General features: G+C 54.9%; 4 protein-coding genes across 6 annotated transcripts; all 4 read left to right on the top strand.

The window, feature by feature from the left end:
- Positions 1-132,379: 132,379 nt before the first annotated feature.
- Positions 132,380-216,854, top strand: RPH3A (rabphilin 3A). The gene is made up of 21 exons (XM_079149663.1): positions 132,380-132,816; positions 132,950-133,068; positions 163,405-163,493; positions 176,631-176,777; positions 190,877-191,006; positions 192,180-192,266; positions 193,521-193,683; positions 194,773-194,811; positions 194,901-195,053; positions 201,556-201,642; positions 202,710-202,772; positions 203,611-203,829; positions 205,105-205,184; positions 205,835-205,909; positions 206,973-207,082; positions 207,936-208,062; positions 209,675-209,731; positions 210,225-210,379; positions 213,185-213,266; positions 215,740-215,836; positions 216,591-216,854. The coding sequence occupies exons 3-21, from the start codon at positions 163,423-163,425 to the stop codon at positions 216,719-216,721; spliced, it is 2,073 nt and encodes a 690-aa protein (XP_079005789.1). The 5' UTR covers positions 132,380-132,816; positions 132,950-133,068; positions 163,405-163,422; the 3' UTR covers positions 216,722-216,854.
- Positions 216,855-221,819: 4,965 nt separating this feature from the next.
- OAS1 (2'-5'-oligoadenylate synthetase 1) lies at positions 221,820-228,805 on the top strand. Its single transcript, XM_079149609.1, has 6 exons — positions 221,820-222,241; positions 223,391-223,676; positions 225,195-225,379; positions 226,327-226,559; positions 227,311-227,464; positions 228,587-228,805. The coding sequence occupies exons 1-6, from the start codon at positions 222,065-222,067 to the stop codon at positions 228,725-228,727; spliced, it is 1,176 nt and encodes a 391-aa protein (XP_079005735.1). The 5' UTR covers positions 221,820-222,064; the 3' UTR covers positions 228,728-228,805.
- Positions 228,806-231,192: 2,387 nt separating this feature from the next.
- OAS3 (2'-5'-oligoadenylate synthetase 3) lies at positions 231,193-254,031 on the top strand (the record flags this gene model as incomplete). The annotated part of the gene is made up of 19 exons (XM_079150422.1): positions 231,193-231,331; positions 234,141-234,255; positions 235,882-236,077; positions 236,389-236,631; positions 238,277-238,559; positions 239,898-240,073; positions 241,562-241,800; positions 242,700-242,853; positions 243,211-243,555; positions 244,476-244,758; positions 247,401-247,576; positions 248,310-248,557; positions 248,937-249,081; positions 250,152-250,325; positions 251,571-251,856; positions 252,526-252,707; positions 252,886-253,124; positions 253,692-253,839; positions 253,932-254,031. The coding sequence occupies 19 exons, from the start codon at positions 231,193-231,195 to the stop codon at positions 253,941-253,943; spliced, it is 3,783 nt and encodes a 1,260-aa protein (XP_079006548.1). The 3' UTR covers positions 253,944-254,031.
- A 1,895-nt stretch (positions 254,032-255,926) lies between these two features.
- OAS2 (2'-5'-oligoadenylate synthetase 2) lies at positions 255,927-269,658 on the top strand. Of its 3 annotated transcripts, none has more exons than XM_079149532.1 (10): positions 255,927-256,650; positions 258,322-258,592; positions 261,336-261,514; positions 262,587-262,822; positions 263,164-263,305; positions 265,148-265,258; positions 266,413-266,695; positions 267,404-267,591; positions 268,424-268,662; positions 269,461-269,658. In XM_079149532.1, the coding sequence occupies exons 1-10, from the start codon at positions 256,474-256,476 to the stop codon at positions 269,627-269,629; spliced, it is 1,995 nt and encodes a 664-aa protein (XP_079005658.1). In that variant the 5' UTR covers positions 255,927-256,473; the 3' UTR covers positions 269,630-269,658. The 3 variants fall into 3 exon arrangements, with proteins under 3 accessions (XP_079005658.1, XP_079005659.1, XP_079005657.1); XM_079149531.1 differs by having other exon boundaries at positions 256,023-256,650; positions 265,085-265,258; XM_079149533.1 differs by lacking the exon at positions 265,148-265,258 and having other exon boundaries at positions 255,929-256,650.
- Positions 269,659-281,158: the final 11,500 nt, after the last annotated feature.

The raw sequence follows: 281,158 nt of genomic DNA, 5'->3' as shown, positions 1-281,158 counted from the left end.
TATCCTCTTTGTTTCAGTTAATATTTTCTCCGAATCATGTCTCTGTGTCTTTCCAGTCTTCAAGGACATTTTTAGTGGGTGTGTAGTATTTCATGGAGCCGCCATGTCTGAACTGGCATAAGCACACCCTGGCTGTAGGCATATCTGTGGACCTCAACTCTCCGCTTTTATGGTTGCTCAGGATGCATGTCCTTATTCATGAATCATTCCCCACATTTGATTCTCCACAGGTGTCTGACTTTTGCAAGGCTGTCTTTGTATTCCCTAGGCAAACGTGGATAAATTGGCAAGAACCGGGTGGTGGGTCCGTGAAGCCTGCCCGGAGCAGAAGAACTTCCTGGGTCCCCACACCTGAGTTCTGTGTGGGGGAGGCAGGCCGGGGCTCCGCATTCCTTCTGAATTTCAGTCTTTATTTTAACTCCCATGCCTGCAGTCTCATTTGTTCTAGATCTGACCTGATTTTCATTCAGTTCTTTTGTCTGCTTGACTAATAACAATGCATCATTAGCGGGTGACAAACTCCTCTCATCTCCCAGGTGCTGTGTGCTCTCATTCAGTCCTCACGGTGGCCTCTCTGGCATTTTGACATTTTGCAGATGAAGGAGCTGAGCCTTAGGGGGGTTGGCTTCCTTTCTCAAGATCGGATGGGAACAGGATCCCCAGCAGCTTCTCTGTATCTCAGACTGTATCTCCCACCTTCCCCACGTATGGGTTCTCCAGGAAATGTCTATTAAAAAAAAAAAAGAAAGAAAGAAAAGAAAAAGGCAAAAGAACCAGGAAATAAGGAAGGAAGGAGGCAGATGGATAAAGTGAAGGAAGGATGAAGGAGCCATCTGGGCATTTCTGTGAAGCCTCAGGGCAGCTCCGTGTTCAGCACCGTACACTGCAATTCAAACTCCATCCCTTGAGCAAGCCATACCTGAGTTCCAAGCCTCAGTTTATCATCTACATAACTAGAGGGCTAGAATCTTTAAGGGCTCCAAGACCCTTAAGAGTCTCTTAACAATCCTAGGTTGGTGGGAGGGAGCAAATTGAGGGGCGGGGGTATGATTTTTGGCTGCTAAAAATGGGGACACCAAGTCCCACACCTCACAAGCGTAGCAGGTACCAGCTGGGTCTTGCAGGTATAGTATCTGGGACTTTGCATTCTTGGGTCACTTTGGGAATGGTTTTGTCAGAGCTTAACACGAACGGAGAATGGAGTGTAAGAACAGCACCGGGAACCCACGGGCAGGAGCAGGGGTGCTGCTCCCATCTCCTTTCCTGCCACTGTCATCCTGCCTCCAGGGAAGTCAGGTCTTCGAGCTTGAATGGCATCTCCAGCGTCAACCTAAGAGAAAGAGTCTGATTGGTCCAGCCAGAGTCACATGCTCATTTCTGAGCCAATAAACCGTCAGGTCGGGGGCGTGGTCTAACACATGCCTGCAGGAGGGTCGGGCACCCCAAAAGGGGCCTGATGCTCAGAAGTCCCGGGACAGACTTCCTGCTCCAGGTGACCTGCCCTTGATGGTCACCGGTGCCGCAAGAATTCGTGCAGTGGTTTTTAAAGATACAATTTTAAATTAGGTCCTTCCATTTTATAGGAAGTATTTCTCCCAGCAAGGAATAAATAAACGGAGGATGCCCAGGGGAGCCAATTAGTGCTGGAGGCTTTGAGGGGTGTGTGTGTGTGCGTGCGTGTGTGTGTGTGTGTGTGTGTGTGTGTGCATGCGTGTGTGTGTATGAGTTCCAGCCAAGTTTTATTTGATGATTTCCCACAGCGATACTCCTTAAGGAATAATTCCCAGGGGGCGCCCGTAGGGTCTGACGGCCCCAAACGACACACCTTCTCCTTCCCTGCACCGGGGACTGAACCCTGGGCCTCTCGCGTGCTAGGCAAGCGCTTCTCCCCTGGGCTCCACCTACCAGCCCTTTTTATTTTTTTATTTTGAGACAGGGTCTCGCTAAGTTGTCCAGACTGACCTCCAACTTGTGATCCTCCTGCCTCAGCCTCCCCGGTAGCTGGGATTGCAGGGGTGAGCCGTGGTCACCCCTCACTCCCTTGAAAGGTGGCCACCGGCTCAAATGGGGGTAAACTATCTGAGGCTACCCTTGTGAGGCAAAAGCAATGCACTAGAGAATCAGTGCACTGCCTTCCTAATTTGGGGGTTTGATGAATCCCCAAAGTCTTCTAAATAGGAAGTTGAACTTCAGATTTTTTTGAAGACTCAGGATGTTCGCTGTCATGCAAATTCCTAGGTCTCCCCAAAGATTCAGTGGATCCAAGGGGTCCAGAGAACCCACATTTTTAGTAAGCATTGTAAGGTAAGTCCGATCCAGTGATCTGATCCACAGTCTTCCTTTCACAATGTAAAAAGAGAAACAATTGGTGGAATTCTTCCCGGATGAAATCTTCCGTGTCATCTAAAGGTTGGGTGGCTTGGGATGATGTAGCGGGTTAGGGGCTAAGGTCCCCCAGCACTCTAATAATTGGTACTATATATCAGCTGCTGCAGGCGCTGGGGACAAAGTAATGATCAAGATCCACCAAATCCCAACTCCCCTGGGGCCTCTGTACCTGCAGGGGAGACAGGCAATGAACAGGGTCACTCGTAAGGACATGAGATACGTGCTGGTGGTGCCCATGCTCTGCAGGGACATACAGCCAGGAGAGGGACAGAGGGTGGAGGACGTGTGTCGGGGATGGGGAGTCTCTGCAAAGGCTCTTAAGATCTAAATCCCTGCAGTGAGGGGGACGCCTCGGGAAGCTTGTGGGGCAATGTTCCAGGGAGAAGGCGAGACCGGCTACGGCGCTGGGGCTGGCATGAGCTCAGCGTGTCCCAGGGAGATGAAGTAAGGGGATGAGGCCAGTGAGCCTGGGAGAGCAGGCCAGGCAGGCAGGTAGAGGCCGGCTCCCAGGCAGCCTGCCAGGGCCTCCACCAGCACCCGCACGTAGTAAAGTGTTGGCGGATCATTCCGAGTATGATGGGAGCTTCCCGCTCATTGATTCCTCCTACAAGGGAGGACCTGTTCTTTGTATCCATTTTACAGTTAGGGAAATTGAGGCTGAGAGATGTAGGCATTTGCCACTTGGAAGAGGGACTATTTGAACTTGAGCCACAGTGATTTGGAGTCCTACTGACCACGACCACACAAGTCCATCTCCCAGATACCTCAGGAGTCCAGCCTCAAGTTCCACCCGGCAGATCCCTGGAGAAGCATCAGTGGGGTATAGGGTAAAGCTGTTTCAACCACGTGCTCACCATGTTTCCTAGGCGGAATGTACACGTCTTCAGGAAAGTACGTTTCTGAGCGAGGTCAAAGGGGAAGGCTGTCTTCCTCCCCTAATTCATTTCATGGGACTCTGGGAAGGAAGAGTAAGAGCTTTATAAATTATAAAATGGAGCACCAAAATCGTGAATTATCATTCATCTCTCCTCAGGTTGACTTAACCTCTATTTTTCTTGAGAAAGGAAGAAAGAAAGAAGTCAAGACGAAAGGAAGGAAGAAGAAAGAACCCTTCTAACTCTAGAAACTTCAAACCTCACTTAATCTCTTTGGGTTGATGGAAAATTGATTTGATTACAAAATATCTAGAGAAAAATAAAAATACTTAATAAGAGTAAAAGAGTAAATGTTAATAAAATGGTAAATAAACAAAATAAATAATAAAATTAAAAAGTAATAATTGGATAGCAAATATATATATATAATCACCTTCAGATACAGCTAGTGCAGTATGTAAGGCAAATTCATAGTCTCGTTTTCATTTGGTTTGGTTTTGGTAGTGCTGAACCTGAACCCTGGGCCTCATGCATGCTAGGCAAGAACTCTATCACTGAGCTAAATTCCCAGCCTGGCAAACTGATCATCTTAATATTTAAAATATTTCTTTTGAGGATGAAAGTAGATGTAGTGATGAAAATCATGAGCTTCAGAGTTAGACTCGGGTTGGAATCTGAGCAGCGTGACCTGGGGTAACTGACTTGACCTCTCTAGTCTTAGTTTCATCATCTGTAAAATAGGAGAAAATAGTTGCACTTGATAGAAGTTCGTATTGGCCGTTCCCTCTCTGGGTGTCCCTCTTGGCTGGCTCTCATCTCATTCAGGGTTTACACGAATGTCACATGCCCAGTGCTGCGTGTCTCTAGGTCTCCTCTGTGACTTGCCGAATGCACGTGGTGTGTTTATTTCTTGTTTCAGCGGCAAGAAGGCCGTCCACTCGAGGGTAGACGTTTCTCTTGGTCACTGCTGCACCCCTGGGACCTAGGGCAGTGTCCCACCCGCAGTGGTACTTAGTGCACCTGTTGAGTGAGCGGAAGGCTAGGAGGACGGGGGGTCAGCCCTCGGCAGAGTGCCGCCCTCCCAGGAGCCCTGGGCCGAGGCTGCAGGCTTGATTTTGGCGGCAACTCCTTTTACCCAGGGATGACTTCGCAGATCTTTTGAAGAAAAGGACGGGGCCTGTACAGTTCTGCACCCCTTATGGCCCCAGCCCGCCCAGGTGCCCGCAGGAGGCTGGGTCCACACCTCATGGAACTGAGGGGCCAGGAAGGAGATCCCGGCCTCCGGGGCATCTCCCTTTCCTTTTATTCCTAGACAAGGAGAAGGTGCCCCCTAAATTTTCTCTGAACCAATGAACAAACAAAAACGATTCTCTTACGCACGCTGTTCAATGGGGCGGGCTGTGGAAACCCTGGCCAAGCAGAATTCCGGGAGAGCCGGCCCGTTGCTCGGCCTGCTGCACCCGCCTTGCTCTTCCCCTTACTCCTCTGCCTTCTCAGCAGCTGCTCTTTGCCTTTTCTGAGGCTCAGTTGAGACCCTTTTCTGGCATGTGGGTGAGACTGGAGAGCTGAACCCAGACCCGTTCTGCCCTCACCAAGAAGGCAGTGAACCTGGGGAGGAGAGAGGCGACTGAGCAGTTGCTGCACAGTGAAATCTGAAAGGTGGCTAGAGAGCAGCGAGGGGAGGAGCAGTATCCTTAGGAGGAGAGTGTGCAAAGGTCCTGGGGCAGAGGCAGGTGAATGCATAGAGTGGAGGGAGGGAGAGACCGACTGTAAGTGATCAGTGGAAATCTCTAGAGATGAGGCTGCAGAGAAAGCAGCTGTCCATCCAGAAGCATCCCTGTGGCCGAGTCCACTCCCCAAGCTGTTCCCCCACTGGCCCAGCTCCTTGCTTTCTCCCCTTTTCTGAGCTAACCCTAGTCCTGGTGACGTCACAGCCACATCCTCCTCCCCGCCAGCCTGCCAGTCCTGGAGCATCTCCAAGGGCATTCCCGCCCCTGGGCCTTTGCACATGCCAGGGCTCTTCCCGAGGAGAGGTGCCCGGCTCCCTTCCTTTCTCCAGGTCTCAACCCTTGCCGATCCCTCCCTTGACCACCCTATTTTAAATGACACCTTCCTTAATTTTCTGCCCTTCTCTGCCGTGGTGTTCGTCACAGCAAGCAGTACTTGATAAATCCATCTGCTCTTCTGTTTCTTGTCTGTCTCCCCCTCGGGTCCCATTTGCTTCAGGAGGACAGGCTCTCGTCTGTAGAAGGTGCTCAGTAAACATTTGTGCAATAAAAAATAGCGAACGCTATCTATCACCCGTTGGGGACAGCTTCTCTAGTCCGTATTTCAGGGGCTTTGGTGACTTTGCTTATAGAAGAATACCTGCTTCCTCATCACAGTTATCACCCGACTTCCTGGTGCAAAGCAGGCTCCGAGAGGTGAGCAGGGTTACCCAAGGTCACAGAGGCGGTCAGTGGGAGTGGGCACTGGCTCCCAGGCACCAGCCTACGTGACACTCTGTTGACAGCCTCCTGCTCTGTGAAGGTCTTTACTTAACCAACATTCCCCAGTGACCCTGAGCAGGTCCTTTCTCAGTGGCGTGAGAATCCCCTACAGCCATAGAACACTGGGAAGCTCATTTTGTCTCTGTGGCCCACCAGAGTAGGGCTGGCCCTTCTCGTTCCCTGTGTCCCCCTGTCGGGTGGACGCCAGGGCTCAGTGTCAGGGAAATGGTTTGTGGCATGACTCAGACGTGGCTAAGTCTCAGGGCCGCATTGCTTCAGAGCGCAACGGGATTGTGGCCTGGATCACCTCGGACAGTAGATTAGCTGCAACAGTTTCCTTTAATTTCCACACTGAAAAATCAAGGGACAGCCCATAACAGTCCAAATTTCCAACTTCCAGCGTCCGTGTCTGACACTCTTCCAGGGACCTCGTCTCTCCTCAGTGGTCCCTGTGGGCATTTGAGTTTTATTTTATTTGACCTGAACCAGGACCAGCTAGGCCCCGGACTGAGACGCGCTGCATGTTTCAGTCTTAGAATGAGACCCAGGAAGTCAGTCCTGGGCACGGAGCCCCGGGGGCTGGGTGACGGGCTCCGCGTGGCTGTGCGTCTGTGCGCTGCAGGTTTTGGTGATCTGTACTCAGTGAAATCATCACGGATCCTGCCAGGCTGCAGGGACAGAGCCCAGCCCAGCTGGATGCAGGCCCGGGAGAGGTCCTTGGCCGTCTCTTGTCCCCTGTGGCTTCGTGCGTGTGCTGTTCCGAAGTCCTCATTCAGGGCCACGGCTGGGTCACCTGGGCGAGAGCTTCCTGGCACGTGGCACGGTGTGAACTGCGTGTTTACTTGTGTGTCGCCTCGAGTGACAGGGTGCGGATGCTCGTGAAGCTTCCCCTGTTCTCAGGCCCCTTGCAGATAAGTGGGACCAGGTGGCTCCTTCTGGCCGGTGAGCCCTGCGCAGAGGGGCCTGCCGGCTGAAGTGCCAAGGCCTGGTGCGGCCAGCGCCGAGTCAGAGTGGTGGTGTCACCTGGCCTTATGGGCTGAACGTCTGTGTCCCATACTTATGATCCCTATGGGGGATCCACTCCCAAGGTGGCGGCATCAGGAGGTGGGCCTTCGGGTGGCGGAGAGGTCAGAGGGCGGTTCTCCCGAGTGGGAGGAATAATCCATCCCACAGAGCTTGCTTCCCCTCTCTCTGCTCTGGGCCACAAGTGGGCACGACAGAATGTGGCCTTTTGCAAGCCAGGCAGGGGGCCCTTTCTGGAACCAAGTCCGCTGGCACTGTGATCAACCTTGGACTTCTGGTCTCCAGAACCGTGAGAAATAAATGTCTGTTGTTGAAGCCACCTGGCCTATGGTAGTTGGTCACAACAGCCAGAACCTGAGACGCCAGATTTCTGAGTTACCTGGACCTGTACAGACTGTCATGTTAAGCCCCTGAGAGTTCTGGTGTTTGTTACAGCAACATAACCCAGCCGAAACTGACTGATACACTCTTTATTAGAATGGATGAAGTCGATGAGCAGGCATTGCATATCCACGCCTAGAAAAGTTTGTGACAGCCAGCTAGGGTCCAATAAATACTGAAGAATGGATAAAAGAATGTTTGTGGTTTTAGAGTTACACCAACTCTTTTTCTTTGCAGAAGTCATGTTGGATTGGAAGGTGATCCTCTTGGGCAAGGAAGGGGAAACCAACATTTTTTGAATGCCATCTATTGTGCTTATGATCATCCATATTTGAAGCTGAGGAGTGTGAAGCCCAGGGTGAGCAGGCAGCCTGTGGAGGGTCACAGAGCCATTTAATATGTGCTGCTGCTGGGATGTCTCCTGTTCATTGTTCAAGTCATCTTGTCTTCAATGCTAACCCCTCAGGAAGCCCTCTTGAGCACCAGGTTTGGTCAGAAGCTGTTACACATCCTCTTAACTCCCATTTATTTTCCACTAGACCTTGACTTTTCCTAGGGTAGGTCTGTCTTACTCAATGTGCTAGTAACTAGCACTAGCCTGGGGGCATAGTAAGTGCTCAATTTATACTTGTTGAATGAATAAAAGAGAGTCAGGAAACCTGAGAATTGGTCCTGGTACTGCCCATGACCAGTGGCATCATTTTGGACAAGTGGTTTCAGCTTTCTGGTCCTAGGGTTCCTCTGGGTAGAGGAAGATGTTGGGTTAAGTTAGTTCTTCATGGCTCTACACTCCCTAATCATTTCATCTGCAACTCGGCCTCTTATTCCTTCTCCAGGTTTACTGTGGATGCCCTTTTGGTCTCTTTTTCCTAGAATAATGAACAGAGTTGGGGTTTGAACCTGGTCAACCTAACTAAGGAGCCATGAGATTGACTGTTGGTTCTGTCCTGTATCCGCCCATCCCTCCGCCCACCCCTCCACCCGTTTGTTGGGTCACTGTCCCTCCCCCATCCACTCGTCAGTCCATCTGTTTATCCCACCTGTGAGTGAGGCACCTGCAGTATTGCAGCCCTGGGCGGCTGCGCTGGGCACGCCTGTGCAGAGCTGCGTGGCTGAGGAGGCGGCCGTCCTTCCCTCCCCTGCAGACGGCGTCCCCGTTCCCCCAGGGTGTCATCTTGTGGAGGCTGACCTGGTCCGGCTCAGCATGCTTCTGCAGCTAGGGAATCGGGTGCGGACGGGATGGTGAGTGGTCCTCTGCGGCGTAAGCCATGGCTTAAATGGATTTATCAATGGAGGTCGATGCGCTTAGTGGGGGATATGAGTTTTTGGCCTTCGAGTGTTTCCCGTTCTGGATGAATCCATAGATTGGAACTTGGATTCATACATCGCTCTTTGGTGAGCCTGGCTGGTGTGAGTCTGAAAGATCGCTCCTTTTTGTTTTTTTGAGCGTCATTGACCAAGTGAATTTCTTAGACTCTAAAACCCTCGACTGAGTTGGGAAACTGAAAAAGCACAAAAATTGCACAGGGAGGGACCATGAATAGATAAAGTGGGCAGGGGAATGATGTGGATGAAGACTCAGCCCGGGCTCTGGCATCGAGTAGGTGCTCAATAAAAGTCACCGCTAGGAAACTACCAGGAAGGGGTTAATACAGAAGTCTCCTTGCCTGACACTGGCCCCCTGGACCGACCTTGTGATTAGGACGACAGTGGTTTCCTATTAACGGCCGCACCGGCGGCTTTTTGATGTGAGGTTAATTGGTATTATGGGTGTAACATCTTCCCCTCAGATCCTTGAGATGCCAGTAATTACCCTCTGTGTCCTGGGCGCGGCCAGTGATCATTTGTCTTGCTGGCGCTCCACTGGCTGCCCGTGTCTTTCCACTGGCTGCCCCGTCGATTTTGTCACACTATGGGGACCCATGGGGTCACAGCGTCTGTAGCAGGACAGAGTCGACTCTCTCTTCATGTAGCCAAGATGGCAGCGGGTCTTCCAGGGGGCCCCACGAGGCCACTTAGCACCCTACAAGGGCTGGGGGGATGGACACCTGGTCCTTCCAGGACGTTGTGGCCTCTGCAGTTAGTAAAAAGAAAACCACAAAGTTGAAATCCTTCCATGTTTCCTCTCACACAATGTAACATTCATCAGCTAGTCACTGGCCACTAAGGAGACGCACAGGTGTCTCTGTCCACCTTTGAAGGTTCCATTTTACTCTTTCAGTACCTTGCAGTGGGTTGTCCAGGTGTGGGGGATCTACCATTTCCAGCTCTGGCTACTGCAGGAATTTGATTTATTCAGGAAGGTCTTTTTTTTGGGTGGGGGGTAATGAGGGATTGAACCCAGGGGCCATTCGACCACTGAGCCACCTCCCCAGCCCTAGTTTGTATTTTATTTAGAGACAGGGTCTCACTGAGTTGCTGAGCTCCTCGCTTTTGCGGAGGTTGGCTTTGAACTCAAGATCCTCCTGCCTCAGCCTCCCGAGCTGCTGGGATGACAGGCATGCACCACCCCACCGGGCTCAGGAAGGTGTTGACTCCATGGGTTAGTGATAGCTCCGGACACTGTGTCCCTTTTTACCTGGCTCATCTGATATTATGGATGTTCTTTACAACTTAACGGTTTTAATCACAAAAGTCAATATATGCTTGTTGGAAGGGCTTAATAAGCACAACCGTGCATAAAGCAAATATTACTGATATCAACCTTCCCCATCTCCTCATATTAAAAAATATGACACGGAGTGTTTTCCGAGCATGCACCGTCTTGCTCCTGGGCCGTGCGGAGTGGCCGACAGGCACACGGTGGCTGACCATCTCGGTGGCTTTAGGTCGATAGCTACTCTCAGCCCCCTGAGCCTCAGCATTCCGATGAGCACCACAGTGACAGCTCGGGGTTGCCGTGGGGACTGAGTGAGTTAATGCACATGGGGGATCCAGCCTCGTGCCTGGCTGGATGCTGATCCTGAGCCGTTTCCTAACAGGGACCCTCAAAGAGGAGATTGCATGACCCAGATTCCTGAATCTTAGCCCAGTCACTTCCTGATGCTCCCAGATTTAGGGCCCTCCCCGGGGGAATAATTCGAATGAGATTTTTGAGATCCAAGTCGATCTGCTTTCCTCCTCTTCATTTGAAGACAGGTTGTGCTGCAGGCCACTGTCCCCAGTGAGCTGAATGACAGACCCCAGCTCTGACAGTCCTGCCTGACTCGACCTGGTTCATGGTTCCTGAGAGCAACCAGACCATTTAGTGAGGGCTCACCCAGCCAGCCCGGCCCCAGCCCTTTTCTGGGGGTGGGTCTCGTTGGGGTGGGAGACAGACCTGAGTTCAAAGTCTCCTCTTCTCCAAGGCCAGTGGCTCCAGGCCAATCCCTTCCCCTCTCCCTGAGTCACTGTCTCCTCCTCTGTAACTCGGGACGCTATTGGCTGAGTCCTTAATAAATTTGCTCTGAGGATTAAATGCACCGGGATTGCCACGTTCTTTAGCCTGAAGCCGGCGGCCGCAGACACTGGATCGATGCTGACTTGTATCAGCATCATCTTGTCCTGTGACCCCTACACCAGTCCTTTGAGGCAGATTTGAAAAATATTTGGCTCATTTCATATGGCAAACCTCTAAAACACAGGCGGCTTCAATATTGAATTCCTTTTCCTTTTATGATCTCTGTCCCAGTGTATTGGGGAGTGGGTGCATGACCTTGCCCTTCACCATAGGAGAGTGGCCGTGTGCCTTGTATGCCTCTGGAAGGGACCCTGCTGGACTCGGAGCCCCAACATCCCTCAGAAAATCCCCCCCTCCCCATGCGAAGTGAACAAAATAGAGGAAACTATTTATATGGAGTTAAAAAATTTGCAAAGCCATCATATAAAGTTAGGGGTATGTTTTACATGAGATAAAAGCATAAAGACTTGTATGGAACTGGAGAAACACCAAATCCAGATCAGAGGTCCCCTCCACAATGTGACAGAGCAGGTGTGATTGACGAGGGGCCTGCAAGATGTATTGGGGATCCTTGTTTCTTCATCCACTTTTGGGGGTTTCTTTTAATATTATTGTTATTATTTGTGTGTGTGGGTGCGTGTGTGTGTGCGTGTGTAAGACAGGAAAGGAACAATTTGCCAGGCCATGTGCTCTGGTCTTCTTCCTGCTACTGCTGACCCTTTTATCTGTGACCCTAAGTTTGGAGGATTTCTAAATAAGTACATCTTCTAGGCAACCGAAACAGACATCCCTGAGGTCATCAATCATTATATGCAGAATGTGGGGTTCAGAGAGGTTAAGTGATTTTCCCAAAGTTGCACAGCTGGTAAAGTGAGAGAGCCGATACCTGAGGCTTAGGTCTTAGGACTGCATTCCTAGCTATTTGCTAGTGTGTTGACATAACTTTTCTATTTTTACTGGGGGCGGTTTTCATGGTGATCATTCTAAGAATCATTCTCTTTTAAAAATCTGTTTTACCTTCTAAAAGAGGATACAGAAACAAATGAACCCCCTGTTAGGTATCTACCCATCCGGAAATTATCCTCTCTGGCGTGTCTGACCAGAAGCGAGGAAGGAAGCCAACCTATATTTACCAACTTCCTCAAGCCAGGGATCTGCTAGCCTCTCACACATTCTTAATGTTCTTTATGCTTGATTGTTCCCATTGTACAGATGGGGAAAGTAGCTCGGTGCATTAGTCCCCGAGTGCAGTATAACAAATTAACCAGGAGGTAGCATTTGTGATCTCTCATAGCTTCTGAGGGACAGTATTCAGGATGGCTCAGCTGGGTGGCTCTGGTCGAGGGTCTCTCATGAGGTCGTGGTCAGAACATGACCATGGTTACCGTCCTTGCATCCAGTTCCAAGATGGCGCAGTCACATTGCTGGCTGGAGGCACGGGCTCTGTTACTCGATGGACCTTCCTGTGGACCTGCTAAGTGACCTCAGCCCAGCAGCCAGCCTCCCCCAGGTGAGTGAGCTGAGAGAGAGTCAGAGAGCAAGGTGGAAGCCACAGGGCCTTTTATGATCTAGACTCACGGTCAATTCTGCTTCCCTCTATTTGTTGGTGGGGAGAGGATTAGGCCCCACCTCTCGAAGGGGGTTGTATCAAAGACTCTGTAGACAGTGTTAATCGAATTTGTGTGTGGAGGGGGGCATGGACGTGGATGGGGCAGCCGCACTGGGCCCAACAGACCCGACCAACAGAATCTCATCACAGTGATTGAGCGTGGTTGGTTGCAGGAGGCCCAGCTAATTCACTAGGCTAGAGCAGCTGCTTGATGGGCTACCGCCTGGCCAGTCAAGAGGTTTCCTGTGCTTCACCTCTGATTTCCCGTGAGGGCTGTTGGGTCGTGCTCTCGGTTGGCATTCTCAGACCTGCTCTGGTTCTGGGTACTGTGTTTCGGTCCACGAATTATTTTTTGTTTTGCTCAAGTGAGCTCTACTAAACATAATTGATCATAATTGATGTAGGGAAATTTCCTTTCTTTTAACAGTGCATAGTGTGTGTGTGTGTGTTATGGTTTAGGTATTAGGTGTCCCCCAAAAGCTCATGTGGGAGACAGTGCAAGAAAGTTTAGAGGAGAAATGACGGGGTTATATGAGAGCCAACCCAGCCAGTGAGTTAATCCCCTGGTGGGATTCGGGAAGCTAATGAAGACTGTAGGGTGTGGCCCGGGAGGTGGGTCCCTGGGGCGTGGCCTTGGGGTATATATTGTGCCTGGTGAGCGGAGTCTCTGCTTCCCCATCATCACATGAGCTGCTTCCCTCCACCACCCTCCTCTGCCATGGTGTCTGGCCTCCCCTGGAGCCCCAAGGAATGGCGATAGCCTTCTGTGGACTGAGACCTCTCACATGGTGAGCCCCCAAATGAACTTTTCCTCCTCTACAATTGTTCTGGTCAGGTCTTTTAGTCACAACAGCAAAAAAGCTGACTAAAACTGTGTGTGTGTGTACACAGGTATATATATATATATGTGTGTGTGTATTTATATATACACACATATATTTATTATGATGATTTTTTGGTACTAGTGATTGAACCCAGGGGTGCTCTACCACTGAGTTACATCCCTAGTACTTTTCATTGTTTATTTTGAGACAGGGTCTTGCTCAGTTATGAGGGTCTCCCTAAGTTGCTGAGGCTGGCCTCGAACTTATGATCCTCCCACCTCAGCCTCCTGAGTTGCAGGGATTACAGTTGTGTGCCAACACACCCAAAGGTTAGAACCACCACGCTCAGAGAGACACACTCAGACCTGGCCAAGTTCATGTACCTTATCAGTGCTGGAGGTTGAACTGGGCACAGTGGCACATGCCTGTACTCCCAGTGACTTGGGAGGCTGAGGCAGGAGGATGGCAAGTTCAAAGCCAGCCTCAGTAACTTAGTGAGGCCCTTGGCAACTTAATGAGACCCTGTGTCAAAGTAAAAAATAAAAAGGACGGGGGTATGGCTCAGTGGTTAGGCACTCTGGGTGCAATCCTGAACCTGTGTGGCTTCAGACTACGAGCCTGGTACAGAAGAGAGGGGAGGGAAAAAAAAAGAAGAAGTTCCTCCCAGCCCCGCCATTGGCCACCCTCAGACTGTCTGCTCAGCACACCCAGACTGCTCATTATGAGCACGTCTCCATGCGAGCTGAGGACGCTCGCTGGCTGTAATACTTTTAGACAATAGCTGCACAGAATTAATAGAAGGCAGAGGAATTGTTTAGAGTGCAATTTTTTCAAGGCAGGGCTTGGGCAGTCTATTTATGCACATAACGACCTCCTTTGCCATCTTGAGGGCGTGTCAGAGATCCAGCAGAGATCTCTTTCTCCTCGTTGGCACAAGGAACTGGCTAATGCGGTTTTATGTTAATTCGAAGAAACACTAAGTGGCATAATGGAAGAGAAAGAGAAGGACCTGCTTGTGAAGAGTGCTTTTTAATCACTTACCTGAATTTGAGCTGCAGAAGCATTTCTGGCAATTTCCACAGCCCCCGGGAGCTGCTTGTTCTGTGCTTGCTGGGAGGTTGACAAAGGAAGGACTCCCTGCATGTGGTTCTTGGTGAAACTCTCCAACACCAATGAAACAGATTTTCCTGAACTTCTCTCCAGTTTCTCCTCCCCCAGATACCTGGCTGTGATATTTTTCTAGCGGTCTCTTGTCTCTTAAGTGCTTTATTCTTTGCTCAGCATGTAGTTGCGTTTATGGCTAACAGGAAAGGCAGCTCTCTTTGAAGGCACTCCAATGCTCTAAAACCTTCAGTGGCTCCCTATTGCCTGTGGTATTGAATAGGGACTCCTCAGTCTCGCGTGTGGTCTTAACTTTCCTGGGAAGCCAGAGTGGAAGACTTGGTTCCCCACGCATGCCCTGAGACCTTAAAATGTGCCTGTATGTCTATTCATCCTGTTGACCTGTCTCCCAAGCTTTTCCCTCCCCTTCTTTTTAAATTTATTTCATTTTTTTACCTATCAACATCAACCCCAAATTTCCAGGACCTACAAAGTGTTTCTTTTTCCTGACGACTTTCAATTCCTTCTCCCTCACCGGAAATATTGTTTATATTTAATCTCAGTAGGTAAAGAGCCTGGGCTTTGTAGGGCGACAGGCCTGGGTTGGAATCTGGGCTCCATCACTTGCTGTGTGATTTCCAGACCTCTCTGAGCCTCCTTTATAACCACAGTACAGGGGGAATACTGTGAATGGGCTTCTTTGTGGGGAGTCGATGAAATGACCCTGGAAGCCAGCTCACTGCCAGGCTTCCTAAATGGGGGCCATCAGAGCGTGCCCCCGAGTGTGGGCACCACACTCCGTGTCCTCCGTCTCCACCCGAGACGCCAATCAGAGCATAAGCTCCTCCCACGCGCCTCTCTGCGTGGCTGCGCGGTCACTTTCACCCTGGACCTGGACGGCTTGTTCTCCTGTCCAAGCCTTTGGCCACTTGACGCTGCAGGACTTGCTTGGGTCAACATGTGTCACCTTCAACGTTGGGACTACGCAGATTCGAAACGTCCATCATTAAGTAGCCTAGAGAATCCAGCCCACCTGTCCAAGGACGCAGCCTGTAAGCGTGTGGCCTTCACGCTGCCGAAGCCACCGAAGCCCAGCTGCTCTGCGGCCGCTGGGAACGTTTCCCCGGCCTTTGGCTTTGCTTGGGCCACACGCCTTGCTTTGCCAGAAAACAGGAGCCGGGCTTGAGTGACAGCAGCACCTGCCCGGGAGGGTGGAGGCGCGGGGGCGGAGCTGCTCCCAGGAGCCTCTGCGGCTCCAGGCGATCTGCATATGCATGAGGGATAATGAGCCTTGGTGGCCCCTGCTGTGATTTGGGTCGGTCTGTTCTCGCAGCAATGGTTCTTGAGTCTGCGCTAAGCAGTGTCCCGCCCATGATGGGTCCTTAGTCAATATTTATTGGATTGAATTAGCAAATTCATGTATTGTGCTTTGGGGAGCATTTTCCTTCTCAAGGTTAATTATTTGTTTCATTAATTAAGGACTGTGCTTTCCATAGGATGCTAACTCATTAGGCTGTGTGGGGCTGCTTCTCAGCACAGGGAAAAGCAAGTCCTCTGTCCGGAAGCAGGTGATGCGTGAGTCCCCAGGGCTGAAGTACTGGGAGGTGGATCAGGAGCACGGTTCTCATGATGCTAGATTTTTACCCTTAGGGCGCCTTCCAATTTGGATGCTAAATATTCATTAGAACTATTTGATCAGGATATAGATTTTGTGATATTCACAACAAAGTATGTTCCCATAAGACCTCCGCACACGAACGTTTTTCAAGAACTGAAGTTAAAAAATTAAAATGAATCAAAATAAATAATTGTCTTCCCCAGTCCACACCGACCACCTTCCTGGTGCCCGAGGAGCAGCCAGGTGTGGCCTGGGGCTGTGCCATTGGACTGTGCTGGGCCTGGGTGGCTCCCGAGGGCCGCCTTGCCCAGGCCCATGCAGGTGGCGTCTTGCCCAGGGCTCCCCGTGCGGCTCATCTGTAAGTCACAAGTTCAGCTGTCACCCTTGACCCTGGGCCTCACACCCCAGCGTCCCACCAGGCATGAGTTCTGAAGCCCCTGCCCCTCTCCATCTGTAGGGCCGCCCGCCTTCTAGTGGAGACTTCTACGCCCTCTCACCTGGAGACGCCAGCCTCCTCACTGGGGTCCCGGCCTCTGTCTTCACCCTCTTCAGCCTTTCCTCTGTGTGTAGCAGATGGCTTTTATTTGGGGGGGGGGGTACCAGGGATTGAACTCAGGAGCACTCAACCACTGAGCCACATCCCCAGCCCTGTTTTGCATTTTATTTAGAGACAGGGTCTCACTGAGTTGCTTAGTGCCTCGCTGTTGCTAAGACTGGCTTTGAACTCTCGATCCTCCTGCCTCAGCCTCCCAGGTGGCTGGGATTATAGGCATGCACCACCATGCCTGACCAGGTTGCTCTTTTTAACATGCAGATTGGATCATCTACTACTCCTTTGGTTAAATCTTCCATGGCTCCCTATGACTGTTGGGATCAATTCAAAACTCCTAAATGTGACTCGAGACCTTACGAACTACTCTATTCCACACTCTGTTCCATTTGAGTTTTATTGCTGTTCCCTGCATTTCCGCTGTGACCTCTGGGCCTTTGCACATGATAGTCTATCCTTCTGGAATCCTCTTCTCCGCTTCCACCTCCTGCCTCTCCTCCAGTTCACCACCTCAGAGAAGCCTTCCCAGATTCCTCCCCTGCATTGGGTGCTCCTCCTTGGGGCTGTCACAGCTCCACCTGTCCCCACCACAGTCCACCTCTGCCCACCACCAGAGCTCCTGTGCGAGGTTGGGTCTGTTCGTTCGCTGCAGCGTCCCCGGCGCCTGGAGCTGGCGTCTGGTAGTACGTGTTGAACAGACGCGGCTCGTGTCCCTAAGCCAACCTGCTGTCTTGCATGCTGTTGCCCAGCAGCACCCCAGCAATGGCTGTGATCTACTGCTTTCTGGAACATCAACCCTAATACAAGCCTGATGCACAGTAGGCTGACGTCCTGTGTCCGCGGCCACAGGACAGCTCCTACAGCCCAGGGGGCTCCTCGGGCCCCTGGAACTATTTTTACCTGTGCATCCTTGTTTGGAATCTGCCAATGGCCTTCTGTGTCATTTAGAATAAAACTCGGGTTCTCCCCACGGAGCACAGAGCGCTGACCCCTGCCCAGGGCTCCGCCTTGTCTCCTCGCGCATCCCCACCAGCCCCAGCTCTCAGCTCCAGCTGCGCCACCTGCTCCTGCTGTTTCTGCCTCCTTCCTGGTCTCCTGTTTTGGTTTCAGTTCCGATGCTCCTGCTCCAGGGAGCTCTGATTTCCCGCCCCCAGTACCGCTGCAATCCGCTTCTGCTCCATTTCGTCACTGCTTCGTTAGAAGTGTCTGAAGCTATTTTATATATTGACTTTCCTGCTTGCAGCTTGCGTCTTCCCACTTGAATTCAATTCTTGGAGGCCAAAGATTTCATCCCCGCCTTCATGGCTGTTTCCCCAGGGCCTTGAATATAGTAGATGCTCAATAAAAAATGCTTTCCAAGGAGGGAGTCATTTAAGAATTAAGGTTGTTAGTTAAGCAAAAATGCTTCCAAGGGCCAGTTTGGAGCAGATCCCAGGCACTCTTACTTTCTGACTTTTTAGTTTGTTAGTCAGTTTTATTGATCAGTTGCAATGATATGTTTTCATTTCTGTATGAGAGAGTTGGTCCACGCGCAGCCCCGTAGCTGTATGAGTTTAGGCACGTGATTGCAGCCACGTGACCACCACCCAGATGGGATACAGACAGCAGGTCCCCCCACCCCTGCCAACTTTCTCTTTTTACATGACAGCAGAGTGCACTTTCACATACTTATTCTACAACTTATTCTAATTAGGTTCCCAGTCTTGTGGTTGTACGTGATATGGAATTTCACAGGTGGTGAATTCATATATGAACACAGCAGAGCTGTGAATGACTCATTCCACTGTCTTTCCTATTCCCTTCCCCTTAGGGCTGTGGGTAGAGCTCAGAGGTAGAGAGTTTGCCTAGCATGCTGGAGGCTCTGGGTTCAATCTCCAGCACTGGGAAAAAGAAATCTCAAAGTCACCTATTTTCTTCCCCCTCACTTCCCTTCATTCCCCTTTGTCTAATCCACTGAACTTCTATTCTTCCTTCCCTCCCCCCAATTGTATGCATATCTGAGAGAATATTCAACATTTGTTTTTTTTTTGGGACTGGCTTATTTCACTTAGCTAGATATTCTCCAGATCTATCTGTTTACCAGCTAATGCCATAATTTCATTCTTCTTTAGGGCTGAGTAATATTCCATTATGTATATGGATCACATTTTCTTTATGCATTCATCTGTGGAAGGGCACCTAGGTTGATTCCATAGTTTAGCTATTGTGAACTGAGCTGCTGTGGCCGTGTCACTGTAGTATGCCAATTATAAGTCCTTTGGGTATAAATGGAGAAGTGGGATAGCTGGGTCAAACGGTGGTTCCATTTCAGAATTTCTGAGGAATTGCCACACTGCTTTCAGAGTGGCTGCACCGATCTGCAGTCACCAGCCACGGATGAGTGTGCCTTTCCGCATGTCCTCGCCAACACTCATGGTGACTCGTCTTCTCGATGATCAGGAGGCTGCTCTTTTCCCTACTCCAGCCAAGGTGCCAGAATTCTGCCGTAAAGCATCCTTCCAGCTACTTCTGGAGCTGTTGTGATCCCTGCCCAAATCTGTGCTCGTCCTACCCGGAGCATCTTGGATCCTCGTTGGTATTTTTTAACTCCAATATGCAGTCCTAGCAGATAGAAATACTCCTATGTAATGGTATTTGTCTGGCCAGGCAGGAGAAAAAAAAAAAGAGGGGGGGACCAAAGATTAGAAAATGAGCAGCCTGCAGGAGGGTGGCCGTCCCCGCCACGCCCTGACTCCCACGGATGTGCTCCTGGCTGGCGGCTGGAGAATTTGTCAGGTGCAGGTGCATCGGCCAGAGTCTGTGTCACTATCGTGGTTCCCGAGCTCTGCGGTGTGGCATTCTTGGCACAGTGACGGAACCTGGGCTGTGGGGACTCTGCTGAAGGACTAACCAGGGCAAAACGATCCCTTGACAGCCCGCGCTCGGCTTTGAGTAGGGAGCCGTGCCTACTGACTCCTTCAGGCTGCCTGTCAAAATATTGTTGGGGGTGGGCTCTTCCTTTGGAAATACTCCAGGAGCCTTCTAATTACAGCCCCGGGGTCTCCGCACCACCCAGCCGACTCCAGCGCTGCCGAGGCTGGAGCTCAAGCATGGCCCGGAAGCCCCCGGGGGCCTGGGAGCCAGGTGGAAAGCCCCTCTGTCAGCACCTCACCTCGCCCTGGTAAACTTTCCACCTGTGACTGAACGCTCACATCTGTCCCTCGGTCCCCCTCTGCACCCTGGGAGGTCCCAGGAAGAGAGTCTGGCTCTAGGAGAGAGTTCTACTTTTTCAACTCCAGGATCTCTAGGGTGAGGTCTAACGAGAGCATCCAGGAAGGGCTGGCCCGCCACCAGGTTCTACCTGGGCAATTGGGATGGAGGCCCAGGACAGTCTGATTTGAAAACCTGCTTTGCTTATGGCAAGTCCCCCAGGGTGCTGGCTGCAGGTCCCAGGCATCCCCTTCCCTGGAAGGAGGGGTCGGGATGGCCCCAGGAGCCTGCACAGAGTGGACTCTGCGCTCAGACAGAATTTGGTTCCTGGACTTGGATCCTGGCTTTGCCACTAGCCATTGACGGTCGGCTGATAATGGCTCCCACGGAAGCCCACGTGCCAATCCTGGACCCAGCCCAGGAGCACGTCACCTTCCGTGGCACAGAACGTGGTTAAATCAAGGACCTTCTCTATCCAGGCAGGCCCATGTCTTCAGAAGAGGGAGACAGGAGGCCTCGTTAGGAGGAGACCGACTGTTGGTGTCCGAGACAGAGGCTGGTGTGATGAGCCTTGAGGACCGAGGGGGCTGTGAGCTCAGGAACGTGGCCATCCAGGCCTGGCCAGGCCCCGGGGAGGGAGCCTGCTGGACTTTAGCCCAGCCACACAGACCTGCGTGGCTCAGTCCCAGAGGGTGGGAATGGGTTTGCGGTGTCAGGCACCGACACCTGGGGTCATTTGTGACAGGAGCAGCAGGAAAGAGTGCGGCAGATGCTTGTCGTGGGCTGGTGAGTGACCCTCGTCTCCTCCCAGGGGCAGTGCCCAGGGGGAGCCTGCGGTAGGATGGAGGGCGCAGGCGGATGACCGCTCAGCCACCCCTACATTTTACTAACGCCACTGCGAAGTGGAACTTCTCAACTGAAGACTTGGTGAACTAAACACCGGAGCAGCTTCTCCGCCAGCTGAGCGTCCCCTGGACGTCGGGCTCCTATGCTGTGTCCTGGGGGCACCTTCGGCCCGTGCGTTCTCGGCGAGCATGTGCGGCCGCTGCGAGGATCTGGCTCCGGCAGGGGCTGCGGAAGCAGCGAAGCCCAGACCCAAGGCAGCGAAACCGGACGCTGCGCAGGGTCGGGCGTCGCGGGCGGTCCAGCGCCCGCGGCCGCTTGGGGACCGGCCACCTCCTGCCCCCCGCCATCTGGCAGACCCTGGCACCACCTCCCGGGGCCTCAGGTGCCTGTCCAGACCCCGTGCCGCCCTTTCTCTCCTGCACTTGGCCGAGGCTTGGCTCTGGCCAGCGGAGAAGTGGTCTCCATGGTAACGCTCTCAGCGCCTCTGCTGGCCCGCTGGGGCCCAGACCTGCGGGCGCGCGCCTTTGTGGTAGATGGCGGAGCTCCAAGCGCCATCGGAGCGTGGCCGGGGCACCCTGTCCTACCAGCGCCCTGCCTGTGCCTCGTCCTCACTCCTGGATCCTGTGCAGGGATCCAAAGAACTCGGAGACCCCTCTTGTCCACAAAGGCTCTGGGTTTCCAGCTGGCTCCTCTGTGCCCTGCGGGTAGGACCTGGAATAAGTCACTAACACTCCCTGGCCTCAGTCTCATCATCTGTAAAATGGTTTTTTTTTTTTTTTTTTTTTTTTTTTTTTTTGTAAACAGGGAGACTGTGAAGTTGTGAGCACCAGGCTGGGCAGCCAGTAGGGGCTCAATAAGTTTTCTGTTTCTTATTTCGGGAGGGGAAAATTCTCAAGCACTTTTTAAAAGTGGTGTCCCTGAAGCTCAGAGAGGGTAAGCAGTGTGTCCAGGATCACACAGCAGGCAAGTGATGAAGCTGGGATTTGAACCCTTTCTGCTCTTCAGTTGGTCTCAAGTACGCTTGTCCTTTGCTGTCTCACTTCGTCTCTTAATCATCCATGCAGCGTGATGCACAGGCGAGATCACCTACCAGATGCCCTGGAACCAAGAGCTGAAGTTTGGGAGGCTGCGGTTTCCTTTCAGAGACAAAGGAGGCTTCTGTCTGTCTCAGCTCAGCCTGCAGATCAGACTCTAGGGAAGACATGGCTTCCTCCTGGGTAGAGCTGAGAGGCATTTGTAGTGCAGACCTCGATGCTGGGCAAGGGCCCAGCTCCCCCCACCTCTGGCTGAGCCATTTCCTAAGAATACAAGATGGCAGTTTTTTTTCCTCCTGAGCCTGACTGAGGTCTGAAGCCAGAGCAGAGGAGCCCCCTGCGGTGGGGAGCCCGTCCCCGCCCAGCCTGCCTCCTCCTCACCTGGGGGCGGCAGAGAGGGGAGAGCACCAGGGCCCTGGAGACGCCGCCCGCTGACCCTGTGCATAACAGGACTTGTACATTCCCGCTGCCCAGGGTAATGAGTCCCAGGCACCTCGGGGTGGCCCGGCATCCCCAAATGGCCACTCTTGTCATTTAGCCAGTCTCTGAAGCGTGGCTGGGGCCGAGGCTGGGGGACTCTGGGACCTCCTTCACCTTCACTCTGGACACAATGCGCAGCCCTCCCTCGGGGGCCCGGGGATCAGTCGCCTCAAGTGGCACAGGCAGAAATAGCAGAAGGAACAAAATTTAAGGGCATGGCAGGGACGGACCCCATCTCTGCCTTCGAGGCTTCCTGGAGGAGGCAGCCCGCGCTCAGTGGCTTCATTACCCCGTAACAGTGGCAAAAGCATTCATGCCCACCGGCGTGAATCGGGTCCCCTAGGGCAGCGGTGCGGAAGGGAGGGGAGTGAGCCTCCTCCAGAGGCCCGCTCGGCTCCTGGCGCCTCCTGTTGGGAGGTGTCTGTGGTTGGGCCCGGTGAGTCCTGGCGCCCTTTCCTGCCTTCGCCCAGGGCTAACCAGGTGGAGGGCCGAGCCGTGTGCACGCGGGCACTGGTGAGCAAGGTGGAGTTTTTGGAAGGCCTGGAGGAGGCAGAGAAGGGAGAAAGACAAGTGGCAGGAAGCCCACCTCGGACGCTCCTCTGGGTCGCCCCTCTCCGCCTGCTCTCCCAGGACATCTCCGTGCTAGGGCGCAGATGCAGGTCAAGATCACAGGTCCAGCACGGGCCCCTGGGGCAGGCAGGTGACCCCTGCCCAGCGGGCAGCTTGGGGACAGTTCCTGCTGCTCGGGCGTGCCCTGGACTCTGCCCTCCACAAATTGCTTGTCCAAATATTTCTTCCTTGCAAAAGTATTTAAGGAGAATTATTTAATTCCATTTAAGGAAAATTATTTAATTTTCCATCATGCAACATGGAAATTCCTACATGCAATTAAAAAAAAAATCACAGGTATTTATTACCAAAGCAGGATCCATACTATATATATTGTTCTACCATTATTCCTTTTCTCCTTCTTCCTTAAACTAGAGATTCTTTCTTTTTTTAGTTGTTGATGGACCTTTATTTTATTCATCTATTTATACGCCATGCTGAGACTTGAACCCAGTGCCTCACACGTGCTAGGCAAGCGCTCCACCACTGAGCCACAACCCCGGCCCCACAATTGGCTTTTTAATATCTGCTGTTTTGAGATATAATCCCTATACCCTGTAATTCACCTGTTTAAAGTGTACAGCTCAATGCTTCCAATATATTCCCAGGGTCCAGTATTTATCACCACATCCAATTTTCAAACATTTTTCTCCTCTAAAGAAACGCCCCGGCTCCTGGCAGCCTCTGATTCACTTTGCCCCTTCTGGACGTTCCATAGGAAGGAATCAGGATCTGTCTTTGGTGATGGGCTTCTTCCAGGTAAAACGTTTTCAAGGTTCATCCATGGGGTAGCAGGAATCAGGACTTCCTTCTGTGTCTGAATATCATTCCTTTACGGGGCTACGTCACCTTTTGTCAGCATTCGGTGGACATTCTGAATAACGTCGCAGCATCTGTGAGTGTCTGTGTGTGCGGTTTTCATGTGGATATACATTTTCAGGAGTGGCGTTGCTGGGTCTCAGGGCAATTCTGTTTTGCATTTGGAGGACCTGTCTGATTATTTCTCAAAGCATCTGCATGTTTATGTTCTCACTAATAGTAAACGAGGCTTCCAATTTCTTTTGGATTATAGCCATCCTGGTGGGTGTTAAGTCTCAGTTGTTCTTTTCACTTAGTAATGACCAAGCACATATTTCTAGGTTAACAAGTGAAGATCTACCTAGTTCTTGTGAGTGGTAATAATAATACCCTATTGGACAGATACATCCTAATGATTTTTTTTTCACTCCCTTTCTGAATTAGTCAGTATGTTTTCGAAGTTACTAAAACAATCCAACCTATATTGCCGTAAACTAAAAAGCTCACATGACAGGAAAGTCTAGAACATGTCAAGCTTCAGGTGTGGCTTGAACCAGTTGTTCAGTGAAATTGTCAGGAGCCACTAGCACCTCTATATTCAGACCCTGCTTTTCCTGCATGGACTTCATTCACAGATAAGCTTTTATTCATTTATTTTTTGATGGTGAGAGGGCTGCCAGCAGCTCCTTCACTGCCAAGTTCAAATCCTGCTGAAAAGAAAGTGTTTCACGTAGGTGCGGAGTCCTCAGCCCCACTCCCCAACTGGCCAGCTCATCCCTGAGCTCTGCCAGGGCGGGCGGCACGTCCCTTCTGGTGCTCTTTGCTCAGGTCATGTGGTCTGGGTGGGGCAGGGGAGGACTGCACCCTAAGTAGCATCAGGGGCAAGCGGGGAGGCAGAGGCAGGGACACCGCGGAGGGTTGGGCTGACACTTGGGACGTTTGCCTCCTTTTCTCTTGGTTTCCAGGACCCGCGGTGTCCTGGCTCTTCCTGCTTCTCATGGATCTGCCTCCGCCTCTGCGCAGTGCAGGGTGCCCCGCTCAACCCTCGGACCCCCCCAGCCATCCTGGGCTTGCCCGCCGTCTCAGGTGTGGCTGGTGAGTCCGCGAAGGCTGGCCTTCCACGGCCGGGCCTCACCTACGCAGCATCTCCAGCATCTCCGGTGGGTGCTGGCAGGAGCCTCAGGCCTAACTGCCCGCAGCCCAGCTCCAAAGGGAACCTGGACAACTGCACCTGTGGATGGGGCAGCAGCAGGGCAGAGGTGGGCGGGAGGAGGAAGAGAGCCCCGTGCTCCCCAGGGAGGCTGGACTCCATCTCGGCGAAGCATAAGTTACTTAATGAGTCTAGTGAATATTTTTCAAGCAGCTACTTTTAAGTATTTACCTTATGTACTGCTATCTATCTGAAAGCATAGTATTCAGGATTACACACAATATGGAATCGTGCTTACTTTTTTCTTTTTTGGTATGGGGGATTGAGCTCAGGGACACTCACCCACTGAGCCACCTCCCCAGTCCTATTTGTATTTTATTTAGAGACAGGATCTCACCGAGTTGCTTAGGGCCTCACTAAATTGCTGAGGCTGACTTTGAACTTGATCCTCCTGCCTCGGCCTCCCAAGCCACTGGGATTATAGGCGTGCACCACTGCACCCGACTGTGTTAATACTCTTGATGTTCACGTCACATTAGTATGTAATTAGTATTGCCCTTATTTATTGTTTGTTTATTTATTTATTGTATATTGTATTCATTTATTGTTTGTTTATTTATTGTGCCAGATACTCTGCTAGGTGCTGGGGTTGTAGCAGAGAAGAAAATAGAGACAGATCCTTGCACACGATCTGCTGGCCTCCTCTGGAGGAGATGGACATATTACAAGGGGCAGGCTGTGAGGAGATCTGTGGAGAACCATGAAACCAAGAAAGGAGAAATACAGTGCGTGGGAGGGGCTGGGAGACCTGCCGTGTCAGTCAGCGGGGTCAGGAGAAGCGTCACTGGCCAGGTGACCTGCAGGGACTGAGCAGGTGGAGTGTGCGGTCACAGAAGGAACACTGTGGAATGTGTGTGGACGTTGGGTGAAGCCTGGGGCCAGTGTGGTTGGAGGAGGTGGCAGCGAGGGGGCAGGAGTGGAGACGGTCAGCTAAGGGGTCGCATGGGGCAGAGCCGGGAGCCCCGGTGGGCCCTGGGCTGCTGCTGGTTAAGATGGGAGCCTGGGAGGCTTCAGAGGGGAGGAGTAAGGCGGCTGACTTGTGTTTTAACAAGACCCCGAGTCTGCCCTGCGGAGGAGGCAGGAGTCCAGGAGGGGCCCACGGTGGCAGCTTGACCCAGGGCAGCGGCTGCGTTGGGCCAGAGGCAGAAGTGGCGGGTGGTCGAGCCTCGCTCGGCCCCAAGCCTCGGCCTTTTGGAGTTTTCTCTGCTACGCATTCCTGGCATTTAGAGCCGATGCTGAAACGGGGCTGAGCAGGCCCGTCTGCAGGCGGGAGGTCAGAGCCGGCGGGAAGAGCTAAGCGGGATCCGGAGCAGGGCCTGGAGGGAGGACCTGGTGTCCAGTGCTCGCCCAGACGGGCCTGGCGTGAGGTCACTGCCCTCCTTCCCGAGAAGTGGCCAGCAGCCAGGAAAACTTCCCTTCCGCAAGCCTTGAACAGTTGCCTCCCCTGCTGCCCGTCCCCCACCGCCTCTGCTTCTGTCCAGAGGTGCTGGGAGGCACCTGTGTGGCTTGGTAGTGATAAAAACGAGGGTGACGATCAATCGCGGGGGACGCTGTTGATGGAGCACCTACTATGCGCCGGGAGTTTACATACGCTGCATCATCGGCTCACGACGACAGCCCCACGAGGCAGGCGTGGCGGCTGCTTCCCACGTTACGGAGGCGCCAGCTGGGGCTGGGTGGATCCCAACTGGCTGGAGATCACAGCCGGGAAGGTGTGGAGGAGGACTCGGATGCACCTCCATCTCCCGATCGCTTACCTTTCCTTTACACGCAAATTCAGTACATTTGATTTTGCCCCCATAGGGTAATTGATCTTCCTGTCTGTCCATCTGTCAGTCCATCCATCACCCATCCACGTACCACCCACCCACACACATTCATTCATCCATCCATCCATCCGGCATCCATCCTCCTTCCCTCTGTCCATCCATCCCTCCTCCTTCCCTCTGTCCATCCATCATCTGACCATTTATTCCCCTTCCATCACACATCCACCCACCCTTGCGTGCATCCATCCATCATCCATCCATCCTCCTTCCCTCTGTCCATCCATCATCTGACCATTTATCCCCCTTCCATCACACATCCACCCACCCTTGCGTGCATCCATCCATCATCCTTCCATCCATCATCCATCCAACCTCCCTCCCCTCCCTCCATCCCTCACCCCCCCTTCACCCACCCACCCATCCGCCATCTGTCTCTTCTTTCATCCGTCATCCACGCACCCCCCACCCACCCACACGTCCATCCATCCCTCCAGTCGGTGCACAGATAGTTGATGATTCTCGGCGTGGGTGGGCAGGGTGCTGGTGGTGGCTCGGTGCTCTGCCTGGATCTTTTCTCCTCCTTGACGTCTACAGTGATTTGTCCTCATTTTAGGATCCTCTGAGATCAGAATCCTTGTTCAAGTGACTCACTGAGGGAGCAATCCCAGAGGAAGAGGAAGAGCGGGAGCCGGCAGAAGAGCTAGCCTGGGCAGCTCCAGCTCGAGGCCCCGGGAGCTGAGGCGCCCAAGTGGCCCAGGGAATCGGTGCCATTTGGGGACATAGCTGCTTGGGACCACCTGTTACTGGCTTTAGGCTACTCTGGGGTGGGCAAGGGTGTTCTGCTGACGGCCACCGAGTGATGGGGGCTGCGGTTCACCTCGCAGACTGCCATTCACAACCGCAAATCTACAAAAAAAAAAAAAGCCCAATGGTCAGGGGAGGCCCACTCTGGAGGATCCATGGCTGCGGAGGCCAGGAGGATGCCGTCCTGCCCCTGGGTTCCGCTTTGGCAGTGGAGAGAGGAGAAAGTCTGAGGGCAGGTCCGGGCCATGGGGGGCCTTGCAGCCCTGGCAAGGGGCTTGCGTTGACCTTCCAGGCAGCCTCGGTTAGCCGGGTTGAACTTGGCTTTCCTAGAGTTGCGTTTCATTGAATGACAGTAAGTCTTCATTTGTGCTCTTGAGCGAAGAGGTACCGCGATTCTCGGTCAGGATTTGTGAATCACTTAAACCCTGGCGTGGGGCTCGGGTCCAGTCTGTCCCCGGAGACAGTCTTTGGAAAGGTCTGTTGTCCCCTCTGAACTCGGAGATGCCTGAGCGTCTTGCTGCCTGATTCTTTCTCAGTGGGACGGCTTTCAGGTGCCCAGTCCAGACGGGAAATGAGCACTCTTCTTCCCCAAGGACACGATTCTCAGGGGCGACAGTGACGCTCGCGTCGAGTGGATGACATCTGTGTGAATCGCTATTTCCGTTTTTAAAGCGTTGGTGGAGGATGTGCCCTGGAGGATCCAAGATGCCTTCAGATGGTACTTGTGGTGACCTGGGGCGGCAGGCAGGGCGGGGCCTAACCTCAGGAGCCCCATGCGGGACAGGGGATTCTCTTTTCAGGTTGTTTCCCATCCTCGGGATGCGGCTGTGGATCCCTGGTCACTAACGCTTGCTCTGCTTCCTGTCCGGAGCAAACAGACTGCAATCTTGGGCTCCCAGCCTGTGGCAGGCGCCGACATCCAACGAGAACAGAGGATTGTTTTCTTTGGTTTTACATTTTCCCCCTCTTCCCCAAGGGAGCTGGTTTCCCCTCAGGGTGGAAAATTTGCAACCCCACCAGCAACGTGTGTGTGTACCTTTCCCCACATCCTCGCCAACACCTGTTGTTGCTTGTGTTCTTGATAATCGCCATTCTCATTGGGGTGAGATGGAATCTCAGGGTGGTTTTGATTTGCATTTCCCTTATTACTAGAGATGGTGAACATTTTTTCACACATCTGTTGATTGCTTGTAGATCTTCTTCTGTGAAGTGTCTGCTCAGTTCCTTAGCCCATTTATTGATTGGGTTATTTGTATTCTTGGTGTAAAGTTTTTATAAATTCTGGAGATTCCACTCTGGAAAGCAGTGTGGAGATTCCTTAGAAAACTTGGCATGGAACCACCATTTGACCCAGCTATCCCAGTCCTGGGTTTATACCTAAAGGACTTAAAATCAGCATACTACAGTGACACAGCCACATCAATGTTTATAGCAGCTCAATTCACAATAGCTAGATTGTGGAACCAATCTAGATGCCCTTCAATAGATGAATGGATAAAGAAACTGTGGTAGATATACACAATGGAATATTATTCAGCTATAAAGAAGAATAAAATTATGGTATTTGCTGGTAAATGGATGGAGTTGGAGAATATCATGGTAAGTGACATAGGCCAAGCCCCAAAAGCCAAAGGCCAACTGATTCCTCTGATAAGTGGATGATGATACATAACAGGGGGAGGAGGGGGTAAGGGAAGAATGGAGGAAGGATAGATTGTGTAGAGGAAAATGGGGGGCAGGGAGGGGGCAGGGGGAAGGAAAGGCAATGGAATGAGACAAACATTATTATCCTGTATTTACACAAACTGTGTGACTATTTCATGTACAACCAGAGAAATGAAAAGTTGTACTCCATTTGTGTATGATGAATCAAAAAATAATCATAAAAAATATACAAAGAAATAGAAAAAAAAGATGCTTTGAGCATGCAGTAATTTAGGAAAAGTAGTGACCACAGATCGGGTCAGGGATGGCAGACTCTCTGCGGAGGGCTACATAGGAAATACTTTAGGTCTTGACCGCCACGTGGTGTCTTGCTTCCTTTTTCTTCTTTTTCTCTCTCTCTTCTCCTCCCTCCCTCCGCCTCCACTTCCTCTCCCTCCTCCCTCCTTCCTTCCTCTCCTCCGCCTCTTTCCTCTGGAACCCAGGGTCTCGCCCACCCCAGGCAAGGGCTCCAGCCCCCAGCCCAGCAGCCACATGGTTTCCATAGCAACCACTCAACCCTGCATCCTAATGTGAAAATAGCCAAGATGATGTGCAAACAGGTGGCATGGCCGTGTTTCAATAAAACTTTATTTACAGAAACAGAGTCGGACTTGGCCTGTGGGCTGCAGGTTGCTGCTCAGGGTATGCGGTCAGATCCTGGTTGGCCAGGGCCTGGCTCTGCGGGGTGATGGCTCACGCCTCAATGCCAGCTTCACCACCATTAGCACTGTGTCCTTTGTTTTCTGTGCCTCAGTTTCTTTATTTGTCGAACGGACAAAGTAATCCTGATTCATAGGATCTTTGTGAGGATTGTGGTGTTTACTTAGAATGGTCCCTGAAATGTGGTAAATGCCATATAAATGTAGGTGGTTATTAAGGTTACCTTTTTTTTTTGGTACCAGGGATTGAACTCAGGGGCACTTGGCCACTGAGCCCCATCCCCAGCCCCATTTTGTATCTTGTTTAGAGACAGGGTCTCCCTGAGTAGCTTAGGGCCTCACTTTTGGCAGAGGCTGGCTTTGAACTTGCGATCCCCTTGTCTCAGCCTCCTGAGCCACTGGGATTACAGGCGTGCGCACCTGCACCCGCATGAAGGTTGCTTTCACACTCCACCTGGAGGTGGTGAAACACTGAATTTTGTAGGAAACACGGTGGTGCTTGTTACTGCTCCTGAGAACCTATGCCCCTTCCTGTAGTGGTCCCCTGGGGTCTTTGGGGGCAAACAGTGCAGACAGATCTGTCTGTTCTGGAACACAGGGAAGCAGGGGGGATCACCAAGGGGTGGATTATGTGGTCCTGGCTCTGAGCAGTTCTTCTGCCCATGAGACCTGGTCCTTTTTGGCCTCGGCAAGGGTCAGCATCTAATGCAGCAGGTGCCACACAGAATGTCAGCGACCCCTGTCAACTGTTAGCAACTCCCTCTCTGCCATGTGAGGGGCCTAGGCTCAGGTAGAGCTGTAAGGTAACAAACAACCCAAAACAACCAGCATAAATGAGATGTATTTATCTTGTATATAGTAGTCCAGGGCCGGTAGGAGGGTCTATAATCACCAGTTTCCTTCTATCTTGTTGCTAAGCGTCCAAAATACTTGACTTTCATCGTGCAACCCAAGGTAGCTGCTTCAGCTCCTACCATCAAATTTGCATTCCAGCCAATAGGAAGTGGGAAGACTAAATAGAGGTCTACCACTTTCCTTTAAAAATGGAGCCCAGAAGTAGGACATATCACTTCTATTTGCATCGTATTGATCCGAATTCATCCATGTGGCCACACAGCAAGGGAGCCGGTGATGCCCTGCTTGGCAGGTGGCTTGGAAGCACCCCAGCCTGGTTCGTGTTAGAAGTGTTTCCGCCGGGGTCAGGAGGATCCTCAGGGGGCACTCGGAACCCGCAAAGGCGGTTGAGGTCTGCTGCCTACCTGGGATTTGGTGGGTGGAGGCCTGGGTCCTGAACTTCCTGAAGGGTGACTGTCCCCATTCTGTGAAACTCGTCCTCCGCAAGGTGCCAGCCGTGCCTCTGTGGGGAAGCTCGGCTGTGGGGGAGGCGAGAAGCGGTGGGGGGCCATCTGCCGTCGCCCCCCAGGAAGCGGGTCCTGGGGTCCTTGCGAGCAGGTGGGGCACCTCTCCCTGAGCTCATCGCACCCCCTCCCCAGAAGACCCCAGAGCACCCAAGCTCACGCGACTTCCTTTTAAAGTCTACACGGAGCTTTGTGCCCTTGACCTTGGAGGAGGGACCCTCACCCCCGGCACCTGGAGGGCTGCCCTTCCCACCCGGCGGACCTGGCCTCCTCTCCTGAGGCCGGGGTCCCCCGCAGACCCTTCGGAGCTGCTGCGTCCCTGCGTGGGACCCCGTTTCCACCGCACGCCCACCACGTGCCGAAGCGGACAGCCTCGCTCCCCAGCCTGCGCGTGCTGGTCACCCGCTTTGACCACCCGGCTTTAACTCGGGGCCAGCGACCACTCTGCACCCCGCCGGCTTCTTCCGGGCACAGGAAGAAGAAGCCCCTTCCCGGGACCTCGGCCTTTCCACGTCCTCCGCTCCGAGGCGAGGCGCGCACGGATCCCGGGACTGTGGTCAAGCGCGGCGCTCCGCCCGGTTCTTACCCTCTGCGCTCTGCCATCCCACCACGCGCCTGCCCCGTCGGTCCAGCCGGGTCGGCCTACTGATCGATGGGCACCGAGAGTGCTCCTCACCCCGGTCACATCCTCGCCCGGGGACCAGAGCCACACGCGGGAACCGAACGCCCCGCGTGGTGGACGGGCCGGGGCCTCTCCCGTCGCCCTCTTCTGGCGCCTGCTGAAACGCGCTCTGGGACCTGCGCTCCACTCGCCCTGGACACCCACGGTCCCCGCAGGGTGGCACGGGCAGGAGAGCCTCGGGAAGGCTGCGCGGAATGGGGCGGATTTGGGCAGGACTGCTGGGGCCCCCGGGGTCAGTGCCCTCGGGGCTCGCAGACCCCGAACGCTGCACCTGACGTCGCCCACCTAGTCATCAGGCCACATCTCGTGGGAACCCTAGCTGGGAACCCGGTCTCTGAAAAGGTTCCCTTAGTCATCTGCTGACGAATCCCGATGCGGCCGGGTGGCCAGGGCCCTGGGTGGCCGAGGGACGGAGGCTGGGGAGGCGCAGCCTGCCATCCGTGGCCCAGGCGGAGGTGGGGCCCCGTGGGAGCAGGCGGCCTCCCCCCCTGCACCTGCATGTCCTTGGTTCTGCGGTGACCAGGTGGCAAGGGCCCTGACCTGCAAGGGCAGCAGGGTCGAGCTCAGCCCCGACCACCTGCGAGCGATTCTGTGTGTGTTGGAGCAATCGCCTCAGCCTCTCTGAGCCTCTGTCTTTGTTAGGGGGTCTCTGACAAGCTGCACCCCCAGGCAGGGGGTGTTTGTGGCAGGGGCAGGGACAGTCACAGGAGTGCAGGGGTCTCAGAGGGCAGGAAGACGGCAACACCGGCATCATGGAGCTGGGCCCCAAGCCGCCAGGGAGGGGGCGGGTCCATGGCCGCCTCCTGGGTGGGGGTGGGGCTGGTGAACGCCCTGGGACTTCCGGCCCCTTCTCCGCATCTCAGGTGAGGATAAGGCCCCAGGGGCTTGGTGTGGTCCCAGGTGGCAGGTACCGACTCAGGTGCCAGGTGCACAACCACCCAGCCCCTACCATAGCTCCAGTAGCTCTGGGCCATTATCTCCATGTACAAATGAGGACAGTGAAAGCTCAGAGAGGTTAGGTAACTCATCAAGGGTCACACAGCTGGGGAATAGCAGAGGCAGGGCAGGGTTCAAAAGATGGCGGTGACTGAAGGCTGTGACCAAGCCCCCGGGTGAACCCCCTCTAGGGACTGGGACTGTCCCTCTCCTTCCTTTCCTGGCTCCCTGCACCCGTGTCTCCTTCCTCTCCTGCCTCTGTTGCTCCTCTGGTCCTTCCCCCTTCCTGACTCCCTCAGTTCTTTTCTTTCTTTTTATCCTGGGACACTCGAGGCACAAGGTATTTTTGGAAATGAAGAGCCTCGGGTTTGGAGCACTCGATGCTGAGTTGATTTTGATTGGGTCAACCTCGGAGAGTCTGAGAGCCGGGAAGTCCTGCAGGGGACAGGGTCTTGGCCGAGGGATTGAGTACCCTTGGCAGATGGGGGAACTCGGGCAATGCCCTGGGGGCCTGGAGCAGAGAGGCCTGAAGAGGGAGGGACAGGCGGACTCCAGCTTCCCCAAGAGACTTGAATTTCAACATGACTTTTCTCTCCCTGCTTCTCTGCCAGTCCCTCCCTGCGCCCCAGCAGGGATGGGGTGGTCACTGCCGTGGAAACGCTGTCACTCAGCAGGACACTGGTATGGCGCCGAGGATGGCCGGGGGTGGGGGGTGCCCTGCACAGCCCAACGTTGGGAAGTTTGGTGGAGGAGCCGCTGCATGGGATGAGGGTGCACTTCTATTTCTGGTGCCCTTAGAATTCCGTGGCCATGAGGATCGGCCACCGCCAGCATCTGCATCAGAGAGCACATTTTGAAAAGGTCACCACTTGATTTTTGCTCTTGCGGCCAGCTTGAATCTTGGCTCCATTAAACTCTAAACTTTACAGTGAAATCCGCTTCCTCGCTTCCTGCGCCCTGGTGAGCGGGTCTCAGGAATCCAGCTCTTAGAACATGGGGCTTTAAGTGACCTGGACCCACGTGGCTGCAGGGGCAGGCTGGGACCTGGATCTCAGACAGGTGCGAGAAACAACAGGGATCCGTGACGGTCGTGTTAGGAGAGAGAGAAGTGGGTTCTCGTCGGGACTGAGATGTGGTAAAAGTGCAGCTGTCTTCGTTCATTCGCTTAGTCATTCATTCAGCCAGGATGGAGTGAGCACTCGCGAGGCCTGGTACCATCCTCTGCTTCCTACGTTCATTATGAACACAGTTAAGATTTTTCAGGCGAGATTTTTCAGAGAGGTCAAGTAACTTTCCCAAGGTGACACAGCCAGCGAGAAGAAGTCAGGATCTCCAAATCAGGGCATTTAGCTCCTAAGAACAAGCTCATCCCTGCCACCTGATTAATGCTGGGGACACAACCATAAACAAGACAGATAGTGTCTGCTCCAGAACTCCACCTTCTTTGTAAATAACAAACAGCCTTCCCATCCCCACAAACGCAATTCCAGCAACTACCATTTATTTTTTGCCTACTGTATGCAGGTGCCAGACTTCACATTTATTGTTTTTTTCTCTAATCCTTATAAAGCCTTATGAGGTAGGAAGTTTTATCCTCATCCAGCTTAGAGAGGATAATTAAATTGTCCAATGTCATATTTATAGGGGTGCCATGCTCAGTAAATAAAAACTCGGAACATCCAGTTAAATTAGAATTTTCCACCGCAGGTTTTTAGTCTAGTATATGGCATGGAATATTGCTTTGTCGCTTACCTCAGGTGATGTGTGGCTTCATGGAGACTCAAGTTTAAGTAGGCATCCTGTGCTTCACCTGGCTGCCCCGGATGTTCAGTGTGTGGTGGCACCAGGACTCCACGCGGGTCTTTCTGCTTCTAAATTTTTCAGCTGACCTATTGGAGGCCAGAAGGGGGCCCTCACATGTGCTTTTGACCTTGAACAAAGCTGGTTCTTCTCGCTCACTCACCTGTAAGTGTTGACGGGCAGATGGTGAACACACCGCTCATCCAGTATTTGCTAAACGTCAGGCACTATTCTAAAACTTGCGATTATTTAACTCATGGAACCCTCAATTATGCGAGGTATTCTCTTATTAAGCCCATTTTCTGGCAGTGGTTTTCAGGTGATCTTCCTCCCGGGACACATCTGGCAATGTCTGGAGATATTTGCTGTTGTTCCCGGGGATACTGGCATTAGCTCTTACAGGCCAAGGATGCCATCAACATCCCACAATGCACAGGGATAGCTCCTCCCAACACCGACCAAAGGATTATCTGGTCCAAAAAGTCAATAACTGCAAGGATGAGAGAATTTGTACTAGAGAAACTCAAGGCACAGAGAGGTTTAGTGACTTTCCCAAGCTCACACAGCTAGTCACTGGCCAGGGTGAGCTTTGAACCGAGGTAACCTGACTCCAGGATCTGCACACCTAGCCATGACCTTGTGCCCAATTCGCAGGTGAGGACAGAAGGCTGGACCACCTTCCAAGACACCACAGCTAGTTGGTAACAAGAATGGAATCTTGATTCCTAATTCACCACTACTATCCCCAAATCCCATCATCCATAATTTCCTAATAGTACCCCACTGCTAGTGCAGAAGTCAAAATCCAGATTACGCTAAGCCAGGAGTGAAGCATTGCACGTTTGGGTAGAGTTCGTCCATTCCTTCCGCTTACACCTACCATGTTTGGCCCTGGAGGTATATAGACATGTTTTCTGCCGCGTGAAACTTAAGTTCGAGCCTCACGTTCACTTCAGCCTCTGATTCTGCGATTCTGGGTTATTTGCACGAACATTGACTTTAGGCTGAATCTGTCTAGAACTTGCTCTCAGTCGAGATTTGGGTACAGGTGGTTTACTTAGGAGGTCATCTCAGAGAACACAGGCAGGGAGCTGGGTGGGAGACAGGGGAGGGGCGCTGTCAGCAGACATTGTTCTGGTCAATCCTGTCTCCACTGCTGGGGTCTCAGGAGGTGCAGAACATGAGCCCGAGGCTCACCCACCGGAAGGATGAGGTAATTATTCCCCGACATCCACAGTCCTCTTGCCGACTGGGCCACTCCTGATAGCAGTGACTCCCTGTCCCCTGCAAATGATCAAAAGAAAGCCTTCAGGCAGCGAGAGCCGACCAGCACCTAGGAGATGTGGAGGGGCAGCCTCTGCCAGTGGCCCGTGGGCATTTATTGAGCATCTAGCTGGGCCAGGTGCCCGCGGACATCAGCTCACTGTTCTGCTGTCTGTCTACCAATGATTCTAAATCGCCACCTTCAACAGTTTTCTCAGTCCCTCTGTGAGAGGAGGTAGTGTTCTTGGCCACCTGGTCCCTATCATTTTCATCTTTAGTGGCCATGCAGGTAGAGTTCATGTTCAGAAAAAAAACTCCCATGAGTAGGGAAGAAACCTGCTTCCTGGTTTACTCACCAGCTCTAGTCTGAGCCCTGAAGTTCACCACATGGGGGACACGACTAAAAATAAAGTCAACACAAAGAAAAGCAGAAAAGGGACCTGGGGAGAGACCAAGCCTTGACCACATTCATTGAGCACCTGGATCCAGCTGTACCTGAAGCAAAAGACACCTGGTCACTTAATATGCTGAGATATGCTGAAAAAAAAACCTCTTTTTTTTTTTTTTTTTTTTTTTTTTTTTTTTTTTTTTTTTTTTTTTTAAATCTTTAAAGTTGAGTTTTATTTGGCTCTAACATGGAGGGCCCTGATTGAAAAATCAAACGTGGAAATACTGGGAGATGTAGAAATGAAGCTTCTGAGCTCCAGAATTCAAAATCTGTGATTTGCTCGACCAAATCACAAGCCAAAATTAATCCTGACATTACACGGTATGCTCCTTCTGATTTCTTTGACCCCACGGTGAAGGGGCATCCTTATCCGTCAGCAGGTATGAGGTCAGGACTTGCCTGAAGTCGGGACACTTGCTCTGAACGGCTCGCGTTAAATGACGTCCTTTTCTCAAGGACTCTTTCTAGAGTCTCTGGGCGCACATCATCCAGGCACCTTATGGACTTGTCAGTTTATCGACAGGAAAGCTTGTTGTTCTCTGAAAAGTGCTTGAAGCAATTGAGCAAAGCACTTGAACCGCGTTGTAAGATGCTCACAACCGGGAAGAAACCATTCTGCAAGCCGCGCTCCGTCTATATTAGAGCCTGTTTTGGGGGAGCAGCGGAGGGTGCTCCAGAGCCGAGCGCGTGCTCTGCCCCACGAGTCCTGTCTTCCCATCCCAGCTGCCGCTTGAGTCCCGTGTCGGCCGGGGATGAGTCACATCTGGCTTGATCTCACAGGATGTCTCTCAAGTGTCTTCACGGAATGGTTCCCCGAGGGTCTGATTCAGAAGCCCGTGGGCGTGACAGCTGCCCTCTGAATCGATTTGCAAATACGAGTGGAGTTTGGGGTGGAGGCGGGTGGGAGCGGCCGGCTCCTGGTCAGGCAGTTTACCGAAGAGCCGTGAAACACAGAGGTTTCCATCCCAGGTTCCGATGCCACTTGGTCTGGGGCCTGGGGGACCGTTGTCTTGTTTCTGAGTCTGGTTTCCTCACCTGTAAAAGGAGTCACTAACATGGCCTGCCTGTGGGTGGCCAGGGAGTCGTGGGAGCTGAAGGCTGTGGGTACATAGTAAGTGCTCAGTAAATGGTAGCCATGTGTATGCGTCAGTGCCCTGGTTTGATAGGGTCCCCCCAAATCCATGTGTTGGGAATGTAACCCCCGAAGTCACATGTTGATTGCATTTGGAGGTGAGCCCTTTGTGAGTAGTCAGGGTTAGATGAGGTCATGAGGGTGGGACCCCATGATGGGATTAGGGGTTCACTAAGAAGAGGAAGAGAGGCCTGAACTGGCCCTCCCTCGCCCTCTCAACTGGATGCCCTCTGCTCTGCCATGACATAGCAAGAAGACCCTTACCAGAGGCTGGCACCTTGATATTGGGCTTCCTATCAATATCAATATTCAACTAGGAGAAATCAGTTTCTTTTCTTTATAAATTACCCAGTCTGTGGTATTCTGTCATGGCAGCAGAAAACAGACTAAAATACTCAGGAAGCTTTTGTTGTGACAAAGGATCCCGATTCAATGAGCTCAGCCAAAAAGGGGAATTCGTTATCTGAGGTGACAGGGATCCAGGATTAACTCAGTACTGTGGTAACATCACTGAGGACCAGCATTGTTCTCATTTGTTCCCTCTGCCATCTGGATGTCAGAGCCGTGGTGGTGGCAAGACGGGTCTCTTAGTTCTAGATGTAATTTTCAGGTGCAGCGTCAGGTTCAGCCACAGAAGAGTTTCTGTTTTCTCTTGTGTGTCTCTTTTTAAGAGCAAAACTGTTTTTCTCTGGTGACCTTAGAGGACTTGTCACTTCTCGCCGACTAGAACTGTGTCACATGCCTGAGCCGGGCAAAGGTCGTAGGATCAGAATGATGTGCCAGCCAGGAAGATGTCCAGGGACCTGGAAGAGGCCCACCCTCGCCCAGGAATCTTGTTGCAGATTGCATTGTCCAAGTATCCCAGCATCTGCCGTCTCACATGCTCTCCTTATGATGCGAATTTGAAACCCTTTCCGTTGAGCCGTGGTGTCTATGTCCCCTTCCCTTGGATCTGGGCGAGCACGTGACTAGGCTGGAGTGAGTCTAGGTTAAAAAAGTCTAATAGAGCTTCCAACTCATTTTCTGGGGATGCTTGGTTTTGGAACCAGCTGCCATGTTGCGAGGAAGCTCAAGAGTGTGTGGAGAGTCCCATGGGGGAGGAGCCAGGCTCCTATTCCAGAGCGGTGGCTGAGTTCCAGGCAGACAGCCAGCACTGTCTTGGTGGTCTGGAAGCTGGGTCCTCCAGCTCCCAGCCAAGCTGCTCCTGATGGCCTCCAAGAAGAGCTGTCCTCCCGAGCTCTGCCCAGGTTGCAGGTTTGTGCACCAAATGATGGTGGTTATTTTAGGCCACTAAATTTTGGGGTGGTAACCAGAAAAGATGAGCGGACTCCTCCTGGATAATTCTGGACTCTGGCAGAAAGACGGAAGGGAAGGCCACTGGGGAGATATTGACATGCGTCGGTTCCAGAGAATGAGGATGATTGGCATTGGCCTCTAGTCCTGGTGGGGCAACGCTCTCCTGCGCAGGTAGTGGGCCGTGGCTTCCACAGGGAAGCGGGAGCTGCCGTCGATCCATGAAAGCCTTCAAATTCAGACTCGCTGGGTGCTCTCTGATTTGGATCACCCACGCCACCCTCATATGTGTGACTGAAAAGCACCAAGATTATGTGTCGATATTTGCGCTGGACCACAGTTTCTCTTCTTCTGTTCGGACATTTTTCTGTTACTTATCAATGTCAGGAGTACTAAGACCCAGGAACGGTCTGAGTTTCTTTGGGTTGCTCAGAGTTCTTGCCGATGGATGTGTTTTCCTATTAATCCACACTTGCTTGCTGACGATCGTGGAATTTCTGCCCTGCGTCCCCCTGGATCTTTACTGAGTTGGTAGCGACTCCTTCATTCATTGATGTATATTTGAGCCCTGCCTTCACCTTCCCTGGGGAAGCAAAGAGCTCAAGGATCAGCAGGCAGGAGGGTACAGCTGGAGCAGAGTGAATAGAAGTTTAAGTTACTTAATCAAGTCCTTAGAGCAGCACCCTGCATATAGTAAATGCTCAGTAAACGTTCATTGCCATTGTGAGTTCAGCTGTTGGTGTTCAGAAAATAAGACAGCTGTATAATTTTCCCTGTATTGCAAAATACATTTAAAAATCAGTTTCGTTTTCTTCAATGTTGAAAGAAATATGTCTGATTATTGTAGATAATTTGGAGAACACAGTGGAGGAGACAGATGGAGACTCTCTGGTAAGGTTTTAGTGCACGTCCCCCTGGTATTCCCCTGCGCTTGGTTTTCCTCGCAGCTGTGATCACCGCATACACTGCATGTGCAATTCTATGTTCCGTTTATTCAGCTTGACCCGATGACATAAATATTCCCATAAATGTACCATGAATGTATTTGTGATGGCTGAATGACATCCTGCCTAGTGCCACGTACTTAGCCTTCTTCCGCTAGTGGGTGCTTAGGTTGGCCTCCATTTTTCTCTTTGCACAGAATGTGGGTAATGCTTTTGTTCTCCTCCTTAGGGCTGGTTCTGAGGTGACCATCTCCAATAGGAAGTCACTGATTCCAAATTCAAGGTAGTTGGTTTTTTCACTGCCACACGTTTAAAACCATGTTGCCTCTTCATGTGGTTCTCTGACGTGGAATGTGCCAGATCTCTTGGTAGATTTTAGACAGGGCTACCTTCCATTTTATCCTTTCCAGAGCTGGCAAAGTTCACGTGCGTTCATTCTGGGACTTGTGAGTTTTGCCGATGGGTGCCTCTGGCGCATTTTTATTTTAAATTATTAAAGGGCTGGGTGCCATCCAGTACCTTAGCAAGACTCTAGGACTCTTGAGCCTTCCCGGCTAACGTGACAGGCAGTGATGGTGTTGAGCTGTTGGTCATAGGTGGGGTCTAAGATGGGGCTGCCAGTCAGGTCTGAGCCTGAGGTGAGTCCCATCCTCTCTGGGTCTCGGTTTCCCCACGTGCAGAGCTCTGCAGTTCTCTCGTGTTTTGGGCACTTCCTCTGCGTCAGACCCAGAGCTGAGCCTTGTTTGCATTTGCTGATGTGTGTTCTATTTTTCTGTGTGCGTGTGTGTGTGTGTGTGTGTGTGTGCGTGTGTGGTGTTGTGTTGGGGATGGAACCCGGGGCCTGGGGCATGCTAAGCATGTGCTCTTCCTCTGGCCTAGCCCCCGCCCCGGCTCCATCTTGCCTGTCTCGTTCACCAGCTTTGGTAGCTTGCTAAGGCTGACGTGTCCAAATACCAAAGACTACGCGGTTGAAGCCACAGGAATGTTTTCTTCCCCACCCCGGTTCTGGGGGCTGGAGCAACGTGGCGGCAGTGCTGGCTTCTCCTGAGGCCTCTCTCCTTGGCCAGAGTGGGTGACCCGGGAGGGGTGGCCTTGGAGCATCCTCGGAGAGCCCTGTCGTGTGAGCCGCGTCCTGCGTGTGTGCATTCTCTCCTCGTCGCTCTCCCCCGCCCCACGTGCAGACCCACCACTCACTCGTTCTGATCACAGACTGAAAGCTGCTTTTGCATCTTTCAGGCAAGGTTTCAGGTGCTGGGATATTTTGGTGAAATCAGCCCTGAAGGAGCAAATATGACCATGATCATGAGCAGTGTGATGAACACACACAGCGAGTAAATAACACAGAGCTTCTAGAAGGTGGCGATTGCCGTGCCCGAAAAATGCACTGGCGGGGGGAGGGGATGCAGAGTGACCGGTGTTGAGATTTCAAGCAGGGGTCAGAGAAAGCGTCACCAAGAAGGTGGCATGTGTGCAGGGACCTGAAGGAGGGGACAGTGGGCTGTGTGGATAAGGGCGAGAGCATCCCAGGCAGAGGCAGCAGCCAGTGGGGAGCCCAGAGCCCCCCTGCCAGGAGCAGGACAGGGGCGGGAGGAGGTGAGTCTGGCAGCCCAGGGTGGCAGGCTGTGGAGGGCACGGTGACAGCCAGGTGCTCTTCTGAGTGTGGCAGGGCATCAGGAGGACTGGAAGGGCATCTGATTTTAAGTTTCTGTTTCCTTTTTAGCACTGTGGAGTAGGTGTCGGGGTCAAGGTCAAGGTCAAGGGCAGGGAGGCCAGGGGGGAAAGCAGTTAGAATGGTCCTGGTGGGAGAAGGGAGGGCTCCTTCCGGGGTGTTGGTCGCAGAGCTGACAAGCAGCGTCTGGACTTGGCGCGTTGGGAGGCTGAGCCGACAGGGTTTGCAGATGGATCGCGCGGCTTGTTTGTCAGTAAAATGCTCTAAAGAAAAGGAATGTTCTGCTGCTCTGTAGGAATGGCTGGCCGCTGAGGGTTGATGTGCGGGGGGAAGATCCATTTGTCGATGGGCAACGCTCGCCGCTGGGCTGGCGCCCAGATTGTCGGGTTAATTGAACTCCACCTGCTGGCGCCTCGTGGTCCGTCCGCTCGGGCTTGGGAAGGCCAGGCTGCTAATGGAAACCGTTAACCCCGACTAAGTACCTTCTCACTGGCGAGCTCTGTCCTTACCTCTCATCTCACGTAATAGCTGGATACTCTGTTTCATTTAATGTTCTCTGACATTGTCACAGTCTTCAGAAGAGCCGGGAGCATGATTTCAAGGTTTTAGTGACCTGGATCATTTGGGGCGAGTGGCTGCCCTCTAAGCCCCACCCCGGTTTCCTAGGAACAAGGAACGTTCTCCTGTTTCACCACCACGCGGCCGGCGACACTGAGAAGTGGACAGCGATGCGCTGCTGCCATCTGGTCCCCCGAAAAGTCCACCGGACAGCACGGGACCTTGTTCAGAGTCAGGCATCGCATCTGTCTGCTGCGTAGCTCTGACTTCCTTCAGTCTGGAATCCTGCCTCAGGCTCCCCTTGGCTTTCGTGACCTTGACGCTGCTGAAGGCCCTGGGTTGGGGCTGCCTGGGTTTCCTGATGGTTAGACTCGGGAGGCTCCTTACCACCTCACAGGTGGTGCTGAGTCCTCGCTGCCTCCTGGGGTGGTCCATGATGGCCAGCTGCCTCATTGCCGGCCATCTTTACTTCCATCACATCATTAAAGTAGTACCGTCCAGACTTCCCCAAGCAAGGTCATCTCTCTCTCTTTTTTTGTTATTATCTGTTTTGTGGGAGGTAAATGTCCTGTTCCTTGTCTAATTTCCTCCTTCTCCCTCCCCCCTCCCTCCCTCCCTCCCTCCCTCCTTCTCTCTCCCTCCCTCCTTCTTTCTCCCTCCCTCCCTCTCTCCCTCTCCCTCCCTCCCCATACCTACCTATAGATAGATCCATCCATCCTCTATCTACCTACCTGTGGCTACATGGACTCATTGCCTATTCACTCGATGGAGGCATAATTCATTACTATCACTGTCCCCAGGTGGGAGTGACATCAAGTTGTCTTTTAGGTCCTTCTGACATCTGTCCATCACTCTGAGCACCTTGTTGCTTCCTGGTACAAGATACTCCAGATTCATCTTACATTTTCCTTGCTCTAGTCCTGGACTTGGTCATTTCTAAAAAACAAAACAAAACAGACAAAACAAACAAACAACAACAAAACCCTCTGGTCTTTTTCTGGAGAAAAAGTGAAGTTTTTTTTTTTTTTTTTTAAGCCAGGATTTAGATAGGCAGTGTGCTCATTGCTATTGGGGTATTACTGCCTCCAGGTTTTCTAAGAGATAGAAGTAAGGAGAAAAAACATACAGATATATTTAGTTATAATCCAATACCATTGAATTTATTCCAGTTTTATTACTTCGTGTATTTTCATCTCTCTCTCTTTATATATGAACTATTTTTATCTATCTATCTATAGAGACAGAGGGAGAGGATGGGAGAGAGAGTCATGGCTTGGCTTTCATGAACTTGACCCTGGTAAAGATCACAGGTCAGTGATGGACACCAGAACCACAGAATTCATTCCAGTGTTGCCCCTTTCTGTATCTGTAATGCTCTCATCCAGTGTTGACTAACGTGGCTCCCACTTTCCTGTCCATAGCTTATTTAATTCGCCTTCCTGCAGGGAACCAGCGGGCCATCTCAGCTGCCCTGTCCCCTGCCCACCCCAAGGCCCCTCCCCCCTGCTCTGGGCCACGCCCACCCCATCAGCATGAATGCCAGCCTTGCTCTGTACCACGAAATGACCGGGGAAGGGAAGCAGAGACAAGAGTGATAAAGACCGTTTTTGAATCCCTGTTCCACAGAATGGAAAACAGGTCCAGGAAAGGTCAAGCGACAGGACTCGGGGTCCCTGGGGGCTCAGCAGGGCAGGAGGCTTGAAGGCAGGCGGCCTGTTTCAACCAGTGTTCTTCTGTAGCTCCAAGGCTGCAGGACCGTGTGAAGGACGATGGACAGAGGGCCAGGGATGGGACCGCTGGCCACACTGGGTAGACCCTGCTGGTTTACGGTCCCCGGGTGCTACCTGTGGAGCAGGAAGGGGAGCTTGCGTTTGTCCATCGCTATCTCGTTCTGGCCTCGGTTTCCTCATCTGAAAGACAGGGCTAAAACAGTGCCTCCTCGGAGGGTTCTGGCAGAGGCCCTGTGGGGCACTTCCTCTCCACACACTCTGGGGTCCCTGGGCCTCAGGCTCACGCTGACCCTCTCCTCTGGACTCTGCAGGGTTGGCTACGGTGAGGGGAGTGGATGTGGACGCCGCTCTTACCCTTTCAGTGCCTCACGTATAAAATAGCTGGAAGGACAAGTTTTAAAGTCTACAGATCCCAGTTCAAACCCTGGATTGACCCCTGACCACGGGGATGGTCTTGGGCCAGGCCAGGCGCCTCTCTCAGCCTACATTTTACCATCTGAAAATGGGGTGATCCCAGCACCTGCTCTCTCAGGTGGGTGTGTGGAGTCTGGGGGGCCACGAGAGCCAATCAGCCTCTGAGAGCCTGACCCCTGGAAAGGGGGTGTCAACTGCTCTTGGGACTCTGGGTTTCAGAAAATGGCGTGTTTCTTTCAAAAAGGGTGAAACGTCACGATGGGCGTCGTGTGGTCTGTGCCCATGGAAGGGAAGAGCCATCTTCCCATTTCAAAGGTGGGCCAGCTGAGCCCCAGCCAGGCTCCTGACCAAGCACCTGTGGGACCAGAGTTTTGCCTCCTGTTTGGTCTTCACAAAGCTCCACTGAAATCGGGAGTGCTTCCTTGTGTGAGTCACGACGGGAGCCTTCTGCTGACTACAACGAAAATACGTGGTTTCCACCGCGTCCTTGAGCAAACCCTCCCTCCCCCGCCCTCCCCAGGCGGACCCAGTGCATTCTGGGCCAGCAGCCACCTGCACCTGTACCCCAGCATCATGAGGTATTTGAACATCAAAGCAGGGACCATCCTCTCCTCTCTACACAAGGGGCGGGGGGACTGCGGCTTGATCTCTGGAGGGAGGAGGGAGGACAAGGGGCTGGAAGTCATTCTGTGCCTCTGTGAAGTTACTGACTGTTCTCCATCCAGCTGGGCTTTCTTTGGGGGTTCCATCACCGTGTCCCCCTTTCTTTTGTTTATTTTGGTCTACCTTGTACCGAGTGCTTACTCTGCGCGTAACTCTGGATGAAGCTCTTTAATTTATGGTTGGGGAGTGTTTTCCTGACATGCCTCTCATTCAACTCACTCTAGATGAATCATTTCTCCAATTAAATCTAACTCCAGAAGAATGCAATGCTGGATAAAGAATTTTTAGTGGGAGAGCTCCCTTCGTATGCACGAGTCCATCCATCCATCCTCTGAAGATACTGGCTTTTTCCATTTATAGGTAAGGGACCCAAAGCTCAGAGGGTCTGTGATAGGCCTAAGGCTACATGGCAAGAAGCAACGCTGGCTTTTGCTGTGAGGAAGTGGGCTACCTGTTCCTTTCCCATTGTCTGTGACAGGTGTCAGCAACATTTTCCATAAAGGGCAGATAGGAGTTATTTTAGGCACACAATTTCTCCTGTAACTCTGAAGTCTGCCACAAAATCAGCCATTACCACCCATTACCCACATGCAAATGAGTGGGCGTGGCTGCGTTCCAGTCAAGTTCCTTTACAAAAACATGTGGCGGGCCAGATTTGACCTGTGGGCTGTAGAGTGTCAATTCCTGCTTGATGGTCCTGATGGTTGTCAATCATGGGGACCCACTCCTCTCAAATCCTTAATTATAGGGTTGGGTACCTGACCAGGACGGGACAATCAGAAATCTCTCTGGGAGTGATAAATTGATAACAAAAGAGAGAAGTATTCTTCCTACTGGTTTTCTAAACTGGAAGAAGGGAGTGCCGTCACGCAGAGTTCAGCCAAGCAGCGACAAGGACGGCCCAATGGTTTGGGTTAAGGGGAGAGAGAGTGGAGGTAGAGAGAAAACTTCCGATTCAGCCATGCCTGATCTGAGTTGAACACATACCTCTAGACGCCCCATAAATCTTTACTCATTTATTTGCTTAAGTAGGCTTGAATCGAATTTCTGTCACTCAAAACCAAGAGTCTGAGACTCTCCTGAGGTATTGGCTTTGTTGTCTCCTGTAGGATCATTTCTTCCATGGGATGAGAAATGGCCTCCAAACTCTGCAGAGTCTCCTCTTCCCAGCATCATAAACCCAGAAAAAGAGGTCAGTTTCCTAACTAGGTTTGGCAGGAAATCCCCAAGAAGGCTTTTGAGTGGATTTGAGTCCCGTGTCTGTCCCTAAAAACGCATGTATGTTCAGAAAGGCGGTAGACTGTGGCTGGCTGATGGGCTGGACCTGGGTCACAGGCTCATCCGTGACTGGAAGTGGGGTGGGGATGAAGTGTGAGGAGCGTGTTCCAAGAAGTCCAGACCAACGGTTCCCAAAGGGAGCAGTTCACGAGCTGGGTCTTCATGAGCACGTGTGGGGAGGCCCACATGTCCCAGGAAGAGGACTAGAGGTGGCTGGAAAGTGCTCGGAGAGTTTGTGGGGAGAAGCAGGAGGACATGACGCAGGAGAGGAGAAAAGGCAGAGTCACATCCGAAGGTGGGAAGGGAGGACATCATAGACCACAGCAAGGAATTTGGATGGTGTCGTGAAGGCAGTGGGGACATATCGAGGGACCTAAAAGGAGGTGGCTGGTCAGAGTCTCTTGAAGCCTGAAGAAAGAGCAGGACTGGATAGTTCACTGGGTAGGGAGACCTGTAAAGGAAAATTGGTAGCTACCAGGGTGTGTTGAAGCGGATGTGGGCTGTGGGGATAGGTCTTCTGGATGTGGTAGTTGAAAAAAGAAGAAAACCCTTTATATCATTTACTGGAAGCCTGGAGCAGTTAACCATGTGGTGAGCGCTCCTGGGCTGGCCCCCCGGGGGTTTTGGTTCTGATGAATTGTTCTCATCTTAATTACAAGGAAAAGACGGGAGGGGTAAGAGCTGGAGCAGGGGAGGGCGGCTGTCAGTGTTCGATTGATGGCCTCAAGGTGGTTCTGCAGGAGCTGCTTCTGCGCTCTGCACCAGGGCCCCTGAGCCGTGCGATTTCAGCACCCTAAGGGTGGACAGCTCCCGATCTCCGCGAGCACGTGGACTCCAGCGTGCACGCTGCCTTATCCGCTGCTCTTCTGCCTCGAAGCTCCCTTCACACTGCAGAAGGCCACTCAGTCCGTGGTTGGAGTTAGCACTCTCAGGGGTGGGCCTCTGCTGTGGAGGACGAGATTCCACACGGTTCCTTGGAGGCTCCCTGCATGCTGAGCCCCGGCTGCCTACAGGGGTCGCTGTCTCTCTAGTACATCCCTTTAACCGCGTCTCTCCCTTCCCCATCTCTCTTTCCAACAGCCTCATCCCTGTCCCCAGGGATACCTCCCAAATAAATCACCCCTAAGTCCACTGCTCAGGCTCAGTTTTTGAAGGAATTCAGACTCAGATGGTCTTGAACTTGGTATGTGCAAGTGAATGCTTCTGCTTATGTCATGGATATGACTCCATATGATCATATAAACAGAGAGCTTCAGCAACCAGAGGGGACTTAGAAACTAACCCGATCTGATCCTTTTGCCAAAAGGACCATATCTTCCCCCGAAGGATTCAGAACATCTAGGTTCGAATCCTGGCTGTTCTGTTCACGTGCAGGGAACTCACCGGTACCTCGGGTCCCTCATCTGCAAAAGAAAGATGATAACTGTCCCTGTCTCAGGGTTAAATGTGAGGGTTAAATGAGAAAACTTGGAGAAAAGTGTAGAAGAATGTCTGGCAGGAGGTTAGGCATTCTGTAAGTCTTAGTTGTTACTATAATTTATTTGAATTGAAATGTTTCTTGATTTTGGCCTACAGTAGTCTTTCCTTGAATTTCTTTTATCCTTCCTTCCCCAACCTCAGCCTCTCTGGTCAGGGTTTTGGGCTATAAACAGAAGCCTCATTGCATAAGGGAATTAGACAGAGTTTTTGGAACTCAGTTGTGGGCTGAGTTGATGATGGAGGAGCGTTGTCTCATGGTGTGAATAATCCTGCTTAGCTGTTTTATAAACTCAGCTTTTAGAAACATCAGATCTCCTGCAAAGCCTTCCTGAGTCACATTTGGCCTTCCTAGGGGGCACAGTTGCCATAAGGTACAAAGCTATACACCAGGCAGGTGTGTATAGCTAAACGAATTTAGGGTCAAAGCATCAGGGTCCAGACTAGCAGGCCCGCTGCCTCGCTGTTTGCTGGTCCTACGCGTTGACTCCGGTTGCCTGCCTGTACCTGCGTGGGGGCTGGGCTCTGCGGATCCAGCCATGGCTGCAAGCACAATGTAGGTCACTGGCGGGAAATTATCTTGCTGCGGTTTCAGGCATAAATGGAACTTAACAGCATATGTCTTTTTTCTCTGCTGCTCAGTGCCGGGGTATTTTAATGGTTTGGGGAGGTGGGGGAGATGTCTGAAAGCTTTGCCTTGTAGAGTGCTGTTTCATCCACCGGGTTGGTGACTGTGCTCTGAATTTTCTTCCCTGACTTGCCTTCAGTCCCCATTGCCATCAATTTCCCCTGCTTCTGGAACCAGCCCGTGCCCCCCAACTCTGACTCCTACTGCTGGTGCGGGCCTTACCTGAAACCCCTCACTGCCCCGGGGCCAGCAGGCACTCCAGGATGTGAAAATTGGCCTGCATCAGTTTCTCCCTTCATTCTTGGGACTTGCAGGGAGTAAGAGGCAGAGGATTTTTTCCCCCCAGCTGCAATATTCCTTCTGGTCCAAGAAACCTGAGTGAGGAAGCAGTAGCTTGAGTGGCAAAGAGGTGCCTGGGTCAGGTTGCTTGGTGGGGGAAGAGATCCTGCAGCTGCCTGGGAGGTTCTGGAAGGTGGTGGGGGCGGGGAGGGGATCAGTGCTGTCCCCCAGCACATCTGCTTTGCCCAAAAGCGTGGGTCCTGAGAAACTCTAGGTCACATTTCTGGAACCCAGGTTTTAGTATCAATGTCACAATATATTCAGGTGGGCTTTATTTTTGTTATCATCATTTTTTGGTCAGTAGGACCTTAGCTGGAACCCATCTCCCCACACCTTAACTGGGATCACCATGAAATGCCAATCTGATCATTTTACTTAAAATATCCTAATGCCTTCCCAGGCTCTTAGGATAAAGACTTAGATCCTCACCAGGCAGGTTCATCCCAAGCCACTCTCTGGTTCTCTGCTCCAGCCCCAAGGACTTTCCCCAAGTTCTTTAAATGCAGAGTGCTTACTCCCTTCTACCACAGGGCCTTTGCACATGGTGTTTCTTCTCTGCTTTACCTCTCTTCCTTCCTAAGTAATCTCATTCACTCTTAAGGTTTTAAATACTATGAATGTATCAGGGTGATGCATGCCTATCATCCCAGCTACTCAGGAGCAGAAGGATCGCAAGTTTGAGGCCAGCCTGGGCAACTTAGTGAGACCCTGTCTTAAAATAAAAACAGGAGATGGTGTTAGAGCATCTCTGGGTTCAGTATATATATATAAAAAAGTGATGAATGTGCTGGCAATTTCCAGATCCTTATCTCCCATTTGACTTCTACTCTATAATGCAGAATGGTGTATATACCTAGGAAACGAAGGTACACTCCCATCTTCCCTTGGCTGTCTAGTAGGAAGCTCTGGTTCCCTCCCATCCCGAGCCCTCCCTCCTCTTCTCCCAGTATTGATCTCTGCAAAGGGGGCCACGCTTCCCCTGGCTGCTCAGGTGGAACATTCAGGAGTCATATGTGATTTCTTTCTTTGTAAGTCACTTGGCAGGAGCAAAGGAACACCGACGCCAGGGCCATCTGAGGAGTTTATTTACAAAGGGATTTAGGGAAGAGGCAGGCTGAAGGGGACTTCTGGGAATGGCCCGGGAACCCAGGGCTGGAAGCAGGACAGAGAGCACCATTTCTGGGCTGAGAGGGACGAGGTAAGGAAGAGAAGTTCCCGGCACCCTGGAGAGGCTTGTTCAGGGAGCCGGTTTTGGAGAACTGAGGTCAGGGGACTCAGCCATCCAGAGGCAACTTGGCAAGGAAGAAGTCAGGGCTGAACACCTTGACCTTCCTCTGCTGTCTCACCTGATCTCTTCCTCCCTGTTGGACTGGCGGGTGGCTCGAGTAGGAACTGAAAGAGAGTAGTTCAGTGACTGGAGGCAAGTCCTCCTCTCCCCTAGGATGGCTTGATATATTCTTCAGACCTCACTTTGAATGTCTCTTCCTCCAGGAAGCCCTCCCCTACTCCCCTTGGCTAGATTGTCATCTCCTATGTACTTCCATGACTTCCTTCATGGCTGGCCACAAGTTGTCCCGATGTATTTGTGTGGCTATTTAGTTAGCATCTCTCCCCTGGACCGGCTGTGTGAACTGAGAGGGCGGTGGACAGATTGGACTCACTTACGTGTTGCTCATCACCTGCACACAGCACGGGTGTGCACAAAAGCTCTTCCTGGGGTGGACCAGTGTGCCTCCTCTGGGCGGTTCCGATTTCCCAGGTAGACAACGGTCTATGAAGAGCTCTTAGGTTATCCAGCGATGCTTCTAGAAAAGTCAGCAAACTTCCATTGAACTTGTCTGTAAACCAAGCTTCCCCCACCTCGCTGCTTGGAAGAAGCAGACTCGGGCAGAGAGTGAATGAGCCACCCTGATTTCGCCCTCAGACTTACAGTTTCAGTCTCTTGGGTTCAGAGCAGAATCCAACGTGGACATATATGCAGACGTTTCTCTTCCTTGTCGCCTCACGAGGAATGAAAAATGAAGAAGACTCCTTCTCTATTTCAAGTCCTCTACTCCATCTAAATCCACCAAAGACACCCAGACATCAACAATAACCAGAGTTTCAGGGTATGGTTGTGCAGGTTCCTCACCGAGCAAGTGAGAACAAAAATTTGCACAAAACGTTCTCTCAGTTAGAAATGGTACAGAAAATAAGAGTTGAGAACAAAACTGGTTTGAGTTCAAAGAAATGTTAGTTGAAAAGCCTGATAAATGCACTGTCACCTGCCAACTGTAGCCGTGGATATTTAAGTTTTCACTGTGATTAAATTTTTTTTAGCTAAAAAGATAATATGCGGGGGCTGGGGTTGTGGCTTAGTGGTAGAGCGCTCACCTAGCAGGGTGAGGCACTGGGTCCGATCCTCAGCACTACATGCAAATAAAATAAAGGTATTTTGTCCACCCACAACTAAAAGATGTGTTTAAAGAAAGATAGCATGCATTTTAATAAGTAAACCCAAAGCACAAATAGAATAAAAAGTGAAAGAATTATCTTACCCCTTCAAACTCCACAAAGCTGATCACTATTAAGACTTGCTTGGTCTGTTCTCAGATTTTTAAAATGTTTCCATGGTATATTTTCCCAAGAGTGCATACAGGTGCTGAATGTTCATCGTGTATGCAAATGAGGTCCCACTATGGAAACTGTTCCGTGACTTATTTTCTTCCCCAATGTATCTTGTGCACTTTTATATGTCAACTTATAAGGGTCCACCTCAATTATTTTTAAAATTTTTTTTTAAGTTATACAGTAGAATGCATTTTGGCAGATTATACATACACAGGGTATAGCTTACTCTATTTAGAATTCCATTTCACCTCCATTCCTTTTTTGGCTACAGAGGATTCCATTAGGTGGCTAGAGCACATTTACTTAACCAGTCTCGGACTGATGGATATGTGGATTGTTTCCAGCGTTTTGTTATTATAAACAATGTTGCAAGGGTCATCTTTGATATGTATCTTTCAGGTATGCATAACTATTTCTGTAGGATCTCTTTCCAGAAATGGTATTGCTGAATTCAAGGAAGCTTGCATTTAATGCAGTTAAGATGTTAATGCTATTGCCAAGAGCATTCTTAAGAGGAGATCTCTGTTCTCATTCACTTGCAGGGAGCCAAAAATCACTCAGCTCTTGGCTTCTGAGCTCTCGAATAGCACATAAATTATATATATAAATATATATAAATCATATATATAATTACATATAGAATTATGTATATATATATATATATATATAATTATGTAGCAAACACCTCAACGTTTAGTGACTTAAGACAACGACCATTTCTTGAGCTCATGATTTTGTGAGTGGAGACGGACGCTTGTTCTCCTGGGCTGGGCAGCCCTGGGCTCAGCAGCTGGTCTGGGCTGGGCCTCTTCAGTCCTGTTCAACTTGGCTCTATGTGATTCAGGGAGGTCTTGGCTGAGTTATGTCTGCTTTACCTACTGTCTAACCCTCTATTTCGGCCTGGTTCTCAGAGTGACAGTTTCTGAGAAAGCACAGCAACACGCGAAGTCACCCCCAATCAGCCCTTGGCAGGGACAGGGAGTCAGCTCGCAGGCAGCTCCTTGTCCTGGTGGGACTTCCTTGAGGACCGTCCTGTGCCTTGTCCTGGTACCCAGTGGACCCTGACCCGTGGTTTCCTGGATCCCTCCTCTTTTTTTCCCTTCCTATCTCTACATGCGTTTTCTGGGATTACCTCCCAGACACACCCCTCGCACGCTTTTGAAAGAACCAATTTTTTTGACAACACATTGAAAGAATTCTTCTTACCAAATGCGTTTCCCCCCCTTAATCTGCCCATTAGCGTGCTAAGGAGGTAGCCATGGCTTACTGTGGATACAAGGATCATTACTGTTTTTACACAGCAGCTGAGCAAACCAAGGCTGGAGACTCAGAGAGGCCAGAGGCTTGCTAAGAACTAGTAGGGACAAATAAAGAGCAGACGAGATTTGACCCCACGCCTTCTAGTTCTTGTGCCACCCCATGTCACGACTTGCCTCTTGCCAAGTTGTCCAGTCCTATTCAAGTGGACGTTGCCTGGCACACCTAGGTGTCGGATAATGCCAGGGGATTCATTGGTTTTCCGTTGCTATAACAAAATGCCTGAGGCTGGGCACCACTTTGCTTAGTTCATAGCTTTGGAGGCTGAAAGTCCAAGATCGAGTGACTTCCTCTACTTGGTCTCTGGTGAGGCCCCTTGGCTGCATCCCAGCATGGCAGATGACATCCTGCAGGAGCGTGTGCTAGAGGGAGTGAGCAGGCACAGGGCCAGACAGGAGCCAGAGAGATTCAGGAGCCGGGCTTGTGCTTTCCGTAACGACTTCCTCTGGTAGGAGCTAAGTGGGGTTCCCCTTCTTAGGGCACCCCCAGTGACTTAATGAACTTCCACCTGTCTCCCGTCTTAAAGGCTCCACACCCCTCAACATAGCCTCTCTGGGGACCAAGCTTCTAGTGCAGGAATCTTCTGGGGACAAGCCACACCCAAACCACAGTGTGGGCGTCTCCTTTGCAGGGTTCTCAGAAGCTCCGTGCGGTGGTGGTTTGGTCTCTGTCACCTTGAGACCCAAAAGCACCGCTGACCCAGGGGAGGGGACACTGTCCCAGACCCGAGTTGTGCCGAGCCTCCCGGTGACCTCCCTGCAAGCATCCCAGGGCCAGAGGGTCCAGATTTGCCTCCTCTGACCCTGTCCCAGGAATCCATCAAGATATCGGATAGAAGTTTCCATCCCACACGCCTGGGGATCAGCTATCTGAGTTTTTCTTTAAGAAGCTCCTGCTGCAGAGCAAGGTACACCCTTATCTGATGGGTACTAGAAAGCTCTAAGCAGAGGTTTACTTGGAAAAAAAAAATAAAGACCCGCTCCGCATTCTCGCTCAGAGGTTTTACTTCCTCGGCAACTTCACAAGAGAAAGTCAGGACTGGCTCTTTAGTTCTATCACAGCGGCCACCAACTAAAGAATTCTGAGCAGTCAGGTCCCCTGGGGCAGCTTCCAAACCTGTAGAACAGTAGCAGTCTCCCCCTGGCTCCAGAGGAGTGGCGTTTCCAGAAGTGTCTTAGCCAAATCCCTCTTTCTTTCATCTCCGTCAAAGCTAAAGCCACACGGGCAGGTTTCATGTGTCAAAAGTTTTATTATTCAGTGCCAGAAGCGCTACTTCTATACTGAAGGAAAGAACTTTCTTTCTGATGACTTATCTCTAGAATTTGCTTGGGAGACACCAGGTTTTTTCTTTTTTTCTTTTTCCTGAGGGGGTAGAAGGTCTCCTTTCTCATTTCTTAAAGGTTCGCAAAAGACCAAAAATATTACAGCAAATGCTGGAGACTGATTCTCCGCTCTCAGAGTGTATTTGTGGTAACCAAAAGCTTTAATCAGGCATTAGTGGGACAGCTGGTCACTTCAATGCTGGGAACTGCATTTCTCTGTATTAAAAGAGCCCTATAAAATGCAGATATCACTCTCCCCATCTTACAGGTGAGAAAGCAGAGGGTCAGGAGGTCCTTCAACCGGTAAGAGCTGAGATTTGAACCAGGTGGGCTGGATTCAAAAGCCCCTCCCCCAATTTGTTTGGGACCAGGGGTCAAACCCAGGGTTGCTCTACCACTGAGCTGTCCCCCAGCCCTTTTAATTTTGAAACAGGATCTTGTTAATTTGCTGAGGGGCTCGCTAAGTTGCTGATGCTGGCCTTGAACTTGGATCCTCCTGCCTCAGCCTCCCGAGTTGCTGGGATCACAGGCGTGCCCCATGGTGCCTGCCCCTCCCGGTACCCTGCCACTCTCGTATTTTTGGGATCGATTCTCGCTGCATTGCTTATGCTGGTCTCAAACTCTTGGACTCAAGTAATGCTCCCTCAACAGCTGCCCAAGTCCAGCTTAAAATAGAACAGTAAATTAATCTTTTAATTTTTTGCTGTGCTGGGCATTGAAGCCAGGACCCTGTGCCTGCTACGCACATGCTCTTGCACTAAGCTACGCTCCCCACCCTTAAAAGGCCACCTTTTTTGTTTTTGTTTGATTACTCCAAAGAGGGCAACAGTGTGGTTGAAAGGGGGTTTTCCTGCAGAATCCTTGACTCCTGGGGGCCAGTGGTTGCCGTCCTGGGTGCACCTGAAGGGTCGACCTGTTGGCGCAGGCAGCTGTGGACACCGCTGTCTGTTTCGTCAGCTTTTTTCTCTGCTGTGACTAAAAGGCCTGACGAGAACAATTGGAGGAGGAAGAGTTTATTTGGGGGCTCACAGTTTCAGAGGTCTCAGTCCATAGACAGCCAGCTGCATACCTCGGGGCTGGAGTGTCTCAGGACAGCCTGACAAAAGAGCGTGGCAGAAGGAAGCAGCTCACATGATGACCAGAGCAGGGAGAGTCGCCACGCCCCAGATACACAATATATACCCAAGGCCACGCCCCCAGGACACCTCCGCCAGCCACGCCCCACCTGCCTTCAGTCACCACTCAGCGCACCCCTGACAGGGGATTAATGCACTGACTGGGTTAAGACTCTCACAACCCAATCGTTTCTCCTCTAAGCCTTCTTGGGTTGTCTCACATGAGCTTTTGGGGGACACCTCACAGCCAAACCGCAACACTGTGAAAAATTACATTCTTGACAATCTTCTATTATCTGGATTGCATTCGTACTGATGATTTTATCCGTCATGATCCTATCAGAAAAATAGCAGTGGCTCCTGCGTTTTTAAGACAGAGACTCAAGTGTGGGAATTGGTTATACAGGTGGCACTGCTTTGTGTCCCAAAGGCTCACGTGCTGAGAGCTTGGTCCCTCGTGTGATGTGTTGAGAGGGTGGAAACACCAAGCAGTGGGGCTTCGTAAGAGACAAGTAGGTTACCAGGGCACCACCTGGGAAGGGATGCGTGACCATCCCCAGAGGTGGATCATGTCTGATGTGACTGGATTAATGCTTGGGAGGGGGTTCCACCTGTTTGCACGTCACTACTTCCCTTTTGCTTCTTGGCCATGCTTTGATGCAGCAGGGGGCTCTCATCAGATGCTGGGCTCTCTTGTTTAGACTTTCCAAGCACCAGAATCATGATTCAGATAAACCCCTTTTCTTTATAAAGCATCTGCTCTCAGGTATCTTATTATAGCATCACAAAACCAACTAAGATACAGATGATGGTGAGGAAATCAGGTCAGCCACTGCAGGAAGCTGCCAGCACCCCCAGAGTGGCAGGAGGCGTTGGTGGAGTCTGGGAGCTGAGATCTCCTCGAGGGGTCTGGAGCCAGGGCAGCCTGCCCGGCACAAGCTTGGGCCACAGAGGAGATGCCCATTGCAGGGCGGCCTTGGGCTTTCTAGCCAAGTCCCTTCTTGCTTCTCTCTCTGGCAGGGCTGAGCCCACAAACTAAACTGCAGCGTGGTGTGACTCTACTTGATTTCAAAATTGGGTCGTGGCCCCGATGATGCCCTTGGGCATTGGCAGGAGCACTCTGGGGCCTTTTTTTCGCATGCGGCCACGGGAGCTCCATGGAGGACAACCCAAGCTCTCCCAAGGTGGCCCGATGCAGCCTCTCCGTGGTGCAGGCTTTGCTTGCAAGTGAGGGCGGCTGGGACCCAGCTCCTGCCAAGGACAAGAGTGAGGGACCAAGGCACAGGGGCCAGAGTCCAGAGCCAGGCTTCACTTTCACACAAGCACAGGGGCTGGAACCTGCCATTTTCTCTCCAATGAACTCACACAGGCCTTTTGACCCCTGAGCCCATTTTTCCCTTCTGTGAAATGGGAATGGAAATAATCCCGTCTCCTAGAGCCCAGGCTTAAATGATCCATGATGCTTCTAAGACACGGCTCAGGGCCCTGTCCAAGCAATGAGCCCTGCTCACCGACCACTGTCCCGTGACCAATTGAACAAACCCCGGAGTTATTCTCTCCAGGTGACAGAATCTGTACCCTGGTTTTTCTAAATCCAGAACCTGGAACCAGAAATCAGAAATCCAAGGCCAGCCATGAGGAGCAGCGTGGAGGGTGTTTGCAACTTGACTGCCTTGGAGTCAAGGTGTTTGTTCGCTCTGCATTTAAAGCAGAGACAACAAAGTAAAAGCAGTTATCCTCCAGAGCAGCAGAAAATCAGTGTCCCCTGGGTTTCCGTCCGACAAAGCACGTATTCCTTCCTGTTTAGGCTGTCTCCTGCTAACATCCGCGAGGGGCCCGGAGTAGCCAGTCGTTTTCACCATTTTGCGGAGCAGGCTGGACGTCGGGCCGAGGCCGGATGCAGGGTTATTAGCCATCCAACAGCTGATGACCAGGCACCAGCTCTGGCTGGGCACAGGGCTCACACTGACGAGTTGCAGGTGGGTACAGTGTCATTGCACCCCCTATGTCACTCAGTGACCTCAGGGAAGAGACCGGGAATACAGAAACGCCATTCTACCTGACGGATCCCGGGCCGCGGGGCCTTCTGGAAGCTCTGGTATCGCTCCATTTCTCCCTGTGCCTTCTGTCTCCACCCAGGACTGTGAATCCCTCCACTTCCGATCTGCCTTTGGCAGACATCAGAGCGCCAACCTAACCCCAGGGGCAGGCTGGCTCCCTGCAGGCTGGAACCCTCCGCCCCGTTCTCCTTTGGAAGACAAGTCACATCCCTCCACGAGCTTGGTGCTCCTTCACCTGTCCTTCCTAAGGGAGCCCAGAGGCTGGGCACATAGGCACAGGGCGAGAGAGACCGGCCCTGGTCTCAGGAGCACACAGTCCGTGGGGTGGACTGACGGATGGAACCAGTGAATAGTGCCTGGGCCATGACGGATGCCCGTGTGCCCTGAAGGAACCAGGGTTCAGTACAGATTGACGCCGGTCCTGGTGTCTCCAGACAGGGCCATCAGGGAACCTGGGATGTGGCCTCTTAGCCCAGATGTGCAGGACGGTCAGAAACCAGGCCACGCGGGGCAGGGGTGAGGGTGTTCCAGGGGCAGGGCCTGGCTCGCCCCAGGTGGGCAGCCGAGGAAGTGCCTCAGGGCTGCGGCCAGTGGCGTGGACACAGGGGAGTCGTGCAAGCTGGACCTGGGGAGGTGGACGGGGCCAGGTCATTGTGGTCTCAAAGGCTGCAGTGGGAAGCTTGGGTTTAATTTTTGTCAGGGGTTTTTGAGTGGTTGGGTGAGAATCTTGCTGTGGTTCAGCCCCAAGGCCGGAAGGATGGTCACCAGACAGTTGAGCATTTGCCAAAGTCTCTTTCAATGTTACGTAGGATCACCTGGACACAAATAATGAGCAGCTGTCAGAGCCTAGCTGCACCCTCAACAGTGTGAGCCTGGGGACCTGACGGAGGGGTAGAAGGACCCCAAGCCCTCTGCAGAACTGAGGGACAGAGACTTCCACGTGTGCACCGGGGCCCCGACCTGAGTCCTATGGACTGTCAGTCTGTGGTGTTTTAGAGCAACAGCATCTGCAAGTACCCCAGGATTGTGTCTGAGCGGTGTGTGTGTGTGTGTGTGTGTGTGTGTGTGCACGCACGCGCATTTTTTTTGGGAACAAAGTCTAAGATTTTTCTCTTGGGGAGGCTCTGATCTAAAAGCTGGGATCACGAACTGAGCGGAACCTCAGTGACCGGCGGGAGCTGATGTGCTTTGGAATCTGTCTCTTGGTCTGAACCTCAGGGATCTTTATGGTCATCCTGTTTTCAGAGAATATTCCATCATGCTCTGGTCTTTGTTGTCCGTCTCTGGATCATTAGGCTGGTGAGCACGCACCTGTTCAAGGCCTTGGGTCTAAATCTACCATGATGTTCTCTGTTTCAGTGTGTGGAGGCTGATTTAAGTAAATTTCTATGGTTTGCATCTCTGTGTGTCTACAAATCACGTATGTGTATTCCTTCTCCTCCCCTCCCCCTTCTCCCCCTCCCCCTTCCTGCAGTGCTGGGGATGGAACCCAGCGCCTCCTGCAGCCAGGCAAGGGCTCTAGCACCAAGCTTCACCCCAGCTGGAGAACGTTTTCTTCTCAGAAGCTCACGCTGGGTCTGACTGGTGGGGCCTTTTTGAGATTAGGAGTAGCTAAGGCCCCGGGTAGGGCCCCTGTCATTGAAGGCCAGTGGTTCTGTCCGGAAGGCTCACTGCATTTCCACCCGGCTTTCCTCCTCCTGGTACCGCAGTGGCAGTTACAGTCGGGTCCATATGACTCGAGCTGGGATTCACAGACCCCCAGGAGGGGTGCTGGCGTTGGGCGGAGTCTGGTTAGCATCAGTCAGCAGGGAACCTTCGGGAAGCTGAGTTTCACCTGATGGCGAGCAATCACTTTGTACCGCATGAAATGTGAAGTTCACAAGGATTCTACAGATGCAAAATGCAGCTTTGAAGCGCTCTGTGTTTGTGGTTGGTGAAGTAAGTTCGGGCTGCCGGATCCCCTGGGACACAGGTCGTGCGTGTCTGCTCTTTGTGGCAGTTCCCTGGACGGGATAAGAGGGGGCCACACAAGTGGGCACTGGGATGGTAGGGCTTGGTCACAATGTCTGCTTTTGCTACTTAGAGGTCCTGTGACCTTTGGAAAATTACTTAGCCTTTCGGCTTCAGAATAATCATCTGAAGAATGAGAAAGATAATAGAAGTCATGTGCTCCAGAAACGTTTGAGGATTATACGAGGGTAATAGATGATTTAAAAAACCGTATCAAAGTGTCTAGCACCTAGTTAGTGCCCAATAAATATTTAGCTGCCGTAATCCTGCTCCATGAGATTGTAAGTCTCTGTTTGGTTTATTTCTTGCTTTGCTGAAAACCATCCCAGATCTTCAGGGGTGGATCCTGGGAGTCCTTTCTCTGTGCTCACAGTTACCGAGTCAGGAACTGAGATGCACGGAGGGATGGCAAGTCTCTGCTCTGTGATGTTGGAGGGTATGGATGGGAAGATGCTCACGGCTGAGGTGCCCTGGATGCTGGGGGCTGAGGCGTCTGAAGAGTGTTCCCCCCGTGTCTGGTGTCAGGGCTGACGTGACTCAGAGGCTGAGCCCAGCTGTCAATCAGAGGACCTTCAGGGTCCTTCCGTGCCCTGGGCCTGCCTCCCAGCCTAGCTGTCAATCAGAGGACCTTCAGGGTCCTTCCGTGCCCTGGGCCTGCCTCCTAGCCCTGCAGCCAGAGTAGGGAGACTTATTCTGTGATGGCTCTGGGCTCCCAGAGGGTTCAAGGGAGTGAAAGCTGTGGCTGTTTATGACCTCAACTTGGAGGTCGTAAAAGTTCACATCAGCCATTGGTCAAAACAGTCACAAGCCTACCCAAGGGGAGGTGACCCAAAACCTGCCTCTCGGGAGTCATGCCAAAGAGTTCTCAGCCATGCTTTAACGTGAGCACAGCCCTGTGTGGAATCCATCTTTCCACCCTTCTCTAGCCTCGCACCTTGAATACAGGGAACAGAGACCCTGAGCCCCAGGGAGAGGGTGTGTCTTATTCAGGGGTCCCCAGCTAGTCAGTGGGGGGGACAAAGATGAAAACTGAGGTCCTCTGAGGCCTCATCTGGTCCTCTCCCACCCGCTCCACACAACTTCCTATTCCTCATACACTTGAGGCAGACACAAATTTTATAAGAGCAGAAGAAATAATGTCTCAGCATTCATTCTTTTTGTCTCAGATGAGAAGTCACCAGCTCAGCTGTACAGAGATCTGACAAGGAGCCCAAATGAGTACCGGGATCCAGAAGATAAATAGCAGCTAAAAATCGATCATGGAATTGGGACACAGTAGGGAGTGGTGGGGACTGGAGCCCAGGCCTTTGACTCAGCTCCAAGCTGAGGTTGCTAAGTGGTCTCCCGCATTGAACGCTGCCAAGTTGTCAAGAGAAGCCAGGAATCTGAATTGTGGAGTAAAATCTGATCTGTAAATATCAGTAACTAATTCCCATTTAAAGCACTGGGCAGACCGTGGATACTAGAAGCTAAATAGGACACAGCTGGGGGCCAAATTCACCCACCCTCCCTGCTTATTTGTAAGCTCTGATTTAAGGTTTGGCTTGTCACGGGGACATTTGATAAGTGATGATTTTCAATTGCAAGATAGAAACGCATATTTATGTGGGTCAGACAATTATCAACTTGTGCTGCGATTCAGGGCAGAGGTGGGAAAACAAAATGGTGCTTGAACTTGGGCACAGACAGACAGTAACAGGGAGGCACACTGGCCTCTGGTCAGTGCTGATTTCTATTCTGGGCCTTTCAAAGGCACTTTGGGACAGGGAGAGGGCAGAAGTGGGGAGGACAGGGAGAGAATTGATCACTTGTGTGGCTGAAAATAAACATCTTTACAACCGAGCTGTGAAAGCAAATAAGGTAATAAAACCTGACGCTCGCAGGTCAGGTTTTTTGGGATGAGGTTGTGTCCTAAGGAAAATGGAATCTGGAGAAGCTCAGGTCTTTAACTGCGCGTTCCCTGCACTCTGTGTAGAAGGGGACTTGCACCTTTCTGAAGCGGGAGGAGGGACTATCTTCCTTTAGAATATTTTGACTTTCTTCCCCCAAAGCAGGAAGTACTAACAACATATGGGATTGTCACATTTAACAGTAAAAACTATTACCCTTCTTGTTTTCTCCTCTTGACATTCAAGTGGCAATACCATTTGTAGAAGAGTGGGAAAATTTGTGTATTGGTCGGCTTTCCCTTGCTGTGACGATATACCTGAGAAAAAGGTATAGAAAAGGCTAAAGGAGGAAAGGTTCATGTTGGCTCTGAGTTTCAGTCTGCAGTTGCGTGACCACCTTGCTTTTGGGCCTGTGGTGAGGCAGTGCATCGTGGGGGAAGCCGGTGGTGTGCTCACCCCGTGGCCGTCAAGAAGCAGAGAGGGACAGGAAGGCATCTTGACGGGCACCCCCAGTGACCTAACCCCCTTCTACTAGGTGCCACCCACCACCTTCCACAGGCCACGGAGCAAGCCCTCAACATACAGGTCTTCCAGATCCAAGCCGGAGCAATATGGTTAACCATAAAGAACACACAGATCATCAGAACTTGGCCTCCAAGAGGCGACCATTTAGAAACGTGTACAGTACATGCTCCTGGTCTTCCTCTATGATGCCAGAGCCAGCAGGAGCTTTGGGATCTGGCAATGGGACCCAGGAAAGCCGGAACCCAGCCCTGGATCAGCCTCCCCATCTCGCCCCAGATCCTGGATGGAAATGAGGGCTGAGCACCCGGGGCGGGAAGAAGGTGCCGTTTCCTTTTGGGCTGGGTTTGGGAGACCCCGGTGCTCTCTCCTGGGCAAGCTGAATGCTGGGCTGTCCCCCTCAGCTATGGAGGGACCTTTGTCCTTCCCCAAGACCCATTTGAATCCTGGAGTCTTGTACCCCACTGGCCACATGGGACAGGTGGCCATCAGGGACGTGGGAGGATGCTATCGGGGGACGTCCTTGGGTAATCGGGTGACACCAGGCTCTGGAATTGGAACTAGCTGGAATGGCGCTCCTGCCTCTGCCCGGGGCAGGGGTGAGCTTGAGGAAAGGGGAGGGAGAGCAGATGGGTCCTTCTGCCCGGCCCTCAGCATGTCTCCTGAGAAGATGGGCCATCCTGGGCTTGCCAGCCGGTTGTCCACCCTTTTGTGAAACAGATGTGTTGTGACATCTTGTCACATCGTAAGCACAGAGAACAGGTGGCAGTGTGGGGAGGGAGGGGCTCTGTCCCTGCAAGGCGGGACCCCGGGGCGCACACGGTATCCTCTGCCTCGTCCACCCTCCAAAGTGTCCTGGGCAGTTTCAAGTGTCACCAAGTCCGTCAACCTCTCGGGGAGGAGGGGAGGCCATTTGCCACACACCTGTGCGTGGATGCTTGGATGAGAGTCTGTCCGGCTTGCTCTTCTCTTTTACTCAGAAACACCCTGAAACTCTTCTGCGTCAGGAAGTGCAGGACCCCTTTAGTCCCCTCACGGGGCCTTTTGACGTGACTGCGTCAAACCCGTTTTCTTCCCGTTTTCTTGTGAATCCTGGCTCAGTCAGACGCCATCTAACTTTTATAATTTTAAAAAAATCTAAGGGAGGGCTGGGGAGATAGCTCAGTGGGTAGAGTACAAGGCCCTGGGTTCGATCCCCAACACCCAAAAAAAAAAAAAAAATCTAATGGACACATGATAATTGTCCATTATATAAGGGGCTATATAAGGGGCTCAGTGTGACATTTCTAAAGACACCCATGTATGACGATCGGATCAGAGTAACTGGCACGTTCATCACCTAGACTATTTGCCATTTCTTTGTGTTGGGGACACTGGAAACCTCTCTATCCGCTTATCAAAGTGCCCAAGTAATTGTAGAGAGCACCCCGAACCCACCAAGCACCCTCTCTGCCTCCCCCTCCCACCACCCCTCCCAGCCTCTGGTGACCCCTTCCACCTTCTGCTCCTATGAGGTCAGCCTTCTTAGCTTCCACACATAAGTGAGGACACAGATTTGTCTTTCTGTGCCTGACTCATGCCACTTAACAATGCTGCTGCGAGTGACAGGATTTCATTCTTTTTAAGGACTAAGTAATATTCCATGTGTCTATCTACCCCATTTTCTTTGTGCACATACCTACCAATGGACATCAAGTTTGATTCCATAGCTTGGCGACTGAGACCTCGTGTAACTTGGGAAAATCATTGACATTTCTTTAGCCTCAGAGTCCTCATATGTAAAATGGGAATCTCTGTTGCCTTAAAGGGCTGTTCTCAGGGCATCTCACCAAATGAGATGGTGTCTGATGGCTAATTTTATGATAGAAGAGATCCTATTTTCTCTTCTCTACCAAGTTCTGCATATTTGGCTTCAGGTACTTTATCTCACTGAATTTTCAAAACAATTTTATTTATTTTTTTCCCTACAATTTTTTGGTGCATTTAAGTGCCCAGCAGTCACAGGTGGTGAGCGGCTACCATGTTGGAAGTTCAAAATTAAGAGACCTGCTTAAGGTCACACAGTGACTGGCGTGAATGCCAACTTGTCTGGTGGCAAAGTCGTTTTCCGCATCCCACTAACATCCACCGAGTGGGTAGCAGAAACGCTGGAGGAACCTGCGTTGGAAGGAAATGGAGGGCCGATGACATCTCAAGGTCACTCTCAAACACATCCTTTTGGCTCAGAGTTTCAACTGTGCTGTTCCTTTGGGCCACCGTGTCATCCTTCACTGTAACCTCCGTCATCGCGTGCGCTATGGAGTGTGAAGGCCGTGGATGTGCTGGCTGTGACCCCCAGCCAGCTCGCCATGCCTCCCTCGTCCCTGAGGCTGCATGGGGACCGTCTGGCCAGCAGCTGGGGTCCAGGGACAGCACAAATGGATGAAGAGAGTGGTAGCCACAAGCCCAGGGCAACGGTGGGTGCCGTTGATTGGACTTCCATTCCCAGGTCCCATCAGAACCGAGAGGGTGGCCCTGTGGTGACTACCGAGTAGAGTTTAGGAACGGGCTGGGTGATCTGCAGTCCAGAGACCTGCATTTGAATCTGCCATTGGCATCATCTTCTGTAGGGTCTAGGTTTGTGCTTCCTGTCCAGCCTGTGACCTATTGCGTGGTCTTGACCTTTACATTGATTTTGACACCACAGAGCATGAGTGTGATGTATTTGTCACTTTGGATGACAAGGGATCCCCTTCAGCTCCCACTTGGGCCCTGCCCATCCCATCTTGTCCGCATTCCGAGGGACCTGCAGAACCCTTCCATCACTTACCACCTTATCCAAAGGCTTGCCTGGTACCACGTCCCGGTCACTTGCACCCCCGCCTCTCTGACCTCCCCTCCCCTCCCCCTCCCCTTCCCCTCCCCTCCCTCCTGCCGAGTGACCACCTGTCTTCTCTCCAAGGTCCTTTTCTACTGTTTCCTCTGCCTCGATTGCTCCCCCTGACCTCTGCACGGCCGGCTCCCCCAAGCTCTCGGGTGTTGAACCAGACCAGAGACCCGGTCCCTGACACCCTCCTCTCCCCACCGTCTCGTGATCTAGTTTATTTTATTTATTTGTTGTTTTCCGGGTGTGGGGATAAACCCAGAGCCCTGTGCATGCTGTGCCGTGCCTTACAAGGCGAGCACTCTACCGACTGAGCCATCTCCCCAGCCCCCCTACGCCCTTCTTGCCCTCCAGTTTCCCCGGGACCAGGACAGTGCCCTGCGCTGCGCTCAGCAGTTAGGACGTGCCCCAGAAACACGCACTGACCGAGGGACAGGAGGCCTCCTAGCTGGTGTCTGGCCCACTCGACTCTCGGAGGACGCGCCTCTGAAGCCGGGCGTGTTCAACAGCTGGCCAGCGAGCTCCCATGAGCACCGGGCCCCCCGCGGCCGCTGTCCCCCTCACGCACCCCAGGACACTCTTCTTTGCCTCCTGTGCTCTTCTGTGGCTCTGCCACCTTCCGACACTCCCCAGCGCTCACCACCCATCAAATCAGGCTCATGACCTTGGAGCATTGTCTTGGGTTTTGGTGGCATTTGGCAGGTGGACTTGGAGTGTCTGGCTCCTGCTGGGCTCAGCTTGTCACCCTTCAGCTGGACTTTCCCACCCACGAGGAGCAGTGGAGATGGGAAAGCAAGTGCCCCACACCAGGCGGGTCTCCGAGGCCAGCGGCTTAGTCTCAAGGCCCGAGTAGGAGCTTGTCTTGCTTCTAAGGGACACTCTTCACACTGGCCGGCCACCAAGCGGAGAGGATCCTGCAGCATCAGCAGCAGGGGACATGGAGAGATTTGGGGGTGGAGGAGAGTTAGCTCTTTGTTGCTGTGACCACACTACCCGATGAAGGACAACTTAGGAGGAGAAGTTCATTTTGCACTACCTGGTTTCAGAGGGTCTGTCTGCGGTTGGCCAGTTCCATGGCTCTGCCCTCCATGGGGCAGAACAACATGGCGGACGTGGTTGGCAGAGGACAGCTGCTCAGTTCTGGGCAGCCAGGAAGCAGAGAGCACGAGGACACAGGGACAAGGTATATGATCCCCAAGGGCATGCCCCTCCTCCAGCGCACCCCACCTGCCCACACTTACGCCCTCAGATGGATTCATCCACGGATGAGGTTATAGCCCTCGTAAATCCTCTCACCTGGGAACACTGCCGCCTTGTCCAGCGTGAGCTTTTGTGGACAACTCATATCGAAACTCTGTGTGTGTGTGTGTGTGTGTGTGTGTGTGTGTGTGTGTGAGAGAGAGAGAGAGAGAGAGAGAGAGAGAGAGAATTCTTTGTGCTTGGTTTCTCCTTCCAGGAAGCCCTCTTAGACAACTGCTTTTGATTTAAGACAAGCCATTGGGCCCTCCTCAGCCTCAGTGGCCTCACTGGTAAATGGGAGATGGTGCCACCCCACAGGACTTTTGCTCCCTGTTTGAGTACAGAGTGACCGAGGGACCGTATCTCATCTGTGCTGGTTCCTCCTGCCACGCGATTTCTCGCACCTTCGAGCAGGTACCTCCAATGCTTCACCTGCCCGGTTAGGAAATGAAATTCGCAGTAGACGTGTCCCCTAACATGCAGGGTTCCCGCTTAAATTTGAATTTCAGCTAAACAATGAATCATTTTTAGTGTAAGTATATCCCAAATAGACTTACACAAATTTTTAGTGTAAGTATATGCCAAAAATTGTATGGGACATAATTATACACAAAATGATTCCTCATTTAACTGAAATTTAAATGTAACTGGGCATCCTGTGTTTTTATCTGACACACTTTGGCAGCTGATAAGTACTCTGAAGATGACCAGGGCTGCTTCTGGTGAAGACCCTAGCCCACATCCACTGGTCTGGGGGCTGCTCAGACAGGCTTCCATGCTGAGACATCACTGGAAAAGGTTAACAGTTGTGAAAGGAGGAAAAAACCCCAGAGTTTGTTCATTCTGGAGTAAACAAATGAATCCCTCCAAAGTAACCTCAGCCAATCTCAGAAGAGGATCAATAAAGAAGCAGAGATCAATTTTGAGTGAAAATAAACATGGATCCTTAACTCTCATCCTGATTCCTACCTCCAGCCTCCAGTCTGAGGCTCTTTGGCTCTGCCTTTGGGATTTATTTTCGGACTCCGTTTCTACACACTATTGGGAGTCTACACACTATTGGTCTCCCCAGTCCGTGACGTGTCCTCCGGGTCCAGAGAGTGGCCTGTGGTGCCCGCTCGCTGCTCACATCGGGTCGGAGTTGCTGTGCTCAGCGTGCTGAGCTTGGGGGACAGCCCCACAGCCCCTGGGACAGACGTGCAGGTGGAGGCAGGGCCGCCATCGTGGGTGAGGCCCAGCGAGGATGTGGGCCCCAGGGCTGGCTTGGCGGTCAGACTCGTATTGGCTGGTCCATGTTCCTCACCCTGTTTCCTGACTCCAGGGAGGGTGCGCTTCGTCCTCTGCGAGCGGAGAAGACAGCCAACACTAAACGGAAGGCTCATGGGGGTGCTGGAGAGAGGAGGCTCCCCCACGGAAAATATCCAGGTCTCTGCGGAACTGAGGTGCTTTTCCCTTTTAAAGGCTGGGTTAATTTTTTTCTCTTTAAGCAAATCAATCCCTTCCTCTCCTCCTCCCTCTCCCAAGAATGGCAATCATCAGCTCCAGGGAAGGGATTGATAGATAGAGACAGAGACCTTTAGCATTTAAAACATTTTTTAATTTTTTCTGATTAGTTATACATGACAGTACAATGCATTGATGCATTTTGATAGCTCATACACAAATGGAGTGAAATTTCTCTTTTCTCTGATTGTACATATTGCAGGATCATGTCGGTCATGCAGCCATATATGTACTTGAGGTCATAATGTCTGCTTCACTCTACTATCCTTCCTACCCCCAAACCCCTTCCCCTCTACCTAACCTAAAGTAACTTTATTCTTCCCTAGCATCACCTGCTTATTGTGAATTAACTTCCACATATCAGAGAAAACATTTGGCCTTTGGTTATTTGGGTTTGACTTATTTCACTTAGCATGATATTCTCCAGCCCCATCCGTGTACCAGCAAATGCCAGAGTTTCATTCTTCTTTAGGACTGAGTAATATTCCTTTAGCATTTTATGTCATATTCTTTTGCTTGTTTTTCCCTACAGTAAACATGCTTACCCTTTGTAGCGTTAATAGTAATAATGATAGTATTTGAGAATTTAAAGAAGGACACCTGAAGGCAGCTATGGAGAACCTACAACTCACATCATACTTAATAATGGACAAAGGAAATAAAAGATTTTCCCCCAAATAAGGAAGTTCTCATTGACCCTTTCTAGTCAGCGTCATAGTTTAGGTGTTAGCCAAAGCAACAAGGCAAAGAAAAAGGGATACGATTTAGAAAGAAAGAAATAAGCTGACTTTATTTTCAAGCAACATGATCAGGAAATTCCTTGGGAAATCTATTGGAAAAACATCTAGAGCTCTCAGTGATGTTGCAGAATCCAAGGGTAATATATAAAATTTGACTGTATTGTTACATACTGGCAATAAGTATTTGTGTTAACTTCCTGTCACTATAACAAAATGCCTGAGCTAATCAATTTATAAAGAAAAAAGGTTTGGTTTGGGTCAGTTTTGGAGCCTCCAGCCTATGATTGATTAGTCCCAAACTTTGGGCCTACGGAGAGGCTCATGGTCCGCTGTGGGGGCATGCCAAAGGACCTAAGGATGTCCTGCCAGGCCCACCTCTCCAAGGTTCCACCACTTTTCAGCAAAGCCACCCTGGGGACCAGGCCTTTAGCATGTGGGCCTTTGGGAGACCTGAACTGCAGATCCAAATTCTAGCACGATCATAAAATGAAATTTAAATTCATTTACTATTTAAAATAGTATCAGCACCATGAAGGTCTTAGGGATAGATCTCACTAAACATGTGGAAGAACTTTACACTGAAATTTACAAACCACTGCTGAGAGAAAAGAAGGAAACCCAAACAAACGCCCGGTATTCCGTAGCGAGGATTTGAAGACTCAGTATCACGAAGATGTCAAGTTCCCCCTCATCGATCTCTAGACTTGAAGGAATCCCACTAAAAACTCAAGCAGGCTTCTAACTTTTTTAGAAATTGATAAATGAATCTTAAAATGTATAGGGGAAAAAGAACATCCAGAACAGACAAAGAGATTTTTGAAGAGACCAACCCTGGAGGAACCGGAACCCTTGATTTCAAGTGTCACTAGCAAGTTACACTGTGAGGTTGGCAAAGAACAGAGAGGTGAGTACGTGTTAGAATCAAGAACCGGGAGGTGGACCCACACGGATGTGGTCCATTTTTTAAACAAAGGTACCCAGATAGTCCAGCAGAGAAAGAACAGTCTTTCAACAAGGCACAGGACAGCTCGATACCCGGAGCTAATGAATGACCCGTGTAGCTCCCACCACTCACAGTGCAATGGACCCGAGACCCCGACCGGAAAGCCAGCCTCCACCAAACCACGATAAACAACAGTCGTGACTCAGGGTCTCTGTGACCCTGAGTTAGGCAAAGCGTTCTCAGCTGGATCAAAAAAGCACGAAACAAAACATTTGGAGGAATGTGACTTCATGGAAAAAACTTTGCGCTTTGACAGGACAAGCCACAGACCCAAGGACTGTGTTTGCAAAACCCAGAGCTGCTCAATGGCATATCCCCAGGGGATACCAGGGAAACTAGCAGTCGCGCCTGGGCCACTTACCCAAGAGGAACGAGCACATGGAAATGTCTAGGGCAGTTTTATTCAAAAGTTATTCAAAACTGGACAGGCTGGACAGGAGATGGATGAACAGAGGGGGACATTCATTCACACAATGGAATGGCACTGAGTTCAAAAAGGAGGGAGCAGCCAATTCTCCCACCACGCGGACAAGTCTCAGAACCATTCATTCTGTTGAGCAAGAGCAGCCGCCAGGAGAGAGTGCAGATCCATTCCAGAGGCCAGGGAAAAGGCAGAGCTGACCTCCAGGCCGGGAAGCAGACCAGGACTTGCCTGGGCCGGGGTGGACTGGAAAGAAACAGGCAAGAACTTCCGGGCGTGGAGATGTTCTCTGTCTTGATCGTCAGCGCTCATGGCCTGGGGCATTTGGAAATCCGTTCATTTTATTGCATGCAAATTATACCTCGATGGAAAAAGTGCAAAATAAAAAGTCACACATGCACAAAAGGAAGTCCACAAACCCATCCGCAGCTGGGTGGGGTGGGGCAGGTTCTGGCTTTTTAAATTTAGAATTCCAGAAATTCGCTCAGCAAGGATTTTTACTTTCTTCTTTGTTTTCTCACCTAGCCATAGGCCTGGGCTACAGGAAGAGGTCAAAAGACGCTGAATGCCTCTTACCCTTTTTACATTTTTGAACACTTTTCATTGTAGCTCTACGCAATGTTTTTATCTTATTGATTTATTTCTATGCAGCGCGGAGGCTCCAACCCAGCGCCTCCCACATGCCAGGCAAGCGCTCCGCCACTGAGCCTCAGCCCAGTCCATCTTTTCACACTTTTAAGGAGAAAAAGTTATTAAAAGAATAACCGCCTTCCCGCTAAGTCGGAAACTCCGGGAAGAGACTTCTGGAAGTTCTCATAGGAACCTCTCAGGAAGGGGAGATCTCTCCACTGCCCTTGGCTTCCTCCCAACCCCGCTGACCCCGGACATCTGCAGCCTCGTCTGGGGGAGTTCCGCTCTCCAAGTTCACCCTGGTCTTCGTGTGCCACGCGGCTGGACAGCTGGCCACCCTCCTCCCTGCGCTTCACTGCCCTGGTGTCCTCCACCCGCTTCTCTTGGCTTTCTTGGACAAATCTGTCTCCTTGCCTCATGAAAGTTGGGGTTCTCCAGAATCCCGTCCTGGGCTCACTGCTGCTTCTGTCCAACCACCTTCTGCAGCTGACAGTGCCCTAGCCCCATCCCCTCCAGCATGTCCAGCCACCTCTGCCTGGTGTCCTGGCCCCGCAGACCCAGCGGGTGACCCTCTGCTCTCCAGTTCCCTGCTCCTTAGGGAGTTGGTGGTTTCACCAACCAACCAGGGAGTTCTGTCTCCTGAGCAATAAACTCAGGTGCAAACCTTTCCTCCTCCTCCTCCTCCTCTTCCTCTTCCTCCTCCTCCTCTTTTTCTGTCTCTGATTCCTAAGTCCATTTCGAGCTCCAAGGTCACAGAGGGCAGGAGGAGGTGGCCTGGGGACATGGGAGGGCAGGTGTGCCGGGCTCTTCAGCTGGGAGGCGAGGGCCGGGAGGGAGGGGGATGGGCCAGGCCCGGGTGGGGAGCTGAGGAGGATCAAGCCCTGGGGGCTCAACTGAGGAGGATCAAGCCCTGGGGGCTCAACTGAGGAGGATCAAGCCCTGGGGGCTCAACTGTCCAGAGAGGAGGTGCCATAGCCCCGTCACACACCCAGAGGTGGCCGCAGGGGAGAGGGAATGGAGTTGGAGGTGTCAGTGGGCAGAAGCAGGCGGAGGGAGCCCCAGGCGGTCGGGCCTGAGGCCAGGCCTGCAGCTGTCCCTCCTTCTGGGGTGGTTCTTGCCCAAACCCTAGGGGACATTTCAATTCTGGATTGAGGACTGATGAGAGGGCAAGTGCGGCGTGGCGACTGAGTTCTGCGGGTCTTTTCCGTCCCCAGGACCCGTGGACCCGCTGCGTGGCTGCAGGCCTCCAGGCAGAGCCGGGGATGAAACGGGTGGAAGAAGGGCCGGGGTGGGGGCGCGAGGCCGGCTGGGATGCGGACACGTTTTGTTTCTTTCCCCTTCTGAGTTACGGACGGGGCACACTCAGCTTAGGCTTCGGAACGTTCCAGAAGCAATTCCTGGCTGGTGCGCACACTCGGTTCTGCCCAGCATTTGGCAGCCCCTTAGGCCCTGGCACTGTGGCCTCGGGACCCTCTGCTGCTGACCCACTCCCGGGAGCTTGGGGTGCGGGAGGCCTGATGGTCCACTCACTGCCCGAGGCGGACTGTCACACAGGATTTTCAACGATGACGTCTTTGTCGAGGGTCGTGCTAAAAATCTGGAGACCAAGAACCACAAAAGTGAGTGTGCCCTGTATTAAGTCGGGTTGAAAGTGACAGAGACGCAAAGTAACTTGGGGAGTGTCTTCCTCAAAGGAAAACCCATGTGCAGGTTCAGTTTGGCGACCGTCAGGCAGGCTCTTTCTCCTGGTCTGTCTTTTGTCCTATCTTGAGTATCATTCCTGATCCCAGAGTCCAGGACGGCACCCCACCACCTCCACAGGCCAGCCAGTTAAAGGGGGAAAACGAGAGGCGGGCGCCTGCTCCTTCTCTTGAGTGGCATGATGGGGGTGGGGCTGTGTCACTTATGCTTCCATCCCATTGGTCTGAATTAGTCAGCTGACCATATGCAGCTGCAAGGGCCTTTGGGAAATGTAGTCTTATCCCAGGGGACTGCTGCATGTCCAGCGGAAAATTCTATTATGGAACCAAGAGGAAGAGATATTGGGGAACAGACAACTAACAATTTCTCCCATGTATTCCAGTGATAGATTCTAAGGAAACTAAAGAGAAAAAATTTGTTCATAAATGTTTGTAGTTTAGCAACGTAATGAACTCAAGTCAGTTGATGTAACAAAGCTTTGTTTGTGGTCAGTGCCCTGGTGGGCAGGAAGGCCATTTAGAAGGGGGAAGGGGGCTTCATGCTGGTGGCAGTCACTGCCCTTTGGACACCACTGGTACTCAGGGGGAGGAAGGAGGCTCAAACAACCTGACCCAAAGATGAACTTTCTTTTCACATTTTCAATGAAACTGGAATTGGGTCTTAAAACTCAAGTTTCTATTTTATGAGATAATACTCCTTCCTTGACTACTACTTTAAAAACTTTAGGGCACTGAGAACATTCTAGAATTTATAAAGTCAATGGTCGTGCCAGCCATTGGTTCAGTGCATCGATCAGTATCTGCTGAGACTGTTGGGAGCCCACGGAGGGGGCCCTTAGGCTCACGGAGCTTCCAATCCGGTGAAGGACGTAGGAAATTCCCTGGTCTGTTGGTCTAATGTGTGACACTGGCGCTTATGACAGAACGGGACAGAATCGGCACAGGACAGGGCGTGGAGACCGGCGGACACCTCGGCACCTCTTCCCACTCCCTTGGCACCAACATCTGAGGTGCCAGTGGAGTCCAGCTGCAGAGCTGGGCCTTGACCCTGGTGGGTGACTCAGGCGGAGGCGCTGCAGAACTCCCACCCCGGGAAGGGCCCTTGGCCAGCACTGGCCAGCACTGCCCAGCGTGGAGGGTGAGCACCCCACCTCCGCGCTGTGCAGGCAGGGCCGCCCTGAGGGCCTTGTCCCCGTGCGCCAGGCTCCCCAGTGGGAAGGAGCTTGCAGGCCACAGAGGAGGCCCGTGAAGCGCGCCCCTGTCTGCACCTCCTCTCCCTCTTCCCCACCCTCTCTAGACCTTCGCTGGGATCACCTCCTGCTCTGGTTTGTCCCAAAGGTTCCTGTGTGGGGAGCTTGGTCCTCCGTGTGGTGGTGGAGGTGGAGGCTGGTGGGAGGCCTGGTGGTAGCTCTCTTGGACCTGCTGGTGACCTCCCTAGAGGGCTGTGATACAGGGAGCAAGGCTAGCCCCTGCCCCTCACTCTGGTTTCCTGTCTGGGCAGGTCACCTCTTGCCCCTCTGTGAACTCCCGCCACGATGCATGTGCGGTGAGGCCCTCCCCGAGCCTGAGCCAGCCAGGCCATCCAGCCTTAGACCTGCAGCCTCCAACCTGTGAGCCAAATAACCCTTATTTCTTTATAAAATGACCCATCTCTAGGCATCGTGCTATAGTACAGAAAATGAACCGACACGCCACCCGAATATGTGACTTGCACTCTCGCCTTGATCTTGGGCTGTGCTCTGGGGAAATCCCACCCCTATCAGAGACCCTGAGAAAGGCTTTAGGAAATGGCCTTGACAGAGAGTCTTCAATGGATGAAATGGCGATGCGGGGTCCAGATGGCGTCCCACTTGAGATTCTGGTTTGCAGGCAACAGAAAAGAGGTCTGTTCTTTTTCAGTCAGGGTGGGCGAGCCCCCTGGCCCCGCGTGGAGAAGGGTCTGCCCCAGTCGCAGGTGGGTAGGAGCTCGGCTGGGGAAGGAGAAGAAAGTCGTCCGAAGAGTTGGAGCCAGTGGCTCACGACCAAGATGAGCTCAGAGGGACAGCGGGGCCCACGGGAGTCACAGTTTCTTGGTTTACATTGAATTTTTAGTAAACGAAGAATTTTAAATATAACTTTAAAAGTGCTCAGTCTTGTGGAGGCAGAGCCACGGGTGGTCTGAAAGATGTCCCCTCATCCTGAAATTTGAGCAGAATGAGGCTGGAACTCGCTCTGACACAGCTTTAGAAACCTTCAGTGAGGGCAGTTTACAGAGGATAAGCTTGTGGTCAGAGGGGCCCCCTGACTTGGAGAAGCATCAGCACCTGCTCCTCCGAGAAGCCAGAAGATCCCATAAGCCAAGACCGGGTTGCTTGATACTCCACAATGGCTTTGCATTCCCAAGAGGCGGCGAAGAGGGCAGGGGTATCCCAACCCTCAGCACACAAGGTTCCTTTGAGCTTCTTGAGAATGGGCTTCCTGGGAGGCGGGATGCCAGAGTGTGGAGTTGTCAAGATGTTCAAAGACAGTTTTCTGGTACTTAAAAAAAAATTCATTAGATAATGAACTAACCTGGCCTCGAGTCCCATCTTTGCCTCTCACTAGCTGTGTGACTTTAGCTAAGTTCATTAGCCTCTCTGAACTGCTTGATCTTCTCTTTGTTCTTTCTCCAATTATCATCCTCGCCATGGCCTAAACATTGACTCTGATAATCAATTTAGATGCTCTTGTTGACTTCTTGGGGAGGCAGTTGTACTTTCACCTTACGAGTGAGCAACTCGGGACCCAGGAAGGTTGCTCAAGACCACCCTGTGGGCACAGAGCTGGGGCTTAGAGGTGTGTGACCTGGAAGCCGTGGTTTGAACGGTGAGAACACATGCATGCTGCTCAGCACTGTGCCTGGCCCGTGATTGGCACTTCCTAGATGGTAGCGATTGTGATATTTACCTTGGTTACGTCATTGGGTATTTGTCATCCTGGAACGTGACTAGGGCTTTGGGGACATCTGGGGACATAGTGGAGAGGGATTTTATATATTTAAGGAGTGTGACAGAGCCCAACTCCTTTACTGCTCTCTCCCGGGAGCGGGCAAGGTGTTTGTAGTCTTCCAGGGCCAGGCCTGGGAAGGGCAGAGAGCCGCCCTGGACTGTCCAGGGCATGGACTACGTCAGAAGGACAAATGGGACCAGCACTGGACTGGATTCAAAGATGGCGGCCGGTCACTAAGAAGACACCAAGGGGGGTGTGTGGGGCGCATTGGTGAGTGTTCACGGTGAACCCACTGTGTGCTCAGCACAGAGCTGGGCCCAGCATGTGTGTGCGCATGTGTGTGTGCGCATGTGTGTGTGTGTGTGTGTACGCGCGTGTGTGTGTGCATGCGTGTGCGTGTGCGCGTGCGTGTGTTTGTGTACCGAGGAGACCAGGCAGTGGCTTGTGGGTCCACCCTCTCATCCAGAGAGACCTGGGGTGGGCAGCGTTGCCTCTGGTCAGGATGGGCGGGCTCTGCCCTGTGCCCCAGGGGTCAGGGTGCTCTGTGCCGGTCAGTTGTTGCTGGTGGGTGGTCTTCTGTGCATCTGACTTCCATGTCCTGCGTGAGTCATCAAGCCGCCCAGCCCCAGAGGTCAGGTGGAAGCAGCTCTGGGGACAGCTAGGAGGTCCCGCGAGTCTGTCTGTCTCCCTTTGCTTCCTGTTTCCTTCCCTCCCCACGAGACATGTTCACCCTTTCAGCGTGCCGTGCACGGTTCATTCAGTCCCCAAATATTTCTTGAGCACCTACTATGCACCAGGCGCTGAGTTCTGTGCTGTGCTTTGAGCGGGGGGCCTGGGACATCTCCGGGAACAGTGTTTGAACAGAACTTGGGGGTGGCAGGTGGGTCCTCACAGCACAGGACACAGCGAGGCTGGGGTCCGCTCAGCCCTCACAATGGCCTGCGCAGGACGGTCCTTCTCCCCACTTGGCTGAGGAGGAAACAGAAGCCCGGACGTGTTCAGTCATTTGCCCAAAATCTTGCAGCAGCCCTAAGCAGGAGGAGGAGCCGGGACCCTCACCCGCCCTGAGCTTCTGTCCTTGTCCTTGGTTGGAATCTTGGGAGGTGCCGCCAGGGAGGGCCACCCATGTGTCCTGGGCTGCCCGGTTTTAGTGCCAACAGTGCTGCGTCCCAGGGCCCATCGTTCCAGCCGAAGGGACCGTTGATCTTCCCAGGACGGAATGTTAGGTGGAGCCCAAGCCAAGGTGACGGGAGGGCGGGCGGAAGCTCACAGGAGGGCAGCCAGGAGCCTGTCCCCGGCGTCATTTCGCGATCCAGGCCCAGGTCACGGGCATGCCTCCTTGGGGGCTCTGGACACAGGGAGTGGGAGCTTGGCCTGCAGTTTCCCATCCAGAGGACACGAGGCGCCAGACCCCACAGCAGAGTCCAGAGGGGCCACAATGGATGCGGCGCTGTCCCCACAGCGGCCGCGGTGAGTTTTAGAACCCCCCTCCTTTGTGCCGAGTTCTATCTATTTTTTCTTTTCTGTCCTCTCTTTCTCCCTCTCTTTCTATCTTGAGCACGAATCTCTTATTGTGGCAGCACATAGTAGGTGCTCAGGCAGGGTTTGTTGGCTGGATCAGCAAATGAGACAACGTTGCAGGCGGCCAGATCCAGTCCGGCAGCTGAGGACGCCTTCTCAAGCTCAGGACAGCGGAGAAACGACCCTCCCTGGGATCAAGGCCCGTTCTGGGGGAAGTCCTCAGTTTTAGGGTGGCCGAGCCCCCCCGATGGCTTTTGCCTCCTGGAGAGGTCCGCGGACACCCATCTGTATCCCTCACGATCCTCACAGAAGCTGCAGCTCCTGGGTGCAGCTGGCCCTCTGACGCAGACCCCCGGGAAGGGCGAGTTCCTGGGGGGCTCCTCCTGCGCCCCAAGCCACTGCTCCTCTTGATCACTTGCCCTGGGTCTGGGGCGCCCCTCCCCCTCTCTGCTAAAAGTGCCTTCGTTGTCTCCTCGAGACCTTGGAAAGCAAAAAACAAAACACAAAAAGGGAGGAATGCCCATCTTTGGGGAAAACTCGGTTGGGGGGCAGGGAGAGGGTGGGGAAGGAGGGCGAGTGACCCCATCTCCTGAGCGCGGTCACTGGACAAGGCTCTTTTGTGCCGCGCCGGGCAGCGGGTCGGAGATAATGGGACCTCGGGCGCTTTGGAACGAGAGGCTCCCAGTAACGCTTTCCTCGAGATTGCAACGGCCAAGAATTCACCTCACGGGACTTCGGGTTGCTAACAAATGACGGGCGACAGTCACGCTAGGCGCCCGATGGGGGGCTGTGCTCCCCTGTGCAAGCGGAGCAGCGACTACCCACCGGAGTGCGGGGGTGCTGGGCGGGCACCCGTCACTGCTGACCGCGGCTCCCTTCCCGGCCTCTGCCCGCCTGGCGCGGAGGCTGACTTCAGTTCCGGTCCCTGAAAACTGTACTCCACGGCGGTTCAAGACCGTGTACGTGCACATGTGCACACTCACATACACACTCACATACACACATTCACACACACACCCATACCCTCACACACACCCTCATGCACACTCACACCTGTATACACACACAAACTCACACTCACACCTGCATGCACACACACTCACACACTCATATACACACTCACACGCACACCCATACCCTCACACACACCCTCATGCACTCACACATACACACTCACATTCACATACACACATTCACACACACACCCTCACACACACCCTCATGCACACTCACACATGTATACACACACACACACTCATACACACACACACACACCCATACCCTCACACACACCCTTATGCACTCACACATACACACTCACATTCACATACACACATTCACACACACATACCCTCATGCACACTCACGCACACACGCATGCACACACACACTCACATACACATACCTGCCCGCACACATACTCTCACATACACAAACTCACACACATACACACAAACTCACATATACACACTCACATGCACACTCACACTCTCTCTCTCTCTCTCACACACACACACCCTCCACCACTAGACAGTTTTCTATTCTTTTTCTTTCCTGTGCTGGGGATGGACCCCGGGCCTTGTGCCCGCTGGGAATGTTCCGCCACTTCTGTTTTTAACTGCCTCCCCCCGACCCCACAGGAAAGGCTGCTTCGGGACGGACTGGCCCGCTGGTGATTCGGTCTATTTGGCGATGAACGTCTGAAATTGCCCTTTGATGGGTCGACAATGGCCGATCTCTTTTCTTTTTTGGTACCAGGGATTGAACCCAGGGCATTGTACCGCTCAACCACACCTCCAGCACTTTTTAGTTTTGATTTTGAGTCAGGGTCTTGCTAAATTGCTGAAGGTCCCACTAAGTTGCTGAGGTTGCCTTTGAACTTACGATCCTCCTGCCTCAGCCTCCCCAGGGGAGCGCCCGGCTGCAATTTCTTATGGTTCAACCTAACAGAAAGCACGTAAGTTAACCCCGCCTATTTTAAAGTTGCTATTTTAAATGTGCAAAATCAGACACACAAAAGCTCAAGAAGAACACAGCAGAGACCCGCACACTCACTGTGCAGTTTAAGAAATAACTTTCCTGAAGCAGTCGGGGTCCACTCCCCAATCACGGCCCCCCAGGGGGTAACCCACTTTCCAACGTGGCCCGCATGTCTCCCACGCCAGTTCTTACACCCCAGTGTCTCCTCTGCACCCCCAACAAAGCCTGTCCTGTTGATTTGCGCATCTCTTTGTTTACGCGATTAACAAAGGGCCTTCCCGGCTCAGATCAAGGCTGAGATTCATTCGCATTGATCTGTTTCTCTAGTTCAATGTTATTTCCAGAGTCAAGGAGCTGAAAGGATTTGCAGTGGAAATCAACAGCGCGTGGAGAAGGTGGCGCGATGCTTCTTTATCACCCTTTCTCTCACCAGCAAGCCGGCTTGTTTCAGTCCATATTTCTGGAAGATCTTTGTATTGAGAAAGATTCCCTAAGATTTGCTGGGGGAAGTGAAAAGAAAGAAAGAAAAGAAACCAAACAATAAACAACGAGGCCCTGTCGCCGTTTTGAGAATCACGTTTTTGCAAGAGGACGGGATTTCCTGGTACAGAGTTCCACAGGCTGCCGGTGCCTCGCCTGCTGGATGGTCGGGAAACCGTTGCTTCGTGGATGAATTAACGGGGAGGGCCACGCAGCTGGCAAGCCCTCGGGTGATGGCCGGGGCAGGTCTGAGTTGGAATCAGAGACCCTCTTCCTTCAGTTTAAGCCGTTGTTTTAAGATGGGGTTGGAGGCTTGGATCAGAAGCTGGAGAACCATCAGCAGGAGAGCAGGTTTGGTTGCTGAGACCTGGATTCAAATCCTGACGTTCGTCAGGTAACCATGCTCTTAGGGTTTGGCTGTGAGGTGACCCCCCAAAGCTCCTCTGCTCACGCAGCAACGTCTGCAGGTGAAATCACTGCATTGTGAGCATTGTGACCCAAGCCGTCGTCTCGTATGAACAGACCAGGTGTCACTGCGGGCCGCGGCTTCCCAGCCGCCACAAGGGGAGAAGATTCCTTCGCCCTCCTGCCACAGTGTGATTCCTCCCTGGGACCCAAGCCATGGAGTCGCCCCTGGACTGAGTCTCTGAAATGATGAACCCAGTAAACTCTCCCTCCCCCGAGGTGCTCCTCAGGTGTTTTGGCCGGAGCCGCGCAGACCTTTTCACAGGCCCGATTATCCCTGCGCTTCAGCTTCCTCCTCTGAGAAATGGGGCCACAGTTGCCCCCTGGAGCTAATCTGAGGCTTCAGGGTGGTGGGCATGTGAAGGGCGGGTTGGGTCTGGCCACTAGTGAGTGCTCGGTCAATGCTGCTGCACTTCCGCCTCCTCATGTCCCTTCCTGTGGGGCTGCGGCTCCCAGGTACTGCAGACCCAGTGTCTCCATGACTCGGGAGGGGCTTCTCCCTGGAACTATATGGAATGGTCACAGCAGTGCATCCTGAGGCAGGGCCTTAAATGTCAGAGACCACGACTCAGAACACGACCCCGAGGTGAGGAGGCTGTGCGGTCAGGAAGATGTGAGCGGCCAAGGGGGCCGTGGTGACAGACTCGGGGTCCAGGAGCCGAGCCTAGGCACGGAGGACCTGAACACACTGTGGGGGGTCCGGGGCTGGGCTCTGTGTTCTGCAGGCCCAGGGAGACTCGCACTTGCAAACTGCTCAGTAGGGGCATTGACTGGCTTGCTTGGAGGAAGTAGGAAAGTCTGATTATGTTATTTTCCAGTGTGGGATGGTCTCTTTGCACATTTCCTGAGCAGAAAGGGGAGGCGTTGCGTTAATTCAGGGCTGACTCAGGTTTTGTCTCACGTCCCACGTGGATCGATTGGAAGGGATGAAGTTGAAGGATAAGGATTTAAGGCCACACGCAGACTCTATAGGAAAAGTGCAGCAGTTGATTAGCAATGCCTGCCGTGGGTAGGGAAGCAGCAGGGGGCGGAAGGAGTGCTGCCCATCTGCATCACGCCTCTGTGTGAGGGGCACCAGGTTCACGTTCGCCTCCACTTTGCTCACATCTTTTTCTGCTTCTAAAACAACTTCCCTTGGTTTCTCTGCGGAGGCAAATCTTTCCTCTTGTCTCCACCCAGTTGAAGTCCCACCTCCTCCAGGAAGGCTTCTCTGAAAAAAGTCTAATCCTGACCGCTCTCTCCTTCTTGCTGTTCCTGCTATTTGTGCTGTTAGTGAATATTTACATGAACACACCCTCTCTCTCAATATGCTTTTACTTGATGGAATTTTTTCTGGCTCTCAAGCTTATCAGATCTGCTCCTGCCCAGCACTTCTGATTTGGCCATTACCTCGGTCTAGAATGCTCGCCCTTCAGACTGTCGCATGGCAAACTCCTCATCCCTGGGTCTCAGCTGAACCTCACCTCCTTGGGGAGCTTCCCGACTCTTGCACGTATACCAACTCCCCAGTCCCCAGCTTCTGATCCTCGGTCCCAGTTTCCTTCAGGCACTCAGGCTGCACGATGCTTCCCTGATGACTTCTTTCTTTGTGTCCTGCCTTCTCCTCTGCCTCTCTCCACTCACACCCTGGAGCAGAAATTCCCCACGGTTTAGTTCCTTATTGTATCCGAGCCCTGCAATGGGGACCTGCACTTAGGAGGGATCCACGTCATCTTTGAATCAATTAAGGTCTTGTGGCATCACTTGCCTCATCTCAAGACTTAATTTGCCCAAAGTTATTAAGTTTTCTTGGCTGTGGAAATTTTCTTTCCAATTCCACTGTGAGCTTGCAGCGGGGATCAGTCCTGACCTCGTGGGACTCCGCAGCAGCTGTTGTGGGCATTTCCTAAACACTGCTGAGAGTCCCAAGGAAGGGCCTGCAAGCACAGGGAGATCCCCTCCTACGAGTTTGGGGTGCTGAGTGCAGGGGAACCGCGGCACCGAGCAAGCCATACATCCATTTCTCTCTCAGGTACCGGCTGCTTTCTAGACATAGGAGGATGGACACCTGTGCTCTACTGCAGTGCTTTTTCTGTTTCCCGGTTCATGGACTCTAGGGCCAGCCCTCCAGCCCGCAGCGCACACACCCTATTAAAGGGCACAAGTTGGGGGCGGGACTTGAGCCTCACTGCCACTCACATACCATTGGCTAAACCATGTCACGTGCCCAGCTGCAGTGGCGGCTGGGAAATGTAGTCTCTAGCTAGGCAGCCATGTTTCCCACTAAAACTTTGTGGTATTATTAAATGAGGGAGAACAGATGCTGGGGGGATAGTTAGCAGCCTCTTCCTACAGCAGTTCAATTTGGTGAAAAGTTATTGTTTATTTTTTCCTACGCTAAGCATGGGACCGGGCGTGTCGGTGCATAGATAAATTCTGGGTGTGTTCTGGCAGAATCTATGACCTGGCCTCCTGCGCCTTGCCCTGGAGGGAGAGCTGGCTAGATGAATAATAATAAACACAGAGGACTTAGGGGACTTAGTCTGTGCAAGGCACGGGGCCATCCTGGTTCCATTTCGTCCCCATAACAGTCTGTAAGTTTTCCAGAGGAGGCTCCCAGAAGTGTCTGAAGACGAATCGATTTGGGGATGGTGTACTCAATGGAGGGGCCTCTCCAGCTAGTTTTGTTTCTTTTGTTTAGAAACGTATAGACAGTGAAACCCAGTCTTTACCATGTATAGTTCTGTGAATTTTGACAAATGCACAGCCATAGAGCCACAGCCTCAATCAATGCAGAAGCATCCCCCCCGCCCCCACCGCCTGCCCCGGCCATCCTCCAGACCCTCGTGCTGTCCCTTCAGAGACAAGGGCTCCCCGCCTCCCGCTCTGGCCACCATCCATCTGTTCTTCATTCCTATAGTCTTGCCCCTTTCAGAACGTGGCATAAGTAGAATATTTGCATTTGCCTCCTCCTCCTGCTCTTTGTCCTCCTCCTCCTCCTTCTCCTCCTCCTCTTCCTCCTCTTCCTCCTCCTCCTCTTCCTCCTCCTCCTCTTCCTCCTCTTCCTCCTCCTCCTCTTCCTCCTCCTCCTCCTCCTCCTCTTCCTCCTCTTCCTCCTCCTCCTCCTCCTCCTCTTCCTCCTCTTCCTCCTCCTCCTCTTCCTCCTCTTCCTCCTCCTCCTCCTCCTCCTCCTCTTCCTCCTCCTCCTCCTCCTCCTGCTCCTGCTCCTCCTCTTCCTCCTCCTGCTCCTCCTCCTCTTCGTCGTCCTCCTCCTCCTCCTCTGTGCTGCAGACTGAATCCAGGAGTGCTCTACCACTAAGCTACATCCTCAACCCTTGCTGGGCTCACTCTCCCCACCCCCCAGGGATCTGATCTCACCACCGGGACGAGTGCCCCTTCTGCCGTTGAGGATTACTGCCATCCTGCTTGCTGAGCGGTGGCCGTGTGGGGCAGGAGGAAGTGGGGACTCTTCTCTGCCCGGTCATCCAGCACAGGATGGCAGAGAGCCAGAGCAGAGCAGGCCGTGGGATGCTCCCACCCAGCCTCCAGCACTGCTGTGGGGACACAGGCAGGGCCCCTGCAGCGGAGGAGAGAAGGCCAGGGGTGTGGATCTGTAGCCTGTGCGTCGCCCTCTGGGAGGGAGAATCTCCCTCGTTGCGCGCACAGAACCGGTGGCCCTGCCTGGAGGGCACCAGGCTTTATTTTGGAGGGGGGATACGCGTGGCATGCTCTGTCCCAGACGGGCACGTCGGGAGGTGAGTGCGCCCCCCAGAGGTCGTTTGGCAATGTCATTTTTGGTTGTCTCAACTGAAGGGTGCCGCCGTCACCTGCTGGAAATACCCCACAGCACAGCGGCCGCAGCCCCACAGCGGCGAGTTATCACCCCAGTGCTGAGGGTGCGGAGGTCAGGACACCCTGCCCGAGCCCCCCGGGGTTTCCTGGGATCGCCTCCTAGATAAATAGCCCAGAGTCTGACGCTGGCAGGGAGAAGGCGCTGGAGGAGGGACCTGCTACCCAACCACCCACCCAAGTCCATCCTGAGGGACCCCTGAGGGTGGAGGCAGGACGGCAGCTCGGCTGTGAGGGGCTGGGGGTGGACACCCCAGTCTCTCACCCACAGTCCTTGCTCCCTGGGTTAGTCAGCTAGCTCTTCATTGCTGTGACCAAAATCCCCGACATGAACAAGTTGAAGGAGGAGAGACGTATCCTGGTTCAGGGTTCGGAGGTTCCAGTCCATGGTCAGCTGGCTCCATCGCTTGGAGCCTGAGGTGAGGCAGGACATCATGGCGGAAGGGCGTGGGGGAGGAGAGCCGTTCCTGTCGTGGCAGCTGGTAAGCAGAGAGGGAGAAGGAGAGAAGGAAAGGGGCCAGGGACAGGAAACCCTCCCAGGACACACCCAGTGACCTGCTTCCTCTCGCGGGTCCACACCCCACGCGGTCATCCAGCTAGCTGTCCCTGAGCTCATCCAGTGGCGAGTCAGAGCCTCGGGATCAGGTGCTTCCCCAGAGCCCCACCTCTGGACAAGCTGCCTTGGGGATCACTGTCAGCACAGGAACCTCAGGGGACAGTCCAGACCCAGACCAGGATGCTTGCAGGTGGCACTTCCAGAGTCCCCGCTTCCTTGACAGTAGCGTGTGGCCTTCTGTGTAAGAGCTGGTCTCTTTCTCTCGTCCACTAGAACAGAAAGGGTAGGGGCCACGTCTGTCACGGTCAGCGGGAACTCCAGCAGACACAGGCCTTCAGTGGAAACTGGCAGATGAGCAAATGGCCACCAGCTTCCCTGGGATGAACTGGTACCCTGACCTGGAACTCGGTGTCAGCAGCAGCCTCAGCCTCTGCACCTTCTCTTTGTGACCAATGATTCGCCGATGGAAAGAAACATCAGAATAACTGTCCTCACACGTGTTTCAGGGTCACTCTGCGCCTTGCACCTCTGCAGCTGAGCAGAAGCAGATTGAAGCTGAGGACGATCGTTGTCTCCGTGATTGGCGGGGTGACCGTGTGTGTGCCGGTGCATGTCTCTGGAGATTTCAGGGGGGACTGCTTGGATTCTGCGAAGTTCGATGTCAGACTCAAAGGTTTCACGTGGACTAATCAAGCTGGGCATCTGAACATAATGTCAAATGACACGGGGCCAGACTGTCAGAGGGTGGCTGACAGGGTGGTGCTGTCTGCTACATGTCGGTAGCTAGTTTCTTCACATATTAGTGGACAATACTGAATTCAAAGAATCGGACTTTCCTCCCAGGTCTGATGAAGCCCTGTGACACTCCCGTGATAGTGAACTACAGAGTTTGTATCAGTCAGCTCGTGCTGTATAACAAGCCACCAAGACCCCCTCCCCCATGGCCTCGAGTAAACATTGAGTTCTTGCTCTCCGGTTTGCAGGTTGGCTGGGGTTCTCTTCTGTGTGTCTCTCGTCCTCCTTCTGGGACATGTGGGCCCCACAGCACACTGTTTCCTTGGTAATGGCAGTTTCAACGGGACAAGCCCAAGCGTGCAAACCCGGCCCGGGCTCGTGCTCTGAAACAGATATCTGTGCTTGTCCCCTTGGCCAAGTCAAGTCACCTGATGGACCCCAAAGTCAAGGACAGGAAGGTTCGTCCTGGCATAAGTTCACCACTGCTTACGACCCGAGCAAATGACGGCCTCTTTCGGCTTTGGTGTCTCATCCCTCTGACAAGCAGGTCTGGTCATGGGGCCCACGGCGTTACCATGGTATCCTCGTGAGGATGCCTGTCATGACACACTCAGGTCCCAAGGCACAGCGTCCACGCCAGGAAGCCGTGGAGGGAAAAGAAGACGCTCGACATGGAAGAACGCACCTGGCGGGCTGTGGTGTGGCCGAGCCCCCTCCTCCTGGCCTTGGCCGCTTCCTTCTCTTCCTGAGACCCCAGAGGGGTCTGTGAATCTCCCCACATGCCTGGCGTGGGGTCACGGTGGGTGATCGCAGGGGATCCGTCCCTTGGAATGGAGCGAGTGTTGAGCTTTAACAGATCGGCAGGAAAGCAAACAAGCAGAGTCCCCCGGGAGCGTGGTATTTCAGGCGAGCAAACAGATGGCGGTCCAGATTGCAAACGTGCCAGACTCTAAGGAATACACTAGAAAACATGAATGTGTTTGTGATAGCTAAATATTTCAGATTTGTTGGGCTAACAATTGTAAGCAGAATAATACCCTTTTATCAAAAAAAAAAAAAAATTAGCCTGCGGTAACTAAATTGCTTTGTGGACTAAGGAATAAGATTAGAAGGTGGGTTGTCTTCCAGGGGCGCCCTACCTGCTTCAGCTATCTCAGCTCGTTGGCAGGAGCCCCTGATCTCAGGCGCACGTGCTTAGGAGACCCACCGTAGCTAGGGTAATGGCATCCGCCATCCGGCCACGTCTGATGTGCAGATCCCGAGTTGCATCTGATCCGGTGAAATGAACGCAGTGGCAGCTCCTGTTTTTTATCCGGGAGTTCATGCCTCTAATTTTCATGCATTTCCAAGTCCCATTAACAAAAGGGTCGGGGAAATTCTTCTCTAGTAGAATTAAAACGGATCTTTTTAAAATTAGTGGCCTATCTTTCTCCAAACTCTTGTATAAAATCTATCTGCATCTGTGCTAATTTGATGAATGGACTTTATAAAGGTGCCATCAAAAGCCAGGGCTGGAAGGGGCCGGAGAAGTCTTCCCTTCTCTGGGCCCTGGGGACCGGTGTTTGCTCCCTGGGATCGGATTTTCATGGTGAAGCGTTTCGGTCAGCTTTCTCGCTGCTGTGACTAAAAGACCCGACCAGCACAACTGTAGAGGAGGAAAGTTTATCTGGGGCTCACGGTTTCAGAGGTCTCAGTCCATGGACAGCGGGCTCCATTCCTCGGGGCCCGAGGTGAGCAGGACATCACAGCAGAAGAGTGTGGCAGAGGGAAGCAGCTCACATGGCGATCAGAAAGCAGAGAGAGAGAGAGGTCTCCAGGCTCCAGATACAAATATGTACCCCAAAAGCACCACCCCAGGGGTCACCTCCTCCAGCCACACCCTACCTGCCTTCAGTCAGTTAATCCTCGCCAGGGGATTAATGCACCGGTCCAGTTACAGATCTTACAGCCCGATCCTTTCTCCTCTGCACCTTCCTGCATTGCCTCACACAGGAGCTTCTGGGGGACGCCTCACATCCAAACCAGAACCCGAACTCTTACCTCCTGGCTTGTCTCACCCGGGGACACAGGAGAATCGTGTTTTGGAGTCGTCTCCTTTGGGAAGGAGTGTGTATCTCCTCAGAGATGTCCTGATCAGGCTCCGTAGGTAGACCTAGGACCAAATGTGCAGGGTCCAAACGGAAGTGCTCACCCAGGAATAAATAAATCAGGCCCCGGGAAGTCCACGTGAAGGCTTGTAATGAACGGATCACGATGCAGCCTTCTCTATATAGAACTCTAAGGCACCGTTAAAAAGTAAATAACTAGAAGGAAGAGCAGTTGAGCAGAGGAAGGGGACTGGGGGGAAGAGGAGGGAGTGCTGGGGATCGCAATGGAGGAAACTGTTACCTGCATGCATGACTGAGTCACAGTGACCCCCCATGACTGAGTATAACTACAGGGCCCCCCCCAAAAAAAGCCCTGCACGTAAATGGTTTAATAACATTGGAAACGTGATTTCTGGTGTCTGTATCTTCTAAGGAATGCCGTGACATACTTTCCTAGTTGTATAACCCCCACATCCAGTTTCCATGTCTTAAGTAGTAACAGATCTCTCTATTGTTGGTGAACATCAATAGACCCAGCTGAAAAAAGTTTCCATCTTTTTGGCTGGTGAATCGTAGTGGCCAGTGAAATGTAATTGGAAGCTCAGATGGTATTTCTGGGAAAATTCATTAGGAGACTGAACCAATTGGGAGCTGGGAGTCTTCTGGCCTTTTCTTTTCTACTGTTCTTCTGTCTGGAATGCATGTGGTTGGGGCTCCAGCAGCCATTTTGTGAACATGAAACAAACTTGAAGATGAAAGTCACGTATTAAAGTTGGCAGAGAAGGAAGAGAAGACTGGGTACTGGTGACTTTGTAGGGTTGCCATAACAGCCCTGAACTCTACCTCTGGACTCATTTTATGCAAGAGATAAGTCATCTCTACCTTGGTTGAGCTTTAATTATTTTGGTATCTGTTAATTTGAGGCTTAATTGAACCTTAGCTGATATGTGTCCAAAATCTTGGAAGCATCGCCTAGAGTCAAAGAATGAATTGAAGGTCAAGTAATGAATTCAAAGTCTAGATATTAGAAATAAGAGTCCTGATGACATGGTTTGTGTCCCTAGATCAAACCTTGCCTGAAGATCACATCACTACATTAAATGGAACGACAAATTTTTTATTTTGCTTATGCAGTTTGAGTAAGATTTTCTGCTGTTTACAACAACAACAAAAAAAAGTCTTCAATGATTCCGAAACTACTAACTTTTACCCTGGGATGATGATTTCTTCCCTGACATTAGTTTAACTTTTTTTTTTTTCCTATGGAAAGAGAAATTAAGGTTTTCTTTTCTGCCCCATAATCTACAATGGTTTATCTGGAAGCCAGACCTCAGCCCAATAGTCTAATTCAATGAAAACATGTGAATTCACAAAGCAGACTCACCTGGAAGTGTCATGTTCCCACCTTGACTTGGGAAGTCTCCACGCCGTTTACTTTCACGTGAAAATACCATCCCTTCGGGGGGGCTGCTGGTGTGAGTCTTCCCTCTGTTCCTGAAGTATTCCTTCTCTGCTGGTGACTCACGTCGGAAATGGCCAATTGTGGAAGCAGGAAAATTCATCACCAGTTTCCACCTGGATTCCAAAGCCACCAGGTTTGTGGAATACCCTGTCCCCAGGTTTGGGGACAAAGTTGTCAGAGTCTTGCTTGGACATCGATTCCCGTTTTCACACCTTTTTTGGGGGGGAGGGGTACCAGGGACGGAACTCAGGGACACTCGAACACTAAGCCACCTCCTCAGCCCTATTTTGTATTTTATTTAGAGACAGGGTCTCACTGAGTTGCTGAGTGCCTTGCTTTTTGCTGAGGCTGGCTTGGAACTCGAGATCCTCCTGCCTCAGCCTCCTGAGCTGCTGGTATTACAGGTGTGTGCCACCGCGCCCGGCTCCTTCCCTTTAAGCTTCTGTTTTATCAACCCCCCTCCTCAGCTCACCCCCTGTCAGGGGTAAGAGAAACTCAGGATCACGGATGGGCCTTCGATCAATATCCTCAACTTGTGTGCAAAACTGTTTTGTGCATTTTCCTGACTTTCACAGCTGGTGTGAGGAAACCAAAATGTTCAGAGACCCACAGCAGCTTAAAACCCAATGGCTTCTGGGTGCTTATAACTACGAGACCATTCCCAGTGTGTTATCTTAAAAGACTTCACCACCCACCTGGTGTGCAGAGAGATCCACTAACGTCTTAAGCCTCTGCCAGCTGCATCCAAACAGCAGAGAGCGGCGACTCGCGGAAGTCCAGCCACGGCTCAGCCCGGCGGCGCTGGCCTTGACCTAGCCCTGGCTTGCAAGTCTGAAGATCCGGCTCTGCTGCTGACGCTGGGGAAGGTGGGCGTGTTGTCACCTCTGTGCGCTTTGGGCTGAACGTGGCTCCCGCCAGGTTCCTGGGTCCCAGTCCTACACCCTGCTGCACTTGAGGTAGGGAGGTTTCAGGCGTGCCCAGCTGGAAGGAGGTGGCACTGGAGCAGGGTGCCCCGGTCCCGAGGGACTGCCGCCCCTCGGAAATGTGGACACACACACACACCCCATGTGAAGACCAAGGCAGAGACCCGGCGATCCCGCAGAAGCCAAGCCGTGCAGATTGCTGGCCACTCCTCAGAGTGAAGCGTGTTGGTTAGCTTGACCACAAGACCTCACAAGAGCAACCAAGAGGAGGACAAGCTTATTTGGGGCTCACGGTTTCAGAGGTTCAGTCCATGGTCAGCCCACTCCATTGCTCTGAGCCCGAGAGAGGCGGGCCGTCATGGCGGAGGGAAGCTGCTGCCCAGGGCAGCCAGGAGGCAGAGAGGGAGAGGGACAGGGGCCTTCCGTTACCACCCTTTCCAAGGATGGATCCCTCAGGTGGGCTGATCCACTCATGAGGTTTCAGGTCTCATAATCGATCGTCTCACCTCCGAATATTCCTGCCTGAACGCAGGAGCTTTGCAGGGACGCCTGGTACCCAAACCCCAACACTGGGGGAGGCACAAGGCATCCTTCCCCACGGATCTCAGGAGGGAGCAACCTGTTGGTGCCTTGAGCTTGCACTTGTGGCTTCTGATGGTGAGACAGCTCACGTCGGCCACTCGTGCCCTGGGGGCCCCGCAGAGGCAAAGACACTGCCAATGGACGGGCACGGCCAGCCTTACTGTCCAGCCGCAGGGGGCGTGGCCAGCAAACACTGTCCAGCTGTCAGCCCCTCCAGGGAAGCCTCAGCAGCAGAATGCCACCTGGCACACACCAGGTTTTTGCCTAAGGAGCCACATCTGCCCCAAGCCACGTAAGAGAGTGCGGGACAAGCCCCTGGGCAGCGCTTGCTATTTGCCAGGCCCGTGTCTCCAGCACCACCTGACCTGCTACCTTCCTCTTCCTTTTAAAATTGACCCCTGGCAAACCTCTTGCTCCCAAACTCAAGTTGAGTGGCTGCTTATCTTTTTGCAGTACTGGAGATTGAACCCAGGGTGGCTGCACCATGGAGCGACATCCCCAAGTCCTTTTTATTTGGAGATAGGTTCTCTCTAAGTTGCCCAGGCTGGCTTTGAACTTGCAACCCTCCTGCCTCAGCTTCCCAAGTTGCTGGGATGACTGGCATGGGACACTGTACTGGGCCAGTGTCTGTGGAGAGACCCCTAACTTAGCACCTGGGGTTTCACTTTTCTCACCTGAACCCACAAAAACTCCTGTCCCCCGACCCCCCGCCTTGAGCCTGTCAGTCAGGTAGCCAAGGTTCATGGAAGAGGAATCTCTGGCTCTTCCTCTGGCATCCCGGGAACCAAGCCCAGCCCTGGCCGCTGTTCCAGGATGGGTTAACTGGGCACTTGGGGTTCGGATGGTTGCAGGCTGCTGTCAGCCCCTGAGGTCTGACAGAACTGGGAGGGGCACGCAGCACAGAGCTGGCTGAGCGGAGCTGGCTGTGTTCTGAGATGCTGCGGCATCGCGGGCAGGGGAAGAGGAAGAGTTTATCCTTTGCAGGGGGAGAGTTCTGTGTTCTGTACTTCATTGCATTTTCTGGTGTGTGTGAACGAGAGAGAGAGAGAGAGAGAGAGAGAGAGAGAGAGAGAGAGAGAAACGTGTGCTTACTTCCCTCTGTCATTTTGAAGAATCAGTGCTGGGTACAGTAGGCAGTCGGATCATGACAGCTATCTTACCAATTCCCTGGTGCGTGCTAAAAAGTGCCAATCAAGTGCAAAATCTATGGCCTATTAGAGCATGTGGATTTCCACAGATGCCCAGCTCCCTATTCCTATGCAGTTTAAAGGGAACGCCTGTCTTCTGAATGCTCAATCACCTGTGGGGCATTTTGAAGACTTCCTAAGGAACAGGGAATCAGGGAAAGGTTTCTCGGTTTCCTTTCTTCCAGTCTCTGCTCTGTGGAAGCCCTGGACACCTCACGGGTTGTTCCGGCCTGGCGGCCCTCGCCAGCTCCCTGCTCATTTAGCAAGCTCACTTGCTACATGGTGGCATATCTGTTCGGGGAATTTCTCCCTTGAAAGCTTTCTAATTAAGTCTTCTAGAAAAATGACATTTAATTATAGAGAAAGGTTTTCTTTGGGTCTCAAAGACAGCAAATATTTCAGTCCCCTTGGGGTAATCCTGATACTTTTTCTCTTTCTCGTGCCCAGTGAGATGGCAGAAAATAAAAAAGAAGGGGAAAAAGCCATAGAAGAGCTCATGTGCTGTGTGTCTACCTGTTTTGACAGGCTGCCAGCGGGAAGGCTGCCCAAGCTCCCCTGCTGGCTTCTCAGGTTCAGGCTGGGATGGGGTGAGCGTGTTTGATGAAGCCTTTTAGACCCACGGCCGGCTCCGCAGCGGTGCCCTCCACAGAAACCCCCCTGGCGCCCCTTCTCCAGCAAGGGCTTCTCACTCCGCACCTCCAGCACCATCTGATCCTGTTCCTGGTTGGTGGTGGGTGCCAGGGCGACTCCGTGGGGCGAGGTGGGAAGGAGAAGCTGAGTTCCAGGCTATCGTGACTGTTGTTCACTTTGGCCGGGTGGCTCTTGAGACTCAGCTTGGCTGCGGAGAGTGGAAGCGCACATCTCCAGGCGCTGAGGTCTAAAGCCGGTTACATCATCCGGGTCTTCCATCCGTTCATGGTGAGCTCTCTCTGAGCGTCAGAATTTTCTTCTGGGACATGGGAATGAGCCCCCCGGGATTGTAGTGAGATTCGTTGAGCTCAGGCACGTGAGTGTCCTGGGCACAGTTGACCCTGGCGCAAGCTGGGCTCCCTGGAGGAACGGACCCTGAGAAGGGGCTGAGTTGCAGGGCGTGTGTTAGGGAGGCTCCTGGGGCGGCTCTGGTGCGGAGGAGGGAGAGAGCAGGAGGGGGCGGGGGCGGTCGAGCTGCAGCTGGGCCCTGCGATCACGATCACAATCATGTCCTGCTGACCCCACGGGAGCTCTGGAGCTAGACGGGCCCTTGAGGGAGGGAGGCGCTGTGCTGGGCACCTGTCAGTCACTGGTGTGCCCGCCCCCCGGAGGTGTGCGCCTTGGGGGGGGGAGGGGCTCTGTGGCCACCTGGGGCAGCACATTCTTCCCTGAGGGAAGTGATGCTGTGTATCACTGTCCCCTGAGGCTGCCGTCGTCCTTTGTGGTCAGGATTTGGGGTCCTGGGCTTTGGGAATGCTCTGCTCTCCCCACTGAGGAGCACTGCCTGAGCTGAACGCTGCAGCCAGCCAGAGCGAGTCCTTTAGAAACCGTGTGAGCTGCCCCTGCAGGGGGCTGGGCACTGCGCAGGCCAGGGATCCTCCCCGGACCCAATGGCACACATTTGAGAGGAGGAGGACCTGGTGTTCTGCAGGCAGTACTGCCTGCTGTCTGGACGACGATGGGCCTGTGCCACGGGCAGGGAGACAGAGGGAATCCTCGCGCCCACACCCACGCGACCCTGCACACCCACCACACCCCCATGCGCCTGTTCACACCTGTTACCTAAGTCAGCTTTCCATCCCTGTAACAAAATGCCTGAGATCATCAATTTATAAAGAGAAAAGGTTTATTTTGGCCCACAGTTTTGGAGGTTCCAGTCATGATCAATTGTCCCTGTGGCTTTGGGCCTGTGATAAGGTGACCAAACTGAGAGCGTGTTAGTTTCCTGAGGCTGTATAATTAGCGACTGCAATGTGGGTGGCTTAAAACACAGGAGGGTGTTCTCTTACACTGTGGCAAGAGGGCAGAGTAAAGCTGTCCCCACGCACAGACAGGAAGCAGGAGAGAAAGAAGGGCCAGCATCCCATAATCACAGGGTTGCCCCCTGAGGACCTCCCACCAGGTCACCCCTCTCAGAGATTCAACACCTTCCGAAAAGTGCCATCCTGGGCCTGGGGACGTTCGAGATCCGAACCATAGCACCTGCACACACCAGCACGCACGCCTGTGCACACGTATCTGTGCACGCACACAGCACCTCCAGACACCCGCAGCACACGCTCGCGGGCATGCATCCCCCACCCCACGCGTGGAGGGTTGTCCTGAGGTGCGCTGGGCAGTGAGGTGGGGCTCCGGTGCAAGGAGTTCGGGCCTGAATCGGTGCTACTTAAAGTGTGGTCCACGGACCGGGGGGTGCTGGTCCTCAGACGTCACAGGTCCGTGATGAGGTGAGCTTCCTGAGGCTGTGTAGTTAGCTAGGTGGTTTCAACAACCGGAAAGGGTCCTCCCGCAGTCCTGGAGGTCAGGGTCTGAAACCCGCACGGGCAGATGGCTGTGCCCGAGACTGCAGAGGAGCCTTCCTCGCCGCCCAGCTCCTGGTGGCTCCAACGATCTCTGCAGCTCCTTGTTGCCAATTCCCACCCGGCTCTGTCTCCATCATGTCCCGCCCTCTTCTCCGGGTGTGTCTCTTGGTGTCCTCTCGTCTTAGGAGGACGCCAGTCCCTGGGCTCGGGGCCCGTCCTGATCCATCCTGACTTCATCTCCACTAATTACATCCACAGAGACGTTTGCACGCAAGGTCACGTTCAGAAGTCCGAGTGAACGTGCATTTGGGGGGACACTACCGGGGTAGGCACGTTCTAGATCACACTTGGAGTGGCCCTGTCTCCTCTCAGGTGGTTCTACCTCTGCCACCTCGGCCACATGCTGTTGGGGGATGGGAAGGGTCCCCTGGATGGTGAGTGCCCTGTGGTCTGGAGGTGGCCCTCCCAATACCTGCACCCCAATCTGAAAGAACAGGGTCTTCTCGTCGAAGGGATTGACCCCCAAGCAGAGCAGGTGGCCCAGGCCAGCCGAGCTCTGGCTGTCTCCATTTCCTGGTCTCCTGTGGGCCCCGAGTTCCCTGGAGCCTTCCAGACTGAAGCCTCATCACAGATCTGAGAGTCGGGGTCGCTGACCGAGGTGTCGGGATCACTTTTGTCCTGATGAAGCCAAGTAGGCTTAATGAAGCCAAGTAGGGTCACAGTGAGAGGTCAACACTCGCACGGAGGAGGAAGAGGCGGATCCACCGAGCCTGCAGGACCCCAGGTCTTCCGTCCCTGGCAGCAGCTTGTAACTGTTAGTGAACTTGAACCCGTGTGCTCGGCAGCCGTGGGGCTCTGGGAGAAGACTTGGCTGAGGGTTCGCATTTCTCCTCCACCTCATGAGGACACAGCCTGCAAGTGACGTGATAACCCCCGGAGTGAAAAGAGAAATCTAGGGGTTGCCCAGGTCGGTGGTGGTGGAGACAGGAACTGGGGCTATTTTTTGAGAAACCTGAATTTCAAATCGACCTCATGAGGTGGATTTCTAGCGTCCAACTTTCAGAGGAAGAGCCTGAGGCTCAGAGAGGTGAGGTCATTTGCTCAATGTCACATGAGGAGTTGGGCTTTAAGCTCATGCCTGCGGGCGGCCCCATGTCTGCCTGCTCTTGACAGAGAACCCTGTCCCCTATCTGGGAAGGCCACCTGAGCCTCCTCTGCTCCCACGTGGGACTGGGAGCTGGCTGCTGTGTTCTTCCATGAAGGGAGCTGGGGTTTATTGGGCTTCAGTGGAAGGACCTGGGTTCGAATTCTGGATAAACCACTTACTTGCTGCCCTGGCCCTGGGTGTCTTGCCCGTCCTGGCCTCAGCCCTGCAGGCAGCACTCCCCAGGCCTGCCTGTCGGGGTTTAGCCACGGGAGCCAGGGGCCCTGCACTGCAAAGCTGGAGTCTCTGGGATCCCTCCCCGCGCTGTCCGCCTTGACAGCCTGTGGCTTTTCCAAACTCCCAGCTTCCACCAGGCAACCCTGACTGCAGGGCTGAGGGAGGTCTGCCTTCTCCCTTTGTCCCGCAGCCTAGGGAGTAACAGCTGCCTGCTGTCGCCAGTCTCCTGAGCGCCCCATCCACAGTTGCTCTGGCTCCCTCCTTGCTCATGCCACTAGTGCCCGGCATTCAATTCTCCCTGTTGAAGATCCTGCAAATGGCATCTGATTTCCTCCCTCCTCCTCTCCTCCCTCCACCTCTCCTCCTCCTCCTCCTTCTCTCCTCCTCCTCCTCTCCTCCCTCCACCTCTCCTCCTCCTCCTCTCCTCCCTCCACCTCTCCTCCTCCTCCTCTCCTCCCTCCACCTCTCCTCCTCCTCCTCCTCCTCTCCTCCTCCTCCTTCTCTCCTCCTCCTTCTCTCCTCCTCCTCCTCTCCTCCTCCTCCTTCTCTCCTCCTCCTCCTTCTCTCCTCCCTCCACCTCTCCTCCTCCTCCTCTCCTCCCCCTTCTCTCCTCCTCCTTCTCTCCTCCTCCTCCTCTCCTCCCTCCTCCTCTCCTCCTCCTCCTCTTCTTCCTCCTCCTCTTTCTACATAGGAGATTAAACACTGAAGCACTCTACCACTGAGCTATATCCCCAGCCATTTTTATTTTGAGACAGGATCTTGCTAAGTTGCCCAGGCTGGCCTTGAACTTGCTACCCTCCTGCTTCAGTCTCCTGCGTCCCTGGGATCACAGGTCTGCACGGGGGCATCCAGCGGTTCTAATTCCTTGACTCCACACTGACTAAGATGCCAGCTGAGTGACTTCACTTCTCTGAGCCTTGACTTTCCTATCTGTAAAATGGGGATAATGATGGCGCCTAATGCCCAGGGTGTTGGTGGGGATCAAACGAGTTCATTCTAGTTCAGCCGTGGGCTCAGCTTCTGGCATATAGTAAAAAATGGTCCTCCCAGCTTGGAGACCCTAGGCATGAATTTTCTAGAATAATTTCAGCACCATAATTAATTCTATAGTTAGCCACAGAGCCTTGTTGTATTTTTTTGCTTTTGAAAAGCATTGGTTCTGGGTGTGCATATTAATGACTATCACCAGGAGGACATCCCAGCCATATGGCTGGGGCTGATAGCAGCTTCTGCTCCTCTCTCCTCCTCTTCTGCCTCAGGGACAGGGAAAGTCAGCACCATGCGGGGCCAGATAAGGCAGAGAATGCGGTGAACTTTCAGAATTTCTCAGGGCTCCTGCAAGCCAGCATGTCATCGTGAAACATAAGCTCATCTTATAAATGTGTCTTTCAAAGAAGCTTCAGTCGCCGATGCCAAATGCCAACAGATCAGATTGTTGGCTAATTTTAGCTTTCTCACTGTCTGTCTGGCAGACATGCCATTAATCCCACCGTACAGCAGAAATCCAGGCGAATCTCTGTTGTGCACTATGACTTGAGACCTTGACCATGAGCGCCAAGTTCAAAGCCTGAAAGGGCCCTCTACTTGTGACAATGGACGTCTCCCATTCCTCCATGCTCCGGGGTCGCTTGTCTCATTAACCTAAAAATGCAAATGGTCCAAGCTCCCAAGTCATGTAGGATGTCCAATGTCGCCTTGGATACCTCTGAAATCCCAGAGGGCTTTCCCCTCCTGGGCACCTTGTGTGGAGATGTAGATGGATTTGTGTGACATCTCGCCTCCTGAAGCTGTTATTTTCAGTCCCCTCCTGGCCTTGCTTTGTCTCCTCTGGGCCGTGACATCGTGACATCTCCAAAACAGGCAAGTTGCGTGCGAGTTTAGGGATGGCTGGGCTGGAGCTGAGCTCAAGACCACAGAGAGTTAAAACTGAGAAGTCACCATCGTGAGTCCCTGAGGTCTCCACAGCTTGCAGGAATCCTGTCACCAATCGTCCTTCTTCTTGGGCTCCTCGCGCTTCCTGAAACTCCCTCATGGCGCTCTTTAGTCTTCTCTGGGGGCCTCTCAACCTCTAAACTCCCCATTCACAATACCTTTGAGTCGAGGGTGAGAAGCGTCCGCTTCCCCTGGAATTCTTTGTGGCAGAGGACTGTCTTTCTTCAGAAGGTTGCTTTGATGAGACTTTGGGTCATGAGCGCACTTTCTGTCCCCGTATTCTAGGTCTTTCTCTCTCACTCCAAAGCTTATCTGCCCTCAAAGACGTGGGCGGGGAAAGAGAAGGGAGAAGAGAAGCCTCCGCAAGTGAGGAGAATCCTGAAATCCAAGTGAAATCCCTGTAGTGATTTGGGGGTCGGGGGGTCCGTGGTGGCCACCGCTCATTGCTTGCGAAGCTGCCATCTCGGAGTGGCATGCTCAGCGAGAGACGACCTTGTTAAGAGATGCTTTATCTTAAAATTTGAACAGTACGATTTTGTGGGGTACCGTGTGATGATTTGCTACATGTATACACTTTGTATCGTCCAAATCAGGGTCATTCCTAAGTCGGCCTTGCTGTGGGTGGGTTCTCTTGGGAAAACTGAAGAGGGGACGAAGCTGCCGATGGCGTGTATGAAGCTCTCGTGTCTGAGGAACCATTCACGGCGCCAGGAACCAGGGTACCGAGAGGGCCGGGAGGCGCTCAGCCTCTGGGATGCGTGGAATTCCAGGGAGAGGAATATTCTGGAATGTTCTGGAATGTGCAGAAGTCTAGGGACAAGACTGGGTTTCTCCAGGCGGTAGATTGATGAGCGTCTAAAGGCTGGTGTTCTCAGGCGGGCTTGTGAGAGGAGAATTTAAATACAGAACTGTTTCCCAAACGGAGGGGCGCTCAGGAAGTAGCGCTGCACCCCGGGGCGTTGGCGGCGGGGCCATTGTCTCTTCAGGTCTGGAGGAAAAAGCCAGCCCCCGGTGGGTAAGCCACGTTCTCAGGGCTGCCTTAGCAAGTCGCCTGATTCTCAGTGGCTTCAGACGGCACCGGCTCCTTCCCGTTCTGTCTTGTAAGTGTGAGGGTCAGAGCAGGATGGGGCTCAGGGACCTGAACTCCGGGTGGCAGGGACACTCAGCTCCTTGACGTTCCCAGCCTGCAGAAGCTGCCCCCATTTCTCGGCTCCTGGTCCCCCAGCCAGTGACGCCACACCCGCCCTCGTTCCTGTGGCCGCGTGCCCTGCTGCCCCTGCAGTCAGCCTGCGCCTCCTCTTACAAGACACTCACGACGACCATGACCCTCGGGGATGGTCTCTCCACCTGGATATCCCGCAGTCTCACCTGGCAGACGCCCTCTGGCCTCGTAAGATAGGTAGTCACAGGTTCTGGGGATCAGGACGGGGACATCCTGGGGGAAGCAGGGAGAGCAACACCGTCCTGCCATCCACCGCGTGGCCCCCATGACACTGGCCAAACCACAGTGCGCTTCCGACAGGTACGACAGCCACACATCTGCATTCCTCGCGCGCACTGGCCCCACGGTGATGGAGATGCCGCTCCCTCCTGTCTGCTGGTGCCCAATGTCTTCTCAAGCTGCTCCTGAGCTACAGAGTGAGCTGCTGAGAATAAGGACAATAAACTCTTCCTCCTATCCCGCCGGCTGCCTCCCAGGGACTCCGACGCGGTAGATGCTCGCCACATACTGTGGTTTGACTGTCAATCTCCGCACAGGGTTATTTTATGTAGTTGGGCTGAAGGGAGTACATTCTGGAAAGGAACTGAGAGTTCCTCTCCCCCAAGGGCACTAGGGATCTGTCAAAGGTGTTAAGAGAGAACCTGACAAGATCTGTAGTGAGAAACAGGGAAGGGTTGATATTCCAGGAGGATGAAGCTTTGAGCAAAGATAGGGGAGAAGAGAATTGGAACTTGCAGGGTTGGGGAAGGGTGAGATTTCCTGGGGAGCTGTGGACATCATTTCCTCCCGCTTTGTCTCCATCAACACTTCAGTAATTGCACACACAGGCCCCCTGCCTGATTATCTTTGTGGTCCCCCACAGTGTCTGGCTCTACCTCGCACATAGTAGGTGTTAATTAAAATTTTGGTGAGTCAGAATGAACTTGGCAAGCCACTTGACTTTGAGCACTCTGGGCTTCAGGGTTGTAAAGCACAAAGGTTAAACCAAAGCCTCCCAGCTGGGCCTCAGTGGCATTTAGAATCTTTTGCTGCTTTTCATGGAGAGCATTTCCCAGGGAGTCCCACATTTGGGAGGGAAGTTGGTCTGGCAGACCCTGGCTCTCGCCTGACTCTGAGACTTAGGTTTATAGCTGCTTCTGACACTGACCAAGCTGTCTGTGCACACCGCAGACCATTCTGGTTGTGGGGAGAGATTGGAGGAACCCCAGCAGGGTGCAGGGTTAGACTCCAGGCTGGTGTGGTTGTTGACACAGAAATGAATTTAAGGACGTGTCAGTTAGAGGCACAGAGATTTATTTAGGAAAGTAAGAATACATGTTTAAGGGGGAAGGGGGGCCGTCTCCAGAGTGAGAGGTGCTTTGGGGGTCTCTGGCTCTTCTTTTAAAGGTGAGAGGTGGGCATGGCAGTGTGGCAGGTGATCACAGGACGGTTTAGGGTGGCCTGGACCTTCTCAGGATCCTGAGGCTGATGTGGTCTCCTTTATCTGGAAAATCCCCTGAACTATGGGTTTCTTAACATACCTAATCTTTGCCTAATCTGTTTATCCCATGAGCTGAACAGTGCCCAAAGTAATGTCCCTAAGTGGGTGAGCTTCCGGTAACACACAGATTCTCAGACTTCTCAGAAGTTTGGGAGTGACAGGCCGGGGAGAAGGACTGGATGGTGTGTGGAACACTGGATGAAAATGATACTTTCTTGTCCATCCTTCTGTCTCCTTATCACCATTTTTAAAATTTCTTCTACCTCGTTCTCTGGCCCTGCCGTGGGTTATTTCATCAAATCTCTGCAGTAACCTTATGCACGCGTCAGTCTCTGTAGCCCCATTTCACAGATGAGGACCCGGATGCTCCCTCGCTCTTTTCTGTTAACCAGCAAACGCTCCTGAACATCTGCTACGTGCTCATCCACGAACAAGACAGACACGATAAGCTCTTCCTACTGCAAACATGCATCCAACGTTGCTTCAGTCAGCGTTTACACAGTGGTGACCAAAACACCCGAGAAGAACAACCTAGAGGAGGGAGAGTTTGTTTGGGGCTCACGGTTTCGGTGGCCTCAGTCCATAGACGGCCGACTCCATTGCTTCAGGCCTGAGATGAGGCAGCACATTCTGGGGAAGGGCCCAGTGGAGGGCAGCTGCTCAGCTCATGGGGTGGCGGGGTGGGGCGGGGGGCAGGAAGCAGAGAGAGAGGGACCAGGAAGAAGCGTCCTTCCGGGGCACACCCCAAGTGTCCCACCTCCTCCAGCCACGCCCCACCTGCCTACAGCTGCCACCCAGTTGATTCTTTCAGATTATTAATCCACCAAGTGGCTTTATGCACGATCCAGTTACGTCACCTGTGAACATTCCGGCATGAACGGGAACTTCTGGGGGGGACTCTTCATATCCAAACCTGAACAAACACTGTCACAGGTCAATGAGATCATTGTCCTTCTGCCACGTGAGGACACAGCAGGAAGACTGGCAAGTGGGCCCCGCAGGCCCCTGGTCTGCTGGCACTTTGATCTTGAACTTCCCAGCCTTCAGAACGGCGAGGAATGCATTTCTGTTGTTTGTAAGCTGCCCAGTGTCTGTTTGCGTCTTGTTTTGTTTTATAGCAGCCCTAATGAACTAGGACATCGCTGCATCCCTAATGTATTTTAATGGGATTTCTATGACAAAAACTTATTTACTGGTTGAGTTAATTACTTTCAGAACCGTGCCTGTGGCATAGCAAGTGCTCGGTGCCTATTTGTTGAATGAATGACTAGGAGGAAGGAGGAAGTGAATAAGGGGGGGGCCGCTTGCTCGGCCCCCACCCCAGGCTGAGTCCTGTGCCCACTGCATCTGGTCTGGCCTCTCCACTTAGTGCGTGGGTCAGACTGCACTCCGGGGACCTCCGTGGGAATCCAGAGGCATCGGGAACATGGAAGTCATTCTTTTGCCTGTGACAGCACCTGGCAACCATTGCAGGTCAACAGGTGACCCTCATGGTTCTGTCTGGACCTGTCAGTGTGGACCAAGGGTGGCTCGGCCATGCTCAGCATCTGGTACCCAGATGCCCCTTCTGGGGCATTTCCTGGCGCCCCCGCCCCCGCAGCGGCAGAGATGCCTCCTGCTCACATTCTGCTGGCTCAGATTCAGACATGTGCCTGCATCGAGCTGCACGGGAGGCTGGGAAATGTAGTCCAGCATGTGCCCTGGAAGCTGCAGAGAACAAGTTTGGTGGGGAGCTGGCAGCCTCTGCCACAGCTGGTTGCCTGTTTGAATACCACCCAGGCTCCAAGCCCAGTGAGGGCAGGAAACATGTCCATCCAGCCACCTGGGGTCCTAACGTCCATCATACGACCTGGCTCACTACAGTGACGGCGGTTCCCAACCCTGCAGATGTCCGGGGGTGTCTTCAGCATCTCAATGCCTCACTCCTGGACGTGCCTGTGTAATTGCTACGGTATTGAACCTGGACATTGGGACAGTGACGCTTCCTAGATAGTTCTAGACAGATTGAGGAGCCACGGTTGCTGACCCTGAATGAATGAATGAATGAATGGCCAGCTCTGCCTGTCCCAGAGGTTACAAACTGACATTCTGAGAGATGAAATGTTTGGTTTGGTTTGTATGAGCCTTAAATTATTTTATCGAAAAATTATGTCAATTGCCAAGATTTAAAAGGTAGAAGATGTTATGTAACACCTTTTAAATGTAACACTTTGGATTCTCTCTCCCTGCCCTCTTTAAAAATCCAGTGATGTGGCAACACAGGGCACATGGTCTCACGTTTGTCACAGTCCCTTTATGTCACTTGCCACCACCTCCACTCGTTTGTCACTTACCTGGGGCAGAAAGGCATTTACATTTGACTCCCTCCATTCAAGCCATCTTTTGCACATTATCTCAAGAATTTCCTTTTTTACAGAATTAGTTGGGTTGAGGAGAGAGAAAGAGGGAGAGAGGAAGAGAGAGAGAGAGGAAGAGAGAGAGGGAAGGAGGTTTTCCAGACCATTCAGGCATTTTTCTTCCTCTGCCCTCAACCCATGGCATCTAGCACCCCTGACCCAGCTCACAGGGAACAGAAACATGTTGTCTGTTTCATTAGCATCTGGGCTGCGTCAGCTGAGCCCTGGAAGTGGCTTTGGGCTGGGAATCAGGACGCTGGGTCTTTCCTTAGCTTTGCGCTAACTCACTAAGCTTAGAGACTGGACATTTTCTCTGCTGGGTTTTGACTCATATCTGTAAAAGGAGGCAACTGAGCTCAACCATCTTCTAGGTCTTTCCTACTCAGGCCAGGGGAGTCATTTTAAAGACTCTGGAGGGTTTCCTCTTTAGAAGAGGCCATTTTGGAGGTGGAAATCTGCTTCGTTCATGGCTTGCCTCTGAAATGCAGCGGCTCACACGTCTTTTCCAGATAGGAATCAGCTATTTGCCCATGTCGCATTCAGCCATGCAGAGCTATACGGCAATTAATTAAATCAGTAAATAAATTATTGTCACACAGATCCCATTAACAGGCACGAAAGGGGAGATTATATCTTTCAGAAGTGAACTTAAAAGTTAATGTTGATCATCTTCTGAGGAAGGGTTTATTTTTTATCTCTCAACCAGACTAATAGTTTGTTTATAATAAATGCTCCCGGAAAGAGATATATTAAAAACCCCGACTCACCATGTACCCAGTCAATCTTTTGAGTTCTTTCTCTTCCTCTTAAAGGCATCTCACCAAGGAGCCCAGATGTACGAGCCTGCAGGACAGTCTCCCCGGGGTGCTGAATAATACATGCTTGTCTGGTGGCTGCTGAGACAGCTGTGTATGCAAAGTGGCCTCTGAAGGAAGGGGACCTCTTTCTCCTCTGCTGGGAGGGTGAAGGAGATGGCCCCGAGGTCAATGTTGACTGGGAGAGCCGCCCACAAATGTCCAACACTGCAAGCTCACCTGTGCTGGAGGCACCTCCTGAAGACCAAGGCCAACAAGGGGTGGGCTTCGCGGTCATATCGGTGTCCTAGTCTGGGTTCCCCAGAAGCAGACCCCAAGCTAGGGATAAAAGTGTAAGCCCTTCATTTGCAATGTGGTCCCAGAAAACTCTGGGAGGGAGTGAGGACATAGAGGGCGGAGAAGGAGACAGGGAAGGCGAAACCCAGGTGGTTCCTACTGTGGACAACTGGCGGTTACTCTCACCGTGTGGCTGGGGAAGCCACCGTGGAGCTCGGTGGAAGGAGTGAGGGGCTGGGACTCACACGCCTGCTCTGGCCGCAGCCTGCCCCCTGCGGACATTTGCTCCCTGATTCATCTCCCTGCCAAGAGCAGGGTAGAGAGGCGTTTAGGGTCAGGTCCAAGAGATGGGCGGGACAAAGGAGGCACCCCGTTGCTCCCCTTGACGTGGGTGGGACTTCGATTTCACACCTTTGGTGGCCAGCGCTGGAGGATGCTCGCTCCACTTTCACGCTGGACCCTGGGAGTGGTGGTATAGGCCCAGGACTAAGCTCATTAGCATAAGCCCGCCCCCTGCTCACGGTTATTGGCTCAGAGGGAGCACAGCGGACATTCCAGGCCAATGAGAAGCTGGGGGCACTGCAATCCACCTCTGCTCTCCTAGGCCGGCCTGAGAAGTCCGCCTTCTCTCCCTCCCTTGGATTTGGGGGTGGCTAGGGACCATCAAGAGACCTTTGAGGAGAGTCAGGAGGAAGAGGGAGCCAGCATCACCGAAGTCCAGGGAAAGACACCAGACCTAAGCCCTGGTCTCACCAGTGGTCGGCTGAACGAGACATTTGACCCTTGGCCTTCCTGGGGACCTCTGGTGGTTTCAGCCAGTGAGTCACTATTAGTTGATCCTTTTGCCAACATCCTTGTTGTTTGGGATGCACGCCCCCACGTGACTCCAGCGAGATCGATGAGGTGTTGGGTGGGAGGGAGAAGCTGGGTATGGGCTTCCTCGTGCTACTGGAGAGACCTGTTCTAGAAGCCACATGACTGGCAGGAGGACGACTGTACTGTGAACTTGCCCTTCCGAAGCAGACAGACCGGTTACATCCCAGGCTCTGCCAATATTTAGCTATGTGGCATTGAGAGGTGACAGACCTCTCTGAGCCTCAGTTTACCCATCTGTAACATGAGGAATAATAAAAATACCAGCCTCATAGGATTGATTGTTCAGAGGGCGAAGGAGTGTTAAGTCCTGGCACAAAGTCCGCACTCTACAAAGGCTCATGTTAAAAATGATTCCTTGTTATGGACAGAAAATGCACTCACTGGGATCAGAAACCTTAAGACGGTGTAAACTGGACTCAGCAAATTGCACTACTAAGCATTTATCCTCTTTAATCAGATAAGTGCCTGGAAATATATGTATGAGAATTTTATTTGCACTACTGTTTAAATGGGCAAAGGAAAAAAAAATTGGAAATATAAATGTTCAACCCAATTATGGTACAGCTATTTATGTAAGTGACTGGGATAATTAAAGTGATGTTGTATATTTTAATATTGTTGACATGGAAAGATGCCTTTTACATATTTAGTGGTCAAGATCAGGGCTTAAAACAGTATAAATAAAGCTTGGTGCTGCTTTGGTAAGAAAGGATATGCACCCTAACCTTTTGTAAGAAAGGGTATGCTCTCTCGAGGGGCAGGATGTAGCCTTGGGGGTAGGTTTCAATGCCTGTTTTCCAAGTTACTTGGGTATTTAATTCTTCAATGAATTTCATAATAACAAAATTCTATTTCAAAAACACAGAAGATGTCCAATTCTCCTGACTTGCTAAATTGTCTGATGCACCTCATTTTCTGAATATAAAATGAATTTTCACTATTTCCCATAAAAGGTTTGGCTCACAGAAAGGTTTTTTTTTCTTTCCTTAACCTTTATTTGTTTCTTGTTACTAGAGTAATATGCATCCCTAATACAAAATTCAATTATAGAAATCTATTATTTAGTTCCTGCACCTTCCAATCTCATGCCATTATTTCACTCCTAAACCCAAAGAACATTTATTTTTAGCTTTTCTATGCATAAACTTGCCTCCTGCATTTATTTTCTAGGTGTATGCTAATACATACCTCTTGTATGTTTTCTCTTCAAGCCGTCATCCTTGGTAAGCCATTTCTCTGTTTTATAGTCAGCAAAACATAAATGCTATATTATATGAAAAGGCCAGCCTTAATTTCAAAAGACATCTTGAAAAAAGTTTGCTTTTTAAGATCAAAGAACTAGAACATATATCCATATTGTTTTTCTTTATGAAGATGGAACTTCCTTGGAGGATAAAAATACCCAGATCCTAAAGTATATCATGTGATACATTTATAAATATTTATTTGTTCATTTTAGACACAGGTCAATACTTTATAACACTTTATAACAAACAAAGCAAGTTGCAAGTTGCAAGTTGCTTTGTTCGTTTAGCGACGTACCTTGGACATCTTTCCCCATCTATCTCACTCTTCAAAGCAACGCACAGCCTTCCCTCACGGTGATACTATGGTCATTCATTTCCCCAGTCCCCTCCTGATGGACATTTGGATGATGTTCGATTTTTTTCCTGTTATAAAAAGTGCAGTGAACATCCTCGTACATCCATCTTTGTGTCCTTGTGGGAGAATTTTTCACAGGTGATTTGCTATTGATGTCCAAGTACGATCGATCCGGAGCGCTCCCTGGAATGTTCGAGAGATGTAATCTGTTCTCAGAAAGCCCAGCCAGACAAACACCATCCTCCTCGCGTCCCCACCAGGGACTTCAGCTTTCATGCCAGCTCCTCGGGAAGGTGGGGGATTCTGGACAGAGTGCCCTGGATTCCCTCCCCCTGGGTGAGGTCTTCCTGCTGTGTCTGGACAGCTTTGGGGTTTGCATTGGTTGTAAAGAGCCAGCGTGGTACCAGGCTTTCTGGACCCTTGGGGCCCAGCCAGGGAGCAACACGCAATAAAACAAATGACGTGCTAAACTCAAGTTAGCCACTCCCTGACCCCAGTGCTAATGGTGGTGGGGGGACAGGAGCCCATCCCTAAGGACCCGGCCTATGAGAAGCCCGAGCACTCGGAAAAGGGGGAACTTTCTCTTCAGTAGCATGAGTGTCATCCCTGCATGGTGTCTGGGCTGTAGAGACACAGGCTCCTCTCTTGGTAGACCCAGGAGGACCCTGGGACCAACAATTTTGCAGAAATAAACCCAAGAATTTTCAGAGGCAGCGAAGAGTAGTCAGGTTTGTGGGCTCGGAGGCCCGGCTTTGATCTCCAGCTGCCATGGTGGCATGATGGCCCTGCCAAGGGGTGCACTTCACTCTGGGAAACTGTGGACACGGTGACCTGCACAGAGAAGGAGCCCCCCAGGTGTGACTGACTTGGAGGTTTTCAGGCGGGAAGACCGTCCTTGGCTTTCAGGGTCAAAGACGAGGTTTTTGCAATGGTCCTTCTACAAGGGGGCAGGAGGGCCAGAGCTGTAGTAGGAGATGTGCCCTGGGGAACAGAGGCCAGAGTCAGGTGCCCTGTGAGCCAAGGGACATGGGTATCCTCTGGAAGCTGGAGAAAGCAAGGTAGTGATTGTCCCTTAGAGACTGCGGCAGGAACACAGGCCTCCCATCCATCTGGACTTCTGACCCTCAGAACTGTGAGGCATGGAGTCGGAGTCGCTGTAAGCCACCAAGTGTGTGGTGATTTGTTACAGCAGCAGTAGAGAACAGATAACAGCCTATGAACTTACTGCTGTGTGACCCTAGACAAGTTAGTAATCTCTCTGACCCTCAGTTTACCATCTGTAAGATGTTAATCTCTCTTGTGAATTTTCTTTTTTTTAAATAACAATTGGAGATAAAACTTCTAATGTATCTACCTTAGTACCTGGAGCATAACAGGTGCCAAGTCAATACACAGCATTATTATTATTATTATTATTATTATTATTATTATTATTATATTGAAAATTAAATTCCTTCGCTTCATAAGAGATTTGAGACACCTCATAAGAACACAAACCATGAATGACAAAATAGAAATAGAGATTCAGGATCAATGAAAGATTAAAGTTGAAAATTCAGTTTGGGGAGAAGACCACATAAGTAGGCAATCTGGATATAATGAGTTGTTTTTTGTGAGTTTCAAATTTGGCACCGAGCTTCCTGGCTGCCAAAGTGAAAAGGGAGATATGTTCTGCTTTATACTTTTTTTTTTAACTGAGAGGGAGGGAGGGAGGGAGGGAAAGAGAAAGAAAGAAGGAGGAGGAGGAGAAACTAGTTACCCAAAAATAGAAGTGTTTTTTCTTAGTACTAAGAAGTTTCTTCCTATGTTTTCCCTTTGGCATACTTAACACAAATGCAGTCAATGAATTGTGTCACTATCTATTTAAGTCTGCCTCCTTTTACTAGACTAGTTAGTTTCAACCCTGGATTCACTCTAAAATTGCCTTGGAGGTTTTAAAAATACCAGTGCCTGGTTCCACCCCAACTAATACATGAAAACCTCCAGGAGTGAAGCAGGACATCTGTGTTTTTAAAAAGTTCCTCAGGGGTTCTGGTGGCAGCCAGGACTGTACTGTTGGCTCCTTGGAGGGAGCAGCTGCGTCTTACTTACGACTTTTCATTTTTAACCTAGTCTCATGCCTGGCACTTACTAACTCTGATGTGCATTGTTAACCATTTTATTATTATAATAATAATAATTATTATTATTTGCAAATGTAATCCCCTCACCAGGTTCCGAAAGGGTCAAAGGGCAGATAGTGGGACTCTTCCTCCTTACCTACCATCTGACCATCCTGTCCTCACTTCTCCCCAGGCCCCCTGAGCAGGTGATCCTTGTCGCAGTTTCTTCCAGGATTTCTTTATGCAAAGATGAACAAAATTGAATATACGCATGTGCATGCACACGCATGTATTTATGCGACGTCAACTGAACTCTCGTTCCCAGTTCTTCACTCTCCCCAGGTGGTATTACCCACCCTCTTGACTTAGCAGGCAGAGTGCTTTTCTTTGTCCCTGGACTTCAGACATGGTCATGTGATTTGTGTGGGCCAAGGGGTGCTAGTCGACCAGATGTCCAGGAGCATCTTGCAGTGTTTCTGTGTGGCGGGTCTTGCCTTCTTGAGTTCCTGGGCCCTCCATGGGAGGAGTGTGCCCTGGTTCAGCCTGGCTCTTGAATGGCGGACAGGCTCAGACAGGACCTGAAGCTTTCAGCCCCCCCGCTGAGTCCAGTCAAGATCAGCACAGCCCCAGCCAACTCTCGGATCCACGAGCATAAGAACTTTCCCCAGGTTTTGGGGGGTTCAGCGGCAGCATTGTTGTGGGAATGGCCTATCCTCTGTGCTGTTACTTGCGGGTGTCTGGAAGTCTTTATAGATCAATGAATCTCATTCAACTATCAGAGTGGCTTGTTTGGATGTCCTTATCTCCTATTCAGAGGCATCTCATTTCTTCCCAGTATTCATGTTATACCTTCAACCTTGCATGCCACCATTTTGCATAATCCCAAACATCCCCATAGAGCAAATTCCAGAGAGGAAGCCACATTCCTAATCCTCGTGGGTATTGTCAGATCCTGTGCTGCATGGACAGTCCTGCCAGCCCTGTGTGAGGACGTCCATTTCCCCACAGCCTTGCCAACAGAGCCTGTTATTAACCTTTTGGGCGTTTGCTCATCTGATGGGGAAAATGATATCTCAGGTTTTAATTCACCTTTCTCTTATTTGAGAGTGAGAATCTTTTCCAATGCGGAAGAGCCAGAGGAGTTTTCCTCTCCGGGAATTGTCTGTGTTACCCTTTGGCCATCGTTCCGTTAGATTGTCTTTTTCTTATTGATTTGCTCAATACATATTTGCTGAATAACTGAAGGAATTAAATAAAATGAGTTTAAATAGTGGTCACTGAGTACCATGATTCCATGTCCCAAAATAAAAACCCAGCAGAATAGATCCCAGAGCAAGAATAGATCCGGCTCGGCTGTGGCGCTCATTGGGTCCTTTGATAAAGAACCCAAGAGCTCACGTTTCAGCACCTCTCCTGGTGGACAGCTCTCCCAGAGGCGGAGGCCACAGAGGTCCCGCCCAGAATCTCTGGGGTGCAGAGCTGAGGACTTGCGGGGCTGTGGTGGTCCCAACAGGACGGTACATGTCACCTCTAGATCCTAAAAGCAATGTGACTTGTGGTAAACCTGTGAAGTTTTAAGAGAAAAGCTCTATTTATCAAGCGGTTTGTATGCAAGGACGCTACACTAAATGCTTCACATGTGTTGTATCATTGATGCCCACAGCATCCCGCTGAAGCGTGACTGCCACCACCTTACCAGAAAAGGGGTTGAAGCTGCTTGTCCAGGCTTCAACCCAGTCCTGCTCAGCTCCAAACCGGGGCTCTTGTCACGCAGAGTCACACGAGATGCGATAACGCATTTGGAAAAATGCCTTCACAGGGGACGTCGCCTGTATGCAGGAACCTCAATCCATAAGCAGTAAGGCTTCTACAACTTTCTATTTTTATATCAAATAATAAGCAAGAGTTTGTGCTCAGTGTCAGGCTCAGCCTGCGGGGATTACATGAGATAGTCCCCCCACCTCTCAGGAAATCTGAGACCTACCTGGGAAAAGGCAGGTGTGAGAAGAAAAGCTGAAACTGACCATGTAAGAGAAGCCAAGCCCCTCGACAGGGGCAGCTCTGTGTCCACGTGGAGGCTTTTCTCTGGATCCACATACCTCTCTGTGAAGTAGGTACAGTTAGGAGCTAAGGCTCAGAGAGGCTGAGTCTCTTGCCTAAGGTCACACAGTGTGGAAGCAACAGAGTCTGAATTGGAACCCAAGTAGCCTGAATGCAGAGTCCACCCACACACCCAAATCCTTCTGCTAAGCAGAAAGCTGAGATAAAGGAGGAAAAAGAAAAGTGAACAGGAAAGGGGGCGCCCTGCACGCATTGCATGTGCTATTTTGGTCAATAAGAGGCCAGCGCACCGTCAGACCGCGACGGGCTGGAGAATTCCTCTTTTCTAGCGACGTGGAAGCCAGCATGTGGTCTCACCACGTGCAGCGCTCTTGGCTGGTGAACAGAGAAGAGGCGAGCATGCGCAGTCACTGATGGGCGCAGAGCTGGGTGGTGGCAAGGAACCGACGTTCGCGGTAAACCGAGCGCCGTGCTAAACTCCGGCCCGCACACCTCCATGTCAGTCCCTCGCGACTGCCTCAGAGGCCACGGGGTGCGACTGCCCTGTGCCATCGAGGTTTTCCTAAGTGTGACCCGCGAAGTTGCATGAGGACGAGCTCAGTTAACCCCACCGTGCATGGAGCTTGTCCCACGGTTGAGATGTGTGACGGTACTGTCACCAAGCTGCCAGGGGTTCGGTCTCAGGTTCAGCCTCAGGTTCAGCCTGGAGGACACCCTTGGAGGACACAGCCGCGGGTCCCAGGTCTGCACAGCAAGCAGCCCGTCTGTCACCAGGGGGCTCTGGGCTGAGCTGTTCCCGCTGGGACCCCCCATCAAGGAGCGCGAGGGGACCGAGCTGCGGGCACTGCAGAGCCCGCCCACCTCCCGGCACTCCGCATGCTTTCTGGGACTGTGGCCAGCTGGGGTGGGGGTGTCGTGGGATCTTGACCCACAGGCAGGGCTGGAGCCAGGCTGTGCACTGCCTTCCTGAGTTTGTGGATTCCAAAGTCCACTGGCTGCCTGTGGGCCACACTCCTTCCAACTCTGAGAAGGCGCGTGCAAGTGCGTGCACATGCACACACACACACAGAGGCACATGCATACGCACACATGCACATGTACACACGCACATGCATATGCACACAAGCATGTGCACACACACGCACACATGCACATGCATATGCACATGTACACACGCATATACACATGCACGCACACACCACACGTGCACACGCACATGCACACGTGCATACACATGCACATGTGCACACATGCACACCATGCACGCACATCACACACACATGCATGCACACCACACACACACATGCACACGCACAGTTCTCTGCGATGCCAGCAATGCCCAGGTCTGAGTCCCTGACGTGGCACCTCTGGCACGAGCCGGACCTGGGAGTGCCCCGCTGGCCTTGGCACCCCAGGCATCTGTCCCCAAGAAGAAACAGGTCCAAGGAGCTGTGGGTGTGTTCACAGGGCACACGAGGTCAGCACCATGATGGGACCAGGCTTCCCAGACCTCCCCGGACATCCTCCTCCCTGAGACCCGGTGAGCTCCTCACTTGCCTTCCGTGGCTGACGCCATTTACTGCCTCGAAAGCCCTTTAACTCAAGTTGGCCAACGGCTGCATCCTGAGCGTCGATGCCGCGGTGGGGGGTCTGGAGAGTCGTGCTGGGAAGGACGCAGAGGGCCATCCGTGCTGTGAGGGAGGCGGAGAACCGTGACTGACCAGCCGTGGCTGCCCGTAAACCTCGTGAATAGCATCCTTTTCTCTTTGTGGGAGCCTCTCCCCAGTGTCCCAGGCAGAACTGGCTGCTCCTTGATTCCCGCACCACTTTAAACATATTCCAGAATCTTCCGCATGGGGCTGCCCCTGTCTGTCCACATGTCGTGGTGTCTCCCACTAGATGGTGAGTTGCTTGAGGTGGGGAACCATTTCTGCACCCCCAGACCCACATCCCCAGGGACGCAGGTTCCCAGTCTCTTCCCGAGGTCCCACTGAGCAGACGTGAGTCATAACCCTGCAGGTTAAACAACTGGACAGCGACCTGCTTGAAACCAGCAGTCTCCCACTGTGGGTCTCCCACTGTGCCTAGCAGAGTGCTGGACGCTGATCGAATTTTAATTTCATTTTTCCACTTGCTGTGGAACGCTTAAGTGTCAGGGCTTTGATGGGACTTCCCGTATGTTGTTCTAGGTATCTGTCCCCTACATTCTACAAGGTAGCTGTCAACCCTGTTTTACAAATGAAGACACTGAGATCAGAGAGGCTCTTCGGCTTGCCCAAGGTCACACAGCTAGTAAGCAGCAGAACCAGGATTAGAATACAGGTCTCTGGAACAGCATCTTTGGCCCACCACTCACTGGGAGCGCATGAGAATCCCGCTTTTAAACCTAGAAGGCGCCCAGGGCTCCAGGCGTCCGGTTTCATCCGGCTAGCCACAGCCTCGGCTGGGCGCCATTCAGTGGGTTGGCTGCAGTCTGAGCCAAGTCGCAGCCACGGCTCTGCATCCGCACTGCCCGGCCTGGGCCACTGGTCCAGCGCTGTGACTCAGCACCGGGAAACGCGTGTTCTTTAAATAGCTGCTGCTCTCAGCTGGTCCCCAGGGCTGATCAATGACTGGTCTGTCATCGAGGGAGCCAAGCGAAAGATCTCGGGGCACACGGACCGCCGCTCCAGAGCACAGCAGAGGGACCTTCGGGGTACAGGAGTCAGGGTGCTGGGGGGAAAGGCAGGGAGTCGCCACCTGGCAGCCCCCTCAACCCCCCGAGGTCTGAGGGTCCTAGGTTGTCCACGCCCACCCTCCCGCTGGCCTTTGCGCTTAGTTCCTGTCCCCCCTCATCAAAGTCCCAGCGGGGTGACCGGGGGTCAGGAGACCCATGCCCCAACCCCACCTCTGCTCCCAAGGGTCTGCGTGACCTCCAACAAGGCTCAGTTCCTCTCATCCCTCAGCAACAGGAGCCGAGGATCCCCACCCTGCGCTCTCCGGGATCAGTCAGGGACCCCCAGATCCGCTGCACCCGGGGCCGCTCACCCCAGGCGACAGGGGCAGCTGAGAAGGAGCCCCCCCCTCCCCCAACAAGCGAGCTGGCGCCTGCAGGCTTCAGTTGGCCTCCTGCATGGACATGTGTGCAGAGGTCCCTGGCCGGACACACTCAGACACTCACACACTCACACTCATGCACACGGGAGCAAGAGTTAGGAATTCATTTTTTATTCTATGACATTCTGTGGGGATATTTTTTTAAATCACGTGCTTCAACTTTTAATTGACAGCTGATCACTGCGTGCCTCCCTGTGCACCATGCAGTGTGCTGAGACAGGTTTACCTTGAGGACTGAGTAAATCTGTCGCCTCAACAGCTTATCATTTTCTGGGTCAGAAGGTTTAGAAGCTACTGTTATCAATTTTGAAAATATATAGTACATGATGATTCCCTCTGGTCCCCACCTGGGGAACCGGTCACTCAAACCTGCTCCTCCTCTGGGAGGCTTTGGACCCTTGACTGACATCTCCCCTTTCCCCGGCCCCGCCCCCAGGCTGGGTGGTTTGGTTTGCATTTTCTTTGCCGCAACCTTCTGAAACAATTTCTAGAGCAGTGACAATACTCACGCACATGTGCCCAGCTGGCAGCAGGGTGGGGCTGTGGAGAGATTGCTAAACCCAGATCCAGGTGTCTGCAGTGCCCCTGTGGGTTGGCACTGGCAGCCCCCTGGCTTGTCTGAGCTTTGCTTTCTGCATTTCACCAACTGGACTCATGGGTGAGCATGAAGCTCATATGCATGCCTTCCTGGGATGGGGGGAAGGTCACACGTGGAAGATCTTGGAAAGCACAGTTGCTATCTATGAGGCGACTATTGTTAAAATGCTCTCACGCCTACAAAACAGAAGAGCAATCTGTAACAGGCCACTTGGGTGTAAGCAGGTGATTAAGTCCACATCTCTCTTCTTGGACTCCTCCTCTGCCCCTTGTGGTCAATCCTACTCTCCAGGCACATCAAACTGTTTCCTTTAAGATGAGGAAACCCTCTTTCCTCATCTTATCAATCGGGGCTTTTAAAATTGCATGCATGTGACAGAAACCCAACATAAAGAAGCTAAAGAAAAAAAAAGTTGTTCAACTAACTGAAGGATCTAGGCTTATTGGTTTCAGGTCTAGCTGAATCCAGGCGCTCAAATAACGCCATCAGGAATTTCATTTAGGTCAATTTCCCTTGTGCTGGGTTCATAGTGGCAAAATGGCTCTCAGTCATTCAGGAAGCCCCCTGAATGGCCAGGAGAACTCCTGGCCAGGAGAACGAGAGTTCCTTTGCATTTGAGTTTCCAAGAATCTGGCATTGCTTCTCATTTGGCCACTTTCAGCCACACATCCATCCCCAGTGCCATCTTTGTGGCTAGGAAGATGAACTGTGCTGATTGGATGGATCGGGTCACATGTCCCTCTCCCCGGAAGCCATGGGCTGGTGCTCCCTTAGGAACGCTGGGTGCCGGGCAGATGGGAGCAAGCGCCTTCCCCCCGGAAGCCCTGCTTCTCCCCCAGGAGGAAGCCGGGGGCTCTCTGAGCCCACTCCCACCCCAGGGGGACTCAGACGTTCCCCCTTAGGCCCGATTCCTGCCGTTGTCAGGAGCTAGCCGGGCTTTTTTTGGTGCTGTGCCCAGCCCACAGGCGCTCTCGGTGACAGAATGAGTGAGATGGCGGTCCTCGTCCTGTACTGGGGAAGGGGTGGGGCCCTCTGTGCTAGGAGGAAGGTGACCCAGGCTCCTCCCTCTTCCCCCTGGGGGGGCCCCTGCAGTGGCCACTTCTCCTTCAGTTCTAGCCTCTGCCTTGTGACCCAGGCCCCTGGGCTCTGGTTAGGCCTCCGCGACCTCTGTCCCCCCAGGCTCAGGGGCAACTGTGCCTCAGCCATGGCTAATCTCTGCGTGCCTCTCCGTTCTCGGCTCTGACGTAACCAAAGCCTGGCGTCCACCTCACCTGTTTGAAGCCCTTGAGGGGCGTCTCTTCTCCTGGTTGGTATTTGACAGGGGCCTGCCTGTCCGGGACTTTGTTTGGATTCTGCAAACTTTTGGGAAGAAGCTGGTCGTGAAGAATTGTCAGAACCGCACGGTGACATTGGTTTGCCCTTCGAGGGACTTTTTCAGCTTCTGGTGTGAGGGAACAGCGACGTCACCACTTTCTGAAGACTCTGTGTTTGCTAAAGTTCCCCATTTATCAAACGCCCTGCTGCTTGTCTGCCTGGTCCCAGCTGCTTAGAGAAGAGCTTATCGGTGGGGAGTCCAAGGGTGCTGGTCATAAAGTGGCGGGGAGGGGAGGTGATGGATGATACTTCAACTGTGTGTGTGTGTGTGGTGTGTGTGTGTGTGTGTGAGAGAGAGAGAGAGAGAGAGAGAGAGAGAGAGAGAGAGATTGCTAAGTGCAAGTTTTGATTTTTCACAAAAAATCAGGCTCCCCTGCCTTTGGCAGTAAAGTTCTGGAAGTTCTGGGATGCTGGGGGTAGGAGCAGGCAGAAGACCCCAGAGTGCCCTGCGTGGTAGGCAGCTTTGCAACCCGGTGACCAACGCATCCAACCGGAACAATTTAGAGGAGTGGATTCTGGCTCAAGGTTTCAGAGGTTCAGTCCTTGGCCAGCCAACGCCCGAGCTCCGGCCGGAGGCGAGGCAGAACGTTGTGGCGGAGGAAGGAAGCTCCGCTCGGGCGCCCTGGGAGCAGGGAGAGCTTGGCCACCAGGAGCTGGGACATGTGACCCGAGGGGCTGCAGTTACCTCTCGCTAATCCACGCCAAGGGCTCAGCTGCTGATGAGTCGCAGGCTCACAGACACACAGGAGCTTCGGGGGCACCTCGTATCCAAACCCCGAGCTGGTGAGCCTCCGGAGCCGCCCCTCACTCATCTTGGTGCTGGGGCCTGTGGGGACTGACCGACTTCCAAGGAGCTGAGATCCTCACTTTCCTCATTGGTCAGCAGCGCCTGCTTCGTAGGGTATTAGTGGACAGAGCGTGTGTGACTTCCTGGCTGCAGTAGGTGCTCAGTAAACGCTCAGTAAATGCCAGCTCGTTCCTGTCTGGTTAGCTCCGGGAAGCAGCCCCTGGAAGAGTGGACGGGATTTCTTAGGAAGGGGAGTGGGGACGTCGGATCCTGATGGAAGGAAGGAAGGCTGAGCAGGGTGGGTCCCCACGTTCCAAGGAAGGGGATCGTGGTTTAATCCTGCAGGGGGCGCGCTGGAGACGGGAGTCACGCCCGAGCGTTGCCCTCAATGGGAAGCTCTGGAGCTGGGGTGCCCCCTGCCACCAGCCATCGCTGAGGAAATCCCAGGCGCCTGGGGCTCTCTGTGTGGCCTGGAGAGACCCCAGCCCGCAGAGGCCTGGTGGAGCCTGGAGGGCACCCGCCACTCTTCCCAGCTCGAATCCCCCGCGGCCGAGATCTGGCTGTTGCTGCATGAGCGACGGTCCCCCTCTTTCCCAAACGAGGGGCTGGGGCTCCTGCAGCACCTACATGGCCCCTGGGCTGGGCACCAGGCCAGGCTCCTCCCTCCCGCCTGCAGAGGCCCCTGGTCTCCACCAGGGCGGAGGCGGGGGAGGGGGAGGGGAGCGTGCTGCTGGGGTTGGGTTTCTGGGGGTTGAAAACGCTCTGGAATTAGCGGCAGTGGTTGCCGCATCCCGCAAACAGAGGCCACCGAACGGGGCCATTTAGGTGATTGTCGTGATCTGTGAGTTAGATCTCAGTCTGGCAAAAGGAAAGTAAAACCAGTGATATGCAAAGTCCCCGGCTCACAGGGGACAGCGCTTGACACACCGTGGCTACCTGGGGTTACTGCAGACAGCCTCCCCTCGCTTCCCATCGGAGGTTCAGTGGGGCGTGAGTCGACTCATTTCTGCTCTCTCAACTCTCCCATGGCTTCTGGCTAAGTGAAGGCCAGGTCATTGCCACGGCCCACTGCGCTCTGCGTCCAGCTGGCTCCTGGCTTCCTGTCTCTTCTCTCCTGAGGGTGCTCGCCTGGTGCTCTCTGCGCTAGCTGTTTTTAGCCTTCTCCTTGCTCCTCAACACATGCTAATGGCATCTCTACCCCAGGCCCTTTGCACTTGCTGTTCCCCCGGGGACAAACTTCTTTTGGAGATAGACCGACTTGCTCTTTTGCACCCTTTAGGTCTTTGCCTAAATGCTACTTGGCAGGCAGAACTTCCCTGCTCTCCCTGTTCGCCTGCCCAGATTGTGACTTGAACACTTCTATTACGAGACTTGGGTAATGTCAGGTCCACAAGGGCAGGATTGGGGTGTTGACTGACCACCTCGCCCCCCGTGCCTGCACAGTGCCATGGCATGGTTAGTGCTCAATGCTCTTTGATTGTAATAAATAAATGTCAGTTCCTTTGATAACTTATAATAAACTTCCTGAGATTTTAATCTTGCTTTTCCTCCCACGGTGTCCCTTGCAGATTTTAACCTGGCCTCTCTGTGAGGCGTCTTTCCTCCTTCCGGCTCATTCCCGCCAGGCACTGGCTTGGAGGCAGACCTTGTCCTTGTGGTACAAGTATGTTGCTCCGGAAAAGGTTTCATCTCACTTGAAGTGAACCCTCTTTTTTTTTCAAAGACCCCAGAACCCCCTGCTGAATTCTTCACCTGTAATGAAATTAGTTTCCCAAAGCCGACGTGGAAGCTAATTTGTGTATTGCTGTCAGTCGGAAGGCTTTGAAATTAATTGTCTTAGCTAACCTTGTTGAGAGTCTAAGCGCATTACGTTTAGCGCAGAAACCATTATCTCCTCGCTGGTATCCAGGGGCCCGAAAAGGCATGCCTCGTTCTCTCCCAGAGGATGATGAAGGTTTGTTTCAAAAATCAAGATGGGGGAACTAACGGGAATGGAAAGCCACTCAGGCTGGGAGGCAGATCCTGGGTCGTGGGTTCTAGAACCTGCTCTGGGGCTCACTGAATGTGTGGCCCTGCTCTCGGGCTGTTCTTTTCTGAACCCTCTGGGAGAGGCATCTTCTGAAATACATTTAGATTCAGTTGTTTATTTTAATTTTTGTTCTTTTCGTCGTGTCATACGTAACAGTAGACTGTATTTGAGTATTGTACATACATGAGTGTCACTCCCATTCTTGTGGTTGAACTGGTGTGGAGTTACTCTGGTCGTGAATTCATATAAGACATAGGGGTATCACATCCGAATCAGCCCACGGTCTTTCCTCCCATCCCATCCCCCACCCTTCCCTTCATTCTCCTTTGTCTAATCCGGTGAACTTCTATTCTTCCCTCCCCCTTGTCGTGTGTCAGCAGCCACATATCAGAGAGAACCTTGGCCTTTGGTTTTCTGAGACTGGCTTATTTTCACGTAGCATGATAGTCCTCCGGATCCATCCATTTACTGGCAAATTTCATTCTTCTTTATGGCTGAGTAATATTCCTTTGTGTATATGTACCACATTTTCTTATCCACTGAAATAATTATCACACAAGTACTATGGAAATGAATACTGACAAATCAGGCTGCCATCCCTTTTGACCATGGCGCCTCTGGGCCACCTGTGGCATATTAGATGGTTACATTTCCTGAAGATTCCTCATGCACGTGCATGTCAACCCAGTCATGTGACAAGGACATTCTGAAAACTTGTGATTTCTTTGCCTGAACTCTCACAAGCTAAGGCGGCTACAACGTTGCCAGGGGATGTGACCCTATAGGGCCACTGTTGCTCATGTGGTCCGTCATCGATGGCAATGTCCTGGGGCTTGTGTCTCGGTATTGCTCTGCGGATGTTTTCTGTACATGTACCATGCTGTGGTGTGGGGCTTGCTTTTGCCACCCGTTAGGTCTTCTAGGAAAGGTCTGTGTCACTCATACACCTGTCTGTACTTCCGCATCTTCCTCATTTCCTTCACCCTGGTCTGCTAGGACAGAGGCACGTGATGACGTCAGCTGTTTTCCCTGCTGAGCGTGGAGGCCGTTTTCGGTTTTTCCTTCCTGCAGTCCACTCAGTGACGGGCCACCCTCGCCCGGCCTTCTCTCAGGTGGGCACTGAGAAGCACAGCCACTGGCTCATGATCCTGTCCTCCGAGCGAGGGAGCTGAGCCAGCTAACCTGGCCCCAGGCCCAGGTGACTGGGTGGAGTTGGGGGCTCCCCGGGGTCCTGTCCTCCTGCGTCTCCGTGCCAGGGGAGAATTCACCGACAAATCATAAGTCGCACACGTGCCCACATGATGGCTCGGGCGCTCGGGAAACCCAAGGCCGTGGGCTGGGCCGACGCTGGGAGCTCGGTCTTGTCCTGCGAATGGATCTGCTTGTCCTATTTGGGTTTTGTGGCTATTCTGGATAGGATTGGGGTTCTGCTTGTTGAGTCAAATAAGGTGGGAAACAGGCTGGGGGTGGAAGAATGTGGGTTGGGAGGCAGATTCTAGAACCTGGACTCTAGTGCTGGCTCCGAAGGTCCCCAGCTCTGTGGCCTGTGGCCGGTGGCCCGTGGCCGGTGACCAGCGGCCAGCAAGCTCACGTCATTCCACACATGTCTCTGCGGTCTTACATCACCACACGCACACGTCAAAGGTCCGTGGGCTGAGCATGGGGAGGGCAGAGGGACGTGCGGCCAGACCCTCCCTCTGCAGCTGCACCTTGGTCTTCCTGCCAGAGACCCTCCCAGCTCCAGCCTCCGCGCCCTCCAGCCGCTGAGAGCGCGTCTGCGCGCACACAGGTGGTGGCCTCTGGGTGCGGCCTGGACACTTGCCATTTAGATCCTGCCATTGTGGAGAGCGTCCAGGAGACCGGAGACCTCACCCCCTCCGCTCCACGTCCGTCTCCCGCGGCCTTCAGCACATCGTCCTGGGCTTCCAGCCGTGTGGCCCATCCGGACCTCGTTCACGTTCATGTCCTATCCATGTTCTCATGTGTCCTCGCGCCTGCTTGGTGTCCTGCGAGGTGAGAACGTCCCATCCTTCGTGAAGCCAGGTTCCCCCGATGGACTGTCCACCATACCCGGTCCTGGGTCACCACAAACAGCGCTGCCATGGATACGTATTTACGTCCGTTTTGGGGCGCATGCGTGGGGAAACGCGCAGGTCCCTGCTGGGCGTGAAACCACCAAGCCACGGGGTCGTGCCTGTCACTGACCGATCTGCTGCGAGGACCCGTTGGTGGAAGTGTCTGAGGGCGCTTGTCCCCCGTGCCCACGGGCACCATGCATTGTCACTTTCGGTGGCCTTTTAAATATGCTCTTCTCCTTATGTCCTCGGCCTTGGTTTCCAAACCCAGAAGTGAGATCTGTTTAGTAAGTCGTGAGATCAACCTCATGACTAGGAACCCGCCCAGACTAGGAGACGTCAGGGAACGTCACCGATTCCAAAGGTCCGGGTCTCGTGACCCTCTCCTCTGGTCCCATGTTTGTGTCCGTGGGCGTCCGGGGATGGGTCTCTGACGGGCACACTCCGTTCTTGCTGTGGGTCTCTGTCTACAGAGCTTGAAGATCCTCACTCCGTGGAATGGCAGCTGCTTTCTAGAAGGTTCTCTCACTCTTCATTCTCCCTCCGAAATAAAAAAGGAAATTCCCACACCCTCTCCTTCTGGTCATCCTTAGGTCCCTGGTGCCTCTGGTCCCGTCCCCTGAGAAGGGTCCTGGTGCCCTCTGTCCCTCCCCTGCCCTCTCCCGACCCTGCCTCGCTGCCCGAGGATGTGGCTGGTGCGGGTGGCCCTGCCTGGGAGCCTCAGGGCAGCTTCCATCTCGGGCAGGCCCTTTACACCCAGGGCCCAGTCCCCCCGGTGGGGACTCTCCTGTACATTTCAGGGTGCCCGAATCCTCGGCCCCCGGCACCAAATTTCAAGAGCCTCCTTTCGTATCAGGAGAGGGAGGGATGGGCCAAGGACCACTTCCTGAGGGTAGAAACAGTCCCTTTTCCTGCGACGGCCTGACCTCGATCCCCTTTGCTGCCTGTGAATGACGGTCTGAGCAAGCGCTGCTGACGTGTCCTAGGCTGGTGTCCCTGCCAGCGGCCCTGGCAGGGACAGAGGTGCACTAAGGCTGGAGCCTCTTCTGTAGGCAGGGGTGGGGAGTGGGCCGAGGCAGGGCTGCATCCGGGGCCGGGCAGCAGGGAGAGGGTTCCCATCCGAGCACCAGGGGCCAGGTGGGGGGAGGGCAGGGGGCGAGGGCAGGGGGCGAGAGAGGGCTGTGGCATTTGGCCAGGGGACTCGGTAAAATGAGGGCAAAGCACTAGTGCCCACCAGGAAGAGCCATGTGGCTGTTGAACGTGTCCTGTGACATGTCACATTACCCGATGAGTGACCGGCTCGTGCAAATGTCCAGTGACCGCGGCGATGATTAATATTGTCATTCGGGAGTTTGTCACTCCCAGGCTCCTGTACACGAGGGGAAGAAAATGCGTGGGACCCTTTGTTGAGGGAGGAAGTCTTTGCAGGGACAGCAGGTTTGGTTCCCAGGGACGACACCCACCTTCCCCTTCCTCTCCGCCCATCAGCTTGGCCCCGCTTCGAAGTCGCAGTTGCTGCTACAAATTGGGTCCGTTTATTTATTTCTCTCCCTTTCGGCACTGTTGCCTTTTGAAAAATAAATCATTTGTAGGCTGACGGAACATATGAGGGTGGGGAGATTAAACACGGTTTCATTTGCTGCTTTAAAATGCTTCCATCCCCTGAAGAGAACGGCGGACGTTCCTTCCGGAGGAACGGAGGGGTTTCCTAAAAGTCGGTTGTTGGCTGGCGGGGTTCTACCGCCTTCCTTCGCTCCCTAGCGTTGGCGGTGGAACCGTCTCCCTGGCCAGGGTGAAGGGCCCCGGCTGCTGGAAGGAAGCGTCCAGTGACGTGAGCGGCTTTGTAAAGAAAGGGCCTGGACAAAGCCATGCTTGGGGCAAGGACTGGGCCACGCCGTGGACACATAGGTGAGAGGTAGGCAGGGGGATAGATGATAGGTAGACAGACAGGTAGATATAGGTCATAGATAGACAGACAGGTAGGTAGATAGGTGATAGATAGATGATAGATACACACAGATATAGATAGATAATAGATAGACACACAGGTAGATAGATAGGTAATAGATAATAGATAATAGATACACACAGATAGATATAGATAGATAATAGATAATAGATACACACAGATATAGATAGATAATAGATAGACAGAATGCAGGGCTGCACGGGGCTCCTCTTGGCTGAGCTTATTGACAAGCTTGCACTCAGCTGGTGGACCCTGGGAGCTGGCTGGTCCAGGATGTCCTGGGCCAGGAGGACTCAGTTCTATTCCATGTGGCCTCTCGCCTCTGGCAGGCCGGCTTGGACCTATGGTGGTGGTAAAGGCAGGGGGTCGGGAGAGGGAGCATGTGTAGAAGCTGCAAAGCCCCTTGAAGTGCAGGCCTTTAGGATTCTATTGAAGCAAGTCACAGGCCGGGCTGGATTGAAGTGGGGGAGAAATGGACTCCACTTCCTGATGGGCAGAGCCACATGGCAACGTGAAGTCCCATCGCAAGGGGCCTGGAGGAAACGAGGGCCCCTTTTGCAGCTGATCACCACACCCTCCTTGGAGGGACTTAGATCTTTGCATAAAAGGAAGCGGTTTTCAGCCAGGCTTGCAGGAGGCGCTTGGCAAACAGCCCCCCACCCCCACCATGTGGCTGCGGCCGCCATCGCGGATGCTATTGTTATTGTGGGTTGGAGTCGTCTTCATCCTGGGACGCCTGCGCGGCGCAGTTGGGGTTCAGATCCCACGTCAGCAGAGCCGCCGCAGGAGCAAGTCAGTGGATGGAAAACTTCCTTGACTTTGCGGATGCAGATGCTGCCGTGCATTGGCATCCTCTGGCCATTAGCCGTCGAGGCAGCCAGGGCAGAGAGCCATTGGAAGGACAGGAAGGTGGCGTTTGCCTCCTGCCTTCAAAGCCATGCGGGGATGGAGACGGATCTGAAACAGGGGCAGAAGTGTCCTGGCATGAGACCGGCCCGCCGCTGGCCACCTGCATTGGCCCCAGGAAGGGGAATTAATTGCCTGTCAACGGATGATGCTGGCAGCCGAACATGAATGATTTATTTATTCTTATTTCCGCAGGAAAGAATTGAGTCTGCAGTCAGAAAGTAGCACGGGTTGCGATTTTGCTGAATTCTCTAATCCAGCTCGCGGTGCGTCCATCAGCAGGGTGACTATGCGTTCCCTGCAGCACAAGGAAAAGACCCGTCCAGGGTTGGGGCTTCTGTTTATTGCAATGCAATGAGGCCCAAAGGTCCTTTGGCTGCCACGTGGGGTAAACCTCAGCGGTGGTGATATCGCAGGACTGACAGCGGCTTCCCGTCTCCGTGGGAGACACCAGTGTCTGCGGAGAAAATCCACATTTAGGAGGAGCTGAACGCTACGGATTGGTAGGGATCTTCGGCACAACTCAGTTTTCTTAAGAGGAGGGAAACACCTTCTTTTGAGTGCCATCCCAAACAGGAGAGGAGCCAGAGATGAACTGGGTTAGTGCTTCATCACAAACAGGCAGATTTTCATTTCTCCTATTTTTAGATGTAGCTGTCTAGGTACTGGGTGCTGTCGAACCGGAGAGGGATTATATTTGGAAATCCTAATTGCAGAGAGGCTTTCCTTAAAAAGAAGACGAGAGCCAAACTGGCTCCCACTGATGCTGTTCTGGTTGTTTCTTTTTTTCCCTTTAATCTTTATGACACCCTGGAAGTAGATCACGTATGGAATTAAAAGAGGCCCTTTTGCCCATCCTTGATGTTTACTTGACTTTGTAGCTCCCCTCCAGAGCCACAATCTCCTGCTTTGCTGTCACTTTAAAGAAATAGTGTCGGGAAATTTATGATTTTTAAGTTGAAACACTCAGCTCAAATGGGCTAAAACTCAAAGAGGCTAAAATGTATGATTTGTATCACGGGAAAGTACAGGGACTTCAGGCATGGTTGGACCCAGGTGCTCAAGGAATGGCCCCAAGAATCCAGTTGCTCACATCTTCTCTCTTGGCACAGGCTTCAGCCTCAGGCTGAGGATGCAAAGATGCCCCTCAGCAGTTCCAGGCTCACCTTCTACCAGTTTAGTGACCCCCATGAAAAAGATCTGCCTCTTTATTGCGGGGAGGTGCTGAGCTCAAACTCAGGAACTGGTGCATGCTGGGCAACTGCTCTACCCCCGAGCTACACCCTCGGCCCGAGAGATAGCCCTTTCTAAGAATGCCAGGAAGAGTTTCAGGCAGGATCTCACTGGCTTACATAAGATCATTTACCCTTTGTTTTGTACCAATCACTGTGTCTGGGGGATGAACTGATGGATTGGTGAGGCCTGGGCGTATGCCAAGCCCAGGAGCAGAGGAAGCCATGGGCTCCCCTGAATTTCATGGCCTTAGTGAAGAGAAAGGCCTTGGGGAGGGGCTGGGAGAGCAGGGAAAGGCCGGGGGGCCTCAGAGCCCAGGCAAAGGGCACAGGGAAGGGAGGCTGGCGGGGCGGTGTGTGACCCTGCTGTCTAAGGAACTTCAGTCAGCGGAGGCCGGTCTCCCAGGAGCAGCCTGCTCTGACCCTGCTGTGCCCGCAGTTGGCTGGAGCAGTGCAGGGACGCGAGGCCTCACTCGCACGAGGGACCTGAGCACGCAGCACTGGGGCCTCCGTCGGCCGAGCTTCCCGCTGGCCGAGTCTGACTCCAAGGGGCTCCAATGAGAGGACGCCACGAGGTCACAGCCCCTTCCCTTTGCAGATGGGAGGGTGAGGCGGGAGAGTCACGTCTGCCCAAGGCAGCCCGGCGAGTCAGGGCAGCGGGCACTCGCGTCCTGACCACGGCTGCCTCCCGTCCTGCCGGCTCTGCCCGGGAGTGAAGAGTGTCCCCCCAGATGCACGTCCACCTGGAGCTTCAGAACGTGACCTTGTTCAGAAAGCGGGTCTTTGCAGGTTTATCACTTTGGGGAAGATGAGGTTGTGCTGGGTTCCAGCACCCTTGATCCAGGATGGCTAGTGTCCTTGGGGCGTGGACACGGAGGGAGGCCCAGAGGCAGAGACTGGAGCAGCGCAGCCAGGACCCCGAGAATCACCCACCACACGGGAGCTGGGGGCCGGGCAGGGTGGACGCTGCTGGAACCTCCGAGAGGGTGTGGCTCTGCTGACCACCTTGGGTTTGGACTGGTGGCCTCTGGGACCTATTGCTGTGGCCACCATGGGTGGCAGCCCTAGGAGAGGGCCGCAGTGTCCTGAGGGACACCACCACCTTCTAGATCTTTCCATAGGAGCTGCCTGAACAGGCGCCCTCCCCGCCATCCCCCGGGCCACCACCGATTCCATAAATCCAAAGCCTGGGATGGGCCACACAGTCTGAGGCCGGATGTTGGAGGAACGTGGCCGCTGGGTCAGGGAGACCTGGCCAGGTGCGATTCCGAGGGAATTGCCGAGAAGGAGACACAGCGGTGTGGACGCAGCGCTCTTCCGCTGAGAAGGATGCTCCGGCCTGAGGGCCGTTTCCTCCAAAATCCACAGCCTCGGTCAAACCACGAGGATCACCAGCAAGCCAAGTTCCGGAGCTCTCTCCACCGCCTGACCAGCACTCCCCACGTGTCAAGGTCACGAATAAACAAGCAAAGACAAGGAGAGGGTCATCGACTGGAGGAGACCAAGAGGCACGGTGGCCCGATGCCGCCTGGGGCCCCATTAATGGGAAATTGGGCAGATCCGAATGAGGCGGGCACTTTAGCTCCGACGTCGGTACCAGGGCTTCGTCGCCCAGGTTGACCTATGTCCTGGGTCGTGTGCGATGCCAACGTGATCAGGAGCCAGCGGAGGGGCACGGGGACTTACGGCTTTCCTGTAAAACGGAAGTCACTCCAAAATAAAAAAGGGAGGCGGGGAGAGAGCTGGAACAAAGAGGCTCCAGAAACAGACACAAGGAAACCTTGGTCATGACGGGGTCGGGGTGCGCTTCACGCCTGTCTGTGCCTACATCTGTCCATCCACCCACCCACCCACCCAAGAAATATTTGTCACGCATGTTTCACGTTAGACATGATCCTAGGTTCCATGGGTACAGCTGTGAGTAGGCCACTGATCTCAGGGAACCAAGAGAAGCAGACTCTCGCTGTCTGTGTCTAGCATCTACCTTTTGGCCTAGATAATAAACAGCCAGGTGGTATCAGGTGGCATCAAGGGGGAGATGATCAGAGAAGGACTTTGAGGAGGTGACGTATGCTGGGACCTGAGTGGCCAGAAGCAAACTGACCATGCACAGGACAGAGGATGCCAGTCAGGCAGAAGGAGCAGTTCGTGCAAGGGCCCTGGGGTGGCATAGGCTCAGGATCTGACCAGCAGAGCTGAGGCCTGAGGCTGTGTCCAGGGGAGGTGGGAGTGGGGCAGGGCCGGGGGTGGGTGGAGTGAGGACAGAGGATGCAGGGCCTGCAGACCAGGGGTCTTCTACGGACCGCGGGGTTTCAAGAGTGGCAGCGACACATCCCAGCTTGATGCTAAGGGTCTGCCTTTGGCTGTGTGTAGAGTGTGGCCTGTACAGAGACCACCCAGGGAGCCACTGTAGGAGTCGGGGGTGGCTGGGACGCGGGGTCCGTGAGCGCCATCTTTACACTAAAGCTACTCTGAGGAGCTTCCGGGTCTTGCAATTGGATCTGGGCAGCTACGGCTCCGGTTTCCAGATGCCACACCTCAGCCTCCCCTGGTGAGGCCAGCAAAGACTCCCTGGGCACGTCTGCCTCTCCTCTTCCTGTCTGCCTCTCCGCTTCCCTCCTGGTGTCCAGGTCTCGTCGTGTCTCTTCTGGAGACCCGCTTGGCTGGGTCCCTCCTGTCTCCCCGCTTCCCTTCTTCCTGGGAACCTCCTGCCCTGCACCCCCTGCCCGAGATCAGCTGATGAATAGATCATTGTTGAACTGGAAAGGGGAATTTCTCCCAGGTAACACTGGTGGTCTCATGATGACTTCTATTGCCTTCAGATTCAGGGGAGCCTCGTTGAGCATGTCCTGTTTGCTGGGCTCTGTAAGGGCCCCTTCCTGGGTTCCAGTCCCAAGGGATCCATAGACATCCGTGGGGGAGTCTCAGAACCTCTGCTCCTCTTCACTGCAGTGCATCATGGGAGCATCCCGATGGGCCAAGGAGGAGGGGGATTCACACTTTGATGCTCTCAACACTGGCTCAGGAACCGCAGGCAGACTAAGGACGTTGCCCCAGGGGACGTGTCCAGCTCCCCTCAGAGGCCAGTGGGCCACTTTCTAGAGCAGACAGTTGTGTCCCTGGGGCTTCTTTCTCCCTCTCCTGTGCTGGGAAGGGCTGGAGAGATTCCGGGGCTGCCATCAGAGTGGCCTGGAATGTTCCGTGAGGCTGTGCTCGAGGACCAGCAGCCCTGGGGCGAGAGCTCCAGCCGACCTGACCTGCTGCCCAGCCCTGCGGCTCAGGGTCCGTGAGAGGGGCCTGGCGGGTGGGCGGTGCGGGGCTCAGCTCCCGTACAGTGTCTTGGGCGTGGTGTGTTGAGTTCGAACAAATATCCCGCCCTCTCCGAGCCTCAGTCTTCTCGTCTGAGAAATGGGAATCGATCTCAGGATGGCCTTTCCGGGTTGGCTCTACGTGGTGAGCAGAATCCTGAACACAGAGGACTTAGCCCAGGTCTGGGGAATTCGCTCCTGGCCTATGTTCCGGAGGAAGTCCCAGGGCTCAGAGAAGAGGGACTTCCACCCGCGGCGTTCTCATTGAGGAAGGTGGCCTTCAGGCTTCTAAACCCATCAAGGACAGGGACGGCCACAGTTGGTGCCCTCGTGGGTGTCATGCTCTGGAACAGAGGCATCTGCTTGCTGAGTGAATGAGTGAGGGGCCGGCCGGCGCCTCGAAGGCATTTCTCTTTCCAGGGACCTATTTGTCCACCCGCATCCAACCGCACCCTTCTCCAATCTTCTCTGGAACGTGGACAGGGCCCCTCTCAGGGCAGCCCGAGGCCGTCACGGCCCCTGTGTGGACAGATTGGCTTCCAATCTGCCACTATCATGAGCAACCTCACAGTGACCACCTGCAGACCTCCTCCTCAGCCCTCCTGAGCCTCGGTCCCTCCTGGGTCGCTCTCTAGAAAGGTCGGACGGTTGCCTGGCGCCCGCTGCTCAGCCACGCCGCTTCTCCCGGACCTGCAGCTCTTTCTGCCGCCTTCCCGGCTGGGCCCCCGGGGAATCCGGGAGCCGCGGGGGAGAGCTGGTCTCTCCTTCCCCAGGCCTGCCGGGTACCGTTGTGTTGGGATTATATAAGTGTGATGTCGGGAAATCTCCTCGGAGGAGAGACGGAGCCAGCGCTGGGGAGGCGCTGGGGCATCCGGAGGCTGGTCTGGGTGGAAGTGCCTGCCTCCCACGACAGTGAGCAGCCTTTGCAAGGTGCCTCCTACTCCTCTTTTATAGCTCGGTCACACTGTTTCGTGGACCTGGGGGCTCTTTTGTCTTTTGAGGTGAGCCTCTAGCTGGAGGCCCAGTCATCTCCAGCTTCCTGGATAACAGAACAATAAAAAAATGAATAAAATGAAGATAACAACAATACTAATGTGTGTGGCAGGCGCCTACCATGTGCCAAACCCTCTCTATATTTTCTCTTCCTGAATGATCCCAACATAACTGATGACGTGGGTGTTAGTATCATCCTCATCAGACAGATGGCGATGCTAAGGCTCAGAGAGGTGAAGTTACTGCTCCAAGGTCACACAGCCACTGAGTAGAAGAAGTAGGACTCGGAGCCAGATTCCTCTCAGTTATTCTGCTAGGTGTGTAGGGAGTGTGTAAGCCACTAAATGGGAACTCAGGGTTCCCTCTGCTCACCCGCAACACTAGCTCATTACTGGGAGACTTTCACCGGTCTTTGTCCCAGATTGAGCTGAGGAATCTGGCTCACATGTTTCCAGGGAAAAGCCAGACTGGAGTTTTGAGAGGATCTTCGAGGGTGAGTGCTTTGAGAGGCCTAGCAGGAAACAGCCCCCTCTCCTGACCTCCCTGCCTCCACTCCCAACGCGGAGACACTTTCATTATGGGTTCTTTCCTTTCTCCAATCACAGCTTAAAACTCCCTTTGAAAAATGGAGATTCAGCAAAGCTGGGAAGTGTATGTTGAGAAAACGTAGAATCTTCCAGCACGTCAGCCCCTGTATCCTAAAGCGCGGTGGCCGCGAGGACATCCCAGCCTCTTCCTCAGGCTCCTCCTCCTTCCACTGGTCCACATGCAGCGTGGCCAGCTCCGTCTCACGCCCCGGCAGCTGTCCCGGGCTCCGCTCGTGCTGCTCTTTGGGGGCGATGCTCCAGCCCAGATCCTCCCCAGATTGCTCCGTGTCTGGAAGATTTAGGGCTCCTTCCAGATCCCGTGAGCCGCTCCGTGCGTGCTCACTAAACACACAATTCCGGGTGTTCAGATGCCCCTCCTCTCCACGAGACTCCGTGTCAGAAGCTCAGAGAATAATCCACTTGTTCAACGTTGAGGGACTGCAGATTGATGCCAGGCCCTGGAACCCAGAGGTCACAGGACTGCGCAGAGTCCCTGGAAGGTCGCCTGAGGCCTGGTGGAGATGGAAGGGGCGGGGACTGGGCAGCTCGGCCGAGGGCACCTGCAGAAGGGCCAGTTGGTCATTGTCGTCCACCAGAGACACTCTGGAGAGGACCGGGGAGCGGGAAGATCCCCGTGTGTCTTAATTCTCTTGGAATAGGACCTTTCTTCTAGGTTTCCTGGCATGATTGGGGAGCCAATGCAGGCTCTGGGGAGGTGGGGGTGGTTCGGCGACCCTGGCACACCTCGCAGGACTAATTTCAGGCAGATAATTTATTGTCATGCTGGAAGGAAGTGGGGGATCGAATTCCTCTCTGCCCCGCGTTGCACTGACTTAGATGAATTTGCATGGAAGAAAACATTCTGTCATTGCCACCAATGGGAATAGGATACTTTCCTAATGCACATCCAAAGATTAAAAAGTCTGCATGTCCTCAGACCATCCTTTTTTGGATCTCAGTATGGTTCGCATCTCTCTTTGGAAAATGCTTCTTAGAAAATTGCAACAGCCGCAGTAGTAAGTGAAGAAGGTGCAGAGGGGCCTCTCCCCGCGCCAGGCCCGCCTTGAGAGGCTTCTACGTGCATTAGCTAATGCCATCCGAGTGATAGCCCTATTCGCTGTACAGATGGGAACTGAGGCCAGGGAGGTTTAGTCACTCTCCCAAGGCCACACAGCCTGTACGTGGGAGAGTCACTCACCCCGGGAAGCCTGCTCTGAATCCAGGACCTTTACCCATTCAACTAGCCCCACCCCTGCCTCTGTCCTTCCTCCAGGGCCGGTGCCTCCTTGGGGCTGGGTGCTTAGCTGCACTCCCTGAGGACGGAGATCTGGCCAGTGCTTAGCCTAGAGAAGCACTTGGCTACATACCCGGGCCCTGTCACTCATCGCTCAGAGGACGCCACGCTCACTCACGACCATTAGTGAACGAACACCCTGGCCCGGGAGGTAGAGGGAAGGGGCTGTGGCGGGCTCAGAGCATGCCAGTGGCGTGACAGGGTCACAGTTCCAGCTCCTTCCTCCGGGCGGGGCCTTCCTGTCCTCTGAATCGACTGATGAGTAAGGAATGCTGGCTGCTTCGTCTCTGAGCTCCTCTCACCAAGCCCTGCTCTGATTACTGTGCTGTTTCCTAAGAGGGCTCCCGGGCTGCCCCCAGACCAGATCCTTTCCTCGCAGGTAGGCTCTGTCGGGACACGCAGGTCTCTCTGGGTCCCAGCCATTTCCCTGCTCCCCACTCCTTGGGGCTCTGCTCCACTTGCTTGTTCTGCCTTTGATCCCCTGCAATGGGCTGTGCTCCTGGGTCACTGCCCTGGGCCTCTCCTCCCTTCTGGGTCCCTGATGATGGTGTTTCCCTGGAGGCTGTCAAAAAAAGGAGGAGCAGGGGGAGGGGGGGAAGGGAGGGAGGGAGGAGGAGAACACAGCACAGTAGGTCATGGTGGTGACCCCAGAGGCACTTCCTCCTGTAGGGCTCCTTCTGCACGTGCGCACACACACACAGACACACACACACACACACATACACACACACGGTAATCTTCAGAACAGGATGTGATCTGACTGAAGCACCAGGTCTTTGGCCAACAGGGAGCGCACTCGCGGCTCCTAGAGTTGGTTTGGAGTCCTCACTGTGGCTTCCCGGGCTCCTTGCCCTATGAGTTTCTGGTGGCCGCTGCAACAAAGAACTACAAACCTGGTGGCTTTAAACAACACAGATTTGTTATCTTAGGGTTCAGGTGGGCAGAAGTCTTCAAATACAGGTGTTGGCAGGACCGCGTCCCTCCAGGGGAGGCTGATGGAGAAGCCATCCCTGGCCTCTGCCAGCTCTAGAGGCGCCCACATCCCTTGGCTCCTGGCTGCTTCCTCCACTGTCAAGGGCGAGACCAGCAACAGAGCATCCTCACCCCGCCTTCCTCCCCTGATTCCTCCATCATGTCACCTCTCCTCTCTGACTCTGGGCCTCCTGCTCCCCCCTTGTAATCATGTCGGACCCTCCCAAGTGACCCAGGATAATCCTCCAGCCTCAAGATCCTTAATAGCATCTGCAAAGTCCCCTTTGCCACTGACGGTGAGCTACTCACCACTTTTGGGAATTAGGATGTGGACATCTTTGGAGGTCCTACCATGCTTGCAGAGTAAAGTGGGGACATTCTTTCTGGGCTCCCTCAGTCTCCTTAGAAGACAGCAGGGCAATGGGCCCTGAGATGAAATGGTTAGATTCACACCCAGTCCCCCTCCGGCAGGGTAACCTTGAATGAGTCGCCTGACCCCTCCGCGTCTAATTTCCTCACCTGTAACATGACCTCACTGTACTGTGTAGTCCCACACAGCACCAGGGTGACAAAGTACAGCAACCAGTGAATGCTAAGTGCCCCAAGAAGCCTGGGGTATGATTAGTGATGACACATAGCCAGAGGGTCCGGTCCACATTCTGTTCCCACTTGCAAACCAAACGACCTCAGGCCGGTAGCCTAATGCATTGGTGAGATGGAACTGAAAGCATCGGCAACCTGACACGGGATTGTGGTGAGGATGAAATGGTGACAGGTGCCCGGGTGGCAGAGAGGCTTCATGGGCTGCCTGGCTTCAACAGAACAAGGGTGGGACGAGGTGCCTTGTGGATCCCAGGGCCCAGGAGGCTCCTTGCAATGGAGCCTCAGGGAGCAGCAGAGCCTGGCAGGCTGAGCCTCGAGGAGTCTGCCTCCCAGGAGTCTCCCTGCTGCAGGGACGCTGAGCTGTCAGCGCTTACAGCAGCTGCCGGTTCCGTGACTGGAGTCCTTCAGGTGCACTCGGGACAGGAGAGAGATGAGGAGATGGTGACCAGGGAGGGAGGGAGGGGAGTGGGCGAGAGCCCCCCAGAAGACAGGGCTGGTTCCTAGAGGGCACAGTCACCAGGGAGGGTGCAGAGCTCTGGTTTCAATCAGATTATTATTTTTTAATTTTGCTGCAGAGCGCTTTGTCGATGGAGGCCTGGGCAGCAGCCCAGGATGCTGAAACAGTTAAAAGCACAACTGTTCTAGTGAAGCTAGCTGCGGCTCAGTCCGGGCCTCCTCTTCACCTCCTCAGGGGCCTCTGGTTTGAGAAGACAATGACCCTCAAAAGTGCAAGATGATACTAGGATGCTCATAGAAAACGTTGGGTACATAGTAGGTTCTCAAGAACTGCCATTATCACCACCACCACCATGATCATCATCATCATCACCAACATTGTCACAAACACCATGCCCATGAGCATGCCCACCATGACCACCACCACCACCACCATGCCCATGAGCATGCCCACCATGCCCATAATCATGTCCACCATGACCACCAACACCAACACCATGATCATCATCATCACCAACACTGTCAACACCATGCCCATAATCATGCCCACCATGACCACCAACACCACCATCATCAATGCCACCACCATAATTTACCACCACCAACATCATCACCATCTCACTCCTCAAACGAAGCTCCACGTGGTCTCTAAGAACCTGATGGTTTGAGTCCTAGCTCTCAAGGAAGAATTAAGTGACAAAGTGAGCAGCTCGCCCCGGGCTGTCTGGGTGGGAAACTTTCTATGAGAGTTCCCAGTGGAGAGGGTTCTCCACCACAGAGGATTGCTCAGATCTGGTTTGTTCGAGCTTTCCCCCTCTATCCTCTACCCGCGCACCTGTCTGCAGTTAGCAGGAGTCGGAACTTAGCTGGGGAACCAGAGTCATGAGAATCCACCCCTCTTTGTATATTTTCCCCTGCTTTGAGGAATTTCTTTCCTCATCCACAAGGTGGGTTCACTGGGGAAGCCAGTCTGGAAGGTTGGGTGATGGGTTTTTGGCCAAGGCGCAGATGTCTGGTTTAGAACTCTGAAGCTCTCCTAGCTCCGTCCCACTTGAACCACAAGCTGAAGTTTGGCACAGCCATTCTGGGTTGGCCGCCATTTCTGTATCTTCCTGTGGCAACATCTGAGCTGCAGGACAGGTTATAGATCATGGAATCTGATCAGCCCCACGTGGGTGTCACGGTTGCTTTACTAGCTCCTCGGGTCTTTAGGAAAAGAAGGCAGTCATAGCCTTGCTTTATAGGCGGGGCTTTACAGGAAACATGGAAGACTTCCCCACCATGGTCTGGGGGCTGGACCTGGCTCCTGGAACCTGCCAAGTGGTTATTTAACCAAGCCGGCCGGCTCCCTGCACATCTGTTCCCCCCACGGCTCCTGCTCGGAATCCCAGGGAACCTGAGGTGCCATTCAGAAATCTGCGGCAGTGTGGGTGAGGGCAGGCAGTGGGGCTGAGCTTTGGGATTGGGGGGATGAGGAACCCCGCAGAGACCCTCCTGCTGAGATCCAACTCCCCTCTGCACAGCGCAGAGCGGTGGAGCCCTGGGGGGTGTGGGGCAGGGGCTGTAAAGTTATGGCTCCTTGGCTCCGAGTGAGTGACCATATTAGAAGGAGGTGCGGTAGGGAGGCTGTCGCTGGCTTGACCACGTGGGGCCGAGAAGTCCCGTCCCCGCTCCAACCATCCAATAACTTAAGTCCCCTGCCTAGGGGCTGGCGCCCGCCCTCCCTTGCTCCGCCGCATCTTGGCGCTGTCCGCGGTGCTGACCGCCAAACCCCTGCTCGCCGTCTCCACCAGCTGGGATCTCTGGTGCGTCCAGCCTCCCCACCCGCCTCCCACCTCTCTTTCTCCAGGCACCGCAGACATAAATCACGGGCGGGAGGCAGGCTCGGCTCCCTGCGCCGGGAAGTCGCGGCTCGCCTCCCGTGCTCACACAGGGTTTTGCAGTAGTGGTGACAGCCACCGCCAAACCGGGCGCTGGGGAAGCAATTGATTCGTCCGCTGCCGGCAGCCCAGAGTTGCCTACGCGGACAGGAGAGGGGGAGACGGGCGCAGAGCAGAGCCGAGCAGAGGCTGCCGTGGGGAAACCTTGATCCATGCGAGTGGCTCTGGAGCTGGGAACCAGTCTGCCCCTTCGCCCGTGGCTGACTAGGTTGACTTTTCTCCTCTTGCCGCACAGGTATTTATTTTTGTCTTGGTCTTGCCTGATTTAGGGGTAGTGTGTGCATGTGTGCGTGCGTGTGTGTGCACGCCCTGGTGGCTTGATTTATTTTGGGAAGAGCAGGAGAGTCAAAAGAACAATTTTCTTTCAGGCACCTCCACTGAGCTTTCAAACCAAGTCATCGGGACTTAGCGTCTCCCAGCCGGTGGGGAAGGAGGGGTTGGCCAGAACCGGGCTCGCCTGTCTCCCCTGCAATCCTCCGGGATCGCGGTAAGGGATATTTTTCTTGATTGAACAAATAATTAGGGGCACGGGCATCTCAACAGCGGTGTTGGGTGCATGAGCCACGGAGTAAAGGGCAGTTGGGAGGGAAGGGGTGCTGAGGAGCGACCGCGCTGATTTTGCCCACGTTCCGCAATGTTTTGTCGCCAAAGCAGCACCAGAAAGCCAATCGAGATTTCGGCTCGGTGCCCAGGGAGGGGGTGGATTGTGCTCAGGTTTTAGGCAAAGCACTTAAGGCAGGGGCTTCTGCCCAGCGTGCCCTCTGCTCGCTCACAGCAGAAGCTGTTGAAAGTAGCCTGCGGTTCTCTGCGTGCATTAACCCTTCCTGGGCTGGCCAGCCTGCCATGAGGGTCTCCGGGTGTTCTGATTTAGTGGGCAAGCTGCCTGGCCCGGCTGGGAGAGGGTCACCTGAGACTGGAAGGCGAACCCTGGCCTGGCACACTGGCCGAAGCTTGCAGAGGATAGGGCTTAGGCTGTACCACCTTTCGGGGACAGCAGGGTAATTGATTGGTGGTGGTTTCTGCAAGCTGTGCTAGTGTCTGAGATGGGAGACCTGGGAGTCAAGAACAGCCACATTTTGCTTGGACGGAATGCACAGGGAGGCCATCTAGGAGGATCCGGTTGTGGTGTCACCTGTAAGCGACACGGGGGTGCCTGCCAGCACTAGCCCGGCAGGCTCCATCCCGGAGCTTCTCACAGCAGAGAAGAGGGAAGGCGGCCTGTTGCGATTCTAGGGAAGGGCCAGCCCCGAGCTCCAGATCTGTCCCAGGGCAAGCTGTCCCTCCACGCTAGTTTCTTTCTGTGGGATCTGGATAGGGGAAGCCCGCACCAACCTGTTAGTGGGTGGGAAGACGAGGTTCCCCTGTAGCCAAATCCAAAAGCTCACATTTCATTTTAAAATGCTTTTCCAGCTAATCTATGACCCATCAAAAGAGGATTTCTCTTTGCTTTCTGCTTTAATTACATCTACCTTTCTGGAAATGAATGTCCCTATTTTTAGTGCCTTTGCTGGTATCTCAGGGGCCACACGGTCTTTTCTGTTCCCCCAAGGATTTCCTCCTGAGGTACTTGCTCTTGGAGGTGAGAGTCCAGCCCTAGAGAACGGAGAGCCTGGACTGTAAGCAGGGGCCCCTCGGTTACTTTCTTCAGCCACAGCCAAGTGCAGACACTGGAAGCCCGGAACAGGAGCCTGTTCAGGCAGGACATAGGAGGTGGGGAGGGTTGCTGGGTGGTTAGTGCCAAAGACTTTTGTCCTCAAGACCCCTGGCTTCTCATCCTGGATTCTTTGCTAGGTGACCTTGAGGAGGAAGTTGCCTTGGTTTTCCCACTGGAAGACTTACGTACAGATGAGGGATGTGAGGAGATTTGGCTCAAATAAGGAGCCACAGACCCGGCCACAGGTTATATTTAAAGTACTGGACTTGGGCACTGACTGGGCCCCTGCCGTGCTGAGTGTTGACCCTTGCATTGCTGGGTTACCGGTGGTTTGGGAGGAACGTGGGTTGTCAAAGGAGACTTGGGGGGTCTCAGGTCATCCAGCCCTAATATTTGAAGGCTTGTAACAGCTGGTTCAGCAGTGCAGCACATGCTGCCGGCTGAGGAGGCTGGGGCCATCCAGATGTGAGAACTTTCCTACATCTCTGCCCTGGCTTCCCCTGGCGTGGCCAAGAGCCAGGAGGCTGCCCTGCCTCTTCCCTCGGCGCGCTAAAGTGGTGCATTGTGGTGCACCCGGAGAGGGGACTCGAGGCTTCTGGAAAGAGCCCTGACTCGGATCAGAAGACCGAGTCCAGTGGTTGTCTTCCCTCTCCGAGCCTCGGGGCCCCCTCTTTGCCATAAAGCATTTGGTTTAAGTGGCCCCAGGGCCCCTTCCAGCTCTGGGGTTCTGTGACTGCGTGGTGGGCGTGTGTATGTGTGTGCGCGCACGTACCCACAGAGCTGGCTCTGGTTTTCGCTAACCCTTTTCAGGGGGGCCCAGAGAGGGAAAACCACTTGCCCAAGACCACACAGTAAGTCATGGCCTGGCGACACAGGATCCCGCCAGTACGAAGACCAAGGCATCGTCCATCCCCTCCCTCCTGGCTCTGGCAGCCGCCTCCCTCCCTGGCCTGAACTGTGGAGGGAGGACCGTCAGCATTAGCCGTCCAGTCTGCGCTGGGGCAGATGTGGACCTCCCTCTCCCGGCGGGAGAGAGGCAGCAGCAGTCAGGATCCTGGGGTCTCTGCCTGCTCTCCACACATCTGGGCTGTGCAGTCTGAAGATGAGCCCTGTGGTCAGAGTGGCCGCTCTGAGGGGCTTTGGCAGGATGTGGTGCTTACAGGAAGTGGCCTTCCCCTGTCTTTCACCCCTCCTCTCTGTGTGTGGGTCCTGGAGTGCCTGTGGCTTCCTATTAAAAGCACTGTGTCACATGGGCCTGTCCTTCTGCTCCTTATCCCTGGTGAGTGGGGAGCTGGTCACAAACGCAGACGAGTCAGGAATTGATGTGAAGGCGACAGGAAGAAAACAGCGTGGTTTATTTCTGTGAAGAGCTGTGGCTGTAACCTGGGATAAAAATAAATCTGGGACCCAGTAGTGGTGGGTTGGAGCCGATGAGTCTAGGATATTTAGCTGCCACCCAGGATGGAGGAGACACTGCCGAAAGCACCCCTTTCCGTTCCCCGCCCCTGTGTGCCTCCTCACCCAGTTGACTGAACTTCCAGGGACTACGGTGTGGTTGCTGGGGGCAACCAGACTTGAGTTCGAGTTCTGACTCCTATGCTTCCTTGCTGTGTGACTGCAGGCAAAGCCCTTAGCCTCTCTGAACCTCCGTTTCTTCAGTTTGTTATCTTAAGGTAGCACGACCTCAGTTTCTCCATCTGTGAAATGGGTATCGTGGCCTCCATTCCCTCAGGCCTTGAGGTTCTAACCAGCCCCAGGCAGCCTGAGCTGGGTGGCGGGCTTGGGAGGAGGGATCTGGAAGGAGCAGCCTGCCTCCGGCACAGTCTAGGTTCCTCCACGTCCTGGGAGGGCTTTTGCTGAATCATCTCAACCTACGAGCTCTGAGTGGGGATTTTCTCTAGGAAACCCGAGTGCTCCCTCCCTCCCCGGGAAGCGCTATCCTGCCATGGTTTCCCTTCTTGGAGATACTGAGATGCTACAAGGGCAGGTCCCCAAGGGCCAGGACTGTGCTACCTCCTTCTTGGGGCCCGAGGCAGCGCACAGCAGGCGCTCAGCCGTGGCTTGCTGGATGAATGAGACTCTGATGATTGACGAGCAGACCGCCCAGTTCGGGGGGGTGCCTTCAACCCATGGTCGAGTGGAGGCTGCATGCAGTAGGTGCTTAGCCAGTGTTTGTTGATTATGATGAGTCATTGGCGAGGGTTTGGAAGGACTCGGCTCCCCCGGTGGACCTGCTACAGGCCACAGGCAGCCTCCCTGTCCTCCGACCAAGCACTCATTGCTGCTTCATGCATCGCACATTTATTGAGTACCTACTGTATGCCTGGCACCCTAGATCGGGAATAAAATAGTCACAAAGACACAATCCCTTTGGGGGTCTTAGATAAAGTAAGTGGCCACCTGCCAGATGTGATCTTTGGAGGGAGGGGTACAAAGAGGGGCCTCCCAGGTGCCCCCAAACACTGACCACACTAACGGAAATGCTGTCATTGAGTGTCATTCTTTGTTCTAAGGCTCTGCTCTTGGCTAAAGGGCCGATGCCTTCGGGTGAATCGCCGCATCCATTCTTTGTTGTTTATGCTTTAGCGGGATGTGGTGAGGTCCTTTCCTGGAAAGGAGGCAGGCCTGGTTGTCTGTGGCAGGAGTAGAGCTTTCCAGGTCGGAGAGGGGAGAGGCTGGGGGTAGGCACGCTCCTGCCCCCCTGCCCGGGGAGCCTGACCAGCTGCAATCAGATGGTTCATCCCAGGTCAGCTAGGACCTTGTTAGAGGACAAAGCCTTGGCTCGGAAGCTCTGCGTTGCGGGTCTGGGGGCCTCTGCTGCCATCAGCCCCCTCTGGACCTTGTAGGTGTCCCCGTTCCTGGCTAATCTCAGAGACCCCCGGGGGGGTGCGTCTTGCTGGGCAGGACCCAGACTCGGGCTATCAGCTGGCACAGTGACTTGACAGCCATGGTCGGCCCTGGCCTGGCGGGGCTTCGGGGTTCGAGGGAACGCGGCAGGTTTCTCTTAGTCCGACTCTGCTCCCTGCTGGGGTCAGGGAAGTGGGGAGGGTGGCAGCGCTGAGGCTCCCGGCTGCCGTCTGCGGCATCACCGTGGTTTCCTCGAAGTAACCGTCTTGCTGACATGAGTTTGCATGCTCTCCAGCAGCCTGGACTCCCTCCTTGGGGGCTCCGGCAACCCAGGAGGGGTCACCCCGCCAGCAGCACGCGACCCGCCCCAGGAGGCCGGGCTTCTGCGCCCCTGCAGTTAATCACCAAGGACACTCCTCTGACAGCCTCCCGGGGAGGTCCCTCGAAGGATTTATTGGGTCAGGGGCACACAAACCTGCCCTCACCCCCAGCCCCCCGGCGTGGGCCCATCTGCTTGTCCTTTCCCAGGGTGGCTTGTCCTTCCTTTCCTGCCTGTTGCCTGTGCTGTGCACCCACACAATGACCGGCGGCGGCTTGTGAATGGAAGCAGCTTTCGGCGGAGAGCACATTATGTAAGCGGGTTCTCGTGCCAGCCACCCATGGCGGGCGGCGTCCTGGGCTGACAAGAGAGATGATTTCTCGAAGTTTGCCGGGAGGCCTTCCGGGCAAGACGCTGCCAGGAAGCATCTGCGTGGTCGGCTCCGTCCCTCCGTCCGTCCTCATCCTCCCTTCCCCCGCCCCCGCCCCCGCCTGGCTTTCCCTGTCATGGTGGCGAGTCCCCCCCAGTCCCTCTCTCTGTCCTTTTCACCCCGCCCCCTCTCCTCCCCATCCTGTAAAGTCCCCTTCCCCTCCTGTGGTCTCATTTCTCCCCCGTCCCCGTCCCCCATCGCTCTCCCCCTTTCCTCTACTCCCTCTTCCTTTTCCCTCCCAGCTCCTCCCTGTCCCCAGCCCCTCTTCAGGTGCCCACCCAGAAATGACCGTGAAGGGGCCCCGAGAGCCCAGGGGGCAGGGACTCTTGGTAGGGTGACTAAGTACCCCAGTCCTCTTGGGACTGAAGGGACACCCAGGTTGCAGGACTTCCCAAGTTGACACCAGGGTCCCGGGGAAATGGGGACAAACCGGACCCCTGACCTCTGAATCAAGCGCTGGAATCTTGTAGAACTTTCAGAACACCCGGCCCCGGTGTCCTGGGCGAGCCCCTGGCCTACCTGCTCAGGGGACCCGAGCCTTTCCCAGCCTTGGCACCCTCTGCTGCCCAGGCATGCAGAGACCAGCAGTCCATGGGGGTGAGGGGCTCACTGCCCCCACCTCCCTAACCCCTGTCCCACTGGCCAGTTATTTGCTCATTGGTCACCAGGGGGAAGGACGGAGAGATCACAGATCATTCTCTGCCAGGGGGTCTCACATTGGAGCCTGGGTCAGACTCCCCCGCAGGGCCTTTGAAATGGTTTCCGATTCCATGGGACTAGGATGGGTCCCAAGGACCCACGTGCCTAAGAGGTGTGCAGCTGGTGTTGACATGCGGTCCGGGGACCAGACTTTGAGAAGCACCGCCCTCTGCCCACGTCCTGCATCCCCACCCCGGGATGACCATGGTTCTGGGCACTGGGGACCAGCAGTGAAGGCAGCAGGGAGCCCTGTGTCGGGCCTCGCAGGCAAAGGAGGCGTCAGACCCCAGGAAGGGCTGCGGAGGAAGGAGGCGGGCAGACTCCCCCGACCTGGAAGTGGCGGGCGGGGAGACAGGGGAGGCGTGGAGGCGGCAGCATTTGAATCCAGAGCTAAGTTTCTAGAAGGAGTGAGGCAGCACAGATTCGAGGGAAGGAGGTGGGGGTCGCAGTGTCACCTCATCTGCAGAGCGAGTTTTAAGCAGGAAAGTGGCCCAGTTTACACTGTCGATAGATCGCTGCTGTGGTCGCTTGGTGGGGAGCGGCCAGCAGGAGGGAGGTGGAAGCAGGACTGGGAGGGGAGCTCGCCAGGGTGGGCCGGGTGGTGGCGGAGGAGAAGGTGGTGGGTGTGTTCTGCAGGGTGGGCTCGCTGCGGGATCGGATGTGAAGGGCAGGGGCAGGGGGAGTCAGGGTCCACTCTGAGGGGCCGGGTCTTGTCCTTGGCAGGGGTTCGGTAGAGGTGGTCCTGGGGACTCGGCTGGGCTCTACCCCTGGGGCTCTGAGGTGAGACCGAAGTGTGCTGCATCAGGACCTTACAGAGAGACCCGCAGGCACCCACTCCCCGCTGGCTGAGGCACCAGGCTCCCCTCCCCAGAAAGGCAGCAGCCCGGACCGCACCTGCTGACTAAGCAGCATGAAGCAGGGCGTGGCATCGGGGTTTTGGAGCACCAGCCAGGGCTGGAGTGGGGTGCTGGTCCTGGGACCTGGGGGGCGACGCCAGCTTCTGGCCTTGCTTACCTATTCCAGGGGTGGGCCAGGCCTGTGCAGAAGCGGATCAGCAGCACTGGGCATGCAGCCAAGGCCAAGAGCAGGACAAGAGGCAGGGCCCAGGCCCTGGAGGCACCACGTGCCCTAGGACCCTGCACCCGGCTCGCCCTCCGCAGGGACCTGCTGTTACTTAGACTTGACTTTCTCTTTTTCCCTTGGGAGGGCTTGTCTCGGGGGCGGGGCTCCGCAGCTGGGCTCGCCTGTCACCCGCAGCCGGCCTGCGCTCCAGTCTCCTGAGCAGTGGGTAAGGGTGTCAGGGGAAAAATCTCGTGGGCACACCATGTGGGGGAACAGGGGGGCGTGCCTCTGATGGTAGCGCAGGGGAGCTGGCCTGGCGGACCTCCCAGGGGCCCACCGGGGTTGGGCTGGAGGCCAGCAGATATTTTTTCTTGGTGGGAGGCCCTGGGAGGCGAGTGGCCCTCTCCTTCATTTCCTGCTCCAGGACCATCATGGACACGAGCTGGCCCTTGGCTTTCGTTACTTATTCTCTTACGTCCAGACCCCACTGCCTCCTTCCCACGCAGCCCTGTTTCTGCTCTGATGGGCATCTCTTCTGTTTGCAGACAAACATTCTACACTGTCTCTTAACTGATAGGTGGTGCAGTGCTGCAGATCTCGGGGTTTCTCGTTTATTCCCCTGAACACTCTGTGTCTGAGATCCAGCCACGTTGCAAGGTTACTGCTGATCCTTGGCTGCTAATTGACACTGGACCCCAGGGTGTTAATTTCCCTGATTATTATTATTATTATTTTTTAACCCATTTTCTCTCCTTTCTTTTTTTAAAATTTTTTTATTTGTTCTGATTAGTTCTACATGAGAGTAGGATGCATTTATGAATTTCGATAGATCAGACATAAGTGGGGTACGATTTCTCCTTTTTCTGATTGTACGTGTTGCAGGATCACATCAGTCATGCAGTCATACGTGTACCTGAGGTAATAATGTCTGTTTCACTCCACTGTCCTTCCTACCCCCAGGCCCCTTCCTCCATTCCTTCCCCTCTGCCTGATCTAAAGGAACTCTATTCTCCCCTAGCCACCCTCCCCACCCCCACTTATTGTCAGTTAGCACCCTCACATCAGAGAAAACAATTGGCTCTTGGTTTTTCAGGATTGGTTTGTTTCACTTAGGATAATATTCTTTCTCTTTTTTCAATTTATTTTTATTTTTTGCAGTACTGGGATTGAACCCAGGGCACCCTACCACTGACCTACATCCCCAGCTCCTTCGATTTTATTTTGAGACAGGGTCTCACCATGTCACCCAGGCCGGCCTTGAACTTGGGATCCTCCTGCCTCAGCCTGCTCAGTAGCTGGGAATTACAGGTGTGTACCACCGTGCCCAGCCGAAGACTCACTTGGAGGGATTTTATCACCTGGGAGGTGCAGCTCAATGTTTTGTTGTTTTGCTTTTGATTATTCGCTCAACAAACATTGAATGCCAGCTGGTGATGGTGAGATGCCACAGGCGTGTGGAGCGGGCAGAAGAGTACAGCAGTCAGTCTCTGGAGTCTGGAGCTGGCTGGATCAGGGCTTGAGTCCTGGAAAATCTGCTGCTCGGTGGCTATGTGAACTTTGATAGAGTGACTTAGTCTCTCTGAGCCTCAGTTTCTTCTTTTGTAAAATGGGGATAATGACAGCATTCATTTATAAAGTTGCTTGAGTGTGAAATAAGATGATGCATGACATACCTTGACTGATAAAAAGTTTTAAATGGCACCTTGGGGGGTTGGATAAATGCATGTTCATAGCCTGTGTTTGTCAACTTTCTAGTACTATAACAAAATACCTGAGGTAACCAACTTAAAAGGAGAAAAGGTTTATTTTGAGCCATAGTTTGGCAGCAGGAGGCTCCTCCTGGTCCTGAGTTACTCAGAGGGCAAAATGCTGATGAGGCTGCAAGCCAGAGTCCTCGAGTAACCAGGGAGGCCCCCAGAGGCCCTGAGGTCGTGGGACTGGGGAGACTCCAGGGCTGGAAATTCTCCCCTGGTCGTCATGGCAACAGGTCTGGCCTGGGAGCCTCTGTCCCAGTGGGTCACCACGGGCTGCCATTTCTAGTGCCTCCTGTGAGGGCAGCCTCCGGCCTCTACTGCAGGGTGGGCCCCCATGCCCCGGGGGGCTCCCACCTGCTTCCAGCCTGCCCCTTGGGGTCTGAGTCCCAGCGGCACCATGGAAGTGGTGGTGTCCGGCAGCTGCAGAGCCAGTCGGGGGCCCGCCATGCTCCATGGGCGGCTCCCTGGAGCCCCGGCACTTGCTGGGCTCAGCTCTGTGCTCCGTGAGCCCTCTGACCCCTTGGAGGAGCCGTCGGGGGGTGGGAGCACCTGCACTGGCGGGTCACTGAGGCTCTGGAGAACAGGGAGCCTCGTTTCCCCAGCCCCCTGTCCATAGAGGGCGGATGCGGGGATGCACACCCAGACCTTGGAGCGCCAAAGTTGGATGCTGAATTTTCACAGCAAGATGAACTCCAAGGCTCTCTCTCCTGCCCGGGACCTGCCATGACAGTTGCTCCGTACTGTTGGGAATTGTCATGAAGATAGGGCGAGTAGCAAAGGCCTCTGCAGAAATCAATTCTCCAGCCTTCAGCTCCTGGCCTGGGTCCAGAGGGAGCACCACCCTGCAGCACAGGACTGACACACTGACCAGCAGGGGGCAGTGTGCACACCAGGTAGAAGCCCGGCTCCCTCCGGGTTGCTTCCCAGCCTGTGGCCTCCCTGCCTCAGTTTGCTCACCTGCAAAATGGGAATCATAGCTCTCCCCTCAGAGAGCCGCGAGGGTTGTGTGGGAATGCGTGAGGCGCCTGGTGTGCCACGCTCACTGTATAAATGTCAGCTGCCCCGTGTCGGGTGGGACTTGCATTTCTAAGAAAGATTACTTCCAGAGTCAATGCTTTTGAAGGACAGGGCTGGAGTCACTGTCTCCATTGGCAGTTGAAGGAACTCAGGCCCAGAGAGGTGGCCCAATTTCTAGAGCTCACTAGGTGAGTTAGGGCTGAGGACCAGGTTCCGTCTGCGGGGATAGCAGTGACCAACTCACAAAGCTGAGCTGACCAGCAGCAGCTGCAGACATGCTGGGAAAAGTTGGCGTTTGACTTGGTGGCTTCGGGATCCTCCTGGTGGGCCCCTGCGGGGGTCAGGGGCTGGGGACACTTCCAGGTGGGTGCTCCAACCTCAGAACTGGACAGCAGGTTCAGACGCTTCAGAGACTGAGGATCTTGCCAGGGGAGCCCTGGGTTCAAATCTCCAGTCCCTCTTCGGTAGAGCAGATTTGACCAGTTACCAAAGCTCCCTGTTTCCCAACTAGGATGGGGTGCTGTTCACCATGGCAGGTGCCTTGGGGGCTCCCATGAAGATGGAGGGGTGCCCACATGCCACGTTCTCAGGATCCTCACCCCCTTGTCACCCCTGCTACTCCTTAGCAGTCATTCACACTCTGCCCCGGGTCTTTGGAGCCTCTGATTCAGGAAGCGCCTGAAGCTCACTCAGTTACACTAGCTGTTTCCACACTCCGGTCTGGCCTGCGATGGTTTCCACCGGCCCTGGCCAAAGAACAGACGGGTGAGATGTTGCCAACTAAATTTACCCTACAGAAGGTTTTCCTCTACCTTTACATTGTTGTTTCTGCTTATGTAGCATTAAAAATGTGTTTTTTAAAAAATAGAACGTTGTCCACTCTTGAGGGTAGCTTTTTAAAAAAATTTTAAAAATTCGTTCTAATTAGTTGTACGTGGCAGGATGCATTTATGCATTTTAATAGATCAGACATAAATGGAGTGTAAAAATTATTTTTCTTGCCCTTCCTTTTTAAATAAAGCAACCATGATAATGCAGGTTGATGGCCCTTGATTTGGAAGGGAATTGCACTTGTCTGAGAAATCTGTTGTCTGGGAGCTAATTCTGTTCAGTCATTAACCTCAAGATTTGTAAAATTTTAGTGTGCTTAAGAATCTCCTGGAACAGTTTTTTAAAAACAGGTTCTTGAGCCCATCCCTAGATGTTCTGACTTGGAAGGCTCCGTGGTGCCTGGAGGCTGCGGTGGGAGGGTTTCCTGCGTGACTCGGCCGCCCCCGTGGAGGGAGACTCAGCACCCGCCATGTTGGACAGCTCCAGCTAGTTAGGTCGGGCTTCTGTGCTGTCTGAACTTTGATCCTGTGGCTTCTCCCCATTTTGCCTTCTGGATCAAAACAAGGAAAGAATATTTCTAAGACAAAGCGTGATCCTCGAGAGCTGAGTTCAAGGTGTAGGTCATTCTGGTGAAGGGGATGATGCAGAAATGAATGCCCCTCCCTGCGTTATATTCGGGGACCTTCCCCAAACCAACATACAGCCATCCATTCACTGGACAGATAGTTATCGACCTTCTACTATCATGGGAGTTGTTGGACCCCGAGTATAAAGTGACTCTTTTCTACATTTTCTTAACAAAGTGATTGATCTGCCTCTACCACACCCCCCAACCTGTTTTGCCCAACTGAAGTAGGTAACCTGCTAGGGATGCAGGGAAAGTTGCCTAATGTCCAGTGGCATGTTAGCTTCGTCAACTGTAACACACATAATACCTAAAATTAGATGTTAGATAAAGTAATCCATTAATCCACAAACCCGTTGTTTGTTAATCGCTGATAGATATTGAGAAGACACCAGAAAAGAAAAGTCGTGTCATTCCAGCCAAAGTCGTCTCGTTGGCAAATGGGAAAGGACTCTGGATGTGCTCTTGGAGTTTCACGAGGGTCAAAAAGTTTAGGAAGCCTGTAGGTACACTCTTGTTATTCCAAATAAAGCAATTTTAGAGGACAGACAGAACGGCTGACACTCAGGGAAACATTTCAAGAACGAGTGGACATAGGTTCCTGGTTTCCAGAGGAATATTTGGCTGGGGTGCTCATCTTCTATTTGCCCACGTAGAGGACATGTCAAGTACCGTGCCCACCGCTGGGACAGGACAGAAAATAATTTTTATTTGGCACCTTCCCTGGAACAGGTAGACGTTAATTATGCAGATGGATATGTAGTTACAGGCCGAGGTGGGGCTCCTGAAGACAGGAGCACAGGTCTACTAGAGCATGGCAGGGAGAAATCTGATCCAACCTGGGAGGGCTTCCCTGAGGAAGTGACATTGAGCTGAGGCTGTGAGAGCATGTACAGAGGCCCTGAGGTAGCATTCAAGGATCTGGAATGTCTGGAGCAAGGGCCAGGGGGAGCCCCCTATGCCATAAGGCTGGGCCATGCTGTGGTGATTTATTCTAAGACCAACAAGGTCTCAAAAGCAGAAGGGGGACCTGGAATGATCTGTTTTGAAAAAGTCACCCTAGTACACCTCAGGATTCACAGGCAGATGAACACCCAGGGGAGACCTGATGAATATTTCAGTGACCTAGAAAGGGCCACATGTCTTGGTTGAGCACCCCCCTGCTTCACCCTCTTCATAGCACCCTGTCCTTGGAAAGTAGGAGGATTTTGGGTCCCCTGCCAGGGAAAGATTTTGTTCTGCAATAAACCGTGAGTAGGAGCTCCCTAAAAATGTGGGCAGGGAAAGTCGAGGGAGGTGGGAACATTGCGGATCTACCTGGGGTTGAATCCCAGCTCTGCTGCTGGGTGACCTAGAGCAAGTTCCTGAGCCTCTCTGAATCTCAGTTTCCTCATCTGGAAAATGGAGTCAACAATACCACTTAATTCACTGGGTTGCCTTGGAAATGTAACAAATCATTACATGGTCTTTGCTTGGAGTAGGGCTCAGCATGTAGTAGGTGTAGTAATAATAATAGTAATAGTAATAATAGTAATAGTAATAAGAGTATAGTAATAATAATAGTAGTAAACTATTGTTTCCATAAGGTCTCTGAGCTCAACATTCTAGAACCAGACCTGTTCATCCTTTCTACCCTCTGCCCCAATCACCTTCTTAGCCTTTCCTGCTCACCTTATTTAAAATTGTACCTGCTTCCCCAGAGCTCCGCCACCTCCTCTATCCCCTGCCCCCCACTCTTGGTGCTGTGTGCACACTGTCTATTTTAATTATTTATTTGGTTTTGGTCCCTGTCCTCCCACCAGAACAGGATAACTTGACTCTTATTTACCACTGTGCTCCCAGGGTGCTGTGTCCCATAGCACCTGGTATGCAGTAGGTGCTCACTAAGTATTCACTGAACACGGTCAGTGTCAATCTAGGCTCCTTGCTCTGGTTCTAAACCTCACCCCTCCTCAGGCGGCTATAACCTGACGGATCATTAAGCAGAACAGCAGCAAAGAGGAGAAAGAGAACCTCCAAGTCTCAGGGGGACTGGGGGCTGGGCGGCGGCTGAGGCGCCAGGGATTTGGGTGGTGGGGAAGCATGGGAAGGTCTTCTATAAAGCCAGCCCTGTGCCCTGATCTTTCTCACCTGATTAATCACAGGAAGCCCTTGTCGATAGCAGCATCACCTCCGCCCTGGCCGCGGCAGCTGGTGGAATGGCAGACTTATTCAATATTTAAGAAGACCTGCATTGCAGGCTGGGGCTTGGCCTGCTGGTGCCAGACCAGGCAGCAAATGCTCAGAGATGGTCCCCTAAGTGCTGGATTAGTTTTAAAAGGAGAGAAAGAAGAGGAGAAAAAGCCACAAAGCCCTCAGCCGCCCCTGGCCGCCCACGGTTTCTGGTTGACGTTGAGCGGCACACCCCAGAGCCACTGTCTCTGCCTCGAGCCAGACGGTGCTGCCAGCAGATGGGAGGCGGGGGCCAGGGATTCACTCTCCTGGGTTCTGTTTCCCAGCATTGCAGAAAGCAGTGGTTTTCAGAATGGCATTCCCAGGCCAGCGGGGCCAGTCTCACCTGGAACTTACTAGAAATAACAGATTCTCAGGCTGGGTCCCAGACCTGGATCGGCAGAAGCCAGGGCTGGAAATGGGCACCCATTCCTCCCGGGAATCCTGAGGCAGGTTCAGGGTGGAGAGAGGGAAGGGGGCGTGGGATGCCGGCGGGCCTCTCAGCCCTGGCCGCGCCACCTCGGCTGGGCTCTTTGGATCGTACCGTGCAGGATGCTGGGACCCTCTGAGCGCCTTCCTTGGTGGGGAGGGCTTCCTGGCTTGGCATTTTTACACTGCCTCCCAGGTGATTCCGAGGGGCCGTGTTCGCCACTTGTGTGACTTTGGGGCATCTTCTCACCTCAGATCCCGTTTGGGTGTCTAAATCTCTCATCTCTGAAACTTGCAAGGAAATTAGAAAGCTGGAGACGGACCGAGAGCCTTTGGTGGGCCGTGGCACTGCCAGGGGGGCTGGTCGGGTTTCCTGGGAGAGGCCACGGCTCCGGCCATTCTGGACCGCTTCCTGCCAATCACCCCATCTGCTCCTCCTCGTTTTGGGGAGCGGGGCCGCCATAGGTGCCATGGCCCAGAGCATCAATGCCTCCTGCCGCCGGCTTCAGGCGACCTCGTGGGAGCTGGCTTCCCATGCCAAGGCTTTCCCATCCCGAGGAGCAAGAACCAACGGGGGTCGTCAGGCACTTTTGTTGGGGACGCGTTCTGTTTCCTGGTTCTTATGTGGCAGGCTGACTGTGCAAAACCAGCACCGAATCACCCGCAAACCTCAGCTCTCCTTTTAGAGAGAAATGACCTGCGTGTTTCCCTTTCCCTGAGAAAGAGCTGGAAATCAGGACTGAGGGAACATGACCCCCAGGACTGAGGGGACCCCAACTTTGGAAGATGGACACCTTCCTACACCTCCAAGCCCAGCCCCCATCGGCGACCCATTTGCAGAGAGTGAGCGGGCAGCCTGGCTTGGGACCAACCGCTTCACCCAAGCTCACCCCGAGCTCGCCACCAACCTGTGCTCCTGAGCGCGCTTTGCGGACATTGGAGGCTGAAGCCACACCCCCAACCCATTTGCTCCCCGCCCAAGCCCAGGCGTTCGCTCTGGCAGCTCCCTGGTCCCCTCTGCCCCTCTGCCCGGCGGAGGCGAGCTGGAGGAGTGAGGCGGAGATGCACCTTGACTGCTTGCAGGAGAAGTTGGCCAGACACAAGCCTTCAGGACACGATGCATGTCCCTGGCACCCTCCCTCCCAAAGCGCCTCTCTGCGTCAAACATCTTGAGGTCTGCCCTGGCTCCGCCACCCTCGGAATATAAGACCGGGGTCCTCGGCAGCCGACCCGTCGCTCCTGTGGTGAGAGGGAAAGTGGGAAGGTGCGACGCTTCTGATGATCACCGCCATTCATGCTGAATGGAGCAGAGTGTTTTACGTGTTATGTAATAGGTTATCTGTTTCACATATAACGCGCATCTATTTTTCTTAAACGAGTAGGTAATACAGACAGACAGACAGACACCAACCTCATCCCTCTGTGCTACCAACCTGCCACAGACAGAGCCGGTCACTGCTCCTGGGGAAACAGGTCCGGCATCAAGGGATCAGCCGCGACCTTGCTTCGTGTGTGCTCTGCCTCAAGCCACCTCCCTGAATAGGCATTATTGAGCCATTAACTTCGAACTCACGACCAGCAGCCCTACAGCCCCTGACTGAATGAGGCTTAGTTAACACATTTTGTCCTCCAGGAGGTTCGTCACAGCCTTCTTGCACTTGGGGACACTAGACAACACCATTGTGCTGAAGAGGGTGGCTTTCTATGACGTCAGCTGGGGACACATGTGTTGAGTGACTCATTTTTTGTCCTCTCCGAGTATCTGTGAATGAACACAAAAGCATCACACGTGTTGGTTTGGGGAGAACAAACACATTTGAGCTAGTGGGCAAACCCGTAAATGAGGAATCCACAAATCTCGAGTGTGTGCTGAGCCTGGGTCTGTGACCCTCAGGACCACAAGTCCTCTGCCTTCATTCAGCCTCATGCAGATGTTCATTGGCTGATGCAGTTGAAGAACCTGACGTGGCGGAGGCGTGACTGGAGCCCCAGGCTCAGCAAGGGCTCGACACAGAGTTCTCGTCACCTCTGACTTCTCTCTTTCTGAATCAGCTCCGCCTTCAGGCAGACTTTCTTCACCTGGGAGGACCTCGCCACATCCCAGTTTGTCTTATGCCAGTATCAGCTCAGTAGGAAAGAGAGGGCGAGAGAGAGAGAGCTTCCAACCAAAGTTTGAGAATTAAGTCTACTTGACTAGAATTGGGGAATCGATTCGACTTTGAATTAAGTTCATGTGGTCAGAAGAGGGGAATGTGCTGATGGGCACCAGGTCGGGCTGTGTGACCAGCCCTGGGAGGTCAGTCCCATTGGAACACCGTGGGCTGAGCCTGGGTAAGGGTGGTTCCTTAAGAGAAAGTTGGGGTGTTGGCACCAGGAGAAAGAGGAGCAGCTGTCCACTCCCCACACCCCTAAGGAACTTTTGGTCTGTGGAGGTGACATCTGGTGTTCTACATTCCCAGCCTATCAGAAATTCAGGCAAGAGAGGGCTCAGAGGGCGGCAGAAGGTGTTACGGGACAGGTGCGTTGGGCTGGGTTGAGGGGTGACATGGAGGATCAAGAGCATCTGGGGGGCTGACCAAAGCCTTCTCACAAGGTCCCGTGCCATCCTGGGAGCTTCTGTGGCAGGAAGCCCAGGGACCAACTCCAAGTCCTACCCGGCCTCCTGGGAGGGAGGAGGTGCGTGCCGCTGTCCGTGGTCCCTTCTGATTTCCTAGCCGACTTTCCTCAAGGAGACGCTTGTGTCCGTTCTCTGTCTTCATGAAAAATATGCACGATGGTCCTGCCCGTGTGAATCAGGGCCCCAGCGGGAAACAGATGGCAATTCAAAGTGTGTAATTTGAGGGGAATTTTGAAAAGGAATGAGGTGTGATTAGCATCCAGGAAAACCAACCAGGGGCAGTGAAGCCCCCTGGGGCTGCAATAATAGGGAGCTGTTACCGTCTCCAGGCATGGCGGGAACCAGAGGCGGCATTGTGAGAGCCAGGAGAGAGCTGCAGAGGCAGTGCTGGGGAGGGCTGCCTGACCTGCGCCATGACCATTGGTGAGGACGGGGACATGGCAGGAAAGGAGCCCTGAGCTGCTCTTCCCTCCACCCATTGGCTAAATCCAAATGGAAGCCAGAATCCCAGGAAACCTGCGAGATAATACATAACAGTCAGCTTCAGGGAAAGAGAGCGGGGAGGTCAGGGTGAGGAGCACGGCAGGAGGAGGAATGCCGCGCTACAAGTATCAGCTAGCGATGCCGTGTAACAACCAGCCCCAAAAGTTAGTGGCTTAGCACAGGAAGCTCCTTTTGTTGGCTCACATCTCCAAAATTTGGGCTGGAATTGGTGCATTAGTCCATCCTCCTGGTCTTGCCTGGCCACCCATGTGGCCACAGTCACCTGAGCTGAGGCTTCACAGCTGGGTAGTACAAGATGGTCTCCCATGTCTGGAGCTGCTGGGCCTCTTGACTGGGCAAGGGACTTAGTTTTCCTCCATGTGGCTGTGCAAGAAGGGTAGACTGGGTTTATAACATGTGAACGGGTACCCCAGAGGACAAGCTACAGGCAAACACTGTACGACCTCTGCTGGCCATATTTACTCACTTCTGGTTGGCTCAAAAGAGTCAATGCTACACCCAAAGTTAGTGCAGGGCGACTATAAAACATGGATAGTATGCTCACTCAGGGATACCCCTGGGACAATCTACCCTGCTGCCCCCCAAACAAGCAGGACCATGGCCTAGGTTGCATGTGTTTGCAGGTGGATTTGTATACTTTCGACAGTCCATGTAAGTATCTGATCACTGAAATATTATTCATGGAGAGCTGGATACTGGGGAGTGCGATGTGTGTTGGCAGCCACCCCAAAAGCTTCACCCACCAGAGGAGCCTTGATAAGAGGAGAGACAAGAGCAGCTTCAGGTGTGGTGTGGCTATAGTGTCCCTCCAGGTTGAGGAACGGTACGGACAGTGGGCTCATCTGCTTGAAGGCAGAGTGTGTGTATATGTATTTGCATGTATGCACGTGAGAGGGAGAGGGAGAGGGAGGGAGAGAGAGAGGGAGAGAGGGGGAGAGGGAGAGGGAGAGGGAGAGGGAGAGAGGGGGAGAGGGAGAGAGGGGGAGAGGGAGAGAGGGGGAGAGGGAGAGGGGGGGAGAGGGAGAGAGAGAGGGAGAGAGGGGGAGAGAGAGAGGGGGAGAGAGGGAGAGGGGGAGAGGGAAAGAGAGAAAGAGGGAGAGAGGGAGGGAGAGGAAGAGGGAGAGAGGGAGAGGGGGGAGAGAGGGGGAGAGGGAGAGGAAGAGGGAGAGAGGGAGAGGGGGGAGAGGGAGAGAGGGGGAGAGGGAGAGAGGGGGAGAGGGGGAGAGGGAGAGGGAGAGAGGGAGGGAGAGGGAGGGAGGGAGAGGGGTGTGTGCACATGGCGTCTGACACCTGCCATTTAGACGGGCTCTGCCATCCGTTCAGCTGGTGACAGGACTGGTTTCTAACCCTCTCTGCCTCCATTTCCTGGTAAAGAAGGAGGCTCATGACCGAGCCGAGAATTTAGGTAGCACCGTGGCAGGTGCTCGCGTGTGTGAGGCACTGTGATCGGGATGAGGGATGCCCTCGATTTATTAGGAGTTATTATGAAGGAGATGGGGGAGGAAGTAGGGAGGATTTAGGGCCAGGAATACCCAGCCTTACTCCTTACTGGCTCTTCCAATCTTGAAGAAAAGCCAATTAACCTTTATAAGTTTTAATTTTTCTATCTTTCAAAAGAACTAAGTGGTGTTTCTTGGTCATCCTTGAATGTACCAATGCATGTAGATTGCTTGGTGTGGCTCCTGGCACACTGTTGGAGATTGAGACCCTTCTATATTTAGCAACCTCTATATTTTGGAGAGGATGACGAAGATAACGTGATCCTCTCTATTGAGCCATGCATCGGCCCTGTTCTGTGAACGTTACCAGCGTCAAGTCATTTAATCCTTCAACATCCCTATAAGTAGGTACTATCATCACTCTTGTTATCATCTTTGATTTTCATTGAAGGAAAGCAAAGCACAGAGAGGTTAAGCAACAGTCTTAACATCACACAGCTAGAAGAGGCAGAGCTGGGATTTGAACCCTGGCAACTCTCAGTCCCTGCACTCCTCTGCCTCGGTGATGAGCCCTAACACCCCCGCCTGCGTCAAGACCAAGGGCCTCGTGAATCGCAGCTCCGGTCCTTCAGGTCTTGATGGCTGCGGCCCTGGGGGCAGCGAGCCTGTGGTTCACCACGCTGTCCAGCCAACCAGACCAAGCCTTCCTTTCTCTGTCACCTTCCCCCCTGGCGCCAGGAGGACCCGGTGGGGAGCGGAATGCAGGAGGCAGGTCTTTGGGATCCATTATTCATGGCAGCGGAGGGAGAGAAGCTTTCTGCTGTTCTTTCTGAAGTGGTCTCGGTTTCTTAGGAGGTGGAGGCACCTCCTGCCAGGCGCTCTGGGCTGCAGGTTGGGGGAGCGTCAGGGGACAGTGTGGGAGGGGACCCTGAGGCGGGCCAGGCTCTGGGTGTGCCGCTGCCTGTGGGGCTGGGGCGGAAGGCAGGCGGGTGTGTGTGCGCGTGTGAGCGGGTGATGTGCGCTCGAGCTGGGAGCCCGCGGGGTGCAGCATGGCGGGTGTGGGATGAGCCAGGAGGTACGTGTGGGTGTCACATGGAGTGGTGTGGCTGTGGACAGTGGGGTGCCTCTGTGCCAGGAGCATGGGTGTGTGCAGCTGCAGTGGGGTGGGGGTGTGTGTGCATGAGTGTGTGTGCATGAGTGTGTGTGAGTGTGAGTGTGTGTATGAGTGTGTGAGTGTGTATGCATGAGTGTGCGTGAGTGTGAGTGTGTGAGTGTGTGTATGAGAGTGTGATTGTGTGTGATTGTGTGTAAGTGTGTGAGTGTGAGTGTGTGTATGAGTGTGTGTGCATGAGTGTGTATGAGTGTGTGAGTGTGTGCATGAGTGTGAGTGAGTGTGAGTATGTGTGATTGTGTGTGAGTGTGAGTGTGTGTGAGTGTGATTGTGTGTGTAGGTGTGTGAGTGCGGGTGTGTGCGAGTGAGTGTGTGAGTGTGTGTGATTGTAAGTGTGTGTGAGTGTGTGAATGAGTGTGAGTATGTGTGTGATTGTGTGTGAGTGTGAGTGTGAGAGTGTGAGTGTGAGTGTGTGTGAGTGTGTGTTGTGGCAAGAAGACAAGGAGAGCCCTTCCCGCTGGAGAGTGAGGACCTGGGCCTCCCCCATCCAGAAGCACGTTGCCCGGGCACTCAGCCCCCAGGTGCTCCCTGCTCACCCTGGGTCACGGGTATAGGACGGGCACTCGTCCCCTGTCAAAGCTCCATGCTGCCCTTTCCATGGCTCTGGTGGTTGGGAAGCTGCCCTTGTCCCAGGCCAGACTCCCTGGGTGACTTTGCCGGGTGGCGCCGGCTCTGGCGAGGTGGTGCTGAGGGAGCCGCCACCCCGGGTGGGCGTGGAATGCCGCATGCCAGGGAGAGACGCTCGGGTCCACAGCCTGGGTGCCCCTTCCTGTCTGTGACCTTGGGCAAGTTAGTCGTCCCTCTGAGTGGTCATCCCTCGCAAGCCACCACAGGACCGTGGCAGAGCTTGATGGAGGTGGCCTATGGGGTGGCCCGCCTGAGGTGGGGCTGTGACTTCTGGCTAGCCACCCTCTGCAGAGCACTGGACACAGCCTCCAAGAAGGAGAGTGAGCCACTGGCACACAGGCTCTGCCTCCACGGGCGGGGGTCTGAGTGTGACCTGGAAAGCCCAGGGAGCTGCGGGGGAGCCGGGGCCTTCAGCAGGGCCCAGGTCAACCAGCCCGCGGGAGGGATCAGGGCCGCCGCTAAGCCTCTCCTCCCGCCCTCCATCTCCGGCCCTGCCTCCTGCTGGACCAACCCGGCCATGCCACGCAGCCTCCGGGCCCACATTCCTGGGGGGACGCCATCTCCTGCCTACAGTTTGTGAGATGAACATGTCCCCAGGAGGGGCCGGGACTGCCGGGGACCCATGTCCCTCTCTGTTCCCAGTTCTCCTGAGGCAGAGGCAGGGCACGCCTCTGGTCCCCTGGAGCACCATGTGACCTGGGCTCAGCGACAGCCTGGTGGCCATCAGAATGGAGGTCATTGCAGCCTGGGTCTGAGCAGCAGCCAGGGGCCATTAAACCAAATGACTTCTTTCAATATTCAGACCCACCTTACCCTTTTCTCCTGCTGGGCCGTGTCTGTGCGCATGCCCGAGTGCGGAGATCAACCCCAGTCGGGCTTTTGCTTGCTGGGCTGCGGTGGAGCTGGGGCCGAGATAAGCTCGCTTAGCCACATGGCGAGGGCAGCTTTCTGCTTTGTCGAGGAATCAGAAAATTGGCTGGACCGAGCAGGGAGCCCCAGGGTTAACGTGTTAGCCGTGCCTGCTGCATTTGGGCTTGTGGACTCAGGGCTCAGAGATCCTCCATAATCCAGGAGAGGAAGGAATGTGGGGTTCCCCTAGCTTCTCCCTAGGAGGGTCCATTCTGGATCATGCAGTTCATTCTGCAACCTCATTTCAAATGTACTCCTTCTTGTGACTCCCCTGGCTGTGTGTCCTATGGCAAATGACTTTACCTCTCTGGGCTTCTGTTTCCCAATCTGTAAAACTGAATAGTGAAAGATGCTACTTTCTAGGATTATTATGAGGATCAAATGCGCCGTTACACGTGGATCGTTGTGTGGAGTCCCTGGCCCCATCGCAAACCCGGGCACGATGTGTCTGTTGTGCTGTGATAACAAACATTTCCCAGAGTTCCAGACTGATTCCTTCTCACCCTGCCTGGATATGTTGGGTAGACCGTCCAGGTCCCTGAGTGGATCCCTCACCAGGGACCCAGTTATGCTGTAATAATCCATTGACAGGGACTTCCATTGACAGGCGTTCCATGCCAGCTCTTTGCGTGCATCATCTCATTTAATGCTTACGGTTCCATTTTTGAGGTGGGTCTTATTTTTGTCCCCATTCCACCCGGGAAGAAACTGAGGTGCAGGAAGGCGAACAAACTTGCCCAGGTTGCCTGGCAGAATGGCCCTGGACCTGACCATGGGGCCTGAGTCACCTTGCTGAGTGTCGGGGCAAGCAGGGGTTGCCTGGGTGGCGAGGGTTGGAGGCTCTGCGCTGTCACCTTTAACCCTTGAGTCAGGGCTCGCCACTGGGCCCCGCTCTCCCCCGCCCTGTTCTTCCTCCATCTTCCAGCACCCGAGGCCCCCCATGAATGTCCACCCTGACACGCCACCCATGTGGGAGCGCAGCTTCCCCGCCCCCCGCTCACCTCCCGGAGCCCAGCCCCCAATTCCCCTCCTCTGGGAGAACCCCCGCCCCTCCCCAGCGGGACCCACCCACAGTCTGTCTGCTCCCAAGACATTTTGTACAAAAATCCAAACTTATTCTAGAAACACACACACACATGCACCCTTTTCTAGAAGAGGGAAGAAACTCGTCTTCATTTTTAATTAATTCTGGCTCTTTCGTCCTGATGCTTTGTGCCGCCACCTCATTTGTCTTATGGAGCGCTTAGTTTTGCTTTTGATTAGCATTGTTCATTGCCACTGGATTTTGATTGTCAGTGCGGGGTCCCAGCAGGCCTTGGCGGGAGTGGTGTGGAAATGTTTCCGTCCTCCAGGACGCTGGCTGGCCCGGCCTCTGAGGAGAGAGGGACAGGGTTCCGAGGGGCTGGAGGCTGGCGGATGTTCCCCAGGCCGCAGCCAAGCCTGGTTGCCTTCATTGACCCACACGGGGTCGCGTGCCCATCCTTGGCCAAGCACAGTCAGCTGACGCTGGTTGGTGGGCGGGGGCCATGTCCAAAGGGCCACCTCCAGGAGCCACTGACAAAGGTCATTCCTGAAGGAAAATCGGGGTGCTGTTACCCCAGAGGCTGTCCGGATAACCGCTAGGCAGGCCAAAGCAAGGCCACTCGGCCCAGATGTCCACCATGGGGCCTCCCTCAGGCTCAGCAACACCCAGGGGTCACTCAGGAAACCCAGAGAGGGGCTGGGCGGATCTCAGGACCGGGTCTGGGGCCCGCGGTGGTCCGGGCCACAGGCTGCTCCACAGCCGGTTTTTGCTGCAGAACAAGACACTTCACAGGTCAGTGGCTCAGGCCAGCCTCCCAGGTGTGCCTCACGATGCTCCTGGCCGGCCATCAGGTTGAGTTCGGCTGGGTGGTTCTTCTGGTCTGGGCCAGGCTCCCATGACCTTGGCTGGGTGGGTTCCCGCACAGCAGCAGGGACAGCTGAGGCCTCCTGCCACCGTCTCCTCTGGCAGGTGAGCCTGGTGTCCCTGTGGTGGTGGCGGATTCGAGAGGAGACGCCAGCTCTGGCTCCTCAGGCCTCGGAGGGCCCTGTGCTCTCTGCCAGGCGGCAACTCAGATGCGAGGGTGGAGGAAGAGCCGTCAGCTTTGGAGCGGGGGCTGGAGAGGCCATGGATGCAGGAAGGGAGGCAGGGGGCCCTGGCTGGCGGTGGGCGAACCCCACGTTCTGCTCCGGGCACTGGGGCGGAGCGGGGTCAGATGTGCCCTTGGAGAGCGATGCCCACAGAGGGCAGCCGGAGAACATGACGGCCACGTGGCCCTTCAGGTCCCAAGGGGCACAGTGGGGCCACTTCCCAGCTGGAGGGAAAGAAGAGCGAAGGCTGGCAGTGGGGACAATGGCAGGTAGTGGCCAAGATCAGCCTTGGCTAAGCTCACGTGACGGTCACACTGCTAGTCTCACCTGCTTCTTCTCTCCCTATTCTTCGCCGCTCCTAGGACGGTGTGCAGAACCTGGCACTGGCTCTGCCCCACGCCTGCTGGGTGGGTGGGTCACACCCTCCTGTGTCGCCCTGCGAAAGGGAGACCATGCCCTGGAAGATTAAAGGAGGCCATCCAGGCAGAGCACCCAACCCGGTGCCCATCACAGCCTGGGGTCCACCAGGACGAGGCAGGTCGTGCTGATGAGCAAAGAGGGCCAGGGACATTAGGTACCTGCCCAAGACTGTGCAGATGACCGAGCATGGGGGACAGGCTGTGGACCAGCTATACAGCCTGACCAGTGGGGCCTGTCTCTGGGGGTCATTTGAAGACTCTTGGTGGAACCATCTGGTATCACTTCCTGGCGTGGGGGCACCATGCAGAGGGGGCCATTTGGGTCCCTGACCTGGCAATGCCGCAGGAACCTAAGTGCCAGGTGGGTAGTCAAATCAGTACCTGAGACAGCAGGATGTACTCAGTTCCTGTCACTCCTCAAAGCCCTTCTGTGGCTCCCATGGGGCAGAGTGGCAGCCTGCACAGCCCTCATGACCTGACATCGCCACGCCTCTCTGATCCCCGTACCTCTTCACTCCATCTTCCTTGCTGTGTCCAACTTGCCATGCACGGGCCTGCCCCAGGGCCTTTGCATGCACCTTCCCCTCTTTCCGAGTTGCTCTGCCCGAGGCGTCCACATGGCTCAGTCTGTTACCCCAGCAAGTCCTTGATCTAACATCGTCTCTCAGCAAGACTCCCCGACACCCATTTGAAGCCCAACTTCCCTTCCAACCCCAGGCCCTGCCCTGTCCTCTTTTCCTCTGGGGCATGCATCGCCAGCATCACCGGCTGACACCTTTGCATTTGACTTCCTTGCTTATTGTCCGCACCCTCCCGCTGCCCCCAGAGACAAACTCCATGAGTGTCTCTGTCCCTTGTACATTTTAGTGCCGTGTCCCTGGGGCCTAGGAGAGTGTTTGAAACACAGTGATAGTCGATATTCCATAAATGTTTTTTGATTCTTTCAGTTTTTTCAAGAGAAGTGGGTGATCTTTGTGTTTCATTAAATCCTGTGCTTTTAAGATACTGGTTTAATTTTTCTTTAAAAAAAGAAATTCCTGCATGGACCAAGCAGAGTGTCTCTCAGCCAGGACGCTGTGGGTGCACTTTCCCCTCCTCCACCCAAGCACCGCCCAGCCCCTCCGTCGTCTGGGTGAGATTGTCCAGGTGCCCAACTGCGTGGTGGCAAGCAGGGCTGAGGAGGAGGCGGGCAGGACGGAGACCGAGAGGTAGCCGTGGGGCACTGTCCAAGCCGCTGGCTGCAGGCTGATTTGAGGCCCAGACTGTGTGCCAGGGAGGCCGACCGTGGCCTTGAACCCCACATGGAGGACAGCTGGCCAGGCTCTCCGCAGTGTCCTGACAGGCCACGTGCAGCCCCTGCTAGCCCAGCCCCCTCCCCCGGGGGCCCCGCCAGCCCTTGAACTAAGTGGGCTTTGAGTCCTTCCTTGTTATTTTCATCCCACTACAACCAGCAGCCCACCTGGAAGATCCCGGTGGGTGGAGCCACGGCCCTTTGCCAGCGCTCCGGGAACCAGGAGAAGCAGGCGGAGCACACTGCAGGGAGCGGGGCGCCCGGGTCCTGCTTTTCCTGGGGTTGGGACAGGCTTTTGTGAGACACAGCGCGTGTTGAGGGTTGGCGCCAGGCCCAGGGGTCACTTTCCTGTGGATTGATGGGGACCCACCCCATGCACTGAGCTCTAGGACTTACATAAATATTTATTGAGCACCTACTGTCTACCTTACTTGGGGCTGATTTCAAGGTGTACATCGTAGGGCCCATGAATCAAATGTTCTGATGACAGCAGAGTGGGAAGCCAGGCACGGGGCTTCTACGCTGGGGGTCCTTCTCTGCGTGAAGCCCTGTGCAGCTGTCTAGGTCACAGGCCAGGAAGCTGGGCCCGCCTCTGTGGGAGGGGCCGCTGTTGAACACAGGCCCCGGGCCCTGTGCTCAGGGGTCCTACAGAGCAGGTGGAGAGACCCAGAGCAAACCCATCAAAGTCACAACGACCATTATCAGGGAAATGAACAGAAGGAGACTTCACACCTGTGCAAGGGAGAGAGATGGCGTATCAGGGAAGGCTTCTCGGAGGGGATGACATTTGTTCAGAGACCAGCAGAGCCACGTGCCACGGAGGGAAGGCGCTGTGGAGGCAGAGGGGACAGCAGAGGAAGAGGCCTGGAGACAGGAGCGGGAAGGGAGGAGGTGTCAGAGGTCACGGAGGGGTCTTGAATCTTCTCTGCAGCCACAGCCTCTGAAACACCTTGTTATTTTAAAATTGCATTTTGTAAAAACAAACAGTCATTTGAATGAGCACCTTATCCTCTCGGCTGCAAATCCAAAGCGTCCGTCCTGAGAGGTCTCCGTCTCCTGCAGCTCAGCCTGGCTCCCGGCTCCTCTCCCCAGAGGCAAAAGATGCCATTGGTTTCACATCAGTTTTTTGCAGAAATGCTCTAAGCATATCATCGCAAAATCACAGGCACGTCCTCGGCTTCTCCTGGGCCCTCGATGGGGGCATGCTGGCTCCTGGCCCCACGGCTTGGCCTCTCCGGACCCTTCGTCTTGGCAATCCGTCCACATCCGTCGTGAAGAGCACCGTCCCTCTGGCAGCTGTGTGGCTCCCCCACCCAGATGTTCCACCATCCAGCCAACCAGGGCTCGCCACCAGATGTTCAGGCGGCTCTGCTGACCGACTGGAAGCAGGGTCTCGGGGAGCCGGCTTCACCTCTCCGTGACTCAGTTACTCCGTCTGCGAAGTGGGAGAAGAGAGTTGAATAAGCTAAGACGGCAAAGCGCTGAGCAAGCGTGAGACCTAACACAGAAATCCCCATTGCCTTTGCGTCCTTGGGACAGCTGCGGTTCTGCAGGACAGTGCGGGCGAGGCGGAGCCGGCGCCTCTGGCTTCCCAGAGCAGCCGCTATGTCTCACCGTCTGAAGTCGCGCCTGCAGGACGGGATGCAGGCCAGTGCCCTGGCCCCGGGCATGCGGCCTCTCACAGGCACCTTAGGTGACGTGTCTGTCTTCCTTAGGTGGCGGGTCTTCCTTAGGTGGCAGGTCTGTCTTCCTTAGGTGGTGGGCTTTCCTTAGGTGGCGGGTCTGTCTTCCTTAGGTGGTGGGCTTTCCTTAGGTGGCGGGTCTGTCTTCCTTAGGTGGCGGGTCTTCCTTAGGTGGCAGATCTTCCTTAGGTGGAGGGTCTGTCTTCCTTAGGTGGCGGGTCTTCCTTAGGTGGCAGGTCTGTCTTCCTTAGGTGGCGGGTCTTCCTTAGGTGGTGGGTCTGTCTTCCTTAGGTGGCGGGTCTGTCTTCCTTAGGTGGCGGGTCTTCCTTAGGTGGCGGGTCTGTCTTCCTCAGGTGGCAGGTCTGTCTTCCTTAGGTGGTGGGTCTGTCTTCCTTAGGTGGCAGGTCTGTCTTCCTTAGGTGGCGGGTCTTCCTTAGGTGGCGGGTCTGTCTTCCTTAGGTGGCGGGTCTTCCTTAGGTGGCGGGTCTGTCTTCCTTAGGTGGCGGGTCTGTCTTCCTTAGGTGGCGGGTCTATCTTCCTTAGGTGGCGGGTCTTCCTTAGGTGGCGGGTCTGTCTTCCTTAGGTGGCGGGTCTGTCTTCCTTAGGTGGAGGGTCTGTCTTCCTTAGGTGGCGGGTCTTCCTTAGGTGGCGGGTCTGTCTTCCTTAGGTGGCGGGTCTGTCTTCCTTAGGTGGCGGGTCTATCTTCCTTAGGTGGCGGGTCTTCCTTAGGTGGCGGGTCTGTCTTCCTTAGGTGGCGGGTCTGTCTTCCTTAGGTGGCGGGTCTGTCTTCCTTAGGTGGTGGGTCTGTCTTCCTTAGGTGGCGGGTCTATCTTCCTTAGGTGGCGGGTCTTCCTTAGGTGGCGGGTCTGTCTTCCTTAGGTGGCGGGTCTGTCTTCCTTAGGTGGAGGGTCTGTCTTCCTTAGGTGGAGGGTCTGTCTTCCTTAGGTGGCGGGTCTTCCTTAGGTGGCGGGTCTGTCTTCCTTAGGTGGCGGGTCTTCCTTAGGTGGCGGGTCTGTCTTCCTTAGGTGGCGGGTCTTCCTTAGGTGGCGGGTCTGTCTTCCTTAGGTGCCGGGTCTGTCTTCCTTAGGTGGCGGGTCTTCCTCCGCTGTCCCCTGTGGACCCTCGGGCTCTTGTCTGTGGTCGCAGGCTTCTCTGTGTGGGGAATGGCAGAGCCAGGGTGTGAGGAGGGCCGCGGGCTCACCGTCAGACCCTCCCCGCCTGCGCTGACTCTCCCTCTGTCCTGAGAACATGGCGGGCCTCTGTGGAGTGTCGTCCGCAGGCAGGTAGAACACCCAGGGTCACACTCTGCCAGGTTAGAAACGGCTAAGTGCCGCCCTTCTCCGTCTCTCCCGACACCCCCCCACCACGTCACGTTCCTAGGAGCAGAACCGGAGATGGGGCTTCCTGTGCTGGTGACAGACTCAGGAGACGCTCCAAGGAGGATCCTGCAAGGAAGCAGGAAGCAGACATGGAGCGGAGGAGGGAGCCAGGACATCTGGGACCTCAGCCTCAGCCTGGTCCCCAGGAGCCCTGGAGCAGGCCGGCATCCCAGACCTGTCCCGCCTTGGCTGGGGACAGTGACTTGGAACCCTGGCCACTGCCTGCTGTGCTGGAGCCGCCCAGACATCTGAGCGAGCAGCTCCTTGGGACCCTCTTCCTCTGAGTGGCTGACACCCAGAGGCTGGGGTGCCCTGTGTGGGGATCCCGAGGGGCCATGGCAGCCCTCCCTCCGCCCCCTGCCATCGCAGAGCCTCCCACACTCCCCAACCTCCTTCCCCTGGGGCCGTTTTCCCAGTTGTTTGGCTCGGACAGCCCCCTCTCCTGGTCTAGGACCGGGGAGAGCACTGGACACGGAGTCCAGACCAGGGATGTTGATCTTGACCACGCTGAAATAGCCTCATTTGTCCATGGTGGCTTCTGTCCTGCAGGGAGGGACCTGGGCCTTTCCCTGGGAGGCTGGCCAGTGGGTTTGAACCTAGCAGACAGAAGTTTGGTGGGACGTGCTCTCCTGCTGTGTGTGACTAGATGCATGAGAGGGTTCTGCCCCGAGGGCCACAGGATTTGGGGACCAGAGTTCCTGGGAGATGATGGATGTGCCTCCCTTGTTCCAACCCAGGCCCTCCAGAGTCCCCCAGGGACAGCGTCTCCCCTCTGCTGAAAGAAGGGGGGGCACCCGGTTGCAGGGTGGCTGTCCAACCAGCTGAAACTCACAGGCTAGGTGCTGAGGCTCCACACCCAGGAGGGGCCAGGGTGTGGAGCTTCAGCAAAGTGACAAGACTTTCCGGTGGGGCTCTCCTCTCCCCAGCATCCAGCCACGCAAAGAGAATAATCCCCCAGCTGCAGGGTAGGAAAAGGGTTGACTGTGTTCACCTCCCCGTTTCACCTCTCCAGCTTCAGAGAGAACAGACCCGCCAGGGACTCAGCATCCTCTGAACGCGCCAAGCCCCTCGGTGGCCTAAATAATTCATGTGGGCTGCATGCAACCTCGTCCCTGGCCCTCCGGTGAGATACTGGAGGTGAGGGCCGGGCTCAGAGAGAACCTTGGCCTGGCTGGGTGCCCTGTGCTGATGTTGAAGGAGACACGTTCCCGTCTTCTGTCAGTATTTATTAAGTGCCGTCTGTGTGCCAGATGCCACTCTGGACCTTGGAAATGGAGCAGCACAGCAAATCAGAAGTTCTGCAAGGGGCTTCCATTTTGGCAGGGAGACTCAGACTCCAAGCAAATGGCCAAATATGAAATGAATTATAATCACGGGTCGTGGTCAGAACCATGAGGAAAAATAAATCAGAGTAAAGGAGCCCGCGGGGAGGAGACGGCGCGGCTGTTCTCACTGGCGCGTGCTGGAGGATCCAGAGCAGCAGAGGCGCAGGGTGGGCAGGGGGGTCCGGGAAGCGCAAGGACTGCGGCTTCTGGTCGTGAGCGGCCAGGGAGGCCTCTCTGGGGAGGCGGCATTTGCCTGATGTGGGATGGACAGGGCAGGTATCTGCAAAGGGAAGGACATAAAGATCGCTCATCTTAAATGTCTCACTGTGGCTCCTGCAGACGCGTACACCCAGTGAGTGACCACCCAGACCAGGGTGCGCAATATTTTCACCCCACAGAGGCCCCTCCATGCCCCGTCCCGATTGATAACCCCCCAAAGTTAGTGACCCACTGTCTCTGATTTCTATCACTGTCAAGTAGCTTGCCTCTCTTCCCTTTCACGTAAATACTCCCAGAGCGTGTCCCTTCTCGACCTGGCTCCTTCCACTAACCCTGACGTCCTCCAGAGCCAGCCAGGTTTTAAAGCGTACCAGGAGTTCATCTTATTCCCCGATATGAACAAGCCACCCTCCATCTGTCCATCTGTCAATGGATGCCGGCATCGGTTCCAATTTATAGCTATACCCCCAGTTTTTTCTCTACGAATATCCCGTACTTGTCTTAGAATACAAGCACCGTTTTTCTTGACTCCATACCTGGACACAATTCTTGAGTCCCAGGGTAGATGAATCTGAAGCTTTAACCAGACACTGCCAAAGCATTTTCCAAAGTAATGTACCATTTTCAGCTTTAATGAGGTCCAATTCCCATGTCACTCAATCCACCCACTTAAAGTGGACCGGCCAGTGGCTTCTAGAAGATTCATAGTTTTGCATTCATCACCACGATCAATGTTAAAACAGTGACTCCATGTCTCATTGTGGCAGGGGCTATTTTTACCAGCTCTGAGCAAGACCCCCCAGCCACTCCATGAAGCGTGCACTGACATGGGGCAAGGGTAGGTTCAGAGAGACCGTAATAGTCAGCTTGCTGTTGCTGTAATGAAATGCCTGACATGTGCTCCTTAGGAAGCAAAGAGGTTTATTTGGGCTCATATTTCTGGAGATTCCAGACAGGAGCCCCATTGCTTTGACCTCTGGCAAATCCTGAGCACATCACAGTGGGCAAGCCCCTTACACCATGAGCTGGGAAACAGACTTTGGGACTAGAGTCCTGTCATTCTTTGAGGGCACCCTCTCAGTGACCTAGGGTCTCAAAGGTCCACAACACCCCCAGTAGTACCCCAGGTTCCCCATCCAGCACATGGAGAGGTGGACAGAGCTCCTTCCTCCTCCGTATCTCCACGTATGTGACACAGAGCAAGCGAGGACCAGGAAGAAAGAGTGACATCCTCTCTGGGTTGTTTTCTAGGAGTGCCAGTCACCCGCCATGACGGACACCGTGGTCAGCAACAGTGCCAACCGATGGATGTACCCCAGCGACCGACCCCTGCAATCAAAGTAAGTCTTGGGGTTTTCCTGGGAGAGGCTGGTTCAGGGGTCCATGAGGTCCTGTCTACACTTCAAAGAAGGAAGGGACCTTGAGAAGTGGGTGGGGAAGGGGCCCAGGGGGAGATGTGCCAAGGAGACTTCCCTGGCGTGACTGCTTCGTGAGGCTTGGGGGAGCAAAGTTAAACTCCAGCTGTATGCCCCGGGTTGGAGGTGGCCCAGAGCGCACAGAATTGGCTGGCTGTAGAAGTGGACTTGGGTCTGGCTCTGGATCCGAGCTAACTCACCGTGTGACCAGAGGCCGATCTCTCTGGGCCTCGGTTTCCTCATGAGTCAAATAAGGAAGGCAAGCTGGACGAGAGCCCGACACAGGCCGACTCTGACTGGCAGGGTCCCGGAGGGGCCGTGTCTCCTAGGAAGGGCTCCAGGAGTTCCCAGAGAGAAGGGGGGTTCCACGCAGGAGCTGCAGGGTCCTCGACACATGCGACAGAAAAGAACCCCAGCGCCCGCCAGTCAAAGGCATAGACAGAGGTTCCTTTAGGCAGGTGGGGACTCAGTCGGGGAGAAGGGACGCCCTCTCAGGAGCGAGAGGTTCACTTGGGGGTTCCTGGCTCTCGAGGGGAACCTGGTGAGGGGTGGGTATGGGAAGGTCAGTAGGGATGATCCACCCAGGGGCCTCGGGACAGTTTCTGGGGTCTGGTCAGCTTCCGGATCCTCAGGCCGTGGTCTTCATTATCCAATCAACAGAAATTATAGGATCCGCAAGGGACCGTCTCTCTCTTGGCTTGATGGAGCCACCTGAGTGTTCGTGGGCAGGGCACAGGTAGACTGGCACGGGGGTTGCAGGCGTAGCCACTGCACCCGGCTACCTTGCGTCTGCGGTGAATGCTGGGGAGCCTCTCAGGGCCAGGTGCAGAGTTTAAGTTCCAGGAAGGACCGTTGAGAATGTGACCATTTTAGTGGAAGAAACAAACGTGGCCCTTTTCTAATGACTCTGGCTTGCCCAGGTCACATGGGAAGGTGTCTTAGCCAAGATCCTTTCTCACTGGAGAGCAATGTCTGGTACCCCATCACAGTCCCGGTTACCACCTGGCTATCCTTGTCCTCTTTAAATCGACTCACAAAGCCAAGGCTTTCCTTGAACAGGGAAGTCTTAGGTGGCAAGAGGGTGTACGTGAATGACGAGTTCACTTCCTACAACAAAAGGCGAGCCATGAAAACAATCGGAAGGAACAACGTTATGAACAGGTGTCCTGGTGCGCTCTTGTCATCCCAGGAGGCTGAGGCGGGAGGACCCAAGTTCAAGGTCAGCCTGGGCAATTCAGCTAGATTCTGCCTCAAAATAAAAATAAAAAGGGCTGGAGATGTAGCTCAGTGGTAGAGCACCCCTGGGGTCAATCCCTGGTACTGAGAGAGAGAGAGAGAGAGAGAGAGAGAGAGAGAGACAGAGACAGAGAGACAGAGAGACAGAGAGACAGAGAGACAGAGAGACAGAGACAGGGTTACATCTGTCTCTATACAGTAGCCTCTCCAAGACTCTGAGCCACTTTCCGCTTCTTCTAAAGGGACTTGGGAAGAAGCCACAGACAGATGTCAAAGACTGATCAGCAACAAACTGAGCGTTTCTCCTGGAAGTAATCAGAGGTTGGGAAGAACATGGAAAAGGGAGCGGGCTTTGTGTCTTTTGATTTCCCCCATTATTCAATCTTGCCTGCCATTCACTTTGCATCAACACCTTCTGTTGACCTGTTTCTGTCGCCTCTGCCTGTTTCCTGGGCTTATTCTGTTGCTGCTTCTCCCTCACGGGGGCCCCTCTCTTCCCAGCGCGAGTAATCACGACACCCGCCACGCACGAGGTACCGTGTTGGAATCATCCTGCCGCTTCAGTAGGCAGCCTTGTCCTTATTTCTCATTTCCATGTGTTTTAACTCTTACGCTGTCTTCCTTAACCCCAGAGCTATCTGCAGGCATATATGGGGATCCTTCATTTATGATCCTGCTTTTCTTAATCTCTAATTGCCTGTGGTTGGAGAAGGTGCGTTCGGTGAGGACTCTTTGACGCGTAAGATTTGACACATGAACTGGCACGTGAGGAAACCCGCGTTCTCTAATTACCGTTGGAAAGGGCGATTCGGTTGCAATGAGCGCGTGTTCCGGGCTTCCATCCTTCGCTCTTCTTTCTGGCTGCTTCTGAGCATCATGGCCAGGGCTTGCAGCACGGAGGCCGGGTCCATTGCTCGCTGAGGTCGTATGGGTTTGGGCTGGAGGTACTGAGGGCTTTCCTCAGTACGGTGTTATCCTGGCCATCCGTCATCTCCAAGGCCACCAGCCCTCCCGGAATCCACCCCATTCCAGTTCTAGAATTTAACAGCTAGCTATGTTACTTCTAAAATTTCTTTCTCATTCCTTTCAGTATGTTCTTGATTTTTTTTTTTTTTTTTTTTTTTAGTTTCCTGCCCCTTTCTCAGTTTTTAACCCACATGCACTTCCTTCGAACAGGTAGTGACTTCACGTTCCACACCCACAATAACTCCACCGGACCCAGTGGTGCGCTGACCGGAACCGCAGGGGTGCTGCGGAGTCCGTGTGAAGTTCTCAGGGTCTCTACAAGCCTCTTATTAACCACGGCCATCGGGAAAAATTAAGCTCTATAAATTTACAGTCAAATCGTATTTGACATACAGGTGACAAACACTCAGAATTCATCACTTACTTATTTATCTTTTACTCCGAGCTGCTCTTCTCTGTTAGTCATGTTGGTTAATGCCTGCATTTCTTCCCAACCCCGCTATGACCTCCTCTTGGCACTCGAAATCAGTCACAGTGGGGCTCTGGCCTGAGAAAATGTCACTAAACACTCACCAATGTACCACGGCCCAAAGTCTGGGACGATCCGAGTCTGCTGTTCACGGTCCCTGCCGATTTTCATTCATGATGACTTGCCTCTTTATGTGGGTTATCTCGAGCGCCATCTGTGAGAGTCCCTACCCAGGGGACAATTTTCTTCGGGGAGAATGACATTCGTGTCTGCCAGGAATCAGAGGTTATTATCGCTCCGGGATCATCTTTGCTCCCACTGCGGGTCCTGGCTGGGCGTGGGGTCCCGGATCCAGTTCCCCCGCCTCATTGGGAGGTTGGGGAGCCATTCTGATCCCAGTGCTGCTGTTCGCATGGGGTTCAGCTTCCGGGTTTTCTTCTTCTTTCTGTCTTCAATTGCCTTATGAAGGTGTAACTAATGTACCTTCGAGAGTACACCTTTTAAATAATTTAAAGTACAACTTGATAATTTTTAAGCAAATGCGTCTACCCGTAAATCCAAGATAATGAACGATCAAGGCAATACACATATCCATCAGTCCCCAAACATCCCCTGCCACTGCCGGTCCCTCCTTTTGGCTCCCCTGCCCACTCACCCACCCCCAGGCAGTCACAAGTGTTTGTCTTTTAACTTTAATCAATTTTCATCTCCTAGAATTTTATATAAATGGAATCATACCATACATACTTTTGGAGAGAGGGGGGAGCGAGTCACTCGCTTTTGCCAGAGTAATTATCCAGCTGTATTGTTTTACGTATCAGGAGCCTGTCCCTTTTTCTTGCAGAATAGTATTCCACGATGTGAATGTGCCACATCCGTCCATCAGTGGACATTAGCACTGTTCCCAGGCTTGGGCTAATAGCACAAAGGAAACTTGGTGTCGGAAGTGCTTTCATTTCTCCTGAGAAATTATCTAGGAGTGGTCTGTCTGCCATTCGGGAGGTCTAGATCTAGCTTTTTAAGAAATCGCCAGTTTTCTAAATTGGTTGTACCGCTTTTTAAAACCCCCACCAGGGGGCGTATGGGAGCTCCTACCCCCTGACCAGCACTGAGTGTGACCAGCCTTTCCAATTTTAACCCTTTCAATGAGTGCACTGTGGTAGCTTGTGGTCCTTTCTGATTTGCATTTTCCTAATGATTAATGATGTCAAAGTCATAGGTAATACTGTCATTTATCCAAACTCTTTGTTGAAGTATCCATTTAGCTCTTTTGTCCAGTTAAAAAAATCAGGTCATTTGCTTTCTTGTTAAGTTCTGCACTTTTTAATTTTTTTTTTTTTTTTTGGTAAAAATCCTCTGTTGGAAAAACGACTTGCAAATACTTTCTCCCAGGCTATGAGTTACATTTTCTTTTTCATTAGAGTTTGGAAGAGGAAAACGATTTTGTGTTTTACAAAGTCTATTTTGTTTGTTTTGAAAAGCAGTGAGATCTTAGAAAAGTCCCTTACTTTCTAGCAATTCCAGAACTTCATTTTAACAGGTTTGCTTCAATTCATCTAGCACCTAACTCTATGTTGGGGAAGGATTTTTCTGTCCACCCTGATACTCCAGAGCAAGAGTCCTCTGTCTTCTACCTCTGCCTAAAACCTTCTCCAGATCTAAGAGTTTTACATTTTGAAGATGCTACTGAACTGTGCTGGTTTCTTTATCAATAGGAAACTTCTAGTTTCCAAAGCCCTCCCTCCCACGATGTCTTCTGGAAGCCAACTTACTTAGCAGAAAATATTCCATCCGCTAACAAGTGTGTCTTTGTAAGATAAATGGTTGCCTGGAGGGTGGATGGGTTAAAGTATTTATTTTATTTAAGAAATGTCAGTTAATTAAAATCCCATCCATCAGAGTTTACTTTAGTTGATATGAAGCCAAATAATTTGCCTTACAATTAAATTAGAATTATTCAAACGGTCTGGACGCGGTTTCATGAAAGCGCTCCTGGGCTCCGGCGGAGCATCTTGGCATTCTGAATGCACCCAGCTGCCTTGATTGCTTCTGCATCTCTTCCAGATATTAAAATTATTTTTCAATGAATGCTAATGGGTGGATTCCAGTTGTCACACATGCTATCTGGTCGGCTGCAGCAGTGCTGAGCTAATACAGCCAATTCTCTTGTCTTTCTCCAGTAAATTAAGGCATTGAGTCTTCCTGAAGCACAAGCTGGCCAAAGACGCTGATTGCTTTTGTGATGTTCGAATGTCTTCCTCTTCCAGCATCCTTGAACTTGATTGTGTCTGAAACCAGCCGCGTGGGGTTTTGAAAGAAGCAAATGCACCTGTTCCTGGCTTGGTCAGAGGGAGGCTTTAGTCCCGGTGCTGGGAGTGTGTGGGGAGAGGGTCTCTAAGAGTTGGGCTTTCTAGCTGACATGTTACGGGGAGGAAGACACCTGAGGTCCACAGAGGGTACCAGCTGCCTGGGTTGCTTGTCCAGGAGATGCGGTGCTGCTTTCCTTTGTGGAATGGAAGCATGTGCTTCTCTCAACCAGGGGCACTGTGACTCTGCTGTTCAAGGCTCCTGGCTCTACCTAATGGGGTCCTAACCCCTGCAGTGTTTGAAATAATAAAAGTCAAGCAGAGAGTGATCATATCGTCACTGAGTGATTTTTCAAATATTCAGACATATAACTGATTGTTTCAGTTCATGAAAAAGCTGAATTGATGGGTCAATTTCATCACAGATGTGGATCTTATAGCCCTATGGAGAAGCAGCCCCGTTTTAGATGTGCTGAAATAAGATGGTGATCACAAAACAAAGGAAGTAGGTCATCATTATTGGAACTGTGTGGTTGTTGCATCCAGACAGTGTTGGAATTGCTCTAATATTTACCTAACTTTATTCCTTTTTTCCTTTCTCTCTTTGCTCTGCCTTCCTTCAGTGATAAAGAACAGTGAGTATCTTATGACATTTTTGTTTATTCTGCAAACTAAATTTCATCTCTATTTCTAATCAAAATGACTTACTCCTAAAGAGAGTGGTTTGAAGAGGGAACTAGAAAAATTGACATCCCTTAAAAAAGTCAAGTTCCATGAAAAAAGTAATAAGCCCATCTCAAAAAATATTATGAAATTAAAAAAAAAAAATCCACTTGACAAAAGTGTAGAAGGTGTTCCTCAGGACAGCCCTCAGTGAATTCTCGTGAGAGGTTGTGGGATGCAGCAAGTTGCTCGAAGGGTCGCCCCTGTTTCTGCAGCATTTTCTGGGGACACTGACCTTAGATGAGGAACGTGTTGGTCCCAATAACTGTTGTTATTAGCCTCAGTCGACAGAATGGTTTCTGGTATGTTCTGTGCTGCGTCTTGGGTCCCTGGCACCTCCTCTAAGGTCCTACTGCTTTCCCAGTGACACACCGTGGCCCTCTCTTTGTGTGGAACTTTGGAGCTTTTAATTGGATGCATTTCCTAAAGGTGCAAGACAGATCAGACGCTCGGTCCAGCGGCTGAACGGCCCGCAGCCGGGTCTTCTCTCCGTGCACACGTTCAGACGCCACGGAGAGTCGCTGCTTCCCTGCCGTGATGGGACCAGGGACTCACTGCCCCCACCTCCTCCTGGAGCCCTGGCTATCCTGTCGGTCCCTCCTCCCTCAGGGGGTGGTGGCGAGATCAAATGTCAAGTGCGGGAGGGCTTTGTCAACTGCAAAGCACCGGGCGGGCAAGTCCCAGCCTTGCCTTGCTGGGCCTGTAGCGAGTTCAGCCTTTACAACCCCAATGACCACGTCCTGGGAACCTCTGAAGGTTCACCTAACACGGGCAGCACTTCACCAGGTGACCGGGAAGGTCCCCAGCTCTGGGCCTGTTGTCCCCCAGTCAGACGGGAGCTTTGAACAGAACGACCCTGTTGCAATGCCCTGCGATCTCTGTTGCTGGCGGATGGGACGCTGGCCGGGGGAGACTTGCTTGGCAGGAAATTATAATGCACTATTTAGACATGTCAGGGAAAGATACTGAGGCGTTGTTGGATTATAAGAGCCACAAAGCTCTCAGAAGCTTCCTGAATGCTGAGGCTGGAAGGTGGTATATGTGCATCCTCCCCCCCCCAGCCTCCTTCGCCCACAAGTCCTTCCCTCCCTTCCTCCTTCCTTACTCCCAGAATATTTATCAAACAACTACTACATGCCAACCACTTTGCCAAGCACCAGAGATACAGACAGACATGGGCAAAGTATGAATGGTATCGAGTGGGGTCTACAAACAAATAAACAGCCAGTCACCAACAAATAACACCCCAGCATATAAGGAGCCACACTTGTGGGAATATGGGAGTGTCACCTAGCCCAGACTTGGGGTCACAGTGGGAGAACTTGGTGGAAGAGGTGATGTGTGAGCTGAGACCTGGTAAAGGGGGAGCCCCGTGGGGGAGGAGCAGAGGAGTCCAAGGTCCGGAGTGCGAACTATAAAGTCCAAGTGGAAGAGAGAGCCCGGGATCTGGGAAGAGCCGGCTGGAATTCCACCCGGCAGGAGCCCCAGGGGCCTCTGGCATTCTGAGGGCAGAGGGGACCAGAGCATCTCTGGGGTCAGTTTCATCCCAAGGGCCTTTCCTGCTGGGCCCGTGCCTGCTTCTCCCTCCCCTGCTTTCCTTCAGGGTTCATTAAAATCTCTTCCACTGAGCTGTAAAGAGACTTCCCGGGGACACCTGCCCGCGCCGGCATCCTGGGGGAATGGAGGGGAGAGGAGAAGAAAGGAAGGAAGCAGCATCCATTTTCTGCACGCCACGCTGCAGGAAGCTTCGGAGCCCCGGTGGCTCGGCGGAGCCTCCATCCTCCTGCTCCTCTGGGGACTTGTGATTCATTAGTAGAGACATCTGGCGGGTATTTGTGACGTGTTTATTGGGCACGGGAAATGAAGAATCAAGGTGGAGGCAGGAGGGAGGCGGAGGCTGTCCTCCGTGGTTTCCGAGGGGCCTCCACCTGGAGCCGGCTTTGGTGGGCGGCAGGCAGGGGCTCCAGGTAGCAGGGAAGCCCGTCTGGTGGGCTGACTGCTCTGGCTCCAGGCCACTCTCTGCTCCTGTTCTTCAGCCTTTCCCTCCCGCCTCGTGAGTGTCAGATGCACAGGAAGCAGGTCAGCTGCAGTCATCTTCAGACTTTTGTTAGCAGTAAACTTTTTTCCTAGAATAATATTTTATTCAAAAGCTAAATGTTTAAGAAAGATAAGAGTGGAGGTGGATAAGTTCTTAGTGACTGAGAACATTAAAAATAGGAAGGTGAACTCCACACAACTGTAATTCAAAGTAACACAAATCTGTAAAATAAGTGTAGGGAGTCTGAACATCTTCACATTCTTTTTGCTTTTCTGTTTTTTTTTTTTTTTTTGTCCAAAGTGAATGCTGTATCAGCTAGCTCTTGCTGCATAACAAGCAACACACAATTTACAACCACTATTTATTCAAAAACCCCTATTGATGGGCTCCTGGATTTCCCTCCCAACTTTTCACACACACACACACACACACACACACACACACACACACACAATAAGTGAAAAATAAAGTCACTGAAATGAGATTCCTCTACTGATATAAATTTCTGCCACTTAACGTCAGGCTAGGCTCCCTGGAAATCCCTCCCCCCGTCTCTCTCCAGGGTTCATGTTGGGGCAGCTGGGTGGGGAATTGGATCTGGATACTTCTACTGCCAAGGCAGAAGCAGTAGCCGTGATGTCCCAAGAGATTCCTGGTTTCAAAACAGCAAGCGCTAGCTCACGACCTGGCTGCACGCTCTGCTTATTCTGTTTGTGCCCCTCCTGCCCAGGCCAGCGGCCCATCGTCCCCCGCTGCTCACCATCAGAGCAGTCTATTCAAATTCAGTGTCCACTAGACCAGCAGCACTGGAGGTGATTTTCCACCTGTCATTATGGCAAGGATTTCAGACATACTTACGCCAAAATGTTGAAGGAGAACGAGGAGGAGGAAGAGGCACAACCATCCTTCCTGGAGCCTTCGCCTGATTCCGGGGTCTGCCGTGAGCGCTTGGTCCACGTGGTCTAGCTCACCCTCACAGGAGTCCTGCGAGGTCACTAGTGTCCTCTGGCAGATGACAATCTCAGGCTCAGGGATGCCACGGAACTCGTGCTGACGTCAGGCAGAGCCAAGCTGCCAGACCCCAAAGACCTACACGCAGTAGGTCTTCAGTTCATTGATTTGAGTTCATCTCTTAGTGAAAAATCGGGTGTCGCTGCTCTCCGGGAGCTAAGGACTCTGTGTGCATCTTCACGCGGAATCCTGCCAACGGCCCTGAGTCCCTCTTCACGGACCCCCGCACACACCACCAGAGAGTGACAGACGGGCCCAGTCAAGGAGGTGGGGTGGCACACAGTAGGCCCTCTGGGAAGAACCTGTATTGGTACAATCCTCTGAACAACCTTTCCAAGGAAAGAAGCGCTTGGCTTCTGGCCCTGATATTTTAACAAGGTCCTAACACGCGTCTCCGGGCTTCAGGACTCAGAGCTGGCCTCCTGAGACCCAGGGCAGGGGAACCACTGTCTTGCCGCAAGGGCAGACTCTTGAGGCCCCTGTGCCCACATCGCTGCCCAGCCCGGGGGCCCCAGACAGTCCCCTTCTCTTCCCTGAGTGCAAAGGCTTCGGTTTGGAAAGCCGATCTCACTTCCCTGTTTGCTTCTGGAATCAGAACACAAAAATCCACAGGAGGCTTGCGGGCTCCACGGAGGCCAGTCGGGGCTTTTCCAAATACTGGACGGGCTGTTGGTCAGCTACCCGTTCTGGAGCGGAAGATGGGGGCAGGGCTTGGAGCGCTGCCCGCCCCCAGCAGACCTTCTGCTAGGGCCGTCTGGGGTGGAGGCCCGAGCCAGGAGGGGCCTCCCTGCTGTGTCCCGGGAGCTGTGGAGCCAGGGGCTTCCACCTCCTGTGCACTGGGACCCCAGGCTGTGGGGGGTGCAGAGGGGGGTGGGGCGGGGCACTGGCTTCAGGTCTGACCTGTGGCCGGCCGTGCCCATGACCAGATGGCCAGCGGCAGGAACCTGTCCTCAGAGGATGTGCGCTGGGTCCCTGGTCCGCGATCTCCCCTGGGCTGAGTTTGGATTACCTGCTGCTCTGGGCATAAGAGCAATGGAGGGAGAGAAGTGTGCATGAGAGGAGGAGGGACAGGCCATCTCCACGGACAGCCCAAGGCTGGGCTGGGGCTGGGACTAGGTTCTAACCAAGTTCCCAGGGAGGGCGGCCGGTCTCCATCACGCAGGAGACGCACTGCGGCGGGGTGTCTCGAGGCTCCTCCCAGAACACCTGCAGAATCGCCAGGCCCAGGGCCTCCACACACGTGTGGGAGAGCTTTCCAAAGGAGCGAGGCCCCAGGGAGCACTTGAGCGAGGACGGAGGACCCCGCCTGGGAGGCTGTGCAGACAGACTACGATGATCCCCAGCGGTCCCAGCTCCTGGTTCCACGGTCCCTTCCCTCAAGGTGGCAGGACCTGGGACTTGCTTCTAACCCACAGAATACAGCCGAGGGACGGGCATGGCTCAGACTCTGCCCAGCTGTCAGGAGCTGGAGTCTCCTCGTGGATTGGGTGAAGGACGTGACCCCTCTTCTGGAGAAGCCCCCACGATTAGGGATTGTAGGAGACTAAGATCCAGGGAGACCTTCCAACCACCTGGGGCCCTGGGTCCTACACGGGCAGGAAATGAACTCTACCAAGGGCCCAGGTTTGCATGGAAGCTGGTTCTTCCCCTGTCGGGCCTGCAGATGAGAACACAGCCAAACCCGTGTCTCGACTGCTGCCTCGGGAAGACCCAGCAGGGGACCTGGTGAAGCCACGCTCTCCGGACCCAGGGAGACTGGGAGACCATAACGCCAGGTGTCTTAAGCCCCTCGGTTTGGGAGAATCCATTGTGCAGCGATAGAAGATGAATACGCACGCTGCCAGGGGCTTCCCGTTACCCAACACTGATCACTGATGTGGCAGCTGGCTTCCCGCAGGGCAAGTGACCCCAGAGATCAAGTAGATGCCTCCATGTACTTTGTGGCCACCCAGGGTCACTTCTGCTGTGTTCAGTGGGTCAGGCAGGACCAGCTCAGATTCCGTATGGGAGGGTCATGCTTGATGGGGTGCAAATTCCAGGGGTTGGGGATCCTTGGGGCTGCGGCAGCTGCCTCCCCTTCCGGCCTCTCGTTATCCTTGGTGTGCTGCCCACTCCTGGGGCTTCGTAGAGACCGTCCCCCATGTCCTCCTCAGCTCCTCACTCTTGGGGACCCCAGCAGACCTCCAAGTCAAAGCTCATGAGCCTGAAGCTTACCACTTAGAGGACCTCTTCAGGATCAAGACAAAACTTTCTTTTCCAATTTTTCGAGTCCCAAGGCTCCTAGGAGGTCACAAGAGGGTCGTCTCTGTGGCTCAGAGAAGCCATGCAACCAAAGGTCCCGATCTCTTGGTGCCACCAGGATCCCAGTGAGCCCTAGTGATCCCAGACGAGGACCCTCTGTTGCCCGGGACCCCTGAGTCACGTGCATAAGTGGACGCTAACGGTCCTTCAGCGCAGGGACTGGGTCTTCCTCGCAAGCTCTTCCTGTGGGATCACTCTCGGCCTCAATCTGAATGCTCCAGACACAACAGTGATTCCGAGCCAGACGAGGTCCCTGCGGGCGCCTGATCCACATCGTGGTTTGGCAGGTGGCAGAAACAGGCCACCAGAGAAAATTCAAAAGATAACCTGAGCTACAGAAGGTGCCATGGAGAAAGCGGGTCAGGCAGCGGGAGCTGGAGAAGGGGCCGGAGGAGGGGCCGGACATCGAGGACCTGGGAGAGCAGCTGAGACCCTGAGACAAAAACAAGGCTGGGATTCAATCCCAAGCAGAGGCGGGGCAGCTGCAGGGGAAGAGGCAGTGGTGGGGACAGAGGCAGGGACAGGGCAGAATGGGCAGGACTTCACAGAATGGGCCAGAAGCCTGGGCTTCATCTGTATCCAGGTCACACTCGCACGCGTGGACAGGACCATTGGCAAGTCCTGCCATCTGCACCCTCAGCCCATGGCTGGCTCTCCTACTAGTCCGGGGCTTTGTTCTGAGTCAACGAGACGCCGTGGGAGAGCTTGAGGGGGGGCTGCCTTTGTGCCCCCAGAGGCACCTGCTCCAAGGCCACACCTGCGTCCCTACCAGAACATTCCCAGGCCACCGCCTCTTTCTCTCTCACACAAGACGGGCCCCAAAGACATCTGCTTCCCTTTCCCTTCACACTCTGCCTTCTCTGCTCTTGGGAACAAACCAGATGAGGGGGAGAAAGTCGGAAGGGGGGAAGAGGAAGACGGGATTTTAATTTCCAACTCTGCCTGTCAAAGGGCGATTTCACACGGGCGCACCATCAGGGCAGGGAAAGCAATGGACTGGTGCCCAGCGGGTGATGGCCCCTGGGGTCTGGGAGGCACAGACACTTTCCCTAATGGAGAAGAGACTTCCTAGTGGCCTTCAACCCTGCATTCCACCCTGATGCTGCAGCTCAGCACCCTGCGCGGTGCCCCACGGTGTGAGGGGAGAGGACATGATTTTGCCACAGACCACGGCATTAACTGCTCCCGGCAGCCTCTGATCCTCCAGACCACCTGCTTTCTCTAGCCACAGTATCACCATCAGGAAATAAGAACAAGGACAGTCCCCACCTTGTAGGGGTGGTGCGAGGACTCAGTGAGGTGGTGTGGGCACCCCGTGGGCACCGTGGCAGTGTCCACTCCTTTAAAACTGAGAGGAGCACAGGGTGGAATCCAAATGTTGCTGGAGACTTTGGAGCTGGAAACCTGGAGGTTATGCGAGATCCAGAGGCACTGGGGTCATCCTGGGACCCAGGGCTGTGACCACCTGGCAGGACTGTCTCTCCTCCCGCTGTGGAAGTCTGCTCAGGAATCTTCTTGAGAACTTCATTACCTTCCTATGAGCTTCCAGCAAATGCTCCTGCAGAGTGTCTACACGTGTGTGTGCTCAGTGGAAACAAACCCATCCGGTGGCACCTGCCTGTCATCCCAGCCGTCTGGGGAGGCTGAGGCAGGAGGATCGGGAGTTCAAAGTCAGCCTCAGTAACTTAGCGAGGCACTGAGCAACTTAGTAAGACCCTGTCTCTAAATAAAATATTAAAAAAGGACTGGGGACATGCTTCAGTGGTTCAATCCCTGAGTTCAATCCCTGGTACCAAATAAACAAACGAACAAAAACAACAACGAACAACCCCATTGGAATCCTGTGAGGGAAGCATGAGTCCCACGGTGCAGACGGACAACTGAGGCCTGGACAGCCAGCTGGATGGCTGTCTTGCTCAGTGGGTTTCCCAGCAGGTCCAGGGGCCTGACCGCTCCTACGCCGCCTGCTGGGGTTTCCGCCCAGCCTCACACCTTCTCAAATTGCCTTTCAGGCTCCAGGCAGGCTGGAATGTCCACCCCAGCGGTCAACCCGACAGACAGAGGAAGCAGGAAGAGCTGACGGACGAGGAGAAGGAGATCATCAACAGGGTGATCGCTCGGGCGGAGAAGATGGAAGAGATGGAGCAGGAGCGAATCGGGTGAGGCCGCGCGCGCCGCGAGCCGGGGCGGGTCTGGGGCGGGTCTGGCTGCCTCTGGGCTCTGACGTGTGGCTGGCAGGTGCGACCCACCCAGACAGAACCAGAACCCTGGCTGCGTGAGGCGGGGAGAAGCCAGAAGAAGAGAAAAAAGGAGAGAGGGAGAGGGGGCTGGAGACCCCAGAACCCAGGATGGACAGAGGGAGGGAGAAAGAGCCAGCAGACAGCAGGCTCCAGGCAGGCGCTAAAGACGCCTGGGACCCAGAAGGGACAGGAGTGGTCCCCAGAGGCTGGGATGCGGGTGTGGCGGCTAGAGAGCGCAGGGTGGGTGCAGCTGGAGGGGAGAAACCTCTTCCGCGCTCGAGGGCGGTAGCCGAGTGGGCTTGGCGTTCAGAGCGGCCAGTGCGGAGGACTTGAACCTGAAAGAAGTCCCAGCGAGAAGCGGAGCCGACGCTGCGGGTGGGAGGGCTGGACCCGCGGAGACCCGGGGGCCCTCGCAGGTGGCCAGCCGGCTGCTGTGGGTCCTGGGCCTGTGGCGTCTGCCCGCTGGGCGCCCACTGGCAGAGCGGGGAGGGAACCCCGCCTCCGGATCCCCGGGAGGACCAGTCCCGGTCCAGGTCTCCTCTGCCCCGTGCTCAGCGAGCGGGAGCGGGGCCGTGGGACCTGCCGGCGCGCATGGCAGAGGCCAGGCGAGGGTGTGTGTGGAAGGGAGTGACGGATCCAGGAGCCAGGACCGCGCCGGAGAGGCGGGCGCTTGTGGGTGGGCTGGAGAAGGGGACGGGGACGTGTGGGCCATCCAGGGCGGGGGTGACCTAGAGAGAAGGGAGAGTGGCGGGGCCCCTGGAAGTGGGTGGACGCTGGGCGCACAGAGGCAGGGGGCCGGCAGAGTGCCCCAGACCTGGACCTCAAGTGGGAAGGGCAGCTGCAATGCGGACCGCATCCCCGGCCCTCCCCGGCCCTCCCCGGCCCTCCTGCCCGCGGCCGCCCGTCCTGCCGACGCCCTCTGGCCCACGCAGCCGCGAGGTTCTGGGAGGGGAGACGATGTTCCCGAGACACAGGAGGTGGGCGACTTGATTTGAGTTTCTGCAGATACTTTCATGTGGGGCTGGCTGGGGAGACCGAGGCGCTGTTGACCGAGGACAGACTCCCGCTTGGGCACAGGGTGGGCCTCGGCTTCCTCCACTGAGAGGCTGGGCAGCTTAGCAGGGAGCTCAGCCAGGGTTGGATTCTTATGTGACTTTTGAAAAAAGGTACTTTAGGAGTGAGGCGTTCTCCAGGCCACAGGTGTGTGTGTGTGTGTGTGCGTGCGTGCGTGTGTGCGCGTGCATGTGCATGTGTGCGTGTGCGTGCATGTGGTGTGCATGTGTGCGTGCATGCGTGTGTGTGTGTGCGCGTGCGTGTGAGGTACTGACACCTCATACAGCAACAGGCCTCAGCCCTGAGGCAGGACGGTCAAGTCTAGACTCCGGAAGCTGGCGTTCCTCACGCTCTTCCTCCTGCCTCGTGCTTCCTACCAGCTAACAGATTTTGCACTCCGTAGATCTAGTTTGATCGTTATATGTCAATCTGAATGGATCTACTAGAAGAGTTCCCGTGGTAGGGATTTGGGGCTGTTACAGTCACTGCGGGATAGAGCCTGGCACATAGTAGGTGCATAGCAATGTATTTTTTGAGTGAACGATGAACTTGGCTAATCATGCTGCCAGTTTCTTTCTGCATCCCCCTGACCTCTGGAGTTTAAGAATCTTGTCCAGGATCCAGATTCCCAAGGACAGTTTTCTGATTGGCTGGCATAGGTCAGGTGCTACCCGTCATCCAATCAGCAGCAGTCATGGGTGCGAGATCGGGTCACATAAATAGGAGGAGCTGCTTCAGGAGGTCAGGTTCGGAGAATCCCTGTGGACTGAGCAGATTCCAGCTTCAACATTTTTGGGGGGGTGGGTAACTGGGGGATTGAACTTGGGGGCACTCGACCACTGAGCCACATCCCCAGCTCTATTTTGTATTTTATTTAGAGACAGGTCTCACTGAGTCGTTGAACTCCTGAGCTGCTGGGATTCCGGGCCTGCGCCCCCGCCCCCGGCCAGCTTGAACATTTCACAGCAGGTAGTGGGGCCTGCCCTGGCTTCCACGACCGGGCATGTTCTCCCACCAACTGGCAGCAGAGCACAGTGGTTAATGACTGAGGACCCAAAGTCAGAGGGACTTGGGTTCGAACCGTAGCTGTCACTTACTGTGCACATGATCCTAGGTAAGCCAAGTTATGCCTCAGTTTTCTCACCTGCCAAGTGGGGAGAACGTTAGTAAGTACTTCCTGGTGTGTCATGAATTAGCCTGCAAAGGATTGTCACAGGTGTTTGCCGTGGTCACATGCTCAATGAATAAGGGCAACTACCTAACAGCGAATTAGAGAGAGAGGAGGCTCAGTTTTGACACTGAGTGACACCTCAGTTTACAATTGTGCCCCAAGTCTCCAGTTTGGAAAGCCCCAGGATTCTGGCAGCCCCTGGCTTCCCCTGAAGGAAATTTGAAAGGCTTCCAGGCAAGCTGGGTCAAATCCTTGCTGACAGAATGTACCTTTGCAAAGTGTGTGTTTTCTGCCTGGCTTCCCAGGGTGGGGAGGAAGGTCTCGGAAGATTCTAGCTGCAGCTGTCTCTGTGCACCTTCCAGCTGCAGCCCTGGCTGGTAGCATTGCCAGAGGCAAACCCAGTGCTATTTGTGTCTTCTCAGCTCCAACCTGCCCTCCTTCCTGTTCCACCCACGCTTCCCCGAGAGGGAATCAGAGTGGAGTTGGATAAAAGTGAAGTGAAACATCAGACCTGGAGCAAGACGGGAAAAGGGGTGTCATCTGGGGTTCCCACTGTGGAACCTCGGGCCCTCAATTTCCCCCTCACCAGATGAGTCAGTGTGACTCTCAGGATCCTTCCTGCTCAGATCCACCGTGGGGGTTCCTGGTGGAAGACCCCACCCTGTGTTGTTGACTGTGCTCTCAAAGCCAATGAGCTCTAACTGGGAAAATTGCAGATGTGCGTGTCTGTGCCCTGTTCTGGGACCAGACACCAGCTCTGCATGGCTGGATTTTCTCTGTTACCTGAGATGAAGCCATCTAAGAAAAGAACAGAATCATTATTAATAAACATAATAATTACTCATCATAACAGGGGTGGCTTATTGAGCACGTATTATGTGCCAAGGGCTCACTGTGAAACCGCACTTGGATGAACTCATTAACTGCCCCGCCTAACTCTTTCAAGTAAGTGCTATGATCTTCTCATTTTGTGGGTGAGGAAACTGAGGCTTAAGTTGCTTAGGTTTCTCCAAGGTCACAGAGAGGCAAGGTACCCATCCCTGTCTGGTCGTTTCTTGGAACGATGTTCCTAACGATGAGGTGTCTTTCCTCAAGGTCTCTCTCCCTATTCCTGGACTCTACATGACCCAAAATTTTAGGAGCCCAGGTTGGGAGGGGACATTTTGGGAGCTGGAGGTGGGACTCTCTTCTGGGCCAGTCCAGTGATTCTTTGTCACTTATATCAATCTGTCTGTCACTGCCAGAGCTGCCAGAGCCGAGTCTGGAGAACCCCAGGGAGAAGGGTCTTCAGGCCTCGCAGCTCCCAGGGGTGGTTTCGCTAGCGTTAGCCACTCTGGGAAGCCTGGGAGCGCCAGGCTCACATCAGACCAGGGCTGCTTGTCCCCTGGAGCCCCTTGGCTTCTGCCCAGGCACAGTCCAGACTGTCACTCACCCCTCCTCCCTCAACCCAGCTCCACTCTCGTTGGCGTCTGAGAAGTGGGAAATGATGTCCAGAAAAGCAGCTCATTAGATGGCTTCGTTGTGCCCCAGGTTCCTCACTCGAGTGCTAAGCGGGATGGCGGGGCTTATTCTGCACACCTGTCCTAACCAACTTTCTGGAGATGTGAGGGTCACATTGCTTTCCAGAATTAGAAAGCCAAATCCAGACACAGTGTCTCAGTTATCTATTACAATGTAACAAGCCACCCCAAACAAACTTAAAGCAACCATCACAATTGACAATCGGGCTGTACTTCATGATTCCCTGGGTAAGAATCAGGCGAGCTCCACCCAGCAGGGTTTCTGCGGGTGAGGTATCGGCTGGGTTGCTCCCTTCGCTGCTTGCAGCTGGTGGCTGGGCTGGACTGGGTCCCTGTCTGTGCCTTGGTGCTCTCCTGTGTCCCCTGTCCTGTGGCACATGGCCACCTCTCTCTCCATGTGTTCTGTTCCTGTTTGTCCCTATTCAGTAGCTGGATCCCAGGAGGGCAACCGTGGAAGTTGCTGGGTCCCTTAGACGACAGGACATCTTTTCCACCACATTCTACAGTAGAGGGGGAAACAGACCCCATCTCCCTATGGAAAGAATGGCGTGTGTTTCCAGGGAAGGAGGCCATTATCAGCGAGCATCTTCAAAGACTGTATCACATGATGCAAAAATGGAGATGAAATATAAGCCTTCATATCTGTCAGGGGATCCCTGCCCCGTGAAAGGTCTGCCTCCCATCCCATTATGTTAGAAAACGTCGCCAGGCCGAACCTCCCCAGGCTTTATAGCTCTTCTCGGTCCTAATTCCAAATTCCCAGGGCAGGAATTCTGATTGGCCCAGTTCATCTCTTTGTCGGCCCCTCGTCCAATCAGCTGTGGCCAGAGGTACCAAGTGCACAAACATGGCTTCTGGGGGCTTCTCCCACGTCCAAAAGGGCCCTTAGTGAGGGGAAAGACAGACGTGGCTTATCCACAGGGCTTTTAGAAAGTGTTAAGTCTGCAATCAAACGTTTTCCTGGAAAACTTTTTGCACCCCACCCCCACCATCTGGGGGTCCTCCGTGTCCTTCAGTAGGTCCCTCTGTGTCCATAAGCTATTTCTCTCTGTCCAGAGCCTCTCGGAGGCGTTCACTCACATATCCCGCCTGTCCACAGGGGGACTGGCAGCTGGGTGGCTTCCATTCGAGGTCAGTTTCCCTAAACAGATGGGCCCCAAAAAGTAATTAGGATTCGTCATTAACCTTGGCATCCAGACAGGGTGATGGAGGAGGAAGTCGGGGAGACACACAGACCTGTTATTGACAGAAGCTGCCGCGTGCCTGCCGCCTCCCCGCCTGGGCTCCCCCTCCCCCATCTTTCTGGCACAGAACTTTTCCAGAACGTGGACGGAGGGCCAAGTAATCAGTAATGCTTGAGACTCGTCAGCACCTTCCCGGGTTTGACAAGGAGACAGTGAGCTGAACCCTCTCTCTCCTCGTCCTAAAGGAGGACACCCCGGGCCGGCGCTGCCTGGTTTGAGACAGTCCGTGGATGGGATCCGAGGCTTGGGGCACGCCACAGTCACAGGCTTATTCATGCAAGTGCGGATGCGAGTTGTTTAGACGACACGTGCAGGATTTCATCCTGTTTGGGGGGAACTCGGAACCCCCCATGGCAAAGAACCACTGAGTGCGACCTTGGTGTCCCCAGGGATTAGAGGCCCACCCAGCCTTGGCGCTTTACGGAATCTGCATCAGGTGAAGACGAGCGCTTTCTGGATTCCGCCACCAGCATGGTGCCAGTCAAGGAGGTGCACATAGCGCCCGCCACCTGCCGCGATGCCTGCAAACCCAGCTGACCATGCCCCCTGGGTCCACGTTCCCTCGAGGCCTCCCTGACCTCATTGTGAAACAGGAAGTCAGCCTCCAAGTCCCCGTGCCCCGGGGCTTTTCAGCCTCAGTACTCCTGACATTTGGGACAGACAGTTCCTTGCTGGATCACTGTCCCCTGCCATGTAGGGTGCTCAGCAGCATCGCTGGCCTCTGCCCACTGGATGCCTGTGACAATACCTGTCCCGTTGTGACAGCCAAGAGTGTCTCCAGACACTGCCCCCCCGAGGTGGCAAAGTCACCCCTGTTGAGAACCATCACCCTTGACCTTTTGCTGGTGGTTCACGAAGAGGAGAAAAAATTCACTGGGAATTTCCCCACAACCCTCCTCCATTCTTAGGGAAATAATCACAGCAGCTCACGTGTGGAAAGCATCCCATGACGGCATGATGCTCCAAGTTCCGTGTACGTGTAGTAGTGAAATCCTCCCATCATACCATCACCATCCCCACTTTACAGAGGAGAAAACCGAGGCACAGAGAGGTTAAGCAACTTTCCCAGAGTCACACAGTTAAGAAGTCCTGGGGGTGAGACTATGGACCTGGGAGGGCTGGCCCTAGCGTTGCAGTCCTTTTCTGTCTTTCACAGAGCAACATTTATCTCCAAGTTCCGTACAGAGAAATTTCAAACATTTTTTTTTTTCCTTTGTTCCTCGTAATGTCTTCACTGAGAAACAGACTTTCGTTTTTGTTTTGAGAAAACTGAAGCTTGGCAAGGTGAAGCCACTTTCCCAGGGGCACACAGTCTTTATGTGGCCAAACCAGACTTCGAACTTGAATCTGTCTTTCACTTTCTCCTCTTGTCTTAGGAGAGGGCCAGTGGCAAGGTCCCTGGCAGAGAGTTTTGGGGAGAGAATCGATAATCCACAGGTTGTCCTGGATATTCATCAGCCTCACTGATTCGACCTCACCTACATCTTCCTTCAGTAGGACAGGTCGTTCCTTCCGGTCACAGTGAGCCTTGTCCCCTGCAGTCCTCAGAACTAGATTCTCGAGCCACTATTTCTCACCACAAGGAAGGCAGGCAGAGCGTTAGCCTGAGTTCCAACTATAAGAACTGAGTGAAAGAAAGTCTGGGCTTCCAGCTGCCAGCCCCTTCTCTGCCACTACTGGGCTGTGTGCACTTGGGCAGGTGCCTTGGTTTCTCCATCTGTAAAGTGGGAATACAGAATGGAACTGATCTCGCAGCTTGATGATGGCTTAAGGAGAACACGTGTGTGGAGTACTTAGCACAGCACCCGGGCACAGTTGCTATTGCTGTTATTGGACTCCTGGTGGCGCAGCACCTTGCCCAGCACTACCTCAGCTCCATGAGCCCTCCTCCTGTCTTTCTCTCTTGGCTCCCTCTCCCCATGAGCCAGGTGGACCCTCCTCCCCAAAGTCCTGAGCCCAGGCAGGAACCCCACTCCCCAGCCCCTCGGGGGAGAGGCTGGGATCTCGGCTCCCCGGCAGGTGACAGGCGTGAACAACCATGAGCCTGAACGAGTCTGACAGGTGCACCCGGCTCGCCAGCCGCGCGGGCCCACCCGGGGAGCGGCCCGGTCATTTGAGGACAGGTTCCCGAAAGACCCTGCGCCAGAGCCCGGGGCCGGCCTCCTTCAGCAGCCGTTGCCTGTCCACAGCAGATGGTCGGCCGCCGACCCAGAGGATGCCACGTTTAATCAGCTCAGAGGTGACATCCCCCACTTGGCGAGGAGGGAGAGGCCTGGGTCTGGAGTTGAGGGCGAGGGATGGGCCAGGGCCACGGAGAGAGGCCACACACCCGCTGCCACATTTTCCTGAATCCTCCTGTGCGTGCTCAGGGCTCAAAGGCCACCCTGGGCTCGTCCTTAGGCGGTAGAAGCCGCTCTCAGCCACGGGCATGTGGGCTCAGGACGGGCCCAGCAGGGCGGCTCCCAGGCTCCTGGGCCACCTGCTTCCCCAGCTCCTCTTTCACATGGAGCCTCGGGGCAGCACCCGAGGGAGGGCTCCAAAGTCACCGCCTCCAGTTCTCAGAGGCCAGGTTGGGCTTTTCCCGGAGCCCGGGAGGAACAGGCAGGCGACGGTCAGTCCCGCTGGTCCCAGGTGCTGCTGGTTTGCAGAGGGAAGCTGCGTGCAGGTGTGTGAGAAGGTGTGTCCGCGACCTCGCACGTGGGTTCTGAACGCAGGCGTGACGCGTGTGCGTGTACAAGGGGCTGGCATGAGCACCTGGAGAAGGTGATCAGACGCTCGAATCCAAAGCTTGGCTTGCCTGACGTCCACAGCCAGGTGCCAGGGAACTGTCCCCGCCTCACTCTGGGGAGGAGGATGGAGTCAGGCAGAGACCAGAGCCAGGTGGAAAGGGAACGTGGTGTGCCATCAGCAGGTCCCCCGAGATGTCCCCATCTGCTTTCCTGGAACGGTCCACGTTACAGTCCAGGGCAGAAGGGACTTTGCAGATGTGACCACGAGTCTTGGGATGAGAAGATAAACCCAGACTATCCAGGGGGACCCCCGCTCACGGCAGAGATGCTCACGCGAGGAAGGCGGGAGGGTCCGCGTCACGCCCCTGGCTTTGAAGATGGAGGAAGGAGCTGCGATCCAAGAAACGCGGACGCAGCCAGAGGCTGGAAAAGCCAGGGAGCAGCGTCCCCAGAGGCTCTGGGGAGAATGGAGCCTGCCTACCTTCACTTGATCCCAGGGAAGTGCGACGAACTCCTGTCGTCTTAGGCCGCCAAGTCTGCGGTCATTTGTGGCAGCAGTATCAGGAAACACACGGTGACTCCTGCTCCACCCAAGTTGGACCCTTTTGGGTCGGTGTTGCCATTTAGAAAGACCGGCGAGGTCCCACACGTGGACGAAGTCCAGAGCCTGCGTCCCTCTTCCAGGGGCCGCCGGGCTCTGTTCAGATGCCCAGGGTCTTCTCTTCCTGAGGCCTCTACTGCTGTCCCCTCCTCTGAGGCTGCAGCCCCTGCCTGGACCGGGGCCCTCGCCTCCTTCCACCCAGCCCACCAGCCCTGCGAGCACGTCCGTGGTCCAAGCTGATCCTGCCCTTCTAAGGAGCATCCTGAGTGTCCCTGTCCCTCTATCATGAGTTCTCACAGCTGTCCCCACTAGTCTTCGAGTGCTTACCGTGAGTGCCATTATGGCGACCTGTGGGGTCATTTAAATAACCCCTGAGCCCCTCACAAGAGCGTTGCCTCCCTGAGGAGGGGACCCGTCTGTCCTCTCCCCGTTGACTCCTGCCTGCCTGGCCCAGGCGGGTGCTCCGTAAGTAAGTGTCCACTGGGTGAAGAGCCTGCCCGCCTCTGCTTGGGTGGCAAAGTCAGACTGGCTGGGAATCCCCTCCCACCACCTCCAAAGGAGGGGACAGACCCCTTCTGGTGCCTCTGCGAGCATCTGAGAAATAGAAGGTGCCCCCTGACTTCACCAAGTCACCAACAGCTCCCTTGAAGCACTAGCCACTGACGGACGCCTCCTGGGTGTGAGCCGTGGTCATCCCGCTAACGGGGCACGAAGAGCGAGCGAGGGGGTGACGGCTTCTTACAGGGTCCAGCTAATGGGCACGTAACGCGGGGGACGGAGTGGAGACTGTGCCCAGGCAAATAAAACCAGTCTGCCCACGGGGTCTGGTCTCTTATAATTGAGGACCCTGCGGTTTCACAAGAGAAGAAGAAGTCTTGACACCTCAGCCCCAGGATCCGAAAATCCCCGCGTGCTGCCCTGGAGGAAGCAGAGGCACGTCTGACGAAGCTCCTGGTGCAACCTGGGGGAAGGGGCCCAGGGAACAAAGGTCTCTCAAGCTCACTGGCTCCCAGGAAGGGTCAGACCACATCTAACCTTGGCCTGCGACCTCCACCTTACAAACGCACTTGCTTCTCTAATATGGGAAGAGCACGTTTATTATGAGAGAGTTGAAGTAGTGTCCAGCTAATTGGGTGCTTCATGTGCAGGGAGGGAGATGAAGGCATTGAAGAAGGAAATAAAAGCCACCCGTGATCCCAGCGCTTGCCAGGAATCACTCTGAAGAGTTTGATGCGTTTCTTTCCTTGTTTTTGATTTTTTCTTATTGAGTGCATGTAATAAAGACTTTCAGGTGAGCATGCTCCAACCTCATCTTGCATTCTGATTATGATCCTGGGTCCTGAGTCTTTTGGTTTTGGCTTTTTCCCACTTAGCAGAATCAGGATGGCGTGTCCCCCTTGTGATTCGCCTCACCCTGTCCTCCCCTGGAAGAGGATTTCTCAAGTGGGGCCCAGGATTCTTTGCCTGCAGAATCAGATCGATGTGGTTCCCAGGCCGGATCCAATCCCCTGGACACGTCCTTTGGGTGTGGGGCACTGTCCCCAGGTGGTCTAGACGTGCCATAAATTCTTGGAACACTCTCCCAACGGGGCTGTGTGCTTAACTACTGGCCTCTGGGCGGAGCCAGGGCCCCAGGCACTGGTATTTAGTCTGATGCTGGTGATTGACATACTGTGAGAGTTGACAGCATCTTTTATAATACATATAGGCTGTCCTGTCAGGACGTGTACAATTAAATATTTCTTCCGGGATGAAAAACTGAACTCTCTGTCCCCAGGTTATAGACCCAGTGTGGCCTCGTGGTCTTCCATGACACAATTTTGGTTTAGCTTCCTGTGGTTTTCTTTCTGAGTTTAAAATCTTTGGCTTTGATCCCCAGCATTTGAAGATACAGAGGGGGTGTCCCAAGAAGCAGGCTGCAGGGACTCGCGGCTCGCTCCTGTCTTTGGCCACCCCGCCGCCCCCCACCATCCTCTTTACCTGTCCCGTCTGTACTGAGTCACAAGTAACCAGGCCGCGAGTGGGGACGGTGGGATGATGGTCTTAGATCTGGGGCCTTGGGTGCCACTTGCTGCCTCTGGTCAGACCCTGTGTGAGCCGGTTAAGGAGCCTGTAGGGCTGAAGGGGAGGGACCGGGCCCTGGGGCAGGCAGGTTTTCAGGTAGGTCTGCAAATGTGGTAAATCTACTGCCTTTATGGTTCAAGAAGAGGCACAAAGCCCTTTGGTTTGCCTAATAAAGCACTCTGCAGTCTGGAGTAGGATCATCTGTTCCCTGTGATCTTCCCAAGATGCACTGGCAGAGCCGGCCATAGGCAGGGAGCCACGTGGGCTTTGGAAAGTGACAGTGTCTCCTGAACCTGAGAACTAGTCCTAGCCCTGGTGGTCCAGCAAGCCTCTGCCCTTGCGGTGCCTCGGCACCCAAGAGCAGACCAATATCTCCTGGTCTTCTAGCTAGGGCAGGGGAGGAAGCCGGTAAGAGACTGGGACCACAGGAAAGCGTCACCAGGCACTGACCCCGTCCTCCCAACCTGACTCAGGGCCTCATGATATTTTATGACTCGGTGGCATTGAAAGGCATCCTGGAATTCATCTCCTCAACGTCAAACTGTTTTTACACCCTGGAACCAACTTTGCAGAGGAAACCCAACTGACTGGCCCAACGAACAGAACAGATAAATGCAAAGCTGCTCGGGTGGGGTGGGGCCCGGTGGCCCCTTGTGGTCTCCCCCCAGGCTGTCACGGGGAGCAGCCCTGAACGGGCTCTGTGGGTCCCCCAAGGGGCCAGGCCGCAGCCCTGGGGAAGCGCTGCTGGAGCCCCGATGCCTCCTGTTTCCTAGGCAAAACCAGGATGAAGAGCGAGGGCTCCTGAGGATTCTTTAGGAAAGCATAGTGAGGGACAGCAGTCAGGTTTCCTGTTCCAACTGCAGGGTGGAGAAGAGGACCTCGTGGCTCCTCTCGGCACACGGCTGCGTGCACAGCACTGGGGTGCAGTAGTTCAGGTGGGAACTCCGGAGCCACACGGCCTAGATCTGCATTTGGGTTTTACCACTTCTCAGCTGTGTGACTTGGGCAAATTGCTTAACCCCTCTGTGCTGCAGTTTTCTCATGTAATATATCAAGATGCTTCGATCAGAATGCATTGAATACTCCTGGCCAGCATGCCGCACGTCCCACGTCACAGCTCAGCCACACAGCATGCTGTAGATGTGGGCTGTGTCCCTTCGTGACAACAGGGCGGCCGGGGGACTGTCCAGCATTGCAGCGGATCAGACTTCAACTTCAAAGCGCAGCTCCTACTGGATGCATGCTCTTTTGCGTCACAGTAAAGCTTAAAAACATTAAGTCCAGGACAGTCCGTGGTCCTTGGCTTCTGCTGGGCTGGAGGGACACAAGAGCAGCTTGGGGGCCTCATCTCCGGGCCTGGCGCAGAGCGGGTGCTGCTGTTGCTCCAGGAGTCCTGGGCCCTGGCCGTTGCTGGCTCCCGGTCACGCCCGCTCCTCCTTCCTGCAGAAGCAACTTCCAGGGAAGAGCCGGGGAGGGGCTCCCGTCTGCTGGGCAGTTCCGCCCACCGGGGTCCCCATGGGGCTCTGGACGCAGCCGGGCAGAGCGGCCCCTCTCCTGAACGCAGCGCTAAGCACATCATGCCAGAGCCGGGTGGGGTGAGTGGCCGTCAGGTGACTGCCAACAGGGCTGCCAGGCCCCTCCCGTCCCCTCTCACATGCCAGTGTCCACTGCAAGACCCAGAGCGGGGAAGGGCGGAGGCCCTGCTCCATCAGGGTCCACGGCTGTGGCTGGAGGAGGCGGTACGCCCTCATTTGAGGACAGGGGACAGGGGAGGGCTCCGGGTTGGTGATGTTCAAATACCCGAAGCCCCACAGGAGGTGCAGGCACAGTCCACCTTCACCCCGCCGGCTGCCTGGGAACCAGCAACAGCACTTTGGAGCTTTCTAGAAGTGCAGCACCTCAGGCCCCACCTCACAAGCCTGCTGGTTCAGAATCTGCAGCCTGACAAGGCTCCCGTGTCATCCGTGTGCGCGTTAGATTTGGCGAGCTCCAACGAGTGCACCCGAGACTCAGGTTCTGGTTTGGATCTGCCGGTTCCTAACTGTGTGACCCTGGGCAAGTCACTCAACATCCCTGTGCCTCCCTTTCCTCACTTGAAAAATGATGAAATAGTGCCTAACTCCTAAGGTTGGGGGCAGAGCACCTCATTCAGGGCCAGGCCTTGCCTAAGCGCCTTGTAAGGGCACAGTTATTAGGCACCACTGGACACGCACTGCTGCTCAAGTTTCCTGGATATGAGCGTGAGGAGACAGCTGCTCTCCCCATCCAGTCAGTGGGCCCCGGATGCACCCTGTGGATCTGAGCCCACTGCAGGGAACAGGGCAGACCCAGTCTGCCCAGAGGAATGCATAGTCCTGAGATTGTTTCCCCATCAGCTCAGAGCTCACTGCAGGTCATCCCATGGCCATTTGGAATGAGACAGGGGCTCCCAAGACGTACTGGTCACTCTTACTTTAGGACAGTGAGTGGCAGGAGGCTTCCCAGGGAGCAAGGGTGTAACGGACCCTGAAGGAGGAGGGAAGCTAGGCAGGGAGAATGGAAGAGTGTGTGCGTGTGTGTGTGCACGCGTGTGCACAGGACACAAAGCGAGAAAGAGATCAGCAGGTGTGGATGGGGGTGCCTTCCAGGCATGAGCAACAGCACACCGAGCACCGGGGACCCCTGGAACCGGAGGAAGACTCATGCAGCTAGAGTGGCTGCTCTCACACCTCAAGTTGCATCAGAATCACCCAGAGGGCTTGCAGAAACAGGTTGCCGGGCCCACCCCTAGAACTTCCGCCCCAGCTGGGCTGAGACCCGAGAATGCCCACTTCCAACAAGTTCCCAGGGGACACTGATGCCGCTGGTCTGTGACGATGCTTGCAGAACCACCGCCTGGGGGCAGTCACGTGCAGGGTCCTGGGGCTGCGGGGCCTGGCGAGGCACCAGAGGCCTTTCAATGGGCTGGGGGCGTCCTGACCCAGTTTGTTTGAGGAATGCCAACATGGCAGTGGAGGGAAGAGCGAGTTGCCGAAGGACATGGTGACAGCAGGAAGCCTGTGAGGAGGTCACGCCAGTCATTCAGAACAGAGATGAGAGTGGCTGGTCGAGGTGGAGATGGAGGAGATGGGCAGGCCCAGAAGAGTTAGGGAGGTGGACACAGGGATGGCCGATTGGGTGGGATCACTGCCTGTCAGGGGAGGCGGGGGTCCGGGAAGACCCCAAGCCTTCTGGTTTGAGCTAGTTAACTGGTGGCCATGTCATCTCCTGAGCATGGGGACCAGGTTTGCTGGGGCTGGGGACAGAGATGGAGCCTCCAAGATGTCAAGCACAGCTTCAAAGCCTCGGTGTCAGATCCAGGTGACGTCGCGTGGACATGAGATAGGAGGGCCAGGGCTCGGGGGCAGTTCCTCTGGAGGCGCAACTGGAGGTGGAAGGGGCCACATCAGGTCCTTCACACGGAGCCAACAGAACTGTCGGGGGCATGAGCTTGAGTGAGTCTTCGGTGGCTCTGAGGACGTGCCAGAAGCTTCCACACACGTGCCCTTTCCTGGGGAGAGTCCACGGCTTTGACAGATGCTCACGAGGTGGTGGCCCCACAGGATGCGCTGGTGGCCCTGGTCCTTCACCTCCTTACAGCCCTCTCTCTGCTTCCAGGCGTCTGGTGGACCGACTGGAGGACATGAGGAAGAAGGTGGCGGGGGACGGGGTCAGCCGCTGCATTCTGTGCGGGGAGCAGCTGGGGATGCTGGGCTCGGCCTGCGTCGTGTGCGAGGACTGTAAGAAGGTACCCGCCCGCGCCCCACCTGTCCTGCACGGCACTTGCGGAGGGGCCAGGCTTCTGCTCTGGGGGCCTTGGGTCCTGGAGATGGAGCTTGAAGGGCAATGGGCAGGATGTGAATTCTCCTGGGATGCTCTTCCAACGTCACCCTGACCCACGTCCTCCCCTGAGGCCCCTGAGCTCAGCTCCACACGGGACAACTTGGCAGCCTGAGATAAGACAGGCTGTGGTGGAGCCCATGAGTACCCTGGCTGTGTCCTGGCGACACATGCATGCAGGGCACGTGGGTGTGGACGGCCAGCCTTCTCTCACCCTGGGTTATGGGCAAGAAAGAGCCTTAGCGACCCCCTCTGCAGGCACCTTAGAGCTGCTGGGTGCTGGGCTCTGAGACCATTTGTCTTTGAAGGGAAATCTCCCTGAGCCTCCCTCCCTCTTCCCCCCAAACTGTCCGCACTTGACAATTCCAGGGAGAGATACCCCTGTCTTTGGATCTGCCTGGTTGTGATCAAGGCGATTCCAATTCATGTCTCCAGAGGGAGACATCCACGATGTTCCTGGCCCCTTCTGCTTGGTGGCCCATTTAGCAATTAGGGGGAAATTTATCGATACCGAAAAACTTGTCTGATTCAGTCAACCAGCTAAGGAGAATCCTATGACCTATCGGCTTTTCCTTGCTGTTATGACTGTCAAGAAATTCAGCCCAAGATATAGTGTTCCACCACATAGGGCATTTAAACTCCCTTCTCCACGGAGAGTGGAATTTCTGGTCACTGTCAAGCTTGTCTTGAATCCTTTGGGGGGAAGAAGGAAGAAAATGGACATATGGCCCTTCCTGTTAAAAACAAGGTCCACGTTTAAATAAAAACTGTATCATCGGATCACACACACACACACACACACACACACACACATCTTGTCAATGCTCAGTAGTTACCAAAAACAGACCCCAGTGGACTTTTAGAGAATTCCTTCCTCCAAACTTGGGAATGATTCCAATGCTCATTATTGGAAACAAGACTCAAATTGGAACTTGATTCTCGTTGACCTTTGACCATGGAAGAAAGGGCGAGAAGGAAGAAGGGTTCTCGTTCACCGTCCCCCCCAGGCCCTCCCTGCTCCCCCTCTCCTAGCAGCTCAACGCACGGCTCGGCTGAGAGCTCGTGGCTCTTCTGTCCCCAGAACGTCTGCACCAAGTGCGGAGTGGAGACCTCCAACAACCGCCCGCATCCCGTGTGGCTCTGTAAGATCTGCCTGGAGCAGAGAGAGGTGAGCGGCCTCTCCCCCTCGCCCGCCCCCTTCTCCTTCGGGAACCAGGGAGACTGGACGGCGCTGGGGCCTGGGCTTTCTGGCTGGGTCTTGTGTCTTCAGTTTGAAGGGGATCCGCTCAGCCAGCTGAGAACTGGCAGGATGGCCTCGGGGTGTTTGGATGGGTTTCTTGTCTCCTCGTCGGCATCTGTGACTTTTCCTTCCTCCTCTCCCGCTCCTCGTCCTCAGCCCTCTGATTTCCGTTCTCCCCTCTCCTTGTCAACACCTGCTGTTTTTCTTTTCTCCGACCCCAAGTCTCTTCTCCGTTCTTTCCTTTCCCTGAAGTCTCCCCTTGGCTTGAGGCCTTTTCTTTCGCTCTTGCTCCTTCTCTCTGTGTCCATGCTTTCTTGCCTCTGCTGGCTCTCTCTTTGCTTTGTCTCTGTCCCTCCTCCCTAACCTGCTTTTTATTATTCATTTTACCCAAATGCAATACTTTCTCCTCCCAGTTTCCTCCCCACTCACCCCGTGTTACAGATCTTTGCCTTTGAGTTTGTCGAAATGACCATGTCCCCATCAGCATCAGGCCGGGGCCTGGCAGGAGGAGGCGGGCACTCTGCAACGGGGGAGTCCCACAAAGGTGCCTTTTCCATAGGGCAGGGCAGGGTTGAGGGAAGTCCCCAGTGGTGAGATGCCTGGTGCAACCGCAGGGCTGCTGTGAGCACTCCTGGGACTGAGCAGCTAAGGAGGGAGCAGTAGGCAGACTGGAAGACAGGAACACAGCCAGAGAACTACACAGCAGGACCTCACTGTCCTGCCAACTCCTGCTGTCCACACTGGTCAGCCTCCCGGGGCACAAAGCAGGGTGCAGAAGAGTGGGATTGGATTTGACAGAAGATCGGCATGAGCTGTTGAGCACACCACCCTGTCTGGTCCTCACCCACAGGGCAGGACAAGGGCCCGAGGTCTTGGGAAAGCTGTGGGCAGATCACCCTCTCCCCCTCAAGTACAGTAGAGAGCATGCCACGTCTCAGAGATGGACAGCTTGAGGTCAAGTCCTTCTTCCATTCTCTGATTTTGGGACAATCCTTAACATTTCCCACATTCAATTTCTCCATCTGCACGATGGGTCTCATTGGGTTTACAGGGCCGACGTGTGGAAGAAATAAATGGGCTTGCTATTTTGTCCTTAGTGCGGTGGACAGAGAGCAAAAAGATTTTGAAATTGGCTCCTGAAGGCAAGAGTGACGGGGCTTCAGCGCCTCCCTCCCTTCCCAGGTGTGGAAGCGCTCCGGAGCCTGGTTCTTCAAGGGCTTCCCCAAACAGGTCCTCCCACAGCCCATGCCTATAAAGAAAAGCAAGCCCCAGCCGCTGGTCAGCGAGCCTGCTGCCCCGGAGCAGCCCCCCGAGCCCAAGCACACGGCCCGCGCTCCTGCTCGAGGTAAGACATGGTCAATTTGTTCAGCACCAAGGACAGCTCCGGCCAACTGGTCTACCTGGAGGATGTCCCTGCAACGGGCTGTTTCTGCTAGGTTGGGGCGGCTCAGGGAACTCTCCAGCAAAGCCAGGCTGCCGAGAAACTTTGCTGTTGTCCCCGGTGGAATATGCAGAGATATCAAAGAAGGGGAAGTTAAAATTAATCGAGAGAGACTCCCTGCACCAAAATACACCCTGGAGCCTGGAGGGCTGGGGGCTGGCTGGGGAGGGCTTCCTGGCTGCTCATATTTCTTCTATCAGCCATAAGCAAATGTGAAATCGGACTAATTAAAAGTGAAAGATGAATAGAAATGAAATTAGTAAAAGAAAATTATCACAACTCTTGATGGTATCACTATAATCCAAGTATTGTTATTAAATATTAAAATGAAGACTAAAAGAGACCCAAAAACAAAGGCAACCACAATAAAAACACACTTATCTTAATTGGATTAGACCCCTCAGCCTGCCCCAGTAAGGCCCTGGCAATAATTTCAATTAACACCAAGTGATAAAATCTGGCCCTAATGGCAACTCTGATGATGAACGCTGCCCAGAGTCTCTGGAAGGAGAGTTACAACTGAAAGTTTCAAAATTTAGAGCATCCCACTGTGTCTCCCACAGAATGGCCTCCTAAGGTACGTAGCTCAGTGCTTGGCACCTGAAAGATGTTCCAAGAACGCTTTCTTCCTGGCAAGGCAGGGGCGATACCCACCCCTTACAGGAATCGCCCAGCTGTCAGCAGAGGCTGCTTCCCCGAGGAGCACCGAGTCTCCACCACTAGATCCTCCTTTTCCAGAGCAAGCCCTGCTCCATCTAGGCTGCCAGGATTGTGCGGCCAGACTCCTCTTTTCTAAGCCTGTGTGTGTTCGTACGGGCCAAGGAAACAACACGACATTGCAAAGAGGAGCCAGATCAGAGGGGAAGCTGGAGGGAGACGTCTTAGTGTTTTTTAATGTTCTTGGGAGAAGCGAACAAACCCCTTTGTGGGCTTCTTGAGGAATAGCTCTCCAGACACCAGGAAATCAGCGCTCCCCATTATTTCTCTCTCTAGCTGACACTGAAGACAGGAGAGGCCCAGGTCCCAAAACAGGTAGGCTCTGCCAACTGTCTTACACTTTGGGGCAGGAGTCCCTTTACCCCAGTCCTCTGTTGTCCTTCGACTCATGCTTTTCCTTCCAGGACCTGACCAGGCATCTGCTCCTGGGCGGGGAAGCTATGGGCCTCCTGTGCGCAGGGCCTCTGAGGCCCGAATGAGCTCATCTACCCGGGATTCGGAGAGCTGGGACCATGGCCATGGCGGGGGAGCTGGGGACTCCAGCCGGAGCCCGGCAGGTGAGAGGGGTGGGGAAGTCCAGTTGCGCTCCTAAATGAGGAGAATCAGAAGGAATGTGCTCACATGGGGTTCGCTGAGCACCTACTGTGTGCCAGGGACCCTTCTAAACGCTGGTTCTAGTCTATGGCAGAGGAAAGACAGGATCGTGAGCAATTCTGGTTCTGAAGATCTGTGACTGGTTATGTCCATTTCATACCCTAACATCATGTAAGAAAAAAACCAAAATCTGCTTTTGAAACACAATACAAAGCAGAAAACATTTGGATTCTATTTGTTAAAAGAAAACTGAACTTCTCAACTAAAAAGTGTCCATGTCAGAATTTAACTGTTAGGTAGTTTGTGGCAAAGATGGCTAAATAATGAAGCAAATTTGAATCTGTGTATACTAATAAGCTGCTTTTTTCTGTTGAGACTATCATTCTTTGTCTTACCCAAGAGGCAATTACCTGAATTGGATGTCTGAAATATAACTTATGCAAGAATAGTTCTGTAAATACATTTAAATAAACTGTAAAGACATTTAATAAATATAGTATTTATACTAAAAAAAAAAAAAAGAAGAAGAAAGAAAGAAAAACAGGATCTTTTGCCTTGTTCTGAACAAAAAGAACAATACCTGGGGGAAAATGCTCCTTGGCTTTGAGAAAAGTCTCAAGACCTGTCCACGCTCTTCTTCCCCTGGGCACGTGGCCTCTGCTCTCTGTGAAAGGGACCTGGTCAGCATGGCCAGGATGCCACCGACAGGTGCTGCCATCTAGCCTGGCACCTCTGGGCCCACCAGCGGTGGATTTATACAGCAAGGGTGCCCACTGGGGAGAGCCCTCCAACCCTAGGTTTTAAAGAAAATGCCAACTAGGTTGGGGACATCTACGTGCCTCAGACCCTGTCTGAGAGCTCGGCGGAGCCCAGGTCTGAGTTGGACAGGCTGAATGTCGAGGTCCCACGTTGAGTTCAGATCTTTGCCTCCTAAACTGTGGCTCATGGCGTAGCATCTCAGTTCCCCTTCCTGGTGACAGAGCGGGGCACATGTGGTCAGCTGCCAGACCCCTCGATGAATCCATGGTCCAGGTGGTCAGAGGAAGATGAATCTCTAGATCTGCATCATCACAAAATATTTATTGAGTGCTTACTGTGCACTTGACACCGACCCAAGCTCTTCACACATACCATCCCAATGAACCCCCGTCACCACACCAGCTCCAGGTATGAGACTTCAGGGTTCCCATTTTACAGGTGGAAAAACAGGCTCAGCGAGGCAAAGCCGCTGCTCTCCCTGGGCCACCTCACTGATGATTGGTCAAAATGACAATTCAACCCACATCTGCCCAACGCCAAAGCCTGTACTTTTTGTTTTGTCTTCCAGAGGCGAGATCTCTATTGCAATTTCTTTTCTGTATTTGTAAGATATATACAGATTATGTTTTATTATATGTGTAATTAGCCATTTTAAGCATTTTTTCATACACGGTTCAGTGACAGAAAGTACACTGTGGTGCAACCAGCACCACCATTGATCTCCAGAGCCCCTTCATCATTCCAAACTGAAATTTCATGTCCATTACATAGTAGCTCCTTGTTTTACCCATTCTCTCTCCCTGGTGACCACTACTCTTATTTCTATGAATTTGACTATTCTAGATACCACGTGTAAGTGGAATCATACAATATCTTTTTGTATGTGGCTTATTTCACTTACCATAACGTCTTCACGGTTCACCCACCTTGTGACACGTGTCTAGATTCCCTTCCTTTTCAGGGTTGCATAATATTCCACTGCATACATATGCCATATTTTATTTATCCATCCACCTGTCAATGAGCACTGGAGTTATTTCTCCCTTTTGGCTGTTGTGACTAGCGCTACTGCGAGCACACCATACAAATACCTGTTTGAGTCTCTTGAGGATATACCTATAAGTGGGATTGCCTCATCTAATGACAATTCTATGCTTAATTTTTTGAGGCCCTGCCATGCTGTTTTCCGTGGTATCCGCACCACTCTTGCGTTCCTACCAACAGCGCACGGGGTTCCAATTTCTCCACATTCTGTCTAACGCTTGTGATTTTCCGGTGTTCCTCGGTTTCTGCGGGTTGGCTGGTTTCTCTGGTTGTTAAACCATAGCTATCCTAGTGAGTGAAGGCCACTGTGGAGCTGTAGAGTTGCTTCGCACCTCCTAGGATGAGGGGCCTTGCCCCGTGCTTATTGGCCAGTTGCACGTCTCCTTTAGAGAAATGTCTGTGTCAGTGTTTTGCGCCCTTTTCTAAATCAGGTAGTTGGGGCTGTTTTCTAGAAGTTCCTCCCGTATGCTGGGCATCGATGCCGCATCAGACGCGCAGTTTGTAAACACCTTCTTCACCCCTTCCCTGGTCACCTCCTTCACTGGCCATTTGAGGTGCAGAAGTTTTTTTTGTTGTTGTTGTTTTTTTGTTTTTTTTTTTAAATTTCGATAAAGTCCAGTTTGTCTACTCTTTCTTTTGCTTCCTGGGTTTTCAGTGACATAGCAAAGAAATCGCAGCGATGGAGATTCCCTTTACGTTTTCTTCTAAGAGTTTTATAGTTCTAGCTCTTTCGTTTGAGTCTCTGGTCCATTTTGAGTTAATTTTTGTACACCCAACCCTGTGCTTTGAATTTCTGTGTCATCTTGCCGCCTAGGGGTAAAGTCACTCCCAGGCCAGTCCTGAGCCGGCCTCGGATCTCTGTCCCTCAAGTCAGTGTGAAGTCCCCCTGGGCACGGCGCTCCCAGCTTCCTCCTGCTCGGCTCACGCTGAGTTAACCGCTTGCTGCCCTGAGTTCCCAGAGCAGTGAGGCGCAGGGACCGCGGCGGTGGCACGTCCCTCCCTGGTCTGATTCACACGGGGCATCTCTCTCGCTACCTCAGGTTTCCCATAAGTACTGAGCATGGCCACCACGTCAGCTCTTCCTCCTCATCTTCAGGCTGCGCTCAGGTTCCTGCTGAGCGTGGGCTCTTCAGGAGGCGCACACCTGGATGGACAGTTGATCTCACAGCTGGACCGGGGGTCAGACACACCTGTCATCCTCACTTAGAGACAAAGCAAGAGAGGCTAAAAGCAACCCACTGCCCAGGGCACGTGGAAGTCAAGGCCTGGCTGCTGTTTGACCCCAGCAGCTCTCTGTCGCCCCCTGGAGGCCTGGAGAGCAGCTCCAGGGAACAAATTCCTAGGGAGCCACCTTCCTTCCAGAGCTTAACCCTGGAACCTCAGGGTCCGCCCTCAACAGTGTGCACACCCCTCCAGAGGTTCCCTGAGAGGGGCCTGGGAACCCAGAACAGCTAACCCTATTTTGAGAGACCCAGAAAGACTTCACAGAGGAAATGGCTTCTAAGAGAGAACTATATTAGAAAAATAAATAAATTAGGTACAGCAATTCCATGTGTGTGTGGTGGGGGTGGGGTGCAGTGATACATTCCAGGCAGAGGAACAGTATGTGCAAAGGTGCAGAGATGAAGCCTGGCAAGGTTGGCTGACTGTGGTCCCTGGTTCCATAATATTGGGTGGTGGTAGAGGTGCCCCTCCTAAAATTGGACAGTGCACAACCTAAACTACTGTACACCACAGCCCTCCCTTGGAGGTATTCCATGCAGGGCTTTCTATGCCAAGAAAAAGAGCTTGAACTTGAGAAATAGTGTTACGTTGTATTGGAGCCCAGTGGCTTCCCTGCTGCACCCGGCCAAAGGCTGTCTTTCTGTCGGAGGCTAATACCCCTGGTGGTGTTTTTGCCTTCTGTGACTCTGGAATAAAATCAAGTTTCTTTTTCCAACATAAAATTACCCTTCTGCCGGCACCTCCAGCTGCATAGCCAGTAACTCATAAGCTATCAATTCATCCACCCAACATTTATTGAGCACCTACTGTTCTAAAGAGGGCAAACATTTATACAGCACTCCAAATGCCGGATGCCAAAGCAAGCCCTCGCCATTTCGTTGACTCCTCACAACAACCTGAGATCAGCCTCGTTACTATTCCCATCTTCCCCCTCCCCCCTCCTGTTCCACATCACAAGGCGATCTCGGCCACCACAATAAGACAGGAGAAAACACGAGACAGAAATTCAGAAAGGAAGAAGCCAAGTGGTTCCCACTGCAGGTTACATGAGAGCTGCCAGAGGGGCCCACGGTGACCGCCCACTGGCAGTAAGTACAGCAGCCCACAGGACACGAGGGTAAACAGAAGAGAGGAGGCAAGTCTGCGAGGCCAAGCCAGGAGGACCGGGAGTCCCAGTGTAGCAGTGTGGCAGGAGGGGAGGGGAGGCGTGTTCTCTTAAACAAGCTCTGCGAGAGTTTCAGTGAACATGAAGCCTGAGTCTAAGATGCAGGTAAGCGAGTTTAGAATTCTTCCTGAGGGTGCTAGGGGGCCATGGAAGGGCCGGCCACTGCCTTCGCCTTCCACATCATCCACAGGCGACACAGGTGTGGCCATGTGATAGACACTCACGTCCCACCTGGTGGCGCTCAGGTTGCTCCAAGGGGCCTGGGGTCCAGGACACTGGGCCGTTTATGCCACCGGCTCCGTGCCGCCTCGGGAAGGCACAAAAGAAACCCTTCTCCATAGCGGAGCCCAGGTCCTCGCAGGCAGTGAAAGCCTAAGTCCCCGGCCGAGAACCTGGGGGAGCTGCGACCAGGAGCTCAGGGCGGGACGCAGCTGTGGCAGGAACCAGGTCACAACCCTGGCACCTGCCCCAGTTCCGCCTTCTGCCCAGGTCTGGGACCCCAGTGAGAGCTACAGGGAGCCCATGTCCTTCCAGGTTGGCCCGCTCTGCTCTGCCTCCCTCAAGGCTGGGCACAAAGTCCCTACTGGAGGCCACAGCCTCCCCCTCCCTTCTCCCTCTCCTCCCCCCTCCTCCCCTCCCCTCCCCTCCCCCTCCCCTGGGGCGGCTTGTCTGGCCTCTTCAGTTCAATGTCCGGCTCACCAGCACCAGACCAGGCTGGGGGACCAGAGCCCCTGGCGCCTGCCTGCCGTGTGATCCCACCGCGCAGGTGGGATGCTGGGCTCCGTCCATCTGCAAGGTGGCGGTGCTGACGTCACCCTCCCCTCGCCGCCCGTGCTCTAAAGACGAAGGTGGCCCGCGGTGGAGGCCGCTCCGCGCGTGGCCAGGGCTCCAGGTGCATCTTACCACTCGCACCCGGCGGTCCGGGGCCGGTGGCAGCCGCTGAGGACACGGCCTCTGGAGGGAGGCAGACAGGCTTGGCCAGAAGTCCTGCCCTGGCTGTTCCCCAGCCGTGTGGCCGTGGACACACTCAGCCTCCCGCCCTCCAGTCAGAATGGGGACCAGAAGGCCACAGGCAGCACCTAGCGACTCGACTCGGGCCGCCGGTGAGTGCCGGCTGCTCTTTCCCCAGGGACCCCTGCTTCGGGCTCTGCCTCCTTGACTGGGCCGCGCCCTCCTGGAGCAAAGGCAGGCTGCGCAGCCAGCTGCGCAGAGGGCGTGGCACCGGGTGGGTGCTCCAGGGTCGCTGGTTGAAGGCGGGCGTGCGGGCGTGAGCGAGCACCCGGATGCGCGCGTGGACGGCGGTGCTAACGTCGCAGGCGGGACACCACCTGGGGGCTTACGAGGCCTGTGCGGAGCTAGCAAGGTGCCCCGGGTCATGAGCCCTGTCCAGAAAAAAGCCCTGGTCTGAATTCAGGAAAGGTGTGATCCAGCCGGCGAGCTCTGTCCGAGTCTGGGGCTTTCTTCCTGAAATGGCACACGTGCTGGGCACCAGGCCCTGCTGCACAGGCTGTTTCCCTCTGTCCACCAGCAGCCCCATCCAAGAGTCAGACACAGACTCAACCCCAGCTGCCTGAGTTCTAGCCCTGACAGTGCTACTAAACATCCACAAGGCCGTGGGTGAGCTTAACCCCTCTGTGCCTCAGTTTCCCCACCCATAAAATGGTGACCAGAGGGCACTCATCTTGTGGGATTCTTAATGTAGAGATTAAATTCTCATATGTAAAGTCCCTGGCACAGGGTATGCACTGAATAAATATTTAACTTGTGATTACTACAAGGTCCGTAGAGCTGTCAACTCAATGAGGCACCTGAGGCTCAGAGAGGCTGAGCAAGCAGCCCAAGGTCACACAGCTTATAAAGGAAATGGTGGGATGCATTGGCAGGTCCACATGAAGACAGTCTTTCAATAATAATTAAATGATATCAACGCTGACACGTGTTAAGTGCAGACTGTGTGCCAAGCACTGCCTGGGTGGGATCACCGTGATCTCATCATGGCCCCGTGAAATGGGTGCCGTAATCCCCATGTGACATGATGAAGTTGAGGCCTGAGAGGACAGGTCGCTTGTGCAGTCACACAGGCGGAAGCAGAATCACACACCTGTGCTTTTTAAACACATGCTGCAGCTGGGATTCGTCTTCCGAGAAAGCACTGAGGCGCCGGCAGGGGTGGCAGGGGCGGCCAGGGCTGCGTCGTGGAGGGACCAGCGCCTCCCTGCAGTGCGCACGTGTGCGCATGTGAGTCATGACGTGTCTCCTTCGCTTCCCTGCAGGTTTGAGACGAGCCAACTCAGTCCAGGCCGCCAGACCCGCCCCGGCCTCGGTGCCCAGCCCAGCACCTCCTCAGCCTGGACAGCCAGGTACCTGCCACTCACCCACCCACCTGCCCAGGCCATCACCCCATCCCTCCCGCCCTCTTGCAGAGCTGCTGAACTTTCTTCAAGATACAGCCCTCACTTGAACCTACGCTCAGCTGAGATGCTTAGGAGGAGGGATCGTCCAGGCAGACGCTGGGCGGGGCAGAGGAGGCGGAGCAGAGGAGGAAAAGGAGGGGCGGGGCAGGGGGAGGAGGCGGGGCGGAGCAAAGGAGGTGGGGCAAAGGAGGAGGAGGCGGGGCAGAGGAGCAAAGGAGGAGGTGGTGGTGGAGCAAGAAGGAGGAGGCGGAGCAAGAAGGAAGAGGCGGGGCAGAGGAGGAAAAGGAGGGGCGGGGCAGGCGAGGAGCAGGCGGGGCAGGGGAGGAGGAGGTGGAGCAAAGGGGGAAGAGGCGGGGCAGAGGAGCAAAGGAGGAGGTGGTGGTAGAGCAAGGGGGAGGAGGTGGAGCAAGAAGGAAGAGGCGAGGCAGAGAAGGAGGAGGCGGGACAGGGGAGGAGGAGGTGGAGCAAAGGGGGAAGAGGCGGGGCAGAGGAGCAAAGGAGAAGGAGGCGGAGCAAGAAGGAGGAGGCGGGGCAGAGGAGGCAGAGCAGAGGAGGAAAAGGAGGGGCGGGGCAGGCGAGGAGCAGGTGGGGCAGGGGAGGAGGAGGTGGAGCAAAGGGGGAAGAGGCGGGGCAGAGGAGCAAAGGAGGAGGAGGAGGTGGAGCAAGAAGGAAGAGGCGAGGCAGAGAAGGAGGAGGCGGGGCAGAGGAGGAGGAGGCGCAGCAAAGCATTTTGTCCAGTTGGGCTAGAAGCAACAGTGCACCACCATTCCTCAGGGTCCCACCTCAAGTGTCACCACTACCACTTCAGAGGAGGTCGAGGCCCAGGAAGGTCCCGTGGCATTGGGGCTTGAACCTGGGCCTCTCTGACCCCCATGTGCCCCAAAGGAACTGTTCCTGCAGCCTCGTTGACTCTGCTGCCTCTCGGCCTGCATCCACACCTGTGAAATGAGGGGGGACAGGCAGACTCCCAAACAACTTGGCCTCTTGGCTACACCCCTCTCTTTCCCCCTCAGGGCCCCCAGGGGGCAGCAGACCTGCTCCTGGGCCAGCTGGACGCTTTCCAGAGCAGAGACCAGGCAAGTGTTTGCCTCTTCCCAAGAGGCCCCCGCCATCCGCATGGCCACATCCTCCCACTTCCTGGTAAAAGCCTGCCCGCTCTTGGCTCAGCCTGCACCCTGAGACTATCCCATGGGGTCCAAGCAGCGCCCACTCAAACCCTCCAGATGGCCCATGCTGAGGTGATAGACAGGCGATGCCTCACAGGGCTTCAGAGCAGACTGCTGGGCCTCAAATCTCTGCTTCCTCACTTCCTCGCTGTGTGACCCAGGACACGTCACTGAACTTCCCTGAATCTCAGCTTCCTTATCTATTGCAGGGTTGTTAGCAGGATTAAAAAAATTGATAAACAAAAATCCGTAGCGTGGAGCCCAGCATGTGGTAAGCCCGTGCTAAACAACAGTGCTCACTGTGTGAGATCGATAGTGATAGCATGATCCCCTGTCATCAGCCATCACAGCCACCACCTAGCCACTGCATTCTAATGTTCCAGGCACTGTTTCAGTGTTGTGCAGTTAGGGCATTGTGTAAAATAATACCTACTACTCTTGGAGTACCCTCAGATATGATTTCCATTCTACAGATAAGAAAACTGAGGCTCAGAGACATTAAGTAATTCACCTGAGGTCACACAGCCATGCTACAGACCCAAGCTGTCTGTCCCGGGTCCGCACCGCTGCTCAGCACCCTGCACGGTCCGTTCCGCCCATGTCTGAACCAACTCCAGGCGTTCACTAGCGTCACAGGTTCCCAGGCCCCGCTGCAGGGCCCACTGGTTCTGGATGGGGCCTGGGAACCTGCATTTCAAAGTTTTCCTATGAAGCAGGGATTCATCTGTCCTCTCTCATGTCCCTACAGAGGTGGCTCCCGGTGACCCTGGCTATACGGGGGCCACTGCTCCACCCCGGGAGGAGAGAACAGGGGGAGCCGGGGGCGTCTCCGCAGCTGCAGCCCACCCGCCAGGCCCTTACCCCCAAGCAGCCGCAGTGGCCCCCCAGCCTGCCCCGGCCCCTGCCCGCCAGCCGCCCCCGGAGGAGGAGGAAGAGGACGCCAACAGCTACGATTCCGACGAAGCCAGTAGGTGGCCAGGAGGGAAGCCATGTGTGGGAGAAGCCACCCAGGAGCCGACCCAGGAGCACGGCCCGGCCAGGGTCCCCCCTGACCCGGCCTCTCACGGGCCAAACCCCAGGAGCACAGGAGAGTTAGGAAAATACAGATTTATGTTTCTAAATCCTCAAAATGATACCAGCTTCCTAAAGCTCCGTTTTAAAATGCACACAACGTCCCAGCCACCGTTTTTATCATCGAAAGGCTGCGTGATTGCGGGCGTCCCCATGTTCCGTCTGGCAGTCCCTCAAGTCAGATGGAGCCGACCCACGGCCGCCATCCCGTCCTGGGCGCGTCTGTCTGCACATTGTCAAAACTCCCTGGCGAATGTCTTCTAAAGGTGTCCAGCCATGATTCCAAGTCACTGGCCACGTCCTTTGGTGCCTGTCCACTTGATGATTGGCTCACTGAGTAGCGAGTCTGCATTCTGCCCCCAGACCCGAGGCCCGGGGACTCACGCAGGCACGCTCTGGGGACCTTTCTTCTCCTGGGTGCAGCTGGGAGCAGCGGGGACAGCTAGGGAGGCAGGATGAGCGGCGTCCGGGTCCCAAGGTGCTCCAAGAGCCCGGCGGCCGGTGGCGCGGCCTCAGCCCTTCACGCCAGCTCGCCTCAAGGCACAGAATCCACCTCCCGCATGGGGTGGGTCAACCGAGGTCCCCTGGGGAGGGGCTCCCTGACGGCCCCCATCCTGTCCCTAAGTAGTGCTCAGCACAGGAAGAGTGGCCACGATGGGCCCTGGACGTCAGGGGACCCGGGAGTAGCAGTTGCTGAGCCCCTGCCCTGCCCCCTGCCGAGTGCATTTGCTCCCTCATGGAGCTGAGGCTGGCGACTCTGCTTTTATTGCTCCCATTTTATAGACGAGCACGGCGAGGCTCTGAGAGGCTCAGGGACTTGCAGGAGTTCACGCAGAGCAGAGGCCGGGCTGGGTGAGCGTCAGCTGACCCCGTGGTCTCCACGCTCTCCCTGGGGTTGGGGTCTCAGATGCCCCTCTGCCTGGCCAGCCTAGGGCTCTCCATCTAGCGGGGTGGGAAGTCATTCACAAAATAAGTGCCCACAAGGTTAACTGACCACAGGAGGCTCTACAGAGGAGGGCCGACCAGATGGAGCGTCCAGAGCAGGGACAGCATCTTCCTCTCCGCTGTCACCTCGATGCCTAGCCCAGCCCAGGCACACACAGAGTGCTCTGGAGAGGTTTGTTGAATGAATAAGCAAGTGTCCTCCCGGCCCCTATCTCTGTCCCCTCAGCCACCCTGGGTGCCCTGGAATTCAGCCTGCTCTACGACCAGGACAACAGCTCCCTGCAGTGCACCATCGTAAAGGCCAAGGTGGGTGAGGGGCCTGGCTGGGGTCCCCAGGGTGCTTGGCATTTTTAGGAGACTCGGGGATGGGTTGCCAGGCCATCTCTTGTCACCTATCTGGGGCGTGACAGTGATGAGGACAGCCGTCATTAGCCACAGCAAATTCCTGTGGGGGAGGACCTCCTCTGGGGACCGTCCCCGGGTGCGGGGTGCATTTATCAGTGGCTGCCTCCTGGGAGCTGAGCCAGGATCTGCCTGGGGCTGCCCACCACCTCCCTGGGAAGTAATGCCAGCTCGACTTGACAGCTGACATGCAGAATGGCCCCGCCTCCTCCTTGTCCTGGTTCCCTGTAACAACAGGGCTGTGCAGCTGGAGCCTCGGCCCGGGCAGGGGCCCCGATGCTACAGAAACCAGGACACTAATATAGGCTTCCAAGTGGTGGGGAGCGGGCACTTCACAGGTGGGACTCCTTGAAAATGAGTGGTGAGATTGACAGGTGAGTAAACAGGCCCAGAAAGGTTCAGAAACTTGCCTAAGGTCACACAGCTAGGGAGCCCTGTCTGCCTGACTCCCCTTCTCTCTTTGGAGGGTGGATGGACAGGATGGGCCCATGGCTCTTGACGGCTGGACCCCAGCCCTCCTGAGGTCCTCACACAGTCACCTCCGTCTCTTGCAGGGACTGAAGCCCATGGATTCCAATGGCTTGGCCGATCCCTACGTTAAGCTGCACCTCCTGCCGGGAGCCAGCAAGGTACCATCTGGCCTCCACATCTCTGCAGGCTGGAGCATGGGCCTTGGCAGCCACCGGGCTCTCAACTCAGAGCCTAAAATAGCCCTATCTGCCCCAAATCCATGCCCGTCCCATGAGTGCAAAGCCCCCTGGAGGGGTAAAGTGTGGGCCTAGGGACGGGTCTGCTGATCCCTCCGTCTCTGAAGCCTGGGGGCCGGGAGCAAAAATGCCTGACTGTGCCCTTCACCTACTCAGGCGCCTTCTGTGGCTCCCCAGTGCTGACCAACCAACACTGCTGTCTCTAGACGGAAACCAGTGACTTTCTCCAGATTTTAGGGCCACGCCCTTCAGACAGCATTCTTAGCCTGAGGGGAAGGGGCCTGCGAGTTAAATCAGGTGCCCCTAAGACTAAAGAGGACATACGCACTCACGCAAGTAGGCACTTTGCCTCATTCTTCCCTTATTTGGATCAAAGACAGCCCCTCACTGGCCCTGGCCCCGCCCACTCCCAGCAGCCTTTGCTTCCCACGAAGCCACACTTTTTTGTGGCTTTTTTGTGTCAAATCCAAACCTGCCTTGCAGAGGATCCAGTCGGAGCCACTTCCGAGTCAGTGTGAATTAGACTTGTCACCTGCCCTCCTCTTCTGATCCGGTGACATTCCTCTCTCTTGGAACACAATCTAAAATTCCTCTAAGGCATTTCAGGCAGGAGGGATGCTATTTGGGGCAAGGGAAGGCATCGTCCCCGGTCCCCAGTCTAGGGATGGGAGACTCTCTTGTCTACCTCCCTGGTTTATAAAGGATGTGTTTGCTTCTCAAAGGACAGATGCCAGGGACAGCTCAAAGGAAGATGTCGCTGCTTCCTTCCCGTAGAGAAGGTTCCAGAAGGGACTCCGTGCAGCGCATTAGCCCATTTGTCTCTGGCGTGCCTCCCCACGCCCTCAGAGCATGCATTTGGGAACCCGAAGCCCCTGGCACTCCTTTGGGGAAAGTCACCTCCCGCCCCGAAGCAGCTCAGGGGATGGGGCTCCAGGGACGCTCCCACTGAGGTGGCGTCTGTCTGTCCATCTCTCCGGGGCTCTAGTCCAACAAGCTACGTACAAAAACCCTGAGGAACACCCGGAACCCCATCTGGAATGAGACCCTGGTCTACCATGGCATCACCGACGAGGACATGCAGAGGAAGACCCTCAGGTACTGCAGGGCCGAGAGGGAGGCCAGAGGGGACCAAGGCCAGGCAGAACTGAGACTCAGGGTGCAGCTCCCGAGGGTCCCCTTTGAAAAATCCTCTGCATAGTTCTTTCTTTATTCCATTTACCAAATGGAATTTGGTCGCATTACCAAAGCGACGTAGAGTTCTAGCGGTGTCCACGAGATGGGTTCCAGGACCCCGGGGGATGCCTGTCCACAGAGCGGGGAGGCCTGTTTCTGAAGCGGCAGAGCGTTTGCATCTAAGTCCGCAGGTCTGCCTGCACATTCTAGATCATTCCTAGGGGACGTACCTAACACAATGGGAATGCCGTGTAAACAGTTGCCACACGCCATCCTTCAGGGCAGACTGAAAATATTTTCAAATATTTCCCATCCCTGGTTGGGCTGACCCATGGGAGCAGAACCGGCGGATTCGGAGGCGGAAGGTGTGCGGATGAGTCTCCCAGACAGAGTGCTGAGCCAAGGAAGCCCAAGCAAAACGAGCGGCACTCTGACTCTGTTTATCTGAAGGTCAAAAGCAGAATAAATGGTTGCACGCAGCCAGAGGCCAGGAGTGGGTGAGCTGGGAGGCAGGGAGTCGCAAGGCTCTGGACCCTGGAACGGTCCATATCCTGAGCCCAGCGCACATCAGCCAGACGCACCTGACCACGTGGACGTTACCCTGAATCCAGAAGAAATAAGCCCAGGGATGCCCAGCCCAGGGATCCAGACAGAGGACACCCTCCCCGCTAGGCACCCCGCACGCTCCTGGCCAGCACCCTCCGCGAGCCTAGCACACAGTAGGAGCTCAGCTTGCTGCTCTTTCTCTCCCCCCACCCCCTTATGTCCACGGCAGGATCTCCGTCTGTGACGAGGACAAATTTGGCCACAATGAGTTCATCGGTGAGACCAGATTCTCGCTCAAGAAACTGAAGCCCAACCAGAGGAAGAATTTCAATATCTGCCTGGAGCGGGTGATCCCCGTGAGTGCCTTTCCCAGGATCCAAGAGACTCAGGAGGCTGGGCTGCCTGCCGCCCTCCTGGGGCTGCAGCCTCTGTGGAGCGGGAGCCCTCTGCAGGGAACGTGGGGCCTGTCTCTCTCTGCCGTGAGCTCCCAGTTAACATCAGCCCTCCCAAGGCGCCCGGGGCCAAAGCCCAGCTGCTGCCCTCCTGCCCCATGGCCTTGGCCATGTGAACTGTTGTGAGCCCAGAAAATGGGCCTCGTAGCACGGTTACATAGGATGGTTGTGTTTAAAATCAACAACAACAACAAAAACACCCCAGGAGAGAGCGTAAGTAAGCAGCCGCTGTCACGGGAATAAGCCACCAAACCCTCCCGCCCATCACCAAGGCAGACGCCATCCTGCAGGGAGGCAGGAGTCGGCACAGCCCCCGTGTCCCTGGCCCTCAATTTTCTCACCTGCAAAATGGGACAGTGTAGTACAAGCCTCTTAGGATCTTTTAGGGATGAAATATGACAGTGCAGGATCCTCGTTCTGGGTAGAGGTGGCACTTGTCCTTAGAGAAAGAACAAGCATCGATCGAGGTTTCTGAATGAGGCCGTACCCCAGAGCTTCCTGGAGAAGTCCAGAACCAGAACTCAACACACTAAGATTTGGCAGCTCGGGTCCAGCGTCAGGGGAGTGGACGGAGCAGGCGAGAGGCAGCCGCGGGTTGAAACAGCGGTTTGCCAAACGTCTCTCCTGCCCCCAGGGCCTCCCCTGGACGGCAGCCAGCTCCCTGTGGGGAAGCCAGGGGGCTGAGAGCGTCCTGCAGCCTGTTAACCTGTACCCACCCGACAGCCAGCCTGGGGATGGACTGTCTGGGGGCCAGGCCACATTTTTGTGGCTTAAGCACAGCAAGAAGACCCCCAAACAAAGCAGACTCCCAGAACTTTGCGCTGAACCCTGGGCCCCAGCTACACCATTAAAGCAATCCTCAAAGAGCCACCTCCTCGGGCCCTTGCCTGGTAGCTGCTGGCCCTCGGGCTTCCTCTTCTGCCCTCACTCAGTGAATCCAGCTGGCCAGGAACCCAGCTAGGCACCCACCTGGGCCCCCCGCTGCTGGGCCTGCCCATCTTGCTGGGTGAGCAAAGCCGGCCTGAGACACAGAGGCAGCAGGACGGTCGGGGCTTAGGTGGCCCCAGGACACTGTTCAGCGTCTTCTTGGTCTCTTCCCTTTCCCCTCCCTCCACCAACCCCACACAGTGCCCCACGGAGGACAGGAGCCTACTAAATGCTGCCGGCTCACCTCTGATCCTAGACTGTAAGGTTGGATTTTAACTAACGGTTTGCAGACTGTGCTGCTCAGAGCCTGAGGGTCTAGCCAAAGAACCTCAGGAGTCACAGGGGAAGAAGCTCCCGATGGGCCGGACCCCAAGACTCCCAAGCCGGTCAGCCAGTGGGGGTTAAGTCTTACGTTTTACGTGTGGGATGCTCTGAACAATGGGCTCGGCCCCTCTGACCCTCAGTGTCTTCATCTGTTAACTGAGCACTGTAGTAGAACCTACCTCGTAGGTGGCTGTGCATTAACCTGTCTGCCATGAGGGATTCCAGGAGGTGGGCCCCATAGACAAGGTTGTTTCCTTCCGTTCAGATGAAGCGCGCTGGGACCACCGGGTCGGCTCGCGGGATGGCTCTTTACGAGGAGGAGGTGAGCGTCACGGGCACGGGGCCGCGCTGGCTGGGGCTCCTGTCTTCTTCCCCTTCCTCCCCGCCCTGTCCTCGCCAGGTCCTGCTGGCTCGTTGCCCGGGCTGCTTCACCCAGCCTCCCAGGAGGGGCAGATCCCGCCCCACAGGGGTGCCCGGGAGCCCCTGGCCCTGCTGAACCAAGACCACCAAGGGCAGCGCAGGGGGCGGAGCAGAGATGGGTTAACCCCGCCCACCACCCGGTCCTCGTGGGCCCCAGCGAGTGCCCTTGGTCAGGGAGGGGTGAGACCAGAGTCAAGGGTCAAGCTCAGCCGTGGGTCAAGGTCAAGGACCGGCATCAGCTCCGCCTCTGCTCAGTCGGGACTCAGTCCTGTGCTGAGTCAAATCCAAGCCGCTGGCCCCGGTGCCTGGGCTCCCCGCAGGCGGGTCCCTCCGCCGTCCGTGGCGCTGGCCGGCTCCTCCTGCGCTCCTAGGCCTACCCTGCCCGCCCTCCGCAGCAGGTGGAGCGCATCGGGGACATCGAAGAACGGGGCAAGATCCTGGTGTCCCTGATGTACAGCACGCAGCAGGGGGGCCTCATCGTGGGCATCATCCGCTGCGTGCACCTGGCCGCCATGGACGCCAACGGCTACTCGGACCCGTTCGTCAAGCTGTGAGTCCACACCTGGGGACCACGAAGGGGCTCCCGGGGACCAGACCCGAGAGCCTTGCGCAGGAGACCCAGAGAGGGCCCAGAATGGGCTCCGGGGAGAGGCCGGGTCTCAGGTAGTCCGACTGGCGGGTCCTCGGCCCACCAGGGAGGCTGGCCATCCTGTCCCTCCTGGGAGGAGGAGCATGGGGTGACCCGAATGTAGCCCTGCGAGTCAGCCACGTGCCTCTACCACAGCCCAGAGCCCCATCGCCCAAGCCGCTGCCTGGCTTCCTCCAGATTCTCTCTGGAAATGCTCAGAGACCTTAGATGTGGCGGTTATTCCAGTAAAATCCCCATCGCGGCGATCCAGGAACTCGGTTAGTGCAGATCCAAGCAAGGCGCTTAGCCTCTCGCTCTTTTCCCACGGCTAGACGGCGACAGTAGCGCCCCTGATCTCCAAGGTGGGCCTAGGGCTCAGTTCAGAGTAAGTGTCGTTATCCAAGACGCTTGGGACCAGAATTGATGGGGACTTGGGACGGTGGGGATTTTTTTGGAACATTTGCACATACAGAATGAGACATCGTGGGGGTGGCACCCAAGTCTAAACCACATAAATTCACTTATGTTTTGCTGCACAGAGAGCTGAAGGCAAGTTCATGAAATACCTGCACTTTGACTGAGACCCATGGCATGACATCAGGTGGAACATTTTAGATTTTGAATCAGAGGCGCTCCACCTAACGGGTCCGCACCTGTTGAGCACTTTGGTGGAATCCCGCCTCACCCCCTGGCAGCAGAATGTGCTTTTGTGGAATGTTAAGAGTGTGGGCTCTGGGCCCATACTGCCTGGGTTTGAATCTCAGTCTCCAATATTCTCTGGCTGTGTGACCTGGGGCTTGTGGCTTAGCCCCTCTGAGCTTCGATGTCTTCATCTATAAAATAGAGTAACATTGTGCTGCTAGTGCAGATCATCCAAGAAGGAATGAGATGCACAAGAGGTGGATGCAGGAAATGTCTGAAGGAAGCCAGGAGGGGTCCAGAGGAAGTCCCTAGAGAGGACAGCCCTGATGCAGGTCTGATCCCTGTGGAGGGGAGAGGGCAAGAAGGAAGTCTGGGCAGGAAGAATCTCTGGTGGCGGTCCAGTTGTGCACAAAGCCCCCCACGGAGGGGGCCCTGCACATCTGAGGATAAGGCCACCTTGTGTCCCTGCAGGTTGCTGTGGGCTGAGAACAGACACCAGGAGGTAGACCTCAGGGAGAACACAGTCCTTTTCATCCCCGGCTGCTGGGGACCCCAGAGGTGCACTTTTGTGGGGTCTGGCACATAGTAGGTGCTCAATAAATACTGTTCCAGTGATCACTCTGCTTACTTGCCGCAGAGTGTTTACTGATGTTCTCTCCCGCGGGGGGGCATGCCCGCCTCTGCTGCCTCCGCCGGCAGGAAGCAGCTCTTCCCGAGCCCGGGCTGAAGAGCGGGCCCTTCTGAGCTCTTCCAGATCTTCTCGGAATGAGGCTTTGGTAGCCGAGAGCTCTCATCAGGCTGAGTTCGGCTGCTCAGGGTAATTTGGCTTTGCTTCCTCCTAAGGCCCAAGATGGAAAATGAGCCCATAGCACAGCCTTCGCCTCTGCCCTGGGCAGGGGTCTTCCCATAAATCCCCCCAAACTCATCCTTCTGAAGTGGGGTCACCTGTGAACCAGCCTCCCTGGTGCTCAAGGGGAAGGACACGGCCACCAGTACACAGGTTCCAATCAAAGATTTTTAAGCTGGAAACGCCTTTAGTTTTTCAGCTTCTGGGATCTTTCAGTTCCTTATTTGTGACTCTTCTAAAAATGTCTTTAAAAACAGTTCTGTGAATGAGACAGACATGTTTGGCCAGGCAACTGAGTTCACGCTCATGTTCAAAGTAGTTCACCTAGTTTGAACTACTTTTTCTCTGGCCTGAGCCAGAGAACTGAGTCTGTGAACTTTCAGGCCGTGTTGTTTACTCACCTTGTAAAAAAAAAAGTTTTTAGCCTAGATAAAAACAATCTTATTGCCAAAGAATGTTATGTACACATTTTCATAATTAACATTTGACTTTTGTCAAACACTGTCCCTAAAGTATTCTGTGTCCATTCTGAAAATATTGATTGAGCACCTACTAGATGCCAAACCCTGTGCCTGAACCAGGGAAGACTTCTAGACAGAAGAAGCAGTGTGTGCAAAGGCCCTGAGGTGGAAAGGAGAGCAAGAACAGAGAGGAGGAAAGAGCACAGCAGGATCAGGCTGGGGTGGAGCAGGGACCCAACCACACAGGGCCTTAAGGCTACCAGAGGTCAAAGGGAGCAGCCAGTGAATCATGGAATGACATCATCAGGTCTGAATCTTCTCGATTTTTTGCCTCACAGCTAGCATCTCCCCAGGACTTGGGGGGCAGCCTAAGGGGTGCAAGTGCCAAGTACCACCAGTCACAGGCCTCAATTCGATTGAGAGAAAGTGGCAGCTAAAAACGCAGACTGGAGATGTCACAGCTGGGTGTAACTGCTGGCTGTGTGACCCAGGGCACATGTCCCAACCTCTCTGGACCCTCAGTTTCTGTATATATAAAACGAGTGGTTGTGTTTCTGCCGCCCACGGCTGGTGGGAGGGAGAAGCACGTCCAGGGTGTTTAGTGCGGGGCCTGGCGCCAGCCAAGCAGGCCACAGGGCACGCTGACCATACCAGGGTGGGTTCATTTTCTGACCGGCTCATCCATGACTGTCCCATCGCTGAAGGAGCCCTGGGGCCATGCCAGGGCTGCTCTCATGGTTGAACTCGTCCCTGACAGCCTCTCGTGTCCCCTGACAGCTGGCTGAAACCAGACATGGGGAAGAAGGCCAAGCACAAGACTCAGATAAAGAAGAAAACCTTGAACCCTGAATTTAACGAGGTGAGGAGCCAGCTCCTGCTGGGGCCTGTAGGTCACATCCATGCAGCTTGCTGTCCTAGGTCAGCTTGGGTTAGCCACAGACTGGGAATGAGTTCCTCGTCACTGGAGGGAATCGAGTCTCAGGCAGAGGCCCACAGATCGGGAGTGGACGCTGTGTGGAGAGGCTGAAGCGAACCACCTCCCATCTTCACCACCACGCAGGGCCTAGAACCCTGAGGTCTGAAGGCAGTGAAGCTCTCTGCTACCCCACCTGGCACTGCCCTCTCCCTACGTCCACACAGGGCATCCAGTCCTATGAAAGCCACAGTCTGGGTTCCCATCAAATGTGCTCCTTCCTCTTTGTTCTCCCTACTGCCACCTGGTTTAGACCCCAGAATTTTATGCCTGGTCTATTGCAGTAGACCTTGGAATTTTATGCCTGGACTATCGCAGTAGACCTTGGAATTTCATGCCTGGACTATTGCAGTAGACTCCCCACTCATTTCTCTGTGCTTACCACCTCCTTCAAATAAGTGTGAACTTTTTAAAACACAGATACGAGTTTGCCCTGCCCTTGCTGAACACACTCCACAGTGGTTCTCCAGTTTCTCAGCTGGACAATCCGCCCATCTCAAGTCACCTCCAGGCCTCCGTCTTACGGGCCCTCCTCAAGTCGCACGAGATTCCATGCAGGTCCTTCTGCACCTGGGCTTCCCCCTCCTGGCCTCCACGCCCTCCTCTCCTCCCTACACACTCCTATCCACCCCTCAGGACATGGAGTCAGCGCCGGCTCCCACAGATAGCATCCCCAAGTCCAGGCCCTGCGAATCCCTCTGGCCCATCTGTCCCTCTGGGCTTCAGTCATCTGCTGACAAGCCTGGCAGGCACAGGGATCCGGGAGTGTCTGTTCCATTAAGAAGGACGGAATGGCGAGAAGGGGAAGGAGTTCTAGGTGCCCGTCTGACCTAACCAAGCTGTTTTCACCTCAAACCTGAAATCCAGACCAAAGGGGGCGGCCAGGTGCCCAAGGTCCGGCTCTGAGTCCGCTGGCCCGGCCCCACACCAGCCCCTGGCCCCGCCCATGCAGTGCCGCACCCCTGGAATCGGATGTGCCCTGGGGACCAGCCAAGATGGGGTTCGCTCTACGTGAAGTAGGGCGGGGCTCCGCGGGGTGCGTGGACCTGTGGAGGGGACTGTGTGAGCGGAGCCCAGGGACTTGGGCCCTCTTGGCAGATCCCCTGATGTCCGAGTCACACGCCCTGTGCCGCCCTCTCCTGGGATCCCACAAGCCACAGAGCAGGAACCCAAGTGGCTGGCGAGCCCACCAGCCAGAGCAAATCCAAGACCCACATCCACTGCGAGCTCCTAACCCACGCACGGCCCAGATGCTTTAAAACCGTGGTCCTGGGTGTTGGGGGCCGTGGGGAAGTGGACCTCCAGCCGGGGAGAGGGCACCTGGGCCGGCCTCTGAGGGCAGCCCTTCAAAGCAGCCCCAAACCGCAAGACACCTCCGCTGCCACCGATTTGGAGGTGACGAAGTGTCTGAAGAGCGTGTGGCCGGGTTCCTGTTTTATACCCACGGCAGCGGGCGTCAGAGTGACCACCGTGTCCAAATAACACCAGGAATTCACTACTGGGAATTAACGCAAATAATCGTCATTAATGATCGTGAAAAATCGGAAACCCCCCTACAATGAGGGACTCGGGTGTGGTCCAGCCAAAGAGCCTGAGAGGCGGTCACTAAAAGGGTGGCGGGGGGCGACCCCGTGGGTCCCCTCGCGCCCAACAGGAGCTCAGTCTCCTCTTCTCACTTGAACAAATCCCACTCTTTTATACTTAAAAAAGAAAATAGAAGAAGGAAAGAAAAAAGAATTAAGAAATGGTGGTGTAGAAAAAATATTTAAAAATATTTGCAAACATGCTAAGCTGGATTTTACCATAGGTCATAAAGTGCAAAAAGGAACATATAATACTGTATACTCGATTTTATTTCATTTTTTAAAATGTGCGAGAATGCAGGCGCGCTTGGCAGTGACATGGGTCGTTCTTGAACGGTGGGATTGCTGGGGACTGTTTTTCTCCTTTATATCTTCACAATGAACATGAACGAGCTCTATCATTAGAAGCGTTATTTTTTTCTAAGGGGATTATTTAGAAGCAGGTACTCGGGCCACCGCGACTGCCGTTAATTCCTAAGCAACAGGGAGGAAAAACAACGCAAAACAAAAAAACCCTTCCAAGAGCTGCCAGCAGGCACAGCTGAGTTCCCGGCCCCAGGAAACCCCCTTCCAGGAAACTGAGCGGGCGAGGAAACCCAGCCGGCTCCCATTTCAGAGAACTCACTAGAGAGGATGGCAGGGCTTTGTTGGAGGAGAGCTCGGCTGATGGATGGGAGGATCCAGTGGGAGGACCTCTGCCCAGGAGGCCGGGCGCCCAGCTGCAGGTTCCAGGCCTCGGGGCTCGGGGCTCTAACGCCGTCCTCTGCTGCACACAGGAATTCTTCTACGACATCAAACACAGTGACCTGGCGAAGAAGTCGCTGGACATCTCGGTCTGGGACTACGACATCGGCAAGTCCAACGACTACATCGGTGAGTGCTCCCAACCCCCTCGCCGGCCTCCCGGAAGAGGGAGGCTCAGCCAGGGCTGCAGAGGGCCGAGCTCACGCCTGGTCTCTCCACAGTTCTGGGACCCCGATCCTGATGGGGGGTCGCCTTTATAGGAAAGGGCCCCAGGGGGCTTGGCCACGGGCGGATGATTCTCCTGCAGTGGGTCCATCAACCCAAAGCAGAAAAGGTGCCCGGGAGGCCCTTCAGCCTGCTGGCCAGTCCAGGAGGAAGGTGCTCATTCTCCAAAAGACAAGGAAGAAAAGTAACTAAAGACAGGGCGGGAGGGACCTCAGGCAGGGCACAGGGGCAAAGGGCCCTGAGCAGAGCAGGGAGTGGACTCCTGGGCAAGATGACTAGTCGCCAGCATTTGGAATAGATGGCTCGGCCCAGGAGCGGAAGGAGCTGATTTTCCGTGAGCGGGGGGGCGGGGGTAGGGGGGGTGGGGGGGGGACGATTTGTAGAAAGTCTTCAAAAAAGAAGTAGCACAATGCAGCAGGAGCTGGCGGCAGTGGGGAGCCACTGCAGGCTCTTGAGGCCCAGAGGGCCAGGGGCGTAGAGAGGGTGATGGCAGCGACATGTCTCCACCACCCTCTGGGGGGGGGGGGGGGGCGGGGATCCAGTGGCCAGGTGGGGTGCGGGCTCGGCTCCGCTGAGTGGCAGTTTTCCCCCCAACTTCACATTCGGGTCCAGAAGGGGCTTCTGACCACCTGCCTGTCTCGTCCCTCCCTGTCCCCAGGAGGCTGCCAGCTGGGGATCTCAGCCAAGGGAGAGCGCCTGAAACACTGGTACGAGTGTCTGAAAAACAAGGACAAGAAGATCGAGCGCTGGCACCAGCTTCAGAATGAGAACCACGTGTCCAGCGACTAGGACGCGCCCGCCGCTCTCCGCGTCCCCCCACTCCCAGGTCCCCTGCCACCCGCTGCACCCGGTTCTCTCCTCTGTGCCTACCTCCCGCTCCCCCTGCCCTCCCCATGCCTTCCAGGGCCCCCGCACCTTGGGCACCGCTGCCAAAGACCTCCGCCCCCGCCCCAGTGCTGGGTTGCGGGCTCTGAATGCAGCCCCTCTCTGGTCCCTAGGATGGACCGGCAGGGCTGAGGCTGGGAGATGTTTACAAAGAGGTGGTCAATTTAATAACCGCCCCGTGTGGGCAGATCACAGAGGTTCACCGCCATCTGGAACGGTCTGTGGACCCTCCTGGCCTCCTGTCCGTCCCGCGGTCCAGTCTGCGCGCCATCGGCAGTGAACAGACGCTCGGGCTGTGAGGACAGCAGGGGCGGAAGTACAGCGGGCAGCCCCCCACTGCCTGTGACGCCCCGCGATGGCCAGGAGCGTCCGCCCCACCCTCCGAGGCGTCCAGGCCCGCAGGAAGCCATGGGCCTGCTCCTAGCAAAACGGCGACACTCCCAGTCCGTGGCCTCCTCCCGCCCCCAGGCTCCCGCCCCGTCCTCCCGCCCCGCCCCCTCTCCTGGTCCCCCAGAGGTAATTGAGCAAAAAACTAAACCGTGCATCTTAACACAGCCCGGCCCCCGCCCCCCCCCCCCCCAGCCACGAGGAGCTGGGCGACCCCTCGGTTCCGCGCGGCCACGCCCCTCAGGTCCCCACCTCTCCCGCTGGCTTGCCCCCGATGTCCTCAGCCTTGTCCCTGCTGCTGGCCCGGCCCAGGGGCACCGCAGCCTCCCTCCACTGTGCAGATGCCCGGCCTCCCCGAATGGGCACGGGGGACACTTGGGAGACCAGAGCTCCAGGTCCGTGGGGACCTCGCCACCCTGCCTTCTCCTTCCTCTGTCGAGTGAGCAAACGACCCCCCACACACACACTGGCCGCTGGCTGGACTCTCCCTGGAGCCCCCCAGAGCCTTCCATCTCTCTTCTGTCTCTTGGACGCTCTTTTTCAAGTTTCCTGGGAAATCAAAGAGCATTGTAAACAGAACACTTTCTTTTTTTTGCGGTGTTGGGGATCGAAGCCAGGGCCTTGTGCTTGCGAGGCACTTTAAAGAGGGTTGGCCTGGTGGCACACGCCTATAATCCCAGCGGCTCTGGAGGCCGAGGCAGAAGGATCATGAGTTCAACTCAGTGAGACCCTGCCTCAAAATTTTAAAAAGCAAAAAGGGCTGGAACGTGGCTCAGGGGTAAAGCACCTCTGGGTTCAATCCCCAGTACAAAGAGATCAAGTTAAAAAAGAGGGGCAGGCCCCGAGGCCCCAGTCTTTGGGCCCCTCGAGAATGGAGGCAAACATAGATTTGAGGTTGGGATCAGGGGATCTTCGGTGCCCAATGGGAAAAGTTTGGTTTTCCCCAATTTCAATTAAGTCTTTCTCCATAAAAATCATCACAAATCATCTGGACACCCAGGACCCTCAGACCCACTTTCCCAGATTCACACCTTTCGACCTCCGGGTCCAGGCCTCTGCCCAGCTCCTGCACAGCTCGCTGGAGGACTCACTTCTGGCCTTTGAGTCACCACTTCCTAAACGTGGAGCCCTGCGCCTTCCCCTGGGTGGCCACAGCTTCCAGGCAGCCTCTTGACCTTGACCTTGACCTTCCAGGGTAGGCCCCTGCGGCCCCTGCTCCACCCGCCTCCCTTTCACAGTCCGCCCAGGAGAGAGCATGCTGGCCAAGCCTGACCCTGACGCTGGTGCTGGCGCTGGACTCAGCACGTGGCAAGCTCCCGGTGGCCCCGGTCTGGGCGCCCCTGTCCGGAACCGATGTCACCACCCCGCCTGGAACACACGCCGGCCCGCCTTCCGGTGCATGCACAACCGCCTTTCTGTGTGATGCTGTAGCCAAAAATAAAGTAGGAACATCCCGGAGAATGGTGGCTCCTTGTCGTCTGTGGCTCCTGTGTGGTTCCGCCGTCCCTGGGCCGGGCTGTGGTGCACTTCCAGGCACCCCGGTGGGGCAGGCGCGGGCCTGTCCACGCGGGTGCACCTTCGGTGGGCTTCATCTGGGTTCCAGGTCTTGCCGACCCCCACTTTTTTCAGAGGTCTGCCTTGAGAAAAGGGCACATCTCACCCCTTCTCTCCCACCCCAGGAAAGCCGGTCACTGCCCAGAAAGAGGTGCCCATTCCCTGCCCTGGAAAAATCTCCCCAGCCAAGTTCAAGATCACTCCCTGGGGGAGTGATCCGTACCCTGGGGGGTGGTCGTCCAGGCTGGAGGCAGGTTAGAATCACCTGGGGGGTTTATTTTCAGACCGCCCTTCCCCCGCCACTCCAGAGCCTGCTAAACCCTGAAGACGAGGTGTAGCATTATATTTTCGGGTTCAGGGCTGTGACTCCCACCTATGAAACTCCCATCCCCCTAATGATTTTGAAAAGGGCAGCCCTCCAAGTTGATCCATCTCTCCTGCAGTTCAGCTAGCTGCCACCAGGTGAAGCAAGGTGCCTGCTGGTGGGGCCACCAGAGACCCTTCCCTTGCTGGTGGCAGACATCACTAATCGATCCAACTGCTTTCCTCGGACTCCTGCTCAACACAGCATCCCAGGCAGCCACCGCCCGACAGTCATGGGGGGTAGTTGTAAAGAAACCTCATTTTCTTCCTGAAAACGGCTGACCTCCTTTCTCAGCATGGGGACATGCCCAACAGGCTCAGGTGAATACAGAGGAGGGAAGTTTCCTTGCTCTCTAGGAGAGGTGGCAAGCTATGGTAGGAAGCATCTAGAACACACCAGCCCTTTCATCCACTCAGGCCAGCACTCAAATCCTGCTGGTCGCTGTCTAGCTGTGCAACTGTGGCCAGGTCACTTTACCTCTCTGAGTCTCGGTTTTCTCATCTAGAAAATAGGGACTTGAATAAAAAACTTCAGAGAGTTACTGAGAGACGCCAGTGGAGTCATCTGTGAAGAGTCCCTGCCACAGTGAGGTTTGACCCACGCCGTTCAGCCTGCCGGTTTGCCTGAGCGTGGGCTCCTGCCCGCACCCAGCTCACTGCGGGCAAGTGCTCTGGAGCTGGCTTGGTGGGTCACACCCGGGGCACTGGAGCAGGAGAGGAGCGAGGCAGAGGATGGGCCTCCACGGTCTGCACAGGTGGGAGCAGAACTTGCCGCTGGTGCCACAGGACATCTGGGCAGGAGCCAGAGGCCAGGCCAGGTTGCTGCTGGACGTCCAGGTCCCCTGCAAGGGTTCAAAGGTGCAGCCGGGGGAGGGGCCACTGGGCTGGTGGATCCTGGGGGGAGCAGTACAGACCCCGCCTCGGCTGGGCAATAGCCAAGCAGATTGACCGGGCGTCCTGAGCCTTCCTGGGCGGCCCCTCAGCCCACCAAGGTCAGATGGTGACGAGGAGCCCGTGGAAACCGCAAGGCTGCAGTGTGCTTGGGTTTGCTCCACATTTGCCGTGTGACCTCCAGCAAGTCACTTCCCTCTTTTGTCCTATACATGGTTGGGACCTCAGAGCGTGATCACGGGGACCCGCTTGCGCCTCATTTCCCAATCATGCAACCGAGACCGGAACTGTCCCGCCCAGAGGGCCACCTAGCCACAGCTCTGGCCGCATCTTTCTCAAATGACACCAGAAACAGTCATCCGTGATCTCCTGTCTCTGTTTCTTTAAAGGCAAAGGTCACAGGGTCACCTGCAAAGGACAGGGCATCGCCCCGGGCGTCACTGAATTTTTCTAGTTATTTCCTCCTTCATCCCCAACTTTCTGACCTCGCGCTCAGCGTGCCCTGTGCGGTGGCGAAGGAGACGCACTTTTAGGGCACCTTCCCAGGGACTTGCTCTTGGTAGGGACAGCGTTCTTGGAAGCCCGTGTTGGATCTCTCTCTATGTAATTGCTGAAAAGTCTGCATTTTAGTAACAGCTTTGATTGCCGCGAAGGCTTCTGGGAGCAGATGGAAGGTTTGATAAAGGCACTCTGCAAGGGGCAAGAGGGTGAGCTCTGCACTCGGAGACCCGACCCCTTCGTGGTGACATGCAGCCGAAGCATAAGCAAGTTGTTCAGCTGGGTACGAAAGGTGGTTAGGAGCATAGCAGCTGGCATGCACAGAACGCCCCAGCCAACAGCCATACATTCTTGGGTGGCCTGGGGCTCGGTGGCAGAGCGCTTTGCCCAGCACGTGTGAGGCACTGGGTTCCATCCTCAGCACCACGTGAAAATAACCAAATAAAATACAGGCATCGTGTCCATCCACGACTAAAATAACAATAATAATAATAATACACACTCTTCCTAAGCTCACGTGGAACACTTACCAAGGCAGACCCCTCAGACCACGTTCCGGGCCAGAAACAAACCTTAACGAATCTGAAAGAAAAGCTATCCGACAACGAATCCCTTTTTACCGCGATGGAATGAAAGGAGAACCCAATCAAAGGAAGAGAGCCAGGGAAGTCCAAAATAACACTCCAACATTCAACGTTGGAGTTTCTAAATCCCACGGGCGGGGGGCGCGCGAGAAGCCTCAAGAGAGGTTTAAAAATATTTTGAATAAAATGAAAATGATAAAAACCTACCAGAACATGTGAAAGTGGTGCTTAGAGAGAAATCTCAACTCGGCATTGAACGCAGGCCTTGGATGAGAAGAAAAACTGAATCGGCTCCGCTGGGCAGGGTTTAGGGCAGGGGGACCGTCCTGAGCGATGCCAAAACCCAGGGGGCCAGGAGAGAGAGAGAGAGAGAGAGAGAGAGAGAGAGAGAGAGAGAGAGAATATAGTATGATACCATTTAAAAAGCAAGCAAGAAAGAGCTGCATGTGTGCATGTGTGTCTGTGTAACAGGAAAACATCTGATCTGAAAAGCTCCCCCCATTGTTGGCAGTGGCAGTGGGTTGGGGGTTTTAGGGTCCCGGGCCATCTTCTCCCTGCCTGGCTTTTGTCTTTTTTTGCCCTTGCAAACACGGCCCTAAGGAAAAAATCATGGAGAGCTGCCAAAGAAATTGTGATTCAACAACAATCACCACCAAAAAAGACCAGGAAGGACAACCTGAGTCCGTTTTAAAATGTGATTTCTCTCGGCCAGGAGTTTAAAAGCGACATTTCAGAATTTGAAGACACACAGGCTGCTGGTCAGGGGACACGGGGACTTGTAGATGTGGAGGAGGAGCCGGGGCACCTCTGGGCTGGAGCCTTCTGGGTGTGGGTTTGCTAAACAGAAATGAAAAGCTCCTCCCTTCCAGGGAAATGAAACCAACAGCCCGAGACACAGGCAGAAGGGATAAAGGCTGAGCTGACCTCCTGGAGGCAAATCTGCCTCCACCCGCCCTGCGCTCGCCACGCCATGGAGCTCAGAAGCACCTCTGCCTCACACCTGGACAAGTTCATTGAAGACCACCTCCTGCCAGACACGCAGTTCCGCAGGGAAGTCAGGAGAGCCATCGATATCATCTGCAGCTTCTTAAAGGAAAGGTGTTTCCAAGGCTCTTCCCACTCTGTGCGGGTGTCCAAGGTGGTCAAGGTGAGCCTGCCTGTCCAGGGGAGGGGTGGCCGCATGGGTAAGACTTCCAAGAGAGGCGAACCGCGGAGCCCGGGGTGTGCACTGAGCCAGGAGGACTGAGGGTTTTGAGGCTGGTCCTTTCTGATTTTTCCACATCACAGATCACACCACAGCCTGTTAAAATCAACTCTGGTGTGGCGTCCTGCATCTGTATTGTTAGGAAGTATCCTGGGTGAAGTTCACGAGCCTCTGTCCCAGGCTATGTCCACTTCAGAGATGGGGAAACCAAGGCCCGGCTCTGATAAACGATTTGCTGATGAGTGGCCAGGCTGGGAATCCATCATTTCTACCGTCTCAGGAGCTGTGAGACCTTGAGCAAGTTGCTTAACTTCTCTATGCCCCGATTTCCTCATCTCATAGGACCATGCCGATTAGGGAAAATAATGTGTGCAAAGCAGCGCGAGCCAGTTGGGGGTGTTGTTGTGGTCTGGATGCGAGGTGTCCCTCCAAATTCCTGTGTTAATGCAGGAGAGGTCAGAGGTGAAGTGGGCGGGTTGTGAGAGTCGTGCCCTAATCTGTCCATCCTGGATGAATGGGCGACTTGGGTGTTAATTGTAAGTAGGTGGGGCACTGGGGACATGCCCTGGAGGGGTTCACCTTTCCCGAGCCCCTTCCTCCCTCTGCTACACCCCTCTGCCATGAGGTCCTGCCTCTGCTTGGGCCCAGAACAATGGAGTCAGCCCACCAAGGACTAAACCTCTGAAATAGTGAGCCAAAATACACTTCCCTTTTCTAATCTGTTTCCGACAGGTATCTTGGTCACAGTGATGCAAAGCTGATTAATACAGGTGTATAACAATAAAAGATAATAAAGGACAAGGGAGCAAAGAACAGACACTGCAATAAAGCACCCAGGGCTTGGCTGGCATCTTTGCCGCCTTCCAGTTGGGTGATGGTGCTGATATATAATCTCACCAAGCATATTTCCCCATTTGTAAAAGGAAAAAAAAAAAATAGTATCAAATTCATAGAGTCATTGTGAGCATTGTAGAAGTGAAGATCCGTAATGCCCTCTGAACCATGGCTAGTGCTCGATTGTTAGTGATTGTGCTTAGCTCTTTATTTAGGGAGGCTCTTCTCACTGAGTGTCACTCTTGTTGTGTTTTTTAGGGTGGCTCCTCAGGCAAAGGCACTACCCTCAAAGGCCGATCTGATGCTGACCTGGTGGTCTTCCTTGTAAATCTCACCAGTTTCCAGGATCAGTTACGCCGCCGGGGAGAGTTCATCACAGAAATTAGGAGACAACTGGAGGCGTTTCAAAGAGAGAGGTTTGACGTGACGTTTCACATCCAGACTTCACGGTGGTCCAACCCCCGAGTGCTCAGCTTCGTGCTAAGTTCCCGGCAGCTCAAGGAGGAGGTGGAGTTTGATGTGCTGCCGGCTTTTGATGCCCTGGGTGGGTGAGCGCTCCCAGCCCCCAGGGCCTCAGCCTCCCTCCTCCATCTTCTTTGCCTCTCTTTCTGAGCTGCAGTCTCCCATGGTTTGGGGGTTTTACCCCAGCAGGGTGTCGCTCTGAAGCTGCAGCTGTGGGGAGGTTTGGGAACTTCCCCTGGGGTGAACAAATAAGACCACAACCCATGGCAGAAGGGAGGTTTTACTAGCAAATGGGCACAACTGGGGGACAGGTGTTTCTTCAAGATCATCTACAAAGCTTACAGGTACCATGTGTGGCAAAGTGTGTGGGTTGCATCTTGAACTCGGGGCACTTAACCACTGAGAACCTCGCTAGGTGGTTGAGGCTGGCCTCAAATTTGCAATCCTCCTGCCTCAGCCTCCTGAGTCACTGGGATAACAGGCATGTGCCACGGCGCCCTGCTAAGAATTAAATGATAATCTACATTAAGCTCTTACATCAAGCCTGACACTGTAGGTCTTCCAAACCATGCGTTCCCCAACTCCACACGAACATCACAGTGGGACAGCACAGTGAAGTCACAGGGGAGTTTATGGAACATTTATTTCAGATGTTGGAGGGCAGAGGGGACTGCCAGGGATTCCTCTTGGCCTGGGGCCAATGTGGGCAGGTCTCCAGCAAGCGGGGACAGGATGGGACCAGGTCTGCATGAGAAGGCTGGCAGTCGGCTGGAGGAGGGGGACACCCACCAACCACGCGAGCACGGATCACCCACAAGCACCTACTATGTGCCGTGGCCACGAGTGGGCCAGAGCCTCTGTCCTGCAACCTGGCAACAAACACAGGAACCAGACGTGGTGGTTCATTTCGCAAGAGGGACACGTCCCAAGAAATACCGCCCCAGGCGGCCCTCTGCTGGTGGCGGTCACTGTGTGTCCTACACGGACCCACCAGCTCGCCTACCCCACGCCTGGGCGGTCTGCGCTGCGCGCGCATCTCCACCTTTTTGTCTAGATCACCGGGCCGGCTGATTGCTTCTAGGGCCAGGCTGAGCCAGAGCACATGAGGTCAGGACAGCAAGAGAGGAGGAAGGCAGTCAGCCAGGGGGTGCGGTCCACGTGGGCCATGGGGTGTGGCCACGTTCCCACTCAATCCTGGGAAGGAAAGCAGGAGTGAGTGCACCGTCCAGGAGAGCAAAATGTCCAGCCCGGCCAGTGCATCAAGTAGTGACCTCATCATTTATGGCTGTCAAGTAATGTGACTGGCAGCCGGTAGGTTTATTGCCAACAGCACAGTCACAGACCCTTGGGTGACATTCTGCACTAGGGCTTCCTGGTGGCTATGACATCACTAGGTGACAGGAACTTTTCGGCTCCATTGTAATCCTACGGGGCCACCGTCATATATGCGGGCTGTTGCTGCTCCAAACAGGTGGGACTACCTCTGGAACAAGGCTTGCTGTAAGGAAAACCACTCTCCTTCCCACTGAACCCCATAGCGAGCCCCAAAGAACCTGAGAGAAGGACGGACACCTTGAACTCATGGATGTCACTCTAACAGGTCAGATCACCAGAGACTACAGACCCGACCCCCAGATCTACGTCCGGCTCATCCTGGAGTGCAGCTCCCTGGATGCGGAGGGCGAGTTCTCCACCTGCTTCACAGAGCTCCAGCGAGCCTTCCTGAAGCAGCGTCCCACCAAGCTCAAGAGCCTCATCCGCCTGGTCAAGCACTGGTACCAACTGGTATGGCCATCTTGCCAGGCCACTGTGGTCTGGACAGGGAGGAGGAAAGAGGGGCAGAGAAAGACGGGAGTTAAAAACAGAGGAGGAGGGGGCTGGGGCTGTAGCTCAGTGGCATGTGTGAGGCACTGGGTCCGATCCTTAGCACCACATATAAAGAAATAAAATAATTATTTAGAAAACAAGGAGGAGAAGGGGAGGGGCAGGTGAAGGGAAATAAAGGGAAAAGAAGAGGGGAAAGAGAGGTGGAGGGGAGAAGGTCTTTCCAGGCTTAATTCTGGATGCTTTCTCCTAATCTACCTTCCGATTCATTGATTTTCTCTCTAGCTGTGTCTAATTTGGAGTTGTTAGTTGTCATTTTTGTCCTAAATTTGTTTCTTTTTTTTTTTTTTTTTTTAATCTGCCATGGTGCTTTTTATAGCTTCTAATTCCCTAATATTTCAAGCTTTTATTTCTTTGAACATGATATCCCTACTTATTTTAAAGTCTCTGGGTTCAATCCTTCAATATTTAAGGCTGTGCATATTTATCGCTATGTCTCTTGTTTCTCTGTGGTCATCACTTTGGTGTCTTACTTGCTTGCGTGCCTGGTTACCTACACGCTGGCCGATGTACTTGTGAAATCCAAGAGAATCATCTGCCAGAGTCTGATGATGGATTCAAATCCTCAGCAGTAAGAATTCAGAGCTCAGACTCTAATCAGGGTTCAGTGCCCTTTTGCTATAGAGTCAGATAGTTAATATTTTAGACTTGGCCGATGACATGGTCTCTGTCACAAACACTCAACTCTGTCCTTGCAGCATGAAAGCAGATTCAGCTATATGTGAATGAATAGGCATGGCTATGTGCCAATAAAACTTTATTTACAAAAACAAATGGCAGGTAGGATTTAGCCCATGATGTAACACAAAAGCTGGATCCACCATATTTGACTGTGCTCTTCTTCTCAGTGTAAGGAGAAGCTTGGAAAGCCACTGCCACCCCAGTATGCCCTGGAGTTGCTCACAGTCTATGCGTGGGAGCGTGGGAGTGCAAAATTTGAGTTCAGCACGGCCCAGGGATTTCGGACCGTCTTGAGCTTGGTCATAAACTACCAGCAGCTCTGCATCTACTGGACAACATATTACACCTTTGAAGACCCCATCATTGGAGCCTACCTGAACACGCAGCTCAAGAAGCCCAGGTACCTGTCTCCACGTGGCTTAGCTCCCCACACAAAGGAATGCCTGGTGGCCCCGCGGCAGTGAGGAGGGATCCACATTGACCGAGCATCTCCTAGGGCCAGTCACTGTGCTGGGCACTCAGCTATGGCTGCCTTTTGTTTGGACAGTGGCCCCCAGTCCTGTTACGCAGGTCCTCTGCTCCCCTTTTCAACAGACCGATTAATTGAGGTTCGGAGTCTGTCCAGAACCCAAACAAAAATGGTAAAACTTGAACCAAAAGTGAACAAAGAAAAACTGGAATCAAAACTGGAATAACAATGGCGGCAGCAATCGTAATAACCACTGCCAGGAGCGGAGAGGTTGCTGAGGCTCACTAGTCCCAACACGGTAGCCACACTCCTCACTGTGCTGCTGACTTGGACGAACCCTTTGTTAGGTCGCAGCTGCGGGCTGAGCGCTCCAGGCGTCTGAGTTCATCTTCACGCCAGGCATGCTCGGTTCTCCCCAAGTCACAGATGAGGAAACTGAGGCAGGGAGAGGTGGAGCAAACTGCCCCAAGGCACAGCAGGCCTCAAAGGCATAGGCGGGGTTTGAACCCGGGTCTGTGGGCCAGGGTCCCTTCCTCGTGCCTCTGCCTGCTGTGGGGCAGTGCCCCTCCTTCTGCCAGAGTTCCAGCTGGTCCCTGGCTGCTGTCAGCACTGGCAGGAGCACCTGGGCTCTCTGGACGGCACCCCGGCTCCTCGCTATCCATTTCCAAATGTTTCTTCTCAGGCCTGTGATTCTGGACCCGGCTGACCCTACAGGAAACGTGGGAGGTGGCAGTGCAGAAGGCTGGCGGCGGCTGGCACAGGAGGCCAGGGCCTGGCTGAAGTTGGCTTGCTTTAGGAAATGGGATGGCTCCCCAGTGGGCTCCTGGGACGTGCCGGTGAGACCTTCCGCTTCCTGCCCGTGGCCCGTCCCCACCCCTCCACAGAGCTTCAAGATTCTCCATGTGCTGGGCGACCTGGGCGGCTCTGTGAATATGGGTGACCTTTAGCAAGAGGTCAAGACTGGTGTCAAGACATGACCTCCTGTGAAAGGGGCCCCCATGCTCAAGGAGTTGCAGGCTGAGCTCCAGCTCTGGCTCATTTTGGCCCCAACCCCAGAGTTCCTGGGATTGCCACACCCTCACTGGAGTTCATTCCTCCGGAGCAGCGATAAGCATAACTAGCGCCACCTACCCAGTGTCGGCTTCCGGCTCAGGCTCCGTCCCCAGCCCTTTAGTACAGGTGATCTCAGTAAACCTTCACGGTGATTCCGTGAGCTACACTTACTGTCGCCCCAACTTACAGATGAGAAGAAGAGGCTCAGAGAGGTGAAGTCACTTGCTCAAGGACACTCAGCTAAAGAGAGGCGGGGCTGGGATTAAAACTCTGTGGTTGCCAGGTGCGGTGGCACACGCCTGTCATCCCAGCGGCTCAGGAGGCTGAGGCAGGAGGATCACAAGCTCAAAGTCAGCCTCGGCAACTTAGGCCCTGAGCAACTTAGCAAGACCTGGTCTCTAAATAAAAAATAAAAAAGGGCTGGGGATGTGGCTCAGTGGTTAAAGCGCCCTTGGGTTCAATCCTCAGTACCAAACACACACACACACACACACACACACACCCTGTGGACTCCAGAGCTGGTGCTCAGGTCATTGGGCTAAACAGCCTTTTATCATCTGGCAAATGGGAGGCTCAGCCTCAGGGCGACTTGGGCTGGATCGCAGGGCTCAGTAGGGGCAGAGGGACCTAAACTCGAATTTCTCCACTGGCAGGGTAGGGGTCCTTCAGATGCTAGGGGACTGGTGATGTCGCAGGGGGGTTCCCCAGGGAGAGACGCAGGGACAGTTTGGCGTGCAGAGTTCCACATGAGCACCACAGACCAACACCTTCCCGGCTTCTGGGACTTGCCAGTTCTTCCTTGAAGGGGGTCCAGGTGGCCAGTCACAATGTTCACCGTCACTGACCCCCAGTTCCAAGGCAGGAAGGCGGGCTCCCCGATGTGACCGCGTGTTTCCCCGTTGCAGCCCAAAGCGGACAGCAGGAGACCCAGGCCGCTTCAGCCGCAGCCCTACCTCAGCACCTATGAAGACGCTCCGAGCGGGTACACATGCCAGCCAGGGCCCACTCCCCGGGAGGACGAGGGCTGGACGTGCACCCTCCTGTGAGCCCCGTGCGGCTGAGGGGAGGCAGCTCCAGGGTCGCCCATTTCCAGGCGCAGCTCTGGACCCGGAGAAGGCGAGGCCCCGCCCAGGTCCTGAGTGCGGTGCTGCCCGCTGGGATCAGAATCCAGGCCTGTGGCCCCACCACCCGCGCCCTGCAGGCTGGCCGTCGCAGGCTGCGCCCCTCGGCCCTCCTCAGCCCCTGCCGGCTTCCTCTGAGATGCCGGGGGAGCTTTGGACAAGAGAGTGGAACTCAGCCTCGACTTCCACCTGGGTCCCTGCTGGGAATGTTGTGTTCGATTATCAATAACAATAAATGAAAACACCAGCAAACATCTTGTGTGTTCAGTAACTTGAAGGCACAGAGCCAAGAAGCACAGATGCCCGTGCGTGACTGTATGGATCATCAGTTCAACCAGAAAAATCTTATCTTTGCACACTCACTGGGCCAGACACAGGTCGAGGCTGGGGGAAACAGCCACAAAGCAGACGAAAATCCCTGTTCCCGTGGAGTTGACACCTTGATGCTCCATGGTTTCAGATCCTTCCCGTTTTCCTATTGTAAATAATCCTGAGACGAGCGTCCTTGGTTCATCCCGGAGCACAGCTCGGGAGAATTTCTAGAACTTTCCTATCTAACACAGGAGCCGCTAGCCCCATGTGGCTGCTGAGCACTGAAATTGCAGCCAGGTTTTAAGACCTTGAACAAAGAAAGAAAAGGAATGTCAAGTTCTTGACAACCGATGGTTTTAGAAACGGGTGGTGTGTTGAAGCGACCCTTTTTGGATAGAGTGAGTTAAACCCAAAGGAACTTCATCTTTTGGACTTTTTTAAGGCAGCTACTGGAAAATGTAAAAATGACTGGCGTGCGGGGCTTGCACCGCGCCTGCGGAGGACAGCCCTGCCCTGGCTCTGTCCCTGGGCTCAATGGTAGACTCCGCCCACGCACGCCGCCATGTCATCACGCTGTCCTTGGCACCAAGAAGTGGCTTTTCATTTAAAAGACTCCAGAACATAAAGCTTCCATAACCACAGCTGCTCCAGGCTCACACGTAAACACAGAGGAACCAGTGCCCTTATTGCCTGGGTCCCTGGTCACCAGAGTGGGTGACCACAGTTCTCCTCTCCGTAGGTGCCAGCACCGAATGCCCTGGCAGCCCTGTTGGATGCTTGTCATTTTTCTTCATGTGATAAACACGGGACCCTGAGGATATGAGGGCCAGCAGCCTAACCCTTCTGCCTCTGAACTTGCTTCTCTTAACACTGCTGCACGGCCCCTGCGTGTCCCACACTGAATTCCCACGATTCCCTTCTCCGGAGACCCCGGGAACCAGAAGCACCGATGCTGGAGGGCAGCAAAACACAGAAGCCCCAGCTCAACCAGAGAGCCGCTCAGCCGCTCTGCCTTCTGGATCTATCCATGCTCCACGGTAGGAGGAGGCCAGTCTCCTGACTTGCGTGCTGGTCTCTTCTGGAAACACCCTCGCAGTTACGCCCAGAGAGGTGTGTCCAGAAACAACGCCCACTGCTCCTGGCCACACGTGGACTTGACCACCACGTACTCCTTGGGGCCTGGGGAGTGGGCTAGGATAGCCAGGGGTCTTTATCTTAAGATGGTCCCCACGGTCTCTGAAGTGGCCGCAGGCCCTCTTTTCCAGTGTACCCTGTGCTTACTGAGTGGCTTTGGGTCCATTAGCGGAAAGGGCTCATGGGGTCCTGTTGCCAGGGGACCCTGCATCCTCTTCAGTCAATGGGTTCAAAACAGGCTCAGGTCCAACGGCCAGGTCAGGGGCTGTGACCTTGCATGGGATGGTGACCTTGGTTCTTCTAATGGCCCATATTGGAGGGTCTCCTTCCGGGCGCTGGAGCCCCAAGGACACCACGTGGCAGTGACCTCATCCACGACTCTGCAGGCCCCTGCCTCACCACCCAGAGTACCCATGGCACCCGCCTCCGCCATCACCAAGCCAAGTCCTTCCAGAAGGACACCATGGAAACCCTTACAGACACAGCGTCCCTCCCTGCAGCACATTCCTCTGGGTCCCCCGGGGAGTTTCTGGACTCACACAGCAATACGTCCAGCCCCGGGCACCCCTCCCGAGCTGCCCGGCCTCCTCCCCCATCTGCCGGGGCAGCTCCAGAGTCTCGAGCTTTTCCACAACTTCCCATGATTCTCCGAGCCGTCCCCACGTTCAGGCCAGACACACGGGTGTCATGACATCCTGCGTCTTAGGAAAGTCCCCCTCAGTCCGTCCCCCTTTGCAGTCACCCCGGGCGCACCCCTGACTCCGCCGAGCCCTGTCACCGGGTCCTGCAGCGGGGGCAGCTCGGTCTGTTTCCCACGGCCACGACTCCACTCTGGGTTCTGAGCTTGGGCCGGAGTTCCGGTTTCTCCACCTCCTTCCAACGCGGTTACCTTTCCCAAAATAGTCATCATCAGGCGCCTTGCAACTTCCATTTGCATTTCCCCGATGATTAGTGACATTGAGCGCTGTCTTCTGAGAAATGTCTACTCAAGCCCGAGGCCATTTTTAACCACCGTGTTCGTGTTGGCTGTTGGTATTGATGTGTGGGACCTCCGACGCCTTTTGGAGATTAGCTCTTCGTCAGGTATGTGGTTTACAGATATTTTCTTCTTCTATAGGTCGCTTTCCACTCTGCCGACGGTTTCCTTTGCTGTGATTGGCACACAGGGGTCCGCTGATTTTTGACAAGGTTGCCAACGGGGGCTCTTCAAGGAACGGTGCTGGGAAAACTGGGTTTCCACAGGCAAAAGCCTGGAATTGACCCCTTACCTCACACCGAACGCCAAAGTCAACTCAAAATGGAATAAAGACTGGAACACACTGGCCCGAAAGTAAAACTCCTAGAAGAAAATCAGGGGGACGCTTCGTGACCTTGGTCTTGGCGATGACTTCATGGCTTTGACATCAAGAGCGCAGGCCCCTTCGGCATGTCCTGCTACATGGCAGCGTGTGGGGATGACGTTCTCTCTGCAGGACCACCTCCGACATGCCCCCAGAGCCCACCCGCGTGCCAGCCCATCTGGGGACTCTGTCCTCTTCCACGGGGGCTAACAGGGCCTTGCTCCACTGCCGCGCCTGGCCATTGCTCACATCCTCAGAACACATTCTCTATTTCTCAAGTCATGGCTCCTCCCGGGTGTTCTGTGTCGATGTTCATATTATAGCCAATTTGTGCCCTTCTGCCCCAAACACGAGGAAGCACACACATGAGCTTAGGAAGGATGCCATTATATAATATTGAGAATTCTAACGCTCCACGAACTCGGCCTGTCTTTCTGTCCGTTTTAGTCTAACGACCGTAACGAAGCTTTATCTTTTTCCCTACAGATTATCTTTCGTGTCTTTGTGATACTTATCCCCAGGTATTTGTTTCACTGCGACCGTGCTTAGTATGTTTTCTCTCATTTCATTTGGGGATAGTGGTTCCGGGAAGACTTAAATAAAGGTTTTCGATATTTGGTCACAGCGTTCTATGTCATCTTTACAACTTTTTGTATTTTCTGAATTTTTTTTTCTTTTGGCACCGATCTGGTATGATTTGTATAGTCACAGGAAATAATAAAGCAATTCTTCTTTCGAAAATGTGTTTTCGAGACGCCTTTGGCTGAGCTAAGCTCAGATAATTTGTGCAAATCCAGGAGTTCCCGTGTCAGCGCCCAGCACTGTGACAAAATACCCAGATAATCAGAGAGAGAAAATGTGCAAGCTCAGCTCACAGTTTGGGGGGTTCCAGTTCATCGTTGATTGGCTCTGTTGCTTTGGGCTGTGGCAAGGCAGTGCCTCGCTCGGCTGAAGCCCACGAAGGCATAAAATGGCTCTCCTCGTGGTCAGGGAGCAGAAGAGACGAGGAAGAGACTGGGGTCCCAGTGTTGCCTTTGAGGCCATTCCGCCAGGGAACCAAGAACCACCAGGCCCCACAACTCCACCACCTCCCACAGCACCGTCCTGGGAACCGAGCTTCTAACACACGGGCCTTTGAGGGACATTCACAAGCCAACCTGTTGGACTCAGTTTACAGGAAGCTCTGGGGCGCTGGCTTTTCCAGAGAGCACCGGTGCGTGAGGCTGGCCAACACTGTGGGAGGCAAAGCAAGACGCCCGAGTGGGCCGTGTCTGCACCTCCAGGAGAAGGGCCCTGCCTGCGTTCAGGGCCCCACCAACCAACAGGCGAGAGTTAATGTTCAGCCCGCAGAGAGGAGGGCAGAGCTCACTCAGGACGCGCCGAGAGCGTCTGGCAGGGGAACCTGCCACCCGCGCCCTCGGCCTCAGCCGGGGCAGGTTTGAGGTGCTGCGGCCTTCGCCTCTGGGCGGCCCTGCCAGAGGCCCCTTCTCCTCCCACAGTCCCCGTCCCCGCAGCCGGCAGGCCGCCCAGGCTCCGCCCAGCACCTAACTCTTCCTCTGGACTGTCGTCCTGGACCGGTCCCTTGACCCCTCAGGGAGACAGCTCTCCTCTGTCACGCGGGAGCAAGGACGGCCCTGAGCATCTGCAGAGGATTTAAAGAGCAACTGCGGAATGACTGTGGGTCAGCTCCCCACGCACAGCTTATCCTTAAAGATGGAGCTTATGATCACAACCGTTCCAAAACTTTATCAAGGTCCTGCTCTGGGCCATGTCCTGGGGGGCAGGCGGAGGAGGCAAAGGTGACCCGGAGAGTGGTCAGGGCCAATGCCTCACGGCTGAAGCCGTGAGCGCTATCTATTAGAGCTCCACTTCACTCTTGATTATCTAATAGATACCTAATAAATATGATTATCTGATAAATTGCCTCGTCATTTATTAGGTGTCTAATAAATGCAGTAACAGGAGCCTGTGGGAGGATCGGTGGGGCAGCCAGCCCAGTCCCAGAGGCCCCAGGAGAGGTCAAGGGCAGAAGGGTGTAGAGTGTCAGGGAACTGAACCAGGAAGAGCATGTGCCACTGAGGGCACAGCCATGCAAAGGCCCTGGGGTGGCAACACGCGTGGAGCATTTGAAAACCAAAAGAGACTCAGCAAAAGCTGTGGGAGGCGAGGAGAAGGGTCAGCAGTCAGCTAGGGGCTGGTAGGAGGTCGCAGGGCTTCCTAGGACTACTGAAGCAAAGTGACCACGTGGGGCCTTTAAACAACAGAAATCTAGTCTCACAGCTGGAAACCCAAGGTCAGGGTGTGGGCAGGTTGGCTGGAGGAGTCTGTTCCAGCCTCCGACTTCTGGAGGCAGCGGCTCCGTGGCTGGTAGGTGTACCCCCTGGAGCGCAGCCTCCAGCGTCATGTGATTTCTCCCTTGGTGCGGGTGTCTCTGTCCAGGTTTCCTTCTTTGAAGGACACCAGTGGTTTTGGATTAGGACCCACCCTAATGACCTTATTTTAACTTGGTTACTTCTGTAAAAGCCCCATTTCCAACTAAAGTCCTCTTTCAGGTCCTCCGGGAAAGAACTGGGAGATGACCTCCCAGGAAGCCCTGGCACAGCGCCCTCTGCTGGCCGTCACAGGCCACTGCAGCTCCCCGGGGCCCCTTCTCCAGCTAGGGAACCAGTACCCCAGCTTCAAGGAAGGACAAGGTCCCCTTTGGCTCCTGACAAGCTGCACCGCCACATCAGTTTGACCTTGGGAGCCTGATGTGACTTCTTACAGAGTAAATCTGGAAGAAAAAAAAAAAAGAAAGAAACAGGGCACCTTGTAACTGAGACACAGCCAGGTCCCCCTGCCAGCCGCAGGCTGAGCTGCTGACCCAGGCTCCTTATTTCTGCAGTCTCCACTCGGGTCTCTGGCCTGCCCTGACCACCCGCACCACACACCACAAAGAACGAGCAGGACCGGCCGCTGCTTGAAGTGAGACCAGGTCGAGCTTCCGGGAACCACCTGCTGATAGTCCTGGGTAGACCACGGCCCAGAGGCGTCACCGTGACCTTCAGGGCTTCCATTTATGCTTAACCACTACCCTGGTGCTTGCCAGGGACCTTACACTCGTGGTTTCACCCCATGTAACAGCCTGGGGAGGCAGCAGAGCAAGGAGTTCGGCAGCAAGGAATCCAGAACCAGACTGCCTGGGTTCAAACCCGTCTCTGCCAAGTATCAGTTGTAATACTGGGTGGATTGCCAGACCTCTCTGTTCCTCCATTTCTTATCTCTCAAATGAAGGTGACCACACTGCCTGTCTCATGGAGTTTCTTTCCTTTTTGTTTCTTTTCTTCCTTCCTTCCCGTGCTGGGGATTGAACCCAGGGCCTTGCTATTGCTAGGCAAGCAGCGGTTCTACCACTGAGCTACATCCCAGCCCCACATAGGGTTTTTGGTACTGAGGATTGAACCCAGGAGCACTTAACCACTGACTCGCATCCCCCTTTTTACTTTTACTTTGAGACAGGGTCTCCATAAGTTGCTAGAGGGCCTTACTAAATTACTGAGGCTGGCTTTGAACTTGTGATCCTCCTGCCTCAGCCTCCCGAGCTGTTGGGATTCTAGGTGTGTGCCACCGCACCCAGTCCACAGAGGGTTTCTATGAGGGTTAAATATCAAGTATTTAGGACAATGCCTGTCGTCCAGTAATAGGATATAATCCCATTTTTATGGATGAGGGAACTGAGACTCAGAAGAGACCAGTAATTTGCACAAGGTTGTACAGACAGGCACCAGCTCAAACCCAAGTCCATCTGACTCCACATCCCTTCCTTTTTAAATTCTGAAACACTTGCATTCTTCTTTTTTTATTATTTAATTTCATTTATTTTTATTTTTTATTATTTAATTTTATTTATTGTTTTTTAATCATTTTTAATTTATTTATTTTCGTGTGTGGTACTGGGATTTGAACTCGGGGACGCTTAACCCCTGAGCTGTAACACCTTCTTATTTTGAGACAGGGCTCTCCAAGTTATTAAGGTTGACTTCCAACATGCCATCCTCCTGCCTCAGCCTCCAGAGTTGCTGAGCTAAAAGGCCTGAGCCACGGTGTGCGCATATTACCTCCATCTGACAGATAACAAAACCCAGGCCCAGAGAAGCGAAGTGTCTCACAGGGGGCTGCACAGCAAAGCAGACTAGCAAGAACGAGGGTCTCCTGACTGCCAGGGTGGAGTTGCGTCCTCCGGCCTTTGTCTCGGATCTCCGGCCCGCAGACTGGTTTCCCAGCTTGAGGACCAGCACACATTCCTCTGTCCAGTGTCGGGTGCGCGGACCCGGGGTGGGCAGCAGGCGCGGCCTCCGCAATTGGCGAGCAGGTGAGGGAGCGTCGCAGGCACGAGGGCCCGGGGATCCCGGTTCCCCTGGTGCCCGGGTTGCCCAGCAAGGCAGCAACCACGCCCAGCAAGAAGCTCAGCAAGGAGCAGGGAGCCCGGGCGCTGCAGGAGGAAACGAAAGTGAGAGCAGGGAGAGGACAGTGCAGGGGACCAGGAGGAGGACGCAGAGGAGGAGGATGGAGAGGAGGGCAGCGAGGAGGAGGATGGAGAGGAGGACGCAGAGGAGGAGGATGGAGAGGAGGACGCAGAGGAGGAGGATGGAGAGGAGGGCAGAGCAGGAGGAGGAGGATGGAGAGGAGGACGCAGAGGAGGAGGATGGAGAGGAGGGCAGAGCAGGAGGAGGATGGAGAGGAGGAGGAGGAGGAGGAGGAAAACCAAGAAACGAAACCGAAACAGAGAGCGTCGCCTCGGCTGAGCAGCGCCGGTGACCTGGGGCCCGCCCTGCGCCTCTCGGAGCCCCGCGGGTCGGGCGGGACGCGAAGCCCGGCGGCTTGGACGTGTACGGCACCGCGGCCGCCGCGCTCGACAGCCTGGTGGCCCGCCGCCTGCAGCCGTCGCCCGAGTTCGTGGGGGCCGCGCGGCGCGCGCTGGGCGCCCTGGACGCCGCCCTCAGGGAGCGCGGGGGCCGCCGAGGAGGCGCGGGGCCGGCGCTGCGGGTGCGGAGGACGGTCAAGGTGAGCGGCCGGGGCGGGCGACCCGGGGTGCTGGGGGCCTTCCGGCTCCTGGCGCCTCTGAATGACCCTCCCGCCAGCTGAGCCCGGACTCAGCGTCCTGAGGACACGGAGCTCGCCCTGCGGGTGGCTGCTTTCATTTTGTTTATTTTTAAATTTAATTTAATTTAATTTTATCTTATTTTTAATTTTTATATTTATTTTATTGGGGGTACCAGGGATTGAACTCAGGGGCGCTTAACCACTGAACCACTGAGTCACGTCCCCAGCCCTTTTTTAATATTTATTTAGAGACAGGGTCTCAGTGCAGGCCATATAGCCCATCACGTATGGGTTCGAGTCCCCGGCAGCCTGGGATTGTGCAAATACCAAACAAACGGAGACAGGGTCTCACTAAGTCACTGAGGCTGGCTTTGAACTCAGGATCCTCCTGCCTCAGCCTAGAACAGGGAACCCAGAGTTTTAATCCCGGCCCCACCGCACCTTAGCCAAGTGACCTCGCTGAGCCTCTTTTTCTCATCTGTAAGATGGGGTGATCTTAAGTGTTGCTCACCAGGAAGATTTAGTGAGATAAGAGGCAGCTGTGGACCTCAATTCCTGAGTCCAGCCCCTGGCCCAGGGATGCCGTTCCCCCAGAAAGGGCTGGACTGGGCTGTATGAGATGAGCCGGGGGCTTCTGGATGATGACCCCCAGAGGGGCCCCTGCCCGGTCACCCCCACCAAAATGTTTCCAGTCATTGCCAAATGTCCCCCCAGACACAACTGCCTAGTCTCGGGACCCGCTATTTTAGACGTGCCCAGGAAAGGTGAGGGATCACACCAAGAGGAAAGGCGGGTGCAGGAAGTTCCCCTCTTCCTTTGCACAGGTCAGAAAGTCCTCCCAACAAGAGCTTAGAGCCCAGGTCTCCCGTCAGGCAGGCCCTGCCTCTGCCGGCTTAGGGCCGGGAAGCGGGAGCGGGGGCTCTGGGTGGGAGCTTGCTCCTCCAGGGCGCCAGCCTGGTTCTTGCCATTTACTGGCTGGCAACTCACTGCACCCTCCAGGCCTCTGCCACAGGCATGTCACCACATCCGGTCCCCTGAGGCTGGAAGCAAGATGTCAGGTGTCAGATGCCAGGACAGAGCAGAGGCTTGGGAGTTTCCTCAGGCTGGAAGCTTTGCAGAGACACTGATCAGAAAGGGCTCAGAAATCCAATGAATCACGCCGCAGTTTTGTACCCATCCTCAGCAAAGGGCTGAGCGAGGGTTCTGCAAACCACAGATTTGACCCAGTAGTTTCCGGGGTTTTGTAGTAGTTGTTTGGGGTACTGGGGACTGACTCCAGAGGTACTTAACACAGAGCCACATCCCCAGCCCTTCTTATTTTTTATTTTGAGACAGAGTCTTGCTAAGTTGCTGAGGCTGGCCTCCAACTTGTGATCCTCCTGCCTCAGCCTCCCGAGTCTCGGGATCACAGGCATAAACTGTCATGACCTTATGTGTTAAAACTGCTTCTTTTGAAAACCCCGATCTGGCTGTCCTGGCCCCATCCTTGTGGCTTCAAATGCCTCAAACTGGATGGCCACAGTCTCCACCCAGCCCAGCCGCCCCCCAGGGCAGGCGGACACCGCGTGGGAGAGTGGAGAATTCCCCGGGACTGTTTCCTCCACAGGAAGGCGCCTATGGCCGGGGCACAGCTCTCAGGGGCGGCTGTGATTCTGAACTCGTCATCTTCCTCGACTGCTTCGAAAGCTACCAGGACCAGAGGGCCCGCCACGTGGAGATCCTCAGGGAGATACGGGCGCTGCTGGACGCCTGGTGGCCAGGGTCCATGCCCGGCCTGCGCCTGCAGCGTCCCCAGCAGAACGCGGCTGGGGTCCTGCAGTTCCAGATGGCATCTGACGACCGCGAAAACTGGATGGACGTCACACTGGTGCCGGCCTTTGACGTCCTGGGTGAGGCGCGGTCCACCCCAGGGCGGGGAGGACCCCGGGATGCAGACAGATTATCCCGTTCTGGCCCCGCCACCTGCTTGCTGGTCGACCTGGGCAGGGCTCTGTCCCTCTCTGAATCTTACGCCTGGCACAGTCCCCTTCGTCTGCGTGGGGAACTGGTTCGGGGAGCCCCATTCTCCTCTATATCTTTATTTGGGGGGACAGGGACTCACGGTGTTGCCCAGGCTGGCCTCAAACTCAGGGGCTTGGGCCTCTCCCTCTTCAGCCTCCCTGGCAGCTGGGACCACAGATGGGCGCCACGGTGCCCAGCTCCCTGCGCACCCGGAACCTCCTCTGGGTTACTTACTACACCTAAGACAGTGCGCGTCGTACGGTTGCCCCTGTTGCTTGGCAACGGCTGTACACCGTGATGTTGGGGGTGGAGGGCGTGGAAAAGGAGCCGGGAGCGTCAGCACGACTCGATTTGCGGTCAGATGTCTGTGATCCGCGAAGGCGGGATCCGCAGGTGCGGAACATGTGCATGCGCAGGGCCAACCCCGCACCACCCGCCGCACCCCGCACACGTTCCCCACAGTGACCACTCCTTACCAACGCGTCGCCACGCTAAGGGCTTGACGTGGTTCCCTCTTACGCCTCACAACTGACCTCTGAGGGCTGTACTGATCCATCTTCTTGGGAAAACCAAGGCACAGAGACATACAGTAACTCATCCAAAGCCACCCAGCAAGTAAGGGGCAGCAGCCACCTAAGGGATTGGGGAGAGTGTTTACTTTTTCCATGCCACGTCCCTTGGGTGGCAGGCAGGGGGCGACGGAAAAGGCACACCCTGCAAAGCCCGCTGGTTCCGAGTTCGGACCCTCCTCGCCGGCGGTGTGACTTGAGCAGAGCGTGGAGCTTCCGTGCCTTGGTTTCCCCAGCTGTGAAGTTGGATGAGGACCCGGACTTGCCTGTAGGGTTGCAGTGGGGATACGTGTGAGCCCTTCAGCCCCGTGCCCGGCCACGGCTGGGGAACCAGACCCCTTGCCTTACTTCTTTCTGCCATAACGTCTCCCTCTCCTGGGGCACCGGTTAATGAACCCCTGAGGAGCCAGCCGAGGGAGGACAGGCCGGGCGGGTTTCGGGACTCCTGACTGGCTGGAGGCAGCTCTGTCTCACCGTTTGGGCCAGCGGGGCCCAGGGGCTCCAGGCCCAGGTGGGAGGAGGGGGCTCCCTCCACACCCTGGAGGGCAGGTCTTCCTGGACTCCCTTCCCAGCCCCCCGACGCCCGTGCTGCCACATCCCCTCCCACACCCAGTGCCCAGGCGGAGCCCCTCCTAACTCAGGGCCTCCTGCCCCCAGGGAAGCTCAGCTCTGGACTCAAACCCAAGCCTGCAGTCTACACCACCCTGCTCGACAGTGGCGGCGGGGCCGGCGAGCACGCGGCCTGCTTTGCAGAGCTGCGGAGGAACTTCGTGAACACTCGCCCAGTCAAACTGAAGAACCTGATCCTGCTGGTGAAGCACTGGTTCCGCCAGGTGAAGCTGCGGGCCAGGGTCCTGGCTCCAGATACTGGACTTCTTTGTCCATGTTTCTTAATACTGGAAATCTTTTCTTATTTTTAATGACCCTTTATGGCCTCTTTCTGGAAAGTGCCTGTTCATGTCCTTTGTTCTTTTATACTTTTGTGGTTGTCTTGTTGTTGATTCATTGACGCTCTTTCTATATTGTGGATGCTAATTCTTATTTACTTGATAGAGGGCGAATGGGTTCTCCTAGTCCGTGACTTGTATTTTGCTTTGTTTAAAGGTCATTTGTTAGTGAAAGTATTCAAATGCAATCAGATGTATTCATCTTTCTTCTTAAATTACTTGTTCTTTCTGTGTCTTAAGTCTTTCCTTCTCCTGATTTCCTAAAATTACTCTCCATGTTGCCTTCCAAAAGGTTCGTTTTTCACATTTAGGGCTTCGTCTGGTCTGGAAAGTTTTATATATGGCGTAAGGTAACGTGGAGTTTGTAGGCTTCCTATCCCAGCCTCGGGAACACCCATCTGCCCTGTTCATGCTTATTGATAAACTCTGGTGAATTGAGGGAGGTGTGCCCCACTTGTGCCTAGACACGAGGGACAAGTTCCCCCAAATCTTGAGCCACATAGCTGGGTTCCCCCATCGGACGACTCATCATAGGCAGGTCTGGATGTGAGGAAGTCCTGATTCCAGTTCTGGCTCTGAGACTGATTTGCTGTGTGACCCTGGGCAAGTTCCTAACCTCCTCTGGGCTTCTTCCTCTGCTTGTTCATAAAGGGTGCATCCATCTTTCTCGGGTTCTTCCCACATCAATATGATTCTTCAGGGACAGGAAACGCTCGCAGCCTGGTGCTTTTATAGGGCCAACTAGCCAGCCTGCCCAGGTGCTAGAGGGTCCAGCACAATCTGGGTGCTGGGCACACGTATACCCGGGATTGTTTATCGTACCCCAGAGAGGGGGCGGCGGAGGAGCAGGGCTGCTGGGGCTGCTAGCCAGGCAGGTCACCTAGGAAGCCAGAGTGTCCCCTCTCGAGCTGCCCTGCCAGCCCAGAAGCTGGGACTCTGGCCACGGTGAGGAGCCGACCACTCCCTGGAACACGGAGCCCCAGTTACACGGTGCAGGAACGGAGGTCGTGTGTCCGGATGGGCCCAGGGGCCAGGGACGGACAGAGACCTGACGGCCGCCCACCCCGCTCCAGATGGCGACCTGGCGCCCTCCCTGGGTCCCAGCTGTCCCATCTCTGCCCTCAGCCATCTGGCCAGCACCCCAGATCCGCCTCGCCTGTGTTTGGGGGACAGACAGTTCCAGGTCCTGCTGGCTCCTTTCTGGTGACCCCTTGTCCCTGGGAGAGGTGTCAGGTGCTCTTGGAGAGGTGTGGACCCGTCCCGCTCTCGTTCCAGGCTCAGCCTGCAGGGCCCCGGCCTGGGGTCGAGCCCCAGCCACGTCCTGGGAGCTGCCCCCATCCCTCCTCCCTGCCCAGCGCTCCGTCCCTTCTACAGGGGTTCCAGGAGGCGGCCCGGGGCAGCCCGCTGCCCCCCGTCTATGCGCTGGAGCTGCTGACCATCTTCGCCTGGGAGCAGGGCTGCGGGAAGGACGCCTTCAGCCTGGCCCAGGGGCTGCGGACCGTCCTGGGCTTGATCCAGCGGCATCGGCAGCTCTGTGTTTTCTGGACCGTCAACTATGGCTTCGAGGACCCTGTCGTTGGGACGTTCCTGCGGGGACAGCTGGGACGACCCAGGTACATCCTAACACCTGCCATCTGCGCTCCTGCCCTGAGCCTTACGGAGCTGACGAACAAGAATGGAATGGGCTGTGCCTCAGATGCCCCTGGGGATCACTGGGGGCGCTTGTAAAAATCTAACAATGCCTCGCCACGTGGTGCGCGTGGGACTGCTCTACTGATGTAGAACACAAACATTTTGATGAGCATCTATTAAGGGCACATGTCTGTGAAACCACCACCCAGGATAACAATATTTCCAGCACCCCAGTGAGCCCCTCCTAGACAGTGACACAACAAAGATAAATCCATTCTGATTTTCATCAGGACAGTTTTGGCTGGTTTTAAATCTGATTGGATTTAAAACCTATGTCCTTTTGTGCCAGGTTTCTGTTTCTTAACATTAAGTCACTGAAATCCATCCATTTAGTTGAATTCATTCTTTTACATTGCTGCATAGTATTCCATTGCAGGAACTTATGACAGTATGATTTCCATTTTATTGAAGATGGCGAGCTGGACTGCTTTCAGTTGGAAGCTATAAAAAATATGGCTGTTATAAACAGTCTTGTATGTGTCTTGACGCACATGCGTCTAATGGATGTACACCTAGGAACGGAATTGCTAAAGCACACGGTATAACAGAGTTCCCAGCAATGGTCCTTGTATCTTGGGATCTTAATACACAGCCAGGGTTCAGAACCAGGGCTCCAAGTTCATCTCGACAGCAGTCCATCCAGGTGAGCACTGTTATCCTCATTTCCAAATGAGAAAACTGAGGCTCAGAGAAGGAAATTCATCTACCCCAGGTCACACAGCTGGAAAATAGCAACGCTGGGATTGGAACCGGGTCTGCCTGAGGCCAGAGCCCTGATGACCTTCTTGCTAACGGGAACCTTGTTTCTCTGGAACCGCAGGCCTGTGATACTGGACCCCGCTGACCCCACATGGGACGTGGGCAGCGGCACAGCCTGGAACTGGGATGTGCTCGCCCAGGAGGCCCAGACCTGCTACCACCACCCGTGCTTTCTGGAGGCATCTGGGAGCCCCGTGCAGCCCTGGGAGGGGCCGGTGAGTTTCCCAGGACCCTTGGGGTTCTGAGCGTCCACAGGGCCCAGGGGCCCTGTGAGGTGGCACAGGGTGGGCACGGAGGCCTCTCCTCACTGCGAGGCCCTGACCACAGCCTGCTCCCCGGCTTCTCCACCCACCATGGGGGGGGGGGTGTCTTTGCTCTGTGTCCCCCTAGCAATGCCCCTTTTTCTAATCTGTCCAAAGGCACCACATCTGCCACGTCCCCTCCATGACCCTAGATCACTCAAGTGAACAGGTCACTCAAGTGAACAGAGGGACGGGGCAGTTGAGGGGTGGAGGTGGGTGGACGTGGACACCCCTGTGCTGGGTGACGCCGCTCCTCCAACCACCTTCCAGGGCCTTCCACGTGCTGGGCACTCAGATTTGGGCCACCCCGTCCTGCGAGACCCTGACCAAGAAATCCCTGGGGACATCAGGAGCCTCGACGCTGTGCGTCCAAAGGCCCAGATCAGGCAGCCCCCAGGTCCAACCCCGGACCCCGGCGGAAGGGCCAGCGCCGCCCGCCCCGCGCTGGGCGGGGCCTCGGCTCTGTCTCAGGTGCCGGCCAAGGAGCTCAACCGCTTCGTCCAGGACCACTTGACGCCCAGCCCCCAGTTCCAGGAGCAGGTGAAGAGGGCCATCGACGCCACCCTGCGCTGCCTGCGCGAGACCTGCGCCTACAAACCCTCCAGAGTCATCAAGGTGAGACCCTCCGGGGACGCAGGGGCGGGAAGGGCCCGGACACCGGTAGAGAAGACCCTCAGCGCGAGGCGCACGTCGTCGGCACCGCCCAGCCAGGCGCGCCTGCCCCGCAGGACGGCAGATCGCTCAGCCTGAACAGTGTCGCAGAGCCCACGAGTGAACGTGGACGCAGGTGGGACCCAGGCGGCACTGTCGCTCCATTAAGTGATGGGATTTGTTTTGTTTTGAATGATATATTTTTAAAAACTCTTAAAATAGGCAGATCACTTCTCTCCTGAGCCCAAATGCCCCCTGGTTTCTGGGCGATGCAGCCTCGAGGACTGCAGGGTCCGGCCCTGGGCGCCTCCCAGCTGGCTGGCCTCCGGGCGGCTTCTGCTCCTGGGACCCGAGGCCGCCTCGGCCCGGCCCTCCCTTCATCCTTGAAGCCCCCGGTCCAGGGTTCCCTCCTCACGGAGGCCGGGCCAGGCAACTTCCCTGGAGCCTCCACGCAGAGCTCCTCCCTCTGCCCCGAGGGCACCCCTGGGGAAGCCCATCCGCCCTGCCCTGCCCGCCACCTCCCCAGCTGAAGGCCAGTTCCAGCGCAGGGACCTCCATCCGCCCAACGTAGCGAGTCCGCTGAAGCGGAGGAAGATGGAGGCCCGCAGGGCCCGGTGCGGCCGTGAATGGCTGCGGGAAAGACCACAGAGCGCATCTGCTGGCCCGCTGGCTCCGGCACCGCATCTGCAGCGGCTGGTCCAGATGTGTGGTGGGCGCAGCTGATGCTGGACCGGCCAGGGCCTGCCTCTGCTGGCTCCAGAGATGGAGGCCGTGCACGCAGATGCAGCTGGGACCCGTGCCGCCGGCCTGGACCCGCCACCAGCGAGAGCCACCTCTGGGCGCGGTTGCCGGGCTCGTGGCCTGAGCTCTTCTTCGCTCCGCAGGGCGGCTCCTTCGGCAGGGGCACCAGCCTCCGGGGCGGCTGCGATGCTGAGCTCATCCTCTTCCTCAACTGCTTCAGCGACTTCAAGGACCAGGGGCCCCGCCAGGCGGAGATCGTCAAGGCGATGCGGACGCAGGTGGAATCGTGGTGGCGGGACCCGGTCCCTGGGCTGCGCCTTACGCTTCCTGAGCAGAACGCGCCTAGCGCTTTGCACTTCCGGCTGGTGTCCGCTGACCCAGAGAGCTGGGTGGACGTCAGCTTGCTGCCCGCCTTCGATGCCGTGGGTGAGCGCGCCTGCGCCTGGGAGGGTGACAGAGACCCCTGGGGACCAGGGGGCACGTAAAGGCGCCACCCGCCATCCCTCTGGTGCGCCTAATCCTCCCACTTAACCGGGCACCGAAAACCGCTTTGCGATGTCTCCTCGCGGGGTCAAATCGTAGGACTATGCGGAGCTTTACCAAGATCTTAGTTATGAGAGGGTTCAGGCTAAAGGACACCGGAGACACCGCCCACCCACAGGCCCAAACTAACAATTCCCCAGATCTGCCGGGGATTTAAAAGGAAATTTCATGGTATCATTTCCTCCCTCGTTTTAGGGCATTTCGTTTTCTAACGTTTGAAAGTGAATCTTGGGAATTGTCAGTTTTAAGAAATGCAGTTTGGGTGGCTCTCAGGAGGCTGAGGCAGGAGGATTGCGGGTTCAAAGCCAGCCTCTGCAATTTAGCGAGGTCCTCAGCAACTTAGGGAGACCCGGCCTCAAAATAAAAAATAAAAAGGGCTGGGAATGTGGCTCAGTGGTTAAGTGTCCCTGGGTTCAATCCTTGATGCTGAAAAAAAAAAAAGAAGTTTCAGTGTTAAGAAGCACCGCATGGCAGATGTTTTTCTAGGCCTCATTTTTATCACCATTCAGGCCGGTATATTTTGTGCTCTGAATTATGACATTATCATTTGCTCTTTGATCTGTGAATATTTGGAAGTGAGTTTCCAAATGAAGGTTTTGAAGTTTTGTTCATTTGTTTTCTTTTAGCATTTAGTATTTTTAAAATTTTAGTCCAAGACTATATTTCATGAGATAACACTTATTGGTAATTTGCTGGAACTTTCCAGGTTTCGACTTTGGTTAAAAACCTCTCTGTTCACCTTCATGCTTGAAGGGTGTGATGGGTGTTCTCCCTCAGGGTCTACTGCCCTGACCTCTCTTCTTTCTGATGAGAAGTCTGCTGTCCCTTTAATGCTCTTTTCCTTATATATAATCTATTTCTGTTTGTATATGCAGATTTTTTTTTTTTTAATTTCCTTTTTGGGAGACTTTGAGACTGTCCCTTGGTCCACAGTGTTGTTCAGTGTCTGATGCTCTGTGTTCTGTCTGGACTCTGCGGTGCCTCCTGTGTCCAGGGACTCAGTCCTTTCTTTAGATTTGGGGACCTGCTTCCCATGTTCCTTGCCTCTCTCTTCCCGTTTTCCCTGTTGCCTGCATTCTCTCTTTGACCCCCTGACTCTATCTCTAACCCTCCCATCTCACCCTGCCTGCCTCTCGGTTGCTCAGATCTGCTTTCCACTTGGCTCTCTTCAAATGCATCTAATTGGCTACCTAGCCTTAATTAAAAAATTTTTTTTCAACAACTTTATTTTTCATTTCTAGAAGTTCTACTTGGTTCTTTCCAAAATCAAGCTGTTACCTGCTTGGAAGCTTCAGTTCTTTCATTGGAATTAAGGTTTCTCTTATTTCTTGGATCACTTTAAACATGCTCAGTCTCTCCCGCTGTCCTGTGATAACAAATTGTTGTGTTGCTGAGTCTCCTGACTCTCCCTCCCCCACCCCCCAAACCCCAGCTGGATCATTTCCTCATGTGGGTTGTAATTTTTTATTGTGAGAACTTTATTGTATGGAACTTTTACTTTCTTTCCTTTTCCTCTGGAAGTTCCTTCTGCTGAGAGTCGAAGAAATATCCCCCAAGGGACCACATTCACATTTTGCCTCCAGCTGGCCTCCAAGGGCCTCACTCATTCCCAAGCCGGCTTAGGTGGTGATTCCACAGCCTGGGACTTCCCCACCATGCTATCAATTTGGGTTTCACACCTGCATCTAGCATTGGATTGGGGGCTCAGTTTCTCCTGGGGGACTTTTCTTCCCTTGTCCCCACCCAGAGTCCTAGGAATCTCTCTCTGTTGGTGGGTGACTTTTCTTAGACATCTTTCATGCAGAAAAGTCAGCCTTTCTTGCATTCCAGAGATTGGCCTTACGAAGGAGAGTGCTGGGACTCACTTCCAGTCTCCTCTCTGTTCCTTGATCTTTTTCTTCTGAGTGATGACATGAATGATAGCAGTAATTAATGCTTATTGAACACATGATGTTTTTAAAGCAGTTTGGAGCACTTTACACATAGATTTCATTTGCTTCTTACAATAGCCTTACAAGGTGTCTGCTGCTTATGATCCCCCTTACAGATGAGGAAACTTGAGACCCAAAGAGGCAAATAACACAGCTTGGATTTAAACCCAGGCTGTCTATCTTGGAAACTCATTCCGTTAACTTCCATGTGACACAGCTTTTCTGGGGAGGAGGGTCAAGATTACCCCCTTACACAGTAGGTGGATTAGTGAAAATTTCTGGAGTACCAAATGAGGAGCAGGGGTTGTGGCTAGAGCGCTGGCCCAGCCCATGTGGGGCACTGGGTTCGATCCTCAGCACCACATAAAAATAAATAAAGGTTTTGTCCATCTACAACTAAAAAAGTACTTTTTATAATGATAGTTGTGTTATCCAATATTACAGTATATTATTATTGATTGCAATGTCACATAACTAACGTGGAAATTAATTGCACTAATGGACGCCATCAACTGCACTAATGGTGCGCGGATGGGACGGTGCGCGCTGCAGGCCTGATTCGGAGTTGCACACGGAGCGTTTCCACTCCTCCAGGGCAGCTCGGATCTGACGCCAAGCCCCAGCCCCAGGTGTACAGGACCCTCCTCAACAGCGGCGGCCGTGACGGCGAGCACGCGGCCTGCTTCGCGCAGCTGCGCAGGGACTTCGTGAACAGGAGCCCCCCCAAGCTCAAGAACCTCATCCTGCTGGTGAAGCACTGGTACCGCCACGTGAGTGCCCTCGCTCCTCCCCGGAAGCGGTGACGTCATGACCACCGCCTGGGCCAATCAGCTCCTACCCTGTGCAGACACCACCCCCTCCTTTGCATCCCATTGGCCAGCCCGAGCAGAAGGACCGCCTCCCACCTTTCCTGCCCAGATCCGGAAGTCGCTCGATTTTTTCCTCCATCAGGTGTTAGGCTCTCCCTTATGTAGCTGGGCTGCCCTGTCCCCGTCCGTCACCTGGGTTTCAACGCCTCCTCACACTCCTGGTGACTTCCCTGCGCCTTCCCACCCCAAACCTCTGCTCCTGCCGTGCAGCCCACCATTCGTCTTCTGCAAGCTGTCCTAATTTGAGCGTCCTCTGGAGGCCCCTTGCGATGCCACCCCACATGCGCATGTGCCTTCAGCAACTCCCCCAGCTCTTGCTGCTGCTAACCTTGGGGTGGCTGTTGGGGTGCCCAGATGGATCCGCAGCCCCCGTTCCTGTACAACTCTCCAGACTCCCAGAAAGGAGATTCCAGAGGCCGCTTCTGAGCTGGCAGCCTCACTGCGGGACCTTGAACCAGTAGTTACTGCCCTTCTCTGATCCTCAGTGTACTGACCGTAAAGCATAAAGCACCGGCCAGGCCGCCCTCAAGATCCTGGTCCTTCGTGATGTTTAGAGAGCCCTTCCCCAGCACGTAGGGCCGTCCCAAGCATGCCGTAGGGCCGTGCCCTGATCTTTGGTTGACTTCTGTGACAGGTTGCAGCTCAAAATGAAGAACAGGCAGCCCATACCTCTCTGCCTCCAGCCTACGCCCTGGAGCTGCTGACCATCTTCGCCTGGGAGCAGGGCTGTAACAGCCACAGTTTCTACATGGCCCAGGGCCTGCGGACCATTCTGGGGCTTGTCCGGCAGTATCAGGACCAGTGTGTGTACTGGACAGACTACTATGGCATCGAGGACCCAGTTCTGAGAACACACCTTCTTGGCCAGCTTCGAAAACCCAGGTGCACACCAGCTCCGGTGCCTGCCTTCTGTCCACTGTCTCCTGGAGTCTGTGTCCAGGAGGGCTCTGGGGTGGGCTTTGGGTCACCAGTCCTGCCCCTCATTTTCTTGCCTCTGAACTCTGATGGGAAAGTGTTAGGGTTAGGGTTAGGGCACCCAGGCACCCCAGGGAAAACCAGGGCTGCTTTTATTAGCATAATAGAAGGCCGTATCTCAAGTGAGGGCCCCCAGGAGCTTTCTGACCAAGGCAGCCGGTTGGGGCTCCTTCTGAACTTGGGCAGTCTGAGGTTAACCCTGCAGTCTGGATCCTCTTCCTGACCCTCACATCCCTTCCCAGACCCTCTGTATTCCTGACCACCTGTCCCCCAACTCTGTCCCCAGGCCTCTAATCCTGGATCCTGCTGACCCCACCTGGAACGTGGGCCAGGGCAGCTGGGAGCTGTTGGCCCAGAGCGCGGCAGCCCTGGAGACCCAGGCCTGCCTTATGGGTGGGGACGGAACACCTGTGCAGCCCTGGGACGTGCTGGTAGGAGGCAGGCCCTGGGGGGGTCATGGTTGGGTCCCCTGCCTGGTGCATCCCCAGCTCTGGAGTGTTGGCTGGTGGTGGTCACCACGGTCTCTTTTCCTGGAGAGTGGACCTCCAGGAGCAGCACAGCTTGCTACTTCCCCACCAGTGCCTGAGGGACACAGGGTACAAAGACCCCATCTTTGTCTCAAGGTGGGACCAACTCTGTGACATGGGTCACAGTCCCAAGCTCCCTGTGGGATCAGGCACGAGCTCATCTCCTTCCCACACCATTATCATGCCACCTTGTCCCCCAACTTCTGTGAGCACAGCCCCAGTTAATCATGTGCCCGAGAATCCCCTGACCAGGCTGCACTCCTAGGGAATCCCACCCAAGATGTCAGCCATCTGCACCCATGAATGGAGATTGTTAATTTAGTTTTCATTACTGTAACAAATACCTGAAGCCAAGACACTTTATAAAGAAAAGAGGTCTGTTTAGCTCCCATTGGGGGAGGCTCATGGCTGCTCTGCCAGCATCAGCTGGACGATGTTGAGGACCCGTGCCGAATGGCCTCACAACAGCAGGAGTGTCTGCCAGAAGAGGAGGTCATATCCCGAGACAGGAAGCTGAAGGCTGCAGGGCTCACGCCCAGTGGCTCCCTCTCAGTAGATCTCAGATTCCCACTGATGGCAGTGCCCCAGTGCCCCCGCTAGGCTCCGCCTCTTAAAGGCCCAGCCACCACCCGGGGACCAAGCCTCCAACACGTGACCCTCTGTTGACAAGCCATATCCAAACCAGGGTAGAGGTCAGGCGACCACATTTGCCTTTTTGCAGGGGTCTGGTAGCCAGTGCCTGGTGTGCACAATGACCCCGTGCCCCTTGAGCCTTGTGGCGCCTAATTAAAACGGGGAGACTGAGGCTGTGCGTGGGTGGCGGGGCCAGAGCTGGAATCAGGTCCGGCGGGAGCTTCCTGCGACCTGCCAACTGCTGGAAGGAAAGTCGGGGGTGGCGCCCGGTCCTCAGAGCCCAGCCGGAGCGCCGCATATCTGCCGTCCGCTCGGCCCCCACACGCCGGCTCTCTCTGCAGCCCGCTCTCCTGCACCAGACCCCGGCCGGGGACCTGGACAAGTTCATCAGCCAGTTTCTCCAGCCCAACCGCCACTTCCTGACCCAGGTGAACAAGGCCGTCGATGCCATCTGCTCGTTCCTGCGGGAGAACTGCTTCCGGAATTCTCCCATCAAAGTGCTCAAGGTGGTCAAGGTGAGCCCCCGGAGAGCGGCAGGCAAGATGGTCCTGCCGGTAGCTGACCCCTCTCCGGGGCCATCGCAGCGACCAGCGGAGGGTCCGGCCAGAACGTGGTCATGGCGGGTGGTGAACACAGGGCCCAGAGAAGTCTACATCTCTTGTAGTTGCTAGTGACACTAACCCGGAAGAGGCCTCCAAGGAGAGCATCGCTGATGTAACTGGACGGCCCCGGAGCCGGCAGCTTCAGGCATAGCTGCATCCAGGAGCCCACACAGCGTGTCAGGACGCAGCTTTTCTCTCCTTTCTTCTTGGATCTGTTTTGTTTTGTTTTAAAGCAAAAGCTCTACAAATTCATCTACAACAGAATGACAACCAGTAGTTCAATTTCCACAAAATCTACAAGACTGGCTCTACTTTTCCGAAAGGGGAATTTTCTTTTCTCCAAATTCACATTAAGACTTGGAATTGAGTCTCATCAGCCTGGCTGGGGTTACATACCTACCTCCAAGCCACTCACTGGGGCTGGGGAGACAGGATGCCTGGGTCACACTGGGTCACGTGGCAGGTGGGCCCACCTGGACCTCATGAGCTGGATGTGGACAGTTCCCACAGAGATAACCAAGATGCTAACCCCATATAGGAAGGGTGCTGGTGAGCTTAAAAAGTCACCTTGTCCCCTGCACTTCATACAACCTCAGTGTACAATCGAGAGGTCCAGCAAAGACCCCATCAGCTCAAAAATGGTGTTAGCATGGCGTGGTCCATGGCTGGTGTGCTGTGTGACCCAGGCAAATACTGTGACCTCTCTGATTCTCCCTTCCTCATCTGTAAGAATCGAGGAGGATGGACTGATTTTCCACCCTGGCTTCACCCTAGAATCACAGGGTTTTTAAAAAAGAACACTGATGCCCAAGTCCTGTCCCAGGTCAAATTAGGATGGGAGTCAGCTGTTGGCCATTTTCAGAAATTGTCAAGTTCAAGAGCCACAGGCCAGAACAAAACCAAAACCAAAAAATCCTTTGAAATCCACCCCAGCCCCAAACCTTGGTGGAAGGAGGGATTTTGCATTTGTTGAAGGGTCTAAACTTTCTAGCACACTTGTTTTCTTATGGTCCTGTTTTATTGAAAGATGCAAGACAGAGAGGTTAGGACACTTGCCCAAGGTCACACAGTAGGTTCCTAACTCAGAATCAGAGCCCTCAAGCTGGACGACCTCCAGTGGCGCTTCAGGGCTCAAGCCTCTTGCCCTGACCTCCCCAGGGTGGCTCTTCAGCCAAAGGCACCGCCCTGCGAGGCCGCTCAGACGCCGACCTGGTGGTGTTCCTCAGCTGCTTCCAGCAGTTCACGGACCAGGGGAATAAGCGGGCTGAGATCATCTCCGAGATCCGGGCCCAGCTGGAGGCCTGTCAGCAGAAGCAGCAGTTCGAAGTCAAGTTCGAAATCTCCAAGTGGGAGAATCCCCGTGTGCTGAGCTTCTCATTGACGTCCCAGACGATGCTGGACCACAGTGTGGACTTCGATGTGCTGCCGGCCTTTGATGCGCTAGGTGAGGTTCCCAGGCAGAGGCCTGTGGAGGGGAAGAACAGGTAGAGCGGGCCTGGACGGTTGTTGAGGTTGTGTACTGCACATCTGGGCCACGCCTGTTCACATCACACACGCTGCAGAAGTGCAGGTTTATACGCCTTTCCTGCAGAGTGTCCAGAGAAAAGGGCCCTTTTTCTGATTCCCTCAAGGGTGCCGTGTGGGTTAACAGTGGCCTCAAGCCCCTGGATTCTACCAACATGGAGGCCACTTCTCTGGCCTGCCATGGGTCAGCCACTAAGTTCACTCAGCGAACGCACTTGTCCCGCTGTGGCGCTGCTCCGGCCACCCAGGCGGACTCCGCTCAGGGCAGACTCGGGTCCCCAGCTCTCTGCCCGAGTCTGGACGGGCTTTGCAGAGTGAGCAACCCCAGCTCCTAGCATGTCTGGCGCCTGAGTTTGGGAGAACAAGGAGGAGAGATCCCTGGAGGCGTCTCCGGCGTTCAGGCCCTCGGCTCAGAGCGAGGCCGTGGTGCAGCGGGGACCCCAGCTCCTGCCCCTGCAGGGGTGCTGCCCCCAGAACCGCTGGGGGCCGCAGGGCGAGCCCGGCCTTCCCGGGGAGGCGGCCACTCGGGTCCCAGAGGCCCGCCTGCGTCGTGGCCGCGGGGACTCTGGGTAACCGCCCCCTGGCCCAGGCCAGCTGGCCGCGGGCTCCAGGCCCAGCCCGCAGGTCTACGCGGACCTCATCCGCAGCTGCCACAGCGCCGGCGAGTTCTCCACCTGCTTCACGGAGCTGCAGCGCGACTTCGTGGTGTCGCGCCCCACCAAGCTGAAGAGCCTGATCCGGCTGGTGAAGCACTGGTACCGGCAGCTGCAGGTGCGCTCGCCGCCCGCCTTTCCCAGGAGGCCCCGCCCGGCCCGGGCGGGTGGGACGCAGGGCTCTGGTCTCGTCTGGGAAGCGGCTGCGTGGCTCCCAGGGGCTGAGGGCGGTGCACACGCAGGTGTCCCTCCTGCCCCGTCACTGCCCTGCGGCCCACACGTCCTCCTCGTTCCAGGGCCACAAAACGCCCAAGGGGAAGGGCCCCCTGCCCCCCCAGCACGGGCTGGAGCTGCTGACCGTGTACGCGTGGGAGCAGGGCGGCCGGGACCCCCAGTTCAGCATGGCCCAGGGCTTCCGCACGGTCCTGGAGCTCATCAGACAGTACCGCCAGCTCCGCGTCTACTGGACCGTCAACTACGGTGCCGAGGACAGGACCGTGGGGGACTTCCTGCGGCTGCAGCTTCAGAGGCCCAGGTCCAGGCCCGGCCTCCTCCGGGGCCTCCCTCTCGGGCCTCTCTCCCCCTCCCGGGCGCAGAGCAGGAGCTTCCGTCTCGGGAGCGGGGCTGCTGGCCCCGGGGACAAGCAGTCTGTTTCTGGTCGCCTGAAAGGGTTTGCCCGAGGACGCGAGCGCCCAGCCCAGGTCCAGATGGGCAGCGAGCCTGTGGGGCAGGCGTGCCTGTTACTCAGCTGAGGCGTCAGCCGCCTGCAGAGCCACCGCGTAGCGGAGGGTTTCCCCGCCTCGGAAGCGGGCGCAGACCTCTGAGGGCGTCCAGGCTGCGCTGCCTGCCCACCCACGGGGCGGTGGCCGCACGGGGCGGGAGCTGGAGAGGAGCCTGGTCAGCCCGCCCCGCGGGGGTGTGGGCCGCGAGAGGTGGACGCGGGGTGACGAGCCACGCCTGCCTGGACGCAGCGCGGCCATGGCCCAGGGAGCCTGGGGCGTCCCGCAGCCCTGCCCGGCCGCAGGGCTAGGTGTGGGGAGGGCAGTCCCCGGGCAGCCCTAGACGTGGCCAAGAGGGACACCGGCCCCGCTTGCAATTGCAGACCCGTCATCCTGGATCCAGCGGACCCGACGGGCAACCTGGGCCACAGCGCCCGCTGGGACCTGCTGGCCAAGGAAGCCGAGGCGTGCGCGTCCGCCCTGTGCTGCGTGGACGGAGACGGGCGCGCCGTGCGGCCGTGGCCGGTGCCGGTGAGGACCGGGGGAGGGCCTGGGGGAGGCGGGTGCCCCCGCCCCGTGCCCCGGGCCGCGGGCAGCCAGCGTCCCCTGCTCTGCCCTCCCAGCCCGCACTGTGAAGTCCGGCGGCGGTGGCCCCGCAGGACGGCAGACGTGGACTCCGGAAGAGCCAGGCCTCCGCCTGCGCCCCGCCGCCCCGCCGCGTGCCCAGCCTGGCCACCTCCCTGAACGCCGCCCAGCCGCGGGCATCCCTGCCTCCTGGACCGGTGCGCTGGGGTCCCGGCCCTGCGGAAGGGGCAGCGGCGGCCCCGGGGCGATGAGTGACGTCTGCCTGGCGGCGGCCCGGAGCCCACGCGTGGCCGTGCGTGGGGTCCTTCGGGGAGGAGCTCCAGGGAGGCCCCGCGCCCGCCCTGCCCGGATGCCCAGCAGCCCGGCCTCTGCCCGACACCCTGCCCAGCACGCGGGGAGCTGGGAGGAGCCGCCGGGACCCTCAGGGGCAGCCCGCTGTCCAGGCCGCCCTCTCGCTCCTCCCCGCCGGGTGCCGAGCCGGCCGCGGCTGCGTGGGCGTCAGCCAGCGGCTTCCCAAGCTTCACTGGCTGACCCGCCGGGAATCCCAGCTTGGGACTCAGGACCCCAAAGTCCACCTCTTGGGTCGGCCCTGGACACTGGCCAGGCGTTTTCCAGCGCTGGGGACAAGCCTGGGTGGCAGAGACCCCCGCCAAGTTGTCCAGCACAGACAGCCCGGTCCTCCTGGGTGGACACCTGTCCCCAGCGCTGGGACTCAGGGCCTCCCTGTCAGCATGCCTCCCAGATCCCGGGATGGCGAGTCGGGGTGAGGAGCCGGCCGCCCTGGTGGTGCCTCGCTGGCACCGATGTCACTCTGGGAACTTCCTGTGGGAGCCACACCCTTGGGAAGAAGGATGGACCCCAAGTGCACCCCTCGGGGTCAGTGGGTGTGTGCCGGGGCTCGTGGGCTCGCTGGTCACAGGCACTCAGTGCTCACCGCAGGACACTGCCATCCCCGTGGAGAGCCAAACCCGGGCAGCCGCTCCCGCCCACTCTGCCCCTGGTCCCCAAGCCACCGATGCGCTCCGTGTGCCAGTTACAACATCTGCCAGTACCGCGCACAGCCTTCTGCTGGCTCTTCACCCAGCCTCCTGCCTTCAAGGTGGCCTACGTCTCAGCAGGAGATGGTGCTCATTCCTTTTCACTGCTGAATACTATTCCTTTGCTTGGCCAGACCACGCCCTATCTCTCCACCCACCTGCTGACGGGCATTTGGATTGGGCACCAAGGGGTCTCACCCCATACAAAGCCCCCATTCCTGTCCCCATGGGCTTCCCCAGAATTCATCCTGGACATATGGCAACCAAATAAAAGGTGTGTTCTCCCAGTTTGGGGGAAATGGCATAAACAATAGTGATTCTACAGTTGGCAAAATGTTGACCTAAGAATGTGTTCACCGTGCGTGTGGTAAGAGTTGATAGCATCGTGTCGCTTAAAATTCTGACTTGGATCATTGTTCTGTGTTCACGTCACAAAATGACCTTTTTTTAGGGATAGATGTTGAAGCGTTTCAGGGAGAAGGATCCTAATGTCTGCAACGTGCTTTCCAGTGGCTCGGCGATAACAGCACTCAGCAGAGACAAGTACCCAGGGCCCAAGGGAGTCTGATGTTCTGGGTGAAAAATCTGAAGGGTTCTTTGTATTCATCTTGCATATTTTCTTGGCATTTCAAATTATTTTTAAATAAAACTTTTTTTGAAAAAAGGAAGAATAAAGCCTGGGCTTTGGAATCAGATGATGATGGAGTTGGAACCTCTCCAGCCAACTTGCTACTGTGTGACCTTGAGAAAATGACTTTACCTCTCTGAGCCTCCTGCTCAGTGTGCCTTTCTCTCAGCATTGCAGCAAAAGATGGATAAGGGCAGGGGAGGCCCTGCACGGGCTGTGGCCTTAGTCAGAGGACAGTAGATGTCACAGCTCCAGCCTGAAGGCAGTCTGCCGACAGAACCCTTTCTTCCCTAGGAAGCTCGGTCGTCTTCTATAAAGGCCTTCAACTGATTGGATGAGGCCCACCACATTACATTTGGTGGTTGGTCTCCTAACCCGAGTCCACTGATTTAAATGTGCATCTCATCTTTAAAATACCTTCACAAAAAAGATCCAGAACAAGCCTGACCACACGTCTGGTTATCTTGGCCAGGTTGATGCGAAAAATCGATCATCCCGACAGGGAAGGGCCCTGTTCCCCTGTGCCCTGGGGACTGTCGCCTCCTGGGCGAATCGCTTCCAGGCAGAGGCAGCCCCGGCCGGATCCTCTGAGTTTCGTTTTCTCCGTTCTGTGCAAAGAAGCGGCGCTGTCCCCTCTGTCCCACCCACGGCGGGTCCTTCCTGCTTCTCCCGCTCTGAGCGGCCAGGGGTCCCGTAAGGCTCCGGCTGAGCCGGGAGAAAGGCGCCACCGCGCTCCCCCTCCGCAGGGGGAATCGAGGACGGGGCGGGGGTCGGGGCCCGTCGTGGCGCCGAGTTTCGGTTCCGCGGGCGGCGCGGCCTCCGGGGCGGAGCCGCCGGCCTCGCTCTCCATTTCCGGGCGGACGCGCAGGGCTGGGCTGGTCTCCGCGCCCACCACCCGGCGGCCGGCAGCGAGCCATGGGCAACTGGGAGTCGCAGGTGTCCTCCGTGCCCGCCGGGCAGCTGGGCAGCTTCGTCCAGAGCCACCTGAGGCCCCCCGAGGACTGCCAGCGGCGCGTGGCGCAGACCCTGGCGGCCGTGCGCGCCGCGCTGCTGGAGGGCGACAGCTTCCCGGTGGTGCGCGGCGTGGCCACGGTGAGTGCGGCGGGGAGGCCGCGCAGCCCGCCCGGCCTCCGCCTCGGGGTCTTAGGCTCGGGCTGCGCGGCCCGCACGTCAGTGCGTTGACTCCCACGTTCTGGTTCTCTGGGCCCATTTTACAGAGGATCGACTGAGGCTGGAGGGACTCAGTGAAACGACCCCAGGGTTCTCACCAGCAAGGGCCGGAAGGGTGGGTCTGTCCGTTAGAAACGTTTGGGACCCTGGGCACAAAGCCCAGGACTGGGGCTGGAGGCCCTGGACCTGTGGGGTGGACAGCACTAGGAACGTTCCAGGGCACTGACTAGGGGGTCCTGCTCCCCCAACCCACTGCATCCGTCAGTGCGTCCCTGCCCTAATCGAGGCTGGCTAACTTTCTTTCTTCTGGGGATCGCAGGGTGGTAACCAGGCACTGACCCCCCAACCCCACCCCGTCTTAACCACTGAGCCACACCCCCGCCCTTTTTATTCTTTTTATTTTGAGACAGGGTGTCGTTAAGTTGCTTAGGGCCTAAGTTGCTGAGATTGGCCTCAAACTTGTGATCCTCCTGCCTCAGCCTCCCCGGTCTCTAGGATTACAGGTGTGCACCGTGCACCCACCTAGGCTGGCTGACTTCCTAAAGAAAAGAGGTTTATTTATCTCCCAGTTTGGAAGATTTGAAGTCCAGGGGGCAGGGCGCAGGGTCTGCCCAGGGCCCCAGGGCCCATAACTATGGCAGGAGACCAAGTGAGCAGAGGGACCAGGCTCAAAACGGAGGCCAGAGAGTGACCGGCCCCAGGCACGTTCGCGGGCACGCCCCTGCCTGGCTAAGGACCTCTGAGGCTGCTTCCTAGGGGTCCCACCCCTGCCCACTTCTCCCGCGGAGTGAGAAAGCTGGACACGGGAGTCCTTGGACCCTGAACCGACGTGGCAGCTGGGATTCCAGCCCGGGGGTGCCTGCTTGGCCACGAGTGTTTTTCCTCACTAAAAACAGAAAGAGAAAGAGGAGGGCGGGATCCAAGTGTGCAGCATGGCTGGCTGCCAGGCGCACCCCTGCAGATGGACCATCAGCCACCAGGAGCCCTGGTCCCTATCCAGCCAGTGCCCCCAACCCCAGGCGGCCACTCTCCTGACTTCCAACAGTTCACATCAGTTTTATCTGTTTTTTGACTTTATATAAATGTTAGGCGATCTGCCATCCCCAGTCTGGCCAAAATCGAGATTTTTTTTTTTTTTTCCCTGGGATATGGGATTTTTAAAGTAAAGATTTACCCAGGACTTGCTTGGTGCCTCTTTGTAAATGACGCCCTGCACTGTGGGCGCTTTAGTGTGCAGCTTCTTCCACCTGTCACATCTACGAAATATATATCATTACATGCAGCTGTTCGTCTTTTTCATTGTTATATAGTATTCCACTGTCTAAATACGCCATATTTGTCTCTCTTTTTTTTAAATGCGGTTCTGGGCATCGACGCTGGGCTCACACGAGCTGGCTAATGCTCTACCCCTGAGCTTCACCCCAGCCCCACATCTGCCCATCTTCTTGCCAATGGCCCTTTGAGTGGCCTCCGGTTTCGAGCGCTTGCTGCTCAGTGTTAAGACCAAGGTGACATCTTTGGCTTTCACTCACACTGGAGTCCCCGGTGAGCCCCAGAGTCCAGGGTCTCAGCCTTCTGCTTCGTGGCCGGCAGGGTGGATCCTACGGTCGGGGCACCGTCTTGAAAGGCCGCTCGGACGGCACCCTCGTCCTCTTCCTCGACCACCTGGCACGATTCCAGGATCAGAAGACGATCCAAAAGGAGCTGCTCACGATCATCGAGGGGCAGCTGAAGGCCCGACTGTGCGCCCGCGGGCTGACCGAGGGGTGCGAGATCCTGGCCGTGGGAGGCGGGCTGGCCATCGAGGTGCTGGCCGGGCCGCAGACCGTGTCCTTCGAGGTGCTGCTGGCCTTCAACGCTCTGGGTGAGTGAGTGCTCCCGGAGGCGCTCGGTCCTCCCGCCTGGCGTGGGGGAGCACCTGCCTCCGGAGGGAAGGGCCAGGCTGACCCCCGCTCCTCGCTGGCGGGGCGGAGGGCGTGTCCTAGACTCCGAAGCGGGTCTCAGGCTCCTTGTGCGCCTGCGCCCCGGGCCCCGGAAGCCCGGGCTCTGGTTCTGCAGGGCTGAGGACCCGCCCTCCTCCCCGGCTCTGCGGCTCCCTGGCCTCCCCCACCTGCCTCCTACCTGCATGGCCACCTCCCCTCCCACCGCTGCCTCGGGTGGCGCCGTGTGGCCGTGGCCCCAGGTCTCCCTGCTCTCCCACGCTCCCCAGCTGATTGGTCTGTCCGTCTGTCCGCGCGCACTTGTGATGCTGTCACCCCCCGGAGCCTTTGCCTTGGGGCAGAAGCAGACCCCTCGCCGTCCGCCTCCTCCTTTTTGGCGACGCCAGCTGGTCATCTGCACCCTCGGGCTCCCGCCTCCCGCCCAGACCCCCTCCGCGGGCTCCCCAGCCCCGGACGCCTTCTCAGCCGTGAGCACGTCACGATGGCAGCGTCACTTGGTGCCCCCCTGCTACCAGTGTCCGTGGGGACAGGCACCTGGCGCTCTTCCCGGGCTCCCGCACCTACTCGCCATCAGTAATAGGTGTTCGGTGGGCGGGAGGAATGGATGGAGGCGGGCTGCGGGTGGAGGATGGGCGGCCATCACCCGGTGGGTGGGTGTGTGGAGCACTGGATGGATGGACAGGGGCGGGTGAGTAGACAGGGGGAGGGACACGAGATAGATGGGCGGCAAGAAAATGGAAGAAAATGGACGGGCATGTTAGGAGGGAGGGATGATGGATGGATGATGGAGGGAGGGAGGGATGGTGGACAATGGATGGGTGGATGGAGGGAGGGATGGTGGATGGACCGAAGATTGGCGGGCGGACGAGTCGGCGTCATCCGTCCGTCTCAAGCACATGCGCACATGAATGCTGGAACAGAAATTCAACCTCTCCTTGAACCAGTGGGGAACAAGACCGTCTCCGGGGCCACAGGGCCGGGTGCAGGCAGGACTGGAATAAAAACCCAGGGCTTCTAAGCCCCGGCCAGGGTCCTTCCATCACCCGCAGCTCTAAGGAGTTTCGGGGTTCCGGGTGATTCCCACCACCTCTGACGAGCTGGGGATGTGCACACATCCCGAGGACTCGCCCTCACAGAAAGGCGGGCTGCCAGACAGAAGTGCACCCGTTTGAGGCGGGCAGCCCTGACCATGTCCTGGTCCCACCAGCTCCTGTGTCCACCAACTGTAAGATCAGATGAGAGACGGCAGCTTGCAGGGCTGTTAGGATGCCAAGGGTTGTGAGCATGCGCCCGCCTGGACTCCAGGTAGAGGGACTGACTCCCCAGGAGTCCCGGGCGCTCCCCTCTCCTTCCCTGCGCCAGCGCGCCCTCTGCTGGGTGCACCAGTCCTGCCAGGAAGGAGCGGGAAGAAAGGAACACCTCACATGTGGTGCCCAGAAGCCACCACCAGATGGCGGTAGAGCTGCACATTCCAAATGGAGGTTCCTGGTTCTAGGCGGAGGGCTAGAGTGTTTTCCTTTGTGGGGTTGAGGATTGAATCCAAGTCCGTGTGCAGGCCAAGCAGATGCTTTTACCTCTGAGTTACACCCCCAGCCCAGATCTCTTTTCTAGAAGGAAGCAATAAAGCTTGTCTTCCGAATTCACTAATCGCTTTCTTTACTAATTAGGAGTCTCCCTAACCTGGCCTCCTTTTACTTCCAGGTTCTGCTGTCTTCCTGCAACTCTGCATCTCTTCCCACTGCTGCTGCCAATGCCACCTCTCGCTAGGGCCTTCCACCCAAAAGCCACAACTGTGCTCTTTCACCCACCCATCACCCATTTGCCCACCCATCCATCCTCCATCCATCCATCCATCCTCCATCCATCCACCTATCCACCCATCCACCCACCTATCACCCACCCATCACCCATCCACCCATCATCTGCCCATCCACCCATCCTTCCATCTATCCATCCATCCACTATCACCCATCCATCACCCATCCATCCATCCATCACCCATCCATCTATCCACCCATCCATCACCCATCCATCCATCCATCACCCATCCATCTATCCACCCATCCATCACCCATCCATCCACCCACCCATCCATCACCCATCCATCCATCCATCACCCATCTATCACCCATCCATCCACCCACCCATCCATCACCCATCCACCCACCACCCACCCGCCCTCCATTCACTTGACTTGCCAGCACTCCTGTGTCCTCATCTGTAACTGAGCTGAGGAACTGGCATTCACCAAGTAAGAGTGGCGAGGTTGCCCTAAGGGTCTGAACTGCACCTGGGGGCCAACCCTCAGCGACCATCACCGTGGGGGCGGGCGGAGCACGTTTTGTCCAAACTCCTTGCACGCCCAGGCCAGCGTCGTGCCTGGGAGTAGTGCCTGTCCGCTGGGCGTATAAAGGAGCAGGCACCTGTGTTCCCCTGGTCGTTGACCCAGACGTGTTCATACGTCCCTTCTCATGGCTTCCCGGCCTCTCTAATCAGTCCTGCTGATGGTCTTCAGAGTCCCTTGACTACTGGGAGGGCAAACTGCCTTCCGTGGCCGCCTGCGCGTAAGCGCACCAGGCTTGGTGGAGATCGGCAACGGGCGTTTCTCCCCGCCGCCGGCCCTGGCCGAGGACCCGCTTCTCTGAGCCCGTTTTCTCTCCACACCAGGCTTCGGTGAGAATCCCAGCCCCTGGGTCTACAGAGATCTCAAAAGATCCATGGATGAGACGGCAGCCTGCCCCGGGGAGTTCGCGGTCTGCTTCACGGAGCTCCAGGAGAGCTTCTTCGGCGAGTTCCCCAGAAAGCTGAAGGACCTGGTGCTCCTGATGAAGTGCTGGTTCCAGCAGGTGAGTTTCCGCTGGGCAGATGGCGACGGTTCCTTCCTCGTGGTTGAGGCGATGTTCAGCCAGTCGAGTTCAACAGCTCGCTGCCGGTTTTTACATCCTCGTCAGCAACCCCGATCGAAACGGGGAGCATTCCTGCACCTCAAGCGCCCCCTTGAGACCACCTTGGTCCGTGACCAAGACCCCATTCCGACCTCTGTCACCACCAGTCAGTTCTGCTGATTTTTAAACCATGTAAACGCCGTCTCACTGGACAGTTTGCGTCCTGAATCGGCCACATAGTCGTGTGTGGCAGAAATGTTTCTTTGTTTCATAATATTCTATTGTGTGGAAAGACCACAGTGCATCTTTTCTTTTCTTCCTTTTTTTTTTTTTTTTTTTGATACCAGGGATTGAACTCAGGGGCACTTGACCACTGAGCCACCTCCCCAGCCCTACTTTGCATTTTATTTAGAGACAGGGTCTCACTGAGTTGCTTAGTGCCTCGCTAAGCAAGGCACTGTTGCTGAGGCTGGCTCTCAACTCGCCGTCCTCCTGCCTCAGCCTCCGGAGCCGCTGGGATGACAGGCGTGGCCACCGCCCCCAGCTCTATTTCTATTGCTGATGGATATTTGGGTCATTTCCAAATTGGAGTCATTGTGAATCAGGTGACTCTGGACACTCTTCTGCGTGCCTTTTGTGAATCTAAGGGCTCGTTCCTCTTGGGAGGTACACAGCAGTGCCAGGGGTCTGCGTGTGTGTGCGCCTGTGTGTTCACACAGCCGCACGTGTGTGTGTGTGTGTGTGTTTAGCTACACGCGTGGAATCCCTATGAAGTGCATATGGGGAACTTTTATTTTTAACGTCATCCCTGCCAAATGGTTTTCCAAAACAGCTTCTCCAAGCTTTACTTCCAGGAGTACAGATGGCGTCTCTGTCGCCGACGCCCCTGCCCAGCCTGGTGCTGGGGTGCCTTCAGCGGCAGGCCTTCTGGCGGGGGCAGGGACCCCCTCGAGCCCTCTGAGTCCTTGATTTCGGACCCCGCACAGGAGGAACTGGGCCTCCACTTCAGCCCTGCCCTCGTCTCCTCCTGCAGTGCCAGAAAAGATGGGGGGCTCCCGCCTCCCGTCCCCCGTACGCCCTGGAGCTCCTGGCGGCCTACGCCTGGGAGCAGGGCTGCGGCGCCCCGGACTTCGACCTGGCCCAGGGCCTCAGGGCTGTCTTGCGGCTGATCCTGCAGCAGCACCAACTGTGCGTCTACTGGACGGTCAACTACGACTTCGAAGACGAGGCGGTCAGGAGCGTCCTCCTGCACCAGCTCGGATCCCAGAGGTAGCGGACTGCGCGGCCGCCCGCCGTCCCCCCCGCAGGCCGAGCGAGGCAGCAGGGAGGCTGGGGGGGCTCTGGCCGGCGCTCTTCAGGTCCCCAACCCTGGCCAGGCTTCGTCCTGGAACAAACGCCGCAGCCCTGCCCGAGAGGACCAGGGCAGCACGGCAGGTGGAGGGAGAGGACACGGCGTCCTCCTGTCAGTGGACCCTCCCCGCAGGCCCAGGCCACCGGCCCACAGGGGCCAGCTGGCCTAGCCGCTCGGGGGACCCACAGGAACCGAAGCTGGGTGGCCAGCTGCCCGGGGACGGCTCTGCTGACGGGTTCTCCTGCCCCGGGATCCGCAGGCCGGTGGTCCTGGACCCGGTGGACCCCACCAACGACGTGAGCGGACACATCCCCTGGCCGCGTCTGAAAGAGGAGGCTGAGCTCTGGCTGTCTTCTCCCAAGCTGGGCGGCGAGGCCCCGGGGCACTCATGGAATGTTCTGGTGAGAGTGCTTTCCGCCTGCCGCTTGGTCCAGGCTGCAGGGCAGGCGGCCCCAGCTTGCCTCCCCGTGGCCACCGTGACCAAGGCCCACAGACCGGTGGCTCAAAACAACAGAGACTCATTCTCTCCCGGCCTCCGAGGTCACTAGCCTCCCCTGGCCTGTGGCAGCCTCTGGTCCCACTGCCTCCAGGGTCCCCCGTCCTGCTCCCTGTGTCTCCGTGTCCTCTCCCCCTGTGCGTCTGTCTGTCCAGCTGTCTCTCTTCTCCTAAGAACAGCAGTTGCGTTGGATTAGGACCCACCCTGTTGACCTCGTCTTAACTTGACCATGTCTGTAAAGAAAGGGCGAAGGTCAGGAGCGGCAGGTCAGAACCCCGACAGCTGGTAGGGGGACACTCCCAGGGGCTCCCTTTCCCACACAATGACTGCGATGTGTGAATGGGAACGAAGAGACCACAGGAAAGAGATTTCAGTTCATTTCTCCGTGAGTGGAATCAGCAGGGGTGACAGAGACGTGGCGCTGAGCCCAGGAGAAGGGGCAGGCCTCCTGCAGGGGCAGAGGTAGGGGGACTGTCCAGGAGCCGGCGCCTGGGGCAGCTCCGGCCCCCAGCTCCTGAATCCCCTCGGCAGCTTTTTAAAAAACTATTTCTCCCAACATTTTAATCTGAAAAGCTTTCAAACACAGAATGGTCGCGGCCACGGCTCAGTGGGTCTCTCGGTGCCCGGCCACAGCTGCATAGCTGTGACCACCAGCCGGTGCCGCTGGGCGCATACGTTTTTATCTCTAAATCTAGTCCATGGCTAGTTCACAGCCAGTATTCCCAGCACGTCCTCTAGAACGTTCTTTTCTGCCCAGAGCACCGGTTGCTTTGGTTCTCGTGTCTCCCCTGTGCCATATTGGGCTCCTGCTTGGGTCATGTGTGCCCCTGCTCTTCCTCTGGCCTGTGTCCAGACTGGGGACCCCCCTCAGCCGCTGGAGACAAGCCAGGAGCCCAGGTCTGAGGCCTGGAGGGCCCACACACGCCCTGCACTTCCCTGTTGGTCCTCCAGGGGGCGCCACCCCAGCAACCCTGAGGTGCCCTTGCAACATTTGTGGGCAACCAAGCTGTTGCCGGGGGAGCCCTTGGGGGCTGGCCCCTCTGGCCTGTGCCCAGCAGCCGGAGGGCAGGATCTCTCAGAAGCAGACGTGTCGCCTCTTGGTGCTGCTGTGTGTTTGCTTAGTGCCCCAGACGCGGAGGCTTAAAGCAGCTCGGATTTATTCTCTTACAGTTCTGGAGATAAGCAGCCCCGAGTCGCCCTCTCTGTGCCGGAATGGAGGCGGCGGCAGGCTCTGGGGAGGATGTGTTTCTCTGGCTTCTCAAGCTCCTTGAGGCTGTCTCACGTTTCTTGGCTCATGGCTCCTTCCTCCACCTCCAAAGCCGAGGCCTGGCCTCTCCAGGCCCTGTCTCTGCTTCTGGGGCCACTCCACCTTCCTCGGCTCTAATCTTTCTCCTCCCTCATGACCTCGGGATTCACTCTGCCAGCGGGCGAGGGGTCATCTCCCACCTCCAAGTCCTCAGACCCCGTCAGGAGAGGGACCCAGGTCTCCCCGAGGTGGTAACGAGAGGAACTGGGAGAGCGTTCACTCTGGGGGGACTTGGGGCCCACCCTGGCTCTCAGGTTTGTTCTCGGGGTGAATCCATGTGAGGGTCCAGGACAGGGCAGGTGCTGGCTGAGGACAGGAGGGACGGGTTGGGCAGGCGGGGAGCCTGCCCGGGGAGGCTAAGCCTGCGTCCCCTCCCAGCCAGCCCCGCTCTTCATGACCCCCGGCCACCTTCTGGACAAGTTCATCAAGGACTTTCTCCAGCCCAGCAAAGGTTTCCAGGATCAGCTTGGCAGTGCGGTTGACGACATCTGCACGTTCCTTAAAAATGACTGCTTCCAACACACGGCCACCCAGGTCCAGAGGGTCGTCCAGGTGAGCACAGGCCCTGCTCTCCACGTTTGCGGGGGCTGGGGAGAGGAGTGAGGCTGGGCATCACTACGGCTTTTGAGGACTTAACCTGCATCAGAAATTTGAGACGTAGGGAGCTGGGCGCTCAGGTGACCAGGCTGCTGGTCTCCGGTGAGGGCCGTTGACGGACTCACCGTCATCGGTGGTGTGTTTCACTGTTTCCTAGGGTTGCTGGCCATCCTTGGTGCTCTTGGGATTGTAGGTCCATTGGTCCCATCTCTGCCCGTCTTCAGATCCCCTCTCCTTTATGTGTCTTCTTCCTTTCTCTTCCGAGGACACTTTCCATTGGGCTTAGAATTCAGAATGCTCTCATCTCAAGATCTTTAATTTAATTACATCTGCAAAGACTCTCTTCCCAGATAAGGTCATGTATAAGTCAACTCTCCAATACTGTAACAAAGTGCCTGAGATAAATCAACTGAAAAAGAGAAATGGTTTGCATTTATTCATAGTGTCAGAGGTTTCGGTCTGTGATCGATTAGCCCCATTACCTGTGGTGAGACAGAACACATGGTGAACCAAGCCACTCAACTCACATCTGGGAATCCAAATAGAGAGTGATGGGAAGGGGCTCCATTTCCATAATTCCCCCTGAGGAAATGCCCCAGTGACCTAAGACTCCCAGGAGCCCACCTCTCAGATTCCTACAGAAATCGAATGGAGGAGGAGAAGGAGATGAAGAAGTTAAACCTGTGTAGCAGAGACCTAAGTGCCCCCAGAGCCTGGAATACACACCGTCTGGCCCTTCACGGAGTGTTCACTGGCCCCTGCGCCTTAGTCATGAGCATTCACCCCGGGTTCCCCAAACTGCAGGAGGAAACGGGCCCATCAGAGAACAAATGAGAACTCGCAATGTAGCGGCTGCACGGAGTTTAAGTTCTCTGAGGAAAGTCAGTGAAAGCTAGCAGTTCTTCAGGAAGTGGGTGATCTAGCTGCTGGTGTGTCCAGGTGGGACCGTGGCCACTCGCTTTGTAAAACCTCACACTCTGCTCTGGACTCGGCCCTCGCTGGACCCTCAGGTGGAAACTGCCCCCGGCAACCTCAGAAATTAGCCCCAAGTGGTGCCAGCCGTGGTGGCGAGGGTCTCGAGGGACAGGAAAGCCCCCTTTCTTCCCTAGGGGGGATCAGCCGCCAAAGGCACGGCCCTGAAGAACGGCTCCGACGCGGACCTCATTCTGTTCCCCAGCACGATCCGGAGCTACGCCTCCCAGAGGGACGAGCGGTGCAGGATCATCCGGGAGATCCGAAAGCAGCTGGAGGCCTGGCAGCAGGAGAAAAAGTTTGAAGTGACCTTCAAGATTTCCAAATGGAAGGTCCCCAGGGTGCTGAGCTTCTCTCTGAAATCCAAAAACGTCAACGAAAGTGTGGACTTCAATGTGCTGCCTGCCTTTGACGCACTAGGTGAGTCCCCAGAGCCCAGCTCTGGAGGAGGAAGATTCCAGGTGCTGGAAGTGACCGTGGCCCGGGGTGGGGGGGGACCGCAGGTACAGAAGCACAGTACAGAACAGGGATCAGCAAACTTTCTTTTCTTTTATAAAAGGCAAGATAGCGATTATTTATAGTTTTGAGGACTATGCGATATCTCCCTCCACTCAGCTCTGCCATCATAACGTGAAAACAGCCATATGCAATATATCAACAGTGTAGCATGGTTCCAATAAAACTTTATTTACAAACACAAACAGGGGGCCAGGGACTGGCCCCAGGGACTGAGGTTTGTGGACTCCAGACCTGCACTGTTCTAAAGGTCATTCTGCAATAATGATAATGTTCTCTGTGTTCTGAGTCTACCGAGAGCTTGAAACGTGGCTAATGCAGCCGAGGAACTTAGTTTTTATTTTCTCTTAATTAACGCAGATGCGAATTGCCACAGCAGCTAGTGCCTCAGTTTTGACAGCGCAGGTCTGTGGGGACAAAACCACTGATGGAAACCACCTAATCTTTAAAAACACCTCATTACTCTGAAGATGCTGCCTGTGTCTTCGACATCAGCGAATCAAATGCTCTAGTACAGTCCAGCATCATTTCCCAGAATTGGATCATCAAAAAAACGTTTTAAGATCTTTTATTTACTGTACTTTTTAAGACATGTCAATCTCTGTCCCCCAGGTCAACTGCCTTCCGGCTCCAGGCCCAGACCCGAGGTCTACGCGGAACTCATCGATCTGTACAGCTCCTCGGACCTCCCGGGGGGCGAGTTTTCTGCCAGCTTCACGGAGCTGCAGCGCGACTTCATCCACTCCCGGCCCGCCAAGCTGAAGGGCCTGATCCGCCTGGTGAAGCACTGGTACGCGCAGGTACACCGGCCCCGCCCAGGCTTGGGGCTGACTGTCACCAGTGAGATGTGACCAGGAAGCCGGCACCCGCCCGTTCTCTGCCGCTGGCCACTCTAGAGGACCAGCCTGTGGCTTGACCTGAGCATCTCTGCAGCGTTCCTGTCACTAATGTGACTTATTGGGGTGAGGCATGCAGGTCCCCCTGCCGTCCAGGCTGCTGCACGTGGCCTACGCGGCTCTCACTTTAGCCAGAGAATTCAGTGGAAGCCCAAGCCCCCAGAGGACGGGAGTCGGGGTTCCCAAGCCCGCGGGCTGCCTGGTGCCAGGGTGCAGACCCCGCCTCCCGAAGGCAGTGGGAGCTGCAGGGGAGACTGGCCGCGCTGCCCCTCTTGGTCGATCCCGCTGTCCTGCACACAAGGTCGTTTCTGGGGGTCTTCACGGAGGCAGACGTCGGACACCACACCAGCCCCTCCTGGGAACCGCCCCTCTCCTGTCGTGGCCCCCGCAGCCCGAAATCAGGCACCGAGCTCTGTGGTTTTTGTCCCAGCCCATCAGCGGTGGCCTGGTGTGCCTGCTCAGAGGGCTGGGGCTCTGGTGTGACCTTGAGCAGGGTCCCCCCCACCCCCGTCTTCATCTGAAACGGAGAGCTCGCACCTGCTCTGCAGAGCCCTGGGTAGGGTGAGCCATGACACCCCAGCCATCATTAGCGCTCAGTGGGGTTCTGGCGGGCTGGGCTGTGTGGCTGTCCCAGGAGCCCGCGCTGCTGGCTCAGCCCTGCAACCCTGCCCAGTGTCCCCGAGCTCCTGGGGCGCCTGTCCTCACCAAGGCCATCTGATGTCCTACCCTCCCTCAGTGTGAAAGGAAGATGACCTCAAAGGGCTCCCTGCCCCCCAAGTACGCCCTGGAGCTGCTCACCGTCTACGCCTGGGAGCAGGGCAGCGGGGCGGAGAGCTTCGGCACCGCCCAGGGCTTCCGGACCGTCCTGGAGCTGGTCACAAAATACCAGCAGCTCTGCATCTTTTGGACTGTCAATTACGACTTCGAAGATGAGGCGATGCGGGCCTTCCTCCTGACCCAGATCCAGAAACCCAGGTGCCCGCCTGTAGCGACCTAATCCCCCCCAACCCTCAGCAGGAAGCCGCTCAGGCCGAAGTCCCAGGGGGCCAAGGGAGGAGCTGCCCGGGAGGAGGAGGGACAGGCTCTTATCCAGGTGGGCTTGTCGGCAGGTCTAAGAGAGGGCGGTGTTGGGAGCGCGTCCCTGAGAATCCACACCAGCACCCACAGGTCGACGTGTTGCTAGTGGCTTGGGTTAGATCAGGCTTCATCTAGAATAAGCCTCAGAGCGTCAGAATCGTCGGGGAACCTCAGTACGTGTCCTCAGCAGCAGGCACAGCAATGACAGAGGCCGAAGGGACAGCAGGAGAAAATCCAGAACAGAGAGGACACTGGAAGCCCGGTGGGCCGGGGGAGGGTTCCACTGACAGAGCTACCCGGCTTTCTGCATAGAGTGACAGCTTTCAGAACATTTTCTGGCCAGTCCTATGGGCTTGTGCCTGTAACCCCTGCACTCCAGAGGCTGAGGCAGGAGGATTCCAAGTTCAAAGCCAGCCTCAGCAGCGTGGGGAGCCCCTAAGCAACTGAGTGAGACCCTGTCTCTAAATAAAATCGAGAAAGGGCTGGGGATGTGGTTAAGCGTCCCTGGGTTCAATCCCTGGTACAAACAAATAAATTGCTGAAGGTAGGACCTGGCCTCCAATTGTGGAGCCACCAATTTAGGAAGAAATTCTCTAATTCCTCCCGGGGGCTTTTTGTTTTGTTGTTGTTTTATTTCTGCATTTTGTCTTTTGACCCTGGGGATTAACCAGCTTCTACCTTCTAACCCTCCTCTAGGCCTGTGATCTTGGACCCAGCGGAACCCACGGGCGACGTAGGTGGTGGGAACCGTTGGTGCTGGCATTTTCTGGCAAAAGAAGCCAAACAGTGGCTGTCCTCGCCATGCTTCAGAGATGGGACGGGCAACCCTGTGCAGCCGTGGAAAGTGCCAGCCAGGGTGATCTGACGCACGTGTCTGCAGACAGCCCGCAACAGCCGCCCCCTCGGAGGACTTCCCGTGGGGGCGACAGCAGACACCTGCCCTCATCCCTCCCCCGTCCTACCCCTGCCGCCAGCGGCCACCGGGTCAGGGACCGCTCGGCAGTGCCCTCCCAGCGCGTTTTCTCAACTCCTGTGCTGCCGACTTTCGGGCCCGGGTGCCTTTGTGCTGGGTGGAGGGGTCGCGCCAGGAGACTGGTCTCCACCCAGGAAGTGCCAGAAGCGCCTACCTCCCCAGCCAAAAATGTCTCCAGACTTGTCACACGTCCCCTCAGGGGACGCTCGCTCTGGCTTCCGGCTCCACCTCTGTCGTGACTTGAGGGTCACGGCCCTGCACATCCAGACAGCAGGCCCAGCCACCAGGCAGGGCGAAGGTCACCAGGGAGGGGACGAGTGGGGGGCTGGGCAGGAGGATGGCAAGTTCCAGGCCAGCCTGGGCAGCTTAGCGAGACCCCGTCTCACAATGGAAAGGGGACGCGGCTCGGCAAGAGCAGTCGGGGTCAGTCCCAGGCCTGGTGTGGAGGTGGACGGGACTATATTGGGAGCTCCGTCCAGCAAGTCCTCACATGTTCCATTGCCTGGAAGCGTCACCTGGCTGCAGGAACCAGGGTGAAGGTGCCCGTGGGTGTGGGCCAGCCGCACCCGGCCACACCCGTCCGAGCCCCCTCACTGCCCAGCCGTCCTGGGTGGGGCCCTCCTACCTGCCCTGGGCTCTCCCTCCAGCCCCCTTCTTTCTCTAAAGCAGGATTTCTCGACCTCGGCACTTGGGGCCGGAGATTCTTGCCTCGGGGTCTCCCCTGTGCAGCACAGGGTGCTGAGTGGCACCCCAGCTCTCTGCCACCTGATGCCACCCGATGCCACTTGATGCCACCCAGATGGAAAAGCTCTTTTCCTTTTTTTTAATGTGGCGCTGTGGATGGAACCAGGGCCGTGTGCATTTGGGGCAGGCCCTCTGCCAGCTGAGCCGCGTCCCCAGCTGTGCCACCCAGAGGGGACAACTAAAAACGTCTCCAGACGTTGTCACGCGTCCTCCAGGGAGGAAATCCGCCCCCCGCTATAGGGAAGTCCCCCTGCCTCCACCTGCGAATCCGCCCTACTGCGGAACCTGCGCTGTTCTTAAGGACAAAGGTGTCCCCGGCCATTGTGTCGTCCCAGCTGCAGCTGCCAGCGCCTTCCTTCTGGTCCCTTCAGCCGCAGTTGTTGCTGCTCAGGGGCCTTCTCTCCTCCTCGCGTCCCTTCTTGCAGACAGTGCAGATGCCCTGGAGCTGCGGAGCCGGGTCTGTCCTGCTATCAGTGGGATGCTCCCGATCCGAGGTGACGTGCTAGAAGAAACTTCCAGAGGCCGTCTGGAGATTGCTCTTAAAGAATCCGTTACCCAGGCTCCCTCCTGCCCTGCTGGCCTCCGCCTCTCCTTCCCTCGCTGCTTGGACTCTGCTGGAAACTGAGACCAGAAGCCCTTCCCTGCCTCCCGCCGGGCTGAAGGCCCACGATGCACATGACCCGCCTTTATCTCACCTGGCTTCCTGTCCGCTGGGCTTCCGCTCACTGCTCTGCACGTTTCCCCTCTGTTCCTCTCGTTCCTCCAAGTCTCAAGGACCCTCCCCGCGTCCCCAGAGTGAAGCTCTTCTGTCCCCTGGTGCCGGTCATTCTGAGCTCTTCTCTCAACCTCCCGGCTCCACCAGCCCTGGCCTTCAGTGGTCAGCCTCCCCAGAGCTGCTCCTTTTCCCTGGTCCCTGCCTGTCTTCCCACCTGCCCAGGAGACAATAAGGAATACCCCTGGCCTTTGTACCCAGTGACCAGCACAGAACTTCGAAACCCACAGGATTTCCTGAGTGTCTTTTGCATTCATAACCATCCCTCCACCATCCCTGGATTTAAGCTGAGAAAGTGACTCATAGCCAGCCTGGATGGCACACCCCTGCAATCCCAGTGACTAGGGAGGCTGAGGCAGGAGGATGGAAAGTTCAAGGCCAGCCTCTTAGCAAGGACCTTTCTCAAAAAATAGAAAGGGCTGGGAGTATAACTCGGTGGTAGCAACTCCTAGGTTCAGTCCCCAGAACTGCAGAAAGAAAGGGGGAGATTCCTCATGGGCCCTGGGAGCGCGTGGCAGGGGACTGACCGAGCCGCAGAAACCTCGCACATGATTGAAGGGCTGGAGCTTTCCGTACCCCCGATCTGCAGGAAGGAGAGGGGACTGGGATTGAGCTCAGTCGTGTGGCCGATGATTTAAGCAATCATGCCCAAGTAATGGGATCCAATAAAAACCTCTGGAACTTCCTAGTAGGTGAACATTGCAATGTATCGGGAAGGTGGCACATCCCAACGCCAAGGCCACAGAAGCGCCTGAGCTCAGCGCCACCTGGACTTGCTGAGTCACTATCTCTTTATCTGGTTGTTCATTTGTATCGTTTATAATAAAGTGACCGTAAGCACAGAGTTTCCCTGAGTTCCGCAGATCGTTCTAGTGAGGTATGGAACCTAACTGGGGCGCCTCCCCCCAATCTGTAGCCAAGTTGGGCAGAGGGCTGGGGAGCCACGTGGAGCTGGGGTCTGAAGTCAGGCTGGACACGGAGACCTTGGCCTTGAACGCACGGGCTCGGCTCGGTAGTCAGAGAGGGAATCGGGCTGGACTGATTCCCAGGATGGCCCGAGGGGTGGGAGGACCGGCACTGGGATGCCCGCTCCTCACGTCCAGCACGAAGGCGAGAGAAGACGTGACTCGAGGTGGGATATGAAAGAAGGACCCCACTAAGTGCCCATGGCCCCGTCCGGCTACCGACTGGACCTTCCAGATGCCCAAACTCGCGCTAGACACACGGACAGGAATCGGGAAGCCTGTGGGACACTCGCCCCTTCTGCCTGGGGCCCGTGGCACAGCTGGACAAGCCGGACACACGACCCCCAGGAACAGTGCTGGTCAACCAACTGCCCGGCGGGCGGGCGAGACCCCAAGAATAAAGCGAGCCGCCGGCGAAGCCACCCAAGGGCGGGAAGGTGCTTTTCAGTCTTTCACCCCACGTTCTCCTCTGCCTTCAGTAGACGGCCAAGTCCACGAAGAGCTGAGCCCGACTCCACAGCGACCACGAAACAGGCAGGCAGGGGTCCCTGCGGACGTCAGGGGGCACCAGCCCGTTCCCAGAAACCCCCCGGTAGCCGACGTCGACCAAGGGCGCAGCCCGCCTCCTGCACAACCTGTGTTTCGGGACAAACGAGAAACCAGGCTGAGGAGGGAGGAGTGTGAGAGCCGGGGTGCGCTCAGCGCAGAGCACGGGGTCCGGGTGCGCCAGGCCCTGGGAGCCCCGCCACAGGACGGGTCGCCTGGAGGGCACCCACGGCCCGGGAAATGTTCTTGCCAAGTTGAATTTTTTTTTTTTTTTTTTTTTTTTTTAATTTGGCACCATCGTTGGCTCCAAGATACAAAAAGAACTGAGTTAACAAATTCCAGAGAAAGTGCACACTGGATAGACTTCATGGAAAGAGAAGAAGGAAATAGGCAGAAGCCCAGCCAGAAACGGGAAGGGTAGGCGTTCTCCCAACCGCTCGAGGATCATCCCGAGAATCCAGTTAAGGTCAAGAGCCAAGGCCAAGTTTCATGCCTGGTGACTGAGCAGCCCAGCCTCGCATCGGAGGCAGTAAGCAAAGTTCAGAAGCAGAGCCCTGCCTGGCAGGAGGCCAATGGCCCCGGGGGAGTTTGGGCAGAGTTGACTGGCAGATCAGGAATGAGCTCACCAACAGGGAGAATGTATGGTTACAAGGACCATCTGGAACTGGGAAGGGTGGCGCGTGCCTCTAATCCCAGTGACTCTGGAGGCTGAGGCAGGAGGATCACAAGTTGGAGGCCAGCCTCAGCAACTTAAGTCTCAAAATAAAAAGGACTGGAGTTGTAGCTCAGTAGTAAAGTGCCCTGGGCTTTCAATCCCCAGAAATAAAAGGAAAAAAGGAAAGAACCTTCTGGAGCCTGCATAGCAAGGGCTCCAGGGCTTCTCCACCGAGTCTGGTCAAACCCGAGCAGGAGAGGCCTTACCATTGTCAGGTCATCTCGGGCATCAGTGTCCAGGAGAGCCCTAGACGGGGAGAAGGCACAGGAAGCTCTTCCTGGGCTCGCCCTGTGTGAGTGGGCCAGGTCCACGGGGTGGGGTGTAGACCTCGAAGAAGATCCGGCTTGGAGATGAGGTCTTGAGGGTCCTGGCGGCTCCACCCACCTGGGAGACTGCATCCGCGTCAGGGTCTCAGGGTCGGGTGGCGCTCCACCGGGCGCTGGGAGGGCCCAGGGGAACTGTTCTTAAAGGGGCAAGGACGGGGCTGGGCCTTGCGGGCAGGGGTCCGCACCAGGAGGAGGAGCAGGCTCGCTGCGTGGGGTTGTGGAAGCAGCTCTGTGGCAGGAGAGGAGGACTCCTCAGGCGGCACCGGGTCCCTCTCCAGCTCCCTGGAGAAGCCCCAACCCAGAGGGAAAGTCCCCAGGCTGGGAGAGCAAGGTCCGGATGTGATGTTGGCCGGCCTGCAGGCACTGTGTGCACTCGCGGCCGAGCCCCTCCTGGGGTGGGAGAGGACGGGCTGCTCAGTCGACAGCACGCCTGGGGGGTGAGAAGGGGACAGCAGGCCAATGACCACCCCCAAAGACGTCCACATCCCTATCTCTGGGGGCCGCGAAGGGGGCTGGTTGGGAGGGGGAGGCAGTGAGCACCACGGACATGAGCGGGCTGAGGGGGCTCTTTCCTAGCTGAAGTGAGAGAGGGTCCCCGAAGAGGAGACGGGAGGTCCTAGTCACCCTTGCTGAAGAGGAGGGAGGCCACAGACCTGGGAAGGAGGGACGGTGACCTCCAGAAGCTGGAAACGCCCAGGGCCCAGACCCTCCCGGACCCCAGAGAGGAATGCACCCTGACTGTAAGCCCACCCAGGCTGCTCCCGACCCAGCCTCCAGGCCTGAGAGGGTGAATTCGAGCATCTGAGCAAGGACCGCTGCAAGAGGAGGCCACCACCAGAGGCAGACGCCGCCAGTTCTTTCTGAAACTGCTACACTCATGCACGACTCTCGCCTGACTGAGCAGAAGCTGAAAGGTGTTTTTTATCATTTCCAGAATTATCCATTACTCCAAGGAACACACACCAAAAAAACACAGTGGTCGTGAACTAATTAAACGAAGTATCGCTGTTTATCAATGTTTCAAATTTCTTTTTCTTTTTTTGGTACTGGGGATTGGACCCAGGGGTGCTTAACCACTGAAGCACATCCCCAATCTAAGCCCTTTTTTATATTGCATTTAGAGAAAGTATTTAGAGCTGAGTTGCTGAGGGCCTTGCTAAGTTGCTGAGGCTGGCTTTGAACTCACGATCCTCCGTCCTCAGCCTCCCGAGCCGCTGAGATGACAAGCGTGTTCCACCGCTGTGTGTTTTAAACTTTTAATTTCCCATGGCCACGGCTCAGCGTCCTACTTATTGCATTTCTCCCCCAGGCCAGAAGTTCTTCAGAAACATTTCTTCCCCCTTGAGGCCAAATGAAAATCTTGATTCCAGGCCGAGATGTCTGTTCCCAGGGAAGACTCCACAGTGCTCTTTCTCTGCTAATTGGGGCTCTTATTTATTTTTTATTTTTTCAGTTTACATACAAAAAGAGGGAAGAAAATGGGAGTCGTCTATAAAAGTGTACCCCTCCCACACACCCAGAGAGAGGGAAAGAGTGACCACGGACTCAGAGTCAGAAGGAAGCCCAGAGAAGTGGGTTTCAAGGTCGGGTCCAACCTGTTTTAAACCAGGAGGGGGCAGAGTTCCCGCCTTCTCTCGCACTCTCTTCCTGGGCAGACAGGAAGTCAGCCATAGCTCAGCCTTCCTTCCACCTACACGCGGATCACGTGGGGTCCAAAGAAGCCCAACCAAAGAGAAGGAGGAGACCTCAGCCCCACCCACGTGGGTTCTTCACTTTCGACACTGACAAGAACTTCTGGGTACGTCCGGGGCAAGGCACGAGCCAAGGCCAGACAGCCAAGGCAGCCTGTGGGAGGCCCCTTCTCTCAGAGAAGGGAAGACAAATGACCCCAAGGTCGAGCTGTCTTCCTGAGAAGCAAGGTGCAGGTTCTCAGGCAAAAGGCCCGTGACTGTCATGCAGAAAGTTTCCTTTGGGTCGAGCAGCCTGCCTGTCAATCATCAGTGGACACATGTGTAAGACTTTGGATGTGGTGGCACTTGGATCCTGTCTTTGTTCCAGTTGATCAGGGACAAGCATACCGTGCGGGATTCCTCGTCCAACCTCCAGGTGAGACTGGGAGTCATACTTGTACATCTGGGTCCTAGGGGTCTCCTTTTCTTTCTCCAGAGCCCACCCATCTCAGTGAGACCTGTTCCGACCAACGAAACATGAACAGACCCTGCAAGGGGCCTGCGGGCTGAGCATTGGGGGTTGGCATGTCTCCTCCCCGTCTTCTCTACCACAGAGACTGCCACTCACGTTCTGAATGATGGAGAGACACCTCCTGACCGAGGCTGCATTAGCATAAGTGAGAAGCCACCCTCTCGTGTGTTAAGCCCCGGAGGCCTGGGGACCTTCCTCCCTGAAGCCTCGTCTAGTCCACCGCATGAACACCTGGACAGATTTTCGTTTCTCTATTCTGAGTCCCCAGGGATGGAAAGTGTCATGAGGGAGGGCCAAATCGGTTATAGGAAAAAACAAGCTGCATATTTTTCTGCACATCTGAGTGTAGGATGAGGAAATCTGTTCTCCTGCTAAAGATGCACCGTCTCTCACTCACTCCCCAACGCTCCGAATCGCCCAGATTTCCAGGTAAAGAAGCCGAGACTCAGAAAGATGGGGACTCGGGCAGAGACACAAATTCTTCAGGCCCAGAGCCAGGATCGAACCCAAGTCTCTGTGACGGCGGAAGGCAGGACGGTGGCCCCCAAGAGGTCCGCCGTCTGCAGGTGTCACTCTGTGTAGCACAAGAGACCTGGCCGAGGTGACTGACCCACGATCTTGAGATCATGCTGGATTGCCCACGTGGGCCACAGCTGTGCTTCCGGGTCTAGGGCTCCAAAGTGCAAAACAGCCTCCCGGCTAACGTCTTGGCCTGGCGGGCTGGCTCCTCCTGGAGACTCCGGGAGCCGCGAGGCCTGGCAGCCCTCCAACGCTTCGGTTTCTTCTTCACATCGACTAGTGACGTTTTTCTCCTGCCTCCCTCTCGGGAAGGCCGTCGGGATAACATCAGCCCCCCCAGGACGATCTCTCCATCTCAAACCCTTCAGCCCCATCCCACCCACAGGCACGGGTTCCAGTGATCAGCACGCGCACATCTCCGTGCAGGGTGGGAACTGCTCCTTGGTTTACCACGGGGGCATTGCAGGCCGTTGGCATTTATCCCTGGAACTGGAGGGAGAGCCTGGGATGGGGCGTGAACAGATGCACAGGACCTCCTTGTTCTTGATGGCTTTTTTTTTTTTTAACCTTGATTTTATTTATTTATTTATGTGTGGTGCTGAGAACGGAACCCAGTGCCTCATACATGCCAGGCAAACCCTCTACCACTGAGCCACAACCCCAGCCCCTGAGCTACAACCTCGGCCCCTTGATGGCTCCTGACCTGCACCCGGCTCTCTTCAAAGACCTCCGAGCACTGAGAACCTGTTTCTCTCTACTCTTATTCCTCCCTAGCCAGGTGTCTGCAGACCCAGGACAGGGAGGCAAGAGAAAGGGCAGCCAGGTCCAGACCTGCCCGTTCCACAGCCCCAGTGCTGAGCACCCTGAAGCCACTCTATCCCCAACACCCTGACAACATGGGGCTCTGGGGACACAGCTGCCACCCATATCCCCCTCCCTGTCCCCGAGGACAGGAATAGTCACACCCAGTTGCAGGCTCGTAGCTTCCTGGAGAATCCAGAGTGAGGATGCACCTCCATCTCTGCTTTGTCAAATTACCTACAGGAAATGAGCAGGAAACATTCCCTCCGCTCCTGGCCCTCCATGCTCCGCCCTCCCTGACCGGGCTGGTTTCCTCTTGCAAACGCGAGTCTGGCATCAGCGAAAGAGACAGAACAACGTCTCGCGGCACCTACCGATTGCGGTCAATCTCTAAATGCTGACGCCCAGCACTCCTGACATGCTCTGGTGGATTAGCAGCTTGCAGAGCAAAGGGGCTGTGTTTCCAGACTCTTCCAAGGCTGCGGGGCTCAGACGCACCTGGAATTCCGCCTCGGGCACTGCAACAAAGTACCACAAACTCAGTGGCTTCAGCAACAACAAAAAATATCCTGTTATAGTTCTGGAGGTTAGAAGCCCAAACCACGCCTCACTGGTCTACAGCCAAGGGCTCACCAGAGCTGGTCATCTCTTGAAGCTGCAAAGGGAGAACCCATTCCACATCTCCAGCTTCTGGCAGCTACCCGCATTCTGTGGCTGATGGTTACCTTGCTCCCGTCTGCTCCCCCCATTGCCTTCTCCTCTCCAGAGTCTGGGTTTGGCACCCCAGCACCCCTCTATAAGACCCATCCCTGAGGTATATACCCAGCGGAAGTACATACATCCACCTAAAAAATCCTTCTCAGCCGGGCGCAGTGGTGCACGCCTGTCATCCCAGTGGCTCGGGAGGCTGAGGCAGGAGGATCATGAGTTCAAAGCCAGCTTTAGCAAAAGTGAGGCCCTAAGCAACTCAGCGAGACCCTGTCTCTAAATAAAATATGAAATAGCCTGGGGAGGTGGCTCAGTGGTGGAGTGCCCCTGAGTTCAATCCTGGTACCCACCTCCCCCAAAAATTTGTTCTTACATATTCATAGGACCTGAATTTATAATAGCCCCAAAGTAGAAAGAACCTGCAGGTCTCAACAGCAGGGGATAAAGGTGGCCTCTACGCACACAGATGGCACTAGGCAGAGCAGGAAGCACACACACCGGGAACGCAGCAGTGCAGGTGGGTTTGCAGGATGACGTGGAGCAAAAGAAGCCAGGTTCCAGAGTCCACGTCTGTGAAGTTCAAGACATTCCTGGTGGTAGAAGTCAGTGACCAATGGTCGGTCAAGGCTGGGCGTGGTTAGGAAGCGGCTAGAAAGGGATGCAGGGGACGTTTCCGGGGTGACTGGAATGCTCTATATCCTGATTGGGACGCTGGGGACATGAGCATCTTCGTCATCGAAATTCATCGAAACACACTTAGGATTCAGGAGTCTATGGGATGCAAATTGTACCTCGATAACATTAGTATTTTAAAAGAACTCTGCAGGACAGTACTCGCCACCCATCAGAACAGGAGAGACTGCAGATGAAACCTCAGCACCCCGTGTTTTCGAGGAAGATACGCACGTCACTGGTGAGGGCGTTCCTGGGTCAGACGCTCTGGGGTCAGTTTGGCCACACCGTCGCCGGGTCATTCCTCACCCCAGTATTTCCACACCTTGGCATTTACTGGGGACTTGCTTCAGAGCAGACACAGGATGCGTGACCTAGAGATGCCTGCTGGCAATTTGGAGACGGGTGGAAATGTTCTGTGTGGCCACCCGGGTGGTGGTCACTCAGATGCAGGCTGAACTCTTCAATGCAAAGTGGACGCAGGACAACACAGGTGACTTTGTTCCGGTGGAGGGATGTTCACCTGCGTGGCAGAGGTGGCTGAGCACAGGATACCCGGCGGCCAGCACCGTCACGCCCCGCAGGACAACGCTCAGGTCAAAGTTGCAGTGGATTAAAATGTGGCTGGGGACTTCTTGTCTGGTGACACGGCAGCTGTCACAAGGCACTAGTGCAAAGCACCACTCGGCTGGCGATGTGGTGTGATTGACCCACACGCTCCATCGGCTCAGAATCCTGGACGTGGCAATCGAGGCTGTCACGGGTGTGTGGATCCACCTGACCCTGCTCCCCTCCTCCTACGACAGCGCGTCTTCTTATTAAAAAGAATTGAAGTCCGGCGGGACTGCGGCTCCTAGGCGGACTCTGGTCTGGCACGGTGGCTTCCACCCCGGCACCGGCCGTGGAGGCCAGCGGCAGCCTGGGGCGCCTGGGGTTTGCCGCCTCTCCATCCGGCAAGAGACCCAGCGTCCTCCAGGAGGACCACGCCACGAACCCCCTGGACAGTTTCCAGTGACACGTGGCTGCAGCCGCACTTTAAGGCAGGCTTATGTGTCCCTAGCGCCAGTGCGGAGGGCACTGTGGGGCCACTGGAGTTTGCTCTTGGGAACAGAGCTGACCGCGAGCAGCGGGGAGGCCCCTCCTCCAGCGGGGCTGGGCCGGGCGGATGAGAGGGACTGAACCCTGAGAGCCAGCTGGGCGAATCACCAAGTCTCCCTGTGCCCCCAAAACTGCCTGCCGAAGTCAGTGGAAAGCCAGGTGCGAGGACAGATTCTTTTCTTTCTGAGGCACTGGGGATGAAGCCAGGGACCCCGGGCTCCACCCCGGCCCAGCTCTTCTTTCTTTCATTTATTTTTCTAAGTTAGGGTGCCCAAGGGCTTCGAGTTCAGATGTTTGAAAAAGCTACATTATAGCTCCGGAGTTTTGAGGGACACCCATCTAGGGAAGAGCAGAGGGCCAGAGCTGGAGGGCTTCGCTGGGACGTCGCCCCCCAGACCCCAGCGCACATTCCAAGGCAGGAGGTGGGGCTGCCCAGCCTGAGCTCCAGGGGCGGAGGAGAGAACCTGGGTGTTTCCATGGCTGTGCGGGCCGCTGGGAGGCAGATGACCCCGTTAGGCAAAGGGAGAGGCCGGTGACCACAAAGGAGAACCATAGCTGTCGATTTTTTAAAAGGCATCCGTATCGACAGGGTTTTCTGGAGGCACAGAGTCAACAGGAGGGATGATTATAAAAGGGGATTTACTAGATTGGCTCACAGGACCAGAAGCTGGACAGTCCACAGCTGGAGAGCTGGAGGAACCAGCAGCATTGCTACCCGAGTCCAAGACCAGGGCTTCTGGAAATTCCCTGGAGAACCACTGCAGAGTCCACTTTGGAAGAGTGGAGGACCTGGAGTCTGATGTCCTCGGGCGATCACAGCAGCGATCAGGAACCCGTTGGAGAAGAGCCCAGTTTGCACCTGCATCTGCTTCCTTGTTCTTCTGGCTTTATTCCATCCTATGGGGCGGTGCTGCCCACACTTAGGGAGGGGCTCCACTCCAGTTGGCTATCCCACATGCCAATCATTCTGAGACACACCCTCATGGACATCCCAAGCCTCTTAATCATTGGCATCCCTTAATCCAATCAAGTTGACAGTTCAGGTTGACCATTACGTCATCAATATGGCCAAGATTTTTAGACATGACTCTGTCCAACAAACCAGTTTTTAGGTGTTTCCCGAGCGGGTGGATGACAGCACGTTTGCATTTCTGAAAAACTGCTCACCATAGCAACAGCAGGGCAGCGACAAACTTAGAAAGCAGAAGCCAGGAGATGCGTGGGGACGTGGAGACAGGCCATGATAGCAGGAGGCTTTAACAGGCCAGCCTCGGGACAAGGAGGCCCAGAGGGCCAAAGAAAATGTGCAAGTAAAAGACCTAAGCTGTGTGGTCAGTGAGGGGACCCCCGGGG

Source organism: Sciurus vulgaris, assembly GCF_902686455.1.
Source record: "Sciurus vulgaris genome assembly, chromosome: 8".
Classification (NCBI taxonomy): Eukaryota; Metazoa; Chordata; class Mammalia; order Rodentia; family Sciuridae; genus Sciurus; species Sciurus vulgaris.
This window is presented reverse-complemented; position numbering and strand designations above follow the sequence as displayed.

Bases quoted from the DNA above. Each gene is read 5' to 3' on its own strand.
- RPH3A (XM_079149663.1), top strand. From the start codon at position 163,423: ATGACGGACACCGTGGTCAGCAACAGTGCCAACCGATGGATGTACCCC. The intron at 209,732-210,224 runs GTGAGCGTCACG...CGCCCTCCGCAG, and splicing joins TGGCTCTTTACGAGGAGGAG to CAGGTGGAGCGCATCGGGGA. The intron at 213,267-215,739 runs GTGAGGAGCCAG...TGCTGCACACAG, and splicing joins TGAACCCTGAATTTAACGAG to GAATTCTTCTACGACATCAA.
- OAS1 (XM_079149609.1), top strand. From the start codon at position 222,065: ATGGAGCTCAGAAGCACCTCTGCCTCACACCTGGACAAGTTCATTGAA. The intron at 222,242-223,390 runs GTGAGCCTGCCT...TGTGTTTTTTAG, and splicing joins GGGTGTCCAAGGTGGTCAAG to GGTGGCTCCTCAGGCAAAGG. The intron at 225,380-226,326 runs GTATGGCCATCT...TCTTCTTCTCAG, and splicing joins TCAAGCACTGGTACCAACTG to TGTAAGGAGAAGCTTGGAAA.
- OAS2 (XM_079149531.1), top strand. From the start codon at position 256,474: ATGGGCAACTGGGAGTCGCAGGTGTCCTCCGTGCCCGCCGGGCAGCTG. The intron at 261,515-262,586 runs GTGAGTTTCCGC...CTCCTCCTGCAG, and splicing joins TGAAGTGCTGGTTCCAGCAG to TGCCAGAAAAGATGGGGGGC. The intron at 267,592-268,423 runs GTACACCGGCCC...ACCCTCCCTCAG, and splicing joins TGAAGCACTGGTACGCGCAG to TGTGAAAGGAAGATGACCTC.